This window comes from Apteryx mantelli, chromosome 1, assembly GCF_036417845.1.
Source record: "Apteryx mantelli isolate bAptMan1 chromosome 1, bAptMan1.hap1, whole genome shotgun sequence".
Taxonomy (NCBI): Eukaryota; Metazoa; Chordata; class Aves; order Apterygiformes; family Apterygidae; genus Apteryx; species Apteryx mantelli.
This window is the reverse complement of record NC_089978.1, coordinates 204,706,672-204,967,484: the sequence shown is the minus strand read 5'-3', so window position 1 is coordinate 204,967,484 and position 260,813 is coordinate 204,706,672. Positions and strand designations below refer to the sequence as shown.

At 36.4% G+C, this 260,813-nt stretch overlaps 1 protein-coding gene and 1 long non-coding RNA gene across 6 annotated transcripts; both read left to right on the top strand.

The window, feature by feature from the left end:
• The first annotated feature begins 21,616 nt into the window (after window positions 1–21,616).
• On the top strand, window positions 21,617–221,789 carry TBC1D22A (TBC1 domain family member 22A). 5 transcript variants are annotated; one of them, XM_067315862.1, is made up of 13 exons: window positions 21,617–21,684; window positions 24,679–24,735; window positions 27,045–27,385; window positions 28,496–28,675; window positions 59,190–59,260; window positions 64,004–64,132; window positions 65,141–65,203; window positions 75,762–75,876; window positions 100,340–100,446; window positions 117,820–117,895; window positions 138,228–138,355; window positions 173,049–173,144; window positions 218,462–221,789. In XM_067315862.1, the coding sequence occupies exons 1-13, from the start codon at window positions 21,623–21,625 to the stop codon at window positions 218,588–218,590; spliced, it is 1,554 nt and encodes a 517-aa protein (XP_067171963.1). In that variant the 5' UTR covers window positions 21,617–21,622; the 3' UTR covers window positions 218,591–221,789. The 5 variants fall into 5 exon arrangements, with proteins under 5 accessions (XP_067171963.1, XP_067171953.1, XP_067171990.1 ...); XM_067315852.1 differs by having other exon boundaries at window positions 100,337–100,446; XM_067315889.1 differs by lacking the exons at window positions 173,049–173,144; window positions 218,462–221,789 and adding exons at window positions 163,682–163,749; window positions 167,218–167,262 and having other exon boundaries at window positions 100,337–100,446.
• On the top strand, window positions 181,367–185,407 carry LOC106487747 (uncharacterized). The gene is made up of 2 exons (XR_001293113.2): window positions 181,367–183,477; window positions 185,174–185,407. It is a non-coding gene; the product is annotated as an uncharacterized lncRNA (long non-coding RNA).
• Window positions 221,790–260,813: the final 39,024 nt, after the last annotated feature.

Sequence of the window (260,813 nt, the reverse complement as noted above, 5' to 3'; positions counted from 1 at the left end):
TGAAGGTATTGTTAAAATACAAGCTCTTACCATCACCAAAGTCTTTTCTCCTAACATCATTTTTAGACCTATAAGTTGAGCCACTTTAACTGGACCATCTCAATTCTCTCAAGAAAAGCATTCTCCCAGGGTGCTTTTGTGATCCTCTGCTTTAGCAGGCAGGGCTCTAATTCATACCAGCGCTCCTCTAAGTTATATCAGCCGGTGTGCCTTCATAAACTAAAGTAATATTACTCTTCCATTTAAGACAGAGAGACATATTTTGATGCTACACTTAACAGAATGCACTGCAAAACTACTAATCAACACTCCAGGCTAAAGGAGAGCAAAGAAAAAATCACACAGACTAAGGAAGCAGTAGACACATCCCCTTCCCAAAGAGAATGTAAACCAAACAAGAAGCAAGATTCACTGAAACAGAAGAGGAAAATCTGGACAGAACTTTAATAAGACTTATAGTAATCTACTACTGAAATGATCTGAAAATAAAACAATCTCAATATAAAAAAATTACACATAATTTACTTGATCACTTCTGGATATCCTTAATAACAACACAGGAACTAAATAAAAATACAGATAATCAGATTATCAACACCAGCAAATAGGTATATATGAGAAGCACACCCCCATTATTTTGCATGATGCTCCAGATGAGCTATTACCTAAGATATGCTTAGTTGGACTAATTAACCTAGCACATAAAAACAGATATATTACTTACTTAGACAACCATGGAAGCATCTGTGTAGGCAGCACCTGTGGTCTTCATCATCTTCAATACAATAAAATAGAAATTACCTGACCAGCAATATCATCCAAGAAACTCAAATCACTTCATTTTAAAATGAATCAGTGAACATATCTGTGGTCTATAAATGTTCATTAATAACTCAGAAAACATAAACAGCACAAGAATGTACAGAATGTAAATGTAAAGATTAAACATCCTTTAAAAAACCTTTTGACTTTGCATAGCTGCCAAGACTGAAACTCTAGCTGATACACACTGAATCAGATGAAAATGTAAACATAATTTATATTTTAATTTAAAATAATTTTCAGCTGTTTCCTCTCCTAGTCACTGGAATGACAGTGATGCTATAACTGTGCTTCTCACTAAAAAGTCAATCACACCAAGATCATAGCTAGAGTGAGCTCACCCAGAAGCGACTGAAATGCTTAATCACCATTTACCAGCAAGTCCTCCTGTTCCCTTCTTGATATTATGTTTTGCAAGGTTCTTCAATGCTCCAGTGATTTTTTTGTCCTTGGGAGCCTATCACTTATCATATGTACCACAAAATACTATAACATTCACACCAGTCTCTCAGTACCTTGGAAGAGATCTTCTGCTTTTGACCTGATTTTTGCAAGCTCATGCTTTGTTCCGTACATCCCCAGGACTACAACTAATTTCAGCTGAAGATGGATCTTGAGGTCCATCCTCTTACAAGAGCAAGGTATGTGTTAAGATGTATCCCATATTTAACAAATAGCACAGTTATTATATGAGGAAAAAGGATGTTCAGAAGGGCAAAGACATTTGTCTAAACTGAAAAAATTAATAAGACACATTAAACTCCATCTTCTTTGTGAACACTGTCATTTTGAAGTAAAGTAGCCTTAGATCATTGAGAGTCGACTTTCTTGAAAGTTCCTCTGTTGAAAAATCCATGATTTATACTCAAGAAATTTATAGTTTCACATTTCCTTTCAATCTATCTCACCATCTCATTTTCACCAGATGAAACACACTGATATGAACAAAATTAATTCAGAAAAGATAAAAGAATACATGAAATACAAAATATTTAGGCTTTCTCTGTCTCATCAGTCTTTGGACACAGCTTCATCAGTCTTCTTACTGATTTTTTAATTGGAAAGATTATAGGTGCATAAGCATGTATTTTACGAAAGTCTACCTTTGTAAAGACAAAGATTCTGGGTCTAGATTCTTTTAAAGTTGTGTTTACAGATTTAAGATAGAAGGAGGAAAGATTTTTTTGTCTTTAAATGCTGATGAATTGTCTCCTTGAAACTGTTTTTAATGTATTCATGTGAATCAGCTAATAATATAATTTTCTGTGGTTAGTACCATACCTTATTTTAAAAGAAAAGTATAAACTTAAAGAAAGTGCTTAGAAATGCAAGAGAAATTCTCTGTCAAAGACTGACATCCTGAACAATCAGATCAAAGATGGATTGAAGCAGTTTATTTGAATAGAGTAATTTTTACTTTGATTGTTTTTCAGCTGAATACTGTAGTAAAGATGATGACAACTGGTATGAAGTTGTCTGAATCAGTGATACTGGAATGCAAATACATGCCAATACTTTGCATAAAACCTGCAAAGTAGAGCTATTTCTGCACCTTGCCTTTTGACATCTCAGCATGCATGTTGACTTGAATTAGCTTCTTCTCTTTGTAATTATCTGATGTCAGAATTAGAAGGAAAGCTAAGAACAGAACATAAATTCAGATACAGGTATCCAAAACAAGAAGGCAAGAGGGCAATGGAAAATGAAGAGGATCTTTTCATAATTTAGGTTAAATATTTAATTGTAGCAAACTTTGCTGTACCTGACTTATAGCTGTTCAAAGAGAAGCCTGTCATCCTGGAATAGTTCTGAATATGTTGAAAAGAAAATTCAAAGACTGAGGTGTACTGTATAAACATTTGTAATCTGTTTGTCTAGCAAGGTGGCTGACAAATTAATTGGGAGCACACCATCTTATAGTCTGTGTGTCATTCTAAATGCAAGTTATAGAAATTGTAGATTTTGATGTGATACATTTTCAAAAGATTGCACAGGGTTTAGTCAACCAGCGCATTTAGTCAGAACTACAAACCAAACTCCACTGCAATGCTTTGAAAAAATCAATCATGTCCAAACTATCTCCAGACTGCTTAATGTGAATAGTTTTGCAAAAATCATGACTCTGAAAGACATAATTATAAATTGCTGTAGCTAAAAGATGACAATTAGGAGTAATCAATGTTTTGTAAAAGAACCTGAGTGCAAACCATTCAAACCAATTGCTTTTATGGTTGTATCCATAAGAACAAGACATCAGGAAAAAAAAATACATTTTTAATGGCAGGTTCTTTGCCTTGACTAGAAAAGGAAATGCTTTAATGGGACTTGAACTAATAACATTCATAATGGAATTAGTTATGAGAAACTTCCTCTTCTGTCACTGTAGGATGGGTATAAAATAAACCTATGAAGGGCAGAAACAGCAAATATAATAGAAATCAGAGAAGAAGTACTGAGATGAACTAAATATTCAGTCCAAAATGGACTTGTACAAAATTTTATTTCTCTTGCTGTTTCTAATAAATTTTGAGGCTATGACTAGAATTCTTAGGTCAGCAATTGATGTAATGCTATGTATGTCTTGCACAGCCAGCAACCACTGGCTACTGAGAAAACATGTGTGATTTACCCATTATACCATATGCTTGATAATGTCAACATCACAAATCAATCTGGTTTTGGAAGAAAGCATTTTGAAATGCTGTGGGATAGAACATGAAGTGGGGAGAGAGAAATAGAGAAGTGCTCTATGGACTTGCTCAGTAAAAATAGAAAACCCAATCAGAGGCTCAAGAGAGACTGACACTGTGAACTACAAACAGAACACGAGTGGAAGGGATAAAAACTTATGATTTTCCTCTTTCTCCAACACAAAGACACCACTCACAATGCACTGTTTCAGAAGACAGGCAATGTTGTATGTGGTTCTGATAGCATCCAAGATAAATATGCATTACAGGGTCAACAGCAATATAGACTGAAGCTGGGTTAGAAAATACAAACTGTTCTTTACATAACTCTGACTTAATGCCAAGATGACTCTCTTAATACTACCGGATAAAAAGTAACATGAGTAATGACAAAATAAAACTGAACAAAGACATTAATTCCTTTTTCTCTCTGAAGACAATATGACCAAAAAGTGTGTGCATGTGTGCATGCATGCATGTAGAGCCAGGTGGAAAAGTACTTACTGAATCTCCAAATTCATTGTGTGATAATGACACTAACACCTCACCATTTTACACATCAGAGAGTAATGAAAGCATAACGCAGTTAGACTTCTTTACCTTTGAAATCTCACTTGTGAATATTAAAAATGTAAAAGTTTCTCCTTTCATTGTTCTCTCTGGTAATCTGTTTAGCTGTACAGAGAATATGATATATGACAATAAATATTGCTTGCTTCACAGAAAGTGAGATAAAGCCTAATCAGGGTATTAGAGTACTGCCTCCTAAAATTAGTTCCAAATGTAAAAAAAAGTAGCTTGCTATTTAGAAAGGCATAAACACCTGTGGGTAAAGCAGACAAAAGAAAAGGTTGTCTCCATCACTGCCTATTCTTGTCCTACTTTCTGGACACTCATCAAAATGTTGTGATTGGATCCAAGCCATGGAATCCATTGGATTTTTAACCTGGTCTGATTTGTGGAGTTTTTTCTTCAAAGCTCTAGCTTTTTGTTGGACTTTTTTTTTTTTTTTTTTGGCACATGGCTGGGTACTAACCCTGATTGTGATCTTGTTGCCTAAAATGAGGTGCCTATTGCCAATTGAGAGGCCTTTTGGTAGCCAAGATGTCTGTGTGGGACAGGCAGATATCATAAAGCACCCCAGCAGAGACCTATACTCTGAAGCAGCAGCTGGTGTCTAGGTTGGATAACCTGTAGCATCTGAAATAGTACTAAACACCTAGGTTTAGGCAATTGAACATCACTCCTCATGTCTGACAACATTCTTTAGTGGGGAGACCTCAAAGCCTTGTCACCTAAATCTTGGAATTAATGTCTTAGCCAGGGGGAACTTCTAATCATTTTAGACACATCTCCTCCACCACTAGAAATGCAATCAGTAGACCAAAGTGATTGGTGCTAAGGTTCCTTACATCTCCATTATATGAGCCTCAGGAGCCTTACTTTGATTTAGATTCCTGTGGCAAACATCTCTACCATGCAGATGCTTCAAAGCTCTGGGAAAAGTGATAGGCACACACTGGAAGACCTTTTGGTGGTATAGGTTAGGAATCTAATGTCCCTAAAGAGTGCTGCAGTACTTCTGGAGTGGTTTCTGGTTTAGTTTCCTTCCAGATAGAATCTATTTCATGGGTACCAAAACTGTTCTCAGAACTGAACCAAAACACAGTAAATGGAAATAAGCAAGGGATTTGCTTCAAAACTGCATTTCTGCTCTGAACCAAATTGCTAATAGAGACCTAGTTACCTTGTACTTAGATTTGGCTCAGGGTCATTAAAGCAGGCCACTTTTATAATCTTATCAGTGTCACTATTTGGTTAAATGGCTTTCATGATTTAGAACATATTAGTTTTTAAAAACCTCTCCCACCTTCACTTGCCTTTGTGCTTCACCTGAGGACCTTCCAGGCTCCAAATCTTCATAGGCATCTGGAAAAGAGACCTCCTTTGTATCAAAGGGGATAGAGCAATCTGGAGTTAATGGTCATTACCTGGTCCTTCATAGTTTCATGACTTCATTTCAAGTTCCTGCTACAGGAACCAAACAGGTTACAAGCAAAATGATGGCTGTATTATAATGACCTCAGGTTGATATAGATATACCTCAGTACCTTGAGAGACAACAGTTAATACAGAAACCTTATGTTAAACATAAAATTAAAATGTCCTGTTATTTAATAATGCTGCAATGGTGAAGCTATAATCATGCCTAAGTAAAGCTTGCATTTATCCATTTGGGACTGAATCTCTAAAAAATACCATCTTTTGCATCAGTATTTGACTGTTTAACTTATCTCATGATTTGTTCTTCCCTGATACACCAGTAATACCACAAACTACCGCCTGCCTATTAGTCCACTTCTACAACAAATATCTTCAAATGGTCTTTTATGCCATTTTATATAGATAGTACAGAATCTCTGATACCTTTCCTATCTATTTTATTGAAAGACCTAATGGGCAGCTAGTGAAATAGCAAATCTATGGGATCACAGTCGTCTTCATTGTCATGGTTTCAGAGGCAAAGACACTATGGCCATAATAGGGTAGGTGCAGATCTATGCACAACATGCACCCTTTTTTTTTTCAGGGTTGGCAGTACCAGTTAATCCAATACGTTGCTCTTATACTGCACCCTTCACCTTGAACACCTCTCTTGTTCACAATATTATTGTTCAAAACCACCTGTGCCTACTCTTAACCCTGTGCTGAACACTCAGCTTTTTGGATAAGAATTCAGAAGCATTAGCTGGCAGGGTGCATTCAGTCAAGTGTACTTTTAGGGTATCTTTGAAGTATTATCTTACCCACCATCTTCCTCTTTGCACGTTCAAGTTCACTGTATGGGAATTGCTTGAGTACTTATGTGTTGTCTGTTCAAACCACACCTGCCAGTGCTGCTGGGACTTTATTTCTAATAGCTTAATAATCATCCAATGAACCTGACTAAAAAGAAAGAGTCCACTCATAGGTATCAGACCATTTCATTAAGAGCAAGTACACAGAATCCTGTCATGGCAGTTTTCCAAATGGTGGATATATCTTCTATGCAAAATGTCTGGGTCATATAGCAGTATGGTAAGCATGGTAGTGTTTTGTCTCTTTAATTTTGTGAAGGTGCTGCTTTCGCTCTGATGCAATAGTCAAAATTCATAAGAATGTCAACTTCAAGTTTATTTATATCAATGAATTTGGAAGGCATTATGTATTTTCTTTGTTAGCACGTAATCTTAAGTTTTCCTTGGAATCATCAGTATTTGAAAATTGATTGTAGAAGAAGATAATCGGACTACAAACACCTGAATATCTTGTTCAGAGCAGGCTACTAGTGCATAATCAACAACTTGTATGAGTTCTTGGAGCCTGGAACTGTTTCAGGCTCCATGTTGATTGTTTTCTAGCAGAAATGCACAAAACAGCACAAACAGATCCTAAGATGCAATCTTATTTGTTACTCTTCCTTGATAGGAAATGGTTGTCTTGGAATTCTACTGACCTTTACCGGGTAGGGGGGAAGCCTGCTCACTCAGATCCTCCCATGATGATTCAAAGTCCAGCTCATTTCAACATTTCAGAATCAGCTTACTATGGCAAAAGCTTTCATAAAATCAATGAATATTCAATAGATGATAAGATATCTTGGATGCAAAAAGATGCAAATTTAAGAATAGTTCCACGGTTTGTCAGAACATGTTTCAATTACAGAAGCTTTCTTTCTTTTATTACAATATCCTAGGACCTTTCCTGCATGACAAATCCTAAGGAAAAGCTGATAAAAACCTTTACCCAGGAACTGGTAAACCACTTTGTTGATTCAGCACAAATGTTATTTAATGATTATACTTCATCATTCCTCAGGCTGCATTGATGTTGACCTCTATATATGGTTGGGCACTAGTTTGAACTGCAGCAGTTGCCATGAGAAGTGTGTGTGGAGGATGCTACCTTTGGCACCCATATTAATTTTGAACAAATGTTGAAAGTGCTAGGTCTGCCAATGCTTTACAACTTTGTAATCTACAGTCAACGTTTTTACCCTTTACTGGCATTATTGTGTGTTACACCTTAAAGTGCCCTGAGTCAAGCTTAGAATAAACACATACATATAGAAATATTAAGCTTATGAAAAATGATCAATCAAGAGGAAAAGCAGTTTTTACTCAGATTTTACCAACTGCTTTTGATTATGTATTAATTAATATGCAGCAAGTAGTGCTTAAACAGTTTAAAAGTTTCCTCTTACATAAAAATTTTCAGCCTGTTTTCAGCCCACTTGTAAAAATGGGAAAATTCTAAAGAAAAAAGAAAGAATTAAGCACCTTGATATTAAAAAATGTACCAAAAAGGAACTGAAGTGCTGCACATCACTCAATGCAGATTACTTTTATATTGAAGTCTTGGGAAGAAATTAATCAATGCTGTAAGTGGGCAGAACACAGCTGGGAGTGGCTGAATTGTGTTTACAAGCGAGCAAAACTGAACAGCACTTTGTGAAGCATCTCAGCTGGATTCCTGAGCAGTGAGAGACTGCAAACCCTAAGCCTTTTAAAACACCGCAGAAGTAAAAGCCCACCAAATGGTTGCAAAAAAGTGTTTTGGTTTCAGGCCCAGTGGGAATTTCCTCAGATTTCAAATACTGGAGGCCATCTGCCAATATCCCTGCAGCACTGCATATCTCAAAAGTAAACAGCTGAATATAGTTGGCACAGTTTTTACTACTGCCACTCAAGCAGCTGTTGTATGGGTTTGTATGGGTCCAACTATCATAGCACTGGGATTAGGATGAATCCTTTTTAAGTCAGTATTTTGTTGTTAAATTTCCAGAAAGCAAATATAGGGAAGATATGAATTGACAAAAAATCTTAAAAAATAGGTAAACAAGCATGCAGAAATTTCCACACTTGTCTCGAGCAGAAATCCCCCCTCTAATCATCCACTTACACATAAGGGCTACACTTCTGAGTGTGGAGCAGTGTAGGATGTATTTTTCAAACTTCATGAAGGGCCATTTTTCTCCTTTCCCAGATTATCACTTTTCAGTGATAATCCTAACGTAGTTCAATGTTGCAGTAACTTTAAAAACAGACTGTGCCTCCTAATACTACTATCTTTGCTACTATCAAAGTAGGTAGGTTCCAAGAATTCAGGTTCACAGTAACTGTTCAGTGGTCATGCTGACACACAAAAAAAGTCAAGTTCAAACATCATGGCAGAACTCTTTGCTCCTCAGATGACTGATGCCTGGACATGCTGCAAAGGTTAATCTTCAAGAATGAGATTACCAAAACATGACAGCGCTGAGCAGTACCAACTCATCTACTCTAACAGCTGTCTTGCTGGCAGACTCCAGGGAGACCTTTCATTATAATCTCATAATGAGCTAATAATAGCAACCTCAGGGGCTCTTTTTTCTTGAAGAGGCATTAAGAGTATCTGCAAAACCCTGTTTAGTGTATTGGATAAAAATACTGGTGATGAGGAAGGCCCTGTGTCCTCCTCTACAAGTGGAACTCTCCTGATCTATGCCCTTCATTCCAAAAGGAAAAATCATATACAGAAAACTAGAGTCACTGGGCTTTGATGATACTTTTTTTAAGGACAATAACCAGAATGGGTTTTTTTGGCTGGTTAGAGGACAAAAAACATTGACCGCTAAGAAAATGATAGTGAGCACCACTTACATAAAAAGTGATGCTATAATAAGGGCTTCACTTCATTGCATAATAAAGAATAAATGAAGTAGACTAATTATAACACAAAAAGGCCAAGTAATGAAGCCCAATCAACTCTCAAAAGCACAGAAGACTATTCTAGTGGCTGCTGTGAAAGTTCTCAGAATGTTTCAGACAAAGAGTGGCTTTGATCCTTAGAAACCAGGACATCTGTATGAAAAGGGTTTATAAAATGTAGTGTTCTTCAGAGCAGCATGAAACCCTACCTAGTTTCCCTTTCTCCCAGGCATTGTACATGTGTGATACTGAGGAGTACCTGGTAGAGAAAAATCTATGGCAATGCAATTTAAATGAGCAGGTGGCAGCAGGGCTAGTGGAAAGAAAGGGTGTGTAGTAGGTTAAACATTGCAGAGCACTAAAGATGCATACTGCTAGCTCATTTTTCCAGGACTCCTAGTCTTGTAAAAGATGTCTCAGATACTGATCCTGTTTCCTTGGTATGAAAGAGATGAACAATTCCACTAAGTTCAAGGAGCAGATGGATACTATGAAAGGCTTTTCACAACAGCACTGACAAAGTTTTGCCTGTTTCTTCAGCCAAAGGAAAAGATCATATGACTTAATTGTGGAAAGAAATGAAATAGCAAACAAACACTGAGTAATTCTTTTAAGGTGAAGTGAACAGCCAGGTTGCTGTTGCATTCCAGATGTTGAGAACACCATCATTTACAGATTAAAAGCAGGTTTTGCATTGTTTAGATATGAAGAAAATTAGATGAAGCAACATTTTTGCCAATTGCTCTGAAGCTTTTACAGTCCAAATGTTTTAACCAATATTTCAAGAGTGGTACCCGATTTGCAGTGTCTAGCTGTTAAATTAAGCTAGTATGGACATGAATTCTTCCAGATTTTGAGCAACCCAGAACTCAGGAGAAAAACTGGGGAGCATTTTTGACAAATTTGACCTAAAGAAGTATGATAGAAGTGTTAAGTGATTGATATTACTAAGCTTGCCTCCTGTCAAGGCAAATATCTGTTTCCTATGATATCACCAATGAGCAACTTCTCTTTATTAAAACAGTTCAAAACTGCACTAAGTACTGAGTCTTACCAACTACAGTATAAACAGACAATTAAAATCAAAAGAGATAAGCACATCTGTATATCATTGAAAGAGAGTGAGCCCTCCCTTTTTCTTATTTTTATAAGGTTATTGGAGTCGTTATTTTCCTCTTCCATTAAAAATGAAAAAGCTTTCACAAAAATAATAATTTTTTTGGACATCTAAATTCTCAAATTCGGCTACTTAAGACTTGCGCCAACAGCAGGGTTAAATGAAGCTGCAATGTTTAGCAATGCAGTGTTTTTCCATCAGATGACAGGCTGTTTATAAGAAGCTACATGACTTCCAAATAGCTTTTCTGCTAAAACCATCTCTGACGGCATGGGGAGGATAGAAGGAGTAAATGGTTTGACCAGCTCTTGTTTTAATCCATTTTACTCACTGGTTGCATAATCCTTGATCATTGTAGGCTAGTTATGATATTATGCACAGCAACGTTGCTTTAGCAATCTGAACAACTCTAATCTTTTCTTAGGCTTGTTTCTTAGACAAATCTATTCAACTGAGAGCACGTCAGCTCTAGTTCTCATGCATTTCACAAAACATTGATCCAGAGGCCTGTGGCTGTCCTGGCTGGTCACAGCTGGAGATACTGAGGCGAACATAGCTGATAGCACTGGTACTGAAATTTGGCATGGAAGCTTACTGGAATGAATGGAAGGATTAGAGCATCGACACAATATACTTTTGCAGTCAAGCCCCTGTGAGACTGCAAGTCCTTGCACTCAGTGCAGTACAGAGCTTCCAGGGATGTGCAGTCATATGACACAGGTCTAAATGCTAGACTTGTCCAGTGTTAACTGCAAGAGAAAGGCTAAAATCTTTCCTCCCTTCCCCAGTGAATTTAACTGTTGGTATCTGAAGTACTTCTTTCACAAACAGAGTATACTATTGAAATCATTGAAAGGCTGAAGCCTAACCTGGGCAGAAAGTGCAATGCTTCTTGTTAGCTGAAGTCGACAAACACATTTTTACTGATGAGTCAATTCAGTTCCCTATGCAGAGAGACAAATCAGATCCCTTAAGTTTCACACCATGGAAAATGCTTTGGAAAATGTTCCAAGTAGTTTTGGTTTTGAGCCAGCAGCTACTCATTAATGTATCGATCTTTTCTTGGCATTACAATATCTTGTTGAGATGATTATATAATGTTTTTAGTGGAGCCAAGGGCATCTCCGTCCTCTCCAAACATGCTTGGCCATCCTGAAAAGAAATAAAGGGATGCACAATGCTGACCAACAATTCTTCATATTCTAGAAAGGACAAACTGAATGCAAGCAAGGATTTATTCATACAAATACTTCTTTTACATTTTGAAATGCGTGAAAACAAAAGCACAGAAGCTTCAAGCTTCATCCTGAGTTATAAAACACAACAGATTTTCCTAAACAAAGTTTGATACTAAAAGGCTATTGAACAATTGAAACTACTAAAGACAAGTGTGGTATGAAAAACATCATGGCCTAAACCACAGCCTACTGAAGTCAGTTTTATCCTAGATCCATCATTTCTAAGTACTAGATGGAAACTGACTGCTATTTCTTTACCACAATAGTTTTCTCATTAATCTTACTGGTTTTGTGCATACTGCCAACTATTAGCATTGAAATAAAGTAGACATTTTCTAGCATTGCGCAGTCTGTAACAGACAGAAAATTGGAATACTATAAAGAACTTATATAGCAGCTGCTGTGGTGATTTATTCCTTCACTACTCACATATGTTCACACTTCAACTGGCTAATTATTTCAGAGCTATGAAGAAACTGCCTGGGCACCCAAATTACGTTTTCCTAAGGAAAAGGCCCAGATTCATTCCACCTAATGTGAGGCGTATTACAGGAGCTTAGCCTCCTGACCTCTCAGTGAAAGCACAATAGCCCATTTCCAGACAGCAATTTAGATCTTAGATGGGCTAAAAACCATGTAGCGGTGGACCTCTTTCTTCCTGTGCGCAAACATACAAAAGCTCATTTTTAGACACAGCAATTTAAATAAATTTGTTCCATTAAATTTCCTCCTGCCACAAAGAAAAAAAAAATCACTGTTCTTGATGATACGTCAACAAAACCATATTTCAGTTTGATTTCTGTATAAAACCAAGTATCTATATCTAATATGCACATATACATAATATATAAAACAATGTAATTAACTATTTCTCTGTTGTAGAGAGTTTGAGTAATAAAAGCCAAAAGAGAGATGAATGATAATGAGAAATGCAGAAGGGAACAGCCTTTACAACAGTTCATAGGTTTTGTAGCCAGAGGAACTGTTATGATCATCTCCTCTGATTTTCTGCACAAAGAATGTAGATTTTCACACAGTAAAACCCCCTATCAAGCCCAATCAATTGTATGTAGCTGAACTACAGCATATCTTTCAGCAAGACATCCTGTCTTGATTTAAAGAACTCAACTTATGGAGAAGTTGCTGCATCCCCTCCTGCATGCTGCAATTGCTTATCTTCACCCTTTAGATGGCATTTCCCTTTGGCCTTTTCTAGTATCAATTTCCAACCATTAAATCTTGCTATGACTCTGCTACTTTCTTTCGTAGTGAGTGGCATCATCATTACTTACCACTCTAAATTTTTGCCACCTACAAATGTATATCATCAGTGATTTTGAATTTTTAGAGCATTAATAAGAATGTTGGCCAGCATTATCTAAGAATTGAGCCAGAGGCCTGCTACATACAAATTGATTTTAGAAATTCATTTATCACATACAGTAAAATTGGTTTGGAATCAGCTTGATATTAGTAATATTAATAATTCTAGCATTATTATTAATGTGGGAACAAAAATTTCATTGGTGTGACATGAAGTGTTTGTCATGTGATATTTTTTCCAGTTTAAAATAAATTCTTGACTTTTTTTCTTAAAGGATATGCAAAAAAAGATGCCACCTCCCTCTACAAATCTTTCCTCTCTCAAAACAAAACCTAAAAGGAAGAAAACACAGAAGTTTTCAAGCTTGATTAGTATTTCAATATTGTTCCTGTTCTCCAGCTGATGGCTGATTTTCAGAATTAGAGAGGTTTTCGAAAAATGACGCATAACATATATATTTCTTCCAGTTACTTTTGAAATCTTATTTTAATAACTATACATACCAGAATTATTACCATTGTACTTCAGGATTTCACTGTAAGAGATTAATTCTTTAAATGCTTTCTTTTTAGAATGATTTTGACTTCTAAGAAGCTGTCTGAGATTGCCCTATCATCCCCTCTTCAATACTCAGGGAATCTCTGGTGGTCTTATATGAGTATTCGTAGTTCATTTCTTGCACTAAGATTGCCGGACTGGAAACAACTGTCAAGATAATTCAAGTGAAATTGCAAATTTCAAGGTTAGAAGCTAAGCTGATCTTTCTTTTATTACTTTATAACATGATGGGCACGTTGTGTTACACAAGAAAGTCATATGCATAGTGAAACATTTCATTCCCGCTCTTACTTTTTATCCTGAGCTGATTTCTTTTTTCCCCTTAGCAGAAAAATTAGTACTCTTCTCCACTCCTTTCTAAAAAGTAGCAACATTGAACTTCAAGCAGAAAGTACAAAATTATACAGGTCTTGATTTTCTTCCACTTCCAGCAAAATATCTAAATTTGGAAAAACATTTATCATCTTCAACCAGTGAGTGCTTTGTAAATCCAATTCATTAACAGAGTGTTAATGGTATGCTAATCCTCCTGTATAAGGAACAGCAAAACTTAAAAACAAATGTATAATAAATTACTTTGTTACTTTATCCAATAAGTCTACACTAAATTTCATAATGTTTTTCATCTAAATATTCTGATGTTACTGTTATTTTCTTTGCACTATAATTTCTCTTATGTCTCTTTCACCAAGCTCTCAACTGTTCTGTTAATAAATCATAATCCTTTCCAATACTTCTACTAGTAAAATGGGTAACTTGGCCAACAATATAACTGAAGTAGCACTCATTCTTTTCTACTGAAAAACACGCTGGAAGGATCCTGTTACTAGAACTCCTACTGCCTTATGTTCATTACACTCATCACTCTTATTTACATTGCTCTTAAACAAAAACATAAACAAAACACAAACAGCAATAAAAAATTCAAGGAACAAGGAACAATTAAGGAGAGCTAACATAAACATACTTCTAAAGTAACAAATTTTATTCTTTTTAACAAAAAAAACCATGATATTGATATAATTCACTTGAATAATAACTATACTGAAGATATTTTTGGAAATGATAACTCTGTAACAGACTGCAAGGCCAACTGTGAGTCTGTATACTACCCTGTATTTATCATTCACCCTAAACTATTTGAACACACTACATCCACTAATCATTTTCTCAAGAAATTATTTTAATAGGATTTCAGTTCTGAAAGTGTGTGGGACACTAAAAAAAAGGAGAGAAGAAGGCTGTTTTCAGTTAAAGCATACATTTCAACTGTTAGACAGAGAAACCCAGAAATGGATTAAAAAGCAAACAGAGAGACTTAATTACCTTTTAATATACAATTGGATCAACGACAAATTAATTGAGACAGAAATGTGGTTGAATAGCATAGTAAAGGCTTTGCTGTCCTCAGGGAACAGCAACAAGAACTAATCTCACACACAGACATGAAAGGCATGAAAAAGGCTGGGTTTGAAGATAAAAAGAGAAGTCCCTGGTAGATTTAAATTAGGTATAGATGTCCAAGGAGAAACTACAAAAGGAATTTCAAAAGTGTTTATACATTCTAACATGCGAAAAGATCTGCTGAAGAGCAAAACAAAAATTTCTGTGTGGTAGGTAGCATGTCTCCATTCCTCTTCAGTACATGGGAAGACTTGAGATACAAGGAGGAGAAACATGACTTTATAAAGTACTTAAAAACTGTAGGTTTCCAACACTGAAGAAGGGTCAAAGGAGAAAGTCTACATGCAAATTCATCATAGGTTTTGTAAACCACAGGCCAGTCTAGGTCTGTATCAGCAGTTACAATAACTACAGGATAGCCAAAAAGTAAATAATGAGAAAACTCTCCATGCCTGGCACATTTCCTGAAATTTGAGAGGAAGTTGTCCATTAGAACCAAAATGGCCAAAACCAAGAGCTTAAACCAAAGCACCTAAATCAGCTGTTTGAGTCTCAGAGTAACTAGACCTTTGCTTTGTTTCAGGTACTTCCTCAGAAAAATGTACTGCAACGAATTTTGAAAAGAAAAAAAATGAGGCCATTTATCAAAGTAAGACTGAAGTTTTTAAAAGAAACCTAAGGGAGCTGAAAGCCATACTCCCTGTCATATTACATGCCCAAATCTGGTTTTGTATTTCAATTAATCACAGGTGGGATTTAAAAAAATGCCCATTTATAGATGTAGAAAAAACTCCAGACATCCATGTTTTAAATTCTGCCCTATTTAACATCCAGTTTTTAGGTTTAAATGTTAATAGACAAATTTTCTATTCTTTTAAGACTGTGGAAAAAAGTGGTTCTATCTGTTCAAATATATTGCTTACTCTCATTGACCTTGCAGAAATGCTGTTGTCTATTTCCTAATTAAGCCACAATATTAAGCAGGTCTTCTAGCACCTTTTAAGCTCTCTGAAGAACCTGATAATATCTTTTAGCCTCAAGAAAAATCAGCTAATGGTACAATGATTTTGTTTTAGCTCTGCAACTTGTTTTGAGAGCAAGGTAAATTTGCAGTTTTGAAACTGATTTGAATTGTATAATAATAATAAAAAAGAACAACCTTCTATCACTAATGAACAGAAGATGACTATCATGGCTCAGAGTCAAAAATGCATTGATTTAATTCACTATGCTTGAAATTTTGTTATACTGCAATCCTATATTTAAACTTTCACTCTATGTACTGAAGGCATAATAAGGTGGATTTCAGGGAACCAGAAGAATGTTGGAAGGAGTACATTTGCCAACTTGTCTTCCCTCTGCGCAAGACTTCCACTAATAAAGCATCCTCCCTCCCTTGAATCATTTAAGTCTCTACTGCATATTGTATCGGAGTGCAGGAAAGAGCAGTTTCATATACTGGAATGTCAGTGAGATAATGCTTCCCTGGAACACAGTGTGCTGTTCGATGCTACTAGTCAACAGAAAGTATTATATTAGCAGTTGAGACAAGTGAAGTAACACAGATGAAAAGAAACAATCTTCACCTAAAAAAAATGCATTAAATGTAAACATGAACACTGTTACTAATATTTTAGTGAATGACAGATTTTTAAACCTACCCCAACAATTACTCATGTAGAAGGAGAGATGAGGGACAGAGACATTTATCCAGAGAACAGCATATATTTATGCTCCTTTCTGTTTCAGTACTCTTCTTTCACTGTTACTTAATATAGAGTGTGCATAATTCTATACAGGTGCACTGTCACTGCAAGGGTATTTCTGGAAGTCTGCCCTTTCTCAAGATCCTGTTCAATTCACTTGTAACAGAGAAGGTCACTTGCAGAGAAAAAGTTACAAAATGCTATGATGACTTCTGTCTTTCTGCAGTGATGACTTCTCCTGGCCATTAGCTCTCTCATGTCAGTTCTTCCCCTGCTTTCTTTCTCTACACTTTCTTTTACCTTTCAGCATTCCCTCCTGATTGGTCTTTTTTGCTCATCCCCCAAACCAAGTTATCTATGTTTTTTCACCTGAAATCCTTGCTTACTACAGAGAGTTGAAGGGCTCATGCTGACTTTCTCCAAGTACCATGTCTTGTTTCATATTCATTCTCCCTGTCTTTCCTCTTTTATTCAGGCTACTCCCTCTTACTATACACACATATCCTAGCACCCTCCTTTATAATAAAGAGGAAAAAAATCTTATCAACTGTCTTTTTCCTCATATATACTTACCTTCTTTTTCACTGTAAGACTTACTGAACACCCAATTCTGCTCTTCAACAGAAGTCTTTAATGACCATTTCTTGCTACATGAGAGGGCCTCTACTTGAAATTCAGCCTCCTTAAAAACACAAAAAGCAGCATTACTCAGATCTTTCTAAAATATCAGGTTCTTCATAACTCTCTGTTTTCCTTTATCTTTGGCTATGCTTTCAGTATTCCTTTTGTTGTATTCTCCTTTTGACTTTTCTACTTTTCTTGGGTGCCAGCTTTCCTCTCAGCACCTCATCAAGAAGTATCTCTATAGACCATAATCTACTGCAGTAATTAGACTGCTGCAGTAATTAGATCCTCACCATGATCAGATCACAAACTCTTCTCTTAGGTGCCTACGCTACAGACTAACATCCCTTAGAACAATGCCACCTTAGAAAGTTGTCCCGCTATGCTTTTCAGCTTTCACATTCTTTCCTTCCCATTCTCATTCCAACCTCTTTACTCCTAGTAGCTGGGTCCCATTTCATCTGTACCCTGTCACCTGGTTCATTGCAGTGGGGCTCATGTGGGGCATACAAATCAATACATCAAAGGGCTTCCCAGTATTATGCTTTTGCTCTCACCTTTTATGTAAAGCCACCTTTTGGCAATAGGATTCCATCTCTCCTCAAATACTAAAAAATCTAATTTGGGCCAAACCTAGATTTCAACCTGTCTTATGAATCTCTTTCTAACTGTCCAGCCATCAGGTCGAGCCAATTAGGAGCAAAGCTGAAATCACCCTTGCCTCCAAACCTCTTCATTTCTTTTCTAGACTGCCTTTTACTTTTTGAAACTTGCATTTACTTGTCATTTTTGGAACAACTTTCTTATTCACAATCAGTATTCAGGTTTTGTTCAAATCTTGCTGTTTCTCCCTCTACTACATCAGAGAACTGACTTTTTCTCTCTGTCCGTAGGACTAATATGCTCCTCCTGACTCGCATGTCATGCACACTTTTCCTCTTCGCTGCACAGAAAGAGCTGGTGTGAATATGTGATTTACCAGACCATGTCTAACCTCTTTCAATCTAGCTATTGGCTATCCCTCTTTTATAACATCCCTTTGTTCTTTCATTTATGGTTCTACATGACTACTTTTTCCATTTATCTTGCCTTGCCCCTGTGTCCTTTTGTCACAAAGTATTGTACCCTCTGAGATTATTGTCTTCTCTAGTATAATTGGCTCTGTTTCTACTACCCTTTCCTTTTTGCACAGAATGCTGTTCTTGAGCTAGTTTGCTCAGCAACCTCACTCCTTTTTTTCAGTTTTCTCTTAAAGAGCTACTTTTCCCATGATATTTACAATAAAGAAGGTGTACAATAATGGTTAAGTAGAAGAGCATTTACATTGATGAAAGAGAAACACTGATCAGCCACCCTTGGAAGGCTACATTCAGAAGTACTTCCACCAGATAGATAAAGCAGTAAAAATATGTGCAGAAAGTAATGCTTCAGTATGGAAGTGACTCATTTCAATTCAGTTTATTTTTTTCTTATTGATTGAAGTAAACAAACACACACACAGATTCTTGTTATCTCTTTCAATAAGTCACTTGAAACCACACCTTACACTTTGGTCTGCATTATACAACGTTGCTGACGTAGTGATGTAAGGATAAGCATGAGAAAATACACTCCCTAGCTTACACAGCTTTATCAGTAAATCTTTCTGGTGTGAATGTAGTTAAGTTATCATGGTAGTGCTTTTGTCAGCTTAATTTTGTTCAGAATCGCTCTATGCTCTCCCATACGTCATCAGAAAAGCTTCGTTTTCCAACACACACTGCACCTCCACAGAAAAGTTTACCTGTATAACTATACCAGCTCCTAAACATTGGCAGATCTCCCTCTCAAATATAATAAAGAGCCTGACTGCACATTACACTCCTGAGGTGGGGCCAAAAATTTAAACAGGAACACTGCTAAAATACATGTTCAGGCTTCCTACTCTTTCCAAGTAATGTATAGCTGTGAACCTACCTTCTTACAATTCTTATGTTCTTTTCAAGGACATACTCTTTGTGGTCATATCACCTTAAGTGATAGACAAGAATTGTAAATATACTGCCTGATGGGGTCTTGAAAGGTTACTCCTTTCATATTCTTTCTATCTCCAGAGCCTTGGCAACACACGTTTGGGTCAGGGATAAGAACACAGAATAAAGAAAAGAAATACAAAAGTGAACGAAAAGTGAATGAAAATAGTGTCCTTGTCTTTTTGAAAGTCAGCAACAGAGAGGGCCCAGTCCAACTCTGGATGACTTCAGTCCCAGGGAGGGTCTAAACTGGCAGAAACTCCACAGTAACACTGACAGAGATTTTGTGAAGGTGTACTTCCTAATCTTCACTGTACCACTGTAACTCCATTTGCAGGTCAGTATTATCTGGACTACTCACTAGAACAAAACAATGCAGCAGTTCTGAGTTTCCAGTATAACATTCTGCACCATACTGAAAATTTAGGCACAACTTAAGACACACTGAATATAATGAAAATTAAATAATACTGTGAACATTGTACTGACTTGACTATGTAATTCAATAAATTAATGTAATTCACTTTTAAAATGAACTGGAAGTTCCACATGGCTGCACTGGATTTACAGAAAAGGTAAGTGGCTTTGGTTCAGAATTCAGGTCAAGTTTTACAAAGAGTACAGATGGCCTAGGCTAAAACTAAGTTTCCCTTTAACTTATATCAACAATGAACAAATAAAAGGACAGAAATATAGTTTCAACAGTGATATTAAGGCTAATGATAGAATGTGTTTTTTATGGATTTATCACTGTTTTTATTTGACAGACACAATCAAAAGTAGCTCTTTTTTGTACACTGACAGCAATGGGTCTAATTTAAATTTAACTAGCTAAGACCAAACAACAATTCATTTGTGACCGTACAGGTTTAATTTTTACCTTACCTAACAGGTGTACTTCATACTTGATTACACTTCTAGAGTATTCTGTTAAAGCTGCTGATACTTGAGGTCCCAATGCATTACAAAATGCTTTTATTTTCAGAATTTGTAACAGGGATCCTATTTAAAGGACACAAATAAAGAGGATACTACCCATTGGATATCCATCTATAAGTAGCATTGAAATTTCTGGGACATGCAGCCTTCACCATGATCTTGTGAGATCTCCTAAAGAAAGATTTTAGTTTTGTCAGTTCTTAGACTGTAACTGCCAAGGGAAGTCCCAAAGGAGGCAGAAAACTTCAGTTACTATCTTTTATTTTTAATAAGAAAGTTGCTATTGAAATATAGCATAATGAACAAATATTGGGTTGCAGAACTGGCCTCATACTACACATCAACTACGAGTTAATTTTGCCAGAATGTTCCCTGTCCACAGACACTGAGATATTAAATTAGGCTAACATTAGGATACACCAAAAACCTCTGTAAATCATCATTTAGTTTCTTAGAAACCATATTCCAAAGAGTAATGTAAAAAGGGGTCTATCATTTGCAGAAAAGTGAGATGCCTTTGGATCAGTATCACTGAGAGCTCTACAGATAATTAAAAAGCCCTTCCATCTTGTACCATATCAAACAAACAAAAAGAATGGATGCAACATGAAACCTAATCTTTAAGAGAACTTTAAGGCCAAGAAAGTTACAGAAAAGGTATTGGGGTCGCAAAAGTTACAAAAAAAGGGTAGCAGGATAAGTGATTTTGCCCTTAGTGATTATGTAACTGGAAAAATTAAAGTGGAAAAACCTATATAAAACCATGTTAATTCTAATTTGACATAAATCTGCCCTTTTCCTGCTGCAGCCTTCATCCACGCATCCTTCCATCGGCAGGAAAATTTTGCCTTCTTCAGAAAGAGTTGATCCCACTCCACACCCGCGCTTCAATGCGGAGGGCCGAACGCCCGGACACATTCCGCGCGGAGAACAGGGAAGTAAAAGCCACAGGCAGGAGCCGCCAGGGGCTCGGTGAACCACGGCAGGCTGGCACCAAGCACCGCGGCACGGGCCTTGGGAAGGACTTGGGCGAGGAGGCGGCTCTCGGGTGCCGACGGGGCCCAGCCGCGACGAAGGACAGAGCGGCCGGAACTGCGGCCTGCGCCGCCTCCCCCCCTGCCTCGGCGTCGCGCGGCCGCCGCCATTACAGGAGGGGCGGGCTGCGCCGTCACCCGAGACGGGCCCTGCCCCGGCCTCCCTCCGCAGCGGCCGCCCAGCACTCGCTAACCGCCATTGGGCGAATCCGACCTACCCGGCAGTACCCGCACTTCTGGTTGGCTGGAGCCGCGGGGCGGCTTTGGTGGGCGAATGAGGGACGGGGTTGTTTTCTAGTCCCAGGATGGCGGCGCACTGTCCCGTTTCTGTGGCAGGGTCTGGGGGGAGTAAGCTCTGAGGCAGCGGGTCGGGGCCGCGAGCCGAGCCGCGCCGCCGGGGGGGGGGGGATGAGGTGACGGCCGCCATGGCGAGCGATGGGGGCAGGAAGCAGTTCTGGAAGCGGAGCGGCGCGAAGGTGCCGGGCAGGTGAGAGGGGCGCCGCGGGGCCTCGGCGCTGGCGGGCTGGCGCGGGGGGCGGCGGTTGCCCCGCCCGGGGTAAGCTCGGCCGGGGGCGGCTGCGGGGGCTGGTCTCGCCGCGCCGCCCCGTCCCGCCCTGCCGAGGCAGCGGCCCCGGCCCTCGGGAGCTGCGTGAGCAGGGTCGTGTCCCTGCTGCTCCCCGCAGGGAGCCGTCGCCGGCAGGGACGTGGTTACTTACTGCTCATAGCCGGGAAGCTTGTGTAGGGCCTCGTGGTTCCTTCGTGGGTTGTTCCTTGTCAGCTCTATGCCCAAAATATTTCGGTATTGGGCTACTCCGTTTATCTTAGCAAAGATCGCTAGTTGTCTCGGTAAGCTTTAGATATAACTTACTTGTGTTAACAAGTTGTCAGTGAGTAAATAGAAGCTTGTTGAGTTAGCCTTTCAATAGGCCTCTGGAAAGGTCCTGCATAAGAAGTGTCTGAATGGTGAGAGGAGAAAAGAAATATTGCACTGAATCGAAGGCCGTAGCTAAAAAGTAAACATGAACGGTCAATTTTGTTAATGATAGAGCAATAACTGCAGTTATTCTACAGTTCTATACCACATCTTCTGTCCAATACATTCATCTTTCCACATGTAAGCCGTTTGGGTGGTGGATTTTATGTCATTGTTATTAGCCAAAGCTTGAGAAGATTGAGAAATTTCCAAGTGACAAATGGAGAGATTAATGATTCTTAATCTCCTTGAGTGGATTGCTGCTTCTTTTCAGTGCAGACTAACAAAAGCATGTTAAAAAAAATACCCAGTCATGAACAAAAATATTTCCATTACAACAAACTGTGTACAAACTTGGAAAAGTGTTTGAAGCTGGTGGGGAAAATTAGTAACTTAAAAAAATAGAAAGCTTTGTTTCTAGGGTAGTCTCAGTTTCTAGTTGTTAAATCTTGTTAAAAATGGGAAAACTGTGTATTATTTTTGTTCAATGACCAAGGTTTACAGTGTTTAATTAACAACTTAGCATTTTCTTTGTGAATTTGAGTAGTTTTATCTTGTAAGACTACTATAAAGTGCAGTTTCCCGTGCAGTCTATTTTGAAATACCATCAGTTTCTCCACTTTTTTCCTGAAGTGTGAATGGTAGACCCAGTCATTTTATCAATGCTAAGAGCTACAAAAACATTCTCCTATTCAAAAATTTCCAGCAAATACATCCAAGAATCTCATTAACCCTTTTGACTACTGCATCAGGCCCAGAACTCATGTTTGGATGATTATTTAACATTACTAGCCCTCCCCCATCCCTAAACTGTCCACACAATAGAGTACATTTCTGTTTCTTACACTCTTTCTGTAAGAATAATGTGTGTTCTTGGTTTTGAGGTAAAGGTAACTTTACACTTCATGTTACTTACTTAAAATCAGCAAAATAATTCTGACCGTGCTTTAACTTCTTCCAGTCTTTGTTATTCATAAGAACTAATCAGTAGTGATTTTGTTTCTTTAGTTACAAACTAATTTTTCTGGTCTGACTGTTTTTGTCTTCCTTAACTTCTTATTCTGTAGTTTTACTAAATCCTTTTGGGAGTGAAATACATCTTTGACTCTCCTCCCTTATGTAGATAGGTCTATGAATAGTTCCAGTTATTTAATTTGCAGGTAACTGCAGGCATTGGCAATAATGGGGAAGCAGTGGAGAATGTGGTGGTGGTGGTGGGGGTTGTTGTTTTTAGTGTGGGTGGATTCCCTTCCTGTTCATTCTTAGAGTGTTTGAAGGAAAAGGTAGAATCCCTTTGTATGCCAAAGTAGAAGGTGAGTGGTGACACCTACTCATACGATCATAGAGCTCAGGAAAGTGCCCACAGACACTTGACAGTGGAGGGCGTACAGTCATGTGGGAAGATTGACAGTGGATTGACTTCTTGATTTGCATGAGATTACATACAGTCAAAGAGACTATGAACCACAATTCTCAGTCATCTCTATGGTTAATTTTGTAACTGTTAATACTGCCTCTTTAGTATAAATCTAAACCTCTTTTAAGTTTTATTATGACTGCAGTCTCTCTGGCTTGGTTCTGTTTCAGTTTACAAAGATTGGATTTGTTTATGGTCTTGAGATTGCTTTTCTTTTGTCATGGGTCATGCTTATTTCCTTATGTGTGGTTTTTAGTACAGGTTTTGTAACAGGAGCAAATTACATGCAGTGCTATAAGGTCTAGCAACAGGAGAGTTTTATACCAGTAATTTGTATAATTGTATATTTTGTATTATAAAGCCACACATCTTGCTTTGTTTTCCATGTAGTTTTGTCTTAAATAATTTTGTAGCTGAAACCTTGAAGGAAGTTAACTTTTATATTGAAGAGATTGTTTTATTGCTGACATGATAATATGCATTTTTGTAATATTGAGATTGTAGTAAACAAATCTGTAGTTACAAGCTTAGTTATTTCAAAGTGCTTTTTTAATATTCCTATGACTTAGATTTTTCTAAAACACCATCTTTTGTATATTGTGTCTTTTTTCTTTAAGTTTACTAGCCTTGTGCTTTAATAACTGCTAGGAACTGACCTATTAGATTTTGGGCCACAAGGATATAGAGAAGATTAAATCTTTACCAACAAGTCTTTGAGAAGTTATATTTTATTTCTGGCAAAAGATAAATGAAGAAGTGATAAATCAGAAATGTGAAAGAGTTCAAAAGCAGTGTGGATTCTTATTGTGGAGTTAACTTTTTTCTTGTTTTAATTCTTTGCCAGAAAAAATAAGTCAGCCTAAGCTTGCCTAGCCCTTAAAAAGAGATCCTGTTTGGCAAATATAGTGTTTTATTGAATTACTTTTTAGTATATACTTTAATTTCATGTTTTTTTATTTTTTAGTAGTATGGTTCTTTGAAATGGAAAACTGCTGAAACTTCTTTTAGTTCAGTTTATTAGTTACTATTTACTTAAAAAATGGTTGGCTTTTTGTGTATTATTTTTGTGATAACTCTTTCTTTTCCCTTAGTATCCAACATGTGTATGGAGCTCAACATCCGCCTTTCGATCCGTTATTACATGGAACGTAAGTTAGGCTAATATTCAAATATGCATGGTAATTTCTGTATCCTCTAACTTCTCTCCTCCTTTTCTTCCTTGTTGCCTAAAAAGCTATTGGTAATCTTCCTTTTCCAATTTTTGTCGTAATCTTGACTTCTCTGTTCTAGCTTCTCATTTGTGACTTCCTGATTCTTACCATTTGAGAGTAGCAAATAAGCTGTTCAGTGTTTTGCCTGACAAAGATTGTGAATTTTTGTTGTCTGTTTGCAGTGCCCTATACATTAAAACTGTATGGTAAATACTAATCTTCAGCAGGTGAAGTTTACACTTCAGGTGTAAGCTGCTTTCCTGTATGCATCTCCCTGTTGATGGACTGCTTATTTCTTTTTCTATCTATAAAAGAAAGCTGTTAAGAGCAAGTCCTGAAGTGATTCAGGTTATAATATAGATCATTTTGAGTTAAAGGTGGGCATTTTGCTGGTGAGTGAGAAGATTGTAAGTAGGATAGGAGAGATTTTGAAGTCATTTAAAAGTTTATTGTCTCAGATTATGATTATTGGATATCAGAACACACTACACATGAAAATGGCAAAATTATATTAAAAATCATTAATAGCCAAAAAAAAATTTTTCATGCTAATAACCCACAATTAATGCAACTGAACAATTTTCATCTCCTTACTGCTGAGGTGTCTAGCAAAATGAATTACTGCATTCTGACAGCTTCTGCTTTTTTAAGTTTTGCTCTTCCTTTTTTTTTTTTTTTTTTTGATCTTTTTGGAAATAGTTTGCTTTAACTTTTGTCAAGGACAAAGTTGTTTCTGGCTTGCTGGTACGTGTCACAGCTCATTTAAAACCGGTATTACTGTTAAAATGGTGGTGAATGAGAATTTGGGGAAAATTGTACAACTGGTAAATGAATCACTAAAGGCAATGAGGAAAAACATTAATGTTAGAAGGAAAAGTATTAGCTTGGAGGTGGTACTTCTAGTGGAGTCTTTCAGGGGCTGGTTTGGAAAGTCACAAGAAACAAGCAAATGTTAGTTAATTTTTCAGATGATACGGAGTTGAAGGCAGTTGAAATATGTGACCTTGAGGATTGAAGAAAAAGATGTGGGATGAATTAGTTCAAAATGTGCAATTATACAGAGAGACCCAGTAACAAAAACTGGAACCTCATTGCTTGAAATGTAACAGAAGAGGAGAAAGACTTTACTATTTTAAATGATAATGATGAGTCAGGGAAAAAGGTGGATGTTGTAGGACCCCTTGAAAAAGAGATTCCCAGTAACCTGCAACAGTAACATTACTGACATTGCATCAGGCCTTGGTGAAAACTTTTTCTGATGTCTCTGGCTGCCAATGATGTTTCTGGCTGTCTTGCTTTAACAGAAAAAGATTAAACTAGTATGGGTGGAAAGAAATGGCTAATCATAAAGGATGATTAAGTGAATGGCAGTTTTTTTTTTAAGAGGTGACTGGGAGACTGATTCAGCTTAATGCCTGATTTAGCTGAAGACTGAAAGGAGATGTGATAGCTTTGTATTACTGTAAATGAGGACAAGTGCTAAGCTAAGGAGGGATACTTAATTCGTCTATTCATACACTGTGTGTTGACAGAGGGAGAAAAGGTTATGAGCTTGTTGGGGTACATTTAAACTAGTAACTGGGGGAAATATCCTGATTATAAGAAGAATAAAGTTCTGAAGCAGATTCTTGCTAGAATGCCTGAGTGGGAGGAATGATAGATTTAATGAGTTTTAAAATGGAACTTGACTTGTTTATGACAGTGATTGTATTATGTGATTGCTTGTGATGACTTAGGACTAGACTTGATTTGATTACTGCTCGTGTATTGTTACAGAGCAATTGCATTGAAAGGCCTGAAACCTCTATAGGTGTTCATGAAGTAAGAAAACTAAAATGTGTCCTTTTTATCTTATAAATTATTCCAGTAATATTCTTTTTATTTTGACTTTGGGCTTTTGTTTCTTATTCTTTTTGGACCTATTGAAAAACATAATATTTAGTTTTTATCAAGTAGCAAATTGCAAATCTGAAAAAGTGTATTTTTTCAAGACACAAAAGAGGGAAGGATCTGTTCAGCTTCCATTAAAAGCCAAGGAGAGTTAGGTTACCTGTCTCTGTTTTTGGAAATTTTCCACTACATGCTATCGTGGTTGGAAGCAGCAGCAATATTCATAGAGGGAGCTGAGCAGTTGCTATCTACAGAATGTCAAGCCCAGATTTCTGGTTTTTTGGCTTTTACTTCATTACCAGTTCTTTAAATATTGTTGTTGTTGTTTTTTTTTTTTTTTTTTTTTTTTTGAACAGCTTGATAAAAACAGTTTCAAAACCACCTACCACTCCAGTAAAACTAAAGAAAGTCAGCACCTTCCAAGAATTTGAAAGTAACACAAGTGATGCTTGGGATCTTGGGGATGATGATGATGAACTCTTAGCAATAGCTGCCGAAAACTTAAATACTGAAGTGGTCATGGAAACAGCTCACAAAGTAATTCAGAATCACAGCAAATTACAAGAACAGCATAAATTGCAGGAGGAACAGCTACAGGAAGAAAAACAAGTGGAATCTTCAGAGCTGTCTTCAATTGCATATGGTGATAATAGGCTTGTTAAATCAGTCAGTGAAGGTCATACATCAAGTTCATCAGGTATGTTAAGAAATGAAAAAAGACATTGAAAATCATTTTAGGTAGTTATATTTTCCTTTTAGGGAATTAACCCATTCTTAAACTTTTCTTAATACCAGAAGAAAATATTGATGATCAATATTAATTGATTTGAGGGAGATGCTTCGTGTTATACTGAACTTTAAAGTATGTGTGTGAGAAATACATGGGGGAGGGAAGAATAATTAACTTTTTTTTATTTTCAGTTTTAATACATCTTTGGTTTTGGGAGGAAGTTGTACTATTGAGCATAATTTAATGGTTAACTGCACCAAAACATATGCAATTTATGCAATTAGTTTTAAAATATTTGTACAACTGTGGAAAACTTATTATTAAAATGCTTTTCAAACAAATGTTACAAGTCTTAGTTGAAGATCCTGGGAATTATTAAATGATTATAAGCTAGTTCAGTAACATCTTATGATGTTGTTCATCTTGCCTTCCTTTTGGTAACTTCACCAAAACTTCAGCTCTACATTCAGGGCAAACATTTGCTTTTATATGAAGCTTTTGATAATGTTCTTTCATGTACAAGTAGGCTTTGTGGAAGTAGGGTGCTTGTATACTGTGATTATTAAATACCTTGGAACAATAACTCTCGTGTTCCTGGTGTTTAACTTTTATTTTCTTTTGAGAACAATACTGTATAAAGTATATTGAAAAATGAGAGAAACCATTCATGTGGACTGGGAAGTGCATCCTCATGTGATCTGGTCTGTGTTTTCTGTATGAACTTTAAAGCAACCACTTACAATGATTTCTCAGCTTTTTTAACAATGGTAGGGCTGGTAGGGAAACACCCTTCAATAGCATTGGGATTTTAGAAATAAGTTTCCTTACTGTTAATATGATTTAGCATTTAAATAAGGTATGATCTCTAATTGATGTGTTTTAATTGTGGAGCACTATTTGAAGGAAGAATGCTGCTCCTGCTAATCCTGTGTCATTTGAAATTCAAAACTTGAGCTATACTTGAGAGAATTTTCTCCAAAATGTAATTCTATGTAAATTCACTGAATCAGAATAAACTCAAGTTATTAGTAGCCTCCTCACTGCCTGAGGCTAACATATGCTGCTTTTTCCCTTCAGATAATGCCAGTGAAAATTCTTTCATGCAGAGATCACAGTCCCTTCCACAAACTTCCACACCTCCCTTGGTGAGCGGAATGATAGACCATAATACCTCAGTTACTCCTGCATTAACTGAAAGAGAAGCATCCCGATTAGACAAATTTAAGCAGCTACTGGCTGGCCCTAACACAGATCTTGGTGAGTATCTATGAATCATCTAAGAATCTGAGTTCCATCCAAATAACTCTGTTGTGTGTCTCTCAAACTTTGTTGTTTAACATACTGTTTTGCCTAATGGTTTGGTTAAAATGTAATCCCTTCGACATTTAGAATTGACTTTGTTAAAGAAGGACAAAATATAATTGCTTTATTTATGCTTATAATATGCAATTTGCATGCATCCTGTTAATGAGTTCTTTGTATTACCTAGATGTTACATGTTCTGTCCTTTCTCACATTATTTCTTTCTACTGGACTAACCTCTGGAGAAAAAACAACGCAGAATTAGCCAAGTTTAATATTATTGCCTGATAATGGAACAGCATGCAGTATAAGAGTGATTTTTATGCTTATGAAAATGAATGCGAAAAATGCTTAGGCACTGAAGTATTACTACCTGTCTTCACAGTGAGCATTCTTCATGTTCATGAGCTGATACAGTAGTTAGGTGTAATCCGTGAATGCTGACAATATGTTTATATGAAAACAACTTTATTGTCAGATAACAGACTTTCTTTTGTGCATTAGATTTTAACTGCTGAAAGATAAATATAAATAAGTGCTGATCTGATAATTCTCGGATTAAAACTGCTCCTGGAGTATGAAAAATGAGTGGTGCAGTGTTTGACTGCTTCTAGGCCTCAGTGCTGAAGTTACAGCTACTTCTGCTGAGAGGCTATCACAGAATCAAGTGGTTTTGCAACCCAAGTGAAAATCTAGAGAGACTAGAAATAGCACACTGTATTTGGATAACTTGTTTAGTCACTTAGAAGTAGGAGTTTATGTCAAAATAATTAATAAACAAGATGACTTTGAGTTATACCATGCTGGAAGATATCTGCAGGAAACACTTGTGGAAAGAAGTAGAAACTGCATGTTTGTAGTTCTTGAATTGACACTTCTCTGTACAGCAATTGTCATGAGGCTTCTTCAATATGTTATCAGTCGTGGCTTTTTTTTCTTTTTGTGCTGTGTCTTAATGAGATTGATGCCAGCAGAGTAGAACTTCAGAAACAGTACTTTTGATAACTAGACCAGATTTAATACTTCAGTGAGTTATAGGACATTCTGATAAAATGGAACTGTAAATAAACTATGAGGTGTTAAAAATTCCATATTTCATATAAGCTTAAAAATTAAAATCCAACATCACTTTTTCTCCCTTTGTGATCTGACAGATGTTATGAGCTACGTGATAGTGGCTGATGTTAAAATTCAAAATTAAAGTTAGTTTTTTTAAATTTATTTTTTGAACAGAATATTGTCATAATAGAAAACTTGGTTACAAAAGGTTAAAAAGTCAGAGTTAAGATAAGTTTAAACCTATCCATTTGACTTTTAATACCTTATTAGATAGAAATACTTTCCCAACTAGTCAAATTTAAAGATAAAGGTAAAACATTTTGGAAGGGAAGGAAGGAGAATTTACACTGTTCTTAGGATTGCAGTCATTGTGGCTAAAGTGAGATTTTCATTATTGTTTTTAAACTAATCTAAGTTTTGTTTTGCTTCCCTTTTGAACTTCCTAAATTTCACATAGGACTATGAATAGGAAAATAAAATTTGAATATAGTTATGGATGGCTTTATTAAAATGCGAAACATATAATATGCTTTCAGTATTTTTTGAAGCAGTTGCCACAAAATAATGCCTTTTTTACATCTGCTCATTGATTCTCTTGGTATACAAACTTAAATCAGTGCAGAATTTGATGTTTAGTGTGAATTATAATTTTAAGTCCAATTTTGAATTTCTGATGCACATGTTTTGGCTTTTGGTTGTAGCTAGGATATTTCTAGTAGCATTTTCTAGTAAGTATATAATGATATATAATCGTATTTTATATGATCTTTCTTAGTTAAAAATGAGCTAGCTATTGCCCACAGACAAATTCTTGATGATCATAAAGCTATATGTGTTGTTAGTGCTTGGGCAATATATAGATATGTGTGTGTGTGTGTAGGGGAGATATAGGTGTGAGTGTATGTTTATAGGCATATGTGTGTATATATATGTGTGTGTAAATATACACATGTATGTGTGTGCATGCATATATACAGTTACATACATATGTGTATATGCATATGACCATATGAGCTCATCAGAATCTGGTGTGCCTTCGTTTTTATATATTCATTTTTTGGGAGATGTTTGTTCTAGCTCCATGTTACAATAAAGATGATCTTTATAAAGGATTTTTGATTTTTAATAATGTTAGGAGTCTGGGAAATTGTGTAATTTTTTGTTCCGGAAAATGCTGAAAATGGACTAAGGTAGAGCTAGAGACCGGGCTCCAAGATAAGATTTGTAGCGAGTAAAGAGGTAACAGCTAGCTATTCTGTTGTAGCTGGCTCATTCTTTTTGTGTGCATACGTATGTTGTGCTGTGGTACATGTGGGTCTTTTTGTTATGTGATACAGCCGCAAATGGTGGGGTTGTTTGTCATGATGGTCTGAACTAGCAGGCAGTCATCTTGAAGACATCTTAGCAAAAATTTCTGTTCATTTCTGGATCTTATATAGTAATGTTGGCTTTGCTTGGAAAATAGTAGTAGTAACAGCAGCAAAGCATTCCTGTTGACTTTGTTTTCTTGAGGTAGATTTCCATATGTTGAGAGAGATTATGCAACAGGTCTTTCCAGAGCAATATAAAAAATAATAAGCTGTGGAACTGAAACAATGACATGCACGTTTTCAACTCCAGTCTTTTCTCCTATCAAAACGGGAGAAATCAACACAAGACTAAGAACACAAAGTAGTACAACTGACCTTGAAATCCTTCCAGTCACACTTGAATAATCATTAGCCGATATATTGTAAAATGCAATGTTAGTTTTGTACGTCAACTAGAGAGCGTGAAAGAGTGTGTTCTCTTTCGCCAGAAAACTCAAGAGTTCTCAAAAAGATGGACCATGCATATAAATTGGGAAGTGCAGGTTATTTTAGCCATTGAAGTCTACTAGCAGATTTTGGAGTCTGGCTTTGGTCTATAGGTTGGATATTGTGAAGCTGTAGAAATAGGTAGATTCCATCAACCCCATCAGTTACACACTGAATGAAGTAAGATGCAAGAAATAGACTGTAGTCAGGATTTGAATCCTCTGGCGATTATTACAAAAGTGTATAGTGACAGCACCATTCTCAGAGTTTCTGTATACAGTTTTATCCAGTAGTCACTTACATACACAAATAGTTATAAGAGTGGGACACAATTTGAGATGAGAATAAAATAAAGAATGTAAACCAGAAAAGGAAGAAAAAAGCCCAGAACTGCCAGTGATTGATATTTTCTTGTCTGTGTGCATCTGAATATAGTTATTAGAAATAAAAGAAAAGAATTTGTTTTCTTAACTCTTACTTATGAATAAAGAGCCTATGTCTGTGGCTCGACAGTGCCTGTGACTGATTTTTTTAATATATGTTTTATACAGTTGAACTAATAAACTCACTCTTGTAATTTCTAATTGCCTTTGTAGTTGTTCTGATTCCTCCCCTAAGTCCTCCTAATCCACTTTTCTACTCTGTCCTGCAGGCATCTTTGTTGTTTGCATGCTAAGTAGATGCAAATAATATGTCTTATTTCCTTTTAGCTCTTTGTATTTGGCTATTGCTATGCTGTTATTACACTTTTCCCATTTACACAAGAGGTAATGTAAATTGGATATCAAGAGTAGTTAGCTATACAAAAAGCCAAAACAAAAAAAAGAAAACAGTTTCTATAGAAATGATACTTCTAGATATGATTCATGCTGCAGGAGAGAAGTGTTCAAAAACCCCACCAATACACCTCCAAGTATTAATATAATGCAAAGAATGGGAAGATAATCTCATAAAATTACAATTACAAAAAGAAACTTGCTATGCAAGTTGAATCATGTTATGTCAGAAAATGTGCGCTGGTGGAAGGAAACTGTTGTAAGAAGCAGTTTTAGTTAGAGGGATTTGGGGCCAGCCCACATCAAATAGATCATATTGAAGTGTACTGGGTGCAGCTTCAGGAAGAAGGATCAGCCTGGAGATGGCAATACAGCAATGGTTAGTAGAGAACCACTGAATAGATTGTAGGGCCTGTGTGTCTGCATAGTCTTCCAGTGTTGATACCGCGTGCCAGGTTACTCAAAGAGAATAATTTACAGTGCACTAATTGCTTTGTGCTTATTCTTGCCTTGCAGTGAATTCAGTGTAGATTTACTCCATTTCAGGCCTTGTCTTTCCTTGCAGCAGACCTTACATTACTGAACAGAGATGTACTCTTTTTGTTTTGCTTCCAGGATCTTTTGCAAACAATTGGTTGCTTAAAGGGGAGGGACGAGGCTTTAACAAAACAGCATTGGGAAGCTATCTTTGAGAAGAACTTTCTCTAACTCTTTCCTTCAACAGATTACATATATAAGAGGGACAGTACCACTATGCCGTCTAGTTTCCAATTTAGGTTTAGTTCTATAAAATTTGTTGGACATGTGTTTTTAAGTAGTCTTGCACAATGTTTTAGAGAGTTGTGTTTGTCCAGAAAAAACAATATAAGCAAAATAAATAAGTGAACTATATTGAGGAAAATCAGACTAATTTCTAACTACCAACAAGTCATTGCATACTGGTAATCTTAACATGGCAGGCGTACGATGGGTTTTGTGATATCACTTTAAAGAATGGCTTGTTAGAACACTCCTTATCTTCAAAACAAGTAATTTTGTGCCTTTTTCACACATTAGAGCTAATGAATATGCAAATTATTTGTTTTGGATATACACATTTCTGACATTCAGGAACCAGCAGTGTACAGTATTGTGTTGATTTAATATAACTTCATAGTATTGTAATGTTATGCAATGTAGTACATGTATATTAAATACTTCGAGGTGAAAACAACTTGTCTTTTAAGATGTTCTGTTGTTTTAAATCTCAAAATGACTTTTCTTTCTACTTAATCACAATGTATTCCAATCTGAACAAATTATCATATTTTTTAGCATACTACCTTGGTAAAAGTAATAAAAAGTGCTATAAACACACTCGTGAAAATGGTAAATCATTCCTATTTTAAATTACTAATATTGATGTATCCTATATTCATCATCAAAAGTTCTGTCTCATTACCCTTTTTCAAACCATATATGCTTTTTACTAGTTCTAACAAAACTGCTGAAATGAAAACCTTTCTTTATAGAGAGCACCGCATACCTCTGACTGTGGTGCTCTTTCCCAGCCAGTCATTTGCTATTGTAGTAGATAACAGTGTAAAGACTTAAATAACATGTAAAGAATAGCTGAACCTTTGTTTAATCTGATGACAAAAATTAGTGCCTTAACTTCACAGGAATTTTCTCAAAGATTGTAATCTCAGATTATTTTATTATAATAGCTAGTTGCCTCCTTATATTGCAGTAAAAGAACTTGAGTGGTTCTCTAGATAGGATATTCAGGAGGAAAATCAGCAGATGTATCTTCTTTCCACCACAGCAGTCATCTCTATTATTGAAGCAACCTGAAAAGTAGGTATTCCTTTTTTTGGTGCTTACGGTTGTTTACACGTTCTAAGATCTATATTAAACCTGATTGAACACAGCAATTATCTTTCTTTTATGGGTCATATTCTATAACAGCTATCTGTTATGTCCTTTAAAACTTTTTGTCAAACTGATATTATTGAAAAGATTCAATAACTTTGCAAAATATATTAATTGAAATGAGTTTGATTAATTTTGTTCCCAGTCTTATTATCTTTAATTTCTCTGCACTGAACTGCATAGCCGTTTATCTCTCTCTGTTCCTGGTCCTTCCGTGTCATTTAGAGTTTTATTGTCCCCTGCAGTTCTGAATCATCTGTAATTGATCACCTTGGTGCATATTCTTCTTCCAGTTCATTGATATATAGTATAAAGTGAACAAAATGTGTCCTACCACTGCTTCTTGTGACAGGCCACTAATCATATCTATCTTTTCAAACTGTTATCACCCAGAAGTGTATCCTCTGATTCCTGTTCTAGTCAGTTTATCTGCTAAACATGCTTGCCTGTTCAGCTAATACTCAAGACTAATAAAAGCAGTACTTTATCAGTAGACTTTAGACCATCTTTCTTCTTTTTCTAATTAAAAATCTCTCAAAAGAAATTCATGTTAAATACCCTTAAACGCTTTCTTATGTTGATTGCTTTTTGCAGGATTAGTATTTTGTCTTCCTATTTTCTACAGCTCGGTCTCATAACTTGTAGTTCTATATAATAATCTACATTTATTCTGATTGTGGCTTTACAGGGATATTTCAATTTATAGATGTTAATCATAATTTTTCATTGTTGTAACTGGATGATAATATATTGAAATAATTACTGAAAGGGTATTTCTGCATAGTTGATCTCTGAAAATATCTTTCTTTTTTGTCAAGATGTGTTTAATTGACATAATCGTCATTGTACTACATAATAAGTATTGACATAGTAAGACATTATATTCCCAGTCTGATAAGCTTGTCAGATTTTTGTTGCTGGTTACTGACAATTTTGTTTTTGACTATTAATGACCCCTTTTACTGTGTATGGAAAGAATCCTTAACTTTCTTCTGTCCTGTTGTGCTCTAATATCTTCATTGTACTGGAAAACTTCCTTTTTTTTTCTTTTTTTTTTTCTTCCACTTCCTTTACCAATTCTGTTGAATATTTCAGCTGATTTACCCATGTTTATACTCAGTGGCGGTTTTGCTGTCTTGTATTACCTGCTGTTACTTTCTGTGTGGCTTAATTTGATTGCATCTTTGTGTGTTTACAAAGCTGCTTTAAATGAACAGACACCATTTTGGGCCATGGTGATTTAGCTTGAAAAGATAGCCTTTTGGATCTTTTTCTTGTTTGCTTTTTTAGCTCATAGCTCAAGACTTCCATACATCATTTACACTCAAAATATAATTGGCTGTTGCGAGATCTTTGGTCTCATAGTCTTGCTTTAATTAAATCTAGAATTCATGATTGAGTATACTACCTCTTATGTAGATAGTTTCTTCATCTCTTTATTTTTAACTTCTTTTCTAGGAGTTAAATATTTTATAGAAAAGCCATTAAAACAAAATGGAAAATAGACCGTTTTGTCTCAGCAAATTACTGTTGGTTGTTTGCCTCTTAATAGTGAAAATCTCTCTTTTCTTACATTTTCTTGCAGGTAGGGGGAACTCACTGTATACTTATTCTTAGTTTGTTTTTTGTGTGTGTGTTTTTTTTTTTTTTGTTTGTTTGTTTTTTGGCTTTCACAAGCCTAACATTGAATTCATGTGGAGGTGGTGATCCAAGAGCGTAACCCCAGCTCGCTCGGGGTATTCCATGGGAAGTTCTCTGCCTCATCAGGACTCTCTCTATTCTGTACAGCTGCGGAGTTTATTAGCAGCTTTCCTCTTAAGCAAAAGATATCGAGGGATGTGATAGAAAGAAAGGATGTCTTTGTTTGTTATATGGAAAATAAGGTTGATTTACAGATTTTTAATAGGGGAAGCTCTCTAGTGCTAGATCTTGTGAATAAAATAACTGCATGAATTCTGTAGCTTGGTTGTGTATCTAGAAGTGTATCTATAAATCTTGGTTATTTTATTTGTGGCTTTCTTCTACTATAGTTTCACTATGAAAGTCAAAAAATAATTTCATGAGAAACAAATCCAGCAGTAGTGGTATGTTCCATTCACCTAGTAAGATGATAAAGCTTAGTTCTATAAAAGTCGAGGAAAAACAAAAAAGGCAAAACCTGTTTGATGTTGCCATTCCACATGAATGTCTAAAATGGTTTTGAATAGGATATTGGATAACTTCCCAGGCACACTGAGTTACCTTAAGGTATATTTAGTGATAAAAAGTTACAAAGGGTTCCTATGTTATGTTTTGATAACTAATATCAATTAGATTGTATTTTCGAATGTAGATATTGCAATAGTGTTTCTTAAATCTGTTTACTTGGTTTGCTTTGTAAGATTCTTTTCTTGGTACTATGAAGCTTTAATAATACAATAAATAACTTTATGCCACAGTTATTTGTTCCAAATTCATATGAATATTTTATATTAAAAAAGAGGTTAAAACAAAAGAGGATGACATACGCTGGTCCAGAGTTAACTGTTACCTGTTAACAGTTGTCCTTGCCTAGCTTCCCCTTTTCTGTTCACAGCAATCACCTCCTAGGTCCTCGGGGGTCCTCAGAAAGCCCACAACTTCCAACAAGATCCTCAAGTTAACTGTTAACTGTTACCTGTCTCTGAGCGCAGCTAACAGAGGCAGCGAACAGACGCAGCAGTTTGCGCAGCAGTGGTTGGGCTCTGACTAGAACTTGAGGATCTTGTTGGAAGTTGTGGGCTTTCTGAGGACCCCCGAGGACCTAGAAGGTGATTGCTGTGAACAGGAAAGGGGAAGCTAGGCAAGGACAACTGCAGGAGGCCTTGACTTCTCCTGGGAAAAGCTCGTGGGAAAAGCTCTAGCTAGGAGTGGCTGCTGCTAACGAGCTCTCTGGGTTGCCCCTGACCAGAGGGAGTTGGGGCCTTTGATCCCAGTGGCCCTTGATTAGGGCGGTCAAGCACCCTGTGAGTCAGTGCTAGGGAGAGGCCTGTATAAGAGCCAGTCCTAGAGCGCAGCGAACAGAGCGCAGCGAACAGAGGCAGCGAACAGAGGCAGCAGTTTGCGCAGAAGGGCGCGCAGAAGGGATGCACGAAGGTACCTTCGTTTCTGTTCCCTGTGGTGGACGCTTCCTCAAGTATGGTCGTGACATGCCGCACAGTGCTTTCCCCAGTGGCTGTTGGAGTTGCTGTGTCAGAGGCTTGGACCCAGACCGACCCTCTGACAGCAGATGCGGCTCTACAGGTCTCAGGCTGCAGGGAGTGCTTGGGGCCTCTCCAGGAGGCCTGGGCTGGCAGCCAGCTCTCCTGCAGGAGGTGTGCTGCTGTTGGCGAGCTGTGTCGTCAGGTAAGGGAGTTACAGGAGGAGGTCAGTAGGCTGCGCAGCATCCGAGAAGCAGAGCAAGAGATAGACAGGGTATTCTCGGAGACTGTGCAGCTCCAGGAGTCCCAACCCTCTGCAGCAGTGGAGTTGCCAGAGGGCTCTGTGCCGTGTGAAACGGTATATCATAACATCGTAGAAGAAGGCTGGAAACTGGTCACTGCTCGTGGGAGGAGAAAGGCTCCTACTCTTCCTGAAGACCTGAAGCTGAAGAACAGGTTTAGTGCCCTCCAGGATGAGGAGGAGATGGGAATGGCTGCCAGGGAAGTACCTGGGACAACAGACCCTGTGCCCTGCCGGAACACCCGGAAAAAGCGGCGGGTGATTGTTGTGGGGGACTCCCTGCTGCAGGGGACGGAGGCATCTATCTGCCGACCTGACCTCTTGTCTAGAGAGGTTTGTGGCCTGCCGGGGGCTCGTGTGAGAGATGTCATGCAAAGACTGCCTAGGCTCGTCCATTTTTCGGACTATTACCCACTGCTGCTCTTCCATGTGGGTGCCAATGACACCAAGGGCAAACTGGAGACCATCAAGCAGGATTTCAGAGCTCTGGGGATGGTGGTCAAGGGTCTGGGAGCCCAGGTCATCTTCTCCTCAATCCTGCCAGGGAGGGGGATGGATGAGAGGAGGAGGAGACGGACTTTCCAAGTTAACGACTGGCTGCGCCGCTGGTGTTGGCAACAGGGTTTTGGTTTCTACGACCATGGGACCCTGTTTGAAGATCGACAACTGATGGCGAGAGATGGGATCCACCTCACGAGGCGGGGCACGCGGGTCTTTGCCAACAGGTTGGCCAACCTGGTAAGGAGGGCTTTAAACTAGGAAGGACGGGGGAAGGGGAGAGTTATAGTGCCAGGGTAGTTGGCAAAAGACTGCTCAAGTCAGGATGCCTCCAACAGGTGAATGCAGCCAGGGAAGTGCGCATGGGATGTGGCTATGGAGGACCCTCTTGCACCCCTCCTGGGAAACCTGCATGCTCGATCACCTCCCTGAAATGCCTGTACACCAATGCACGCAGCTTGGGGAACAAACAGGAAGAACTAGAGATCTGTGTGCGGTCGCAGGGCCATGATCTCATTGCCATTACAGAGACATGGTGGGATAGCTCGCATGACTGGAGTGCTGTCATGGATGGCTATGTGCTTTTTAGGAAAGACAGGCCAGGAAAGCGAGGTGGTGGAGTTGCTCTTTATGTGAGAGAGCCCCTGGAATGTATTGAGCTGTGCCTAGGGGTGGATGAAGAGCGAGTCGAGAGCTTATGGGTAAGGATCAAAGGGCAGGCTAGCATGGGTGACACTGTTGTGGGTGTTTACTACAGGCCACCTGATCAGGATGAGGAAGTCGATGAGGCCTTCTACAGGCAGCTGGAAGTAGCCTCACGATCCCAGGCCCTGGTTCTCACGGGGGACTTCAACCACCCCGATATCTGCTGGAAAGACAACACAGCTAGGCACAAACAGTCCTGGAGGTTCCTGCAGAGCATTGGTGACAACTTCTTGACACAGGTGGTGGAGGAGCCAACAAGGAGAGGTGTGCTGCTGGACCTCGTACTTTCAAACAAAGAAGGACTGGTGGAAGATGTGAAGGTCGGGGGCTGCCTTGGCTGCAGTGACCATGAGATGGTGGAGTTCAGGATCCTGCGAGGAGGCAGCAGGGCACCAAGTAGGATCGCAACCCTGGACTTCAGGAGAGCAAACTTTGGCCTCTTCAGGGACCTCCTTGGAGGAATCCCATGGGTTAGGGCCCTAGAAGGAAGGGGTGTTCAAGAGAGCTGGTTAATAATCAAGCATCACTTCCTCCAGGCTCAAGAGCGGTGCATCCCTATGAGTAGGAAGTCAAGCAAAGGAGGCAGGAGACCTGCATGGATGAGCAAGGAGCTCCTGGCAAAACTCAACCTGAAGAAGGAAGTATACAGAAAGTGGAAAGGGGGACAGGCCACTTGGGAGGAATATAGGAATGTTGTCAGAGTATGCAGGGATGCGACGAGGAAGGCTAAGGCCTGTTTGGAATGAAATCTGGCGAGAGATGTCAAGGACAGCAAGAAGGGCTTCTTCAAATACATCAGCAGCAAGGGGAAGACTAGGGAAAATGTGGGCCCTTTGCTGAATGGGGTGAGTGTCCTGGTGACAAAGGATGCAGAGAAGGCAGAGTTACTGAATGCCTTCTTTGCTTCAGTCTTTACTGCTCAGGCCAGCCCTCAGGAGCCCCAGATCCTGGAGGCAAGAGAGAAAGTCTGGAGGAAGGAAGAGTTTCCCTTGGTGGAGGAGGAGTGGGTTAGAGATCGTTCAAGCAAACTTGACACCCACAAATCCATGGGCCCTGATGGGATGCACCCACGAGTGCTGAGGGAGCTGGCGGACATTATTGCTAAGCCACTCTCCATCATCTTTGAAAGGTCATGGAGAACAGGAGAGGTGCCTGAGGACTGGAAGAAAGCCAATGTCACCCCAGTCTTCAAAAAGGGCAAGAAGGAGGACCCAGGGAACTACAGGCCAGTCAGCCTCACCTCCATCCCTGGAAAGGTGATAGAGCAGCTCATCCTGGAGGCCATCTCCAAGCATGTGGAGGACAAGAAGGTGATCAGGAGTAGTCAGCATGGCTTCACCAAGGGGAAATCATGCCTAACCAATCTGATAGCCTTCTATGATGGAATGACTGGCTGGGTAGATGAGAGGAGAGCAGTGGATGTTGTCTACCTAGACTTCAGCAAGGCTTTTGACACTGTCTCCCATAGCATCCTCATAGACAAGCTCAGGAAGTGTGGGTTAGATGAGTGGACAGTGATGTGGATTGAGACCTGGCTGAATGGCAGAGCTCAGAGAGTTGTGATCAGTGGCACAGAGTCTAGTTGGAGGCCTGTAGCTAGCGGTGTCCCCCAGGGGTCAGTACTGGGTCCAGTCTTGTTCAACTTCTTCATCAATGACCTGGAAGAAGGGACAGAGTGCACCCTCAGCAAGCTTGCCGACAATACCAAACTGGGAGGAGTGGCTGATACGCCAGAGGGCTGTGCTGCCATTCAGAGAGACTTGGACAGGCTGGAGAGGTGTGCAGAGAGGAACCTCATGAAGTTCAACAAAGGCAAGTGCAGAGTCCTGCACCTGGGGAGGAATAACCCCATGCACCAGTACAGGTTGGGAGTTGACCTGCTGGAAAGCAGCTCTGCGGAGAAGGACCTGGGAGTGCTGGTGGACACCAAGTTAAGCATGAGGCAGCAATGTGCCCTTGTGGCCAAGAAGGCCAATGGTATCCTGGGCTGCATCAGGAAGAGTGTTGCCAGCAGGTCGAGGGAGGTGATTCTCCCCCTCTACTCAGCCCTGGTGAGGCCACATCTGGAGTACTGCGTCCAGTTCTGGGCTCCCCAGTACAAGAGGGATGTGGCACTAGTGGAGCAAGTGCAGCGAAGGGCTACAAAGATGATTAGGGGACTGGAGCATCTCTCTTATGAGGAAAGGCTGAGAGAGCTGGGCCTGTTTAGCCTGGAGAAGAGAAGGCTGAGAGGAGATCTTATCAACGTGTACAAGTATCTGAAGGGAGGGTGTCGAGAGGATGGGACCAGACTCTTTTCAGTGGTGCCGAGCGACAGGACGCGAGGCAATGGGCACAAACTGAAACACAGACGCTTCCATCTGAACATGAGGAAAAACTTTTTCACTGTGAGGGTGACAGAGCACTGGAACAGGTTGCCCCGAGAGGTGGTGGAGTCTCCTTCTCTGGAGATATTCAAAACGCGCCTGGATGCAATCCTGTGCAATGTGCTCTAGGTGACCGTGCTTGAGCAGGGGGATTGGACTAGATGATCTCCAGAGGTCCCTTCCAACCTCAGCGATTCTGTGATTCTTCACAAATAAATGGATCTTTTTCATGATTCCTTAACAGACAGCAAAATTTGGAGGTCTGCGCTAAACAGAACAAGTTCTCTCTACTGAGGGAGAGGGAGAGAGGTACTTTTTTAAATATTCCATATTCTGCCCAAATAGGAGCAAAAAACCTGTTAACTTTAAATGTTTAACTGTTTAACTCGTATTGTACCTGATATTTCCTATTCTTTTATCCCTGTAAAGAAAGTTTGTTAGAAGCTGTTTCAATGGCTTTAAAGGGAACGTAAAAATAGTTGGTGATACTCAGAAATTGAATGTTGGAGGAGAATTATGGAAAACTATAACACTATTTAAAATGTTCTACCAGAATAGTTGTCCTCCATTAGCTATTTTGATAATTATTGTTATCCTTACTTGTTATCCTTACTTGTTGCAATTCTTTCTTAGTGGTTTTATTAATCTTACTTTTGCTTTTATTTTCCTAATCTTCTGTTCACATGCTATTTCTTACCTTCTAGCAGCAACCTCATCTACTTCTGCTTCTCCAGCTGTTTGCATGAAATAGCTGACGAGGCAAACTTGCCTGTTCGTTCCTAAAGAGGGTCCTGAAAAGGGTCTTACCCCGTATTTACAACGTTGTATTGGACTTTATTTTCTGTTTTCTGCATGCATTCAGAATAAGTCTTTGTTGCATTGAGAAGATTAAGGTCAGTGTTTGCTTGAAAAAAAATTTAATGAAGCACCTAACAGAGCTATTACTCATTTTGGAAACCAGTTGCTGTGGTTGCCATAGTAATAACAAGCCCCTTATTAAAGCTATTTTCTATATGTACTGCCTGCATTATAACATGCTGTTGGGGGAGCTGCAGTTCTGTGAATCTATACTTTTGAAAGAATTTTCCAGCTTTGTATAGTTAAATTATCCAAGGATTTTATGTTGTAGAAATATAAAACATGTAAATCTAGTTTATCTTATCTATCGTGTAGTTGTTCATGCAGGCCATCACTTCACATAGTGATTTACAGTAATCTCAATGAAATAACAGCTGTATCAAAAATGAATAATGCATACAGAGAAATTTTGAACTCCTTTAATGTTTCTAGCATAATGATTTTACACTTTTTTTGTTTGTACCTGATAGAATGATGAGCTTGTAGTTCCAAGAAAAATACTTGTAGGCTTGGTTGTTTCCTCTAGTGTGTTTTAGGTATAATGGGTAATAGCTCTAGTAATGGCTCTTGGGGTTAGAAAGCTGGTGAATTAATGGCATGTTTCCTGTTGTCAAATGTTTATGGAATATCATGAATCTTTACATCCACTGCAGTTAAAGGATAGTGTCTTAAGATTTCTTTTAGAGTAACTGCTTTAAACATTTTCTTCTTCAGAGAGAAGAAAAATATAACTCAATGTGTTGTAGTAAGCCAAATAAAATGATTTTTTCCCAAATTAAATGAATTATGTCAATATGAGGCAATTACATACCATATTATCCCTTCATAGTTGGACATACTAACCCATCAGTGTTTCTGCAAAAATTAAATGTTTTTTCCGAAGGAGAAGTGACAATTGACTAGTGCTAGCAAATGGAGATTTTTTGACCTAAAATTTATAGGGGGAGGTAAATATTTTGATACTTGCTGGTCACAGAATTATGTAAAACAACAGGACAGCTGAAAGAAAGAGTAGTAACTGGAGTTTGAAGCGTTGCTTCTGAAAATTTCCTTTCAATCTGAGACAGGGCTTAGAGGAAGGATTTTACAACTACTACTCTTAGATCTGGCTTATTTCAGAACTGAACCAATAGGATGAACTTACTTCAGAGCTTATATTTTTGGCAAGTAGTAAGATCTGTGATAAGACTATTTTATAACTTCTCGTTTTCAAAATAATTTATAATAGGGTACTTTATTGTTCTGGAATTTTGAGAAAATGTTAATTATATTGAAGCAATGGTATTTTGCAGTAAAATCTTAATTGAAAACGTGTGTGTGATTTCTGGGTGACATTAAAACTCCTCTGTAGAAATCTGTGCTGGGCAGCATGTTCTCCAGTTCATAACTAGGACAGCAGATTCCTTGGGAAATCTACAAAGGAAAGGCGTTAGTGTAATGACAATAAATTGAAATTGCTCTTTGACTAGGGAAAATGTAACCCTTCAACTAATGACAAATAGTTTAATGCTTAATTAGGTATTAAATTGAGGACAAGCTCCAAATATAAGTGCAAGTACTTTTTTTTTTAATATTCTCAAAGTCTTGGTTAAGGATGGATTTCTTCTATTGCCTTTTTTAAAGGATTGCCAATTATGAGGTAGACTTCTATAGCCAAATAGTTTTTGGCATGACAGCGGTTTCCAAGTTTGAGAGCTACATCTTCACATCTGTACTTCTATACTGCTATATCCTAAGCAGTTAGAAATTAATAAACTTACTGTGTGGTTGGAGGCTATTTGTACCCTGTACAGTGGAAATATGGTAACGTTAGATTTGTTCTTTGTTTGTCCCCAATTCCAGTCTTTCCTGTTTGGTTTTATTAAAAACAAAATCTAGAACACTCTTGTAGCCAAAGACTAATTTAAAAAAAAAAGACATATCCATGATGCCATGGATATGCCATTCCACAGACATGGAAATATTTTATATATATTATATATATCCTTTAATAATACAAAGTCTTCTCTTCAGAGCTGTATGCTATATTTTGAAGGGGTACCAGCTTGGATGAGGTATTTTTGTGAATGAAAACGGGATATCAAAGCTGTGAATGCAATGAAAACCAGTAGTGGGGAGAGAGTGATTTTTTTCAAGAGATAAGTTCATGTTTGTTTGGAAGAACAAATAAGATTAAGTTTATTTGTAAAACATTAACCATTCCCACAGCTATGCAAAAATTACAGAAATCAATGTAGAGGAAACCTTAGTTAACAAAAATTCTTGCGTCTTCCCCACTTTCCTTCCCTGCCATGCTGTTGCACTGAATCCCATTTTTCTGGACAAAATTAATGGTATTACTAACTAGATTTATTTATTTATTTATTTTTAAAAGAAACTACTGAAGGAAAAAAGAATCTAGTTGCATTTGAACAGGAGTTATAGGAATGTTCCCTTCAAAGGAGTTATATCAAGTAAAAATGGATATTTGTATTCATTCCTTGCCTTAATTATTAGCAATAATGGAAGAGTAAAAATTTCAGAATTTGAACACACCCTGCATCCAGACTCTTCATTTTGAGCATTGGGCACTGATTCTGCATTTGCCATACAGACAAATTTTGTGGCTGGTTCCTTTATATTCTACTGATTTTGCTTATTTAAGATAGCCTGGAATGAGCCTAGGCTGCTTACTGAGACTAGGCTGTGATTAGAGAAAGACCATAGTTATATTTTTCCTTGTTGGAAATTGTTTGGTCAGAGGAGGTTTGTACATTGTGCATTAACGTAAGTAATGTATGTTTTATACTAAGTACTATATATTATTTCTACTGGGTGGTGTTTAAGCCTTTCTCTGTGTCGGTGATCTTCATTCTTTTAAAATACTATCTAAAAGTTTACTCTTTAGCACTAGTGTAAACATAATTGCATTTCTAGTCATAGTTTTGCATAGCTGTGTTACCTACTGCAAAACTTTAAGATTAGATTTTTTTTCTTTTTTAAGGTACTTTAATGTGCTATAACCAAAAAAACCAAAGGCTTTTCGGCTATTTATCTGTTCTGGAACCAATTGTGATGCATAATGTTCATCTAAACACTGTGCAATATTTTGTTTGGTAACAGCGGTCTGATGTGTATGACCCATAGAAGGCAGCGCTGATTTAACACACTCCGAGACTAGATTCCCCTTTGATGACGGACATTCTGGCTTAGGATTGCTACCATTTATCGGTTTGGGTTGCCAGTGCATGCCTGTGTCATTTAGTTCATCATCTAATCATTGATGTTTTCATCATTTTGTTGTCCAAGGCAGTGTAAGTTTTGAATTTCAGCAACAACAAAATTCACATCTGGGAAACTCAGTCTATATCAAATTTAATTTCTAGTGTTCAGTGTTAACTTCTTCCTATATAGTGAGGATTTTATATCGGGGCTTTTTTTTGTTAATGGAACTTTGTCAATATGCATTTTGCAGTTCATACCTGGTGACTTTCTGCCTGAACTCTTGTTCACAGAATGCAAAATCTACTGTACTAAGTGTCCTCTGAGGCTTTATTTATAGCTATCTTATGTCTAAGGAACTTCTTGTGGCTTCCCTCTGTGATCTGCATCAGTACTTGTGCACTTGGGATGGCTTGGAAGGCAAGCTATTTAAAGAATAGAAGGTCAGGTTGTCTCCAAGCTAATTAAAAAGTAAGCAAAAATAGAAAAAGTAAAAATATTTTAGGATTAGGATATTTTTAATTCTATTTTCATAGCTTTTGGAAAATGTTCTAAAACAGCATTTGTGGGACCAGATGGTGATAATGTTGCTAGCATGGTAGTTCACAGAGAATTTTCTTCCATTTTCAGAGCAGGAGAGCAATCAAAGACCATTTTAACATCTTCAACCTCCAGAGTGGCAAGTTGGATTGTCAGATAAGTTGGGGACTTAAGAACTTTCTAGTTAACTGATGCCATATTTGAAAATTTTCATCTTGATATATGAGAAAAGTTGACTCAAGGCCTTTCATGTGAAATCCAACTTTGGGGGGGGGAATGTAGAAATTGGCATGTCATGTGATCTTTCAAGCTATTAATTTGAATGTTAGAGAAATTCTACTTTTTTACCCCCTTTCTTATGATGATGTTAACAGTCATGAAACAACCTTTCTTAAAATCAAAGAAGCAGCACAAAAAAGAACCCCCCCTTTTTTCATCTGTGTATATAAATCTAATTAGTTCTTATTAGTGGTACCAGTGCTTTTGTTTCTGATATCACAATCTGAACATTTATGTTTGAAGAGTTGTAGAAAGTATCTGATAGTTCCATTGAAGTTCAGTATGAAGTGGATACTTAAATTTCCACTTGTGCCTTTGAAAATATTCTGTTAGGTATCTCATTGTTCTTTAACGTCTTTTAATTTACTCAACAATCGTATTTGTCTATGCAATATAAAATATTTGAAACTAACCTAAAATCTTGAAACTGTGTTTCATTGTTGTTGCTGTGCTGTGCCCCTGACAATAAAGGCAGGGGTGGGGGGGAGAGGAGAGGAAAAGTGGGGAGAGGGGAAAAAAAAAAAAGCCCAACAAGAATCCAAGTGAATTTAATTATCACTACAGCCAGTTTTCCCCAGATTCTTTTGTATCTTAATATTTACCATTGTGTGAGATGCTACAGATTGCCTTATTTAAAATGAGTTGGTAGAAATTATGGCTTATTGCAGAAAACCATAGACTGAGTCAGCAGAAGGCTATAACTACATTGCTGTTTAGGTGATACCTATGGTATTTAAGGACTTAAAGCAAAGTAAGGCTGGTCTTTTAGCTACAGCTCTGCTGTTGTCTTGTACTTTGTGCTAAAAATTGTGATTGTTAATGTTCTGGTACAAGACAAACTGATGCGCAACTATTTTAGAAATTTTAATAATACAGTTTTACCCCTTTTCTGTGAGGCAATTTTTCCCTTGCCATGTTTGATTTATGATGTGTTTCTGTGATGCCTGGTCTACTCCATTCTAGCAGTATCTAGCTGTAGATAAATATTTTGAGTAGTAAATGAGAAGTTGAATGGAAATAAATAATTTGCTAATAAAATGATTCATTTTTCAGTTGGGGAAGTTCAGATCTTGCATCAAGGTAGCAAGTCTTCACATCAGTATTTTTATGTAGCTAAGCAAATGCAGCACATCTTATAGAGTCAAAGGACGAGAAACCCTTGGAAGCAATTTGCTAGGGTGGGATAATTGGCTGTGCTATCGCAAGTAATGGAGCTGAGACCCAGGGCAACCAGGGAATATTAACTGGGCTGTTGAAGCCTGCTTTTCCTCACAGTAAGAATTCAGATTAACCAGCAGTTCCCATGTAACAGCCTAGCCGCCATGGCTGATGTATAATGTACAGCTGGCTTCAGAGTTGCGCTTGATCTGTTCAAAAGCTGTGTCACAAGTCAAAGGCTGATTTTTTTTTTTTTTTTTTTTTTTAACCCCCCACCCCATATGACTTTGTTACCATTTGGTATTACTAAGTGACCTAGCATTAAGAATAAAGCCCATTTTAAAAACATTGTTACGCTTGCTGTAAAAAATATGCATGTGTTTCAAATAAGATATACATGTAATGCATGTATTTTGTCAGTATTATTAGAACCTCATTTCACTGAAAAATTTACATGTACATTTAAAATGGTATTCTGCACACATGCTTCATTTGTTCTTGCCTCTCTTGTCACTAGAAGCATTTTCAGTTTATGTTATAATATTGAGAGTTCCAGGAATAGCCTCATTGCTGCTGTTGTAATCCTTGTTGGGAAGGGCAGGATTCTTGTCTCAGTGCAGCTGAACCATCAGAGGAGAGCATGCTGTGAATGGATGCGGTAGCGGTTGCCGTGTGTGAAGGTCAAGCGGTATGCTTTTTGGGTAATAGTCACGAAAACTTGCTACTACACCTGATAGAAATTGTTGGCTAGCCTCTTTCAGTTATATTGTGTACTATTTGTCACTGGCAAAATGCTTGTTGAACTCACTGTAGTGAAAAATTAAGACCAAATTTTATATGACTTCTGGTGTAATCTGAGTTTCTGGAATTGTGGAGGATATAGGACAGCAGTCAATGTCTGTGAAAAAATGTAATTATCAGGTACCCAGTGCTAATGACTGTGTGATGGCATTGACTTAATTCTGAAATATGCAGTCATCTGCCTGCCCAACTGTTACCATACTGAAAACAAATACTGTGTCACTTATAAAAGCAAAACAAAAACAAAAGCCTTGAGAAAATTCAAAGGGTCTTGTATGGCCTGAGAACAAAGTAAGGGAGGCTATTAAATGCAAGAAGACAGCCTCCAAAAAGGTAAAGTTTTGTGTCGAATGAGGAGAGTGGAACAGAATATAAATCCTGTCAAGCTAAATGCATGGAAGCATGTCTTTTTTTAAGAGAGAGAGAGAGCGAGCGCATTTGAGAGACAACTTGCAAAAGGTATAAAAACTAGCAATAGTTTTTTTTCTCAAATATGTCAGGAGTGGGAGCATTGCCAAAGATTCGGTAGGACCAATTTACAATCCAGGTATAAAAAGACATCTAGAGAAGATAAGGCTATGGCAGATGAACATAAACAATTTTTTTTTTAAATTTGTGTTCAGTGTGGAAGAATGTGAGGAGGTTTCTGGCCCAGAATCGTACTTTATGGAGAACTGGTCAGAGGATCTGTTTCAAATAAAAGTTTTATGTTGTGAAACTTAGGGAAAATGAACAAAATTGCCAGGGCTAGATGATATTCATTCAGCTAGAATTCAGCTAGAAATTATTAGGAAAGAAACAGAACAAAACTGCAATCATTGCTATGCTGCTCCGAGTCATTGGTCAAACTTCATCTTGAGTAGTGTGTGCAGTTCTCATCCCTCATCTCAGAAAGGTTATAGAAAAAAGGTTTAGAAAAAGGTGATTAAAGGTGTGGAATGGCTTCTCTACAGGACTGGTTAAACAGGCTAGGATTCTTCAGCGTGGCAGAGAGGGAACAACTCTCAAATTGACCCACAAATAGTGAGTGATTTGCAGAAAGTAGGGGGCAGTTTTTCACTCTTTCTTCCAAGGCAAGAAGCAGGAACATCTAGATAATATGACTGGGTTCAAAAGATTTTCTCTTCACACAGTGTTAAATATTTGTTATGTAGCTCCTTGTCGCAGGATGTAATGGCTGCTAAAAGTTTATATGGATTCAAAAGGCTTATGTAAGTGAGGAAAAACCCAGAGAGCTGTTAAATACAAAAACACTACTTCTGCCTGAATGACAAATGGCTGGAGGCTGGGAGTTACCAGCATCATCTCTATTTTTCTGCTTTTTTTTGCATATTTCTGCAGGACAGACACAAATATCAGATTGCAAATCCCTGCTGTTTTAGGTATCACATAAAACAAAGGATCAGTATAACACCACATATCAACAGTCTTTTCTCAATTAAATCCCATAAAATATTGGCTGTGAAATCAATGATATTGAAAAAACTGAGGATGTAATTATACCTTTTTTGATGTGTTCTTTTTAAAATTGACTGTGAATCAGATGCTCCCCTTCGGAGAAAGGGAGCAAATGTAAATGGAAGACACTTCATTAAATTTTGTTTACTTGCAGCAGACTAGCTAGCGTGAAGTCAAAGGTGAATGAATAGTCTGCTTTCTCTTCACCTAGTGTTTTGTGTATTCTGTTTTTCAGTCTCAGTCCTTACCCCTTTTCCACTTGAGACAGAAATAAGCACTGTTTTAGACACCTTATTTTGAAGCTGTATGTAGAGTAAACAGGTTTATTTTTGAATTTCAGACTGATCATCTATTTACTCTACAATGAAAATCAGTTGGGGCTGACTTCTTGAAAATCATTTCAATAACACTTTGTTCTTGATGTACATTTTTACTCTCCTGTGCTTAGATTTTCTTCCAAAAAGAGCAGGCCTTTGAAACCTAACTTTGTGGGATATGCATCTTATTTGGAACTGCACAACAATTCAGGCTATCCCCAATTAAAGGAAATCTATCTTGAGTGCAGAATATTGTCAAGAATGGAAACGTGCCTAAAACCAACATTATTTTTTATTTTATTTTATTTCTTTTTTAAGTCAAGAAACCTTAGTTCATTGACTGCTGCAAATAGATGTTTATATTTAGCCTAGAAGTGGAGGTTTCATTTGAAATAGTGCTATTTTATTTAAACTCTTTGATGTCAAAGTTATCCTTGCTACCTCCTGAACACAGAAGGAAAACTCAGCTGCATCAGAGGGTAGAAAGTTTTACTAGAATAAGCTATATTCAGATTTGTTTGCATGGTGACTATCTTTAGTATTAAATGAGCTACTTAAGAGTAATCTTTATTCTGAATGATCTGTCACTGACTTCATCATTTATTCCATGTTATTTGATTCTGACAGTAAATTTACATTTTTTTTCTTCCTTTATATGGGTGGATGTTTTTGAGAGGTTTGTACTGAAGGTATATTTGTGCATATACTCCTATTTGGGTGGAGCTAAGGGAGGGGGGAAAAAAAAATCAATAATGTGATTGACAAGAGTGTTCAATGGAATATAGAGCAAGAATGAAGGAGAAAGAGAAAATGTTGTTACTTTAAGTAACAAAAGCAGTTTCTGAGTTGCAGCTTATTTTCTATTTGCTGCATATACTATGCTTATAGCATAGTTTATAAATGGTGTGCTTTTGTTACAGTAGCCAAAACTTGCAACTTTAGCAAAATGATTGTATTAAAAAGTTATAAATAAATGTAAAAGATCTGTTTCCTTTCAGCCAGACTACCAGTGACAAATAGATTAGAAAGGTAAATCATACATATGCATAAATACAGCACAATGGCTGGTGGAGCAGTAGTATGCACAGCTGTAGAACGCTTGCTTTCGAAGCCCTGGGGCCTTCATTTTTATTAAACCAACCCTGGAGCTTATAATCATGTTCTGTAATGGAGGGAAAATGTATATAATTTGTAGATGATGTTGTGTTTAGTTAAGGCAGATGTTCTCTCTTCTTTTGTTAATCATAGGCTGTACAAAATACCATTTTTCTAATGTAGTTCTTAATATTATATGCGTGATTTGCCTTTTTTTTATTCTGATTGATTCCAGCCTTTTTTGTTTTTAGAGGGATATAGGCAGTGCTACTACTACCTACATTTTAGTGCTTGGTAGCTCAGAGATTTACTTTACATCTAATCATGGTGGAATTAAAACTTCTTGCAGATGCGTTAGGTTTGCAGGCCCACTACTTGACTTGGCCCTGGCCGGAGGCTGAGCTAACTGACTAGGACATGGAGAACTAATGGACGTGACATAAGAAATTGCTGAACATAACGAATAACAGTGTGAGAAGCTGACAAAGTTGCAGATAGCACAAGGAGGAATGCCTGGATTTCACAGGTAGTAAAGGGGGAATTATGTGAGAAATATCCAAACAGCGCAGAGACTTTGAGGGGAGCATTGGGAACACATGGGGAAGTACGGTCTCACAAGACCAACAGTGCCTAGGTAACCAAAGAAATACTGAATTTGGGTATGGTTGTAGCAAAACTGGGACCAACAGGGGAAAAAATATTTGAAGTGGGTTATTTGTTTGGGAAGAGACTGTGGTGGAGAAAAGGAGGTAGGATGGTGAAAAAGGAGGGTCAAGTAATGGGGAAAAAAGGATAATAAGGTATGTAATCCCGTGACCAGTCCTTTCCTGGAGTACCTGTTGGGCAGCCCTGCGTTTGGTCATTGCAGCTGGAGTCTAACAATATTGTTGTTATAACCATGCCACGTGAGTCAAACCTGCCTCTGCGGTCAGGAGAACTGGGCGGGAGAACAGGGGGCTTCCCTGGTTGGCACGGGAGTACCTTGACAGGTTGAGCATCCTGATAGCAGTGTGTTAGTGCCTATTCCAGGCCTGTTATGGACTCACTGCTCCATAACAAGATGGGTATTGAAATATTATTTATAATGATACTGTAATTTTTATGGCTCCTCCAGTCATTCATTGTCAATATTATAACAATACATGGTAGTTTGTGGTCTTGACAATTATTGAGAGCTTGCAATGTTAGAATTGTGTCTAGTCTGCTTTTGTTTCGAAATTGCCTATAAATCAGATTAATGGATCCATCTTCTGTATAGAGAAAATTACTAAACTGGAATGACCTAAAATTGTAGTGTATAAATTTACAAATTTGCCTTTTAATTGCAACCATGTTCTTGGATCTCAGATATCTATTATGAAACTAGTTGTTTCTGTTCTTGGAATGCAAAGATTTTTTTTAACTCTTTTCTAGAAAAGTTTCTATTTAAGGCCAAATAACAGGACCTTCTAAAGATGGTCACTTAATACCACTTAAAAATGTCTCAGTTCTGATATTTCTCTGTACTTCGTTCTGCTTACCACCACCTTCATCCCCTCACAAAATCCTGAAATGCAACCCCACAAACCCATCGCCAGTAAAGAACAAATCGCCAAGAACAAAAAGTTCACCCTTTATAATCATATTCTCACACTTCTGTTCTGTTTTAAAGTGGCAAGCTGTTTCTGATCTCTTTCCGATGTAAAAAAAAATTCCTGTTTCTTGGTTTTGACCTCAACAGTGTCCATCTGTTCTTTTTTGTTTGTTTTTTTTTTTGCTTTTTTTTTTTTCTTTGAAGCTATACTTGGTGAAGCCCACACTTTTTTGGATCTTGCATATTCTTAAGTTTTCTTCAGAATCCATCAGTGGCTTTTTTCATTGTTCCAGATGTCCCTTAGTGCTTTGATTTTTAGAAGTGCTTTTTATTTTCACTCCTCAGTATATCATCATCCAGTCTCTCTGGGTTTGCTGTCAATATGTCTCCGTGCCCAAACCTAAATTTCTATCTTGAACAGACAACTCTGGGTGTTATTTCTTATTTAGTATTAGTGAAATTCAGATGCTACTTTTTATTTAATATCAGTGAAACTCCTTTACTTATTTTATCTCTTTCCCATTGAATCCCTCATGTTTTCAGTGACAGCATGCTCATGATGAAGTATATTTATTGTGCAAATGTGTGATATGGAGTTCAATTTAAAGTTCACCCTGTCTCTTAGTGTTTATAGTCTGTACAAGTTCTGCTTTCATTGTTTCTTTAACATGTTGGTTCACACCAAACTCTCATAGTATCAGATTTTTGCTACTGTAATTGCTCTTTTGCCCATGCTACATTCTTCCAGCGCTCATAAAATACTTGAGGAAGGAAAGCATTTACTTGGGTACAATTAGATTCCTTGGAGTTGTGTATATAAGCATGCTTGCATGCTTCCTCCACCTATGCATATTTATTGTTCGGAAGTACTGTAAACCTTTTAACTGTTTTTTGGAGGCTAATGATGATTCTTTGATTTTCATATATTTTTGCTTAAACACTAATGTTCTACAACTGCCTTTCCTGATTTCAGTGTACTGTATACAAATACAGTTACAAAATTATCTTAGAAGTTGATATTTGTAAGACATGGAAAGCATTCTTTCAACAAAAACTTCAAGATAAAATTTTCTTGTGAGATGTTATTACAGAAGAAAAATTATGTTCAAAATTAATGAAAAATAATGAAGTCCATATGAAATAAAATTTTCTACAATTTGCTCTCTAGACTTCATTTTTAGGAGCCCTGTCAGCATTGTGGTGTTTGTAGTTACTGACAGAAAATAGCCTAATTTGAAGGTGGTAACATGGCTTCAAGAATAGTTGCAGCAAGCAATTATGGCTCCTGGTGTATTTAAGTATAATTTAGTGATATACTGATCCTGTACCACAGCTTGTCTCTCTGAAACTGAATAAAATTTTATTTTTCTGATTGCCATTCTTGTTGCAGTAAATGGCTGTTTAGACTCCTAGGTAGATAACACCAGGGATCTGCTGTATGAGGTAGCTGTGTCAGATGGTCTTTTTCATAAACTGCTCAAATGTCTTCTCAGATTTTGCAAAGTTTTTTGCCCCTTTTCTGTTGGACATCTGCCCTACTATTTTACTCACCTGCAGTTCTGATGATTATCTGGAATTCATTCAGCCTGTTCAAACTTTTTGTAAGCCAACAAAGAGAAGGAGCAACAAGAACTGTTAAATAAAACAAGCTGTATCTTGAAGGTTAAGAAACAGGGATGAGATGAGACTTGTCAAATTGAGGCTGGGCCTTTCAGGAGGTTCTTCAGCGTACAGGTATAGAGCAATGTAAGAAGTAGGATGGCAAATCAAACACACGGGGACAGAGAAGAAATGCTGTACTTAAGATATATGAAGAAAGTGGTAATGACCTGCACTGGAATGTTCATGTTGCTTTCTGAAGTTTACAGGCAGCCTGAAACACAGTTTTATGGTTCAAAATTTGTTACAGCTCTGTGTTTTAGTAATTCACTGTGATCATTCTGGAGGCACGGAAATCAGAAATTCTTTCTTGATAGTCCTGCCGCCAGGGAGCAGCAAGGGCAGATTTCTCTCTGAGGGGAAGTGAGCCGGAGCAGAGCCTGCGAGCAAGGCAGACAGGGGCAGTGGCCTCCCCAACAGGGGGCTGTCACAGGGCACCCAAGCAAGGTGAGCAGAGCGAGTCCCTTGGTGGTGGCCAGGTTTAACCAAGAGTCGAGATCCCCAGACGAGTCCAGGACAAGACTTTCCAGCTTGACCTTGGACCTGCCAAGTCTGTGGTTCATGGTGTGACTGCGGATCAGCGGGGTTCAGGGCTGGGCACACAACTGCAATATTACAGCAGGAGCCAAGGGTGAGAGCCTCAGCTTAAAAGCAGCTCCTACGGGAAGGTAGGGTGGCCCTCACGGAGGCTTCTAGCTGTCTTAAACAGCTCTGTTCAAGGCTGCCAGCTGCACTGTCTGAAATATGGCCCTGAGCCCAGGCAGGCAAACCCCAAGGAAGGCTTGGGGGGATGCGTTCAGGGCCCTGACCCTTGTGCTGTCCCACAGCAGTGCAGCTGATGCTCTCACAGTGGCTGGATGGGCTTGTTTCAGCTCTGCCCTCACCATCTGGTGGGAGCCATACAGGAGTCCCAGGTGCATAGTGAAGAACAGTCGAGCATATGTAGAGAAAGCATTTATGCCTGGATGGACTTCTTTCTGATCCTGTTGCAACAGATGCCAGGAGTGTTGACGCTATGCCCTTTAAATTGCAGCATGGCTGCTTTCAGAACGTATGGGAAGCTACTGAGATGCTCAAGTTGTTTGAATATTTAATGTTTTGAAAATGGTAAAGGGAAAAAAAAATTGTTCATACCAATGGCATATTGTAGTCTTTATTAAGGCTTTTAAACTGCTATTTTTAACTTAAGGATTAATCATCAAATTATTACTGTGAGCCCAGTGGCATGCTGAAGTGAAGATAGTAAGGACACACTTTAATGACACACTTTTTCCAAAGATTAATAGTGTGTTCTTGAAGTTGAGAGTTCTATATTGAAGCAAGAATATTTTGAAACATTTGTAATATTAGACTTCATTGGTAAGTCTGCCTTCTGAAAGACTGAGCTTTGTTAGATCAACTTTTAAATTGAATATGCAGTAAAAACCTGATCATTCAGTATTTTGTATGGTCAACAAGTTTTGTTTCTAGATTATTTTCAGTGTCCAGTTCTCAATACTTGATAACTGATATATATTGTTTGAAAGCAACATTAATTCACTGTATTGTACCTATAAAGAGTCAAATGGTAATCTTCAGCATTAATCTTTTGTAGCTTTTGTTTCTTTGATGTCAGATGTACATTTGACCTATGGATTCCCGAGTTGAAAGCCTAATTTTTATATTTTGACTATTTTAGAGTTTAATATAGGAAGTGTGGACTTCTTAAAGTCTAAGACTTCATTAGGAAACTTGTCTCTCTTGTACAGTCTTTCCAGAGGACCCATTTATTTTCTCCATTTATAAAGTTCTAATAGACCTATACCTATACATAGTTTCTAAAATTCTTGGAGGTCTTTGGATGTAAATGCAAGTTTTATAGTAGATCTGGGAAAGGTACAAGAATGGAACCAAAAATCACCAGAAATATGCAGTGGTTGTAAAAAGACATTAAGTAGATTAGTGCTTTTTAGCTTGGAGATAATTGAGAAGAGAAATAAGAGATGTATAAAATCATGAATGATATGAAAGATGTGAAAAGGGATTTCTTGCAGTGAATAATGGGAAATAAATCAGGCTTCCATGTCAGTCTGACATTAAAAGGAAGGATTTTTGCTTAACGCGTAATAAAGTTCTGGAACTCTTTGCCATGGGATGTTGTGAATGTCATAAGTGTGAATGGGTTCAAACGTGATTAGACAAGTTCAGGAAAGATAGGTCTCTTAGTGACCATTAAATGCAGTAGTGCAGATACTATTCTGTGGCTGTGGAATCTTTACATGTTAAGTTACTGGAAATCAAATAAGTCACTCCATACTTGACCTCTTCTTCTACTCTTCCCTTTAGTATTTGGTGTTCTAGTCTTTGGAATGCCCAAGGTATAGGACTGAACTTATCTTTCATCATGCTCAATATGATATTCCTAAATTGTTAGGTATTCTGATATTTTTGGTACATTTACACAGTAATATAAGTCTAAATATAATTTGTACTGACAGTAAATAACCTTGATTTATTTATGTACTCTTGCTTTAACAAGATCTCACCTTGACCTCTTCATATTCCTTCTTTTATAGGAAAGATATAAATTAGTTCTTATAAAAGCAAAACTACAAACCATAGTTTTAAATCAAAAATGAGTTAGGAGATTTTTCTTTCAAGTGTACTCAGTGTACTCTAACTTTCAAGGGTCTGAGACAAGAAAAAAGAAAAGCTACTATTAATGAAACTTATTTTTTCAGATACAATATTATTTTAAAGTGTATAGACTGAAGACAGTTTCACTGAAATCATAAGAAAGTAACCTTTTTCATCAGACTTGATTCAGGACTCGTGATAGACATTTTCATATATATATATATATATATATATATATTTTGGTTTGGTTTGTTTAAATCTATCACGTCTGTTGTTAAATGCAAACACAATGGACGGGATTGCTTAAATGGACTTTATAGACTGGATTGCTTAAAACAACTTAGTTAAGACCTTGATGATTTGAAGACTTTTGGAGTCTTCCATATCTGCCATGTTGATTGATGGTAAAACATGATTAGAGAAACAGAGGTACCCAAATGCTTTGATATGATGGGCTTTTAAAATCTTATTTCTTAATGTCTGTTCCTTTTCTCTGCTTTTCTTGTTTCCTGATGTGTTTTGAGCCTTTTGAGGCAGTGTCTGGTCACTGTGTTACTTCGGTTTTGATGATGTGGCCTGGCTGCTCTAAGGGAGATCTCTGTGCAGCTGCTATTGACTTGGCTGAACCTGCTGCTGAAAGTGAAAGGAAACCATAATTTGTTGCATATGTGTATATCTAGTACTGTAATGTTTTTCTTACTTCAATACTTGTTTCTAAGTTCGTGTCTGTTTGGGATAGTCCTGCTTTGTTTGAAATGCCATCCTAAAATCACTCACCTACTTGTGACTATAATAGTCTTTCACTGCTGCCTCCGGCTCATTTTCCTTTCTCTGTATTTTTGTAAGTGAAGAGATGGAAGTATGAATTCATCTGAGTGGAAATTTTTTGTCATGATTTATTTAACTTCATATTAATGCTGTCATTGCATTTTAAGACAAAATGGATTTTGTAAGTATCATTTTTTGTAGTACATAGCTAAAGTAAAAATTCAGCTTCTTAATATCAGGTAACTTCATTTTTAGATTATAGACAAGAAAATACACTGCCCATTCCAGGTTCCTGGAGTTCTTTGTTTTCTTTAGTTGTTGCTTCTCTGAGAAGCTTTAATTGCCAATTAAGAATTCTTTTTGTATGCTTTAATTATTTAGCATCAATACACTTTTAAAACAGAGTCCTTTTTTTGAATGTGTTTGTTAAATATTGCACTGGTTTCAGTTGAGTATGTTTTCCTTCCTGATTTAAAACTAGTTGAAAATGTTATGTGAAAATAATTTGCTAATGATAACATTCCACATCTAATATGGTATTTTCCTTGCTTGCTATTAGAGATCTACCTTTCTCTCAGAGTAACTTAGTGCATATGCTGATTTCTGTTTATCAGTCACAGAGAGCTGCTGCTCCTGTGTTTTTTCTCTTGTAAATATTTTCCTTTGGAAACATACACCTGTGGGATACATGGAATTGGGGAGCTAACGTTAATTGTGGATGATCACATACTTTGTAAGAGAGGAGCTAATGTTATGAAGACATGAATTTTAATAATTATGTATCATCTTACTAAAAGACTTCACAAGTTTGAGAGCATGATTTTACCAACCATAAACTTGCTTTCAAGCCCGTTGAAGTCCGTGTGCTTACTTATGTGCCTGAGTAAGACCGTTGAAGAGTAGAATGGACTGCAACACTTTCATTTCTTGTTTTACTGTTTGTCATTCACAATGACCTTGTGGCTTAATCCCTGCTAATGCTTCAGCTTTTTGAATTTTGGTAATATGCAATTATGGCAGTGCTACTGTAAGTCCTACCTGCTAATTTCTGTTGCCCTAACTATTCTGTACTTATCTAACTCTATCAAATATAAAATAAGTAGCTCTGGAAACAGGGACCAGAGCTGAGGGCTCCCAGATTTTTTCAAATACTTGGTGTTTGAAAGAAGAATGCTTTCCAGAGGAAGAAGTACAACACGAAGAATGAAAATGTAACATCAGTTAAATTCCAGCATTCAAACATGAAATAACATTCTGTTTATGTAACTACTTACTGCATTTTTGATTAGGATCCATATAAGTGTATTATACAATAAGGCTGAGTATCTCTTGCATATTAATGAGGCATGTATATTAAAAATAATGCTGGGAAATACTCCAAAAAGCTACCTGATCGCACTCAATGCCTATTCTCATCGCTATCCCTATGGTTAGCATTTATCCTGTATCTTCCTAATTCCGTAGAAATGCTGTATAACTGTGGTTTCATTGGACTTATAACAAGACATGATAATTATTGTAAATGTTGTTTGGTAATATTTTTCTTCTTTTTCATGATATATTTTTCTTTTGATAGAAGAATTACGGAAACTGAGTTGGTCTGGAATTCCCAAACAAGTTCGTCCAATTGCGTGGAAGCTTCTTTCAGTGAGTGTTTTTTGTGTTAGCAGTAATAGCTTTTTCAGTCACTGCAGATAATTTTGCTTGACTTGTAATCCATTAGTGATACTTCAAAACACTTTGTCTTGTTGAACTGTAATGAAAGTTCTGTTCTTTGCTCAATTTCAAGCTTAATTTGTCAAACTGGAAGGAGGGAAATGAGAAGTAATAGTAAATCATGTCAGTTGTGTATCTTTATTTTTCAGTCTGGCTTTCTATGAAAGCAGAGCTTATGTGATAACAATGGCCTGTTTCAACCAAATTTGCCAGCATGGGGGAAAGTTCAAAGATAAGTAAATTCCTACAGTTTTCTTGAAAATAGGCAGACAGAAGAGGAAGGAAAACCTATTGGTGTCCCAGAAAAGACTTCATTTTGACTACTCATTTATGCAACTGCCAGGGACTCCTCATAGAAGAGAGAAATACTATATTGAAGAAAAGCTATGATGGGAGCTTGTGCTTCTTTGGACTGTTTTTCTACAGCAGTTTAAGATGAACAAATCTGAACTGCCATGGTCCTAGCCTTTACCTTGTGGCACTGGTTCTCCTGCTGTCAGACTCCTGAGTGAGTTCAGGAAGATTCAAGCTGATTAAGAACCTAATCACTTTTTTTATAGGGTGAGCTTTTGGTTGGCTTAGCTCTCTGAACCTTGGCCAGAGGTGGAAGGAGGTTGGAACTGTAATAATTCTGAAATAGATTGACTGAAGTATCTTAGAACAGTACACTAAGATATTTCAGTCAAACAATCATGAAACACAAATTTGTGGGAATCGAGGCTTCGCTGGGTTGGTGTCACAGAACTGGATTTTTTTCTCAATATTTGCATTATATTTAAATAAGGTTCTTTTGCAAAAATACAATGTATGCCTGATAGGAATATTTTTTATGTCACTTTTTGAACTATAATACTTACCATGGCAAATGGTTGTGAATTTTAACTGTTGTTTGTCTGTACATGGTTGGGAGAAAAAGTTGTGAAGATGTTTGTATCAAAAAGAACCAAATATCTTATGCAGTCTGCTCTCTAGAGATTGTAGGAGACACTTTATCAGCAAATCTTCACACATTTAAGAACTACTTAAAATTCTGAGTTATACACACAACAGTTTAGTACTATTGAATTTTTCAGTGTAGGCTTAAATAGCTTTCCTTTTTTTAATTCAACAGGGAATGCACTTTTACTTCAAATTGAGTCTGATTTCCAGTGACTGAAAGAGTCTCTCTTGCTAATGACTTCCAATAAATTTGCAGCTTATTTCCTTCTAATGCAAATGCAGGTGCAGCTTCTTAATGGTGAATATTAAAATATTCTGTTGCAATTGAAATTAAACATGCAGCATGCAATTTAATTTAGTTCTGTTTTCAAAGTTGTATGAGATTTTTGCTCTAAAACTTTTTTTTTTTTTTGGAGTAAGAGACTTCTGAAACTTTTTTTCTCTAAGCAGCTATCTGTATTTTGAAAGTTGTTAGTCTCTCATTACAAGCATTGTGGTCAGGTTTTTCCTATGTACTTCTTACAAAGATTTCTCATCTATTAAGTGGTCCTCAGTGAATATGTTTTGGAAACCTGAAGACTAGTCATTTAGTAACCATCAATTTTCTATACTGTAAGGCAGGAGCTTATTTGATATTCTTTCAGAAGTGGGGAAGAAGTGGTGCTCTGACCATTTATGGTCTTAAAAAAAAGTCTGATTTTTCCTAATAATTAGTTTGTAGTTACGTTAGTTGCTTAAATATTTGCTACCTACTGGTAATATACCTGATATGACGGGTAGTGTTGTAACTTACTGTGTTATAAGCTGCAACAGGAGCTGTAGAAGGAATAAATGTACAAAAGCAAAGTAGCTTTTGTTAAACATCAGCTGCAAAAACAAAAAAGACCAAAAAACCCTCAAAGCATAGTTTAGAGCTAAGTTGAGAGAGGAGGTATTTGTCTTGGAATTGCTCAGAAGTCTTACTTAAAAAGCCCAAACCATGATTTATTTGGGGGACTGAGCATGATTGCTAATGGAGACAGAAGGTGATTGCCTGATTTGTTAAATCAGCATTGAAGATGAAATTTGTAAAATGTGATTTTAAAAATTGATCAGTTGAAAGATTTATTACATAGTCAGAAGTTTAATAATGTTAACATATGTGTTTGATCAAACAGTTTTTCCAGCATTTGAAAATCAATATGATGCTGAGGGACTGCTGGTATTATCAAGTCTACTTCTAACAATTTATAAAAATACATGGTTTATTCCTAAAACATAACAAAGCTAGGCATTTTGTACTTAAAAAGCAAGCAGAACTATTCAGGCTCAGTTCTCTTTTGAATAACAAAACTAAATATATGGTTGCAAAGCCTTTGAAGGGAAATTAATGAATAAACGGATTAAACTCTCCACCAATTCATGCCCTGATGATATGTTGCAAGTCCTTCCAACTTTTAAAAATGAAATCTAATTTATAAAGTGAGCAGGAAACAAGACATGTCCAACTGAAAGATTACTTCAATCTCTGAAACTGAATAATGGCAAAAAGACTATTGCTGAGAAAAAGTCGCTATCCTTGGGACAATCACATCTGATCTCACAAATGAATTCTTTTCTAATGGGACTAACATATCCCACAGAAAAAAATATAATGGTTGAGAATAAATAGGGGACAGAATTCAATATTTAACTTAATACAAAACACTAGGACAGGATATTAAATGTCAGACTGTATCTTGAGGGAAAAGTTAAGCTGATACAATTTAAAATAGCTGAAACCAGATGCAAGTCAGTACATCTTAAAAGAGATGGTCTTGCCCAAGCCAAGTACCTTTTTAAGGTATCTCAATTGTAATTCAGTTTGTACTTGTTTTGATGGTTTCTTAATATACAGAGGAAATTAAGGTGTATGACAATTTTTAATGGTTTTAATGTAGACACCCCTACAAAAAGGCTATTGATGTTTTACTATTGTTTTTCTCCAAATGTTGAACAAAGTAGAAATTAAAGAAGTGGGAGATTATGTTGGATTGTTTTGGGAAAGTAATGGAACTAGTGTATTTATTCTTAGAATGTTTACTTTTATTGCATCAGCTAACAGTTTTAATGTTAGACTAACCCCTATCCTCCCCTTCAAAAATCCAGAGTACTGATTCATTTCTCATGAAATGAAGCAGAAATGTTAACAATTTTGACTAACATTTTTGCTTGCAGTGTGTTTAGGACAGAACAAGAAAGTTGCATTTGGTAGTAAAATGCATAGCTTGTTATTAGTTACTTGCACTGGCTGTGGCTCATGATGTAAGTGCAAATACGTGCTGCACTTCGAGTATCAAAGTTTGTGATGTTATGAGTTTGTGGGATTTTTTAAAGGATACTGACAGGATAAATTTACTTTCTCTGTTGCATTATTTCCCATTAGTATGACAATAGCCGTTATTGTGGAAGGACAGCTGAATAGTGAATAATGTGATTCTTAAATTTTTATATTGTCTTCTGGATGGCCAGATATGTTTTTAAAGCCATCTATGTTTAGAATATTTATTCTAAGTAATTTTTCAAGCCCTTCCTATATGCAAAATATGGATTTGATGTGAATTAACTTTCTTTTTTTGTGATGTTATGGGATATTGGTGTTGACTGAAATCAGCCTGCTTACGAGAAAGCATTAAGTGTTTCTGAATATTCAGGAAACATTTCAGTAGCCAGTTATGTGAATAATGGTGTTTAGAAATATATATTTCTAATATGTAATGCTTCCTGTAATACTTGAACATTTAGTAACATTCATGCTGCTTGCTTTCATAAAATGCTAAAATGAAACCTGAACCTTGTTTTTAAATAGAAGATAGCCTGAGATCCCAGAAGTAGGGATCCTACTGGACATAGGAAGAAAACGGGAATGGATTTTTGTGGAAGAATGGGATCTTCTGATATGTGTGGATATGATTCCAATAAAGAACAAATAAGATGCCTTTTGTACTTAAAGAAGAACACATAACCCTATCTATCTGAAGTTAGATTTCCTTAACGTTCCTATACCTAGTGGAAAATATAATATAATTTGCTTTTGAGAAGCAATTAAGGAGATGTATAGCTACTATTACATTTAAAAGCTCAGTCACTGATGCTCTTGAGCCTTTTTCTATGATGAACCCTGTAATAATCTGTTGAGGTAAAATGAAAGCTTAATTTTTTTTTTTCTCTTTTGAAACAGTGAAATAGAATAGCTAGAATGTTTTTGAAGTTTTTGAGGAAATACTCCATTGCATTATGATTTTAACCATAATTTAAACATAAGTACATATTCTAATGTTTATCATTCCTACTCTAAAGCAACTGAGATAGCATGCATTTTTTTTAAAATCGAAAGAAATGCCTCAAAGAAGGACCACATGGGACAGTAGGAATTAAGGAACTCTTATAGTATTTTAGTTTCCTGTACTTATTTATTTTGAAAAAATTTTTTTGGAAGGCAAAACATCATAGTATTTTTGATCATAAATTTTTTTTTAAAGGTGAAAAATAAACTTAAAACCTTTTCTTAAAAAGCTGTTGATTTTTAGTAAGGTATTGCTATCTGAATTTTGTATTCAGTTTGAATGATAACTGATTTGCTAAAGGGTTACTTAGATCCATGTAGGACTGTATCATACTGAATCAATTCATTAGCTTTCCTGTCCCATATAACTAAATGCTAACTGTGCTTCTTGTAAGGCAGAGTAATATCTCTTTTATCTGACTGTTTTTCAGGGTTATCTTCCTGCAAATGTGGACCGAAGAGAGAGCACTTTACAAAGAAAACGGAAAGAATATTTTGCATTTGTTGAACAATACTATGATTCCAGAAATGATGAAAGTCACCAAGATACCTATAGACAGGTACAACACCTATTAAAATGACTTTTACCTACATTAGATCTGTTTTTAAAAAAAAAAAAAGTCAACCCTCCCCCCACTGCCCCCCCCATTAAAGTTTCCTTTTGTTTCTCTCTTATTTCTTTAATCTTACTTGATAGGCAATCAGCTAACCAATTATTTTCCTCCCTTTTAGGAGCAAAATTTATTAAATCTGTATTGAAATATTAAATGTTTTGGTCTGAAACTTAAAATACTTTATCTTCTGTATTTTGAAGTCTTAATGTCAGGTTTTGTCATGGCATGCACACTGCCATACTAGTGTTTTCCATTTAAGACATGTAGTAGGGTTTCCAAAGCACCCATCTCCTGCTCAGAGTCTGCTTCAAATGGTTGAGAGGATAGTACAGGGGAACAGTGACTGTTGCTTAGTGGCTGCATAGTTTTGCTGAAGTTGAAACTGTGTATGATATTCCGTAGAGATAGGCATGTCAGACTTGCTTCCCTAGATAATCAGATTATTTTTCTTTGAGTTTTTTATTAGAATGAATAACTTGTGTCACTTATTATAGAGTAAGCAATTGACAGTAAGCTTTCTTTAGGATAGAAGAAGTGGAGATCTATCTTCTACTTCAAGCTTGATCTTTAGTAGTAACAGTGTTTGTGACAGTGTCAATTGAAAATTGTTTTACGTGCAGCTAGTAATACATCTTCAGATGTAATTACCTTGAAGTAATGGAGGAATCTTGCCAGAAGGACTATAATTTGCAAACCCTCAAAATGTGGTATAAGGATCTTTGTGTGAAAGGAAATAGTATTCTTTTTTTATTACTATTTTGTTGTAGATTAGTGGCTTCAAGATTTGGCCCTACCTTTTAAACTAATGTAAATCCATGTTATTCCTAAAGCAAGGATGCAATGGGATTATGACTATGAACCTGGAAGACCATAGGACTGTTTAATTTTTTTTTTTTTTTTTTTTTAAGTATGCTGTTGGCTCCTTTTACAGTATTCTTCTTTCTGTTTGGTTAGATTCATATAGATATCCCACGCATGAGTCCTGAAGTTTTAAGACTTCAACCCAAGGTAACAGAGGTAAGAATGCTATCTAAATAATAATTTCTTTAGATAACTCATTTTAATAATGAATCTGGTATCACAGTGTTGATTATTAATTAATTTGACAACAGTCAATTGAGAACTAGTCTAAAAAAGACCAGAATATGAGGATATATAAGTGCAGGCTAAGAATAACGATGAAGATGTGAGTGGTAACAGCAGAGACATCTCATTAATCTTCTGCATTGCATCAGGCAGTTTCTTCTCCTGTCTTGTGCCTTTGAATCTCTTTTCTTTTCCACTTTTTGTATATTTTGTTAATAATGTGTTTTGAAGTAATCCAGAGCAGAATTTCTATGGTTCTGTGTATTTGTCAAAATCATTCAAGGTCTGGAAGTTCTTATTGTAGGATATTCCACTTGGAAATTATTCTTCTCTTTGTGTGTGTGTAACATGGTTAGTTTGTGTTCCTTATTTGATTTTGCTTTTCATCTTAATTTTCTTGTCATACTCCCCTATGAAAGCTTCTTCATATTTTTTTTATATAATGAATACAGTATTTAAATTCTTATACTGTCATAATGAAGTTATAATGATTAATTACAAATGTTAAATGTGTTAATTGAATTAGAATCTATATTTTTGGATTGTAATGGAATCCCACAAGAACTTTTGTGGTCTTGCTGTTCAATGTGATTGTAAATGTCTTGGAAATGGGTTGAGTTGTGAAGTGACAAAATTCACCAACTGTACCGAGTTATTTGGGTCATTCAAAGTTAAGGTTGACTGTGAATAGTCACAGGAGGTGTTCATAAAACTCGGTGACAGGATGACAAGCTTTCGGAAGAAATTCAGCACGGATAGATATGGAATGATATGAATAACAAAGGAAAGAAAACCTTAACTGAGCTAATACAGGGACAGGTACTGCTGCATTAGCTATTATTGTCCAGAGCTCTTGGACAGATAATACTGTCTTGCTCAGTAGCAATCAGAAAACAAACAATATTAAAATGATTAAGTTGCAACAGAGAACAAATCAGAAAACATAGTTAAGCTACTTTACAAATTTCTTGTGCACTTGCATTTTGAATACTGTGTACTGTTGTGGATTCTCAGTCTCCAAAGGATGAAGTAAAATTAGGAAAGGTATACAAATGAGGGTTATAAAGACAAGCAGAGGTATGGCTTGGCTTTGATTCAAGGAACAATTAAACAGATTCACTTTCCAGCAAAGAAAAAAGTGAAAGACTTGAGAGGAAGGAGGGATGAGAGGAAGACATTGCTAAAGGTCTGTGAAATTGTTATTTGAGTGAAAAAGGTGAGCAGTCGGCCTTACAAAATTATCAAGATGAAGGTCAGAAGACGTGAAATACTGCCTCATACCATGTGTCCTGTGGCTGTGAGCCTTATTGCCTTAATATTGTTAAAGGAGTCCAGTGCTATTTCAGGGAACTTTTTCAGTGAAGTAAGTGTTAAGATAATTCAACTATTTATTCAGAATAATGACTTGTCTGTTAATGTCAATTGCAGCATATTGATGTCTTTTAGAAATACAAGTAAGATTTCAATTATGAAAAACTATAGCAAGAGGATAAGAAAGGTGAAAAACAGTACTGGTAACTAAAACTTACCTTTTATACAGAAAGTCTAGTCAATAACTTGCTGTTCAAAGATCTTAAGAAAAGATGGAAATGACTGATAGATTAATCTTATTCTAATGAGGTATGAACTAATGTGCTTACTTTTAAAGAAATTAGATATATAAAATGTTAAATACAAACTGGTTAGGAAACCAACACAGTATAAAAATTTAGTACTTTCATAGATCAGTGTTGTAAATCTAAATTAAAAATGCATTCTCTGGCCTTTACTGCTAATTTTCATTTTTAATTTATAATGTAGTTTTTCTGGTTTGAATACACTCATCTTCCCTAAGCTGCTAATAACATTGCATTATATTACAAATGTAATAATTACAAAATATGTATGAAACAGTTTCTTTAGATAATTAATTTTATCAGTAATAGTTGCTATTACAAAAAAGCTTTTGCCAAGTGACTTCAACTGTACTGGCATTTTTGCACATTCTTTAAAATACATTTTCATAATATAATAAATCCGTTTTTAGAATTTTATCTATATTACCAGAGGTATTTTGAAATACACAGACATGTATATTAAGAGATAATCATGTGCATCAAATTGAGACAGCAATAAGAGTACAAGTACATACTAGTGAAGGAACAAACACCCTTAGCCAGAAGAGGAGAAGGAGTGCAATCAGGAAGAAAACTGGAAAATTATGTTTTTGAAGGAATGAGGGAATTGAAAAGGTAGAGAGTAAATAGCTGTGACATTTCATATGAATGCGAAGGAAAGCAAGTCTGAAATAGCAGTGAGACTGTAGGGATGGACAAGAGAAGTCAAGCCTTGACTGATAGCAGTGGTAGATAGATTAATGTTTACTTGAAAGATACCCTAGAAGAAGTCAATTGGAAAGGCATTTTAATCTGTTTTCAGTCAGTAATAGCAAAAACTAAGTAATAGTTTGGGTATGGTAGTATGGGTACTAACTAATTACAATAACATGACAATTTCACTATAGTCTAATTGTAGCTAAATGAGGAATAGTATATATGAATGCTTGCATGAAATGCTCACAGAAAGGCGAAATAAACTTTATGATGGGTGCATAAGGATTGTTGAGGGACAAGACTGGCAGCAAGTACCAAAGAATTACTTGTAGAGGAAGCTGAAATAAATAATGTATTCTTCATTATTTACTTATGAGCCAAAGGAGTCTTACGCATTGTTTATGCTTTGCAGAAAACAGGATTCATGTTCTAATATGTTTAGGTACTCAAAGCCTGAAATGTGCATGACGACTAGATGGCACAGGGGTGTGTGTGTGTGTGTGTGTGTGTGTGTGTGTGTGTGTTTTTTTTTTAACTCTTTTGTAAAGCATATGTGTCATGAATGGTACAGGTGATGGAGCAGTCCTCTTTCAAACATTTTTTTCTTCATTTTCTTCTACTTCCTAAAGTTTCCAGTTAGACCTTCAAATACGCTTCTGTGTAGTTTCTGTTACTGTCATTATAGAGTCAGACAGAACATCCTGTAGCAGTTCATTAGATGAAATGAGAAATCAAATGCCAAACTAGCTTCCACTTGTTCTTCAGTTTATGAAATTATTTATTCAATGTAAATGCTCCTCTACATGTGCTGAAGAACTGTTTTTGAATAAAAAGCCTCTTACACCAGTTTCTTTCAAAAAGTGTAAGAATCCTTCTTTCCATCTGCCTCCTACACAGTGGTACTTTACTTTTTTAGTATTGAAGGCAGCAGGAAGGAAAGAAACATGTAGAGATAGGAGAGGGAACACTAGCAGCAAGAGAGAAGCTATTAATGAATGAGACCAGTTTCTGTGTTGTAGCTAGAAATGAACCAATAAATGAAATTTGACAGAATCTCTCAAATACTTCTATAAGAAAATAAACATTTGTAATGTATCAGCAATAGTCTCTTAAAATGTTATAAAGATTTATTTGCATTCAGCATAAAGGGTGTGTTTTTTTGTTTTTTTGTTTTTGTGGGTTTTTTATTTTTATTTTTTACACTTCCTTGTGTTGCGTGATTAAACTGTTCTCAGGATTTCAATGAAGATTGTATCTGTAGTTATCACTTAAAGCTATGGTTCAGATGTATAATGACTGAGTTTTTGTAGCTCTTAGTTGGGGGAAAAGTATCCCAAAATAATATATATATTTTTTTCTATGTTTCAGTGAAGGAATTAGAAACTGTTTAACTTGTCTGGTCTAAAAATCTGTGTATATTGTTGTTTTAGGGGAAGATTAGTTACATGAAGCATTTCTTTGAAAATGACTGCTAGGCAATATATTTATTTCTAAATTACTTAAGCAAGTTTAAAACAACTTTGAAATACAATTTTCAGGTAAACATCTCTTTCTGCAGTATATACTGAATGTCCTTTCTTTTAACCAAATTAATTGGATAAGAATTCAAGTAACATGATTTAACCCCCCCCCCCCAAATATTCTCCAAAGACTTCCTTTAATGTGTTACTTAGTAAAAGAAAGAGATGTACTTCGCTTCTGTGGCTTGACTCCATCCTCCATTGGGTAATATCAGTATCTTGATGTCAGATAGAAATGGAAACCTGTAGGAGTTAAGACTAGTTTTGTTTTCTGTTTATCTGAGTATGCATGAAGTAAGATGTTTTTGTATGAGTGACTGGTCTTAGGAGATAGTTAATATTTTTATTAAGTCTATGGAAAAGGTAGCAAGTGCCCAGATGCAAATTTGGGCATAGAGGGTAGGAACACAACAGTTATATTTACGAGGGTTATTTAATAATACATTTAGTCTAACACTTCTAATTTTATACTGATAATTAATGAAGATATGGCTCAGGTTTTCCAACATTAAATGACCACTTTTGCTAAATATTCAGTGTGTATGGGAGGACAGCATGCTATAATATTTTGAGACGACGTGGAAAGGAATTGGAGTTAAAGGATGATTATAGTCTCTTTTTGGTTGAATGATTGACTTAGGGCTAAGGAGTTTATATTTGAATTTTGAGAGTGTTTTAATGCAAAAAAGTTATTCTGACACTTTTTATTAGCAGTCACAGTCAAGAGGGGATTTTTGTGGCTGAGTTGTATCTAGAAATAGGCTGGTTTAATGAAACTGCTGACAGTTAACTTCATTACAAGACACTGCCAGAATAAAACACTTTTCTTATTATTGCTTAGGAGTAATTAAAATAAACAGGAAATACTGTATGTCAGTAACTAGGTAACTTATTGCGAAGTAAAATTCTGTATGTCAATAGAACTTCAATAGCTAATATTATTCAGTAAAGATTGAGTCTAGAATGCAATTTCAGTTGATTTTGTGTGCTCACTAAACACGTGAAATTATTCAGGGCTTTTTTCTTTTTATTGTCTTTTGGCAGGTAACAACATTGCTCAGGTAGCATATTCATTTAAATGTGGATTATTGAGTTCTCATTTGGATTTTTTTTTTTTAAATAAAACTGGAGTTGCTTTTATTTCTAGTCATTTGTTAAACTTGTCCAGAGGAGTGCTTTTCTAGTGTTTAAATAGTTGTGTGTGTCTTAAAAGAAGCGTATGTGTGCTTCACTCTTAGAATGACATCAAGTATTTGAAATCCACGCTTTCTAGAAACTGTGATAATTCTTCAAAGTAACATAAAATTACTAAAGCTGGAAGATGATTCAATTTCATGTATAGAGCTCTTTAACTTCATTTATTGGAAGTAACATACAGCCTGATATCCCTGCTTTGCTGATTGTGCTTGTGTTTTCTTAGCTTGAGTACTTAATAAAACTGAGCCAAATAATAGCCTTGTCTTTCTACATAGCAGAGTTTGAAGAATAAGTAATTTAGGTGTTTCTGGAAGTTCTGATCTTTCTCCCAGCTCCTGAAAAGAGGTGGGAAAAGGGGAAAATAGAGTATGAGTGTTTTGGGGCATAGAATCCTCGAGTTCCACAGTAGGTAGGTAGCTGTGGTATAAGTAGATGGATATACGTCTCATCAGGTGGAATCAAGGCATGGTGCAACTAGAATGTTTTTGCTGTGTCATTTTAAAAAGCAAACAAACCAGAAAACCCACCCAACAAGTCCCCTATCAATCTCCTATCCAATCTATCTTGCCTATTCCAACCCCTTTTCTTCTCTTCCCTCCATGAGTTGATGGGAAGGAAAAAGAGAAGAAAGCTTGAAGGAGTAAGATGTAACAGTAGGGGGTTAGCCCAGATGATCTCCAGAGGTCCCTTCCAACCTCAACTATTCTGTGGTTCTGTGGAGAAAGAGAAAAGTAGAAGTGTATTTTAATAACATTGTTAGTTGGGAGTGGGTAGACTTGAGGTGCAGAAGAATGTGAAAAGGATATATAGCAGCAGTCAGTGAGATAAGGCGAAATCTAGGAATTATATAAGTTAGAAAGAAGTGATAGGGATATGATTTAGTTCTTAATGATCCATCAGTACCCTGCACTTTAAAGTATCGCAGTACCTTCATATGTTATGATGATATTATTAAAACTCCACTAATTGCCTGTCTGGAATGTTGGAGTACTGTGTGTGGGCCTGTATCTGTCTCTCCCTTTCCTCTCTGTCTGATCTTGCTGGGGAACCAAGGTATGATCTTGCTTCACAGCATCTTATGAAGAAGATATTATGCTAGAAGAACCATAACATCCAACTTCTCCTGTGCTCCTTCCTCTCCCTTTGTGGATTTTTGAGCCCTTACCCTAGCACGGCCTGATCCCTTATCCTCCCAGGATCACCATGCTCCTCGTGGCTCCGCAGGGTCAGAAGCCTTGCTCTGTCGTGCTCAGGGCTGTTGCCCTTCTGAGGAGAGGAAAGATGGTGCTGGTCCCAGGTGAGGAAGGGTCACTCTCCCTTTTCAAAGCAGAGGTGGGAAGAGCTGAAGAAGCTAAAGGGATTTTAGAGTGAGTCCAGACCAGGTCCAAAAGGTGTCATAGTGTGGACATTGTGATAGGTTTTGTACTTACTAATTTTAGGTACTGTAGAGATTTAGAATAATGATATTGCTGTAGTATTAGTATTGCCCGTGGCTGCTAGAAAGCATGTAGAAAGAAGTAAGGAGATTGTAGGTGGCAGAATTGGAAATAAATGCTGGTTGAGAAACCAGAAACATAATAGGTTTTTGGAAACTGATGTCAAAAGACACTGTTAGATTCAAATGTTTTATTTCAGATGTAATAGGACTTTTGTGCCTATTCTTAGTGGTGTCTTTCTCTGCTCCCAAAAGGCTTTCCACTAGAATTATTAAAACTATTTTCTTATCTGTTCTTGGAATTTAATTTTCAGGAATAAAATGCTTCAGTTTAGGAAAAGTTGCTTTGAATTTGCCACTGTGGAAATAGCTCATTATCATATGTTTCTTTTCAAGTAAGTTTTAAGTATATATATTTTTTATGGGATTTGTGTAGATCCTAAAAAAAGGAAAAAAAGAAAAGTTGAAATGAGGATGTAAAGGATTAGGAATAAATACTGACCCCCAAAGAGAAGGGGAGAGATTTTGGAGGTCTTCTATATCAAGCTCAGTCAAGTCTGAAGTTATTTATTATAAATACCTTATTATAAAACTGTAAATGTAGATTAAATAAATTTGATTAGTCAAGTTGGGGTAGTCTGTAATTTATTGTCAATTTGTGTGTTGTCTTTAATTGAGTTTTGTCCAAAAAGGTAGTATTTAACATATGTAATCCAACATATGTTTGGATTACATGAGAGAAGTGATTTCAAGAAGACAACACATGATTGAAATATAAGTTAAAATTGTCCCTACCTCTTTTTTTTGTTAGTAATAAAAGAGAAACAAAAAGTAAATTCTTAGAAGCTTTCGTTATGAAAGCTTTGCAGATTCTGGAGTTCCCTTGAGGTGGCAGAACCTGCAGGCATTCAAAATCTGTATTTAAACTCATTAATTCTTCTTTTTATGTATATGAATATAGTTCTTACTGTTATCATGAATGAGAGTTGAATTCAAAGGAGAATAATTGATTGGTAATGACATTTCATGAGATATAGCAGTTCATATCAGAAAAGTAATTCTAGTTTCTGTTGCTAGTTTAGAAATCAAGATAGAAGCCTTTTGGGAAAATGACCTTTTTAATGACTACTATTTGAACACAGTGTTGAGTGCTGTATAGAAACTTAAATCAGTCTGCCTTTCAGGTATTCAATGTTTGGTTTTTTTTGATACGTATCAGTAAATTAAACTTTATGAAAATGTGTAGGAAAGTGAGAATGCTATTTCAGTGCAAATTTGTTGAATTTCTGGTTAGATGCATTTGGGGATATTAAATCTGGTACACCAATTACTGAGCGATCCTCGCCACTCAAAAAAAACCCCCCAAAAAACAAAAAAAACCCCACACCTTAGTTTTCACTCTTAGATTTTCAAAATGCTTTGAAATCTGTAGGCATTTCAGCTTTCAGTGCAAATTATGAATATTACCAGTTTCTGAGGAAAGGAAAAGTTGCTGGTGCAAATTTGACTTGAGACAAGCTGCCTTCATAAAGAGCACTATTTTTTAAAATCATTTTTTATAAAGGATTTTTTGATTGCTGTAATTCATTGTACTAATTTCTTTCATTTGTCACTATATGCATATTTTTATTGCCTGTACTACCCATTTTTCATTACCCTGTTAGACAAGTTTTTTAGTCTAGTACCTAATACTATTGCTGCATTCAGCAACTGCTAATTTAGTTTTTTTTAATCATGTATACCCGACATTTGTTTTAAAGACACTTATTTGCACTTGTAGTGTGTTAAGCACATGTAATTTGTGTGAAGTTAAACGCTGAGAATCATAACATTGGTAATACTGAAAAAAATAGTATTACTCAAACTAAAAATAGCAGCTGACAGAAGCGGGAAGAATACTTAACTAACCTAGATAGATTTGCAGTTTTCCAATAATGGTAAAAGTTTTGGCATAAACAACTCTTATTTCTTAAAGTACAATTGCATAAAATGGAAAAAACAAGCTGTGAACTTATACAAGGAAAGCAGAACTATAGGGTCTTTATTATGGTAGTTGCTAGACGATGAGGTCCCACAGGCCTTGATCAGTGGAGCTTGGTGTTTTTTTATGTTTAATATATTGCATGAAAAAAGTTATACTAGATGATAGTTCTAATATCAGGTAGAACTTATAGCTGAAGAAACAAGAATCCCTGGCTCATGGGAGCAGGAGACTTTTTTGGAGAATGTACTAAATTGGTATTTCCCGTGCTGGCTAATCTTTGCCTCAAAACCGAAAGTATGCTGGGCAAAACCTAGTTAACTGAATCTTAATGTCACCTGCCACTTTGGGTCTTCAGCTGTATGGTGCCCAACACAATTCTCAATGTGGATGAGACTGTTTGAAAACAGTTATTTTAAATGTAGCTGTAGTGAACTAGACACAAGCTGTGTGAAGGCCTCTGTTTCAGTGCCCACCAAAGCTTTGCATCTCTGTTGTTGTTCACCTTCTCTGTTGCACTGTGCGTTTTCAGCAGTCTGCTCTTGTGCATGGCAGGGAACCATTAGCTTGAAGAGTAAGGAAAACTGATTCTCCAAAGAGACTCTGTTGGAGAATAGATACTCATATTTGGGATTTGTCTTTGAGGTAAAAAGTGCAAATGTGTTCCAGCTTCAGCCAGCTCACATGAAGCCTGTGATGGACTCTCAGGCACACAGATTTATGAGTCTCATCTGCCTTGAACTTTCCTTACCTGAAGAAGACCATAAAGGGCTTTTAAACTGAAGAATAAGTTTTTATTTAAACATAAATTAGAATAAGTAACTTCTTAAGCTAAGGAAAACTTCAGATTTGATAGAAATAAACCAGGCTTCATAAACTAAACTTCTTTTCTCTATCATGTCCTTTTAGGGTTGGTCTCTTCCAGGCTTGCTTGAAGCCTGAGCGTTCACTGACTTTTGGGGTTGCAAGCAAGCTCTATGCATCTTCTTGGGGTCCTTGCAAAGGCTCTCTCTGTTTATTACTTCTGAGGCCTGCCCTTAAGAGTGCCACAGGCCTTTAGTCTGGTGAGCTCTTCTTTCTCTGCTCTTCTTGCCTGCCCCTGCGCTCTGGCAGACCTGCCAGAGAAGGAGCAGGCTTTCTTTTCTTCAGAAGGTTATACCTGATCGAATAAGTAGTGATTAGGGCAAGCCACATAACACTTTTGACTTTCAGTTGCAGTCTTCTAAAGGCATATAGCATTTTCAGAAATAAATAGCTATGAATAAATATAGTGTGTCACAGGCCCAAATTGTGTTGGGGATAAGTTCAGTGATTCCCCTGCCCTGTATTCTTCTCATGCTGTGCTTCCCATGCTCAGACTGTATAGATCGTGGCCTCAGGAGTTTTGGCAGATCCTAAGCAAGGTACTGTTCAAAGGGTTCAGGGAATAAAGGTTTATATGGTTATGTGATATGGGAGGAGGTTACCTTATCTCTACATTTCCTGGTTTTCAGATTTTTTATTATTTGTACATGCTTCTGAAGTCTAAAACATCACACTGCAGTATTAGACAAGCTTAACTATTAATGACTTTTTTTTAGCACACTATTAAAAAAAAAAATCTAGGCTACATGAAGCCCTCCTTTCTGTTATCTAAGAAGAAATACATACTATGTTGATAAAATATTTCTTTCTAAGAGGTAAAGGGTCATGGAAAGATCATTTAATCTTCCTCTCTCTTGAGGAAAGAGGAATTTTATCATATTGGAGAAGCTCCAGTGAATAAAGTGCTACTTTGTTGTAGCTAATGTAATTGAATTATATACAAGGTTGGTTTTAACGTGTGCTAATACTCTGAAAATGCTTTCTTTTAAATAACTGAGAAACTTAATTAACATTGGCAGTTAATTATGAAAACCAGTGTTCATTTAGGCTTCTGTATGCATATTTTTATACTACTAACTGTATGATATTAAATTTGTCCTTGTATACTTTTTAAGTGCCTTTTATAAAATGTGCTCGCTGCTTCATAAATTGCCTGATAGTTTCTTTAACTCTTTTTCAGATCTTTGAACGAATTTTGTTTATCTGGGCTATACGTCATCCAGCCAGCGGATATGTTCAGGGCATAAATGATCTTGTTACTCCTTTTTTTGTAGTCTTCGTTTGTGAATATATAGGTAAGATTTGTTATAACGCTGAATTATGAATTGGTAATGGCTTTGGAACAGCACCTTCATTTTAATATGAATAACAGTTTGGATTAGCTAATCAAAGCATAATTCAATATATGAATTTTATTATAAATTTTTGTAATTATAAATCTGTATACTTCTCTTAAGTAGATCTCAAATATATACTGACAAGTAATCAGATTTTGTGTAAATATTCATAGAGTTCAGGATTCTTTCAGATCTTTGTTCAAAAAAAAGACTCTGTAGAAGCTGCAGACAGAATTTGATTTTTGTCAGATGAAAAAGCTGGGGAAAGAAATACAATCTAGCCTTTGCTTCCATTTTATGATTTTTTAACTGCATATCTAGTTTAAGAAATGCCCCCTGCACTGTTCCTGATGCTTTCTTCTTCACAGGAGGTTTCATTCTCCCTTCCTTGCTCTCCTCCAATTCATCTGTTTGTATGATGAGGTAAAATTGCATATATGGAATGACCTGGTGAATAAGGGGGGGATGGGACTCCAAACTACCACCTTGAAAACAAGGAAATATTTTAAATGAGATGGGGGGGAAATTAAGGAAGAGAGAACCTATCAAGCCAGATCTGTGGCCAAATGGATTACAACCTGAAGTCAGGGCCTGAACATTAAGGCAACAGTAACTAAAATTCTCTAGTTAAGAACTCTGCTTTTCTGAGGCTCACATTACTAATATGAAACAGCTGTATTTCTGTTGAGTTTGTGGACTTTTTTGTAATTATCTGTGTTTGCAATCCTATATTTAGGAAACTACTGATTAAATACTCCTCCCTCATACGAGAATATCATTCATATTTTAAATTTGTAGCTTAGTATCTAAGTCTTAATGGACGTTAAGAATGTGGTTAATCTGAGGACTGAATTCTGCAAATACAGTATGTCCAAATACTTTTGTATAACTTTGTTTTAATTTGCTGTAAGCTAACTTCTAATTCTAAACCATTTGTTCAACACTGGTGTAAACCAGTGCTGTGAGACAAAGTAATTATTATTAAATTCCAATACTGTTTTCTTCTTTCTGTGTGTACTGAAAAGTCATTAACAATTTGGTTATAACAGTATGGGTATAAAAGGTAAGGTTAAACAGTAAAAATGGCAGTGTTAATCTGACCCGAATTAAAACTGTTTTCCTTGCATTTCTGTTTGTCATATACACATATAATGAAAATTTACAATGCTTATATGTAAACGTGAGCAACAGGTTGTCCTGCTACTTCAGTGAGGCTGTATATAGTGGGTTCTTAATTTCCCACCTTCTGTATGTGAGATACCCATTGGTGTCTTAATCCAGATTGATTAGATTTAAGGGAGGACAGATTATCCTTGACTGAATGAAAGATGATCCATTTCCTTATTTGCACGGCAACACCTCTGTTGCTTTGTTCATTTCTTGTTTCATAGGAGGACATTGTATTGCTAAGCAACTAATGAGAACTACTGCTGCTTATTCCCTAATCATCTCCTAAGTAGGGTAGAGGCCCACTCCTGAGAGTACTTGCAGTTTCTGCCTTTTACTCCCTCATTTGACAGATAATGAAAATGTTCTTAATGATCCTAGAACAGTAGGATCTCTAGTAGACTTTAGGGTTGTTAATTGAAATAAGAAGTTCAAATGAGATGTGATTAGAGAATTGATATTCCATGTTAAATAGACCATTTAATTAATATGGTAAATAAGTTTGTCTTTAGTACGAACTTACATTTGGAGACCGTGGTGATTGCTAATGTATTTGTCAACTTGTCAGTATTTTCATATCAGAGAACTTAGCTATTTCCTTAAGTGTTCAGTGAAGAAACACAAACTTAAAAACTAGCAGTCGGAAACGATATTTGCCAGTGAAAATGTATAAATCTCAGGAAACTGTATTCTAAAAGCTCATATAAGAGCTAAAGCGTATATAATGAAAATAATACTGAACTGAAAATATTTTCTTGAATGTAGTAGTAATCCTGGCTAAATGCTAATGCACCAGTTACTTCCTGCAGTGACATATAGAAAACATTCAAAGATTTGTCTTTAAATACCTTTTTGATTTGAATCTTTCTAGTATATTCAAGTTACACTGAGTGATGCATTCAAGTTACTATGAATGACAGCATGTATTTTACTTAAATTTGAAATGGTAAAATAGAAAATTAATGGAGCACATCAAACACCCTGGGATTTGTAATAAGATTGTAGAAGTCTTCAAAACTGAGAGTAAGAATTGTGCTTAAATAGTGCAGTATTGCATGTTTCCTAGCAAAAATATTTAAGCTATATAGTGTATTTAATATTTACCCAGTAATACCTTGTAAAGAAGAGAAACGTTCCAAAGGTTTATTTAAGATTTTATACGTCATTAATAACAGATCTGTGCTGACTAGATCATCTCGTGGTATACCCTGATAATGTTTACACACAATTGCATTTTTATCAAATTTACTGATAGGAAGAAAGGCATGGTTTTTTTGGCTTTATGGCAGTTGCGAGAAAGTCCATAATCCTTGATCTGACCTAATAATTGTGTGATATTTATGGAAGTCTTTTTGCTCTTCTGAAGACATCCATATAGCACAACTGGAAGAGTGTCATAGAAGAATTTTTGAAGATACAGATAATGTGTTTGGAAGGGATAACTTTCTTGTCTAGTAACTTTTTTTTTTTTCATTTAAATCTGAATGTTAGAAATTAGGTTCTTGGATCTTTTTATAAAGACCGAAGTCGTCGTCGTTTTTATGGTTCAGTCTGGATTGAGGTACCTAATTGTAGCATGTAGGTTTGTGCATTTTGAATAGTTTGAGTGACTGAATGTGGGAATTTAATGTTTTAAAAGTTGAGAGCACTCTTTCAACCTTCCCAACTATGTAGGTATGATGAAAATGTAATTTGTTAATATCTCATTAGTTCACCACTCTGCAATAAAAGCAAGAATACTGAAACATTTTCAATAAGATGGAATTTGTTGTCAAAACTAAGCCGAGAGGCGCAACTGAGATTAAAGACTATTTTAGGGGGGAACAGTCCTACTGGTCCCTGCTGGAATACAGTAGATTAAGATTCCTTGTTTAAATTAGGAAAAGGAGGAACTTAAACCTTAGGATTTTAGTCTGAGGTTTATGGGTATGTCAATCTCTAATATTTTTCTTGAAAACTGTTAAAAATTGCAGGGCTATTCTGACATTCTGACATAATATAGCAACTTCTTTGGAATTCAGACATTACTGGTATGGGTAGACTTTCATCCTCGCTCCTAACCTCCCACATGACATAGGAGAATTATATGTTTTTAGAACATATGCTAATTACCATCAGGGCAGTTTTTCTGAAAGCTTTGTGTCTTTATATTGTTTTAATTTATGTTGAAATGAATCTTGTCTGTGTGGATGTAATTCTGGAGGCATTTTTTGCTAATGAGATAAATATGCTGTGTGACTGCTTACTGCTCATTGACTTAATGTGGACAAGGAAATTTTGCTCTGGATTGCCAATTTCTATTTCCAGCTGCCTCCAGTGGCTCTCTGTTTACTTGATATGCCTTCCGGTCGCTCTGAGTTCCTGCTGATCCACATCAGTTCTGAATATTAAAATGTGCTTCACAGCTACTCGGGATTTCTGTCTCATGGAGTCAGCTATGTTGTACTACATCTAACATTATTGCATTTCAGTAATTCACTGTGCCTTGTGTGTATACCTGAACCACACAAAGGACCCAGATTTGCTCATCATCTAGAGAGAAAAAAGCTCAAGAGAATGATCAGAATGTGTGCCTTAACACATAACGTTGCTAAAGGGATGAGTGTGTGAGGTCACTCGGAGGCCCCTAGCAGTGTTGAATCAGGAGGAAATCTATGTAGTAGGGAATCAAGGGCAGAAAATGGGTGCTAGTGTAGCTCTTTATCACTTTATTGTGGATAAAGAGCATGAAGAAAAATGAGGCTGCTACAGGCTGGAATGGTGATAAAGATCTTGTCTACAATCTTCTTGAAATAGAGGAGCTTGAGACAATTTAAGGATGCTTACAAGAACACATGACCTGAAATCTTTGGAAAGAGGGGCCTTACCCTTGTAAGTATTTTTCTTGTGATCTTAAATGCTTTTGTAAGAGGCATTATATACAACTGTTAGTGTTTTTTTTTTTTTTTTTTTTAAATCAGTACTGCCATGATGGATGGACTTTGAATTCCAGGCCCAAATCCTAATGGGATTGGGATTGGATTTAGTTCCAAAACAATGTTACTATGAGAATGTAAAGTTTCTTTAGCCCTGGAAAAGCCACCATCTGCCTAGAGCTCCCTCACTTACCTTTTTGCCTGTCCCCTCTCATGTATTACAGGAAGTCATCCTGTTCTTAAAATGAGATTTCGTACTGGTTATTACCTTCCTTCCTTCCTTCCTTTTCAGCATATCTGAAGCAAATAATTAAATTTTAAACCATTTAGTATGCTTTTTTGATAGTTTGATGAATGCTGTACCTAAAATTATGGTGTTCATAATATAATTGGAGTAATGTTTCAGAGTATTGTATCATGGCTGTATCTGAGGTAATTCCTCGGCCTTTTTTTATTGAATGTGAACAGGTGTCATTTTAGCTGAGAATTCTTTTTTTAAGGAAAAAGCTGTAATTTTTAAGCTGTAAATAAGTCTGTTTAGAATGTGCATAAAACTGAGCTTCTGAATGATGAGGCAGTAAGCACGGAGGGTAAAGGATATTAACTCAGTGGCTCCAGGCATTAGAAAATTTAGTCTGTAACTGTAGGGTTAGAAAGTAAAATTTTGTTTAAAATTTGTTATTTTATTTACAAGCTGAAACCGAGACCTTTCTTATAAGAGTCCACCAGTTCTCTAGTCATTAAGAATTATAAATAGGGCTCAGGCATTGGGGTTTGGGGGAAGTAAAGCTGAAAATATATAAGATGTTTGTAGTTACTGTATTTAAGAGACAGAGCATGACATGTCAAAATTGAGACAACAAATTGTTTTGATAGCATGGAAGTTTACCAAAGAACTATAACTGGATGCTTCCCCCTGACACACCCACACTGTAGGAGCTCCGCGTGATTGGAGACTGACAGAATCATCCTTGCTCTCTTCAGGTTTACCAGGAAAGAAATATTGGGAAAACTCCCAAGACAGTGCTCAGGAATATGAGGGGCCTTGTGTATTTGAAAAATGAAAAGTGTTTATTTTGCAATTTTTATATGCTCTTGAACTTTTTTCTGATAGAATTTTTTTTAGAATTGCACTGCATAACAAACTCCCACTCTTTTAATGCTTTTTTGGTTCAAATATGTGTATATTTGTACAACAGACTGTATTAAAATGCTTTTATTTACACATTTTAAATGATTTATGAAACTTACACGAATTACATTTATATAAAAGCACTATGAAATACGAAGTGTAATTGATGTTTTAACATTTCTTGCAAGTTGCTAAAAGTATTAAGAAAGTTTTCCCTCTTTGTTTTTAAATCAATGGAAAATTTGCCTGAAAACTTACTCTTTATATTTTAAGAATGATTTAAAATATTCTAATTCGCTTCTGTGAGTTCCATTTAATCACATTAGATCTCCTGTATTTAATGCAAATCTCCAGTAACACAGTTTCCACATGTAAAAGTATATTTCAGTGTTTTTTAATAATTTCCAACACATTTTATAGGAATCTCCAAGGCATTTGATGAAATTTACTGGAATTTTCATAAAAATGAAAAATATTTTATGAAGTGTTCCTTGGAGAAATATTGCTATCTGTGATTTCTTTTTTCTTTTTTGTGAGCAAAGAATAATGAAAACTTGCCCAAAACTCATATGAATTGAAATCTTTAAAATGCTGGAAACCCAATTCCTTCTTCAAGGTGAGACTAGAAAGTGTTCTGTGCTTGCTGCAGTGAATGTTGCAGATCTTTTACTATCAGCTCAGTGTTCTGAAAATTTTAACTTATCTGCCACTTCTCTGTGAAACTCTCTCCCATGTTTTCACATATTATGAAACACTTAAAATATGCATATATACATATGTATAACATGAGACAGAAATTGTTCAGCGTTGAAGTTACTGTGAGATACCATCATTCTTCTTTTCAATTTTTAGGTATGTTTTCCCCTACTCTTACCCTGTTGATGCCTTAATATACTGACCAGTAAAAGTATTTGAAAGTGGTATGGAATACCTGGGGGGGGGGGGGCGACTGTGTAATGGCATGTGTAAAATAAACAGGACTTAAATTTGGTTTTAGATCTTGGTGATGCCTCCTTCCTGCTTTGCCCTATGGAAAAGGCTAGGAAGGCCCACAAGCAAGCAGAGACCTGTGTTGTGCCTGCCCACAGTGCTGAGCACGTAGTATAAAGGTCTGTGCTGTGTGGCAGCATGGATTTTGACTACAGGTGGAAGCAGCTGGAAAGTGATAGGTGCTGAAATAGTGTCCTAAGAGGGCATTTCCTGGCTCATTATTAAATAGACGTTGTGGAGCTAAATCATCGTTTGTTATTTTATCTTGTTTGTTTTTTATGGTCTGGCTTGTTCTATTTTATTTAGGAGCTTCCTGAGACCCTTTTATGGTCCTCATTTCCTCTTGCATCTTTTGGTATGTGCCACTTATCAAAGCCCTCAGTTGGAACCAACCTTTCTTTTGTGTAGAAAGGACTAACCACCCTATTTTAAAGTCACTGCAGTTTCCAGGCTCTGCTGATTATAGCTGTGTTGGAATTGGGCCTTGTGAAGAAGCAGTGTATTCTGAGCAATTGTTATTTTTCTAATTTTTTTCTGTGTAATGCAAAAAATGGCAATGTTAAGCATGTTCTGTCAGTATCATCCTAGTTCATATCATGAATCTGTCGGTATTTCTTACATAATCTATAGATTTATTTTTTTTTGTGTTCCTAACCAACAGCCAGGTTCACAGAGCTTTGTAGTGTAGATCCATCATGATTTTCCTTCATGTGCACCTTAAATAGAAAGCTTGGCTGCCATTGGCATCTGTTGTACTAAATTGGTCAACTTTGACTTTAGTTTGTGTGCTTCTTCCCTTTTCACTATAGATTATGAGGGAGCTGGGATTTGGGTGCGGGGTAGCAGCAGCCACTAAAATCTTGTTCCTACAGGAACACAAAAATGAGAATGGCAAATTTCTGTGAATCTCTGTCCTGCAGGATTGGTTCCTCGTTACCAAGAGGAAGATGTGGGGTTGTCTGAGATTGTTTTGACATATAGGTTCACGAAGGACTGCTGATTAGTTGAAAATTCCTTGATTCTTAATAATTCCTAATTTTTTAGCAATTGTAAAATTGCATGAAGAATTACTCTCATAAATATTCTAAATCATTCTTCTGTCCCATGAAAAGTCATGCAGTGATTGGTCCCATACATTTAATGAATGTTGCCCTAAACTTCTCACATTATTCAGTAAATGCTTTAAATTTAAGAAAATAAATTAATTCCCGCTTCAGCACTGAAATTTGAAATAGCTTCTTTCAAGTATGTGCATGTCATTCTTTAATTTGCAACTTTTTTTTCATTCATCTGTTTAAATACCTGTTTTGAGGTATTGTAAAGTAAAAACATGTTTCTTCCAGGTAAACTAAACTGCATCAAAGGAGATAACCACTAAAATTTAGGTCTATGTTTTTGTAAGAGCAAGTGTTTTGAAGTAATTGCTTAGATTATATTTTAAAACTGTTCATTTGTTTTTATGTATGTCTCACTTAAGAAAAATGAACCATACACAAAACTTCAAGTAGTTTTCTTTATTGGTATATAATGCAGTTTTTCAGACTTTTAATTGGGCAAAGAATCTTACTGCTTTACATGCTTTTATTCACTATAACCAAGGAGGAGAATCCTTGTGAAAATAACTTGCTGCGAACTGTCTGTCAGGTGACAGTGCTTGCCATAATATGCTGTTGTGTTGAGGGTCAGGTAATAAAGCAGTATCTGTTGTAGACTTTGCAAAGAGAAGGTGTAGGGATAATTTGAGTAGTACTGAGAGGACAGCTTGTGCTTAGCTTGTAAAGGGGTAGGGAATGAGAGGAGCGTGAAAGAGGGCAGCTACACTTGCAGGACTTGGGAGAGAACTGATTAATGGGTGGACTAATTAACAGTAAAAGTTTTAATTTTTTTAATCCTTTGTTTGGATATTTTTTTTAATTATTTACCTGGAAAACTTCATCGTTGTAGCTTTCAGCAAGACTTGTTAGAATATTAATTTCTTTTAGTTGCAATTTGATCCTGTAGTTGAATACTTGGTTCTGGCTTACAATTGTATAACCATTTCCATTAAGGACACACTTTTTTTTTTTTTAACTATAGTTAGATAGGTAAAAGCCCTAGTGTGAGTATAGTTCTGAGAGAAAATTAATGTTTTGAGTAGTGAGGTTAAGTGTTCATAGTGTCTTATGAGGCTCTCGCTTAAGAAAAAAAGATCTGAAGTTTCATAATGGCTGAGTCTTTTAGACTGTCTTCAAAGAAAAAACAATCCACATAACTAATGCACAGATTCTTAAATGTTAATAATGATGCAAGAAAAAGGCTATGCAAAATAAATACAAGCTGGTTTTGGAGGAGAGAAAAAAAAAAAAAGGCAAAGCAATCATTAGCAGAAAGTCTTTGTATGTTGGTAGAGTTTCCAGGACATGTCAGAATTCAGCTCCTGAAGCCGAAGCGCTGTGTGTTCTAATTCATACAACATATGCAAGGAAAACAAAGTACACGTGACCTGTATAATAACAGAGTAATAATGCTTCACGTTTACTGTTAGATGAATTTCACTGTTGCATTCATTCTTTCATACTCCAATTATCAATATAAATTCAAGCCTAGGTGACAATGAAGAAAGAAAAAACCGTCGCAGTTGTGTTCATCTATTAGAGTTTTATGAAGCTTCTATCACTACCATTTTTTTCATCTGATTTGAACCTGATTGTTTTTTATTTCTGAAGTGTACGGTAGACTTTCTGCTAAACCTTAATAGGATTTTTCCATTGCTTTATAATACTACTGTTTACAGTCTAGGCACTCCTGGAGTTTTTTGTATGTTTAAACAATTTTCAAATAATGCTGTCTTTGAGTTTTATAATTCTGAAGTGTTTTTTATTTACTCAACACAACTCTATGGGCAAATTATTGAGTTAAAATAATTCAAAATAAAATCCATGATAGTTTGGTGATTTAAATTTTTTCTCGTGGGCTTTTATTTGATAAATAAGAGAAGTAGATTATTTGCTTAAATGTTTTTATTTTGGAAAGTATTTGCTCTATTCCTTGTGCTTGTACTAATTTCATAAGTTTCCTAAAATAAATTGAGATAATATATTTGTCTAAAAACAAATCTTCAGTGTAATCTCATTTATTTGTTTATCTGGATATAATTTGAGCCATTTCTTTTATAAGCAATAAGAAAGTGTAAAAAGCTTTTTGCTCTGTTTTTAAAAGCTGCTCCTCAGACTTGTATTTCTGAGTTAGATTAAATATGGTAATATGAGCAATAGAACAAAAAAGTTGGACAAAATGGAGAGCATTGTGGTGGATTTTTACTGAGGGTATATTAGAGTTTACTGAGGCATTTTGACTTAAAAGTAAATGATTTCTTATGAGTATTGCTTCACAGGAAAATCATTGTATTACAGGCTAACTTTCCCCTCTGTTTGGGAGAAGAGATGGGAATTTTATTTTTTATTTTTTTAAAGGAAGCTTTCCTATTTATTTTGCAAATATCTGCATTATTTTTATAAAACTTTAAAAGCTAAGGGCTTTTATGTAATTAAGAAAATACCTGTGTCATTCATACTTGTCATGTTTTGCCTTTTTCAGTGTGACATTAAGTAGGTGCATTCTGAGTCCCAAAGCTGTCATTTTAATGTAACTATGTAAGTATTTCAAATCAATGGTATTTCTAACTACCGTGCTGTAATATTTTTATTGAAAGTGCAATAAGCAATAGTCAGTGTATTCTGATCTGCGTACTGGTAACAAGCTTTAAAAAAAATGTCTAAAGGGAGGAAGAAAAAATGGTAACGAAGACAAGCTGTGAGAGCAACTATTGAAGAAGCAAATGCATGTGTTACTTGAAAGATTTAAGTAAGCGTCAAACTGAGGATTTATCCAACTTACATTTTCTGTTGACTGGTAGAAGTTACTTCCAGGTACCAGTATTCGAATTCATAATTTTTGTCCTGAAGATGCTACTGTATGTGACTGGCTTTCTTGTTAAATAGAGTATTAAATGAAGATCTGTGATCTTTTAATATTTGTTGACATAAGATAGTAACTGAAAAATTAGTAATCGCCATTTCAATATTTATCTATATATTTATGTCTGGAGGCATGTGATTACCTTCACCTCCTTACTCTTCTTTACATAATATCTTGCTCTAGTAAGAAAATTTCTCATGGCTGTTAGGGCAAATGTAACTGGATTATACTTCCTTACAGCTCCCTGTTACCTGTTCCGCTCATCATTGTGAGTGAAGGCATCTGTGAGTGGGGTTTGAGGTTTTTTTTTTTTTAATCTTTGTTTTCTTTTTTTCATATCCCTGAATGAAGAGTATGTTCAGAATACTGATCTTCAGTATGTTATAATGTATGGCCCAGCCTTGATTTCTTATTAATAGTAAAGCTATAGTGAGAAGACTTTTTTGTAAAGCAGAAACAGCATCCAAATGAGAAAAATGGATAGGAACTTATAAACCCAGGAAGCTACATCTTTTTTTCAATGATTTTACGTGTTAGAGGAATAACCAGTTAGAGATTCAAAAGTTACTAATAAAAACTTACGCAACCACATCAGAGCCAGGAAGCCTAACAGAGGTGTAAAAGTAGCATATGAGATGCCATCACACACTAGGGGAGTTGTGTGGATTTTTTGTTTAGGTGTTTCGAGTGAAAAAAATTTACAGACCCTGTCTTATGGACAAAATCAGAGGAATTCTTTCAAATTGAAGCTTTACTGTAAGAGATTTCTAGAACACTTCCCTAAATTAATAAGAAATTGCCAATGTGAAATGGGACAAACCCAAGCTTTCTAACAAAATTAAATTATGAAGTTGTTGAACTACATTTTAAGATACCTAAGTTATTGTTTAAATTAACTGTGGTACCAGAGGCATGAAAGTTAGCAATATATAATTGCAAAACCGAACTTTCAGATATACAAGCCCTGCTTCATGTCATCTTCATGAATCATTAAGTGAGGAACAGAAAGCAAAACTGTAAATATTACTATTACTAAATGTCACTTTGTAATTCAGTGTTGCATTTATATGTTGAATTTGACATATATTAGTTCTGGATAATCCAGTAGCCTGGAGAAGGGATGGCAGAACGGGGTATATGACAGAGTTAGGAACAATTCTGAATTGCAGGGTGGGGGAGGATAAGGAGTGAGTCTTTGGCATATACTGCAGCAATGGATGTAGGAGGCACTAATTTGAATTAAGAAAGAATAAAATGCCTGGGCTTTCCTGGTTAATAATAGTTCACTTGCTAAAATTATAAAGGGGTTAAAAAGACAGGTTGGAGAAGTTCACAGGTGTTAGCTGTCATTGGTGACTACTGATGTGTATAAATCACAAATTTTTTCAGCTTGTGTCATCCTTCACCAAGGGAAAGGATCAGTGTACATCTCCCATGTTTCTTGCATCCTGTTGGAGAGCTTCTGCTACTGGCCACCTTGAGATGGACCATTAGCCAATGCCTGTCTTCTTTCTGAAATTATTTGGTTTACATCATCGTCGTCTTTGTCAGCTGTATTAAACGCTTCAAGAGAAGGGCATTCTGACTCATTTAAGAAAAATGGAATCTTAATCCTCCCCAAGTCAACACAGGAATTAGTCTCACTGTTGTTATAGATTGTTTCTTATTGTCAGATAATGTAATTAATAAAATGATAGGCCTGTCTAGGAATAATTTAGCTTTTATTATATTGGACAAAATGCTTGTTTGGATGTTCAGGTTCTACCAGTTTGCTGTCTTTTGATATCCTAAGTTACTGAGGTTATTTCCACCTATTATAATGCTTACATTATTGAGATTCATTAAAAAAGTGACATTGTTATATAAAACCGTGAAATGGTAATATCTCTTTATAGACCATAAAAATGGCTTTTGTGTCTGTAAACTTGTTTAGTGCTCTTCTCCCAATTAAATCAGTTGGTCTAACAAGATATTCATTCATCCTACAGACCCACCTTTCCTTTTTTTCTGAGTGTATATAGTTTCAGTTTACTGAGAGATTTGTCCAGTTTGAGTTATTCAGCATGCTACCTCTGTATTTTACTAGAGGAAGTCCTCAAGACCTTTAAGTTTAGTTATCTTAATTTTCTATCATGATTAAACATATGAGTTATACTAATGCTAAAGTAGCATAATCATACTATTCTCTGTTCTGTTCCTGCTGGCTGGTGAGAGAACATCTTTATAGACTACAGGTTGTCTCTGCTGTCTTTGTTCTTTCTGAAGGCTTATTTCACATCATTTCACTACTGCTGGGGATTTCCATTCTCTTCAAGGAAGCTAATGAGACCATATTGACAACTGGTTCATTGCTGTGTGTTTTTTTGTTTGTTTGTTTGTTTTCCCAGCAGTATTTACTGTTCTTCAGATGGAGATCCACATTCTGGTTTCTGTGTTCTACTTCAAGCGCCTCATGTGGTTTAGAGGGTTAATACGGATTTTCTTCTGGCCTACAATTATGTATCTATTTGTACCCTATCTTATATTAAATATTCTACTTTTTCAGGAAAAAAAAATCAAAACAAACTCAAATCTCTGCCATTAGTTATCACAGTAATTGAATCTGAACTCTTTTTGACTTACGTATTGGGGTTTTTCAGCTAACTCTGATTTTTGTCTGTTTAAACACAGTCTGCTTATATTATTTACTGGTATCTCTTCCGTGTTTTTCAATAAGGTGCATTAAAAGTAGTTGAGAGAAAAGGATTTGTATTCCACACATACAAAATTTTTCTGCTAACAAAAGTTTTATTTTAGTAAGATCTACTAGGTGAAAAGGAGGATAAATATGATCACTGATGGGCATTTTAATTATCTATTTTAAAAGTTGGTTTTGCATCAGTATTTGTGTTTCTAAATTCAGAAATGCATTTGTCTAGGGAAGATGTGTTATAATGTGATGCTCAAAATACGCTCCCAGATTTTTAAACATGAAATGAAATGGATAATATGAAAGTTACCTTAAAAGGTAAGGAGGATCAAAATATCTTTTGTAGATTATATTATCTCATTTCTGAAAGAAATTAAAAACTAGTAGACTGCACTCTGAGGAAGCCATGAGAGTTTAATGAAAGGTATTTTAATTGAAACTGCAAATTGGAAGTGTTGGATCATGAGAACAAATAAGAACTTGAGTAATGGTGGAAGTAGTAAAATGAAATTGAAAAGAAGCCAAAAGATTTCTGCAGGTGTAAAAGTGAAAGAATTGTGAAGAAAGGGACAGCTAATTGCAATTAATATAACTGTAGGGAGAGAAATGTATTCCAAAGGGAGCTGCATATTTTAGTTCTGGCATGTGCATTCGTTTCACTCTCCCCATGGTCTCTGTATAGCTATAATTAACGATCATCTTTCTGTAGTGAAGAAGCACCGAGGTAGTTATACTTTCAGATCTAAATCTTCTCAAGCATGCTTTCTGACAGACTGGGAAATGACTTTAATGGCTTTTGGCATCCAAATATCACAACTTTGCGTGTTTATTATGAAGGAACTCGCAGAAAAAAGTCAAAGGGGAAAGCAATGATAATAGGCTGTATAAATTGTCAGAAATATAAAATTCAGATACTGTTGATAAACATCAGTAGTGTTTCAAGATCTAAAAGAAGGCTTTTAAATTAAGATTTATCAGTACTTAACAAAAAGACATTTAAAACAAAATTTAATTTTGTTAATAATGTTTCGAAACATTCCGACCAATTTAAATACAGTTGTGAGAAGTCTGTAGGCTGAAACTTTAATTTGAATAGGCCTTTGCTTGTAGTTTAAATATAAACTATTTTTTAACATAGACAAGTAAATAGAAAAAATAATAGATTTATTTTCATAAGCATGGAATTTTTGGCTTGCTCTAAAGTTGGGAAATCCAAAATTTTGGATTTCTATTTCAAGCTGTAGAAAATAAAGTATAAAGCAGCAGTGAAAAAACTAAGTACTTAAGCACAGTGGCTAAGAAGAAAATGAAAAAAAAAATCAAAATTTTTGCTGAACAATTTTTTTTTCTGTTTTATGTTTTAATTGCCTTATTTCATACTAACATAAAATGTTTAATGCTTTTATAGCACATGAATTTTGATTAAAAAAACAGTTCTTTTTTTTTTTTTTAACTTATGGAGTTACAAACTGTCCTGTCACTAAAGACATCTTTCTGGACTAAGTTGCATGTTCTGCCTTTCATGGTTAAGTATAAGAAAAAAGTTTGCTTTCTTTAAATTAGATTTGAACTAAAATATATTACCTTTCTTACATTAATATAGGAAAAGAGTATAAAGAAACCATGCTCTGTTGTTTTTGAGTAGATAGAGTGTTTTTCCTAGAGAGGAGTTTTACTATCTTGTGTGATTATTGCTTTGTCTTAGTGATAAATACCTATACAATATGTTTAAAAAAAAAAAAAAAAAAGGCGATGGAAACTCCTGATAAAAACAAGCAGAGGTGTTTCTTTGCTACAGGTTGCAGTTTCATTGGAAATTGCAAATGGCAGCAGCAAGTGCTAGAGTGGCTGTTTTTAAAGTAGCCCTGTAAAAACATATTTTAACAGATAAGGTGAGCATTAGATATGCCTCACTGAGTTCCTCTTACTGTTGTGTAATTCTTCTATTGCTAGTTCTGTAAATATCTTTGTGAGATTAAAATATTACATATTTTGTAAACAGCTATATGTAGTTTTCCATGAAGTGCACTTCCTTGACTTTTATCATGAGGTATTTTTTTAAAAAAACTGTTCTTTTTAAAAATGAGTATGTGTTTCCACTGAACATGATTACTAATACTGAATGGAAAAGCAGTTCATGTGTCGAAACTATCATCTTAACTTTTTTAAAATTTCAGATTCCTTTAAAATATTCTTAAGGTGCAGTACACTATTAAAATTATTCTGATAGGAAAATTTTTCACGTATCTATCTGCACAGATACCCCTGTATCTTCTTGTGGAAATCTCTGGTCTTAGCACAGTTAGTCTGTTGAATTTTATTCATATGCCCTTTTCATTAGATCTGTCATTGAGGGAAAATTTGGGGGTCTTTTTGTAATCACTGTCCCCTTCCACAAATACCACATTCAGAGCAAAAATGTCATAGGAGGAGAGAAGTTGGGGGAAGCTTGGAAAGGTTATCCCAAGGTTATCCCAGTCTACCTCCTACCTCGAGCTAGAATCAACTGTATCTAGGGCCAAAACTGTCTGCCCTTTTAAAAACTTCCAGCAGAAAAACGGGCACAATACTGAGTTCCATTTACTGACGTTTTTGTGTTTTCTGCCTGGTCTGTTCCAGTTTCCGCTGTTGCCGGTGTTGGAATGTAGATGCGAGGTCTGCCCTCAGCGCCCCACTCTCTAGTAATCTAAATCTCTCTTGTTGCAATTGAACCACGTTACTTTTTGTCTTGTCACCAACAAGACATAAATATTTCTTTTTTTGCGGTTAATTTTTGCTTATTTAAAAACTGTTATCTTTGCTCTCTTTAGTTGTCTTATTAAAACATTTCAGTTCCTTGCTTCTTTCTTCTGAGGATATGTTTTCCAGCCTTATATGTATTCTGTGAGGCCAGTTCCTGAGGCTTTAGGCTTATTTGACCTCATTGTGATTTAACTCTTGTCCCATTCTTGTTTTCTGCTCTGAGTATGTTTGTGTGTATGTGTATACATGGGCTTGATGTTTAAAAAATTAAGTGATAAGCGCAGACTAAGTAATTAAAGAAATGTGATTTGGAGGGAAAGTTGAACCTCTAATCTTTTATTTCCTATTCTCAAAGCACCTTTGGATTTTTCCAGCACCTCATCAGGCATTCAGAGAAAGTGCTCATCAGCATCCTGTGCTCATGGTGCATACTGGCTGCTAATTACTAGTCCCTTGGGGCTGGGGTTCATTTTAAAGTTATTTGACCTTACTAGTTTGCTTTTGACCTTCTCTTGCTATTCTCTCCCGTTTAAGCTGCAGCCTGATATTTGTTTTTCAATCTTACAATGTTTGTTTTCTTTAGAGAACTAAAAGACACTGTATGAATTTCCAAGGTTTTAAAAAATCAGTTAGTTTTATCTAAAGCCTTAAATATCTTAGCTATAACTTCAAATCCTGTATGAAATTCATTCAGTACAGTCATCAGAGGTTAACACTGCTGTCAGCAAAATCCATCTGTAGCAGTTCTTTCAAATGTATGAGTTTCAGCAGAGGTTACTTTACATTGTAAAAAAACAGAACAAAACAAACCCCCAAAACTCATAAACTTGATTTATAGCTGACAGGCTTTGTAAGAGTGCTTGTGCAAACAGTGTTAATTCTGAAATTCTGTCTTGTCAGAAAACTGTTAGGTTTGGTAGTCAGTATATAGAGTGTCATGAAAAAATAACATTAACTCGTGTTGGTTGTATTGACAGTGTATTTACTTCACTCTTAGATTGCATTTATGTCAGGAGAACCATATATAATGAAATATTTTGGCAAATTATTCTTTTGGCAATACTAATGAATATGAAGGGATTATTTTGAATTTGAGCTTGGTAAATTTTCTCTAATAGGATTTTTTTGTTTTATTGTCATCAGACCTGTTTTTAAAAAAGTATAAAAGTCAGGTACAGTATCAAGGAGCATACATAAGTAGATGATCTCACTATAGAAGTATAATTATTTGCATTTTTATTTTGTGTTTGGAGGCATTAAAATACATTGTTACGCATACCATTTGCTGCTTATGTTTTTGTGAATGTCCCTTTTCACATGACACATCTGTGTTTCTTCTTGTCAGTCTGTAACTCTATAATTTATCTAATTTTAAATGAGATCATTTTGACACAAAGTTTTCAGTAGTAGTAGTTGGGTAGTCCTCAATAGTTCTATGTTACAGACTTTGCTTATGGAACCAACAGTCATAATATTCATGAGGATTTTTTTATTCATCAAAATAAAATATCATTTAGTTATTCGTAGCAACATTACCAATGGGGGGGGAAGAAATTCTTTGCAGATTACTTGCACACCTAAATCTTACTTTCCTTGCGATTTTACCATCATCTCCTGGGGATGGGGCTGGACAGTATACAATATAAAGCTGTACTGTATAGCTAGTTACTGTGTTCTCCTCTGGACAATCAGTTGTAGTCTGTTCTCATATGATCCGTAGGTAGTCTCTCTTTAATCATTTGAAGCTTCCTTGAATCTGATCAGTTGGTTCTTTTACTGTGGTAGTACAGATGGACTTTCAGTGGTACAGTTACTATATCATCCAGGCATGGGAAATTGAATATAGTCTTTTATGCTTTGTTGGAAAGGAGCAGTGTATTGAATATTGCAACTGAATATGTGTATGTGTATATAATTATGTATGTGTATATGTTCACATTTGTGTGTACAGATGTGTCTGTCCATCTGTCTCAGATAATTAGAGATTGCTGTAATAGGAATGTTTAAAACACTGAGAAATTGGGCCAGATTCAAACTTCAAAACAGCACTTTACTAGATTAACTGTTGGCCATGTGTATTGTTAATGAATGTCAGTTCTTAATTATTATCAGTACCTGTTCCGGCAGTCACAAACAAACTTATCCTAAATTAGCTGTGACTGTTGAGTACCACAGACCTGATGCTGTGTATTTGGCTTTTAAAGCTTTTTCCTAGGTGTAGATTGCATTTACCGACCAGATTTCTTACCTGTGTAAAAGGTTGCCAGTTTTGTATTTGGTATTATGCAAGTTCTGTGGATCAAAGACCTTCTGGTGCCAGCTGGTTTACTTGATTTTCTTTGGTGCTCTGTATTTTGGTGATAGTGTTGAAGCACTAAAGGTGTTTTTCTTACTTCTCATATCTGAATTGTTGATGTGTAATCAGAGTTGTCTGCAGCCTGTGAGGAGCCCATGTCTTTTGTTTAATTTGAAACATGAGCTAAGAATTTCCCTATTTTTCAAATAAATGTGTTATTCTTGAAAAAAAAAAACCAGACCTATTTCTGTGTAGACATCTGCAGTGGCTTATGAATAGGAATTAAGGGGAAGTTTGTGGCTTTTTAGCAAAAAATGTATACTCTTGCCATTGAAATCTGGTCAAGAAAAAGACTAAGTGAAAAATCTTGCTGGTAAACATGCAGGCCTACTAAAGGAAGTCTCCCAATGACTTATTATTATGAAGAAGAAGAATCTGGAATTAGAGAATAAATACGTGAAGTCTTTACTCTTTTGTGATTAAAACAATTTGAGAGTACTTGCAATTAATTCTGAAAGCATAAAATTTAGGTCTAAGGAATCAAGCTTACAGTACTTTTACAGAAGATGTGATTTTTCTTGTTCTCCAGGTCAAAGGAGATTATAACGTTATCCATATATGTAAGATTATTTTCAGAACTCATATTAATAAAGTAAAATGATTAAAAACAGAATGATGTTAAAAGGATTGTTCTTATAATGATATATAAAGGTATTTGCCCTGCTTCCTATTAGATCTTTAGGAAACTGTGACAGATCCACTGAACAGAAGTAAGATTATTAACAATGTTTGTTACAACAGACAAGTCAACAATACACTTTGTTTGTGAGAAAATGACTGATAATATGGGAATGATTTAAATGCACTAAAGTCATGTTTACTGGAGCATGGACTGATGAGGTGATTGAATTCCATTTATTTATTTATTTATTTAATTTTATCTTTGTGACTGTAGTATCACAAAGAAAGGGAAGCTTTTACTTTAGTAATCAGTCCTTAGCAGCTCAAAAGCTATATGTATCTGATAAACGCATAATTAGGTTCTTTTTAAGGGGAGATATTGATATAGTTATGTAAATTTGTAATTAGCTAATTGTTACTGTAAGAATTTACACTTAAATGATCTATTATATCCTGATCTCTTTAGAAAAACATTGCAGTAATGCAACAATGGCTGAATAGCTGTTTCTTAAATCTTTGAAAACTGTGCTTCAAAGTGGAATGTGTAAGATCTTCCAGATATGGGAATATTACTGTTCACCTCCACACGCAATCATTTGTTTTTGTAGTTTGTTTACTTAGATAGTAATTTTTAAGTTAGGTTTATCTGAACATATAACTTCTACAGTAGTTTACAACAATAAACTTTAATTCTACAAACTTTATACAGACAGGTGTCCACGTGTCATAATGATTTCCCTGCACCTCTGCGAGAGCTATATAAGCTCTATATAAGCTATATTGGTCTTGAAATCTATTGGAATTCTTTTCGTACATTAGACGAGAAATATATTTAAGCAAATAAGTGCTACAAAACAGAGAATGATTTTAGGATGTTTAGAAAATTAACATTTCTAATGTTAATATAAATTATATATAAAAAATAGAAAACCAAGCATAATTTAATGACCACCTTACAGGTCTGTTCTTGGCTTCTCCATTTGATTTGTTCTTATACCACCATGCATTTTGACTCCTAGCTCCTGCTCTAGTGAACCCAGTTTTACTCAGTTTTATATGAATTTGAGTGTTGGGACAGCATTTCAAGATACAGGGCTAAAATTATAACATTAAACAATTAAATGTCTGCTTGCACTGAAAACGTGTTTCCCTTGAAAATGTGTGTGCTTTATTTAATAGAATGGGTTTTGTTTAAGCTTGCTTGAAGTAGTGAAGCAGTAAAACTTTGCCAAGTTATAGTCATTTTTTTTTCTCTCCCTCTTTATAAAGACTGAGAATTGGTATAGGTAATAGGTGTGGATAAAATCTGAATGCAGTCTGCCTTTTATTTGTTGCATTTGGACAGGGATTATTGGATGCGGTTGGCTATTGGGATGCACTGAGAGTGCTGCTAGTTACTAAAGCAGTAGTAGTTTCCACTTTAATCTCATGTGTTTTCAGTATTTAGTCTTCAAATTGGGACATGGCTTTTTCATAAATAATATCCTCTCAGAAGTTAAAATTTCCTAGTACTTCAGTTAATGTAAAAATTCTTATAGTATATGATTCCATCTGTCTGTAATGGCAGATGTTTGCTCATGATCTGTACAGAAAAGGGGTAATTCAAATATTTCAAGAATTTAATTTTTACATTTTGATCACCTTCCACCAAAAGTATTGACTAGTCTTAATCTCATATTAAAACCTATATTTTCTTTCTAATGGAGGCAAGTCATTATTATGTTTAACATTTTTATAGTAGAGAAATTATATTTTTATTATACATAATATTAATATTATATAATTATAATGTATACAAAATATTATATTACATTTTATTATTTTAATTTTTTTATATAGAGAAATAAATGTGTAACAAGTTGTAACTAGTAAATTTTTAATTTTATTCTTATGCCCCTACCTTTTTGAGAGGATCTGGTTAAAGCTGTTCAGAACAAGTTGGTGATTCTTCTCACACTGTGGAAGGTTTCAGAAGCATACATTGGGAATGAGTAAAAAGCTTACAGCAACACACACTTTCAGATCAGCATGTCATTGACTCCATGCTACAGCAGTTTTCCTCCAGGCAACTATTTACTGTCTTCTACAATTACACAGCTAACACGATAAAAATCTCCACAGGAAACTGAAGAAAATGAGAAATGTTGCTGTGAGACTTTGTAATTGGGAATTTTTATGAAGTGATTTTTTTTTCCAGATATTGATACATATACACATTTGCCTGCTGTTTTTCCCCATTCTCTTGTTATTTAATCTTTATATTACTGTCCATTCAGATTTAACTCATGGCAAAAAAATTTAAAGTCATCTAAAACTGCAATTTGCAATTCTGTTTTCCAACACAATACTTAAATTGAAATAATACTTCATCTCATGTACTTTTTAGATAGTTATTTCTGCTTCTTCTGTTGTTTGTCCTGAAACCCTTTCCAGTCTTTCTTTTTTAATGTCTCTAATGTGTTTATTTCTTCCTACAAATAAACGAAAAGAAAATCCATGTAACAATCAGCTTGATATTTTTTTTTTCTTAATTGCATGGAAAAAGTACTTTGCACTATGTCCCTAAAGAAATAAGTGATAAATATGTAAACTGATATTTTGCATGCTATTGTGCCAATCAGATGTTCCTTATTTTGAACAAGTTGTCTTGAAAATGAATGGCCCACATTCAGTTCGGTTGTAGTGTGGAAAAAGGATGTCTCAAATAATCAGAGGCAGTTTTCAACTTCCTCAATAAAATGTAGCAAATTAGGCCATACCGATGCGGCAGAAACTCTTGCAGATCATTAGCGCTTATTTGCTTTGTGGCTTTTATGAGGCTTTGTCATCTTTGTTAAGTTTAGTATATGGGTGGCTTCCATGGTGTAGCTCCTTGTGAGCATCCACAATATCTTAATCAAGAAGTACCGGTTAAAATACTTAATTATAGCATATAGAAAAATTATACTTCTTAGCAAATACAATGGAAAATATATTTTAATGTATCTCTATGTAGCTAGATTTTGCTCTTTGAAATGTTTTAATATACAGTTTCTAAGCTAAAGTTTGAGACAGTTGTCTTATACAAAGTAAATAGTGTATAGTCAAAATATACTGTGTTGTCTTACACATTAGGAGGTTTTTTTTTCTGTATTTCAAAACTTCATTTTCTGACATTAGAAGAGACCATCTTACTACAGATGCATGTGAACCACAAGAGAAATAAAAACTGGATTCCAAGTAACTTGTATATTTAAAGAACATATCATAAAAAATCCTGAATATTTATTTTATGGTTAAGATGCTTATGAAAATGCTAGGAATCAATCAATGTATGCTACAGAAAAGCATAATGTTCTTGGATATCTTTGCCAAAGAGACTGATGAGAACAGAAAAACTGGATAAGTACTTCCTAAAAGCACTGTTCTTATTTCCATATGGTGATACATGGAAGTCTGTGACATTATATTTAGGGACTTTCTTTTACTGAAAATTTTTAGGGAAAAAATTGGATGATTTCCTGAATGCTGTATGCTTTTTTTGACTTACAAGATCACCCAAAGTAGAGCAGAAACAACTTGACAATAGTTGTCTTTCCATCTCTAATACATTTTTTTTCTGTGAAATAATGAGACTTCTGCTTCAAATTTACTGTCAGACCTGAGTCCTTTTCAAAATTGCCTATTCTGACATCCATTTTTGGGCTTGATGAACATACTTGTAGTGATGAGAAGCAGTAGGGAACCATTGGAAATGTTTCTGAAAAGCGATGCTCTGCTTTCTTGCAAAAAAAAAAAAAAAGTTCTATTGTCTATCTAATTTGAGAGTACTTTCTTGACAGAAAAATTAGAATCTGGTTTTTGCAAACTATTAATACTAAAGTTTCTTTGCAGTCCAAGTACCTTCAGCCTTATTTCTCAAACTGCTTTTCTTTTCTCACATTCTGTCATTTCTGATTGTTGCAGGTAGTTCAGTCACAGGGTGAGAAGTCTCCTGATGGGCAGTCAGTCTTCTGTCAGCTAGTTTTAGCTTTCTGCAGTTTAACGCTCTGTGTTCTGAGGGAGTCAGCGTATGCTCAGCTTAGAGCTAATACTGAGAAACAGGAATCTTTTGGGAAGTGATTCATCTGCTTTATTTTAGGAATCTACTTCAGAATGAGATAGCTAATAGAGCTCTGTAATTTGCTTTTTTCCACATTGGCTGTGAAGGGAGGTAAGATGTTCAACTGGTTAGGTGAATCTTAAGCTTATTTGTTGATTTAAATCCTGGTAAGCGAATACAGTGTGAAATGGTAGATTTTGAAAGAGTAAGATAAGAAACAGTAAGATAAGTAAGATAAAGAGCCTTTTTCCTTTGCTACCTTTTCATAACCACCTGTGGAGGAGTTATTGTAACTTCCTTTTTGTTCAGAAATGCGACAGCAGTATCATGAAAAGAAAAGGTGCTCAGAGACCGGGAGTTTGCAAAACATCCATAATCCAAGTAGCTATAATCTCATTTCTTCAGTAAGTATTTACTGATGCAGTGCCTGAAGAGTGCTTCTTTCAAGAGGAATAATGTTCAGTGTTGCTTGCATTTTAGATAAATAGGAGGAATTCTGGTTCATTTATTGTTTTACTTTAGGCATTGCGAGGCAGAAAGAAAATGTGCCATTTCTTTTTTGCTTTTTCTTTTTTTTCTTTAATCTTTTTGATTTTTGTTTTCTCATCACAATGTGATTGCCAAATATATTTTGGAATGAAAATAAAATAAAATTAAAAATATTAAGCATTAACTTTATTTTTCACTGGGGAGCTGGTATATGAATGTGTAATAAACATAGTATAATTTATAAAAACTTTATATGAGTAAAAGTATATAGGAAATACTAAACACTTTTGTTCTTGCTGTGGAAGATGCATCACTTTGCTTTTTTTGCTGTCTGGCTTTCTCTTCAAAATTAATATAAATATTCATCCTTGATTTTCATTTCTCAGCTATTTGTTAAAGAAGGCTCCTGTGGAGCCTTTTGGAGTTGCATGGCAGATCTAATGGGAGTTAGATGCTTAGTGGTAATTTTGTGAAGGTTCACATGAAACCTCTTGTCCTCTTAAATTGACTTTTTAAAAAAATATGGTCTTAGTATTTTATGCTAAATCTAGTCATTTTCAATCTTTCTCTGAGTAAGTCACTGGGAAAGTCTAGTAATCCTCAAATTTTCTTTTTGTTATACTGGACTTTACTAAAGAAAGTTATGATGATGATAAATTGCTACCTTTTCTGGACTTGGAAGGAGCTTTCCCTTGTTGTAATCTTGTTTTTGAGCTGTGAAGCTAGCATTTTGGTTTGGATTAATTTTGTCAAATGTACATCACCTAAGTTAATTGTCTAATCTGAATTAGGTTTCTTGCTTTATTTATTTTTCTTGCTGGTCATCTGTTTCACTTCCGTCATTTCTCACTATCTCCATTGCCCTCATTCTTCCCAGAGAGGTGTCAGCACTTTGTGTGACGTGCAAACGCCAACATGTTCTGCAGAGATTGTTCATATGGGGCTTGAAGCCTCTAATAGTGCTTCTGATAATCCTCTTCCAGGTGTGAAATGTCTAGAATGAAGTAATTTATTATATATTAATTCTGATTAACCAGACATGGTTTGAGATTTTCACAGGCTGCAACAAATTAAGTATTCATTAACATTTAAGGTTGTTAGATGACACAGTTGAGCAATAAATGATTCATTTCATTCCTCTTAAAGGAAATATGTGTTAAAGTTACTGACTAGAAGATGAGTGATAGTTGTCTTTATTTTCCAGTTATTTTCCTCATCCTTACTTTATTTGTTCTGTACTCTTTATTGACTTGTCTTTCTCTCACTTTTTCTGTAACAGAAGAAGAGGAAGTGGAAAATTTTGATGTTTCCAGTCTGCCTGAAGAAGTGCTGCAGAACATAGAAGCTGACAGTTACTGGTGCATGAGCAAGTTGCTTGATGGCATTCAGGTAAATTGATTTTTCCTGCCTTTAAGTAGTGGAGATAACTAATTAATGTCAAAGCCTTGAATTACTTTAAGGGTGCTGAGACACAGTACATCTATGAAAAATAGATAAGTAGATTTTTCCAGTAGGAGATATCTGCTGTAAGCTTGGAATAATGTTAAAAAATAAAATAAAAACCCTGTAGAATTCCTATTTTTTTCTTCATTGTAATATGATATGCTAGAACAGAGCCAAAATCTCCAGTTCCAGAGAATTATCCATCCCAGTCAGCAAGTATGGAGAATATTTGCTTAAGTCTCAAAGTAAGATGCCCTCACTGAGGTGATGAAAAGCTGACTACTTCATTTGTTTTTAAATCATTAATAAAGCAAACTTTAAACAATTACTGTCTTAACTCCTCCTGAAATAATCTTATTTTTAAAACATCCTTTTAAAACCACTGTAATGTTTATACTGGTGGGGGGGGGGTTGTTTTTTTTTTGTTGTTGTTTTTTTTACATGCAGAGAGTATGGATATGGAGACAGTTCTCTGTTAAATGCAGCAAGTAACAGACTAAGAATGGGGGATTTATGCATATGTGTGTCTTTGTTTGGCATATAAATTTATGAAGATTTAGAAGGCTCCACAAGGAATAGTAAATATGCAGTTAAACATCTTGTGTTTAGTGAGGGTGGAAACTGTACAACCTAGCGTAGATTAAATGGTAGGCCAAACACACCTATGTTTGATATTTAGCATTGTAAAACGCTATGCCATGACACTGACCCATGATAAAGTAGACTTTGTACTTTTTGGTTTACAAAGAAGTTACCTGAATTAAATTTTATAGGCTCTGTGCCATAAAAGGCATTAGATAGTATCTGTCTATTATCAGTTTTTCAGGTCTGTATTGTCCAAGGTAATCATACTGAATCTTACTAGAAAGCAAAAATAAACCAATCTTGGAAACTCAGAACGCAGAAAACATTCAGAATGAATTCCTGAATTGTTATAGGACCCAAATCAACCTTTGATAGAAATATGATGCTTTCTAAGTGGTGGTGATTTCTCCTTTGCTCTGGCAAGAAAGAATTGTTTTTAGCTATGTTTGGTAGGCAGATGTTTGCAGTCAGGGTTCATTTGTTTTCACTGAGCTGATTAGAAAATAAGTTATGGTTACAAATATTTAGCACCTTCCTCCTTTATCTTTTTTGTTTTGTTTGTTTGTTTTTTTAAGTGATGTTCATACCTTCTCTGATTATTCCCTGGTTTCAAATGAGCTACTTGTATATGTGCGGAGGATCTTTTCTGTTAAATTGTTTCAGTATTATTTTGATAATGGTAGAAATTGTAACAAGGATGGCAAATAGTTTTAGCTGATTCATTCCTAACATTTCTTTAAAAGAAGAGGTGATGAAAATGTGCTTCTGCGGTGCTGTTTGGATTCCATCCTTTTGATAGATCTCATGTAACCTTTCTGATTTCATTTTGAAATATTTTGGACAATTGCTTAAAAAATAAAAACTTGTTTTTTCCAAGTCGTTTTAATGTAGTGAAGACCATGGAGGTTGTATGTTTGGGTGTGTGGAAAAAGGCTGTCCTACAGTCGTTAGTAAATGGTCATAAAATGCAAATAGGAACAAAAATTCCTATAAACTTAAACAATATTTGTCAGTGAAATTAAGTTAATGTCATCCAGATTCTTTATTTTGACGGTATTTTTAGGATAGATTTTTCTTTTCTTTTGGCACTTATGTTCTTAAAGTGTTTTGATGTTTTCTTTGATATCACTTATCTTTTAATATAAATGTTTCATGGGGTAAGGCATATTGCAGAAAGGCCACTAACTAATTAAACTCATAACAAAGTTCATTTTGAGAAAACTGTTACAAAAATTGAGTCAACAGAGAGCTTGTTTGAGAGTATTTTAGATGGATTTGTCCTGGTTAAAAGTCAAATGAATAGTAGCTCAATTTTTTTGTATAACAACATTGAAAAGCATAGTCAATTTGTCGTCTTGACCTCTCTAAAAGATGTTGCTTTGCTTATTTCAATCTCTCAGAAGTGCTACATTTGAAAATATTTGACCACCTATGAAAAATAGTCAGAACTTGAAATCTACTTGAAATGAAGAAAGCCAGATAAAGAAATACAAGTCTCCCAGCATACTTTACAATTTTACCTGTTTCCTGAACATCTTGTATCATAGGGCAGCTGCTTTCTTTTGTTCTCTCTGGTTATAGGCTCCTAAGCGGCTACACATATGTCTCATCACTCTTGTTTCAGACTAGAAAACTTACTTGATTGAAATAAAAAAATTTGATTTAAATAGAAGTCTCTCTAAATGGAGATTTTTTTAATATAAATTTATATTCCTAGTGTGTCAATTAACCTTGTATTCTGTAGTTATATATGATGCTTTATAGCAGTCAGTTCTGGATGATGATATGCTGTACTGGTTTTCCTCCTCAGTGCTTCATGACCATGTACTGCATTTCTTTTCCTCTAGCTTTTGTCCCAGTAACATTACACCTCACTTCAGCTTTTCTTACTTATTTCAGAAAAACACGTAAGAACTTCTAAAATCATAAGATCAAAGGATAATTCGGGTTGGAAGGGGCCTTTGGAGGTCATCTAGTCCAGCCTCCTCCTCAAAGCAGGGTCAACTATGAGTTCAGACTAGATTGTTCAGGGCTTTATCCAGTCAGGTCTTGAAAATCTCCAAGGGTGAAGAGTGCAAAACCTCTGCAGGCAACTTGTTTCAATGCTTGACTGTCCTTGCGATGAAAAAGCTTCTTCTTATATCCAGACGGAACCTCTTGTTTCAATTCATTGTCTCTTATCATCCCACTATGCACCACTATTAAAAGCCTGTCTTTGTCTTCTTGATAACATAGGTATTGACAGGCTGCTATCAGGTCCCTCTGAAGACTTTTCTTTGGGCTGGATAACCCCTGTTCCCTCAGCCTCTCACAGGGCAGGTTCTTCAGCCCCTGAGAATCTTGCTGGCCCTTTGCCTTTGCTTTTATTGTACTGGGAGGCCCAAAACTGGTATTCTAGGTGTGGTCTTGAAATACAAGCAATTCCATTTAAACATAAGAAAAAACTTTTTTACTGCAAGGGTGTTCAAACACTGGAACAGGTATCCCAGAGGGGTTGTGGAGTCTCTGATCTTGGAGACATTCCAAACTGGACTGGACATCATCCTAAGCAACCTGCTCCAGTTGACCCCACTTTGAGCAGGGTGGGGTGGATTAGACGATCTCCAGAGGAGTTTGCTAAACCTCAGTGATTCTGTGATTCCATAACAAGTGCTGAGTGAGGGTAATCACTTCCCTTGATCTGCTGGTCCAGGAGGCTGTTGGCCACCTTTGCTACCAGGGCACACTGCTGGCTTGTGCTCAGCTTGCTGTCTACCAAGTCCCCCAGGTCCTTTTCCATAAAACTCCTCTCCAGCCAGTTTGTTTCCAACCTGTACAGTTGCAAAATGCTCTAATGGAGATTTGTAAAATCTGTTTCTATGTGCCATTATATGTCAAAATAAGATCACCATGTTTGATAGTTTTCAACACATTACTTGATAGTTTCACACCTGAAATCTATGTAACAGTATTTTAATACATTCATATATCAAATAAGAATCTTGTGTTTCTAGTTTTTAAACGTGGTTTATTACCAAAATTATTTCATCTTGCCTTTCAAATTCAAACGCTCAAAAGATAAAATCCTTCAGATGTCAATCCATCTTTCTTCTTCAGAACACTTCTAAACTGTAGATGATGTATGTATACTTTTGCATTTTTTTACCTGTAGAAATACTGGCTGTGGACATGAGAAGAATAGAACTTATCCCATAAGTAGTTTTTCCAGTTAATTAAGTAGACATTCCCATACATCTGTCTTAATTAGCTTTTTTATTACTAAATCATCCTTTATAACAGTTTCCTCAACTGAGTCCCATTAACATTCAAATAAAAAGTTCAGGCTGATCCATGCCTCCTACAAACGTAACATTCATACATAAAATTGAGTATAACTCTTCATTTTAAGTTCATTTGTAATGGTAATAAAATAACCAAAAGGGAAATATATGCATTTCATAATGGTCTCACCACATGTATTAAAAATAGCAATAAAATATTAATATCATTATTTATCAGGGCCTGGGAATTTTTAGAATAAAAGGGAGATAATTCATTTCCGAGGATTGAAGTGAACTGAGATGTATATTAGCTATTTCTGTGGCTGATTAAATAGCAGAATTTATGGGTTGCAAAAGCAATCCTGTAGAGTTCTCTCTAACTGCTTAGTTACGAAAAGTGTTTGCTATCACGTGCCTCAAGTTTGGATTATAAATGGATGAATGGAACGGCTTTATGCTGCTTGGAAAATCTTTCAAAGGTCTGCACTTTGTTTTTCATAAAAAATAACACTAAGATAGCTTTCTGTGTAACTTTTGCTCATTAAACTCTTACAAGTTTCTTGGTTATGTCTGCATTTCGTCTGGGTAGCTAGATAGTCGTAGCTGAACTAGTTTCAGCTAGCCAGGGTTATGGTAAATGGCGGATCTTGTTGTGTGGGAATAAGGGTTCCTTAACCAAGACAGCCTATGTAAGGAATATGTACTGTGAGTCTCTACATCTGCCTCATCATACGAACTTGTGCATGTATTGTATATATGCCTTCATACCCAGGTCAAGTTTCTGTATCACAGGGACTGCAGAGTCCACTTGTGTAGGTGCAGTGATAGCTTGTCTGATATTTCTAGATATGTATCAGCCCAGTCCTTCTGGAAACCTAGATAGATGGGTAAAGTACCCTTTCCTCCCACCTTCCCCAGGTGAATAGAGGTTGAAGAATATGATGCGTTCAGGGAGAGTGTGGATATACTCTATTACCGATAGGTCAGTCTCCAGAGAAAAGTATTCAGAGTCCTCACTAACAGTAGCTGATATTGAAAGAATGTGCTGCTGTCATGCTCCATTTACTGCATAAACAGATCCTAATGCCAATCAGTTTTTGAAATGTTGAGATCCTGTCAGGATTTTTGAGAAGTGCTAGCATTAGTTATTTCTACTTAGTTCTGTAATGTTTGAGTTGCATACTCATGCTGTGTGACAGTTCTTGCAGCCACTGTCACTGTAGCTGCACTTGTGAGATGCAAGTTCTACAGTAATTTCTGTTTACTAATTTCTGGAAATCCAAACTGTTGTGTCTATGTTCATGTCTTGTCCAAGTGGCATCCTGGGAATGACAAAGTAAGGTCTTTCCTTTTTTCTTTAAGCTGCAACTACTCTAAGGAATATAAAAGGTTCAGAATGGATTGTTTGATCAGAAACATGTTTTAAAACACTTATAAAAGCAACAGCTTTTTATTTTAGAATGAAAATGCAACTTGTGTTGTAATAATTTTATGTATGATACTAGGTGTAACAATAGAGGTGACTGCTGATGACTGCTAACTACTCTGTCTCGTCCCAAAGGGAGTTTATTGTTGAACTGGGGATTCTATTCTGATGTATATACAACAGCTAGGGATTACTTTTACTCTTTTCAATATCAATGGCTTCCATAAAGCTATTTCTAGTTTTAATTATTTAAATACTAATTCTAATTTTCTAGGGTTTTGTTAGTTATAATTAAAAAATTTTAATTCTAATTTTGTTTATATTTTTCTAATTTTGTTTGTTTTTGTTTTTCCAATTTGTTAATCAGCAAGTTATAGTCCTGAGAAATATGTTCTGCAATTAGTGTAGGCATTTGTACCTGTTCAGGATCCCAGAATGTCTTTTCTTCTAATGACAAATGGGCAACTGCAACATTTTTAGTAATTACTTCTCAAATGATACACCTGAATGGTATCTCTCTTTTACTTTGCCAGGTCCCATATCTGAGACTAAAGTCTTCTGAAATACTAGCATGCCCCAACAGGTGCTTCTATCCTGAATCTTTTCTGTATTTGTGCTCAAATGCCTACTCCTATTTTTTTCTTTATGTAATCTGTTAGTTTTAATGTTTTTTTAAACTTATTTGGAGTGGGGAAAAGAGAATATTTAAAGTAGGAGAAGAGTCTAGAAATTTTTCTGTAAGAGATTTTTACCTTTCTCAATTCAAGATAACCTTCTTCTGCAGGATACATAACTTTTTGCTAAGAATGGATGCTGTTAAATGTACTTTTTTGAGGATAAAGCACATGCACTATTGTGTCATTCTGTATGACTTTCCTTTTCTGAAGGACCTTCAAATTTTTGAAGGCCTGTTTGAAGCTGCTCTTCTTAGAGTTCTGTAAGGACTTTCTCAGTTCCTGAAGGGAAACCCACCCCACACACATTTTATTGAACCCTATTACCATGCCAGGAAGTTAATACACCGACTCTGGTAGTAGAATCACTGTAACTACTAAATGCTGAAATGTAATTAACTTAATCATCATGTTAGTCCTGGTCTTTTGATGTGACACTAGTTAAAACATGTCTGCTATTGTCTGTTCAAAACTTGGAAAAATTTAAATGTAAAAAAGCATATCTGTGATGGTCTTCCTGTTTAGTTCTGAGTAGATTTAGCCTGAGCAGTCAAGGTCTTTGTGTTGGCTGTTGATGAGCTAGCCTCAGACAAATAGTACATTATTTCAGCCTAGCTCCTGAACCTCTTGATGTAACAAAGTCTGAGAATTAAAAATATCAGCATTTTAGATTTTTGGAACAAGTCATCCTTCAAACTTGTCATCACTGAGACTATCATTAACAATGAGCCTGAGTCATATAGCATCAGTATCTACTTTGCAAAGTGTAAATTGTGCTTTGAGTCAGAAGCATTGCTATTCAATTCCGCATTTGTGAAGCCACTGAACTTTATAGTAGGAAGAAGCCTGAACAATAAGCTTTACAAGAAAATTACTGGTTTTGGCACCAGCTCCAGAGAGTGAGAGATCCTTTGGGACCCTCTTGAAATTCCTGAGTGATTTGATTTGCCAGTAGAGGACTTGTATTCTGTCCCTTCATTCTGAGAGAATCAAATGCATCACCAAGATACTGTCAATCAGCTTCTCCATAAGAATTTCAGGTGCAGTTGCTAACTCTGCTCCATTTAAAATATGTCTGCGCCTGCCTACTGTGAGGGTCTTTACTAATGACTACAGTCTTAGGAAGCATCTAAACAGGAATACCAATGCCCAAAGATGCTTTGTTATGGGAAGAATGGCAGGGTGTGAATATGACATTAGTTTTTCAGAATGATTTCAAGGGAATTCATAAAAATACAGACCAAGAAATTAAATGTGCATTTCAGTGAAGTTTGTAGAAATTGTAATAAGAAATGGAATTAATGGTTAAAGGATAAAATCATATTATGGAATATTTTACATAACTCTTGTAATGGGTGACAAATCTGGTGATTTTCTGAAGGAGTCAGTGAACCCATGAACAAATTTACAGCTTAATTGCATTTTCAAAATGCATTTTAATGAAGACCTTTACCAACAATTCTTAAAGGAACTAAGCTGCTGGTAAAAGCATTATCTGTCACTCAGGGAGGAGAAGGGTTATATAAGTAGCTCTCAAAAGAGAAAGCATCATTTTGCCATTTCTGAAACCTAAGATGAGCTTGTGCTTAGTGTGCTGTGTGCTGTTCTGATCTCTTCTGTCTGTCTCACTTCAAAATGATGCATTGGATGTTAAAAAAAAAAAAAATTGGAACAAGACAAAGAAGGGTGATCAAAGATATAAGGAACAGTTTGGATTAAGTTCTTCAGCTTGGATAACTTGGCTAAGCGGAGGAATATATAGAAGTCTCTAAAATGCTGAGTTGCATGAAGAAGGTGAATAGGGAGTAGTTGCTTTCCATCTCTACTGATAGAACTGCTGAGTGATAGGCTTAACAAGGGGGGGGGGGGGGAAGTACCTAAGCCATGGAGCTACTTGTCAAAGGATGCATAACTTCTTACATGAGTTTAAAACCCGAACAGTTTGAAGTTTGGTTCAAGAAAAATCTTTGAACAGCTTTAATTTTTAAAAGGCATCACCTTGCGTTAGGGAAGCCCCAGCACTGCAAACTGCAAACTGTGGAAGGATGCTGCAAATATATCACTGCATGCTGTCTTGCTCTTACGCTCTTCTGGAGCCGTTTGCTATTGGCTGCTCTTAAAAGATGAATGGGTCTTTTGCTGGACCCAATATAGCCAATTTTAGGTTCTAAACAACAAGCCACATCCTTTGCCAGGACTGTGATAAGTACAAAATTGAGGGCATCAGTGGGATTTATCCTGAGGACTGTAGTTTGTGTTCAGGAGATGTGTCTTAAGAAGTTCGAACAGCGCCTGTGTCTCTTTGGAAGCCGGCGACACTTAGAGTTTTCTAGCCTTTCCTCAAAAATAAATTTTTCAAGAAGACAGTGAGTGTATTTGTAACCAGGTCTGAATACTTATATAGAAAACATTGTTTTCTATGAATTATGCAGTGCTAGCAGTATACTTTACAATAAAAATACTTTCTCTTCTGCCTAAAATTTACAGCATCAACTTTTGGGATTGTAAGTGCACGTGTTTACGATTTCTAGCTTTTGTCCAGATTTGAACTGTCATCTGGCCTAGGCCATAATCCAAAAATCTCTCTTGAGCACTTTTATTGCTATTTTAACAGTTTCTGTAACTGATAATACATCCACTTGCATAAAACTGAGTTTTGATTGCGTAGCTGAGTAGAAGATTCGGCTTCTGTGTGGAGATCTATGAATAATGTTATAATGCAATATGAGAATCAGTACCTGTTTTTTAATAACATGTTATATTTTCCATCATCTTATATAGGAAAAAAGATTTTTTTTCTGTGTAGAAAGTTCTGGGCATAGAGCGCTTCATAGCAGTACTTTCCTATTGCTTAGGAAACTTTAAGGTTTCAAAAGTCAGGCTTAACTGTTACAAAGACTTTAAAGTTCTTTTATTGTGCAGACGATATCTTGGAGTAATTATGGAACGTGCTATGGAATATCTGCAAAAAATATGCTCTGAAACACATGCGTGCTTGCTCTTCAGTGTTCTTTTTCTCTCCTGGACTACATTTAAGATTGAGTCTATACTGTAATTCCTAACCTAAGGTTTCAAACTTCCAAGAAGTGTTTTGGGTAACCCATGTCTACTGTTGAGGGTGTTTATACGCAGGGTGGCTATCACCATCTTAGTGTCTTGTTTCTCTTCCCCTCCTCCTCCTCCTCCCCCCTGCCATTTGCCTAACTTTGACAGATAGCAAGGTGAACCAAGATTTTTTTAGTAAGAGTTCATTTAAAAGATTCACAAATAAGTGAAGTACTTAAATCAGTTTAAAAATTTTAAATTGAGAATACTCCTTTCTGAAATAATGAGAAAAATATACAAATTCGGAAAGCTTACTTTTTAGATAGTCTTTTTTTGTTCATATGGTAATATACTTGAACATACCTAAACTGACATATAGGAATTCTTGAATATACATCAATAGAGAAGATAGAGGTCTATGTAAGCAGTACACAGTTTGCTTGATGTATTCATTATATTTAAAAGCTTTGATTGATTGTGAAACTTCATTTGGAAAAAAAAAACTTATGAAGACTGTGTCAAAATTTTCAGTTTGCTTTTGTAAATGGTTCCAATAATTTCATCAGTAAATTGCTTGTGAACAGCTTATCTGATCTGAAAAGAAGAGAAGCAGTGTACCTGTGTTTATGCCTGGCTGAAGTCATTATTGTCAAATTATTGACAGTTTTTTTTCTTTTCAATTTGGCTGGCTCTTTTTCTCTTTCACTGATGACATAAAAGGTTGTTTTCTTTCCTCTCCCTCTTCAGCTTCCTTCATCTTCGTAAAATTATCCCATCATCACCTGTTTAAAGAAAAAGATGTGGACTGTCTTTAACCAAAGCCTGCAAAGAGTCTGAAATGTTCTTCATAATGAAAACTGTAGTAAAGGTCATACGTGCAGTATATTAAGTAGGGCAGTAAAGGCTACTCTATCAATCAGAAGGCATTGTTTCCCCAAGGCTCTGAGCTTAGAGGGGTCCAAATTCGCTTCATTTTCTGATCCTGGAAAACTTTTTTAATACTCTGAAATTCTTTATGTATTTTTAACTACCATAAATCAGTGGGGAAGAGCAAAGAATCTACAGTGTTGCCATTTCTGATGTGTAGGATAATAAGAAATGTTGCTCTTTGAAAATATTTCCTGAGGAATGAGTAGAAAAAGTAATATAGGTGAGATATGTATGTGTGTGCATATACAATACATTTCATCAAGTATTTTGTACACACAGGTGCACACATGTGCACACATGCACGCACACACACACACACACACACACACACACACACACACAGAGATGATATTCACCAAAACTTTTTTACATCCCTTTTTTCACATATATTTGAAAAACTCAAGAAGCTGGGAAGAAAAAAATTCTCAGATTTATTATGGACTCGTCTGTACGAAGTGTCTGTAGTATGTATTTTGGAAGAGCTTTATAGTTAAAATAACATGGAGATATGTAGAACTTACTTACCAGTTGCTTTGGAAGTACTTTTAACATACAGTTTGAAAGCGTCTGCATCCTTCCTAGCATTCCATCATAAGGTAGTGGCATTTTGTACAGCTAGCTGTCAGTGCTGTGGCGTGTATATTCTACAAGAAAGTAGAATATATTTATTATGATATGCATACAGTACTAATGAGTTTTAAAGTAATGCTTAATCAGAGTGGTTCATGAGAGTCTCATTGATTTATATCATTTAAAAAACTTGAATCTCCTTCAATGCTTTGTTTGCTATAGACAATTATGCAACACATGTACTGTGGGTGCTGCAGCATTTGGAGACTATTAAGAATGCCAGTAGAACTCTCCTTGGTTTATTCAGTATCACTTGCTCCATCTATTCACAGAAAATGTTACTTTAGGACTTTCTTTTTAAGGTAAACACCTTTCCAAGTTATAGCTTACTGTCAGCATTCAGAAAGGATCTAGTGAAATGAACAGGATGTGATTCCCATGTTTTTTTAGAAACATGATTTTAGAAACTCTGATATCTCTGCTCTCTCCCTTCTCATTTTTTTGTGAGTATAGGAGGGTAATTCAGTCCTTTTTTTTATTATTTTCATTTTTAACCAAATTTCTTCCATTTAGAATTCTGTAACATTTAGGAAGAATACTATGTTTTTTCCTCTTTTATAAGTTGGTAGAGCCTTACAAGCCTTTGTCCGTATGTTTTGAGAATATAACTTTAGGGTAACTTGTTTAAAAATTCAAAATCATACAGTAAAGAATTATCTAATGTGTTTTATCATGTTGAATGAAGGCTGCACGTGAAATATTTTAAATTGTAAAGATTGAGACCAGATTGAAAGTGTCTCCAAAAAAAAAAAAAAAAGCTGTCAGACCTAAATGTATTTGCAGGGAAGCTGGATTATACTAGGTTATACAAAATAAGCACAGACTGTTAACACAAAGATTTGAAGGAGTAGCAAGTTTTGAGTCCTTATGACACTGTGAAGCCTTAATCTTCTATAATGTAAGATGAATCTAATTACATGTTGTAGTTTGAACTAGAAATTAGCCATTCAGCTGTGGAGTAGGTTAGCATAGTTCACTGGAAGTATGTTGCAAGCTATATGAATTGAACATCAAGGAATTTAGATGTTGCACGTCAATGCATAAATCTTTTATATTTACCATAGATTCTGTTGTGTACTCACGCATGCTCTGTCATACATGAATATTTGCTAGAATGCATCCAGAACAGTGTTTAGAAGTGTAAGGCTCTGTAAGTATGTTAAGTGTTTGCTGAAGTTATATTAAGGTAAGACAATCCTGTTTTCAATTCCTTACGACTTTTTCAGAGTTCGTCTTTTGCTTAATAGAGATGATCAAAGTTACACAGGGAATAAATGAGGAAATATAACAAAAACCTGAAAGATGTGTAGCGAAAGATTCCTTCACACAGGTGTGAAGGGAAATAAGTAGGGGAACTGAATATTGCAGCATTTTTTTCCTGCAAAGGTTAGTGAAGAAAACTATGTTGAAAACATAGTGTGAAGTAAAAAGAGGTGTCAATGCTATATGTAATAACTTTTGGTCTTTTGAAGAACTGTTATGCCAAATTTGGAAGCTGATATCACCAATTAAGTTGTCTGATAGAGGAATTTAAATCTTAACCATCTTAATTCTGTATTGCCCTGAAAAATAACTCATACGTTTCATGAGTTTGTTACATTTTTTTAAAATCTATGTTACTAGCTTTTACTTCTACCTATAAGTACAAAAGGAGTAAGAATACTAGCTAGTAGAATACTTTTTTTACATTTACAAAATCCTTCTCTATTTCACAGACTCTGGAAAGTCAGTTACAAGTACTATAGAAGGGAATGTGTTTAACTTAGTTTATTTAGAAGAAAAAGAACTTAGCCAACAGGGATCTTTCCGGATAGATGAGCTAGCACAAATGAAAGAGCGACTCCAGACTGTTCATTTGCAGATGAAATAGTGGACTGAATAGGAAAATAAATAGGCAAAAGATACAGTGAATAGCAAACTAACAGTCTTACAATCTAAGATAACAGTTTTGGATTGCATTTCTAGGTGTATGGAGTAAATGTTGCTTTGAGAAAAAGAACAGTTTCAGCTTGGTAGATCACAGTTGCGAGTTGCACTGCCCGAGAAGAGAGTAATGATTGAAGTGATAGTGTGTTTAGCTCTGGGTTGATTTACACTGTTATATGCGTGAAGACGCTTTTACGCAAGATCTGTTACAAATTAAATCATTCAGTACGTTGTTGCTCTCCTGTGAGTACTGTAACCAATCTGATAGCCTTCTCTGATGGAATGACTGGCTGGGTAGATGAAGGGAGAGCAGTGGATGTTGTCTACCTTGACTTCAGCAAGGCTTTTGACCCTGTCTCCTATAGCATCCTCATAGACAAGCTCAGGAAGTGTGGGCTAGATGAGTGGACAGTGATGTGGATTGAGACCTGGCTGAATGGCAGAGCTCAGAGGGTTGTGATCAGCAGCGCAGAGTCTAGTTGGAGGCCTGTAGCTAGCGGTGTCCCCCAGGGGTCAGTACTGGGTCCAGTCTTGTTCAACTTCTTCATCAATGACCTGGATGAAGGGACAGAGTGCACCCTCAGCAAGTTTGCCGACGATACCAAACTGGGAGGAGTGGCTGATACGCCAGAGGGCTGTGCTGCCATTCAGAGAGACTTGGACAGGCTGGAGAGGTGGGCAGAGAGGAACCTCATGAAGTTCAACAAAGGCAAGTGCAGGGTCCTGCACCTGGGGAGGAATAACCCCATGCACCAGTACAGGTTGGGGGTTGACCTGCTGGAAAGCAGCTCTGCGGAGAAGGACCTGGGAGTGCTGGTGGACACCAAGTTAAGCATGAGGCAGCAATGTGCCCTTGTGGCCAAGAAGGCCAATGGTATCCTGGGCTGCATCAGGAAGAGTGTTGCCAGCAGGTCGAGGGAGGTGATTCTCCCCCTCTACTCAGCCCTGGTGAGGCCACATCTGGAGTACTGTGTCCAGTTCTGGGCTCCCCAGTACAAGAGGGATGTGGCACTAGTGGAGCAAGTGCAGCGAAGGGCTACAAAGATGATTAGGGGACTGGAGCATCTCTCTTATGAGGAAAGGCTGAGAGAGCTGGGCCTGTTTAGCCTGGAGAAGAGAGAAGGCTGAGAGGGGATCTTATCCATGTATACAAGTATCTGAAGGGAGGGTGTCAAGAGGATGGAGCCAGACTCTTTTCAGTGGTGCCGAGCAACAGGACGCGAGGCAACGGGCACAAACTGAAACACAGACGGTTCCATCTGAACATGAGGAAATACTTTTTCACTGTGAGGGTGACAGAGCACTGGAACAGGTTGCCCAGAGAGGTGGTGGAGTCTCCTCCTCTGGAGATATCCAAAACCCTCCTGGACGCGATCCCTGTGCAACGTGCTCTAGGTGACCCTGCTTGAGCAGGGGGGTTGGACTAGATGATCTCCAGAGGTCCCTTCCAACCTCAACCATTCTGTGATTCTGTATTACTTTGGAAAAATAACTTAAATCAGTATAGAAAAAATCCCCCAAACCCACTTTTTTTCATTGTTAGAATGTGGTTCTGTGAATGAAATGAATGTAATGTTTCCTAAAGATGTTGCATCCTGGATATGATTTTTGACTCTAATGTAGGAATGTGCAAGACTCCCATGAAAGTCCCAGATAGTTTTCCTGTTAGCAAGATGGTAGATTAGATTCTCTGAGAGACTTCTCAGTCTTTCAATTTTGACATTTTGTTGCAGTACAGAGGATGTTCAGGTTCTGTTTGAGATGCAATGCCAACAGGTTGTAATGGGTGCCTGTTTCCAGTGGGAAATTCCAAAGTTCAATGATTTGTCCTTGCTTTCTGGTCAGCACTGTTTTGGTTAGTACACTTATTTCTATTATCAAACTGTGAAAGTGCTACTGTTAGTCCAATAGAGAACTTTACTGTAATTATTTAAAGACTATTGTAATCAGGAACAAGTGATCACAGCACTTCAGGATTTCTTGGAAAAAAAGTATTCTGTAGCTTCTATATTAGTTTAATGTGACAGTCTTTGTTTAGGGGGCATGATTATGTGGAAGTGTATTCCGTTACAGAAGATTAAGGGACAATCTATTATTGTGCTGCTGACTAGAAAGCAAGAAAGTAAGTTTGAAAATTTGTCCTTCATTTATAGGCATCTTTCTTGTTTCTCAGAAAACAAAAAGAAAAATGGGGATTCTGCATGCTCGTGCTTGTGCATGCACAACCTTTTGAGGAGAGACTCTCAGTCAAAAGAACATGAGGAAAAGCAGTTATGCTCTGTAAAAAAGATGCTTTCTCTGTGGTGAGAATGGCCTAATCATGACCTAATCCAAAGGTCATGATTAAGCTCACATTTTCTCTGCTGTCTTATCAGTCTCTTCACATTGCTGTATGGAAAGTTTCCTACATTTTTCTATGTTACATTCTCCTTCTCAAATGAGAAAGACTCCCCTTAAGGCAGACGTTCAGCAGTCTGCACTATCATCTTGTGTTTACTTTCTCTTCGATATTCTTTCCTGAAGCTCCATACAGATACCGCATGGAATATCCAAAATCCAACTTCCTCCTTGTTATCTTTTAGTGCCCCCTAGCAGCCTTCCGGTTCACTTCAGACAAATCAGACTATTTGTCAAGCTCTTATTTTGTCCATTCTGCCTGGACTTAATTATTTTCTAGAGAAAAATAATCTAAACTGTGCTCACACTGTACTTAGAACTGACAGTTGTATCTCGAGAAGGAGATATTGGAGTTGCATCTCAGAGGAGATATTAGAGTCATTCCTGACTGTTCTTTAAAATCCTTGGCTCACCATGTAACAGCAGCCCAAAAAGCAGCAAAGACTGGGCATCACTGGAAAGGACATTGAGAACAAAATGAGAGCATCATTTGTTGCTATATAAACTTTTGTTTTCCATATAGCTTGAGTACTTCATACAGGTCTGGTTTCTCCATCTCAGGAAGGATGTAGTAGAATAAAAGAATGTACAGAGAAGGACAACTAAAATGATGAGAAGGGTGGGGCAAATGCCTTTGTCACAGGAGAAACTATTGTGACTGTAGTTTGGAGAAGAAAAGGCTAGGGGAGGATATGATCCAGGTCTAAATACGATGAAAGTGGATAAGCTGGATGTAGAATTGTTACTCAGTACTTCTGCAAGACAAGAAATAGAAGACACTTGACAGCATTAGCATGAGATTAGATAAAACAGATATGGATTCTTTATTTAGCAGGTGAACTGAAACTTGCTGCCATGGGAAGTTGAGGCAGATAGTAGTAGACTTATGATGTCTAGTGACCTCAAGAAATGAGGAATGTGAAATGGAGGGAGCCTGTTGTGGCATGCCAAAAAGGAGAGAGGGGAGGGAAATGGCTTAAATTGTGAAAGTGAGTAAGTGAAAACAAAGAAATATAGAGGAAGAGGAGCTTTACTGATAAAAATAGGGAATGCTGGGGACAGGCAAGATTGAGATTCCAGAGGGGAGCAGAAAGGGAAATTTTAAATATCAGTTAATTTAAGTTTCTCTCTTGATTAGCTCATGATATTTTGGAATCTGATATTTATGAACATCTCATTTTAGCTTTTACATAAAACAGTACTGTTAATGTTTTTTGTCCTAATTTTCAAAGTACTTGTAGTTCTTTTTGTAATAGCCACATTTCCTTCTGCTTTCCTTTCTATCTTGAATTGTATGCTGGTACTTCTTTTTTTACTACTTTTTCTCTGGTTACGTTCCTGTAATAGAGAGGGCTTAAGTTAAATTCCATACCTCCGTGTTAACTTTTCAATTAGTGACATAATAGGCTAGTTAAGTTAAAATTTGAAGTCAAAGTCCCCAAAAATTTAATTTTCCAACATCAGTAAAGATTTTGTTAGCATGATTTTTGGCATAGTTGCTCAGCTCACCACTTGAATTTTGTAGTGGAATTATTCAAATGATAGCAGATGAGATCTAAATCCTTTACACTGGTTTTCTGTGTATACAATGTGTACGTGAAAACAATTATAAATAGTAATTTTCCTTTAAAAACATATATTGGGTCATTTGTTTTCTTTAATCTCACTGCATAGAAAACCATAATAAGATGAATTTAATGGAGGAAGTTGCTACCAAGTATTCAGAAATGTTGCTCTGTATTTAAAGAATATATTCCTCTAAAAGATTGAGAACTTTGGGGATAAAGTGGAGATTACTTTCTCTTTTTTTTTCAGTATGTCGGATGATATTATTATATTGTAGAACTAAAAAGTTCAGTTGGAATTAATGCATTCAAACAAATACATGCAATTAACCTGTCATTATAACTGTGTAATATGTGTATTCAATTTTGATTCATGATATTAGTTGTGACCTTGGTTTCACAACAGTCATGACTCCATTGAATTAGAGTTTTGATTTCTTATGCCACTGGAAAATATTATTATGAACCTTTAAAGATCAAATTCTTATCCTGTCACTGATTAAGGTCTAAATTTTCATGCTTCCTGTATTATTTCTGATAAAATTGTAAAACCTTAAAAATGTCTAATATGGCAGTTTTTATCATTTAAAAACAGAGCCTTTTAAGCTCTTTAGACATCTACAATATAGATGTAACTTCAGTGACACAGCAAGTAGAGAGCAACTGGGACAGCAGCAGCTCTAAGTTACGCTGTTAGAGACAGACTCTAAGCAGGACTGTAGAATGTGACGATTTACTACTTAATGGTGGAAACAGGCCTAGAAAATGTAAAAACAAAACACAAGCAAACATAGAAAAATATATGGGTTTAGAAAAGTAATTGAGGGAAAATAAATTTTAGTTTTTCACAAGCTTATACTTGTATATGGTCTTTTCTTTAGGATAATTACACATTTGCCCAGCCAGGAATTCAAAAGAAAGTGAAAATGTTGGAAGAACTTGTTAGTCGGATCGATGGTAAGTCTTAAAAGCTCACCTAATTTCCAAATGGTGTTTCATTGAAAGTGTTTAGTTAAAATGTTTGCAAGAAGTCAAGCCAACATCATTACAGTTACCTATCATGGTAGTGTAACGTAGCCTTCCTCAGATGAGTTGTCATACTCAATCAATTTGTGGCACACTGGCCTTTGCAAGATCACTGTAGTGTATCATTTAAAAGAAAGCCACTAGAGCATGAGCCACTTTCATTACTTTTTATTAAGGCAATATAGTCAAAGTTCAATGGCAATTTCTTTGCAGCAGAGTAATGGCCACATACAAAAGGCAGCCAGTATTCATTTCACATTAAGCTCAGCGATTGTTGTAATTCGAGAGAGTCACAGTGGTTGTTTATGGTTGTCCTTCGGCACTATGTTTTGTGCCTTTGTGCATCATTTTGCTATCTGGAAAGCCTGAATAATTTCTCTGTGGAATCCAATTAATTATGAACTCTGGAAATAACATCTTTAATATTATAGATAAATTACAGTGTGTGCAGGGGTAATTTTAGATTTTGCTTTCATGTTTTAGCAGGGCACTTTGAAATATTTTCTACCTTCATCTTTAAAATAATTCCCTTCATGAAATGCTGACTGTCATATTGCTAGAGCAGAGTTTAATTAAATGAAATGCAAGAGATAATGCTTGCCCATTCTAAACATACTCTCTTGATAGTTTGTTAAATTAATGAACAGAGTATTAGCAAAATGTTGCCAAGCAGTACCAAGCATATATTTGTGACACTAGCCTGTCAATGATGAGATAGAAAAAATATCTCTTCTATAGCTTAATACTGAATAATCTTCTTGAAAAGATTAATTCCATCTTTTCATTATACATATTTTGAGCTTTGCTTGTGCCAGTGCTTACCGTAGCATATTTTGGTTTGGCCTGCACATATTTACATCCTGAATATTTGATATAGCTCTTTTGTGCCCTTTTAGGATGTTAAAATTTTTAATGCTCAAAAAATAAGGGAGGAAAACAATGTTTATGTAGTATTATAGTATAAATATAAATTATATAAAACTCTGTTGTGTATATATATTTATTTTAAATGTAAATAAATATGAAAACCTAAGAGAATGCTTTTGTAATTTATAACCCATAGGGCAGCAAAAGTTTTATATTAAAATATTTCTAAAGTGGTGTATTTTGTTACTTCAGAAGCAATCTAACTTCTTGCAGTGTGGCTTTTTATATGTGTTATTTTATGCTTATGTTGATATTGGTGTTTTCATTTCAGTTATTTATAGAAGCAGATACTTGTATATTAAATAAAGAAGGTAATTATAATGCCTACAAAATAGACTTCCTAAATTGTCAGGAAGCCTTTTATTAAGTTCTTTAAACCCAAATGTTTTAGATGAAAAATATCATTCTGATGATCAAACTCATTATTTTGTTTAATAAAAATAGCATCTAAGAAAGGAAGAAATCTTGAAGTCTTGTTTGTGCCTTTAGTGCTTCACTGGTGTAGTTAACTAACTTTTCTCAAATAGATTAGGTTTGGAAAGCATTATATTTAAAACTTTAAAGTGAAAAGGAAAAATAAGTTGTAGCAAATAAATCTTTCCTCTTCAACTCTCCTTTGCCAGACTCTGAAATTGAGAGTAAAGGGTGTGTCCCTGATTTTTTTTCTAATTTAAAACAATTTGGTGGGGTCTTTAATAGGACTGTATTTAAGAGGACATTGTTAAAGTAGTCCTCCATCAAAAATTGTAATTGTTTATTTACCTTACTAAATGTGGACACAATTTCTTCTTCAATATTTCTATTGACCTGTAGTGTATAGCATTCAGTAAAGGAAGCAACCAGATATTTATCAATGCAATGTATATTTTACTGTGAGCTACGATTTATAGCAGACCGTGTCAGTATCTACGACTGTGGGTAACAGCCAAGGATTTTTAAAAATGAAAATGGGTACCCAACAATACCCTTTCTATGCTAGAAATGTTAATTTTCATATGCTTAGAGATCAGGAGTGTTTGCTAGTTAATGTTTGCTAGTTGATTCTTTGTACTATCATAGTTAGAAAGTAACATCTTAAATTAACTCTAAACTGTCTATATAGTTGAGTAGTTTAAAATTGCTTTCTTGTTTTGAATAGTGCAGTTGAAGAAAGCAAAACAAAATCCTAACTTTAAGAAACTGATTGTCTTACAGTAGATATATTTTACAGTACATGTAATCCATATGACATATCTACAGCGTATAATAGATCTTAAAGGAATTTCTTTTAAAGAAACAATGGGGATTATAACATTTCAAAGTGAGTGAAACTTCATTACTGTTATTCTATAAAAATGTATGGAAAATATGAAGTATTTTAAAAAGCTGTTGTTATTATTTGAAAAACCAACCTGAAAGAGTTGGAGGATGTACTTGACATTACAGAATCCTGGAACAACTTAGGTTGGATTGGGCCTCTATCTCAGTCAAGTTGTCTAAACTCTCTCAGCCAACCCCTTGCTAAGTGACAGGGCCAACTTAATCTGGGCTCCTCAGAGCCTTGCCCAGTTGAGTTTTGAGCAACTCCAAGGATGGAGATTGCATAGCCTCTTGGGGCACTGTTAAAGAGTTTGACTACCCTCATTGTAAAATGCTTTTTTCCTAATACTAATTAGAAGTTCTCTTTATGGAACTGATGCCCGTTGTCATTTTTTCTGTCTCTGTTCACCCCTGGGAAGAGTCTGGCTCCTTTTCCTCTATACTCTCCTGTTAGGTAGTTGTAGCACTAAGATCCATCCATAGCCTTTTCTTCTTAAAGCTGAACAAACCCAGTTCTGCCAGTTGTGTGTTGCTTGCTTCAGCTCCCTAACCGCCTTGGTTACCTTCCACTGGACTCGCTCTTGTAGTGTCCTAAAATTGGACACTGCTGCAGATGTGGCCTCACAAGTGCTGAATGGAGGGGAAGAATCACTTCTTCTGACCTGCTGGCTACACTCCTGCTAGTAAAGCCCAGAATATGGTTGGCCTTCCTTGCTGTAAGGTTGCACTGCTGACTCGGGTACTACCTGCTGTTCACCAGGACTCCCAGGTCTACAGCTGCCTTCCAGCCAGTTGGTGCTGTTGCATGGGGCCATTCCATCCCAGATAAAGGACTTTGTATTTGCCTCTCCTGGACTTCCCAAGGTTCATGTCAGCCCATTTCTCCAGCCTCTCAAGGTCCCTCTGAATAGCAGTCCTAACTTCCAGCATATCACCCGCTACTCCCAGTTTGGTATCGTCCAAGAACCTGCTGAGAGTGCACTCTATGCCATCCTGCAGGTCATTAATAAAGATGTTAGAAAGTACTGGTCCCAGTATTGATCCCTGAGGGATGCCACTAGTTATTGGCAGCCAGTTAGACTTTGTAGTGCTGTTCATAACCTGTTTAGCCCAGCAGTCAGACAAAGCTTTGATTTGAATAAGGTATGCATTTTTCAATATTCTTTGGGCTGTCTGTTGCCTTAGAAGTCTGTCCTCTCAGTTCCTCTCTTTTGTGAGAAAAATACACCAAAATATATGAACAATGAAAGTTTTAGTTGTTAGAATGGTAACGGTAGCGATGCATAAAAGACGGATCATGAGCTGGTTGGCTTTTTGGTGGAAGCACAATATAGTTTGATTAAATTATATTTTCTTGTGCTTTACTCTTCTCCATGTCTTTATTACTTTTCTGTATTTATACTGGGTCTGCTATACTGTAGCTAAAGGCAAATACATGGTTGGTGTGAACTCAAGAATTTTGGTTTTAAAAAGGAATTTCATGATTTATATCTACTGTAAATATCCTTAATTGCCAATTAAGGTTACTGCAGAAGAAAATAATATTTCTGTTGTTGCTGTGCCACATTGTTTTCTTGATGCTGAGTAACTGAATGGTGAAGTGAAACAACATAATAAGTAGCTACTTGAGTGGATGAAGCTTGTACAGCTTGTTTGCTAATCATGATAGGTTACCAGCATATGAAAAGTATGAAAAGTGATACTTGCCCTTTGGAGAGTGTTAATGCATTATGTTAGTGATTCAAGCAACCTTCATATTACCCCAATCTCATGGATCATGACTCCTCTCAAAGTAACTGTCCTTGGGTGTACAGTGCAGAACATTGCAGTAGACCTTAAATAGCCAAGCTACTCTGCTAGCCTAAAGATAATCTCTGCCTGTTTAAACTCCAGAAGATACATTTAATGAATCGTGTATTCAATGGAATTTTAATGAGTTTATTAATAGAACTTTGTTATTCCATAAACACATGGAATTTGAAGATAGAAACATCATTCAATCTCATTTATCTCCTTGTCGTTATCATTTAGACTGTTCTACGAATTCTAGAAAAACATTGAGAGGGAGAATCAATAGATAACTCAATAATATAAAGTATCTGCTCTAACTAATTATCTTTTCTATTTCCTGTAATATGACAATGGAGCTTTTCTACTGTAAATCATGAACCATCTCATGGTTTGTTAAAGGTCACACTTATATGGGATGTTATATTCTAGTATTGCTTCATTTAGGCTGCAAATCAAAGAAATGTGTAGGTATAGGGATGCTGAAATTAATTCAGGACTTGTACTTTTAGAATTTACTGATGTTTAGCATTTGGCTAGCTTCATGCTTGGGAGTCTCAGCTTCTTCAGTTTAGTGAAAGACATCTGGTAATTACATTAGAGCTTCAGATAGTGATTTGGAGAAGGTTGAGCATTTTTATATAAAAAACAAAACTTAAGGTATTCTTATGTGTAATATTTTAATTGAGACAATTTCTGGTTTATTTGAGAAATAAAAAATATTGAAAATATGGTACTTAAGATTGTACAAAATAAAATTTTTACAAATTGTGCAAGAGTAAAGTTTTTTGGGGGGCTAAATGAAAGGATTCAAAAAGTTATTTTATTCCAGTTATTTCAAAAGGTAAAATAATAATCATTGCATCATTGTACTGTTTGTGAAAGTATTTTTGTTTATGTCTAGTTGAAGTTAAAATGTTCTCTGCCGTCCTTTTGAAAGCATAGTATATTAAAGATTTTACAACTCTTTTTTTTGCTTTTTTTTTTATTGCTGCCATATCATAAATGGTTTCTCTTATTTACTTTGAATGGAATGCAAATTCAATAATGCATTTTCTTTTAGTGTTCTGCCCAAATCAATCTTGGCATCACTGATCGCAATTTATTTATTTATTTCTGTCTTGGGATACAGATGTCTTGGTTGGTCAGATGTTTGCACTTCTGTGAATAGTGACACAAATAATGACTTTTCAACCAAGCAAATTGTAATAAAGTACTTATATTTCATGACCTTTAATTTATATTTTGCATATATTTTTGTTATGTAAAACATAGAAAATAAAAGATGATTTTTCTATATAAATATTTGTTACATATATATGTGCAAGGCAAGTCCTTTATGAAACTCAGTCAATTTAAAATTTTTCATTTTTTATGTATTTTTTATTTATACACAGTGAAAGTGCTTATTCAGTTGCACCATTCTGTGTACTTATGCTTTGAAATATTTGCCCTAATTGGAGCTAAAAGATTATCTGATAAAGTATTTGATGTTTGTGTGTCATGTTATGGTTTCTTATTTTAATTGGGGATATTTGTAAAGCATCCTCCATTAGATTAGTGTATGATTAGTGTATGTGGAATTATCCTTTGTAATGTCTGAGTAGTTGGAGCATTGGATCTAAGAGAGTGGTGTGGGGTTTTTTTTGGAGTTTTAAATGTCCAGAAATCACTTGGGATTTTTTCAGAACTTTGAGTTAATGCATAGTATTGAGCAGCATACACAATTCTGCTTCAGGTAACAGTAGGGATCCACATGAAAGATTTACAAACTAATTGTACCTCGGTCCAGAATTAGTTTGCTTTTCATACCTAGGTAAATTAATCCCTTGTAAGCGTTATAATAAAAGTATTAAAGAAAAAAAGGCCTTAAAGACCTACACAAAATGAAAACCAGACTGGCACAAGGCCAGAAATATTACCAAATTACATTTTCCCCATCTAGCTCACTAAATGTACAGCTACTAGCTAGGGCTTTGAGAAAATATCCTCTTCATACATAAAAGAGAAAAGTGATACTCTGATACTAAAAATGCTGAGAGGCTGATTCCAAAGCAAGAGCACTAAATACGTGCCAGAGTGGGGAGAAGGGGAGAACTAATTGGCTCAGTTTGCAAATGGAAGCAACAGTTCTGTGGCACCCAGACCAAAAAGGAGGCAAAAGAGTTAGTAATAAGCAAGAAAAAGGAATTATTTCACAAACTAGGAGAATTCTAGACAATCCAGTGTTGCTGGTTCTTAGAGTGTTATTCAGATCTACTCTCTGAACACAGAAGGTCAAAAGCTAAAAATACAGCCTATATTTCCAGGTGGAACTGGAACTTAGACATTAACATTCAAAGTACAGTAAATAACAGTGAGAAATACACTTCTGCTTTAGAGTAGTATTCATTGGACTTCTGTAGACTATTCTCCTAAATCATAACTCTGAACATTCATAGGATTAGTTTTTCTTAATACTTTTTAAATTTTGCATCATGTTTTTTTTTTTTTTTTTTAGAAATGATTAGGAAGAGACAATGAATTTCAAAATTTGCTTTTGGTAGGTGCAGTATTCGAAAGGAAAGCCATCAGTTACTGCTGACAAAGTTCATTCTTTCAATCAGCAAGGTTCAAAGCTATAATTTTGAAGAAATTACAGTGTTTAAAGAATCTAGGTGTAGTAGAAGACCAAGTAAGATTTTGACTTTTTACTGCTATATTGACTGAAACTTCACAGGGAATTTATAGCAGAGCAATGTTGCTTGGCACTGCCAGCTGGTGGTAGATAATGTTGGAGTGGAGTCCCTGCCGGAGTGCGTCCAGTTGTGTACTCTGCTTGCATGTTAATCACTTGACTATGAAAAGAGCTTGTCTAGATTCAAACAAAATGTTGTGCTGCAAAATTACAGAAGACAAATATGGATGACCAGTAGGATGTTTGGGAACTAAAGTAACCAAAGGGATGTTTGTTCCCTAAGGATATCTGGTAAGCTCGCAAGCCATGCTTATGATAACGAGTTTTATCGAATGTTTGTGGTAAGTCAGAGGTCAGCCGTAAGGAGTCCCTGCTTTTCAGGAGATTCTCATCTCACAGATGCACGTGTGCAGGGACAGCACTTGTGGATAACACCAGACAAAAGTAAGCAGTATTACTTTAGAGTAGGTAGTTTGTTATTTGTGTTACAGTATTGTCTTTTTTAATAGCTCCCCGCACTTTTGGAAAGTTCAGCTAGATAGAAAGAAATCCTTGATATAATACTGCATAAATTACAATAAAATCTAGTTAGTTGGTTTGTGCAGTTAAGAAAACAGTGAAGTTTAGTAGAACTTGAAAGCTGTCAGTCAAGTACCAAGTCACTGCATATGAAGAAAATTTACACTATTTACTCAGCTTCTACATAACTTCTCATCTTTGTAACAGATCCTGAAAGCTTCTCGGAAGTCAAGAAGTTGCTATACCATAGCATGAGGGAAACATCACCATTGCCATCTTAATTATCACAGAAATTGTGGCAGTGCATTTTACTGTTTTCAGTCTAATGGTCAGACAGATTCCAGGCTTGCAAGAACATTCCATATGAATGAGTTTGAGATTAAACTAAATGATTTCTTTTCTAAAAAATCATCTTTTTAGTATTCAGTGGCACAATATAAGTGGAAATCTGATATCTGCAGTAAAAGACAAATGCTTGCACCGTGATATATGAGAAAAATCTAATCAACCATGAGGTAATGAAATTGCAGAGTTCGATATTTTGACTATTTTCCACAGTGTTTTTTTAATTAAATATAAATTTGCTGTAACCTATGTTATGAAGCTTCATGATCAAGAGTAAGTGTCAAACTGAGTGAATTAATTAAGTCACGAGTAATAATCTCAGATCACATTTGACCTAACACAGGAAGAAAAGTATCTGGATTTTAAGTTCAGCTTATTTTCAAAACTGTTCTCTAAAGGAAGGGACAGTTAGCTGTCAAATTCTGCAGCTGAAAACTTGCTGAAGTTTATCTGTCTTAGTGATGAGGCGAAGGCAGAAGGAGAAAATTGGATCACATTGGTATGTTAATCAGTTTTTTAAAAGGTGTCTAGAAAGATGTTAAGTAATGTTTAATAGCAAAGATTAATTAAGGAAGAAACATGAATAAAATGTTTTCAGCCACTACTGAAGATCCTGAGTATTCCCTAAGTAATTCTTAGCTCTGAATAATAGTTTTGTCTCCAATATGTTCCTCAATGAGTTTATTACCTACCAGAGAAATATTTATTTTTTGTTTTAAACCAAAAGACTTTTTATCTTTGTCAGATTAATATTTTCATATACAGAACCTTCAGAGATAGTCATCAGAGAATTAAAAAAAAAAAGGCTCAAATGATAATTCTGCAGTACACTTTATGTATTTCAAAGTGGAAGGGTCTTCAAGTATTGAAACTGGTTCATTTGTGTTGCATGCTTCACACTGAGGTGCCTGTGTTATATCATCTCTAAGATGACTGATTAAGATTTTTATTTATTTCTTTGCAATGACAGTTGTTTTTTAAAAATATCAAGGTGACTAATACAAAAACAAAGAGAATTTGACAGTGGAGATTATCCCTTGTAGTAGGCATGGAAACGATATATATATATTTTAAATATCTCATTGCTTCATATTGTTCACTTTCTTTGGCTTAGCTTTCATTAGATTAGTTTCTGAATTATGAGGATATAATACTTTTCTTTATTGGCATGGTCCAGAAAGAAGAAAATCACACTAGAGGGCTGTTTGAAATTGGGAGTGCTAACATATTTCTGTAGCATGTTTTCAGACTTTGAGGAGCAGCGCACATGCATGCAACATTAAAAACATTACTCTGCGTGAAAATGACAGTGCCAACTGAAGTCTGAGAGATACATAATTATACTCAAAATGTACAGCATCAGTCCATTTTTCTTCATATCGATTCTCAGTGACTGCTGTTTGTCACCTGTGCAAGTCTATAGGAACTGAAAGGATGTGAAACAAATTTATGATTGGCACAATTACAGACAGAATTTAGTTTATATTATTTGCAACTACACTTTTCAAAGTTCAGTTTCAGTTAGTTGCATTTTTACCTGAACACAGGACATTGTTTATTAGTGAAGGGATACAGATGTTTTTAAAAAAGCAGTCATTTCAAATTCTGGATGCTTAAGTTATAAACGTTATTCTCTAGCTGGTTTTCATTCATGCTTTTCCAAAGGTAATTCTTGACAGGACTCACTTATAAAAGAGTGTCTTCAAAAGCATCTTTATATAAAAATCTTCTACAGGAATCGTTCTTGGGCTGTGTAGATTATAGTGGGGTTTGTTTGTTTGTTTTTTCCTGAGAAAGAATTATCAAAACTTCTGGAGCGTGGAATATTGTATTTGGGTTATCTGTTGTAAACATTTTTATATTATTGCCTTCATATATATCATATGTTCTTCATATATCCTTCATTTTGAGTCGTTACCGCTTCATTCTTATTTTGTATACCTCACATTTGCTTAAAGGGTACAAAAATTTTTCCTTTTCATTTCAAATATTAGATTTTTACTGACTAAGGAAACACACTGCGGTGTGTGAAAATATACAGAATGTAGCTGGAATATATGCTTTGTTAATGTTGTTGTTTACAGATAAGCATCAGACACTATATATTTAGTGGAAGAGAAAAGCAACCTTAACTTTAAAAAACAGTCTAATATACAGCTCTGCACCTCTGGACCATCAGTGTTCAAGTCCCTGAGGTAGTCCAGAAGGACTAAAAGGCAGTCTTAGCTGTCTTGATATTCAGACCCAGGAAAAAGGATTTATTTGCCTTTTAATTTGAATTGTGCCCTCAAATCTCAATAACAATTTTTCTCCTCTTTGGAGAAGGGGGGAAAAAAAAAAACCTCAAGAAGAATTTGAAGCTATCTTCATTCTAATCCAGAGAAGAAGTGATACGACAGGCTCATACTTATAAGAGATCTGTGTTGATCACAGCAGTCCAGTTTTTACCCATGTGAGATGTTAAGTATACTTACTTGTTTCACTTGACTCCTTTAATGAACTAATATTGGATGGTCATTGCTCTTAGAGACTAAAGGCTGCTTAAATACTCCTCTGTTTACAGAGACTAAATGTTCCTATCTCTTCTCTGGGTTCATATACTATTGTCCTAAATTCCAAGAAGAATACAAACTACCTCATACTACTGGGGAATAAAACAGCAATGACAACAACACTCACAACAACAAAACTTTAACTCCAGGATTTATGTTGTTTTGAAAGAACCGTCTGCAAGCATAAAATGGCTTTAACTTTAGAAATTTCTGTAAATTTAAAGAAACTACAAATTAAAGAAACCACAGATGATCTCTCAGTGTTTTCTCTGAAACAGCCTTTCCACAGACAAGTAATTGTACACAGAAGATTGTTTCAGAGCAAGCAGTTAGGAACCCTTGAATAAAATTTGTATTAATTTGGTATGTTTTGGAAGGAGAATCCTGATTTTAATTGTATGCTGCTTTCTGGGATTTACATACGCTTCCATAATTCCAAGATTGTATCTAGCTGTATTGCAGAGGTTGGCTCATTTTTCTGTTCATTTTGGATTGGTATCAGAGGAGTTACTCTTGTGTTGTCCTCAAGAAGAACTGTTTGCATCTTCATGAAGACATACACTTGTTTTTCTTCTTTCCCTTATACTAAGAGACCTATTTACTGTTCAGAGATTCTTAGGGTAATAGCATTTCAGATAATTTTAACAATTAATATGTTTTTATATTTACAATAAAATACATATAAAATATTGCTAAAATAGAGTTAAATATCTATTGACTTGTTAAAACTCATATTTTACATTTATAGAAGTTGAAAGTATTTAACAGAGAACATGCTGTAAGCTTTCTGCAGAAAATGCTGTGGAAAATTCTATGCTTCGTATCATTCACAAAGTCAGAACAGATGACCATAATGGTCCCTTCTGGCTATAAATTTGTAATTACTGCTCTAAGGAAAGAAAAGTCTAAAAACAGTTATAGAATTTATATCACTCTAATCATGTATTACATTCTTTGGGGAGTAACATATTTTTATCTACAAGCTGTTTAAGAAATTGCCTTTTTGGTTACATTTTTGTGCTACTAATTAAATCAAAATAGCTTATGAATTACTTGCATTTTGTCACTCATGATTAAAACATGCCTTGAATGGAAAAATAATCTTTTTGATAGTGTAAATATCACTGATTAGCATTTAAAGTACATGAATTGAAAGAATGGAAAGGTGAGATGAAAGATTATTCTTCTTAATTATTTGTCATGATTTTCAATTGTAAGTTCAAAAAAAGCTGTTTAATATTTGTCCAACACTGGAAAATGATTGAGTTTGTTACTACTTATTTAAAAATCATAGTAATGTTATAAGCTGTCACCTTTTTTTTGTTTGTTTTCTTATTTTCTCAAGTCATTCTACAAAAGAAATTGGTACTGTTACTGATGTCTGATCTCTAGTCATGAGTAGTCCAACAAGACCAAAAGAAGCACCTTAAATAGTGCTCTCTCACTGTTTTCATCATAATGAGGACTCTGGCCTACCTTTCTAACCTAAAACTTGAACTTTCACATGTTCAAGGCACTGTACTTTCACATAAATGAGCTGGACCTGTGATCTAATGAAAAATGAACTCCCTTTCCCTTAAGAGATTCATCTTACACCTGCTGGGACTTGGAATAGACTTTTTCAATATCAAAACTGAGTGTTTTCATACTTTAAAAGCTATTCATAATTTTAGGACTTTTTCAGGTATTTCATATAGAAGGCTTTCTTGTCATACCTATACTTTGGTTGCATGCAATGTACTGCTAGTCTGTGAGTTGCTGCAAGCTTCAGAAGTTCCAGAGCAAATACTATGCTTTAACAGATACTGTCAATTCACTTGCCATACTGTTCTTACCTGCAATACAAAATAAAACCTTCAAGAATATTGCAGAAGGTTTCAGATTAATACAACTCTTTCTCCTCCTCCTTTCTTTGCATGCTCTTACCCTCTTCCTTTTTAATATATTTTACACAATAATTGATTGCTTCTGATTAGTCTGTACTAGATATAATCTTGATGGACTGGACTATTCTACGCCTTCCAATTCTACCATTTCCATTCCTTTTCATTTACCTGCTCTCTTTCACCAGCAGATAAGTATTATCCATACACTGCAGCCATAGAATTTAGAATTTTGTAGTGGGCATTTTCTGTTACCGAAAAAAAAAAAAAAAGATACTAGAGATTTATCTTTAAACCGATTACTTCAATTTCCAGTTCAAGATAATGACGTTGATAGTAGCAATGCAACCTTTGCAAAAGGGAAACTGGTTCACATCTCTTTTTTCAGCATGCCTAGTTCATGTACTAAGTGGAACATCTTAGTGAAAGTATTTTTGTTTCACAACAGACTGTGATTTTTGTTTTATATTGTATTTTCCTTCAGACTGGCTATAGCACTGAGAATTTTAACAAATTAAAATTACAGTTGAGTTCATGAAGAATACTCCATCAGAATAAGTTTGTAATATCCTGCAGAAAACCTAAATGATTATGGTGATTCACAGGATACAAAATACCCCAAATCTGACCTCATCTCATCAAATCTAGTGCAAAAAATTGGTTATTTTGGATCTTCCTTCTTCCAGAACATGGAGCAAAATTACATTCTGTTAGTGAAAGAGCTGTTTTGCTTCTCTCTTGGCTCCGTGTCAAAATGAGTTTCTGCATGGTTGGCCTGGACCAAGGAGTTGCCTTTACCATTTGAAATGGGTATGCACCAAGCTTTCCTTCTGACTATGTGTTTTCCATTCAGTGAATGTACTGACCAGCAGTTCATCCCCTGCTGTCAGCAAACCTTAAGCCAAGTTTGCGTATGTGTTTTACCTGACTTTTGGCATCTGGATCAGTAATGACAGATACTTGTTCTTATTTGGAGAGCTCATTTTGGTGATCTGGGAGCTCTAGACCTCTGTTCGTGTACAGAGCAGTGCATCGAGGTGTCATGAGAGCCACACGCTCCTGTCAGGGAGCGGCCATCTGAGGACAAGTGTCACACGTCCCTCTTGGCTGCTCTATTGGATAAGGCCTTAAACCCGGTAGTGGGCAGGTGGAGCTTCTTCATACAGCCCAGTCACGATGCAACGTGTCACATCCCTTTTTGTTATGAGCCACCTTGAGGTTAGCTTGTTCCAAGTGCCGGCAAGACATGCCGGACCTTCTATAGGGTTTTCTGCCAAACTTTTCATAATCTTCTAGGAAGGAGATTTGATTAAAATTAATATGCTTGTTCGTCTTTTCAGATTTCCAGAGGCAAAGCCACATTGCAAATCTTTTCGTTAAGCATGCTTTGGCATTTTATTTGCACAGGAAAAGAAGCTGGTAAAGATCTGTTTGTATGTGTGGATGAGAAGTTGTAAGGGATTGGCTTTGCGAACAGAGACTGTTAAACGAGATACTTGACTGTAGGGCACTTGTTGCCTGTCTCAAATGGGAGCCCTCATAATGGATCAGGGCTCTTCAATAGCTCAGAGGTGTTGTGGACTAACACCTATTTCTTGCACCTGCTGTGTGGTCATTCAAAGCTTAAATTCATACCTTGCCACAGCTGGATAATGCCATGGGCATTTCGGTGCATAGTGCTTCTCTTGGACGAGCATTTATTCAGTCTCCAGTAACATGATCCAGTGATTGGTCGGCTATCTACAGTGTTGTGGAAAAAAGCTACATGTGTATTTATGTATGTGTACATATATTTTATTTGGAGTGGCACTCAAAAAAGAAAATGGACTTCACTACAATGATTTGTCTGTGTATGCATTTGCTATTCATCCTTAGTGTTTTTTTGTTTTGTTTTTGTTTTGGGGATTTTTTTTGAGCATTCCGTTTTTTGCAGTTGAGAGAATGAAGACTAGAAAGCATGCATGGTTCTCTTATGCTTGTGTCTAAGCACAGAGCCAAGAAGGTGACATAGGCACTGTGTGCACGCTGCTGTACAAGGACTGCCTCTAGAACATGTACATACACTCAGTAACGTACATACAGAAAACGGTTTCTATTTTGTTAGGTGACAATTTATATCTTGGTGCATGCTTTTCATCTCTGAGCTGTGCTATGTTTAACTGTATTATTGGATAATATTTGAAAGCTGAGTGTTTAACTTTTAATAAAATGTCTTTATCAATTTTCCTCTTCTCTTCCCTTCCATCCTTCATTCTCAAAATCTTCAGTGTATTTCATTTATTTTTTTGGTGAAAAAATTTTATTTTTCAAGTAGAACAGAAAATACACTGTTACTTCTACTGCTTTTCATGTAAATTACTTGTAGTTATTTTCTTTTTTTCACAGTTTTCAATACAGATGCTTTCACAACTATATCATATATCTATTCAAAATCATATGGACAGCTACAGCATTTTATCTATATTTTTGGTTTATGTTGTTCAAAACCCAGAATTTGATAGGTGGTAACATTTTATATAGGTTTAAAGTTATAGAGGAAAAAATATGTATATTTTTTAATGAAGGTGTGAAGTAAGTGTTGCCAACAGAACAGCAATTCAAAAATTTGCAAAATGCCTTTAATTGCCAAAATACAAATGTAAACAAATATATGGTTACATTCTAGAATTTCTATCACTTAAAAATTCCGTGTGGTAAAATAGATAAGGAAGAAAAATATTATCTATCTATATTTAAAATAAAATGCAAGGCTAGAAAAGATCAGAGACTCCAAATCTGGAATTAAAAAAAAAAAAGCGGGGGGGATGGGTACTTTGGATATACTGCATCTTTCCAGGATTACTTTGTTTTTGTTTTTGTTTTGCTTTTTTTTCCCTTCCAGCTGCAGTCTGCCTCTATTAAACTACTACTTACCACGGTTTGAATAGCAGCCAACATTTACAAGCTAATCAACTGAGGATGGCAATTTTTATCTTTTTATATTTCATTTCTAACATTTCAATCTTACTTGTATCTATATTACCAAGGTGGCCAGTAGAACTGAAAATACTGAACTACTAGATATTGGAAGAGTAGGCAACTGAAATAGTAGGCATTGTCCAATATTAACTTGATCTTAGCTGCCTTATTTTTTGATTGCACATTTGCTCAATAGACTGTTTCCTTAAGTTTTACAGTGTTGCTGTTAATACTAATCAAATTTGATTTTATTTAGATGACAAATTTAGACAAGCTTTTTCATAGTTTTGTATGTATATAAATTCCTATGTTAGTATTTAACTGGAAATATATACATGTTTGAGATTGTATACATAGGACAAGATAAATGTAGGTGGTGTATTTATTTTCAAATCAGGTGTATTTTGTTATACTCAGACTTAAATTTAATCTTAAGTATTCTACAGATATTAAATAATGCAAATGCACAGCTGGAGGATGTCTAGATTGTGATCACTTTCTTGTGCTGCCACTCAATAAATTACTATTGAATAGAATGTTTTAGTGTTCGTAGACTCCAGATTAAATTGATTCTAAAGAAATACATTTATTTCTTTTTTTTCTGTATTTACACAAGGCAAAAATAGGATTTCTTCTTCTTTTTTTTTTAATGTAGAATTTCTTTTTCTTTTTTTAGTCTAGGAATATGCATTCTTTCTTAACACAGTTTTGGTTGGCTTAATTGTCTTATTCCATAGCACAAGTTTGTTTCTTCATTTATTTTTGTTAAAGGAAGGATCAAATAGGCTTCCTCAATATGTTGATGTAGAACAGTGACCTCCAATACTTTGGTGGTAAAGACTCGGGATGTCAAGTGTACCTAAGAAGCTAAAGATCCAAGTCACACTGGATGTTAGTATAAGACAGTAGTGAAAATGATACCTTCATCTGAAATCAGTTCTAATTCTTCTCAATATCAGTTCTCATTTCTAATTCTTATAAATCTTATTCTAATAATAAGATTTATATCTCTACACACTCTACAAATCCGTCATATTTACACACCTCATTTTTAGAGATGCTTCCTTACTTACTTTTTAAGGCTAGCTGTTATGCAAATGGCACAGTAGAAATTTGTAGCATCTTATTAATAATCCACAATATTCTCCCATCCTCCTGGTAGCTAGTTTCTTGTGCTTGACCAGTAACTGGAGGTTCATAGTATTTCTTAGAGGCAGTTGTTAGAGTCTCAGACTTTCCTCATTTTTCTTGAAAGCAGTTGATGGAAGCTAAAAAGATTAAGTCTGCTTCTCTCTTTGTAAAATCACAGGCTTATGCTGAAGTACAAGTTGTGCATGCCTGAAGTTTTGCAATGTTCTCCTATGTCAAAAGCTTTTAGCCATTGTTAGATTAGTGCATATCTGCCTGTGGAAGTGAGTGCTGTCCTATTTACATAATAATAATAGTAATAAGGCTAATCCTTGGCAGTCTATAGCAGGTTCTTTTCGTTTTTCCTCTTGGATTTATCAGTTGATACATGTAGTAATATAGTTTTGTGGCTTTGTGGTCTCCCCCTCCCCTCTTAATTTACTTAAATTCTAAATAATTATAAATGCATTTTATATAATACATAAAATACTTCAGTTTTTCTGGTGTTATACTGTTTCAGGATGCATGTATTTTATATTAATCAGAAGATCTGTTTCACCAAAATTTTCTCTGTGTATAGATTTGTTGAAACTATTGGGAAATGTATTAAATATAATTCTTGATTCTTTTTGTATTTTTTTATAAGGACTATCTTTTTAAAAAACAGTAGCATAATTTTATTATCAGAAACTGCAGTATAAGTATTTTATGAAAAATACTTGAAGTCTGAAAGTTGACAGTAATTGTATCTGTTGCTTGTTCATTGCATATACATACTTATTTCCAGTGAAATGGAAAATTTAAATTTAGAATTATGACTCTCCAAATTACCTTTATCAGTAAAATAGCTTTTACTCACAATTACTTACAAAGTAGAAAGAATGAGCCTTTTCAGTGAATGCATTTTCTATTCCAGTTTTATATCAACTGTATATAATGCATAGAGTTTAGTAGCCTATTTTTCAACATAGAGTAGAAAGCAACTTTCAAAAAAATTCATTAAGGCTATTAAAAACTGTAGTTGAAATATCACAATTGACACAGTTTATAGTTCTTTGTTACTTACTTTAAATAGCTGTGAGTAATCAAGTGAGATTTGTTTCTGCTATGTGAAGAACAAAAATGTTAGGTAGTATTTGAGAGTTAAAGCTTCAGTAAAAAAATACTGACTTTTTGTATCCTGCTTGATGTAGTGGATTATCTAATTAGTAGTCTGTAATATAGGTATCTAAATGTGATATTTTTAATAACATTAACATAGTATCTCGCTTCAGCATAACTTTGGGGTAAGTTTGCCTGAGCAAAGGCAGATGCATGGCAGTAATTCTGCACTTTGCCTGAATAGCTGTTAGTGGCTGTGAGGCATGCAAGGCATCTAGCCATGTGGAAAATGAGAATACAAGAGCCACTGAAGCTTGTACTGTGTTCAAAATGTGGACTTCTAGGTATAAATTGCCTTGGTCCATTTTTAAGTCTGTTTCTCTAAGGTAACAGGGCATATGTGGTTGCCGTGTCTGTCCCTCCTTCCCATAACTTTTCAGGCTGAAAACTTGCTTCATCAGCATGTTACAGAGGGACAGCGGTCTGCAGCCGTGCAGAATTCCACAACGTTTGCCAGCTCAGTTGTTGATGGAGAAGGAAGTGACCCAAATTAGTAATGCTGCTGAGCAGGGGCTGCAGAGTAAGTGCAGCAGGTAGCTGTTCCTTTTGGAGGGTCGGCTACGGCTAGATCCTCGAAGCGCGGGAGCTGAGGAGCTTGCAGAGAGCCCAGGAAGGAAGGATGTGAGGATGTTAGGTTTGTAGAGAAAAGATGGAAGTTAGTCACTGGGTCTTGGGACTGAAAAGTGGAGGTTGTTATGGACAGTGAAACATGGATCACACCGTTCTTCCTTTTAAAAAGTATCGAATGCAAGTTTATAGGTACCATACACAATGGTAATGCAGTAGTACTTATCCTGTATGCACAGTGACTGAGAAGGAGAGGGGTTATTCAGGGCTTGATGAGATCACTTAACAGTGCACACAGTCATTGCCTTTCTGCCCTCGTTCTCTACCTTTTCACATCCTGTAGCAGTAGTAGTTCAGTCTATTATATTGCAGCAATTTCTAATTGCTTGGTTATGGTTGCATGTAGAAATGAAGAGAATCATTAAAGATGGTTTGCGCATCTTTATATATAATTACAATTTTAAAAAGTTCACAGGAGAAGTAACAGATAATTGTAAGAAGTACACAAAGATTTATATATAGTTGTCTGTGTTTATGTAAAGAAGGATACTACTTTAAAGAAAAAAGATACCAGGTCTGATTGAAGGTCCCTGAGCCACAGCTAACTAGAGGCTGCGAGTGTGCTGGAGAAACCTCACTGCTTTACACGCTTAGACAGGCATCTGGTTTTAGCCGCTGCTGGAGGCAGGACGTTGCACTGGATGGCCTCTGGTGTGACCTCTTGTTGCTGTTGTGATTTTTTTTTTTTTTTAAAGCTCACTGATTGTTTTTAATATCAGAATGGTTTTTACTACTTTCTTCCATATTGAAACATCTGTACCATATTGGCTGAAATTTTTTTATATACACACAAACTGTCTTGAGAAAAAATTGAGTGAATAACTTCAGTCTAGGCCTTTAAAGTCTGACAAAGTTTTAAATAACTAATAGTAGTATTTTGTTAGGTTGGTATTATTAGACCCACTTACAGTCCTGTAGAGACAGGCTAAAATTTAATTGTAGTTGGCTTGAATGACATCTTGTTCCCTAGGTTTGTGCTGCATGTTCAGAGCCCTCTTTTATTCTCTATTGGACTTATTTCAACCTAGAGGCCCTAGGAAGCAAATTTGGTTGTGCAGACTGACTACCGATGTGTTTGGTCAGAAGGATTCAAATGCTTCAGATGTTTTCCAAAAGTCTTTAACCAGCTGCTGTAATGTATGATTTAACTTCTGCTACCTTAATCTTTATGCAATGTTTCCTTGTGACAGTACTACTGTACTCTTGGGACTTTTTTGCTCATTTGTTTTTTTTAGTGCCTTTTTAATTCTTCCTGAGCAATGTGAAATGAAAAATTTGGAATTTTGGCTTGTACTCACTGTTTTAGCAGCAAATTTTCTGTGAATGTGGATGAAGGATGATATGGGTAGCAAAATCTCCGAAGAATATGTTACGTAAAGAAATTATGTAAAGAAATAAGGCCTTCTTCAGGCCTTAACATAGAGTCCTTATCATATGTTCATCCAAAATAGACATTAATATTTTGTATGTCAGCTGTAGTTGTAATTTACATTGTGCTGTTATAATACTTTAGCCTCCTAGCTAAAACTTGTTAACAGGATGTCTTTGATTTTTTTTGGGGGGGAAATTCTGCCTGACGTATAAAAGCCACACTGATATATTAATTCTGTTAGCTATAGAAATAACCCATGCAGGTGATTATCCCAGCTTTCAAATAGTAAACATGACATAGTAAATACAATGCATGTGAGTAATACTTTAAAAATCATTGATTTGTACAGATTTTAATCTATATTTGTTTCTTATACTACAAAATTGTTTAAACTGCAGATTACTGAAATTTGCATACTCTTTCTTAAACATTAATCTTAAACATTTCTTAAATATTTGTTGTAATGGACCAGAATTCTTCCTTGTCTCATAACACTTTTTTTTTTTTCTCTAACATGTATGCATCCTTCAGGTGTACTTTTCAGGAAAACATAAATATTTCTCTGCATTTTTATGTTACTTATTATGGTCTCCTTTTTATTATCAATGCATTAGTTTTGAAAAACATTATGATATTTGCAGACCATGTTGGCTGTAGTCTTGCCGTAAATAAATTATAGCCTAAGAAATAAATTATGATATGTGTAACTAATCATTTCACTTTATAACCTTGTATATTTTGTTTTGTGGTATGTTGTAAAGTAGTGACCTTAATCTGAATTTAAAATAGCACAACTGAGAACAGTTGTTTAGTTGTTTAAGCCATCTAGAAGCAGAAAACTAAATCCAGTGTAATGTTTAACTCGTCATTTCTACTTTTTGGATTTCATTTAGTTGTTAGAATGTGTATGCACCACCAAATTTTATCTGCTTGGTGTGGGAAAAGTATTTTATTTTTCAGACAGTGCATTTGATATTTATGGACTGCAGAACAGTTGCACTAAAATACCTGTTTATTCTATCTTCAGAACAAGTTCATAGGCACTTGGATCAGCATGAGGTGAAATACTTGCAATTTGCTTTCCGTTGGATGAATAACTTGCTGATGAGAGAAGTCCCCTTACGGTGTACCATCAGGCTCTGGGACACATACCAAGTAAGTACTACTTTTACACATTCATAACTCTGATAGTATGTTTTGGACATGAAAGGTTTTTTTTCCTTGTTAACTCTCCTGAACGTTTTGTATCAGTGTCATCTGAGAATCAAAGCAGTAAGGGGAAAAAGTCTTCAATGATTGTTGCCACCTAGCAAGCACTTCATGCCTTCAGTCATCTGCCCTTAAAAAACAAGCAAAACTTGATATCATCACAGTTTATAGTGTTGAAGTGATTAATACCCTCTCCTAACTCTTCAGCAAAAAGCAAAATATTAAGTTTTATTTAATCAATGCCCTCCATTGATTCTAAGTTCCAGACTTCTTCCTGTCCTGCTGCTTAGCTGCTCATTCCAGTACTAATTTCTAGTCTCCCGTTCCCAATGCTCATCCTTCAGTCATGTCTTCCTGTCTTATTATTTCTCCAGACTAGACTCCTTATGCTGCTGAACTCTCATTGAGATTGTTATTTTTCCTTGATAATTTAATGCCCAACTGCCAAGTGGGCAAGTGAAAAAACTCATATCAGAGAAAAATGCTTTTCCTGTTCTTAATTCTGTTTCTTGATATTCCAGTAACTTCTGGCTGCAATTTTTAAATATGCATTTAAGCAATGCACCCCTATTTAGTAGGTCTGGTGTTAAAATTAACTAAAAAAAAATAAAAAGAATAAAAATAATTCATGAGAAATTTCAACAGAATTAGTGTAGTAAACATGGGAGTAACTGGAGTAACTCATAATTATGTCTGATAAAGAGACATAATGTCTTTAAATATCGGTGTCATTATAACTGCTTGTTATGCAGAAGTGTTTAGTTAGTTTCATAGTTCTTAATGCCAGAAAGTACATTCAGACCTCTGACAGAATTACAAATTGCTTGTTATTTCTTTAATGAGTCCAATAAGTTGTTTGAGTAAAGTGTGTTTTCTAATTTGGATGTTTCACATCCAAATCTGATATGAAAATGTCAAGATGTGAGGAAGCTATCACTTCTCCTGGTAGTCTGTCATTGCAAGTTTTATTTGTTTGTTTATTTTCAACAAATTTTTGAATTGAGTTTGATTACTGCTTCCATTTGGGGTCCCTTCCTACTCCCCATTACCTCCTTTGTCTAATAATAATCTATTATTGTCTGACAATAACCTATTATTGATTTCAACATCTGTTAGTACATGGTATTTTCTTCCAGTGCAAAGTAGTTACACTTCATAAGATCTTTCTGATAAACTAAAAGTTTGAGCTATTTAAGTGTTTCACTGTAGCTAATTTCTCTGGTCTTTGAATACTTTTTGTTGCCATTGCTGCAGCATTTAGAACTTCTGAAGTTTTTTACCATGTTGACTCTAGCACTGCGTTTGGTACTTGATCATTAGTCTCATCAATATGCTGTACAGATAGATGTAAAATCTCTTCCTTGCTCCAGTTCACTACGCAGGTGCATCCAAGGATTAGCTGTTTTTGCCAAAACGTCACTTTTAGCTTATGATATGCGAGCTATGATTCCTCAGTAGTTTTAAGAAATTTCTTCTGAAAGACCAAGTTTTTATCTTACTTTCTTAGATTATTGCCATGCTGAACATAATCACTTGTTATCGCAAGTCCATAGGCAACTGTCATGCTCCAGTTCAGTGGGATCTTTATCCATAATTTGATATTTTTGAGGTTCTGATTATTTAATTCCTGCTTGGAGCAAATATTGTTGTATTATAGTAGTCATCTATAGTATTTAAAAACGAAATACCTACCTATTTACATGAGATTTTGAATTATATCTTTTAAATGAAAGTTTCTCATACCATATGGCTTTATTTTTTGTATATTAAACAACTGTATAAGGAGTAATTTTTTTTCTGTTTTGACTCAGTATGTGCAGCAGATCTATATTGTTTCTTAGGTTTTGTTATTTAGTACACTGTTCCATATGAACTTTTTGTTTAATAGTATATTTAAAACCAGTAAAGATATCTTAATGTAGAAGGTCACCTTCTGCAACAACCTAAAACAATGTTAGAAATTGCTTATTAGATTTCATTTGTGCTTATATCAAATTTTTTCTCATCCAGTACCAATAATAAGACTAATGAATGCAGTGTAACTACAAGAGCTAGTAAAGTTTGTGCTGAGGTGTTAAGCAGTAACATTATAGATTTCTGCACAAATAACTTGTCACTAAGCCATTCCAGTTGCATATAATTTTTAACTTAATCATTTAGCAATTGTATTGGCAGTGTTCAAACTGCCACTTTGCAAATGGAAAAAAGATTTGGAGATGGAATTTGTTCAGTTAGCTTTATCTTCTGATTCGTGTTTTTAACTGTAAAGCCTGCTATAGGCCAAAATATCTTTTTAGAAGTATGTTGGTAAAGAAGTTTTGCTGAGTCTAGCTATGGGCCTGTGGGGCTGGATTTGAGAGAAGTATTTAGAATTAGTAGAGACAGATGCATAACAGGCAATCATATTTTTGAAGGAAACCTTAGCTTTCTAGCCATAGATGGGAGGACAAATGCTACCAATAACTGCAAGAGTCTGAATATTACTAGATGTTTAATTGCTTTCCTCAGTGTACTCAAGGGGTAACGATGCAGTTATCAGGCTTGGTTTTGCTACTTTGTGTCTCAAAGCAAGAAAGTAAGAAGACCTGGGATTTTTCCTTGGATTTCCACAGCAATGCCTTGTGCTCAGAGCAGAGCTCATTTTCTCATGAGCGGGGGGCTTCAGGGGCATGACAGCCCACTTAATAGTCTGCTGTTAGGTATTCCTTATTGTGATAGGTAACTGCTGCTGTTTGCGGTTGTCAGAGTGCCATTCTGTCACTTGGTATTTTTTGCAGTTCTTCTATGAACTTCAGTGCAAGTAGGATTGGACACTTAAATGATGTCTAGCTATATCTTGGTTTGTATGATAAGAAAGGTACTCTAGCCAGTATCGTATCTTCTGTCTAGTTTAATTTTGAATTCATCAGTCATTTGTTATGCTCTGTGAAGTAAGTCATTGCACATATAATTGAAAATACCTGTACTTGAGCTAATTATAGTTGAGGGAAAAATTTTTTGGAAAGGTTCCTGAATCTTTCCTTTTACGTAAGTAAATACTCTGGTATTCTAAAACTGTATCTCCAAAATTCATTAAAATATATCATTGTCTTCTATAGCAGAGCTTTGCAAAGTGGAAAAAATAAAGAATTATGTATCTTGCTTACGTAGGATGTGTTGTAAAACCTTCTTAGCCATAAATATTTAGTTCGATTTATTTAACCTGAATTGCATTTTAACAAAAGTGAATTATCACATTTGTTTCAGTTGACTTGGGCTTGTTCATTGGTTTGTTTGTTTGTTTTTGCTTATTTTTCTAAAAGTAAATGCTATAAGTACCTTGTATGTTCTTTCAAAAGTGAAATCGCTTGGTAAAGTTCCCACAAGACACTCACATTCTAAGTCTTTGGAAGTGAATTATGTGAATGTTCATAGACTTTGTCATATGTAAAAGGTTCCAGAAGCTAAAATAGTGTAATACAAGACCTCAGTTTTATCTTTTTATTACCTCCTGCCTTTTTACCCTACATGTTGTCATTTTTTTCGCATAAAGGATGGGTAAAGGTTGGGTAAAATGAGATGATATGATGGCTAAATTATTCAGAATATACCAGTGCTTAACATATTTTTCTGCATTTATGAAATGGAAGTAAGTTTTATATTTGTTCCTTTCCAGAGGGGGTTCCTGACACTGATTTAAAGACTTCTTGTTGTATTTGAAACAATGGCTTTGTTGGCTCCTATCTCTGACTTAAAAGGCTCAGTGTATTGCATTGGAAACGCTGGAGAGATCTGTATGCTCCACGTATAGTAGTAGACCAATTTGTGTAGTGATGTAGTCTTTAGTTTTAACGATCAGGAAAAAAGCCTGTGTCTTAATCTTTTTTTAACCATGTTTAAGTATTGAATTCTAAACTGTGTCTAACTGCTGGGCATGTGGGAGCTGGAAGGCAGTCTCCAACGATGCCATCAGTGTCCGGCAGGCGTCCTGATACCAGATGTTATACTGACTGCTTTCGAAGTGGGATAAGAATTTTCATTTGCATTTCAATACATTTTTTTTTTAAGTTGCTTTTCATGTAGAATGCAATGCCTGTATTTTGCACTACGCTGTTTCTCTTCTACTCTGATGTTCTTGCATACCTTTTTGTGCTGTCTTTCATCCATCAGTTTCTCTGTGTAAGTAAATCTAAAGAAGCACATAATTTGCTGAAGAGACCTTGGCAGAAGCTCTATAGTTAAAAGCTTGCTCAGTTTTTTGCCTTTGGTAGGGTCTTAACATTTATCTGGATCTGAAGCAGTGGTTTCTGTTAAAAAATAAATTAAAAAAAAATTGCAGGGGATGTAAATATTTTATAGAAACTCATGAAAAACTGCAGCTACCCAATATCTTCTCTTTATACAAATTTAAAGGTAGAGGCTTAACTCTAGAGACATATTAAAAAAATTTTGACTGCATAAACTTTACACAAGTGCACTCACACATGCACACGCATGTACACAAAAGCTACATGTAAGAATGTTACTTGCCTGGCAAAGTCGGTCACTGGAATTAAGAAATGTTCCAGCAAGAACATTTTAATTTTTTCCTGTGTTTCCAGTCAATATATAGACTCAACCAGAGATTCTAATTCCCTGAACATGAGATGATTTAAGCCTGGTTTCCAATAGAGTTGTCCTGTGATTAGTGTTCATTTAAAAAAGAAAAATAAAAAAATCAAAGTTACAACAGGAATTTATTTCTCAACAGACATTGGAGAATCTACACAGGAAAGCTGTTATTACTAACATAGTCTCAGTCAAAGCCTAACCCAGCTGAGATGACAGAGATTTAAGAGACTACTGAAAGTGGATTTTATTTTCACAGCCAGGAGTTGTGAATATTTTTTTTTATGGCATTTTTAACATCTCTTTTTCATATTGTTTCTATGATGTATTGAATAGACATTGTTCTCATTCTTTCCTTCAGCAAGAGCATAAGGTCTCTCACTGTCCTAGTAGTGTTTTTTATTCTGTTTTTCTAATATAATATGGTTTGGACCATGAGAATCTTTGAACTAGGTTAGACGAAGTGGGCAAGAGTAAACTGAGTGAGAGTGAAAGAGCAGAGAAGGTCTAGTTTGATACACCCGCCCATCTTGTAGCAGCTTAACTTACTGCTAAAGTTTCTGACTATTATTATATCCCTATCTGTCATGCATTTAAAAAATGTCCAACAAACATTATTAAATATTTATCTGTTTTAAACACATTTTACTGTTGTTTTTTGAAACATTCTGTGGCACAGGGTTTTGCAGTTTCTTTATGCAGTGGGAAAAAATTCTCCTCCTTTGAATTCATTTCTCCTTATTTCTTCGACTATGAGAAATAGTGTCAAATCATTCTATTCACGTTTTCCACACCGTTTGTTTCAAAACTGTTTTATGTCTTTCTATGCTATCATCCCTTTTTGAAGCTGAAAATTTCTGTATGTATAATAGCCATTTCATGACCTTTCTGTGATTATCCTTCTTCTCTGTGGAAGCCTACAGATACAGTATATTATTTTTGTCATATGCTAAATGGAAACCTCTTCAAGTTGTGAACACGCTATGCATTCATACAGTCAGAAGTTGTTTTCTTCTTTATTTCTGTGTATATAACTTTTCATGCCTTTTTGAGTATTGAACACTTTCAGGTAACTGTTTGTAGTTAGTCCAACTTGCCTTTGAGTGGTTAATGTGAAGTACAGCATCCAGTATGTACCCTTTGCATCGTTCTTCTCCGGGTGCACGTCTGTGCCTATCCAGATTGAATTTCATTTGCCATTTTATTATTCAGTAACGTGAGCACTCTCTGTAACTTTTTGGGAACCAATTTTATTTTTTACTGGTAAAAGCTATCTTACTATTTTGCATTGCTACCAAACTATTCCTTTTCAAGATCATTAAGTACTATACACAAATCCTGATCTCTTATTTTTGTTCATGAACTCTTTCTATCTTGTTTCATAAGAGCTTAACTTTGTTAAGAATATTGCTTAGCAACCTTGGTAACAGGATTTGGACATCTGAATGTTTAACATCCAATTACGAAGACATGGGTGGGGTCATATCCTTGAGATTTCTAGGCACTTGCCAGTTTGTTTGAAACAGGCCAGCGAGTTACAGCAAGTTAAACATTTCTGAAGTGGAGGAGACAGACGCAGGGAGACATAACCTTTCCTGCCCTGACATAAAGTGTGTTTGTCAAAGTTTAATTTTCTTAGGAAATAAAGCTAAAAAATACTATGGGACTAGGTAGTGTCTTTTCTTGTCCACCTACCATATACCGTGAGGGGAGACCAGCTCCGTGAGGGAGTGCACACTCCTGTCCTTCCTTCCCTTGGCTCTGGCACCTTTTGTTTTCTCTTGGGGATATTTTTACTGTGTTCCTACCTGACAGCTCGAGTTCACTGCCCTCCTGTCTGCCCCGCTCTGATCTTCCTCACTTTCACTAGAAGTCAAAAATATCCTTTCACATTGTATGCTTTAAAAGTAAACTTAAAGTATGATTTAAATCAAATTTAATCCTTGGACACCGAAAGAAGACGTGAGACAGAGACTCTGACTACCTGTATCTTTTACTTAAAAGCATGGCAATCTAAACATGTTCCTGTTTAAACGAAATATCCTTATTCTAACTCAGCATTTCTTTGGAAGTCACTAGGTCCTTTTGTGTTCAGCAAGGCAGCATTTTCCCTTATCTCACTCGACTCCTGATACATATAGCTTCGAACAATTGAAAAGCTTTTATACTTTTCAAATCTGCCAGGCAACTGATTCTCATCACCTTCTACCACAGGAAAAGTTGTCTTTCTGGATAACTTTGTTGCCAAGACAACCTCCCCTTGACAAGAGTTGTCCTCATTAGGATTTATTTTATTGTTGCAGGCAATTATATTTTAGTGGTATAGCACTTATGTCAGTGACCTCTTATTGTTTATCTTGTGCTAACTGCAATCTGAAATAACATAAAACTAAAAGAAAAGAAGGTAAAATGTTTGTCCAGAAAAAGAACTTGACTTCTTTATCTTGAACTGTTTGTATAACTTTACATACAATCTTTAATGTACATAAGGATGGTGTGCACAACAGAGAAAAAAACAAGTTTCTTGAACAGTGATTCAGCTTTTGAATACCTGATTTGTGACTGCCCCCCCCAACCTTATTTGTGTTTATATAAGCTCTCAGGTTTTCTTGTCGGAAAGAAGAAAGCTGGATGCTATTTGCAGAATTATGATAGTAATTCTGGTACTCTTTTGTTGATTATCCAAGTCTAGCTCACTAGCTGTTCCTATTTAGAGAATATTTTGCAATTTCTTGCTGGGAAATACAAGAGACAAGGTTCCCAAATTACCCTGGTTTGAGTGTTACTGTTGAAAGTGGAGTAAATGGGTCCTGATTCTGAGCTGGGCTGCACTCTTGCACAGAACAGTTCACACATTTGGATCCCAAACTGGTCTTCAGTTATATATCCTTACCGTCCCTCATTTTGTCTTGTATGCTTGGCCTCAACAGACTAGGATGAAAAAAGAAAAGCAAGCAACAGAAAAAACCCTAAAGCTCTTATCTTCCTTACACTATCAAATTGAAAAATCAGCTTTATATCAGTGCCAACCTTTCACCTCTCCTAACTGGGATTTTAGCCATATCACTTTATACATCTCATCTGCTTAGCCCTGTCATCTTTTTCACGTTCTTTCTTGGCTTTGCTAGAAGAAACTATCTTGGCAATTCCTGTATCCCTGCTAGGTCTCTGAGGCACAGCAGAGCAGCTCGGGGACCACGAGGGCTGGGATGCAGTATCAGGTTACTGCTAGGGAGTAAATGCCCATATGGCGGTGTCTACCTGGACTCTGAGGGACATGCATTTACACTAGCAGTTATCAAACTGGCAGTAGCTGCCAATATGAGATGCTTAAATATGCCTCCACATAAGAATTGATGTTATTGCCTGGCGCAAAGGCATAATTTTGAATGGGTTTGCATGTTACTCATAGTGCGTGGGAATTTCTAGTTTTAAAGGTCTGTCAGATCTGGAACTCTGAGGTTTTCAGCCTCTGGTCTTTCTACCTGTGGGCTTACTGTGAACAGCGAAGGTGGAGTTCAGCTTGCGATGTGAGAACCAAAATACAGGGGTCTTACTAGGGGCCTGTGTGTGTGTTGGCTGTGTTAGGTATCTAAGCTTCTGTTACAGTTGATGGGGATCATATCAATAAAGTCGGGGAGCCTGCAGATTCATTATGGCCTGCAGTGTCTGGTCAGCTGAATCTCTTTTTAGGTTCACACTTAAATTTAGAAATCTTAATCTTAGAAGCTGAGTTTCTTCAAACAGTGGGTTAAAGTTCCTTTCCAAAAATTTAAAAGGACTTTTTATAATATAAAATTCTAGGCCACCTAAAAATATGGTCAGCTCTTCCTTTATTGTTAGCAGCTTTTATTCTACATCAACTTTTTAAAATTTAAGTAAGTGTAAATTAGAAATGTGTATGGCTGACTTTTAATGAGTTTGTTTTGGTAGCTTTCATTGACATTGGGGGGATTCAATGTGCAAAATTAAAGAAGGAAAAAGTATGTTTCAGTGTAGCCACACTGTTTTATGAGGAAGATATTTAGATTTTGTGTTGATACACAGAACAATGAAACTCGGATATACAGAAGGAAGCTTTTAGGTTTTCTAGGTTCAACTTTGAAAGGCAGCTCCAGGCCTATTGAAATAGACGGCAATTTTCTGTGGGTAAATGGGAAGTTGATTGAGAATGTAGCGAGGATCAGATAAAGCATCTTCTCTTATGCTTAACCTTAAGAATGTGAGTAATCTCATTGACTTTGGTAGAACAACTCATGAGTTTAGTTAATTAAGCGTGTACTTAAAGTGCTTTATTGATCAGGATCTTAATGCATGACTCTAGTAGGATGATAATCCAGTGTTATACACAGTCTAGAAAATAGTTTGTTCTGCTTCGTTACTAATTTTAAGTAGTCTCTGTGATTGTTTCTAAAGGAAAGTTTTATTAGAATTAATATTGTTCTCTCTGAAAGAAGAAATTCTGAAATAGAATCATGCTGCTGTCCAAGAAGAGAGAAAGGAAAATTGCTTTTCTCGCATCTGTATGCTGTTTAATGTTGTGCCTCTCTTGGATTCTGTACACATCAGACTTTCGTAACATTTTTCTGTAGTTTCTAAGGTAGATTTAAAATGGGTATCTTTAGTCTCTGTGTATTCCTTTAGTTTTTGAATCACTCGCTTATATCTTAGTAAAATTTTGTAAGAGGACTTGTATTCTTAAAGTAACTGTATGCAAACTTTGTTTTCGTAGTATTCTGTGGCTTTACTAGCACACTGTGCATTCCTGTATTATAATGTTTCCTCTGATTTGTATCTAATGTTCGTATAGCCAATTTTATTTTCAATGTATTGATTTATGTAAAGGAGCATAAAATTCTAGTCATCTAATTTTATCAGGTTCTTTTTCCCAAGTGTGAAAACGTTAAGGTTAATTCGGGAAAGAGAGAATTTAAAATGTCTTTTATGAACAAAATAACAGCAAAGACTGAAAGATTTTTAATTGTATACATATGGGAAGTCAGAATTTCAGAATGGGAAGCATTTTGGAAAATACAAGCTGCTGGCTCACTTAGTTCCATAAGATTTATAGCTCTTTAAATAACCCTATTTTTAATTTTTTTAATACTATGAGTTTCGTATTAGATATCTTTTAAACAAGTATGTAGTAAGAGTAGCTGCTTCACATTGCTTCTGCCTATGCAGATTGGGAAGTGAGGGACTGAAAATTTCTCCTGTGCTTTTCAAAAGGCAGTTTCCTTGCTAGTGATTTGAAGAAAGGTTGCCACATTTGCTACTTAAATGAGGTATCTAAATGCAGCAGCCGCTAACAAATATTCCTGCCTCTGCTTCTGCATTTGCCATTGTCTCTGACTGTACTTTCCTTGCACTGATCTGATGCTTTCCTGCCCCACAGTGAGCTGAATCATCTGAACCACCAAAGGTGAAAGACTTTCTGATAAGCGATCTGTAAGAGGTTTCCTGACATGCTGAACTGTTCATGCTAACTGTGGTTTCACTGTTTCTTTAAGCTAATATAACTTTTCCCTTTTCTGTTGGGTAAGTTTTCACCTGGTTCAGTTTAATGATCCAGCTCCCTGCATGGCTACAGAAGCCCTCTGGTTGGCATAAATGAAGTCACATAAGTACATGCAAAGTGGTGAGGGCTAGGTGAAATTACCTGTTCAGCAGCAGCCTATGTTTATGTTGCCTTACAGCGGTTGTGGAACTGGACATATCAAGTTTTTTGTAAAGAGGTCCCTGTGCATGGATATTTTTCTGTAGGAAGTCTGCATGTATGGGGGCATTTTGCATAGCTGTATCCCCTCTTCATGTGAGTTGTGAGCAAGACTGTTTAGCCTATCTGCCCTGCACTGTAGAGGCAACAGCTAACTGTCAGAGCAAGGATGCCTGTGTAGAGGTGAAGTGTTACCAAGTTCAAATATAAGACATTTTGTTGAGTTCAGTGTGGCAACAAATGGCTTCCCATTACATAGTGAATAAATTAGTACAGTTGTTCCTTAAACTAATCATTTGGTTCTACTTCCTAATTTATTTTCCTATCCCTCTAAAAGAAGAGTTAAGTTTCTCAAAGAGGAAATTCCTTTGTTACTGCTACTTATATGAGTAGGCCAACAGTTTCTAGGTTAACTGATTTTATGCCCTGAGTATTTTGTATAAAATGGCATGGATAGATGGAGAAATATGCTTGATTGAAGAAAAAAAAAATTCAGAATCTTGTACAAAATGCCTTGTGTGGTTTGGTTTTATTAATATGCTTTTTTAATCCCAGATATTTCTTTAATTAAGTAAAGTAGGCTAGGTTAGCTAAATATGTCAGATTTATCCATCCTTTCATTATTGTTTCAACTGCTGGTGAGTGTATGGCTCTTTAGAAAATAGTACTCCAAAATTTGTCTGATCAAATAGGAATATTCTCAGAATACCTGGACCTCTGAAGGCCTTAGGTTCTCTGAAGGTGCACCACGTGAAGGTGCACCACGTGAAGTATCACCACTGACAGTATAGGAATTTAGTTCCGTTATTTTTGTAATTTGAATTACACAAATTCAGATAAGCTGGATCCATGGAATAAATGATATCAGTATGTCCCAAAAGTAGGTCAGTCTCTACATTATCGTTAAGTGTTGCAACCTGTTTTAGTTCAGTTACTCCTGATTTATCTCAATGACACTGTTCCACTGACTGTTTAAAATGCTCTTTATTTTCTATTATTAGATTTCTTTTTCTAATTGCCAGCACAGCTAAAACTAGCATATGAAATTCAAAGACTCCTTCATTTTTGCTATCCATAATGAAAATTCTTTAAGTCAAATGATGGCTTCAGAAATAGATAACTAGGTAGGTATGTCTTCAGGGGATTCGTTCAGGATGAGCTGACTTGCTGTTGGTGAAAAGTACCTTTGATGATGCATGAGAAAGCACAGATCCAACTGATAAGTGCTGTCAGCTGTGTGGTTTTACATCTCTATGGATTTTACTTTGGGGTGGAATGGGAGAAAAGGCCTGACAGTAAGCCTCCTTCATTACTTCCTTTAAAAACAGATTGTTATTATTAGACATGAAACTTTTTTGAAAACTTTACCCAAAGTCATTTTTCAAAGCCGTTCTAAGCTTCATTTTGTGCAAGATAGAAAAACAATTGCCACTTTCTTTGCAGATTTTTCAGTTAAAAGTGATTCCACTTAAATTATACTTGTATGTTTCACCTTTTCTACCATTGCTTACTATTTAAAAAAAAAAAAAAAAGGAAGAAAGAAAGAAAAATGAGTCAAATCCTCCCTTGCAAGCATTCTTGTCTGAAATTTCTTTGATTGAGCTTAATGATTCAGGATTTTTGTCTCATACTCCTCATGCTCTTTAAATGAGAGGTAACAGGCATGATTCTATTCCTGATTTTATTGTTTCTACTTGAATTGTAGCTTGAGAATTTGAAGCATGGATGCAGGGACTTCCTTACCTAGGTTCTGTCCAGACACACTGTGCTAGTGTATGATTCTGAATTTCCAGGAGAAGAAGCCAGGGTGAAATAGGAACTTTGCATGGAAGCTCTCCTGTGCAGGACAGAGCTTCTTGTTTTTCCTACAGAGCTTTTCCTTGCTAAGCTTCAGTTGTGTCATATGAGACTACACTGCAAGTTCAAGACACACCATACAGTATACATACGTAGAATATATGCACAGCAATCCTGTATGATTTGTCTACCCCAAAGTATGGACGGTTTCCACCTAAAGCAAGAAAACATTGTTTGCTTACAGTTCCAAACCATTTAAATTGCTTGGTAAATGAAACTTCACAACAGATTGTAAATCTTGTAGATCTAGACTGAATGCTTTTTGGTTTTAGTTGTTTAATTTAGTATTTTAAACCTGGAATCTAAAGAATTTTCTTAAGTTGCTGCTGTATTATAATAGTTATGCTAGTTATTGGTATGATAGTTATGCTAGTTATTGGTGTTTCTGGAAGTGAGCACTAGCAACTAAACTGGGACCACCATTTTTTCCCCTCTGTTTTTCATGTGTTGTAGTTGTTAAGACCTGAACAAACGTGAAATGATAATCTAAACAAGTTGCACAGTTCTCTGGTCCCTTATTTCAAATTTATTAAAACATTCATAGCAAACATTTGATGTAGATTACCTTAAGGTGGGAATGCATACCATTTCCAAATTACGTATAACTTTGAACAGTAAAAATTTTAAATCGGATCAGAAGTGTTTATAGCTCTAAGATGAACAGCTGAATAAAAATATAAGCATTTTGTTACTTTTGAAAACAAACAACAAAATTGGAAATAATATTAAATATATGCTTTCTATTACTGTGCATAATAAACTTGTGAATAGCAGAACTCCATCCAGACAAGGAACAAAATAATTTACCATAAAACAGGCTTGTGAAATTCAGAAATCTAAGGTTGATACCACTTTACAAAGCTGGGAAACCTCACTGCCATGGGTAATATAATTAGTATGTAAGTATTCCTGACAAAATTTTTATACTATAAAGCATTCTGCTACACTGAAGGTTAATAGATTAAGGTGTGTAGATTAAGCTGATCTGCTTTGGTGCAGAATATTTTAGTGACAAAGCTCTTAAGCAGTCTTCACAGAAATTATATTAAGCTGTCAAAATACTTTTTTTAAACTCTTCCATTGTGTAAGACATAGTCCCTATATCCAAAAGCAGCCTTTGTAGAAATAGAAATGGCATATTTGTATTCAACAAATCTGTTACATATTCAGTAAGAATAGCTGCTTTTTAGTAGCTAACATAGATACTTGTGGGAGGATTATGGAATAAATATAATTACTGTTTGTTTCTTGAGTGCACCACATCATTCGAATTATGTAAAAATTTAAGAACCTTACTTTCCATTGTCTCTCTCGTACTTTTGGTCCTAGTAATGATTACTTCTTTCTTAATGTTCTGGCCTTTCTTGTTTTCCTGATACTTGATAGTCTTGTGCTTTCTTCTGCCACTTGGGTTGCCCTTCACTGTCTGTTTTCAGAGCTGTTCTGCCCTTCCAGTCTCACTGGGGTTCTTGGTGGTTCTTTACTTTTTCTTCTCCAATCCTATTCATGGGTGACCTGAGGCTTTTCTACAAAATAACTGTCAGCTTTATGCTGATGATTTACATATCTACTTTTTTTTTTATTTCTGACCTGACTCACCTAGTTAAAATGTGCATTTCAGACTGTCTGTATGACAGTGTTCCCTAGATAGCTGATGAAATTACTGATATACTGATACCAAGAATTCTTGTTTTGCTCCCTAAAGATCTTAGTTCTCTTATTTGGTAGCTTTTTATAGTAGAACCTGCTCAGAATTTTTAATTTTTCCAACATATTTTTCTCTTATATCCTCTAGACTATGTGTACTGTACTTTCCTCTCACAGAATTTCAAAAACCGCAACTTTAATTCTTGTTTTGAACTTTTTGTCTAATATGAAGAATATGAATCTCTTTAAGGCACAGAGAATATGTAATTTGCTTCCTCTGTCATTACTTAGGTCTTCCATCTTTCAGTTCCTTCATTTGCTTGCCATTTTTCTCCATAAAATATTCTTGTGTATTGGACCATACTATCCAAATTTCAGGGTTTCTTCTCCCCCTCAAAAGTTCAGGAATTACTGACAAAAAAATGATTTTGAATGTTTTGCATATAAATTTTTGCTAAATTTTGAGTGCTCTGTGCTTAATTGGAATTAATTTTTTTAGCATAAAACTGAAATAACACTAAATATGTTACAGTGTGTCAGTGACTATGAAGAGCTTCTAAGTGATGCTAACATAGTATCAGATGTGGACAGTGGTTTTCAAATTAAATCTGATTTCAACTGTCCTCTGAACTGTCTTGATTAAGTATTATTCCACTAGATCTTTTCCTTCTTTAAGATTAAGATTAATTTCAAAACAAAAAAAAATTCAATCTAGACATCTTAAGTTTTTCATCAGTTTAGGAAGTAAGTTCTTTCTCCTGGTTATTCAGATCTCTGAACAGAACAGAACATAGAACATGCAGTGGAAAGTAAAATTTGTGAAATATTTGATCATTGTAGTGGTTTTTCCTTTTAAATCCACAAATAAGTTATTTATTACTAATTATACTGGCACATTTTAAATTAATGAATTAATTTGATACTCTTTTCCTCTGGGCTTTTTTTTTTTTCATTTTGTCTACTTTATTCCCCTATTTTAAAAAGTGTCTGTAAAAAAATTTTCACTTCTGAATTAAGTATTTTTGGCTACCCTCTAATCCACTTTCAGTGTGGGGGTAATAAAAGTTTATTACCTTGTACATGTAGTCAGTGGCTTATGTTCATTCCAGGTAACTCAGTTGCTTTCAACAATGTGGCACAGGGTATCAGTATGTTTCTATGAGGCTAAAAATTGGCTAAAAATCAAAATAAGCCTATATAAAACATTCTCTCAAGATCATAGTGTATGAATTAAGATTTAACTTTAGTATCATTGCCTTGCTGTGATATTGTTTTCGTGACTTTGTAAACTATCAAACAGTTTACCAATGAAATGAAAATGGGTGTTGTGGGAACCGTATCTTTCAGAAACAGTGATTCAACATCTGCTATTGCTGTTTTTGAAAGCCACAGCTGTGGTGATAATTGAAGGAAGATAAATTTCGAATTGAGCTGAAGGTACATGGGTTAAATACTGTAACTATATTTTCCCACAGTGTATAGAGAGCGCCCTATTTCTCCCTCTATACTGTTCTTTGTTCATATTAAGTGTGGTATTTGAGAAATAGTTTAGAGGTCATGCAAAAGGTTATCATCCATGTATGCTGACAGAGACTTTTGAAAATGCTTTTTAGACCTTAATTTGAAAGTGTCTTATGAAATTAGTTTTGAAAATCAGACTTTTTAAAGTATCTCGAATTGAAAACTCCAAAATAGGTAACTCATGTACTCAACAGTACATTGTTTTCTTAAACATTTATGGTGGGCTATATATTGAATTTAGCTACTATTATTTTGAAGGGCTTTAATATTATTATGCAAAGGACAATTTATCCTGCTTTAGCAGAGTGGTAAAGTACACTTGCATTTAGTTGATTACTGAGGTTTCTTTGTGTTCCTGTTGCAGTATTCATACTGCTTTAATTTCTGTCCTGTCTAACTTTTATTCCTCCACTGTCTTATTAAGCACTGACAATTTCCCAACTTTTTCGTCTCTGTTTCCAAGTCCTCTAATTACAGCTCTCTCCTCCCCTTCCCTCCCCCACTCCCAATACAAATTAAAGATATTTTCTCATTCTAGAACCAGCTATTGCTTAAAAGTCACACTTCACCCCTGAAAATCAGAACTTCTGACCAGTTTGAACAATCTTGTGTTAATAGGCATCCTGCTGGTGCTGCAACTTTGCACTTGCAGATACTTATATGCTGCGTACCCGCAGTCATGTGAAGTGACCTTTATCATATAAATTAGCATGTGCAGCTCACAAATTCTTCAATTCCTATTCTGATATGGTGACGTCTTCCAGGTTGTTTGGTTTCTGACACTTTTTTCCAAATTATTCTCTTGAGACATTTATAAAAGCCTGCATCTACATTTGCATTTTGGTTTGGAATAATAGTGTGGGTCTGAAACAAATTCCCCTATTGTCCCCACTTGCCAGGCACTGGTTTGGTTCACTGAATATTTTTGGTGTTAATAAGCTGAATTCCTTTCTAAGTAAATTTAAATGGAAGCTCTTTTCCAAATATGTACCAAAGGGACATCAAACAATAGTGTCTCCTAATGAGACATACGTGTCCAAGACAAAGACTCATCCTCTGGCCAACTTTGAATCACATGAATGGTGGAGATGTTCCACTGAGGGGGGCAAGACTAAATCTAATCTGAAGTAAAATGAAAACTCCGACTGCATTTACTATAGCTGTGAAGCCTCGGCGCTAATGGTTTTGATCTCATCTGCTCTTATTGCACTGAATTACTTCCTAATTTAAACACAGCCACAAGCTTTCAGATATCCAATTTCCTCCAGCTCACCTAATTCTGGATTAAGTGGGCATTACCCCAAACCCAAGAGTTTATCTTATTGTAGCGTGATCACTACATTCTATCAGATGGCCCTGAGTCTTTATCTAGTGTTAATCAGTGCATCTCAATATCTGTGAAAAGGTTAAAAAGTTCAGCACATTTGTTCTGTAGTCATTGCTGACTATTTGTGCTTAGCTAATGGAAGTCCAAATATACTGTATCTAGTTTTGCTGTTATTGCTGTATCGTGGTAGAATCATTGTGTATCATTATACATGATAAAATTCATCATATTTTTGTGCAAACTTAAATCAGAACCTAGTCCATTGTTTATTATCATTATTAATGAAAATAGTGGTTGTATAGAAAAACTTCATGCTACATCACAATTTAACAAATGTGACAGGATGCACAGGAGAATAAAGATATGCTAATTGTTTTGTTTTTTTGGGGGGGGGGTTGTTTGTTTTTTTGAATGACTTATCATACTTGTTTTGTTTATGAATAGAATATGTCCTATTCAAAATTAATTGGGTCATTTGCCTTCTGGCAACTTGGGTAAGTAGCCTTCTGCAAGGCAAGTTTAATGAAATGAAATACTGCTTATGCTAATCTTCATTGTGCATCCCCACATTCAGTGCAGCAACATCCTCTTTAAGAAGAAAATATGCAGGTGTAGGTAAAGACCTTCCATGCTGCATCAGACCAAAAGACCTTTCCAACTACTCCAATCCTCTGTGTCAGTTTTACTCATAGATTGGCACTCTAAATCATTTTTTCTTGAAACACCTGCTAGTAAAAAGGACAAAAAATGCTCGTCTTTTGGTGTACGTAATGTTATTCCTTATTTTGCTTTTATGATGCCTTCAAATGTCCAAGATGCTATGAGGAATCTGTGTGGAGAAAAGGAAAAACTGTTTAATGAGCAGCAAAATTAATAAAGCTTGGCTTGCTTTGCGCTTCTGTCCTAGGACCTCTTCCTGTGTTGCAGTCATCCTCTTTCCCTCCTAGATTTCTTTTAATCTTTGCTCCCCATTGGCAGAATACAGCATGTTCTGTGGCTGAGAGCTAAGTGAACACTGATCGTCAGGGCACTGCTGCCACACAGTGCAGTAATGGTTCAATTTTATCTTTGTGCCTGTCTGTGAGGGCACTATCTTGATCTTTTACCTACTCACCAATTTTTATGAAATTTCTTGTCACTTGTATTTGAGACTTTTGTTTCTCTTTTAAATGTGGCTGGAATTGGCTGATCATACAAAGTTACTGTGAGCTGTTGCAGATGGAAGAACAGATACAGAGCACAATTGCAGAAGTGTGTTAGACGTCTTGATAGAAGAGGGAGAAAGAGAAATTTTTCTGAAGCCTGGGAGAGATCTGGACACGTCACAGCAAACTCCTAAAACCACTTCTCTAAGATCCTGTAGAGAAGAGTCAGCAAAACACAGATATGCCTGATTAAGATGCTAACACCTTATGCCAAAAGGCTTACGTGATTCAAGAAAAGGAGGACAGGCTCAGTGTCTCATTGTCTGCTCCTCCTTAACCTGCCCATTGTGGTGTGGAACACAAAACACTGTTTTCCATCCATCTCCTGTGCCTGCACAAGGTCCAGAGTTGAAAATGAGTAGGCCCTATCTTTATTCCAACTTAAGGACCATATAAAATGTCTATCCTGGTATTAACCTCATATTCTGTTCTTTCCTGTACCAAGGGTTTGGTTAGGACAGGATAATTATAAATCTGTTAGATTTGACAGAGTGTTTGTGCTATAGCTATACCAGTTTGTACATTAATTTTATTTATGAATGGAATATGGGTGATCTTGTAAACTAGAAGATTTAATAAAATCAGCAAGTAGGGGGAATAAAACGGTGTTTAGATAATATTATGACTGCCAGAACAACAAAGACAAGAAGGCAAAATTATAGTAGAGAGGAGATACCATTTCCTTTTCTGCAGTTCTTTGAATCAGCACTGTTATCAGTTGCCAAATATGTTGGTCAGTTGTTTGGTCTTTTAAACTTTCTGGGTATTTCTAATGGAAGACAGAGCTACAACTTTATACATTCTTGTTTACAGCATAGCATATGGCCATAAAGTATACTGTATGCTTTATTTACAAAGTACTTTGTAAATATTTTAATTTGCAACTTAGTCATTTTTCCCTGTGTAGCTCAGCAATTCCAAAAATTGTCAAATGTTATTTTTCATATAAGTAAACTAGTTTAAAAATTCCACGTACTTTTTAAAAAATATATATGCATCTTCAGAAACAAGCACAAACATTGCTATGCTTTATTTTTACTAACTTATTCTTTTGGTGAGAGGAGTGTGTTTATAAATGCCATCATTCAATGTGCTTCCATTTATTTTCCGTGTAAAATTGCATTCGAAAGACGTGATGTTTGGATTTTTCCATTTAAATACAGTAGCATCCACTAAGGAAGTTGCAGTACGAATGTTTCTAGCGGCAACATGTGTTGGTGAAACTGATTGAATGTGTTAATCTTATCAACCTGTCGAAGTAATCCTCCTTACAACATCCTTCTTCATAAGCCCATTAAACATTTGAACTCGTAAACCTTTTATGCCTTTTCCTCAGCAGAAAGTAAGCATGGATCACTGTCAAAAGTGAAAAGGATTTAGAAATGAAAATATTCAGAAAGATTTAACTGGCAAGAAAATAGGCGACTATGGGAAACAAACAGAAAAACCCATATCATACCAGTTACTTATCAACACTAGCATAAACATAAATTTACACCTGATATTTTAAAAAAGAACCAATATACATAATTTTGTAGACTGTTCTTAATGCAGCATTTTAATCAAGTTATTTTATCACATTCTGTTTTTCTTCTTTTTGAGAACAGATTGTTTTATTGGCAGTGACTGATGCAAACTTCACATTATTTTCCTGTCTGATGATCTCTCAGCCTGAAGATTAAAACATATTTAAAAACAGCTTCATTATAAGCTTTCTAATTTTGGTGTGAGGGTTGTTGATTTTTTTTTTTTTTTGAATGAAATTGAGATTTTCTTTATGGGAGATTGATAAGAATTCCAGAAAATTTTGTTATCAGCTAGGAAAAAGTAGAAAAGAGCAACAGCAAACTGGGGAATGTTGCATTAAGATCATGTTAGGGAAAGCATTTGGAGAGCCAGACTGGACACTATTTTCAAAATTTAGAATGACTGTAATCCTAGGTTAAACTCAGTTCATAAAAAAATTATTTTAAATAAATCTTGGCAACAGTTGCACTATTTTTCATAAAGCACCTAAAACATCATTTGAGATAATCTTGTTTAAAGATTAACCACAACCAGAACTATCTCTGGATACACTAAAATGTCTTTTTTAGCATTGTTTTGTTTTGTTTTTGAAAGTATTGAGTTTGTTACCATCTTCTAATAGATTTTTCATATTAACATTGGTTCAATCTACTGTAATTAGCTTTATTATAAAACTGGTGAATGGATGAAAGGTGTTAATAGTGGTTGATCAATTTGAATAAAGTCATATTTGAATATAAACATAAGTATCATAATTTGATTGTGGATTATGATACTGCTGACAGTGCTTTTTAATATTGAGCATGATGTAACACTTAAAATGAAAACTATATGCTTAATCTCTAGCTTAATCTCATGCTTAATCCTGAAACTAATGTCCAGGAATTCGCTAATGCTGTGTTAAAAGAGCATGTTAATTAGACCCGAGAGTTCTTCAGCTCAGCAAGCATGTGTCGTCTTGGACTCAAATTTTGGCGTATGTGCTGGGCGTCCATGCAGGCAGCCTTGTTTGTTTGAATAATGGTATTTATTGAAAGCATGTGTGAACTATGAGTGCTTTCTTGTTCTGTCACTGAGGGTTTCAGAGCTGTCACCTATCAAGTGCTTTTCATTTCCTTCCTTTTGTCTATGGCTGTGAGGAGGATCCTGTTCTAGTTCAGCTTTATTGTTTTTTAGACAGGGTTAAGCTTAAGGAAGACATAGGGCTTGAAGCAGATGGGGAAGTTCAGAACCTAAAATCCCTGCTGTCGCAGGCTGCGAGCAGGCCTGGCTCATGTGGGAAGCTGGGCGGTGCGTGCTCCGTGTCACACGACGGGGCAAGCTGCAGCGCTGACGTGGGAGCGGGCGAGGGATGGGTGCGGGTGTCTGAATGGCCCCACTGGAAGCAGTTATTCCTATCAGGCCCCTTTCTACGCAAAATGCGGTTCAGTTTTACTGCTTGCACGTGCTTATAACTATTCTTTATTAGGATGCCTGTATAATTAGTTTTGCTCACATATCAGAAAAGGACCATTTACTGTTTTCTGTTGATGTCTTATCTTCTTTGGTTGAGAATTCTCTCCAGACGTTACTTAAAAGGAGTGTCACCAAAATACTATGTAGCAAAGTCTAGCACCACTTCAGATGCAGTGGTTTTAGCTGTATATTTTCACTGGGAAGGGAATTTTGTAGAGCTTTATCCTGAGTTTTATTTTTTTCACAAGCATGATTAAGAGGTACAGGAGGCTATTTAAAACATTCCTCCGGAAAAAACATTTCACTGGATCATTGTAGGTTGTCAAGAAAATGTCATCAGTTGAGTCACTCATGAAGCTATAACATGTCTCCAGTATGCTGAGATGTCACTTCATGTTCTCAAAACACTGCTCAGAAGCCCCATTCACTTGCTATATCAATGCCTTTTCCCTAAGAAGGAACACAAAGATTGTTCTCTGCTTCTCCAAGTAGGAGCTGATGCGGACAGATGCTTTACAGTAGAGAGACCTCATTGTATTCCTTTGTGCTCTAAGACTGAAGAATGAAGCGCACTGTTGAAATCGTCTGCTTCTGATTGAGTAGTAACACAGACTTAAAGCTGTTGCAGTCTACAGCACCATTCTTTCTCTTGATCCTTAACTCAAAAACAGAGTAATTTAAGTACACTCGCATTCAAGGAGGGTTTTCTCCTAGGGCCTGCAAAATATGTTAATAAAAATTTTAGTTGAAGGGGAAGAATCAGAATGTTACAGTAACTGTGAGGAAATAGAAGCATAAATACATTTGCTTGGAGATCATGAAGTATAGGACTTAGAGATTTATTGGACTTAAGATCTAGTGTTGACTAATGTGTTAAAAGAGAATGGTTGTTCCCAGGATAGTTTCTGTGTTCTGTTTGCCCGACCTTCTGATGTCTTGCCTTCATTCAGCTGCTCTATCTTCTTGAGTTTTTCCTCATGCAAGATTGTCATATTTAATAATTTTTCAGTATCATTACGAAAATGAATTTGATTGAAATCTTTTGAAAATATTTAGTAGAAAGAACCCTTCTAGATGAAAAATACTATTTTGTAGCTGATCAGAAAATGGGTTTTGTCATAACTGACTGTTGATATAGAAATTTTCATGGAATAACTTATAATGCATTTATTATTAAAAATCCACTAATGTATTTGACCTGGAAAGATGCCCTTTGTTTGTTTGCTTGTTTTTTTCTGTTAAAGCACAACTTACTTTTTTGGTTGAGTGTATTTGATGTACTTGAAATAAAAAAAAAATAAAACCCACAAAACCTCAGTCATTCCTAACTATGATATTAAATTATGAATGAAAATTCAGTTTCCTGCCTGAGTTGACTGAAGACTTTGTAGCCACAGTGGTCTAGATTCTGGGGACATGCCAGTAAAGATTTCATAAAGGCTAAATAAATGTTTTGTCAAAAGCAATGTGTACAACAGTAAACGGCATAGGAGGGGAACAGACTGAGCCACCAAAAGATGCTACTTATTATAAATAGAATATCGAAAATCATTCAGTTTTGGATCTGCATCCTGTTTTTTTTTCTTTTTATTATAACGAGCAAGAGCTATGCTTAGGACCTGTAATTAGCAAAAATAAAAAGAGCTTAAGGACAATTGTGTGTTAATCGGTGAGACATTCTGTACTGAAATTTTGAATATCTTTCTCACTAGTAGAATAATTATTCAGCCCATCCTTTTCCTCTGATAAATGCAACACAACGGCTGTCAGTTTGAGCTGTGTTATTAATTACATCACTTATCAACTTTAAACTCCCTTTATTAAACTGTTATATGCTCTACTTAGTATATTATTCTATAGCTAGTTTCTTAGCATTTGCGCTTGAAAGGTATTTATTTTTGTCATGCATGCATTCCTCTGCAGGAGTGGGGGAGTGTGAAGAATGTGCTCGGTAGTGGCGGCTGAGGCTCATTGCTATTCCAACGGCATGGCTGTGCTCCTCTCGGAGGGCGTTCAGTCCTTGGCATTCATTCCCTCGCGCTGATGTGATAACAGAATAAAGGAGCTTTACAGCTGATTGAAGTCAAGTAGTAGGGCCATTGTAAAGGTTCACAAGAAGATTACTGATGAATACTATTACTGCTGGAGGTTGGGCTAGCAATTGTGCATGTCCATGCTTTCTCATAGAGAATGAATAATGAAGGAGAGGGTGGGCTAACAATTATGAATTACCTACCCTGCTGCTTCCAGAGGGAAGGTGGTGGTGTCCATTTGGCTTCTGATTGTTAACAATTATATGATAAATGCTTACCCATATCTGAGAAACCTTCAGTTTGTTTTTAAATGGCAATAAGAGTTGTGGCTGTATTATTTCTCCAGTTCTGAATGCCAGAACTCCAAAAGGTGTTTGACTATTTCAGGAATTAATAGAAATCCACAAATTTTTTGCATTTCTCTTGTGACAGGAGACAGATTGAAAGCTTTGAATTTATTCCAGTGTATGGAACATTCTTTGCTTATAAACTGAGCAGATGGCTGAGATAAAATTGCAGACTCTTCTGCAGTTTAGTTTGGCTGAACGTTTTTGAAACTAAAATATTTTATTTGTCTGTGATTGTCTTTTCTTGTAGAGAGAGAATATACAGGAAGCATTCTGTCAAATTCCCAGTCTGGCTCTCATTTTTTTTCTATTATGCTTGCAAGAACTGATGGAAATAGAGGATATAAAAACTTTGTAGGAAGTCTATCGTGCAAGAGAATAGCTCTTACTCCCTGTACGGTCTCTGACATGTCCTTGGTTATATACTAAGCCTCGGGTTGTCTAGGGCTTCGAGGTGGGCTAGCACAGCCTCTCCTCTCACACTTGCAAGTGTTCCAGAAAGGCTTTCAACCTCACTTAAACACAGGTTTTTATTAAATATAAGCTAGAATACTTAGTTTTTTAAATAGAAAGAATTTTGTGAGTAGTTAAGAGAGAACCAGAAGTAAAAGGAATTTATATGCAATTCTTCCCCTCTTCAGTACATCTTTTAGGGTAGGTTTGCTTCCAGGTTTGATTTCTAACTTTGACTGTCTGCATTAGCAAATAGTGCAGTGCAATAGGAGTGGATATGCAATGCAAACCACACTTTAGTATGTGAAAGTACACGCGAACGATTGTGAGATGTTACAAAACAACACTTCTGATCCAAACCAAAACACTGCAGTATCTGTGCCTTTAACGAGTTTCCGAATCATAGCAAGGTCTTCAGAGTCCTCTCCAGCCTGTATCAGAGGTCTTTCATCGCTTCTGAGTCCTATGCGCTTCCTGCTCCTCTCATCAGTCTTTCTGGCTCTGGTTGGTGTGGGCCCCCAGTTCTTTGCTATATATAAATATTTTTTTTTTTTTCTGCTGCTTTTTGGCTATGGTCGCTGGAACTTTTCCTTCCTAAGTGCCATCAGTTGCTCCTAAGGGAATCTCCCCTTCCCTCCAGAGGCATCCTCCTGACCTTCTGGCATCTTTTTTTGGAAAGAAAAATAGCCCATGCAAACAGAGAACAGATCAGTGAAACCTACAGTCTTTCAGAATAGTCTTAAATTGGATCTTCTTAAATATCCATACGATTACTGCACACTGTATTGTATAATTTAATATGTCTTCTGTTGTTGTTGATAGATGACAATAATTAGACTCTGTATGCTGTGATTTCTTTGCCCTTCATCTGTCTTTGGAGAACAACAACAGTAATTCTGTAGATCACATTGATACCTCTGAATGAAAAAGGTATTATGAAAAGTAATAAATGGAAGTTATGCCTCCAACTTATGTTTGCTCTGAATTTGTTTCTAATGGTATTTTTATGAAACACAATAAATATATAGTATTATAGTATTGAAAAAGCAAGTTTTATTTAGTGACTTAGAAATAATATCTTGACTAAGGTAAATAGATATAAAAAGCTATACAGCTGCTTTCCTGCATTCTAAGCAGAAATAGTTTGTTTCAGAGTGGAAATATGGTCTAGTAGGTTAGAGCAATAGAGATCACAATTGAAGGGTCTGGGGTTTTCTTGCTTCTGCATTTGAATATGGTCACGTCCGTTCTTTGTTTTGTCTTTTGCAAAAAGTTTTGGGTGAAAATGGCCAGATATACTCAACAGCCTACCATTTTCTTTTCTTTCTGTAAATGGAGAACAGATTTTTTGAAAGGTGTTGTATATAAATTATTAAATAGAGGACAGCTCAATAGAGACTGTATCTTCTGAATATTCTCGGATAAATTTTCCTGTAGCTGAAAAATTTTCATATACCTTGTGCTGAAATATCTTTTGGCAAAATTAAAATTAGTGTTTTCATAGTTATTAATGTTTAAGTTTAAATTCTAATTGTCTTCATGTTTGTTAATAAACTGTTTTTTCTTCTTTCTAAATGGATTTTTTCTTTGTTCATAGTACTTTATCAAACCTGTGGAAAACCCAGTGTGTTAGTGGAAAACAAATCAATCTGTCCTTTCTGGAAGGTATAAACAACTTTCATTAATGCTACTTTTTAAAGCTTAGATTGCAGGTGGAGAAAAATGCCTCTTAGGTATGTTTTAACTTCAGTTTCATGTTTCAGGGAAAAATCCTTTTCTGCTGTTGATGATGGTTTTGTTTTATTTTAAAATAACCAAGCACACCTGCTTTTTACATAACATTTTCATAATTATAAGCCTTCATGTGATTTTTTGGAAATTTTTATAAAATAAATTTTGAAATATTTCATTGTGTGCCTTATCACTTTTTGAAGCTAAATATTTGCTTTTGTTTGTGTTCAAACAGTTGCAGTATACTTTTATGTCTTGAAGTTTTGTGTGTGATTATCAGCATCATATTTGAATGCCTTCCACGTAAAGTAGGGATGTGATGAAGAGGTTTTCCAACTTGTGGATTCCCTTCAATATGCTGTGGTATTGAGCGTGATTCTTCACACATGCATTCTTCATTTCACTTATTCTAACTGGGCTGCAACATTATTTTCCCCCCTCCCTGCTCTTTGTCTCTGGTTCCTGTGCCCCTTTGTGGACGCAGAAATCTGCAGGTCGCATTCCTCTGGGCTGTCAGTGAGCTGTGCCTGGCAAACCTCTCCTTCCCCCTGGTTTCCATAGTAGCAGCATCTCGCCATTTTTCAGAAATGAGTATACTCAGAAATGAGATACCTGGAATGAGTAATGTTGTTAGCTTTTTGGTTGCTTTTGACATCAGCCTTTTCATAAGGCTGCAGTTTTGCAGAAACACAGCTATGGAGTGGTGATACCTGAGTGCTGGACCTGGCTGAAGAGTAGCTGGCTAATTGTTCATGGTTTTTATGTACTTTTTCTGCTGTTTAATCATTGAAGGTAATGCTAGCTGCTTTCTGCATCTGCTTGCTTTAGTTGCTGTGGCATTATTGGTATGTTTGTTGTAACAGAAGCTGAATGAACTGCAAAGCACGCAGGCCAGGGAATGTTGTTATGTCATGTGATCACGAAAACCCTTGGTGCAATTCAATCATCAGCCGCAGACAAGATTGAACATTCAGCCAAATTGCCATCTAGGTAGAGACTAATCAGATAGTCTCTGTCCTAAATCAGAGAGTGCTGATTTGCAAGAAAGCAGTGTCTTCATGAGGAAGTGTTAAGATTTATGCAGGCCAGCAAGCAGAGGAAAATGTTGGTTCCAACTACTTCCTTGTCTCTAGTTGAACACTGGCGATCAGGAATTACGGATTTTGTCACCGTTCTGGAGCGTGTAGTGCAGTCTGATGGTGAGAGAAGAGGATAAAAAAGCAGGTGTGGTCTTTCTGAGAAGCAGTGTATTGCGAGTATCTTTATAATGGTTGTGCTGGAAACTTGTGTGTTGTTCTTGGCTCTGTGTCATGACTACATCTCTGTTCGCTTGGAAAACAGGACAGCAAGGCCATAGCTCCCGCTTAATTACTTTTTCAGTATTTCCGTTTACCCTATCCTGGCCGCTTATCTTCTTAGGCAAGAAGACCAGAAGATTTGTCAGAAAATATCTGATTGGATATAAGAGGCATATTTGTTCTCAGTTTTTATGGTTTGTTTCTTAAAAATTTAGTGGAGTAGTGCTCTCGATAGTTTATTTGTTATTATTTTCAAGAAATTAGAGTTTTAAAATTCCTTCTTTGACCGTGCAAGAGGTTTTGATGTAAATGTCAGTTCATGTTCAGAATGTAATAGTAGATTTTCCACAAAATATTTATGTATACATTGATATAATCATCCCTTCATTTTACAGATGTGGGAATCTCAGGACTGTGGATAAGATTTTAGTAATATATTCATTGGGTTACTTAATAAGCTTTCCTCAGATGACCTATAATCCTTCATTTCAGTGTTCATTGTAATCAAAATGTTAATTTTTGTCCAAAGAGGTTAACACATAAGCCTCCAAATCTGGAGCTCACATATAATGCCTACAAAATACTCAGTGAGAGGATGTCTTTGAATTCTGTTTTGGCAAAGTACTACTAAACATATTATTGTTATTTTCTGAGAAGCTGGAATAACAGACTATTAGGTTTTAATACTGTTCATTTAGTTTTAGTCTTTCAGAATAAATGTGTCATATTATTTGTACAGTTATTCAAATATTTTCTTTCCATTGGAATCTTAAAGCTAACAGTACTTTTTATAGGTCTGCTTTGAGTAGATAGTTTAGTATCCTTTATTAAAGCTATAATCAATTAATCAAACAATTATGCGACTATTAGACACCTATTTCAGTATCTCTGAAATCCTGGGGCTGAAAACTCTAGTGGTTGTCTTGTGCTTGGTTTATGTATTTCTGCGAAATGTGATAACTGATGAATATGTGCAGAAAAGAATATGGTTGTGTTCTTTTTAATGAACCAGCAATTTAATGAAAAAATTCAGCAATCCTATTGTTTAGTATAAAGGAAGACATGTAAATGAGGCCAGCGCTGAAATTGTGTTTAAACAAAGCTGACAGTTTCTGTATTGTACCCGTTAATTAATTTCCCAACATCAAGGTTCTCTGGGAATGAACTGGAAAAATAATTAAAATGATACATGAGGTAAATAGTTTAGAAATTCAAAAGGTGAAATAGGGAATTAGTTTAGTAAATATTAGTCATACTGCTTATTTGTGCTCATTTGCCTTTTAAAAGCAGGTTATTGAAGAAGTATGATCCAGTTTTGATTCTGATGATGATCTTTCAAAGTTTTTCTCATAGGAGGAAAAGTTGAAATACTCTTTTTTAATAAATGGTGACTGCCCATGTGTACTTTCAAACCAATAGTTATCTTAAAGCAGGTTAACGTTTGTATGAAAATATTTTGCTTTAAAATGAAATTGTTCAGAATTAAATCAGTTGGAATGTGTTTTTACTAATGATCTGGATTTAGTATGTGCTTTGTAAGGTAAATCATATCTCTAAGTAGAATTCTGTGAATAAAAGCAGTTGTTACAGTTTGCTGAGCAGTCAGAAGAAGGGAAAAAAAATCCAGTGTGACACAGCTTTAATTAGTGTCAAGTCACTACTAGAGATTAAATTTAAATATTTAATTTCAAATAAAATTAGTAATTTCAGATATAATTAATAGGGTCTTAATTAAAGGAAAACTTCAAAACAACTTTTTTTCCAGCTGGACAAGCATTTCAGAATAATTGAAGCCCATGTTTAAGCCTAGCTTAAAATAAAAGAGCACTTTGAAATAAATGTTCTTTCTGTCACTTAATGTAGACAAAACTTAGAAGAACTTTAAGTTTTGGTATGCCAGATGTGCATGCCATTGAAAATATTTTGTCTGGAAGTTTTCACTTAAATCTGTCTTATACCCTATAGAAAAAAAGAGTAAATCAGAATAAATTAAAGATGCAAAATGAATTCATCTGGAAAATAGCCAGCAGGTTTGACTTTTGCAATGTATGTTTGAGACTTATCTATACAGCTGCTTGTGTCATCTTCTTATTTCCTCCTCCAGTTTGTGCGATCCGATTTTCTACCGCCTCCCATGGAGGACTTGGCTCAGAACTGAGGGGCGTAAGGAAGGGCATTCTTCAGCTTTATGCACATGCAAGAAACATAATACATTATATGCCTGTGCTTTCTGCTTTTAGGGAAAGTAAAGGGCATTAGCATTTAAGCGCAGCATTAATTTCACAGCATAAATTTGCCAGATCTAGTAGAATAACATAAGATAACTAATTCTTTTGAACGTTCTTAGCAGAAATAGGAAATGTGAATACTGTTGACATACATGTTTTTTAAAAATAGTTGTTCTTCTGTAAAGGACTTACAAAGAGGAGTAAGGGTTGAGGTAATGACTTTTCCATGGTATTTTGGCTCTGCAAGATCTTTCTGGCTTGATGTTATCACCTGAAAACCTTAGTTTCTTTACAGATTCTCAAGTGCTGTGAATTTGTTTGGATCAGGTTTGGTTTTAATGAAAGGATCAAACAGGTCCAGAAATTATCTTCTTATTAACTGGCAGGTGTTTGAATTAGGAACAGCTACCTTTTGGTTTTACCTACAGATTGCAAATTGATTTATTTTTATTTTCATTTTTTTTAACATAAATCATCCAACTTTGTTACTGTGTTATTATCAGATTAGATTTAATTTAGACAAGTGCCGTTGGTCATTTGTTGCTTTTAGGTTCATCCCCCTGTGAATAGTCACAGTGAAATTATTACAAAAGTAATCACCAGTGTGGAACAGATTGCAGTTCTTTTTCCATCGGGGAACTAAGTACGAGACCTAAGACAACTAACTTGATCCTATTTCATCTTAATCCTGTTTATACTTTTAAACTTGACCCAGAGAAATTAAGTGAGCTGTGGTAACAAATGGAACGAGAAATTTGTGGTAACAAATGGAATGAGAAATTAAGTGTCTGTGGTAACAAATGGAATGAGTTAATGTCTATATGACTGTGAGAAATGCTCAGAATCCTCTGCTCTTTCAACATAACCTTTTGTACCGTATTTTTTGCTCTATGTTTTGACTTTCCAAAGCATTTCCTGAACTGTCCTTGAGTAATGTTTAAGGATAACCTGATGGTATAACCAAATTACTGATTTAAGTCATGAACTAGATACTCTTTTAATACATTGCTATAAATGTTTTATTAATAAAACTTTAATAAACTTTATATTATGTTATGTTCTTACTACAAATTAGCTTGCAGAGATTTTCTTTGTAAACAAAAGCAATGATAGAAGACAATCCAAAGCATGCTAACTCAACAAAAATGTATCTTTTATATAAGTACTTTCATGTATAACTGTAAAATTCTTTTGAGCATGTGTCATCACAAAAACTTAAATTTTTATCACCACAGTATTATCATTATTTATTTATATGACTGACTGTAAAGCTGAGAAGTGGGAGAAGACTACACTAAAATATAGTGTTCTCTAAAGCTAATCATAATATTCTTTCATGTGAGTAAATATCCCATGGCATAACTTTCATAAAGAGAAATTATACCTCACAAATAGATTGGAATTCTTTAAGAGCCAGCAAGCATATGCAGAAGGTTGATGTAGTCTACTCAAATTTCTGAAAACAGTGGACAGGATTCTTCACAAAAGGCTATTAAAGAAAATAAATACTGCTGTGAGATTAAAGGGAGATTGTGTGGATAATAACTGGCTGAAACACAGAAAACAAATGGTAGGAGTGAGCAGGCAGGTTTCAGAATTACGGGAAATCACAAGTGATATCCTACGGGAATTTGTGATTAGGCTTTTTGTTGTTTCCTCTGTAATGACTGGAAAAGGGATACAGTAGTGAGAAAACAAAGTTTGCTGACAGTGCCATGTTATTCAGAGTAGTAAAGCTGAGAGGTCGACAGCAAGGAACTGCAGAAGGACTTGGTGCTCCTACCCAGCCAGGCAGTAGATGACGGGTGGAATTCCATGCAGACAAATACAAAGTGAGACTGTGCAGGGTGGAGTGGGACAATCCTAGTTTTACCTGTGCAACAATGTGCTTCAAAGTTAACCTTTCACGCTCAAGAGCAAGAGGAAAGTGTCAGCTTGGTAGCAGTCAAGAAAGAAAAGAAAAAATATTAAAGGCTAGGAATTATTAGGAAAGGAAAAGAAAAGAAACAGCACTGTGCAACTATATACATCGATGCTCTGTCTTCATCTTAAATGCTGTGTACAGTTTGGACCCTATTTCAGAAATGGAAAAATATAGGAAAGGATGTTTAAGAAGGATGAGCAAACATGGCAGCACCTGTTTATGAGGAATGGTGGAAAAACTCTAGTCTACAAAAGAGACAAAGCGGAAAATGGCAGGGATATAAAGGGGGAAAAAAAGATGAATAGCGTAAATAAAATGAATAGGGAACGGTTGTTCATACTCTCTTTCAATGCAAAAACTGAACTGCTTTAAATAAAACTACTAGTGTGAGGTTCAAAACACACATGCTATGTAGCATGTACTTAAATTTTGCAATTCTTTGCCACAGGACTTTGTGCACAGTTGCAAAAAGCTTTGGGCAGAATAGTGAAGACAAATCCATTGTTGGCTATTAAATAAAATACTCTACAGCGTATCTTATGAGGTGACTGAGCAGGAGATCACTGAAGGGCGGAAGAGTATTCTGGGGAGGTAGTGCTATACGCTTGCACTGTTTTACACTCTTTCCTAGTCATCTGCTAATGGTCACTGCTGGAGATAGGACAGAGCTAGACGGACTTCTCAGTGATGTGTTAGTGCTGTGTTGACTGTCAGACTGTTTGAACACAAGAAACTGAGTTTTGATAGTGAATTGTGTCTGTGCCTAGGAAATCAGAGTTCATAACTGATGGAAAAGGTGCATTTTGGAGGAGAAGCCAACACATGTTGCGCTCTCCATAATGATCCTACGCTGGTTTCTCTCTCTTTCTGCCATAGATTTCCTAGATATTTTGGAAAAATTGCTTAAAAATCTTTGCAGCTATACTGCCTGCTCTTTGTGATAGAGTAGTAATTATGAACAGCATAATTTGCTTTATTCATCTGTAATCATAAAATGCTTGGAAGTCGTTGAGTGTGATCCATTAGGAGAGCATGAAATGCGTTTTTTTCAATACTTCTCCTTAGCACATAGCATTAATCATTCTGGGTACTTCAAAAATAACCAAGTGTTGCACCTATTCTATTGACAAATATAATACCATGAGATATTATCCTTTTCAAATGTTGAAGTATCCAGGGCATGGGAGGCAGGTTAGACTAATCATTGGCTAGACAATAATCAGGCTAGTCATACTGCAAACTTTGCCATGCGTGTTCTTTCAGTGATTGTCTAATTCAAGAAGTTTGGGGAGCGCAGTATAAAGAATGCCTTTCATTTCAGCTGCCGAGGAAATCCAGCTTCTGCATGGCAATGCAATATTTGTGATGTTAACAATCTAAATGATTTTTATTAATAATGACAGATAGTTCTTAGATAATGTGCTCTGAGTCGTTGGTAATATGTTCAGAATAAGTCTTCGGGAAGGTTGTACATCTGTCTTGAGATCTTTTGCTAAAATATTTAAATCAAGGTCATTGCTTATATTTGATTTTAAATAGCTTTTAGCTTGTAGTCTGCATTTTTGAACATTTAGAGATCAAACTATTTGTAACTTCAAAAGCTACAAATGGAAAAGTATAATAGGTAGCAGGTGTTAGAAAAGGCAATTATGCATTAGCTGTTTTACTCAATTTTCAAAACTGTCTGAAACTATCCATTGGAAATACTTTGTAGCCTCGTCTTATCTCTGAAGCGTGATGAATTTTTAAGTCTATAGGGAATATGCATTTTTTTCTCTAATGAATTGCATATTTAAATCTATTTGGTTTCGTTTAAAAGAGCTGAACAAAATTGTATTGAAAAGAAAGGCTGAAGAGGAAAATTTCAAGAGAAAACAAAGGTTTTTATATACTTCCAGATATTCTTTCTGCATTTCTTCGTAAACATTTTCAATCTTCATAATTAAAGTTTTGAGTATATTTGCTTTTAATTTTTTTCAAACTATTTCTCTTGACTTTCTGGCTATAGAAGGACTCTATTATATGATAATAGACTGAACTCTTGGGCTCAAAATCAGAATTTTAGATTATTGTCACAAAAGGAATACTATGATTATCTGATTTGTCTGCCTATGTAATATAGTTTTGTGAGTCAGTGTAACAGAGCAAAATAAACAATTTTGAGGCAATTACTGTAAATTGACTTTGAAAGCAACATTTCAATCTCTAGACAGATTTCTTTGGTCATCGCCCCTTTTTCCCCTCTGCTTTTGAAGAGCACGTATTGACAGGGATGGAAAATGGAGGATTAGTATATATTAATACTAACATTTGAGGAAAATAAATGTTCCTTTCAGGTCCCTCTTTCTTGCTCATATGACGTAATAAAAGAAATTTAAATTTTTTTGTTATGTTCTGCTAGGATAACAAATAATCCAATATATAAAATATCCTGAATAATAATCTTTTTTTAATGAACGTGTAGCAAGGATGACTTACATAATGGGGAAAAACTTCAAGCTATGAACTGAGTTACTTAAGGATGCTATGAAATGTCCTTCTTTTGGAAGATTTTAAAACAAGCTTTTAAAATTGGTAAAGAGTAGTTTAGATTTAGTTCATTTTGAGTTTGGGACAACAGGATGGATTGTGTGGCCCGTTTCATGTATTATTTCTATTTATTTTGGTTAATGTTTTATAATTTTTAACAACTTTTATATTAATGCAAGTAATTTCCTTAGTTAAGGAAAAACACTTAGTGAAAACTTTATTCCTTCTTTCTTTTCCATTGTCTGACCTGTGCTCTCCCATCATCCTGCCCATCATCTTGAACGATGTATTCTGTTTTTTATTCCTGCCTACAGAATATTCAACTTCCTACTTCTCCATCAGCAAGAATATTATGAATATTCTGAATATTGAATATTTATGAATATTATGAAGTAATAAGTTGTTTCAGTACACTTGCTTTACTTGAGTAGAACACTATTTTTCCTAAGCAGTAAGCTGCAATTCTGAAATGACCAGCAGAAAATATGAAAAAAAGATCTGCCATGTTTTAAGGAGGTGTACTTAGGAGATCTTAAGGATTATTTAGGTATCAGCATTTAAGTGTCCCTGCATTTGTCAGATTCTGTAGCTTAATTTCATAATTATTTTTAAATGATATTTTAATGAGATTTTATGTAGCATTAGTTCACAGTGATCACATTGATAATTTAATGTCATATTTATTTTTTCAGTTCCAAGTGGAATGGGAAATAAAAAACTTACTCAGTGAGGTCTTTTAAAAATAAAATCTCAAATTTGTCTAAACTCATGATCATGAAAACTTAATTTCTAGCGTGTTTTTTATAAAGTGACTGTATCTGGTGACTAGAAATAGAGCAGAAAGCAGCAGATGTGTATAGAAATCTGAGTTGTTAAAGGTTTTATTTGTGTTACAAGGAGTAGAGCAAGAGCTTTTTGTGTTTTTTTGTATTTTTTTTAACTTTAGTAAGAACCTCTCAGTCAGTCAAATATTGACCAAGTTGTATATTTATAAAATGCTAATAATTTGGCATAGCAGAATTTGTAATCAAAAAGCTATTAGTGTAAAATGGAACTACCAAACTTAATAATGGAGGCGAAGCATACGTTCACGCCTCAGTGTTGAACTAGATAATATGAAAATTATGATATGAAAAGAAATAGATTTAGCTGACATTTTTAGTTGGTATTGAATGGCAAAAAAATACATTTGGGGTGTTAGGTGTGTTGATGAAAACTATGACTTTGTACATTCAAATGATATTTTCTTTTCAGTCTGAACCAGAGGGTTTTTCTCACTTCCACTTGTACGTCTGTGCTGCCTTCCTTGTCAGGTGGAGGAAAGAGATACTGGAAGAGAAGGACTTTCAAGTAAGTTAAGACATTTTTGTATTACAAAAAATTGGGGATATTTTTCAAGCACAGGGTGGTATTTATTAAATTTAGGATCATAGGTTTACACGGAGATGAATTTATGACAGAGCAGTAGCAGTTGCACCAAGACTGACGATGTCTGACTGTTTGAGGGAGTTGCTCCAAAGCTGTTAAACCTGAAGTGATTGACTGTAAGCAGTAAGAGATGAGTTTTCTTTGTCCACTCTGAAAAAATTGCTGCTCAAACTGAGAAGGTGATTTCTGTATATACTACAATAAGAAAAGCTTTGATATTTCATAGAGAGATTTTCTGAAAAGGTAACTTGAGGGCTTTTTTTTTTTTTTTTTATCTTAAATGCTGCACTGGAGTTACTTATTTATAATTTCGCATCTTTATAATGTAACAGCACACTGACAAAAAGATGTTCTTTCTTTCAAAAATGCTAGGCATGTGGTCTTTTAAAATAAGGAGCCTGTTTTCAGTGGTAAGTAAAAGGCCTGTAAGAGTATTTACTTCTGTTCCCTACATTTCAAAACCTTTCTTAATTTGTTCAGGAAAGAGCATATCAGGTAGTAATTTGGAATAGGATTTGAATAGTGTAAAAGGCAAATAATTTGCCTACTCATGTAGTTCAGTTATATCTGTGAACTGGAGATGGTGTACTTTCACAGAGGTACTTTAGATTGACTTTTACTTTGATACACATGCAATACCAAAAAGGAATTAAAGGCCTGAAAAATGCCAACTGTGAGCAAGTCGTGCTGCAGAGTTTGCACCAGTTCTGCTCCTGGAGAATGTCCTGTTACTGGCTTCTTGTCTCTACAGCTGACTGAACTCTGTTGCCTTGTACAAATGCACCATTGTGTAAATCTGTGCATCATTTCAATCTATTTTATATTTCTTCATAAAATGATTTGTTCAGAGCACTTTAACTGCTGTTGCTCAACTTCCCAATAAATTAACGCCTAAGAGTACAGCACAACAAATGAAATTTATACTGCCTCCGAACACTATCAGATTGTCTTTTATTTTGTCAAAAAACAACCTTAATGTTGGTAGCCCATGCCTCTCTACTATAATTGTTCCCGTTAAATTTTTTTGAGGTGATTTTCTGTACCAAAGCTCATAGCATTTTTGCCCTTCCCACCAAATACAGGACAACTATGTTAAAAATAAATAATAATCCGAGGGTAAAGTACTGTGAAGGTTTGTTTTATTCTGCTTAAATATGTTCAGATTTGGTCATTCATGTAATAAGTTATTTCTTCATGGTTTAATTTCCTTAAAAGCTACTAAAACAGAGTGTAAATTATATAAATCAGGAACACTCTGGAACACATTTATTTATTAGACAACTTTAGGTTGCTTACCACATAAAAATGCACTTAGTCATTTCGAGGATCTGTGGACAAATGCTACTTTCATCACTATCTTATTTGTTACCACTAAAAGGTCTGGCCTTCTTTATTGTGTAACGTGACCTTTTAAAATGACTGAAGTATTATCCGTTCTCCAGATGATACTTGTCTCCCACAGGCCAAAATAAAACCTGGTATTCTTCCACTTTGTTAATAATAGCTGATTGCCTGGTCTACAAAGTAGCTAGCTCAAATAATAGGGGTTTAAACGATATCTGAAAACCAGGAAGTTCCGAATGTGCTGCTGGAGTGCTCGGATTGCACGTGGTTCACATCATTCAGAAGTCACGGTAGGTTTTGCACTGAAATTTTGTGGTCCATAAATTATATTGTGAATCATCAAAACATGCATCCAGCAAGCTCTCTGGCACACGGTGTGTGTTGTAGTCCTTTTCTGCCTACTGCACAGATGATGCAAGTCTCTACTGAATGTCAGCCTGAGGTCCTGGCGCTTTAGTACAAACTGGGAAGACTCATGCTTTTGTTCCTTTGCACATCTGTTTGGTCTCTTTCAGTAGAATTTAAAATCTCGCAGGCATTTTAAGGCAGAATGATTTCCTCAGTGGGACATCAGGTGTGGTGAGATGGGGCACTGAGCAGGGTTTGAATCAAAGATCAATATTGAAGAACTTGATTATGTAATACTTTATTATTATTTGATGAAGTATGTGTTAGCAGTATAAGGGGCAGGAGGGTGACAGAAAATAACTTTTGCTCTTAACATATTATTTCCCTTCTTTTAAGGTTTTAGGTAGATGAACAATGTCTTGCCGCAACCTAAGTTATCAGTGAACAGATTAATTATAGACTTATATACCAGATGTTCAGCTGTTCATGATAACAGTTCCTTAATGCAGACTCTGTGTATGTGTGTGTGTATGCATGTGATTTTTTTTCCTGCACTGTTGTGTAGTGGAGAAAGAAATTTTGCAGTGAAAGGAGTCAGGTTGGCTGGGCTAGTCATATGAAATGATAGACTCAAAACAGTTGGGTATTTGGTTTACATGTGTAGAACTAAGTATTATTATATGAAATAAAATAAGCGATGGTGAGGGAAATAGGTAAATAGGTAGAGGAAGAAATAAATGTACAAGAAATACTGGGTTTTTTTTGATTTTAACATCTTAAAAACAATAAAAACTGAAAAGGTAATGGAAGTAGGTGTATTAGTAATCATAGTTAGTCTTTTGAACACAACTGAATGTATTAACTCTGACCTTCATACTGCAATGCTGTTATGTTCTTAATTTGATTTGCTTTTAGTACTCCTGGTGACTTAAGTGAACCTATTTGCAGTATATGAAGTTAAACAAATTGGTAAACCCCTGCTGATTCAAGGCCTGTTATTAGAAAATAAATATTCTATGTTGCATATAGACCTATTGTCTGATGTACTTCATACTGTCAATGAAATATGACAGTACAAGCACTTAAGTATGTGTTTCATGCTGATATTGTAGATACATGATGGTTTTATATTGAATTTATAGACATACATCTGAATTTAACAGAATATTTTTCCTCCTTACATTTTAAATTAAAATCTATTTAGGATTTTGTTAAAGATTCAAATAGGAATTTGAGGAAGGAATTTGTTAAAGGTTCAAATAAATGGGCAATGTTAGCTACTAAATTTCAAATATTCATTTGATACAAATTATATAGGGATAGATATTTATACGTTTCTATAGTTTTGGCCAAAAGTATCACTACAGCTAAGTTGTATATTTTAAATAGTAATTTGACTTCAGCTTTTTATTAGATGAAATACTGAGCAATAGAAGAAATTAACACCTTATCTAAATAAAGTTGTCCCTCTAAATTTATAAATTGTCACAAAAAGTGGATTAAGGTGTGAAATATTGTCACCCTTAAAACACCATCTGATGATTGTATGCATTATAATTTGTTGAATTTAGCAGTTTGACAGAAAAAAGCTCTGTGCATTTCAGTAGCAACAGAAAGGTTAGTGAAGTTGGTTTGAGGAAGGGGTCAGTGTCTTGAGCAAGACTGATGAAAGATTTCTTTCCAATAGCACTGTGCTGTCTTCACCTCCGGTGAGAATTTTGTGTCTCAGCAGATGGAGAAAGGATGACTGGAAAGCATGCTGCAGTAATTAGTTATTCCAGCATGGCATTCAGTTCTTCTTGAATACCAGTTTTAATGAGAACTAGGAAAAAAGTCAGTTCACTTGTCTGTTTTTGTAAACTTGAATTTTCCCTGTCAATGTCAGGTTGATGCTTCACCAGAAAATGTATGTCGCATCTTCTAGATGCATTTGGCTATTTCCAGTAACATTTTCATGGCAGCTCATCTGGTTTGACCAGTAATCCTGCAGTTATTAGGGGAAGGGAGGAGAGAAAGGTTACCATTATGTCTGTTTAACTTCTTCCTTCTACCCAGTCATTGCCACACAGGCATGTACAGTGCTTCCACCTCATGCAAAGCAGTTTAACTGAACTTCAGCACCAGTCCTGTCCACTAGCCCAATACTTTTGTTATTTTGTGTTTAAAAAAAAAAAAAAAAAGTATCTTTAAGATTTTGTAATTGTAAGAACAGACTTTCAGAAATGATAGCTGTGTGTCTTCCTGAACGCTTCCAAAAGCTGATTTGCTTACAGCTGCCCTCGGTGAGGATAAAAAGTGCCAAACTGCTTTTCTGTTTTTCGCTAAGTAAGGTGATTGCGATGAGGAATGGTAAAGAAAACTTTTCAAATTTGGATTTATAAGAGGAAGTAAATTTAAATGAGAAGACAGGAAGACATGTCTTCATCTCCCTCAGGACAAGCCAACATTTTGCTGACCCCTTCTTGCTGTTGATACTAATGAAAAGTAGAAATACTACTCTTCTAATGAAATCCGTATTAGGTAAACTGTATTCAGGTCATTTATATTTTTCTAGCAAAGTGAATTAATTTGTATGCAGACACAGGATACTTAATTTTGTGCCCGAGGCTCATTCATTCAATGTCTTATTTATCCTGGGGAAAACAGCAGCCGAGAATACAATCTATTATATTTTTGTAGTTAAAAAGTCTTTCTTCATTTTCTCGATACATTTAGATGTTATATGATAGTAGTAGTCCAGGGTGCAGATACCCTGGAAGAAAAATGTCCTTTTGTTTTAAATTAGTACGGTCATTTCAAGTCCATGAATAGGTGAAGGCTGACAAAGGTTTTAATTAAATTAAAAAAAAAAAAGAAAAAAAAGATGAGATTAGGAAAGTCTGCTTGCTTGTATCCAGAATTAGTCTGTGAATTCTCATGGGCTGTTTCATACCTCATTTTGTGAGGCATAACAATTCCTTTTCTATGGAGGACTTTTTTATTTGAGATGGAGAAATTTTTAGCTCTCCTTGGCATTGGGCTTTGATTAGCATCTTATGCTGTGCTAAACTATGTGTATTAATCATGTGAGGTATTGAACAAAGTTATAAAAAGCAAAATTTTGGTTTGTTTTATTTTGTTTTAACTTGTTTCTTTCTTCTTGCTTACCACAAATATAATTGGAGGAGGTTCTCTTTTTTCTGCAGTGCTAATAATTTCTGATATATCAGGTGGTAAATTTGTCCATGCAGCTCTGACTGTGTGGTAGGTCAGCTTGTCCTTTGAGAAGAAAATGATTATGTTGTCTTTGAACTATAGGTCTAAAGCTGTAGCCAAACTGTATCCTCATCATCTTGTCCTTTTCTTTCTGTGTTCTTGATATAGTAATTTGTGATGTTTGGGTCTTCAAATTATAATATCTTCATATGTGAAAATATTCTGTTTATGAACCACTCAATAAGGTTGAGTTCAAGTTTAGATGGGACATTCTTGGTCCCATGTCCCATATGTGAATAGTAATATAAAAACAAACATTAATTGGTCGTCTTTAAGTCTGTAAAGTCTGAAACAGAAATTTATTTAAATTTCCGCAAAGCTCTGTACCACTGAGTGGCAGCCAGAAATATAAGGAGATGCTGTTTGCCTGATACTTTCTCTCTCACTGCAAGAGGCAACACCAGAAATTCTATAACAGAATCCTTTTGCATATGCATTTTAGCCTGACTATTTTTGAACTTATGCATTTGGATAAGGTTAGAATGATTTTTTTGGTGCATATCCACACTTTAGTGAAAAACCTTTCAAATATTTTTCTTAAATTTCAAATATTGTATTTTCCACTTACCAGATTGCATGCACATTAGCTTACAAAAAGAAAAAAAAAGAGAATTCAGTCTAATCATATCAAGCTACTTCCAAACCTTTTGAAGTCTGCTCATCAGTAATCATTAATCACTTCACATTGTTCTACCATGCGTACATAGTATTTTTTCTCACAGCAGGTAAAAAGTGGTACGGTCTAAGACTGACATCAGCGCAGCTGAACATTAAATTGATCTCCTAAACATGTGTCTTGACCTTTATTGATATGAAGTATTCTCCATCACCATTTTACTGAATTGAAATGTGATTAGTGTTTTTAAAATGCTTTAAATGTTCAAGCTTAAAAAGGATGAATTTTGTCAGTGCCAGTAATGTGAATACGTTGTAGGGGCAGGCTACTTCTTAGGTATTTCTCATCAGCAAGAAAGGAATGTCTAGGAAAAAAAAAAGAGCAAGAAAGATTGGTTTATCAGAGCTTTTCTGTATGATTAGAATTGTTCAAAATTGTGGACAAATAAGTTAAATTGAACAGAACATAGTTCATATACAAATTCTATATTCCTATTGGCAACATACAGGAATATGCCTGCTTATTTATCATCATGAATTAGTTCTTAGCAGAAGCAAAAATTTAAAGGAGAGGCATTTAGAGACTGCAATAAAGCCTGTCCCTCACGTTCTTCTCTGCAGGATACTCAAAAGCAGCATTTACAGTGTCACTTGCTTATAAGTAGTGATCAATGTGAGTAGTAAATCAGCTTGATGCAGACACGCTTTGTACCTTTTCAGAGACTTTAATACAGTTCTTCCGTTTTCTGCATTCTGTTTACAATTGAGCAAAACTGTCTACAGCAGTGAACTTTGATCTTGTGATATCTTCAACCAAATGTGACAGAAAAGATGAGGATTTTAGGGGACTGATTGCCTAAAAAGTGTTCTGAATGTATGTGTGTATTTTTGTCTCAAAACAGACAGCTTAATCAGTGGATCTCCTAAGTTTCATTTTCCCACAGTCATCTCAGTGTGCCATTAGCTGTGACACTTGTTTAACAATCATCAGTGTTACAGTTTTTTTGCTCATCACTTTTTCAAATTTATCCATTTTTGAGTTCTGAATAAATAAAAATGTGGCAAAGTATGTACATTTTTCTTCTGAAAATGCTAACTCTTTGGCAAATATGCAAATGCCTATAAGCTATTTCTCAGTTCTTCATGTCTGATAATGCTTTTGGAGGAACATCACTTTTAAACTGAAAACTCCTAGCAGAAAACTAAAAGTTTTAACTCGGAAAAACACCTTCATAATGCCTCAAGTGCATGTAAATATCTTTATTTTCATACTGATCTTGGTTGTCTATGAAAACCGTCTTATCTACCCCCACCAATGGCATTTCTTATACCCTACTCTGATTCAAGATGATAGTAAGACTCCACTTACTTACAGTGCATGGGCTTTAGCAAGGGCACCCAGCCCACAGGAGACAAAACCAAATATGATTCCACAAGGCAGTTTTCCTTGACAAAAAACTCTGTTTTCTAGCAAAGTGTTGGCCTTTTCTCAAGGATAAAGTCATTTCTGTTCCAGCTTTATTTTGGTTTGCTACAGGTTGCCTTGCTGGCTAGAAAATCCCTGTAGCTCAGGCTCCCAAATGTTCAAATAATCATTTATATACAATCAGATAAAACTTTGATGCTATTCCCATATTTTTAATGTTTGAAAGAATTTAACAGATTAACTTTCTCACTATAAGTTGATCATCAAGTCACAATAGAAATTGTGTTCATTTTAATCTATTTGAACAAGATATTGTTCTCACAGCTGTCTGTTTGGTCAAGTATAAGAAATCAATGTAGGGCTTCTCTGAAACATGAGATTTGCAGGTTAATGTAAGTTTTGGCAACAGACGTGTGAACAGATGTTTTATGTGTAATCTCGAGCAATTTGCCACAAAGTACACTATTTTTAGACATTGTCTCATGCATCTGCCTTATAAAATTGGAGCCTCTTGACTTTCCACAGATTATTTCATGCCACCTGCCCATGTCCTGTTAAGTTGTTCTTGTCTTACTATGATAAAATTTAATACAATAGAGTTCAAACTGCAGTGTCCCAAGAGAAAGCGTTTGATTTTAGGAACTTAAAGGGGAGGAGGGAATCACAAGCTTTGTTTTACTGAGACTTTATAGTTGCTTACCTTCTGTCCTGCTGACATCATAACCTTTTTTAGTAAGTTTTGATCCCAATTTGAAATTTGCTATGTAATGCCTGAAGACAAAAAATTTTACATGCAATTTAGAAATTTCTCAGTTGTCACTTTTGATAGCAATGAAAATATCTTACATCATTGAAGATATTTTATGTTTTCGGATAGGCATTTTAAGTATTTTCCAGGCACCTATAATACAAAGGTTAATATTGTGGAAGAGAATGATAGTGTTTCAATTATAGTTAGAATTTTTTAGAACTTATAGTTAGAACTATGGAACTGATGGACTTCTGTGGACTTAACCATGTCTTTATGCTGCATAAACACAGCTCTATTCCTACTTTAGATTAGCTGGTTTTACTTCACATATGTGAGGAATGGAGAAAGCAATATACAAGGCAGACAGTAAATGGAAGACTTTCTAATTCTGACTCAATTTTTCCATTGTACACCAATGTGATGTTCTGTGGGGTTGAACAGCAAGATACCAAGGTCATTCTTGGCTTGCAGTATTTCTCTTGATGGTATAAAATGTTCTGTGTTATAGACAGAGTCCAACACTGATATCATCTTTAAAAAGAGAAAAAGTGATAGGTTTAATACAAATACAATATTCCTTAAATGTGGTTAAGTTTGGTTTATGAAGTGAATGCAAAACGTGAAGTTCATTTAATTTGTACTATCTAAGCTTCAGTAATCAAAGATACAAGTAATGAGGACCTTCTTATTCATCAACATGACTTAGACTTTGACTTATTGTTATTCATTTTCCCAACTACAGCTATAATTCCCAAATTTTGCTGAATTCATGAGAGGGATGTGAATGATTGATGCTGTTAAGTGATAAAACCTTCAAGCATGATTTTGAGCATATTTACAATTAAAATATTAATAGAAAATATAGCTGTTGAATTTAATAGTGTAATGTACAGGATATTTAAAAGATTGATAATGAAATAAAACATTAGGGAGCAGATTCAATTGTCATACTGAACATAAGCTGATAGTAATGTTGGACTTCATTGATTTAACTGTTGGACGCTAGAGATTTAGTTCAAATTTTCAGTTTGAGTAAGTTATCATTTCATTGACATAGCTAAGCTATAAAAATATATTCAACATGTTATAGTAAGGAATCTGTCTTGCAGATTTTTTTTTTTTTCATGATTCTAAGATACAGGCATTCCTGTCTGTCTAACAGACATTTTCACCCATGCTGTCATCATCCAATGTCTTTATTACTGCAATGTCCTTTTCTTTGGCTTTGACAAATGCATTTTTGTTTCATTTATTTTCATCCAGACTGCATAGAAGCTGTAAAGATCATTTTTCAGACCATCATTCTTTTCTTGCTTTGCACCTTCTTTAGCTCCCTTTTCTCTATGACATGAAGGAAAACTTAGGTGCCTTTGCTTCCAAGGCCTTTGATGGACTACTACCAACACTTTACATGTCATCTCATATTCTGTATTGAGATGTTGACTGCCAGTTTATCAGCCAGTGATAACAGCTTCATCACACACTTCTTAAGTCCTCCAGAAAGTATCTGTGCTATTTCCTGTGTTGACCATTTTACTTAAATGGAGCACCTCATACAGATCTTCAGAGTTACTTTTCTCTAAATCTTTATGTAAGTTCTCTTTTTCTGTGATGCCTAGAATAGATGTGACAAGTAGGCTCCTGGTCTGTTAATGCCACTTATGGTCACACTGATCAGTTTTGTGTCATTTCTTTTTTATTTTATATGAATTTGTTCTCTCTTGCTTTAGACTTGAGCCATAAAATCTTTGGTAGTGACTGTCCTTTATGCTGTATTTATACAGTCTTTAACATAATGCTACTTTAATCCAAGCAAATACCAGGTATTAGCTTCATGTTGTTCCCTGAAATATAGGAAGAACACTCTACTGTAAAAGGACAAACAAGCAAAACAATAATAAAAACCTCAAGCACATTGTAATAGACCCTGCTGAGTGAACTCTTGCCATCCAGAAAGTTACTGGCTTGTATTTCTTCAGGCCTAGTGTTGAAGTCCAATACTTTCTGTCCAAGGTCTTTTAGATGTTTCGTGTGTGGAGGGTTTAATGTTTAATACAAAATTTACTGATTTGAAATTATGTGAAATTGCATTGGATTTTGATTTAGCAGAGTGATACAGCAATATACTTAAATCACAATGCAAGTACAAATTAGGCTTAGCAGAGTATAGCAATTGCACTCCACAGTTAGATCACAACGTAAACATGAATCTCATTACCAATGTGCAGGATTTGCTGCCCATCATGATGCTAGGTGTCCCCAGTTGCCAAGAAGGAAAATGTGGCTTGAAAGCAGCTCAAGCCTGTAGCTCTCTTCAAACTTCTGTTTTTTGTTTGTTTTTTATCCTTTATGTTGGGCTGAGCCACATATACTACCCATGCTGATGTGCCCGAGTCATTTATAGCTGTGGAGTCTCCAGGGACAAGCTTGTGCCCCGTTTCTTAGCATCCCATGCCTGTATTCCTCTATGCTGCATCCAGTGTTTTCACTTCACAAGGCTGCTGCTATCATAACAGGTTTGTATTTCTCTGTGCTACATCATTTAGAGTCATAAACATCTCATTCTACATAGAATAACTGCTTGTTGCTGCTATCTATATAAAACTGTGGTTGTACTATGCAAAGATAGACAAAACTAAAACAAATTGGCATTAAACAGAAGAAAAGTTCAGACAGGACAAGCCTCAGTCCTGAGGCCTTGCAAACTCAGTACCAAGCTTATGGCCCGTTACTATTAATGGTCATACCAGTTTATTGCTAAATTACTATTATAATGTGTAGAGCCAAGTTCAGAATTCTTACAGCTGAAGAAAACTATGCAACAGACTCCATGATGGGAAACATTTGTTTCTTTGTCACCCTCTGAGTCCGACAGTGAGCAGTACACACCTGGAGGTCGAGGCTGGCGACCACTGCCATGTGGTGTCCTGGCGGCAGGCCGGGTGTCCTTGGCTCCTTGGGCTGCCCTCAGAGCTGGAGTTGTTGCGTTGTGACTTCCTCAGCCACTAGGGGTTGGTAGAGCCACAGCAAACCGAGGCACTTGCTCAGAGATGACAGGGCTTTACGGAAAAGTACAGAACAATAAACTAAATGCCTGTTATATGACTAGAAATATCACTGATTAAAATCCTAGAATCATAGAATAGAAGCAGATCTAATACACAAGCTATGTTACTTTAGCAATAATTATATCTCTAAAACCACTTTTGTCCAGCTCTAGGTCTGCATTTCTTTAATTCAGGGACAGACAGTTACACAAGCAGTTGTTACAGTTAACTGATACAGACAGTTTAGCTAGAACAAAGGTATCCTCCAGTTTCCTTTGCTATTAAGATAAATTCAGGGTTGTTTTTGCAACAACCACAGTTAATCACTCCATTCATTCTTCCCTGAGCTGTAACCTCAGCTCATCTCCTCAGAGCCTTCTTCTGTTGCAGGGGTTTACTGATCATGCCAGCCTCCCAACAGGTCTCTTTCATACTTGGCAGAATTTCTTGTTAAATCTAAGCTGTATTTGGTCATGAATATCTAATACATCCATATCCGTTAGGACATGACCTGTGAAGCTTACCATATTGGAGCCTGTTGGGTCATTGGGACATTAGTGGTTGTAATCCACCAATTAGAAAAGGAAAAAATAAAACATTTATTGTCCTCCTTTCAAATTATTCAAACTAGGACCCTGGTTAATGAAGCTCAGATACAATCGAGTTTACAACATTGTTTTCCAGTTTTGGTCCCAGTGCATTGGAGAGGGCCCACAGTATCTCAGATCTATCAGTCTTGTTTTTGTTGTCTCCTGCAAATGTTACTCTTCTCATCTTAATCCAACAAGCCAATAGTACGGCAGGTAGTGTCCTGCTGTAGTGATTCCTGCTGCCCAATTGCTGAGTTCTTCAGGATCTTTTAGAAGATGTGTGTTCAGATGGTCATTTATTTTGCTTATCTGGCTTGATCAGTTTTTTCACGTACTAGTTTTATGACATTCTTGCTTAATGTATACATCTGCCAGTTTTAGTGCAAAATAAAGGAAAATAAAGGAAAGGACATTTCTCATAAATTTAACATTAATACCAAAACCAGCTGTTTTCTGCAGGCAGACAAAAAAAGATCCTGCTTAAGTTTTCTGTGCCATGTTTCAGTACTCCTGTGTCATACATTCATTTAAGATAAGCAACAACATTGGATTAACAAAGTTTTATTTGCATTCAGGTCATTAAAACTTAAAGACTGATCTAGAAGAAAAATCCACAAGAGCGTGTAGCTTTAGAATGTCTGTAATGTTTTGACTCTCTGGAAAATACCAGCGACCTTATTCCCTGTATGCTGTCACCAAAGATAAAGAGTACAGAACTGTTCTATTAAAAAGTAAAGTTAATTTTGATTGTTTTTAGAAAAACACTCCATATGTATTTTTAATATTGTAATAAAATAACTTCAGAATGATTGTGTTCTGTGTTTCTTTTAACAGCAACGTAATGAAAATGGAGAAAAAAAATGCAGATAGCCTTTTTTGTCAAGGTTCTATCTTTCCACTTAAGTAATAAATTACATTTGACCCCTATATTAAATTGTATTAATATTCAATATAAAACTCTGAAATAATCAGAACCATGTAAAAATACTGAGCTATTAAAAATGGTTGTTTTTCTTTCCTGTAAGTTGTTCCTGAAACCTTATAGGTGATCAATATATTGTCTCCTTATTTCATTCCTGGACTGGTCTGCTGGTTTTCTTCATTGCCAGACTGTGTATACAATGATAGAGGAGTCTGTAGCTTGTTTTTGTCAGCATTTGGACTGTTACATTTATTATGGGTATATATTTTTTTCACTGTTCATGTGAACTAACATTTCTATTAAAGTATATTCTGGCATGGGAGCTAAAATCACTTGAAAGAGTGGGTTTTAAAGAAACACAAGTCTGATTCTATACACCTGTCAAAGAGATGTGTATTTGCTACAGCTGCACAAGTTAAATAATGTAACTTTGCACCCAAAAATGTGATTAGTAGATGGCTGCAGCAGTGACTTGAATAACAAGATGTCTGGCTGCCAAATTATAGTCTTTGAAGAGTATCTGTCTGGTGTCTCAACAGATGTTCTTTTCTTCATGTGCTCTCTAATGTTGACTGACCAGGTAGTATTATTTCATGATCTCTTATGAAAGAATTTGTGCAATTTTATGTTGCTGTCTGCACAAATAATAGACTTTGGTTTCAAATGTTTAATATGAATATCTTTCCTCGTGATTATCTACTCTAGAAACACATAACATATTAGAATGTGATTTTTGTACTACCTGTTTTTGATAAGCTATTGTAATATGGGTTCCCTGGGTCTTTTGTGATCTTGTTCCCAGTTTATGGTGTGAATTTGTAAGTAGTTACTTTCTCTGCATTGTCTTTTAAATAAATACAGTTTCTCCCACTTCCTATGGTATGAGACATAACTAATAAATATATTTTTAATTTAGCTCCTTGGTGGGTACTGTGCTAAAAATTTAGTTTTGTATTGCTAAGACAATAAAAAGAAGTGTTTCTTAATTTTTTTTAAAAAATGTAATTTTTTTTGAGTGTCTTAAAAACTGACCAGTCTATAATGGGTATTGAAGAGAACATAACAGAGAAGAGAAGTGAAATTTGCTTGCTAGGAAAAATAGCTAATTGCAAGTATATCTGCTGCCAGCAATTTTATCCATCTCCAGAGTGACTCGCTATTCTGATTTTTTTCAGTTAAGCATAGGTTTATCTGCAGCTGGAGTACACTTAGGAGAATAGCAAATACAGAGCTGTATAACTTGTATTCTAGTAATGAAGCCCCACAAATTCCACCTTCTGTTCAAGGGTAATAACAACCCTTTTTAGGTAAATAGGGTGAGTTCATCTTTTTCTTGAGGGGCCTTTGGTCTGATCCTTTCTGGCTGCTGTATGTTCTTATGTGTGTTGGTGCCTTTCCTCATTTCTGTTTTCCGGTGCCCAACAGCTCCTTCCCTTCCGGCCTCTCTCTTCTACTCTAACAAACTCTTTTCGTTCAGAAGCTTTACAGCTTCACTAGGAACTGAACTTCATGGTCACATTTTCTGCTCTTTCTGGCTTATATTAATGATGTTGTCACTAATGACCCAAGCACTCACTAGGAGTAAAATGTACGAGATATGACAGTGTCACACCACCTGACTGTTCCAGTATTTTACATTTTCCTAGATTCAATTAAGTGACTTTATTTTAATATATTTAAATATGTTTATCCAAATATTTTTGTTGCTTCTCAGTAATTTCAGTCAAATATAATTTGAGCAGTCGTTTAGTTCTAACAGCATTGTCAGCTCAGTTGTGCCCGTTTTAACTTGTGGTTCTGTTTTTCTTGTTTTGCCATAGAACCACACCTCCATATTAGACCAAACTGTGAGCATACTTTCTGATGTATGTGTGGTTATACAAAAAGAAACTGTCAAAAAAAGAAAATGGTCTAAAATGTCTGCTCCTTACGATTTTGATATTTATTAAGGGTCATAAATTGACATCCCTAGATATCCATCCTCTATTAATTCATAGATTTGACCTCTGGGGAACAAGCACTGTTTCTCACTAGTGTCTTCAACAGGGTAAAATTTATTTTTAGCTGAATTATTTGGCTCCTTTCTGAGGTACAAGGTAATTTCCATGGAAGTTATTTGTTGAAGGTGTTGTACTTTGTTACTTGTACCTTGTACCTTGTGTTAACGGATTTCTTAATGAACTTTTTGGAGACTCTCAGTTTTTCAAACATAATACTTTCTTGTTGTTGAATAGGTCATTTTTGTTCTCCTGCTTACATGATTTGTCAATTTGGGGGATGTTTGGGTATAATTCTATGTTTATCTTGTATCTTTTAATACATGTTGAAACAAGGGAAGGAAAGCAAATTGTAAGTTTTCTCAACACAATTTTTATATATATATATATATATATTTTTAGTTTTATTCCATAGATGTCCATTTAGCATTTGTTCAGAAAAGTTCATAGGATAATTCAGGCTGGAAGGAACTTCAGGAGGTCCCTGGTCTGACCTGCTGCTCGAAGCAGGGTCAGCTCTGAGGTCAGACCAGGTTACTCAGGGCTTTCTTCAGTCGGGTCTTCAAAGCCTCTGAGGACAGAGACTGCACGACCTGGATGCTTCCTGCTAGGTTTTGTGGTATGTGTTGTTGCTGGGAATCACAAATGTCTCGAGAGTTCTGACTCAACGCTGGGTCGAAGTCGAACTAAGCTAGACTGAAATGCTTTGACTATCAGGCCAAAAACCCTTAAGCTGACAATCAAAGTAAACTTGATCTGGTAGGATTTGACTTCATCTTGATGCTTTTAGACTAGCCCGATCTTCTGAACACAGTAGCCTTTGAACAGAGGATCATTTGCCCCTCATCTCCGTAAGTGCTGTGGTTAGATGGCTGCTTAGGTCTGGATCCTGTGCTCTCACTCCTCCAGGCACGGAGGCTAACAGTGCCTTTTCTGTGAATGTATCAAAACGGCTAAAGACAAAAATACTGTGAGCATGGAAACCTTTCTAGCCATAAAGAGCTTGATTTCTAGCCTTACTGGGGTTTTATTCCCTGCTGTGAAAACTGTTAGAAGGCATTCAATATATCGTCAAGTACTGCAAGAACCTGGGAAACGTTTTATCCTACAGTCTTGGAAATAACAATTTAGCCCCACAAATTATTTTGTCAAAATTTTAATATTAAACTAAAATATAAGGGATAGACTGCATGTCATTCTTCTTTTAACTTCAAGGAAACTAGTAGTACTTGTAGTAGTACCAGGAGGAGGAGTTGCCCTCTGTCTAGAAAGTTCCTGGCAGATTCTGACCAGTTCTAGTATATAAATACTAGAACACTGAAAATGGCTTTAAAAGCATGAAAAAGAAAATAAAACTCTTAACACTCGTTCCTTTCTGGTCTCTGAAGCTTCAGTGTGGCTTTCTATGGCCCTTTTTCTTCTGATAAAATTCTGTAGGCATATTTTTTCTATTTTGTATATTGTTTATGTTTTTTCTCAAAAACTTGACTTTAAATGTGCAAAGTTGAGAATAGAAATCTTCAAAAAAAAACCTTAAAATTGCTTTTGATTTTTATTTCATTCAGCTAACAATATGTACATTTTTGTACTTAAACTGGTGTCTCTTTCTTAGACTTGAGCTTATAGGCCAAGAGTTCATAGTAATAAGATATTAGTAATGTCTGACTTCTTAGAAATAACATTTAACTGACCACCAGTAATGTAAATTGATTTTGGACCCCGTATCTCAATTTGAAGTCTGGGCACATCTGCTTCTGTTCCCCTCTTTCCATCTAGTTCCATCTTCCAGAAGTCATAGTCACTTATTAAAATTTTTTGAAACAATTATATATAATGCAATTGCAAGTTATGGTATGATTATATTGAATTATAAGTAGCTTACAAAAGAAAAAATATATATATTTGTTGCTGAAACTCAGAAGTTATTGTGTACTATGATCTAGTCTAATATCATCAGATAAATCACAGGAGTCGGTGAAAACTGAGGCTTGCTCACTCCAAAGCAATTGAGCAAAGATAGAGGAAGTAGCAGGGTAGCAGAAGAGGGTAGCAGATTTAGCTGCTTATGGCAAGAGGTAATACTTAGTTACTGCAGCTGTGATTTACCTCAAGAGCCCTGTCTAGTTTTAACAGACCCATATTCCACTCTAGAGAATATTATTTTAAAAATATTCCTACTTTATAATGAAGCAAAGTTGCCAAAACAGAAAGAAATTTTCAAAATCACTACTGAATTTGAAATGGGAAATGAATATAAAGTCAATCTGTCTGAGTCATTCAGTGTGAAGGAAAAGAGACCACAAAATGCAGATATTTAGACTAGTATGTGGCTTTTCTTTTTTAATTTTTGCTTAAGAAAATATTTGATGGATGTTAGATGGATTTCTGGAAGTCAGTCATTATACAGCTCTTACAGTCTGAAAAGTAGCTGGCTCTTGATTGTGATGGTAATCAATAAGAAGTTCCACTGTTTCCTTCCATCCATGTCTCTCCATGCTTGTCAGTGCATAGGTTGAAATGGAACATAAAGTTAGTGGGTAGAGACACTTCATACAAAAAAGATATGCAGTTAATTCTGAAAGGAGGAAGGGGAATTTCATCTTTTATTGAGTCAAGAAATGGTTATTATAGGTTAGTAAACTACAGAAGGTGACACCTGGTCTGCCAAAGAAACATTTCAATCTTGAGTTGAGATGGTCCTTAATTTAGCAGGAGAAGTGCCAAGCCTTTCTCCCAAACATATTAGAGAGAAATATATTCCAAAGTGCAGAGAAACTGAATGTTGTTGAACCTTTGGAGAACCCAGGAAGGAAACTAGCTCCACAAAGCTGGTATACTACATCAGTAAAACTTCTCTTCTAAGAAATGCAGCATGAAATACAGAAAGGTAAATCCGTGATGATAGGAATCAGGACAGGGTCTTCTGAATTTGATACTGATATGAGTAAAATAAATGTATTTTTCTTTCCTTCCTTCATCTTTTATAAATACTTATAGCTGTACTCTTTATTATGAGTATTAACTTAGTAACTTTCTTCTCATTTTTACCTTAATCTGATTTAAATGTCATTTCAAGGTGTCTTGTTTTTACCACGTCAGTTATTACTCAGGAGCGTGACAAATCTGAAAATCAAGGTACTGGAACCTAGTGACAAATGGCTGCTCCCTAGCACAGTACTCAAGAATATCTAAAAGGCAGCAAGATATATCACTGTTAAAAGCTGCAATAGTGGTTTCTAGAGTAAATGTGAAAGAGGTAAGAAAACAGAGGAGTGTCTTCCAGTTACAGCCAGTTCCCTCTTCTTCAGCAAGTAGGCGGAGGGTATGCTTGAACAGCAAGGGTCAGAAGAAATCTAATGTCAGTAGCCAGAGCAATCTAGAGACATACTGTGATTCCCATATGTTTCTTGATTAGCTCTATTAGACTGTTACTTCTTTCTTGTTAACAGGTACATTTAAAACCCTGTGTAACATGCTAGTGCCTCTCTAATATGAAACAGAATGATTAACATTGAATTCAGTAATTAGTAAAAATTTCAGTGTGACTACTTTGTGGATGTACAGGAAAGTAAATCATTTTTACACAAATGAGAGTGTATAATACTTCCACATTTGTTTACTATTAAAACACACACATCTTTGGAAGGGTTATGGTCACTTATGATTCTGAATACTCAGTCTATTTTCTTCTCCATTTAAATGTGCATGCCATTTCAAAAATTACATTTGGACAGTGTTTTTCTTCAGTAAGTTCAAAATTAAGTTACTCTTTGAATAGTTTGCTTCTGTGACAGTGAATATGTTGCAATTGTGAATGATGCATCAAATTAAAAAGTTTGAATGGAAACACTGAAAGTGCAGTTTCATGCTTGCATTTCATGTGCAACATACAACAATTCGTTAACTTTTATGCTTTCTTTGATGCAAAACAAAATGTTTGACAACAGATTTAGTGTAATTGACAGCTGTTTGTAATACCATATATTAGTAGGACTCAGCTGCAACTATATGACAAAATGTGTAATCATTTGTATTTGCTAAATCAATTATATGCTACATTAACTATTTTTTGTCTTCCTTATTTATCAAATATTAGTTTTTTAAATAGGAGAAAATACATTAACTATGTCCATAGTTCAGTACAAATGTTACCTGGTAATTTGCTTCATGTTACACAGACACGTTAGATGGAAAATTGGTTACTTTATGTAGTTAGGATTGGCTTTGTTTAATTAAACATTAAGCCTATGAGCCAAGTCTAATTATAAATAAAGTCACTTTAAGTTACTTTTGTAGTCAGTGGAAAGACATGGGTGAATCAGCTACTTATGATCTGACCCTACCCTCTACAAGTATTTATTTCACTCAGTTATAAAGATTTATAGCATTGACAGAAATCAGAGTTCTAATTTAGACACCTCTGTTAAATGCCTACATTTAGTGGACTGAATATGAGCTTTAAGACGTGAATGTCTCTTTGCAAGACCAAGTATCATTTCCTGTACTGTTATCAGAGACCATTGTCGGTAAGGAGGAGGGACAGAAACTCTTAAGCAGCCAGGAGCAAAGAAAGAAAGAAAGATAGGCTGATACCTTTGAACTCTGAAAGTTTTTGAGGGAAAGAAAAGGTAAGCGTCTCTCTAGCGTGCGTTTGTTCTTCAGAGGGCAGTAGCTACTTGGTTTTGACAGTTCCTGGCCCTCTCCGTTTATGTGCAACAAAGTAGGAAATTTGGATGTGATATTTGGGACAACTTACTGGGAGCATCATTTGGAGGAACGCTGAAGGTTCCCCTGAAGAAAGGAGGAGGAAGGAGTTTTGCAAATCTTTATCATGTTAGTCTTTTTTAGAAATATTTGGTGTATAAGGCATGTTGTGCTTTAGCCCAAGAAAAAAGAGAATGGCTACCTCAGCTCTAAATTTGTTTTCTTCTTCCTTTGAGTTTAAGGAATATTGTATTATAGCTTTGAATACAATAAATTTTTGGTGGAACATATATACATGTTAGTTGTAGGAAGATGATTTTCAAATCTACAAACAAAAATCAGATGCCTGATTTCTACTTCTGAGCATGTTAATTTTAGCTTTTCTTAGTAATTAATTTTGTTCCTCTACTGAAACTGAGTGAACACTATAGGGATTTTGCTTTGAGTGTGTTTTTATTTCATTTATGGTTATTCTGATAGATCCCATTATGCGTTTTGTATACTCTTGCCAAGAATTGACTTAATGTATTTTATTGATTTGTTTTAAATTCTGCCATTACTATTCATTTTGTGTAGTAACCAATTAAATAATCATTATAACAGCACAACCTAGAAAAGGTATTACCAACATACCACTTTGTCCCTGAATAACTGCCATAATAGCCTCTTCAGAAACAGAATTTATTGAGGAAGGGAATATAAAGGATTACGAAGAACATAGGATGTGGAGAGTTATGTGAATTTAAGAACTTTTAGAGGTCATTCCAGTAACAATTGTTTACTAATAATTTCTTCCTCAAACCCTTTGTACCATGCAAATTGTAGGAGCCTAACACTTTAATCCTGTAAAGCTGACTGTCTAGTGTTACATATATCTGTAAAGTTCTGCAGTTTACCAAAATTTTGTTTCATGATACTCCCTGAAACATGCAGATTTGGAGTGTGATTAGATTGATCCCATTAACCTTGCAGCATCATTGGTCAACTTTTCCTATTTGCCCCAGGAATTCATTCTCAATTTTTAAATGGAAATTGCTTAATGAAATTTGTGCTAGATAAATTGTTTTTTCTCTATTGTCTTCATTAATGTTGTTATTTTAATTGCTGAAACATGTTTAATATGGCTTAATGTCCCATAGTTGATTGTTTTTCTCCAAAGTTGTCCTTGCTGAATGAACTGACACACAATAAATAGATGTAGCAATAAAAAAGGATAGCAAATGCAACTTTTGAAGTGCATGAGACTGACCTGGACTGAATGAAGTCTAATCATTGTGGTTTTAAAGGACATTTCTTTATGGACAGTGTTTTAGACTTCGTTTTTGAGGTCTGTATATTCGAATGAGTTCTTAAAGCATTCAGGCGTATGATCTTTAAGGATCAATGACAGCAATAGTACTTTGATTTTTTTTTTCTTTTTAAATCTGTATATTCTGAAACTCCAGAAAGGACAAAATGTTTCAGTGGTTACTGATGCTGGATTTTGTAGCGCTACTGTTTTGATGTTGTTGAAATAAACTACAGACCCAAAATTACACAAGTATCACTCACTGAACTTGTAACATCAAGTAAATGACATCTGCTGTTACTTGATCAGTATTTAATAGGGAGAGATGCTATGTGTTTCTGTCTTGGCTATAATGACTTCTTTTATTCTTTGCTGAATTATACTTCTTAATATAAGAATTAGAAGTGAATACAAAGATTAACATGAAATTGAAAAGTTTTTCAAACTGTTGGTAGAATGTGTAACAAGGATGACAAGTGGGCTACTTGTACTGTCATTATCTATTTAAGGTCAGAAACTTTTTATAAATTGTCTGTTTGAAATGTGCAGCTACAATTCAGGCCATTAAAAAAAAAAGAGAGAGAGAGAGGTTTCCTTAGTGCTACGATATAATTGTAGAATGTTGCTTTTTATATGGGCTACGTGTTTTGGGGTTTTTTTGGTCATTGTTGCTTTAAAAAACGAAACTGGTAGACATATTGTTACCACTGATATCACCCATATATAATATATTTTGTTTCCCCACATTATCAAGATGATATTATCAAGATATCAAGATACTCCAGGGTGATGATAAGTTTTTAAAAAATCTCAAAAAAAACGTTGTACTAAGGTGCAGAAGACTGACCGTTTTGTTGTGTTCAACTGTATAACATGCAAGGGGAACTGGTATTAGCAAATCCGTACTGTTCACAAAACATGTCATTTATGATACTAGTGTGCAAGCAGCACAGTGAATCCTAATTTATGAAAATGTTATACGGTACTAGAATTCATAAATCAGTAGCTTAAAATTAATTTGATAGGAAGCTACATTTTTCAACTCCTTTAAAGAATATTACACAAAGGAAAAAACTATTCAAGGATAGGGAACTCTTAACAGTCTCTAACAAATCTAGTCATTGTATCAATGAGTTTATTTAAATAACTTTTGCTAAACTTTAAAAAATATTTTTGGCACAATTTTGTAATTACATTTAGGTGCAAAGGTGGAATGATTAAATAGTTCAGATTGCATCTGAAAATCATCTTGTATATCATACTAGAAATAGAATTCTAGGTCACTTATTCTAGAAAAAAGAATGAGTTGAAAAATATTTGCATAAAATACAATGTGGATGAAGAATATTATTTGTGTAATAAGCTGTTGGGACACACACAGAATAACGACTCATTTTTGTTCACTCATCCATAAAGGAGTTCTTTGATAATTCTCTGGGTCTTTGGATGGCTTTAGGTGAACGAGAATAATGATTCAGTTTTGACTTAGTTATTTGATAAATGTTCAACTCTCTGTTTCTAGTAGATGCAACTGCCTACAGTCAAATTGTACATAGAGAGAAAAATGCATAGTCTTTTGAATATTTTGTGTAGGACCTCAGGGATCTAGAGGCACACTGCTATTACATAAATAAAACCATACTTCTTTTCAAAGCATATTTACTTGGGCTTAGTAAGAATCAGTAAAATATAAATTCAAGGCTTCCAAACCAAAAATGTTCTCACATATGCAGAGCTATTCAAGTATAATTTACAGAACATTTTACCAAAATGTCAAAGTTTTACTCTTCCCATTTTATAAATGAGGCTAACATGTATCATTACTAATACTGCATAAGAAGTTATTGGCAGAAAATTAAATGAAAAAAGCTGAGCTGAGGTTTTTACATCTGCATTCTAACATCATCTCTATTTTTAAAAAGCACTGGTTTCTACATTCTGAGCCAGTCTTGAGTGGTACCAAAACTGCGTAAGACTTTCTACCAATAGAAAATGAAATAATAAACAGATATTTTAGGACTGGCAACTTTAAGGGTGCCTATTCTCCTTTCATGTAAAAATAAATAAATAATCCAAAGCAGAAAAAGCCGTCTATACTATCTATTTGGTAAAGGCCAGTGCTTTTTTAATATATCGCCTCTCTTCTCTCACCTCTCTGTATCACCTTCCAACTATGATTTGCGCATTGAAAAAGCACATAACATTATAACTTACCATGATATTTGAATTAGCACCCATTTAAAAAAACAGTACACTTCTTGGAACTGCTTTTCTGGTTTCTTTTTTTTTTTGGGGGGGGGGGGAGGTTGCTGATCCTTGCAAATTCCATTGGAATTCAGTTTGAAGTCTAGACTTCGTTTTTGCTACGGTACGTTCATGTTGTATCTTGAATGGTTTCATCATAATTATTTCTTTTTCAGAGTAAATATTGAGTTACTCTTAATTGCAGAATTATCATATTTTGTCTTCACTAAAGTTGCATGTCTTAACAAATTGAGCCTAAGGATAAAAATACATTTATGACAGAAGACACTGTAGAAAAGCAATGCCAGAGTATCAATTTGTCAACAAATTAGACTGAAACTAATTCAGCTGAAAGTCATGTGCTGAATACCAACTGAAGTGACAGAGCTGACTAAGAAAAAATGACAAATGTTGGAAATGTGAACTTAGAAAGTGTTGTTATATTTATTTCGTAATGCCAGTTTCTACAGACTTAATGGGGAGAATGCTAGACAGAATAAATATAGATTTAACTTAAGGAATAATGACATGATCTAAAAATATATTAAGTCATTTTACAGATATCATAAATTTAAACAGATTGGAAAAGATCCCAATCTATTTCACAGTGACTAAGTCTAGATATTCAGCAAGAGTTATCCAGAATACGAAATTATACTCTATGACATGACTAACTAACTTTATTTCAAGATTTGGTCAAAATTAGAAACCTAAATATAACATTTTCAGCAGGAGCTTTCTGAAGCTCCAATTGGCCAATTGTGGTCAATGCACAGTACTGTTTAGTGGTTGGAATAAGGAGAAATTGGAAAGTGATATCTGTGCTCTTATTTCTTATTCTAATTAATTATATTTTTGTGGACAAATCTCTAAGTTTTCGTTCTGTGTTGAAAAGCTACCACATATTAATGATACATTTTTGTTAAGATGATAGTATGTAGTCAACCATTATTTTCACAGAGGAAGAAGAAAGTTCCTCTCTCTAAACAGAAAATATCTAAAAGCTCGGTTGAATTCTCTGCCTTCTCATCACTGACTGCTTCCGCCTTTATAAACCTACTAAAGAGCAAAGGGGTTCACAGAGATTGACAGAAATGCATACTGAAGACAGTGGGTCTTCCACCTCCCAGTTAGCTTATATCTGTGAAGGGAAAAGTGCAAGGAAAAGTTTAAAAAATCAGTCCAGTAGTGTTTGTGCTTGCTAACTTCAAGGTCCTTAATATGAAGTGGTAGTACTTAGTGCAGATGTAGGTTTTACATTAATTGAGTGGTTATCGTGCATTTATCTTCCTAAAGGTTACAGGTCAGCCTGTTTTGTGTGAGAGCGGTGACACGATGACATAGCATTCCATATTACTGTTATATTCACTTGTGAATATTGGTAATCTTACTGGAAGCTAATACTAAATGTTATAGTAATTATTTTGGTGTAATATAAGAGAATTTTTAGCTTGGATGCAAAGAGGGGAAAGGGGATAGTGTAATTGTCCAAATCATTGAAAGAATAGCTGCACTTGCAACATTAGCTAGAAGTAGCTGTAGTTGTGTGTCCACACTGTGAATGGGTCATGTCTGCAGCTGCTGCTCCAGCAAGCTTTCATATGTCTTTTTCTTGGCCTGCTCATTCTGAATTAAAAGCGTGATCTCATTCAAGTTAAGGAGTTTGATACTTTGCTAGAAGTCAAATTAGGGACAGCACAAGAGTATTATACTAAGAGTTACCAGTTTTAAAATGTTCTATACTGCCAATATATAATTTTTTTAATCTTTCAAGTTTTATGATGTATCATCTACCTCTTGTTTGTTTTGTCTATATTTATGAACATGCAGAGATGCTATGCTCTGATTGATAGAATGTGTTTTCTTTAGAAATGTTCTAGTCCACTGATTTGACATCAGGCATTAAGATCTAAAGCCTTCAAAGTTTTGACTAGGCAGATAAAATCTTATTTTATCTCCTTTTATGATTTTTGGGTTCCCTTAGTATATGAGAAGGGCTTTTGCCAATAGTCCAGAGGGTGAAATTATGAAAGGGAATGATTAATTATCCTTCCTGCTGTTCAGGTTCCTGGCAATCATTTTCAAGTCATTCGATGCTGAATTGCTGAAGAGGCACCATAAGAATCACTAGAAAAAAATCCATACCACAAAATTCCTGAAAATACAAACAACACAGTTAAATATAGACGTTTTGGATCAAAAGAAAAAAAACTCTGATACAGTGTTAACTTAAATATCATCTTCATGTGATTAACAGCTAAATCTTTCATTTGGCAAAAAATGCCTGTATCTTTATATAATCACTGAAATAGAATTTTGTGTGTGACTATGTCTGAAACTCTTAACTCTTCTTTACTGCTAGAATTGATTTAACCAGAGGTGTAGACTTCATATATTTGAATACAGGCAAGAAAGTGTTGTTTCTTCTTGACACAGTTCAACTGCACTGGCTCTGACCATAATGAAGACTCCCATAATAAAGTAGTGTGATAGCAGCATAAATATAGTGTAATAACAGCATGATTTAACAGCATGAATCAGCAGTGGACTGTTGTGGTTTTCCAAATCTGTCCTGCAACTTCACTATCTCGACAGCATGTTAGAAAGTAAATGCGGTAGCTTTGGGGTTGGAGTGGTTCCAGTCGTCATAAGCAGGCTGGATTCATGCTTCACTGAGGCTGCAAGGATGCTGTCGTGTCCTCTTGCGGTCTTGCTGAGCAGGTTATCACTTTCCTTGTGGCAGCATGATCACTTACTGGTAAGTGACATATTGTAGGCCGTGAATATAAAATTGTAAGGAAGAATTTGACATTTTACTACCTTTATTGATGTTTTCTTTAATTTTCAGAAAGAAATCCACTTGCATGCTCATTTCAAATTATTGTTTTATGTATTTTTAGATACTTAGTTACAGATATTTATTCTTACTCTTATGAAGACTTCAAATAATCATCTACTTTTTGCTAATGCTTCTATACCTCTTGTAGCATATTAGAACTCTTTTTAGTGTTGAGTTTGTTCTCTTAATGGTAAGCATTATTGTACACAGATGTTATATTGTCTACAAAAAGAGCTTTATCTTCATTTTCTATTATGGATTTTTAATGGTAAGCTCTTAACATGTAAGTTGTTCCCATCTCTGTGAAGATTTTATTTATCTATCTCAGAACAGTAGGTGGGAAAAAATAATATTGCTACGTTCATGAAGATAATAAAAATATAGTTTTAATTATAGGTATTAAATATTTTCTATCAGATTTACCTAACCAATATTTTTCTATGAGCATCCTCATAGACAAGCTCAGGAAGTGTGGGTTAGATGAGTGGACAGTGAGGTGGATTGAGAACTGGCTGAATGGCAGAGCTCAGAGAGTTGTGATCAGTGGCACAGAGTCTAGTTGGAGGCCTGTAGCTAGCAGTGTCCCCCAGGGGTCAGTACTGGGTCCAGTCTTGTTCAACTTCTTCATCAATGACCTGGATGAAGGCACAGAGTGCACCCTCAGCAAGTTTGCTGATGATACAAAACTGGGAGGAGTGGCTGATCCACCAGAGGGCTGTGCTGCCATTCAAAGAGACTTGGACAGGCTGGAGAGGTGGTCAGAGAGGAACCTCATGAAGTTCAACAAAGGGAAGTGCAGGGTCCTGCACCTGGGGAGGAATAACCCCATGCACCAGTACAGGTTGGGGGTTGACCTGCTGGAAAGCAGCTCTGCGGAGAAGGACCTGGGAGTGCTGGTGGACACCAAGTTAAGCATGAGGCAGCAATGTGCCCTTGTGGCCAAGAAGGCCAATGGTATCCTGGGCTGCATCAGGAAGAGTGTTGCCAGCAGGTCGAGGGAGGTGATCCTCCCCCTCTACTCAGCCCTGGTGAGGCCACATCTGGAGTACTGCGTCCAGTTCTGGGCTCCCCAGTACAAGAGGGATGTGGCACTAGTGGAGCAAGTCCAGCGAAGGGCTACAGAGATGATTAGGGGACTGGAGCATCTCTCTTATGAGGAAAGGCTGAGAGAGCTGGGCCTGTTTAGCCTGGAGAAGAGAAGGCTGAGAGGGGATCTTATCAACGTGTACAAGTATCTGAAGGGAGGGTGTCGAGAGGATGGGACCAGACTCTTTTCAGTGGTGCCGAGCGACAGGACGCGAGGCAACGGGCACAAACTGAAACACAGACGCTTCCATCTGAACATGAGGAAAAACTTTTTCACTGTGAGGGTGACAGAGCACTGGCACAGGTTGCCCCAAGAGGTGGTGGAGTCTCCCTCTCTGGAGATATTCAAAACGCGCCTGGATGCAATCCTGTGCAATGTGCTCTAGGTGACCCTGCTTGAGCAGGGGGGTTGGACTAGATGATCTCCAGAGGTCCCTTCCAACCTCAGCGATTCTGTGATTCTACTTATTTATCCAGTTAGTCGCCTAATTACTTCCAGTTAAGAAGAAAGTATGAAACTTTTTTTCTAGTTCATGACAAAAAGCTTTATTTTTATATTTACTCTTGAAAAGTGAATCTATATTTGATAACAGAGAAGGTAACAAAACTGGATTTTGTTCTTTGATGTTATTATGTATTTTGTTGATGTTGGTTGGTAAATGTGCAAAGTAATGGTTTCATACTCTGGTCTATATTGTTTTGGACTTTTAAATAGCATTTAACAGTATCAACAAAAAATAGCTTATTGACTGCAGAACTAAAATGATCTTTTTTAGGTAATCATGTTCAAATGGATGTTTTTCTTGTGAGTTTCTGTGGGAGTCAGTAGTTGGCATAATGCTATTGGGCTTTTTCACTAGTATTTGAAAGTAACCATAAAATAGCTGATAATAGAAATCTGTGGATGACACAGATTTACTAGTCTGTCAAAGGGAGGCGGACAGAGCAGTTATGTAGAGCTATCTTGAATCACTTGTTAAATTGACCTCTTCAAGCCAGCTGCATTTTGATACAGCCAAATGAAAAATGTTTACACATATAGGAGAAGTAGAGTAGGTCACACCTCTGCAGTGAGAGACTGTCTCCTAGGATGCGTGGCTTCTGCAAAGATCTTAGGGGTTGCTGCTGGCAGTTATCTCAGTATGAGCTCTTAGAATGATGCTGGCACATGGGAGTGAGGTGATTCTTGGATCTATGAATAGAGGAGCTTATTTTACCTTTGTATGTAGTGATATTGCACCTAGTTCTGATATCCAAACTTAAAGAAGTAGGGAGGTCTTAAAAAGGACGATTAAGAAGCATTGGAAAGATTTAAGTGCTCAATATAGTTAATTTGTCAAAAAGCAAATCAGTAGGTGAATTGATTAATATACGAGAAATTTGATGGGAAAAAGATATGACACTGCCTTAATTTAGCAGAGGGAAGGATAACAAGCTGAAGCCAGACTGATTCAAGAGAATAGTGAATAGACTCATATAGTGAAGGACAGGTAACCATACTAACACAGTACCAAAATAAGTCAGGGCTTTCTGAATCTCTTAAGAGCTCAAATCAGTGCCTTTCTAAAAAATGCGCCTTCTCCAACCAGAAACTATTAGTCTCTATATACAATCAAATGGATTTAGGTTTTGTTCCTTTTATCTACAGGAGAGGTCAGACCATGATAAGTAATTATCTTTCCTGGCTAGAGTCACATCTGTGACTCTAGGAATCAGCCGCGAATTTCTGTTACATATCTGACAAATAATACTCCCACTAAAATAGATAGTTGCTATCGTGTTAGATATAAAGAGCCTCTGAAACACATATAATTGCCTAAGCAATTAGGCAGCAGACTGGCCTTAAAGTGCAACTTTGCAATGACAGTCATCGTATCTAAAATGTGTAAAATATTTTTACATTCCCACAATTACCTCTTAAACATTTTGCTGTCTAGTCATAGCCCATCAAATAACTTTGTTATCCTTGCTGGCTCCCCAGCACAGTGTTGGAACCACAGTTTTCATTTCATAGTTCTCACTGCTTCATTTCAGAAATTATACTGTCTTCTCAAGCTGCTGATCATAACACAAGTATCCCAGAAAAGGAAAGAGGTAATGTCTTTCTGTGCCAGTTTAGCCAGGGTCAGCCTCTTCTCAATTTTGGTTATTTTGATGTTCAGATGACTTCCTTTGTGCTACTTAGTGTGTTCCTTAAGCCTGTCAGAAAGTGATATTTCCTTTGTAAAATAGGAGTCTAAAACGGTGGATCTCTATAAAGCCACATTGCAGAGAAAAAATACTATTTTGTTTGCTGAGTAATCACTGCCTCATTTTTTGTCACCATGTATAATAACATAATGGTTCAGAGCTTTATGGGTCTCAGGATCCTGAGACAAAATCCCGTACAGGGCTGGCAATGTCCTTTCCAGATGGCGAGGAGCACCATGTGCAGCTCAGGTCCCCTCTCATCTGCACATGTTGTCAAGTGTTCAGTTTGGTCCAGCTCCTACTAAAAAGAATGGGAGAATATGACCCTGGTGTGTATAAGCTGGCGATATTTCCTGTAAGCCTTGCTTGACGGGGTGCATCGCACAGAGATTCTGTGCCTATCAAAGTTTTAAATCAAATCTTTCACATGATGAAAATCTGATTTTACTGGTCTGTAAGTTTCCAGAAAAAGCTCTTTCTGATTAATATAAGGTATTTTTCTCTCATGAAACAACGTTTTTATTTATTTTCAGTAAATACCACAAAGGGATCTATGTGCTTTCTCCATTTCAATATAAAAAGCATTTTCATGAACAAAGAAAAACTGCTCCTCTTTCTGAGCAATTTAAGTGACCTGTTAAACTAACTGCACTGGCAGAGCTTCCATTTAGTTAGTAATTCACAGCTGTCACTGGAGACATCTCTCTACAAAGAAAACTGTTTTCTTTCCATGTTTATTTCTTCAGCAGAAACTGCTGCATAACAATGTCAATTATTGGCCTTATCAGCGTGTAACTCTGGAGAAGACTAAAATCACAAGAGCCTGTACACTTGACTACCAAACTCAATCAAAACTACTGATAAGAGAACAAAAAGAAACTAAAAGCTTTTGGAGTATGAGCTGAATAATAGGATGAAGTGACACATGCCTTTCTTTGAGACAAGCAGATGGAGGAGGATTAATTTTATTTCTTTCACTAGTCTGTACTCTCTTATGGTTTGTTAAATGCTGGTGCATGTAGATTTTGTTATCTTACAACAAAATTGTCACATTGCAACAGCAAGACAGTAAAAATAACAAGAATTAAAATGCCCATTGTTTTGTCATCTACTTGTAAACAAATTGGATTTAAAATCCTTCCAGAAATGCCATTATAACAGATTGGCTATTGTCATAACCTCCTGGTTAGCTCTCTCAACTGCCATAAAGAGGAAGATCTTTGCACAAGACAACTCATTTGCTCTTTATAGTGTTTTGTGCATTAGACATCCCCTTGCAAATATATTAGGAGGTGCAGTTTGTCCCCTCCTAATTCATTTTTTGCACGGTTGCATTTGCTTGCCATAAGCTGATTAAATAGCAATGGTTGCATTCTGTCCTTAGCCAATGGTTCACCAAAGTTTTGTGTTAATTTTTATTCATCACGGGTGTTACGCTTATGTTTCATTTCAGGTGCTGATTTACATGGGACAGCAGATTAAACAGGGGCATCTGAAATCACTAATAGCTTTTGCTGTCTATCATGTCCTTTCTAAAAGATTGCCACCCTCAAAGAAAAGATGACAGAACATAGCACGTAGCAGCCTCTGAATTGCCAGCTCGCAGGGAAGCCTATTAGAATAAACTGAAATTGGCACCAGTAATACACCTCTGAAAGTTATATTTCATGTATTTATATCTTTATTCTCCTCTGTAAGAAAAGGCTACTTCTTCCAATCTGTGCTCTAGTTTCCTCTCTTGGAGATTACTGTGATAAATAGAGGAATTCCTCCTCTCGTCTGCCTCCTGAGGAACAGATAAGAGATGTAGTCACTGTGGGCAAACCAGCCCATCAGACACTTAGATTATACCACATAATAAACCACTGAAGTAGGTTCCATTAGAAATTTTATTACTGTTCCGGACAAACCCTTAAACACCTTTTGGTCGTGTTCATTTGTTTAAACAAAATGGTATTTTATGCACAAGACGTGGTTTTTGTAAAAGATTTAATTTTTGTCAAAAGCCCAGTCTCCATAGAAAATCAATTCTGATATAATATTTTCCTTAACTGTGGTTTGTTTTATTTGTGGTTTCGAGTCTTTAGGTTTCACTTTTTTCACATTTTTTCAAGGTTTTCCTCTGTACCTGTGAAGGCCACAAACCCTTTTTTAATGTTGTTTGAATTTTTACCAAACCACATGGGCTTGAGAATCCTAGACTTAAGAAAAATACTACAAACTGCTATTAAAATTTAGTTTATATAACACTAGTGTCTGCCACAAGCTAAAATGATTGTTATGAAAACAGTATTTCTTTTTTTCATATTGATTTTATGTGTTTTTACTAAGATTCGTCTTTGCACAGTGGAAAATGAAGCATTTTGCCTTGCCTGACCTTTGCTGAAAGGTCTGGAGTTGCTTTACAAATGCCAGAGTGCCTCACGTGCCAAGCTGTTCTGTTGGTGATTTGCTGCTGCGACGGGGCCCACTGCTTTCGGGATGTAGAGTTTTATAAAGTGTAACCTTGATTATTTCCTTACACGTAGGAAGTAGAGTTACCAAAAGAAAGGGACTCATGGGTAAGCTCTTTTAGGACTTTAATCATGGAAGTCTTAAAATCAGCAGTAGGACAGGATTATCGTAGCCCATTGTCATACAAGGAATGGAAAAAACATTCAGTTTTTTTCTCATGTTTGTGTCTAGAGACTGTTTCTTTGTAGATAAGGGAAGAATAAATTCTGTATTCAGCTGTTGATTTGCAAACTCATATTTTCAATGAAAGTTGAGGTGTTTTTTGTCTTGCACTGAAATTTGATATCAAATTCTAGCTAGGTCAAAGCTGAACGTTTAGATTTCTATTTTTACAAGTACAGTGAAATGTAAGAAAGGCATGTAAATATTATGCAAGTAAAATGTGTTAGTATTTTGATTATCTTAGAATCCTAGGGTTTTAGGATGTTTGTATGCTTTTTCTGACCTTCATGTATTGCATTTAGAATTATTATTTTTACGTCATCCCAATAATACATTTTTTTGTCCATATGCTTTTGAAAAATTGCAACTCTCTGGGACTTGCATGAGAATAATTTGTTTGGCAAAGGAAGAATGCTTTTCTGTAATCTCTTCAATATTATATTTTAAAAAAGCAACAGTAGATTGGGTAATGAAGAACATGCCCTAGCAGAGAGAGGATTAAAAGAACGTGACATGTTTAACCGTGTAAAACAAAGCTTGAGAGGAGTATATCTTAGGGGTATATCTACATCTTATATAGAATGCATTTGGATCAGTAAATAATGGGGGTAGAGATTTAAGTTATAATGTAATTTTGGTGCAAGATCAAATGGATGTAAATTCTTCCACTTTAATTTATAAAACATTAGCTAAAGTGAAGTTTGGGAGCACCTTCCACATAGAATATCAGGAGATAAAGGACAGTAAATATTTTAAGACAAAGCTTGATACATATATGTGAGGTATTGTATGATATAGTAGCATTAATGGGTTTGGGTTTCTTGTTTGTCCCCAGAGACTGAAAGGCATCTTGAGCAGCATTGTGAATCATGTTTGTTGTATAGTATTAATACTATTTTGGATGAATTTTATTATTTAGTTTATATTGTACAATTAAATTGTGTTATTTGAATTAATGCTTCAGTCAGGTTGTCTGTGGAGGCTGATCTGGTATTTTTCTCCAGTGATGCAGTGTTCGTTCTAGCAGCTGCAAAGGAAAAGCATTTTGATGTATTTTTCTCTAAAGTATCAAGAAACAGAAAGGATGCTTTTGTTTGTTATTTGTTTGTTTTTGTATATTGAGAGAACCCATGCGGTTTGGATGAGCCCCTATCTTGTGCTCTTGTGCCAGCATGCTTTGCTCATCAGGGAAGCTTACTCTCGATGCGAACTGTTGGATTAGTTATTGATTTTTGCGAGGCTTCCCAGGTTTATTTGGAAATTTTCAGCTATCAGATTCCCTGCCAATGTAAAGACATAGGACTTTCGGCATGTTCTTGATCTGTCCTTTGCTTTTGCTGTGGTATCTTCATGAAGGTGGTTTGCTTCTCCTCTCCCCACCCATAAGTTGTTGGTCTTTATTAATGCCCTTGAGTTTGTGGCAACCATACAAATGTTTTGTGTTTTTTGCCATGGCAGGTGTGGAATTTATTTATTATTCAGAACAGAACACCTATTACACGGCTTTCTGTGGTATGGGTGATTGAACAGCATGATGGAAATAGCCTGTTTCAGTCCTATGTTCCCAGGATCCTGACAATAGTCTGTTTGAATTTGCTTAGGGCATTAGTTCTAAAAATATACTAGTTTAAGTGTCCACTATGCATTGTGAAACACTTGTTAAGTTGCATATACAGGCAATTTTGCATCAGCAATCCTTAACATATGTTTTCGCTTAAAAGAAGATGAGATTTTACTCAGGTCATTTTACAGAGTGGTTAGCATATGGGCTATATGGAGAGACAAAATTGCAAATTTTCAGTTTGAATCTGCTATACAAATATTTTTTTCTTGTTAGACTATAGGAAAATCAATAGAATATAGTAGCTTGCTCATGGCAATTCATTTCAGAATTAGAAAGATTTGCCGTGATTGTTGCCATCTTGATATGTACAGCAGGTCTTGTGCTTGGGTGGATTTGTTTTTGTTTTTGTTTTTTCTTTTTAGTAGGTAGACTTCTGATCATGACTTTGCCTACTCTGGATATTTACATCTGTTTTCCTTGATGTGCTGCTTTTTGCATGGGCCTACTGACAAGTGATAAACTTAGGCTTTCTCTTTTTAACATTTGCTGTAATTTATATTTTGGTATGTAAGAAATGCACATCTCCAAATGCCAGCAATATTTCATAAAACAATAAAGTCTAATCAGAGTGGTTCAGGACCATTTTGCTTTGTGCTGGAGCTGGTTGTGGTGTACTTGAAATCAGTGAAATCTTCCTGGACGTTTCCAGGGATGTTTAAGTTTCATATGAGATTTTTTTAAATTGTAGTTAAAAATTAAGGAAAAACCCAGTACTGTTTTTGTTTGATTGACTGATCGAGGTGTGGATATACATCAGTGCTTGAATAAGATGACTTCCTCTTCTTCCTTGAGTACTGAGTATTCTGTATCTGTGGCTGAACTTCTATTTTGCATGCATATAATTTTGAAGGATTTTGAGACAATTCAGAATAAAAAGCTATTATAAAAATAAGATGTTCGTTTATGGAGTTGAACATCTTTAATTTCTGTGGCAATGCTTGCTTTGTCTTTGAGTCCATGTCCTTAACCTCGTGTATGACCTTGCAGATAGTAACTCTTTTAAGATCTAATGTGCAGATTTATGTTTTATGTTTTAGGATTTGGAGTGGGGGGTTACTTATGTTTTTGTTTTCATTTGAGAAGAAGAGCATAAGGCTACCTACTATATCAGATAAGATGCGATCCTTCAGCGTACTTTTGCAGCATATGAATGTATATATTTTCATATGAATCAAGTTAACTGCAAACCCTTATAAAAGAAGATGTAAATCTTCTCTTCTGCTAATGTAAGGACAACTTCTCTAACAGTTTTTTAAAACCACATATTTTATGATTAATAATTAAGGATGCTAATGACTTACCTAAGACATCCATACAGGATGAAACAGGACTTTAATTGCTGTTTTAGTGTTTTTAGTATGCTGAATCCAAGAATCTGTCAGCAGTCATGAAAAGAAAAACATGAAAGGGAAATGATCAGACAATCGACTTTTCATAAGCTTTCATTCTCAGAATGTTCCGATGCGTTGCTGTGAAGTTCTTTCTTCTTTAAAGAAGAGTTCTTAAAAATATGAAGTTAATTATAAGAATAGTATATTTCCATATATTATCAGAAGATTAACAGGAGATTGTTCAGCTGAAGTGTCATCTTCTATTTTTCACCTTTTTGAGAGCTGTCAGCCCTGCTTGTTGACCACTTTCAGAATGTGGCAGCTGAGCCTTCTCTAGCTATTGCTATTTCTCTATTTTTAGCAGGGATTTCTGCTAAAACCTGAGAAGATTTTCAAACTAATAACAGTACTGTCAAGGAAATCAGCTGTAGAAGACTGAATTAGCTAATGCATTTCAGCAGTGAGTTGGGGATGTTTGTGGCTATGTATCTTGGATCACCAGTAATTTTAAAGATGAGTAACAGGTTAAATAGCACAATTCCTAGTTCAGACTAGGAAAGAAGAGAAGAACTGATGACACTTAAAGGCTAAAATAAGTGCTTGAAGAATAAAAAATATATATATTTTTTGAGAATCAGTATGCAGTTGAGTTGCTAGGTGTAAGCTGGTTACAGGAGAAATTGACCTTTAGCCTGTTTAGAATTTTTTTTTTTTTTTAAGTATCCATTTTAAGATCCAACAGGTCTAGTTAGAGCATTGAATAATCTTTTTGTCTATAGTTAGTTTCATACCATTCTGAGCTCTATATGCTTTGATCCATCGGTTAAAAGGTCGTGGTGTATGAAAGAAAGGTTAAAATTGAGAAAGATAAGAATGATGGTTTAATAGGCAATTCTTTGAAAAGAAAATTTAAGAGTCCTTTCAAGAAATTCTGGATGCATAGTTTAGGTAAAGAGCAATAAAGAAATGTACAAGAACAAATCAAATTTGGCGTTGAATTTAATAAGGTAAATGTTCAATATTTCAGAAAGTATTGATTCCCCCCCCCCCCCCAAACTGTGGTGGGACAATATGTGAACTTTTACATTCAGAATGGGAGTTCTTAAGTGTCACTGACTTATGGCATGTCAAAAATATAAATATCCTAAATCATTCAAATTTACTCTGTTGTTGAAGTATTTCAGGACTGGTAGAAGAGCTCCATTTAGATTGTGTATACTATGAACATATATTTAAGCATAAACATATATTTATTATTTTTAATAGCAAGATTGTTTTGCTTAGAGCATGCAGCTGAGCTGAAAGACCGTGTGGTTGATTTTCAGGAGCAAATTGCGACCTTTCAAGGCTGACATTAGATACAGGCAAAACATCTTCACTCCAGCTTAGGCATTTAACTGTGTCCAGTGCAGGCTTAATTCTTCTACTATATAACACAGATAAACCAGTGTTTCCCCATCTTCTTATCAAAGTTTAAGTTCACCTCCAATTTTGGGAATTGTGTGAACAAGGAAGGTAATATTGCTTCCACAAACCAAACCAGACGGTTTTGTGTTATCTCAGCTAGCACTACCAACTCTGCACACACCCTGTGTCACGCAGCTTTCCGCACTCGGGAAGCAACACAAACGATCTGCTCTACCGCAGGGGAATCCAGCTCCAGTTAGGCCTCTTAACCTTTATCTGCAGCAAGTGATTCTTAAACTGCAGTAAATTACCTTTTCCTACTCTCTCTTTAATATTAGATTCCTAAATCTTAGTTTTCTCAACTCCAGCTGTGCCCAATAGGAAAGAAATGTCTTCCCTGACTCCAAGATGTAGGTAATTAATAAGATTCACAGCAGTCCAGAAATATAGCTCATTATATGCAACTCAGCATAGTAGGTTAGGACAGCTGGAGAAATAAGAAGTGGCAAGAGCCCAGGGAATATTGCTGACTGTATTGAAAAAAGAAAAACGCTACTCAAGAAAGAAGAGAGAGCTCGTGGCAGAGCTAGAGCTCTACTTATTTGGTGTGTTATATGTCAACAGCAAGGGGCAGAGAGAAAGGAAATGTAGCTCTAAGGCAACTAAACAAGGTCAGCTCTGCTCTGCAGTGTGCACTGAGATTTGGACTTGCCTGTTACCAGTCAATGCATTTGTCACTCCTTTGATAGCAGGTGGAAGGAGGAGGAGTTGGGCTGAGCCTAGCAGAGTCCCAGAGCAGTGGGTATGCTTCATCATGAGTATCAGGGAAGATGATTAAAGGTCAGCATTGCACGGCACATCACCAACCTGGCAGCTGCAGCAGCTACGGGGTCTCAGCCGGTCAATAGCTCTGGCACTTCTGTCTTTCTCCTTTGCTGTCCAGCCCAGGGGAGGGACTGTCTTTCAGGGATGCCCACTTGATACTGGCCATCCATGGCACCTTTTCCTTTTGCTCTTCACAATCTCAAATATGAGTAAGTGAAAAAGACTTTTATGAGGGAAATGGGAATTAAATCATTCCTATATTATTTCTTTTGTCTATATAATGATTAAACATGGTTGGAAAATTTTTTTTGAATCATTAAGTCCAGTCCTGGCTATCTCTGGCATCACATTATACAATTCCCCATAAAATCATAATAGCATTTTAAAAGTTTGAATGTATGCATGTATGCATATGTTTCTTTCTGTTTTCTGTTATTTAATAAGACAAATTGGTAGTGTTTCTGGCAATAATTAGTTTCTTCCTTAGTTTGTCTCCATATTTTTTCTAAATTTAGTATTATTTCACTTATTAGCTCTTTAAAAGTAAATGGTATGTTCTAAAAGTTCAAGCACAACTTTTGAAGGTGCAAATAATTCTCATAAAGAAGCAGTTTAATCAAATTGCCAGTATAAATTTTGTGGTGTTCTGTAATATACCTTATATGTGTGTGTAATGTGTAACAGATGCAGTTCTTGCTCAAAACAGAGCTATTACAAATTCTTTGTTAAATAATCAAAGATTATATATAAAGTTAACTTACCTTTCATTTAGTTATTTGCAGTCCTAAACTATAATACTGCAAAGTTCATGATCATAAAATACTGTAAGATTGCAGGTTCTGCCTACTAGTACAAAATAGAGCTCTTGTAGACCAGAAGTATTCAGACCATAAATACATTGCAGCTAGCAGCAGGAAGGATTAACAATTCTTGTAGAAAAATGCTATATTTTAGGACTACCCTTTTTTATAAAATTAATACACCAGTTCTCAGTTTAGACATTAAAAACCTAACTCTCTTAATTTCCTCAATGTGTTCAAGTTTGATTTTAACTTTAGTTATTGTCATTTCTGTATTAGCTAGAAATGCAAACACTGTTCTATTATTGGTCTTGTGTTCTGTTCTTTGCATTCCGTTCTGAATGCTTCTTCATTTTGTAAAAAACTGCAATTGAACTTTGTCAATAATTCACACAGACAAAAAGTCTGAACTGAATTTTCAAATATATAAAGCAAATTGTTTTGATTATCACAGCAGAGTGCTTTATGTCTTGTACTCATTAGAATGCCTTTTTTACTTGTTATTAAATATCAATCTGTTATTTGTTTTGTAGTTGTTCTTGGTGTACCTTCCTTCAGAATTGACATATGGGATCAGTGATAGGGAGAGAAGATTAGTAGTGTAATAACTATAGATATTACCAAATAAACAGTATTATTGCCAAATCTTATGCAAAACTATACTGATTAAAATATGATGGGCATTGAACTGTATGGGGATTACAAGGAACAGACCTTGACCATTTTGATTTTGATGGAAACCAAGGAAGTCCAAGAATAAGGGCTTTGGAAATATCTTATTTTCGGGATACGTTATCTGGTAGTCTGGTGTTTTCTTTTAGATATTGGATCTTGCATGAAATATTTTCTTTTCAAGAATAATTTTACATCTGACACCAACCATTGCTTAGAAGGAAGTATTACTCTCAGATCTTGTAGTATTACCATGTTGCCTAAAATGTAGACCTTGTACTTCTAATTTTCGTACTTCTAATTTTCATACTTCTGTATCACAGTATTTTTAGCAAGTCTACTACTGTCTTTTCTCGATTACTTGGAGATTAGGATAGTTCTTGAATACTTACCTAAGGAAAATGTCATTTTAAAATGTGCATTTATGGCACTATATAGCTGCTAATAAGTGCTTTAGCATACTTTAGCATATTTTACAAAAACATGTACATATATATATATATAATATAACAAAGTTATTCCACAGGTCAGGAAATAACTGTTGTTGCTTGTATATACTTCAAATATCTATCATTCTTCCCCAGTAAGGAAGAAGCCTGTCACTGCCTAAATGGCAAGGAGGAAGTGAGGCTGGAAATGGGTCTATTTCTCTTTTTACACTGTATCATGAGAAAGCAACGCTACATATAGATTGAACTGAATTGGTGCTGGCAGGCTAGTTCATGCAGATCACCCTTAGTGCAGGACATGAATATGGATATTTAGCACAGTAAGAGTGCAGTGAAGCTAGAATACTCAATTCACAAAATACAAAGGCTGTAATTCAGACTACTCTGGATCTGTTGTAGATGCAGCCAAAGCATAAACAAACATTGGACTGGGATTTTCGAAACCACAGCTCTGCTAATGATGTACTGACTGCCCTTGGGCAAGATACTTCATGCTGTCCTTAGTTTTATATGGGAGTGAAGTAAGAATACTGATCAACTTTCCAAAATGTCTTACATTTCAAAAGCTCTTTGTGAAGGCTGGGTGACATTATTGTCAAAATTATTGTTGTGATTTTGCTAAGTTATATTATAACTAGTATTTTCAGTGAACTCTTGTGGTTCATTATTATTTGTGAATGTTACATATGTAATGAAACAGAGGCTGCAGGTGTCACCCACCACCAAGTACATGCTACAGTTCTCCATCAAGGGCCTTTCAGATGACCCAGGTCACCTGAACCTCAGTCCATTAGCTCATGTTTTTGGCTCTCGAGGTTGCCAGTTCACCTGGGTGTAAGTTATGAGAGATGGTCATTCTAATAGCTCAGTCCTATGAAAGTTAAGATCATTAAAGAATAATCTCCTAGACACTGCTGGAGAGCAAATACATGGAAGTCATGCAGTTGAAAAGCCTTATGTTGATATTGGTTGTCCTGTATCATTTCACAGGTGTAAATATTGACCTTTTCTTTAACAGTATATCACCACAAAATTATGACTAAATTTTGGTAGCTGTAAAGGAGATTTAAATTACTTTAGAATCTTTTTAACATACAATATTATGAAATATATGAAAATGATAGATGGTGAAAGCTAGAGGTTATAATTTTTTTAAAAGCCAACTTCATGCTACAATCTATAAAACTAAATCCCCAGATTGTTTGAAGTGCTTTGAAAAGAATGACAACTGTTGTTATTTAATAGAAAGATACTTAGAAGAATAAACACTTACATGTGAACTTTAAGTATTTTATTTTTAAACTGTGAAATGAAGTAATAGGTCCATCATTTTTTCTGACATCATCTCCTAAGAAGATAGGGTAGTTTCTTGTGTTTTAGGCCCCTACTGGCTGTATTTAAACATTGCCCCTTTAACAGTTAATTTTTCCAGATGTGCTGAATTTCTGCAACATAATGGGCTCTACTAGTAAGGATCAATGGAAACAGATGTGTGAGTAGAACAGTGGAATTGTTCTCATTTAAAAAAAAGGGGGGGAGTGGTATTTGTTCTGTATGCTTATCAGATTCTTCTTATGAAAAATGGAATCAATCAGGCCACTAAAATACGCGATATGATTTGCGCTAACTGTATGAAATGTATAAAGAACATCAAGATACTTTTTTTAGCCTTGGTGTTTGGTGAATCATTCCAGTGAAACAAGGAAGTATTTGACCGATTCCCCGGCCAGGTGGCATCACAATATCATTTAAATTAAGCAGAAAATAGTAATCTTGCAGGAACATCTTTAAAATACTGCTTTTTAAACTTTTCTTGTTCTAAAATATATTAAACAGTATATTACCAATGAATGTTTCTCAGTTCAAGTGCATGATTCATCATACTCCAAAGATAGCCTCATATATTTTATTTCTGTATGTGGATAGGAAAAGGAACAGTTAGCAAGGATACCTTATTTACACATGGATTCTAGTGGTTCCTACTTTATCTGTTGGTGGAAAAACTGGCAATAATAATCAAAAATAAATTAATACTCTTTAGTCACTGTTCATGTAGTCACCTGTGCTCTATCATAAATGTAAAATATTAAATTGAACAGTTTTAGAGTGACTTGTCATGTGCTCTTGTAAATATTGATTAGCGTATTTTTGTTATGTTTCTTCCAATCAAAAGACTCAGGTTTGGGGGGTTTTTTGTTTTGTTTCTAAGACTGCTGCATGTTCAGACAGTAAATGCAGCAGTACTATGTTCAACAGTTAAGAAAACAAAATTTTATTTAGGAAGGTTTTTTCCAGTTCTACTTTCTATTTTTATCAAGCTGTAAGATTAATTTCTCTCTGAACCAGTTTTGAAGCTCTGTAAAGTAATAGATCACAGGAAGATAAGCTTCATCTTTAGTAAATCACTCAAGCAAAGTGTCTTGGTGCTGGCCTGTTACTTCACTTGGATTTATAATGCATATTCACTAGTCAGTACCAATCTTATTTTGTTGCACAGTTAAGGCATCGTCCTTTTCCCTTGATAACAGTGGGCAAAATGCCCATTTCAATGAGAACGGAATTGGACACTTGATGAATTACTCTGCTATTTATTTATAGATCCAATTCTGATAAAAAATTATGAATAAGTTTGGAAATAATCATAGAGGTATTAAATTAATTCTTATCAAAAGTCCTATTTTCTATTTGAGCTGCTTGTTAAATTTCATATAGTTGCAAATATTAAAGATGAACTTCTGTGAGGTAATGTTCTTCAAATGCCACAAAAAGCAAGGTCTAATAGTTTGAGTTTTCCAGCCTTAAGCGTGGAATACCTGATTTCTTCCTCTATTGCACTTTGTGTCCTGGAAGGAAAATCATCTATTTTGTCTGGTTCTCCATAGGTCATTTCAAACAACCCGTAAGCTGTCAATTTATTTTAGAAAATGTGGTCTGTTGATTTGTAAGATAATGCACCTTCGGTGCTTTGAAAGGTAAATATAATAGAATAAATATGGACGACTGGTTATAATAGTTTAATTTTTTTGAGCAGTCAGATGTTTGTAAAAGTGACTGCTATGAAGAAGGTTTTAAGATATTAAACTATAGTATGGTAATCATTTTCTGATAGGCATAACCAGTATGATCACCTTGCCTTCAAAACTTGAATGTATAAGCAGAAGTCATTTATCTATAAGAATCTGCTGTGTTTCAGGAGTCTGTAGCAACATTTTCTAGCTTCAAAAACATGTACAATTGCCATAGAAACAAGTTGGCGTAATGGACAAATACATGACCAAAGTAGACCCTTGCATTGTAATCTCATTCTGCAGTAGTTTAGCTCTAATTCAGTAGCTGTTGAGCAGATTAATAGTACCTTTTATACCGGTAGGTGTTGCAACAGCTAATGAGGTGATGCTCTACAAAGTACAAGTGCTGAGATCTGGTAGAAAGCTCTCAGTCCTCCAGTGGCTGGAGCAGTGGTTAGGTCTACATTTATTTGAACAAGAGCCCAGAAGAAAACCAAACACTACTCAAGTCATACAAATCAGCTGTACCAGTTTGCACCAGAAGTCTGGCCAAGCAAAGTCTAGGCACTCTAAACATTAAAACTGCTAATTTCACAGAACTATGTTAGTACTAACTGAATTTAGCTACTGTGTTGTAGAACTGATAGCAAGTTACTTCATTAAAAAAAAAACAAAAAACAACCACACACTTTGATAGAGGTAGGCATTTATTGTCCCTTTACACAACCTTCCTATTCCACACTGCTAATTTATTAATTACAGTTATCAACATAACTGTCAAATAAGCAGATAGAAATGAAAAAAAAGGGGGGGGGGGAATTTGGCAGTTGTTTAAAACTTCATTAAAAATATGCTCTCTCAAGTAGTAGAGATATTTTGATGCTAACTGTTGTATTGCTAATTATTATTCATGATTAAATAGAAGTACTGCTTGACTTCTATCCTTCCTTGCTTCATCTTACAAGGTTCAGTATACGTCTTACAAGGTTCAGTATAGTAATACCATGAAATAGATGAAGCCAAAATAATTGCATCTCACAAAAAAAAAAAAAAAAAATTTCCATGTTCCTCTCCGTTGCTGTTTCCTGAAATCACAGGATCCTTATTAAGTGCTCCTACAGCTGTCTTCCACCAAAACAGGTGCAAATGGGGGGACCGGAGACAAGACAAGGAAAATCAGGTCCTTAAGAGTGAGAAGAATTCGTGTAGTTATACGTGATATCGCAGAATTCTGATTTATAACAGGATAATAGTTGTGTTTTTAATTAGATTCCTGCTTATTCATTCCTGCTGTTCAGAATAAATCTTAACAAGCATATGAGTATTCATCCAGAAATATACAGAAGTATATATGCATATGCTCACAAATCTTTCTGCATTTTTTTCTACAAAGATAGCGCATGTAAAACGTACAAGCAGGCTTAACAGTTGCACGTGTTTCTAAGATTGTCTTATAAATCCTATCATAAAATTCCATATTCAGTTTGCTGTGATGATACTGATCCAAAAATTTCCCTTTTGCTGTTTTGCCAGAGCTTAAATTTTAAGGAAGGTTTTTGCCAAAAAAGTTAAAAGCATGAGGCAAGGAATCTCTGGGTGATCTTTTCTTTGGAAAGTTTGAAGCATGAACTTGATGTTTCGCTTAAGGTGGCTTTTGTGTCATGTTTGAGGGTTTATGGGCTTTTGGGGTGACCTTTTATTTTAAAAAATTAAACTTTCCAAATTTGTTCTATTACAAACTTTATTAAATTGTCAGTTGCGTGAACTCAGGAGAGAATTTCTAGTAGTTAATCTTTCAAGACTCCATTCAAAAGTGGCATGTTTTACCCTGCAGATGAGGACTGGCAGCTTTGTGCTGCTGCAAGTTATGATGGATTTTGGTCCAGGCATCAGAACCGAGCACACGGGGCCTGTCCCTGTGAGCTCTTCACTACCTCTGTCCCTGGGCTTAGGCAGCTTGGAAACAAATTTTGCCTAAACCTAATACACGAGGGAAGAAAAATTGATCTGTAGGAAAATATTTTGGGACAAGAAACCTGAAGAGAGGGAAACCAGGACTGGGAATTGAGATGGGAATTGACTGCAGCTATTTGAATTCATAATTTATTTTATATATTTTCACATATAAATAGAAAAGCAGCTTATCTTTTCACCAATGTCAGAGACTCCTCCAGAGACTATCAGGGAAGATGAAAGTATCTAAAGTGATTGGGAAATTTTTGTCACTGGAAAAATCTCAGACTTAGTGAGCGATCATGATTTTGAGCATGTATCCAATTGTATAACTCCCTACTCTGGAGGACAACAATATTTTGGATAAACTAAAACAAAGAAGATAGTTACAATGTCCTTTTGATCATTTAATGATGGGATAGGAAGTAAACATTTTTCAAGCAAACCTTTCAAAGGATCTTTTAAAGTGGAATCAGTGGGACTTGGTCCTGTGCATCACAGTTGAACATAGATCTATAAAGTCCTCAAGTTTTGGTAATCTGGGCATTTTGTATATCTGCTGATACCATATTGCTACAATAAAACGTACACCCTATGAAAGCAGGCGTTCACATTTTAGCACCTTTTTAAAGTTCAAATTATCATCTGCAATTGCTTTTAGTAATGAAATTTAACCTGTATTGCTACCTAATTAATGTTGAAATAAACAGAACTAATTGAACTGCTAATAACTAATGGTTATTTGCTGTACTATATACGTGGCATACCTAGGAAGCAGCAGCACCAGAAAGTCAGATCTTCATGTTTGCATGTGAAAAGACTAATTAGAGAAAAAAATTGTAACACTTCCATTCAAGCAGTGGTCTAACCTGGGTTACTTAATACTAGATTTTGATATTGGCATGCAGTGTAGTTAGCAACTTTATTTATCTTTAGCTCTCTGCTTATCACCCATCTGATAAAGAGGTTATAGAAACATATAAGGAATTAAAATGAGTATTTTACAACTTCTTTAAAAAAAGATGTAGGCTTGATATACCTCATGTTCATAGCTAGCATAGGAATATTGAAGTAATCTGAGTTTTAGATTTTACAAACTGAAAGTAGGTTAAAGATCTTAAACATGGAAGATAGATGTGGGATTTTAAAAGAACTACACACAAAACAATAGGTATGTGAAAACTTGAAGACCGTGGTTGGGATAGGAAGTCAATCATGACAAAGCTAGAAGAAGAGTGGTCCTGTGTCAAAGCGATGAATTGGATTTACAGAGCCCAGAATTCAATTTCTGGCATAGTTCCGCATGACTCGGTACTCATGAGTATCTCAATTGCCAGTTATAAAATGAGTGTGGTAACCCTATTTTCCTTTTAAAAGAAGTCTGATATGTGTGTGGTTCTGTGATGTGGTGGTGTGTGTCACATGTGAGGACATGTGTGTCTGACTGCCGTAGAGAAGGAGTATCCATCCATGATCAGAGGCACCTGTAGGGCAATAATCACACAAGCACAAATGCAGGTAAATAGAATGTACCCGCTTCTCACTTGGGCAGTGTAGCTTTCTTTCACTCCTAATATGTACCAAACAAGTGAATTCACCCACTTTTTAAATTTTTCTGGGCACTAGAAAGTAACTGTAGTTCAGGTACAACTAATAGCTGGTTTCTGAACTTTAATAGCAAGTGCTTCTGTAAAAGTTATAGGAAAATCACTTAACCTAATGGGATCTCAGATCTCTTTGGGATACTGAGGTACTACATGAGTGATTGCTTATGGTGTATTACTTTGATGTTACACTGATATTTGAAAAAAAATACATTTTTCTTTTCTTTGTTTTCTCTCCAACTAGGAATTGCTGATATTTTTACAGAATTTGCCCACAATACACTGGGGAAATGAAGAAATTAGTGTACTCCTGGCAGAGGCCTACAGACTAAAGTTTGCATTTGCGGATGCCCCCAATCATTACAAGAAATGAATATAAAGAACCAGAAATTGTTAAGACCAACATGTTCTGCAGTATTATGGTATCAGTTATTCTGGTTGTGCTTTCAGTTCATTCTTCTTTCATTTGAATTAAGATGACCATTAAAGTTCTGTTAAAATTTACAAAATGAGAACAGGATACCAAAGAAATGGACACAGCAGGATATCAAACATTGAATGAACTTAAAAGTGAACTTTCTTGCTCAACGTAAAAAAAGATTTCAGTTGTCTACTACATAATTTCTTCTTTTTTCCCCTTCTGTAATTAAGACAATTACTGTCTGTAATTTCTGTCTAGCAATTGTTATATGTACTTGAGACTTAACATTTCTTACAGAATGATTATATGATTATTTTGGTGTCATCTGTAATAACTTTATCAGCCAGTATTGGCTAGTGATAAAGAATTATTTATTCGGAGTGGAAAAAAGGAATTTCTCAGTCATGAAGACCATTTGAGATAGTAAGGCCTGTGTTTTGAGACTTGTTATGTCTCAGAAGACATTTATATTCTCATGCCATCTTTTCTTTTTCTATGGAATGAAAATAGAATACTTCTATAGTATAAGAAAATAGAAGGTTGCAATGAGAATTGGTGACAAAATTAGAACATTTTCCAAACATTACTAAGTCTTGTAGGGTGCCTCAGAAGCTTTGTTGCCATACAAAGGAGTTACTTAAAGCTTAAGATTCATTTCTAATGCAAAAATAAATCCCTCTGTATATATTTTGGAGTTAGGTTTTTTTTTTTTTTAATATTGAATGAAATAAAGGATGAGGTCTTGTTAAAATAACTAAAGCCTTTTCTTAATGGCTTTTCAATTTTTCAGTATGAAAGTTCACTTTTAAGAGACTTATATTAAGAAGTTTGGTTTACAAAGCAGGATGCATTTTGATCTCAGTTGTTGCCTTATTCTCTATTTCTAGCATTTTAGAAAAGGAAAATTAATACATCTGTCTTAAGCTTATTTGTTTCATAATTTGTTTAATAGCTTTTTCTCATATTATTCAGAGGAAAAAAGAAGGTAGTTCCTAATAACAATAACAGCAACTATATACTCAGATCATTTGTGTCATTAGCAGAATAAAAATCCTCTGTGACTTTACAGAGTAAAATTAGTGTTTCTTCAATAATCATGGGATTCTGAATAATTTCTTAAAACTTACATAATTTAAGTGCACTATTTATTTGCAGGAAATCTTTTCAGATACGGATTCTGATGTTGCTCTATTGGATGTAAATAAACTCATGTTAATTTGTGCCTACCCTATATGGAGGTTATTAAGGGTGAGAGTTGCAATAGGCAGTATACTGGGAGCTCAGAACTGTTATTCTTCATTTCAATTCTAGAGTTGCACAGTGTTGCACCAAAAGTGTAGTGCACTTTTAAGTTTGGGAAATAAAAGATCTTCAAGAGGTTTTCTCTTATGATATGTTATTGGAAGATTATTTTCAAGTCCTTACAAAATATGTATCTATGTATTTTTTTAAAAGAGCTTTCTAGATATGTTAGTTACATTACTTGTTTTAGGGGCCTAAGTTCTTGACACCAAATTTTTAATAAGTTACTTAGGTGTTTCAGGGTAAATAGAATACATTTTTACCAACATGTGATTATATGAGATCTGTATTTTAAAATGATATAAAATCATTAGTAGGCTGAAAAATACCAACCTAATTCAGAAGCAGGAGGGTTTGGTGACTAGGATGTGTTTCTGTTCTGCTGAAGTCAGCTGGAGTCCTTAGTTCCAGTGTATAAAAGTTCAGGCCTCCTAGATTATTGCATTTGTGCCTACAGTGTGTAGTGGCTCTGTGTTTCTTAAATGTCAGTGTACTCTTTTCTGTAACTTCAATTTATGGTCTAATGTATCAAGATTTATCTTTATGTTTACAAAGAATGTCATATTGTGCCTAACGGAGTATCTACCAATAACAGAATAAAAGAAACCTGAAACTTATGACCATTTGCTTTAGTTAAACATAGTATCTTCAATCATTTGTTAACAGAAATGCGTATTATTGTGACTAGAGAGAAGACACATAGCATTAAATGTACAATGTTGTAAGGGTTTTCTGTAATTTTTTTTTATTAAGATGTTATTTAGGTAGTTACATGTAACATAAAAAGTTGACCCAGAGTCATCTGCTGTGTCAGATGCTTCTGCATAACATTTATGAGACTGGATACATAAAGTTTCCTTCACCCGGTCGACTTAAGTTGACTGCCATGTCTTCCAGATTCAACAGGTACCTCTTACTTCTCTTGGAAGAAAGTATTACCATGTTACCAAAAGAGGTCACATTTACTACTGTGTCTGTGTCAGAAGTTGAATATTGTACTTGAGCACATTGCTTTTTAAGGATAGTGGGACATTTCCTAATATAATAACAATGTTTATTAATATATAGAGAGATAATTCTCTGGAAAATATGATATAGGTATATAAATGATATTTATATATCTATACAAATAGAAATAGTTTTCAGTAAATAGAAGGCCAACATTTATGTAAAATTTCAAATTTTCGATACTTTAAAAATTTACATAAAATCATTTCATTTTATTAAAAAAAATCTTATACTTTAACAATTTTACATCTCAGGTAAAATGTTATTCCAAGCAAAATATTACAGAGAAAAGGATATAACTCTATCATTATTACATCCCATGCACTTATTTTGTCAAAATTCAAGATTCTGAGTATTATAAAATTCCTTTGTAAAATGTATTTTCTTATGAAGGAGGCATCTTGACACATCACTAGTGAATCCAGCCAGTAACTTCACAGAACTGATGTGAAATATTGAAAGTTATAGTGTCTCAAATGTGTGTTGAAGAATTTCTGTAATAAAAATTAAAATAACAATGTACAATATAAACAGATTTATGACTACAGTGTTTGAAAAATGTAAATAGTCAAATATGTAAATACAATACATGGGATAGGATAGAAATGTAAGTTTGAAATCTTATGTAAGTCTGTAATTCATTACAAGGAATTAGTTACCTTATTTTTTGGCTCGGTTCCATATAGAAAGGCCCATGAATTTGTTTTTAACTTCAGAACTGTAGAATAAAAGTATGCAAAGTTCAGTTGTATGCTTCTGACAAATATTAACACTGAGACACTGGCTAAAACTGTAAAAGTGATGAAAGACGAGGAAATAAATGCATATTTATGAAGTGCTATATAGAGTGGAAAAGCTTTTTTATTGTTTTCATCAAACACATTCCATGCTACATCCAAGTGTGTTTTAGGTGTGCTTATTTTTTTTACGGTCTTCATACCCTATATCACAAGAGCAAACGCAGTGGGAAAAGCTCTGTTCTCAGTTAAATTTCTGCAACTCTCTGCCCTTGTATCTTGTAGCTTTTGCAAGTTAGTAAGGCAGACAATTTAGAAACGTATGTCTCTGCACACACCATATACCTACAAGGTACTGAGCATTTTCCATGGAAAGGGAGCGAGGATAAATTTGACAAAACAGCAGAATTAAACTGGGGGAGTGTATGAAATACGGGAAAAGCAAACAAATGAGGAAGTCCAGAGTTTTGTAGACTTGGGAGGTGAGGAGAAGAAACTTCAGCTCAATATGGGGAAACAGTAAAAGGCAGTGAAAGGCTTGCTAAGGTCTGGAAACTGGAGAATGATTTAAGCAGATCAGCAAGCAAGGAATGATGCTTTACGTGTACGGAGAGGATCAAGTTCCTTACGTCAAGGAAGCTGGAGGGAGAGTTCCAATAATTAAGATGGGGTTGGTGAAAGAATATAACAAGCTTCTTTATATGGAAAGCAAAATTAATAACTTCTCTTAGTACTTCAAAAGCCGAACTGTTAAACAATACGCACGTCTTTCAGGGGGAAAGACGATAAAAGAATGCCAAGGGCAATCTTTTTATTACATGCCTGAGTGACAACAAATTGTAATCATGCTGGTTTCTCACCCTGAATGGAATTTGTGTTTCTCCATCTGCAGATCCTGCAGAAAATCAACAAAGAAAGAGATTTCAAATGACTTTTGAAAAGCTGCAGAAATCAAGGAGGATGGACTAAAGGTCCTGAGGGTTTCACAAGGGATGTGTTGGGAGACATAGCTATTTGTTTATTCATTTGCACATATAAAAGTATAGTAGTTCTGGATATCTCTCATATTCTGGGCAAGTATCCCAGAGATTTAAATATGAAGTGTAACAGAAAGGACTTTCCAGAAATCTGACCCACACTTCAGATCATTTCCTCCTTGAAAACAAGGGGGGGGGGGGGGGGAAGCTTTGTAGGATGCCTGGAGCAATAATCTCTCTAAATTCTTTGGAGATGGGAAAAGTAGAGAGGAGGTAGAAAAGCTCCCAGTCCAACAGTTGCTCACAGAGAATGCCCTGCCATCAGCTTCTACTCATATATGTGAAAGAACTTCAACTCAAGTGCTTCTAGTCAGTGTATGATGGAGAGTAAAGTCCCTCAACAATTTAATTCCAGATTGCTAGCATTTTTGTAAGTTAAAACTAAGATCTTGCATCCCATATGATTCCTTAAGCTAAGTGTAGTTGAGGCAGCACTGCAATAAATAATTAAATTGCTATGGCACTGTGTCAAAGAACCTTCTAATGCTTCAAAAGCTTTTGTATGTACCCTGCATTCAAGTCAAGAGACATGCAAGGTATGAGAGACTGAGAGAGATACTATGAAAAACCTCTCAAAGACAAGTACTCTGAAACTTAGATTTATTTGGCCAAAAGAATTCCCTGCAAGCTTCCGAATGAGAATTGATGTGTCCTGTCAGTAAAGCATGGTAATTTGAACTGGGTTTCCAGATGTATGCTTGCGTACAAGCTTCCTCAGCAGAGAATTTTAACGTCTGAGTTTGCCACCAGTACAGACTGAGATCCTTTGGAACTTAAGCTTCAGGCACAAGCTTATAAGCTTGAACTGCAATACAGACAGTCATTTTGCTCTTGATACAGAATTAGCTAGAAACATCCAGAATTTCATTTCTCACAGATTTCATTACTGTGACATCTGAATTTTAGAGAGCACGAAATCTACTTTATTCCAGATATTTCTCATCCCACCATCACTTATCCATGCCTATTCAGAGATCCCTCATGTGGGGATGAAGACCTTTCTGAATTCAGAGGGAAAAAAAAAAAAGGAGAATGTAAGCGTTTTATTGCCATTAATTTCTGATTTCCAGAAAGGATGCAGATTTCCCGACAATGTACCTCTCGGAGTATTTGGACAACTTCCTCCTCAAATTCAGGCTGCTGACTCTTACACATTGCTTTTGAAATTCAGAATATTTATTTTCACATATTTCCATTTTCCTACAGAAGGAACTGAGATTTCCAGTGAACAGTTCCTGCTACCAGTACAAAGGACTTCTGTATGATCAATTCCCTTCACTATTTTAGCAGCATCAAAAATACTCACAAAATATGTAGCTGTCATGAGAGCTCACATGAAGTAACAAGATGTCCAGGATTAGAGATAGTTAGATGGCTATCTTGCTCATAAAATGTCCTTTTAACAACTAAGGCAACTCAACAGACTTGGGAATTTTTCATCTCTCTTGGTCTAAAAACAAAGTCAGTAACTCCAACTCAAAGCAATGCTTGTAGAAGTACTTGTAGGCTCAACTTAACAATAGGTTATGTATCTGGAGAAAAATTATAGTCCTATACCTGCCTGGTCATGTGCAAATTTCTCCTAAGACATCAGTGAGGATTTGCTGCTACCTTATAGAATATATGATCTCAAGCAAATATATAACTCGGCTTTTGCATGCAGGAATGAATGAAATAAATTGACATATTGATAAAGAAAACATGTTGTTAATATATGTTTTCCCAGGTATTTTACCATTATTGCATTGGTGGAAAATTTTCTGCAAGTTTGAAAAAGGGGTACATTTCTCTGTCACCAAAAGGGATACATTTCTTTGTGACCATTTTGCTGGGCGGCCAATGCTCACCTTCAGGTAAGAACACTGAGGCAGCCTTTATATTCTGAGTGTGGAGGCAACACAAGAAACTTTACATATATGTTTCGAAGGTAAAGAATAGTTGCTGGATGTGCACAGTAATCCTCTGTGATGTAAAAGTTTAATAATTCAAATCATGCTGTCTAATACTACATCTGTTTTCTCCGATAGAATAAGATCAAAGACCATCTTTCCCCACCAAGAATCTGCATGTTTGTGGTAACTTGTTTTCTTAATGGAAATACTCTAAAAGTAAAATATAAAATATGCTGTCAAATCAATTCATCTGACAGGTTACTGTAGCTGGCAAAGGACACCCAAATCCAAAAAGCATTCCACAAGAAAAGAGGTAAGTGCCAAAAACTGACCCAACAGGAGGGTGTACGTGGACAGGATGAGTTAATGTATATGAGTTAATGAGTTAATGAGTTAATATATAATGAGTTAAGTAATCACTTTATCATATTTATGCAAGTTATCTTTCTAGTTCTACGGTCTGTCAGAAATGTAGTCATTACATCTGAGCATGTCATTCATACTTCTTTTATAGTCAGTGGAGAGGAACAGGTCCTTGTGGGTGCAATTCTTCCTCCCCTAAGTAGACTTCTGAACTATGTCAGTGAGCTGCACCTTAAAAGTTTCTCTGTCTTCCACTGACACTAACAGGAGTCTAGGGCGATGAGCTCATATTTAGAAGTCAACATTGTCAATATCCAGGTGATCTGAATCTCTCCCAGATTTGAAAGAGATATCCTTAGACTGAGCTTTCCATAAATAAATCATAGATCTGAAAGTGGGATAATATACCATCATGAAGAAAAGCAAAACTTTAGATCATTAATAATCTTACACAGATTTAAACTGTTCTGAAATTCCTCCTAAGGGTAGCACAAACATTGGACTAAAAATCTCCCCCAACATTGTCTATCTCTTGCAAGTAAACTAAAGAAAAATTGTTACTTTTAAGTCTATGAACCTGACCCTTCATTTTATGGAGTATTACTCAAATTATAATTCTGTATTTGGAAGTCTAGCAGCTGCTAACAATTTTAATTTGAAGCAGCATATCTGTACATAGAACTAGAAAGAATCAGGCATTAATTCTGTCAAATGCCTTTCAAAAATTTACACCTGAAGTTCAAATTTTATAGTACATGAAGACCAAATAAGCTATAATCTGAAGGACACATATTGACTTGTTCGTTGCAGCTGCTGCATCAACCTTACTTAGCTATGCTTTAGCTCCAGCTAAATAGCGGTTCAGCCCATTAGCTTGCTGTTTATATTTGCTATCATTCATGCTGTGAATAAACTATAGCCCAGTAGCACAGCCAGAGATAAAAGTTAGTACCCTTGCATGCAAATTGAAGTGAGTGAAAAAAGAAATGTTGACAAATTACTTTATTTTAAAATGGGATCTTTGCACCGGGATCCTAACACTTGTTATGTGAATAAATACTATAAGCTGCTAAGTAAAATTTAAAGGAGACAATATACCATTCTGTCTAACTAAAAGTAATAGTAATGGTAGTGTTTACTCTTCCTATTTAAGTAGCATCCAAACCATATAATCTGCTTTCCAGACAGAGAGGAAGATGAAGATCCTGCCTCACAGAATGGCCCATGCATGTCTAGATGTCCTGGAAGAAACTGCCGAACGCTGCAGGGGACTAACGGATAGGGTGGTGTTATCCACCAGGGAGTCAGGTCTTGGAGATGTCCAAAGGCGATTTTGCTCTTCTGCTCAGAGCCACAAACCACAAACTGGTGTGCAGCTGTGTTCACTTCATATATATGCGTAGTACTCTGGAAGATGGAAACAGATCAGCAGCAAAATGATCTGATTATTTCTTAATTGAATGCATTCTTTCAAAGAAAAAAACACCCAAACAAACAAGAAGAAACGAGCAACCTGCCAGCAACATGTTATTGATCCACAGGAGAAACAGCTTTAAGAGTTACTCCATTGTTGTGAAACTAGACAGTTTGTTGCTGGCCTGGGCTCTGTAATAATTCATGTACAAGTCTGGGTTGGATCCCCATAATTCCTTACTACTACCATTTTGGTGTGGATTAGGAGACTTCTGGGGCTGAAGATGCTGCTTCACAATCATCTTCCAGAGTGAAACAAGACGTGCTTGCTCTGGTCAGTCTTTATTTCAGTGCTTATCATGTCAATATGCTGGTGGTTTACTGGCACATAGTGCAGCTTATCATATGTCACCGTAACAATCTCATTATTAATCCCACCAGCTGGAACACTGCAATAATGAAACCAAAAAGTCCCCAACAAGCTCTATGAGATCCATCTAGAGGTAGTGTGAGTTAAACCCTCTGGTGAGGTCTACCACAAAGAGAAATTTCCTAGCAGCAACCCCTGGAGAAGCCCTTAAAATATGTGCTAGATCCCCAGTTGTAGAAGTGTAAGAATTTTCATCCGTTTTAAGCTTTGTTTTCCTTATGACAGGATTGTAGACCAGGCCAACTGCTGGAGAGTTAATGGCAGCTTTCTTGTGGGGGTTAATAAGATGGTTCGTGTGTTCCATCCATATGGACAGGGATGGGTAATAGGCTTTCTACAAAGTATATTGCCATGCCTTACCCTGCAGCACTATCTCAAAGACAGCCTCTTTGCTGATGTTATTTCAGCTGCATGGGTGCTGTATTTCTGTCAGCCCCACCTCCTGCTTGCCTGAGAGCTCCTGGAGCCTCACCGGCCGTATGGGGACATTGGAGCCAGTTTTGTGGGAAGATTCTGGTGCTGGCATTGCTGGGCAGCACGGTGTAGAAACTCCTGTCCACTCTTTCCCCTGCTTTGCCCCAGATCACTAGATGTCCTGGACTTGGAAACTTTTATTCAAATGTTAAATTTCTGGACCCAGCCACACCACTTCACCAGCAGCTGTTTCTTCCTTTCCCTTTTGCAGCCATCATCTTCTCAATTTTGTAGTCTGTCCTCATCAGGATTCACTTTTTGAAGTTCTTCAGGGTAAAATGTCCTCTTGATTGTTTCATGACCATAGTCTGTTAAGAGATACATGGATACCTGTCCCCTTCTAACAATTTCAGAATATTTTATCCCTGAGCATCAGCTCATAACCTTTCTCAGATCTCTCTTTTGTTCTAGACACCCTGATGTTGTCTCGCTTTTTGAGCAGATTCTTCAATTCCTAACACATCTGCACACACAGGTTTCCAAAGCCTTGCGGAGCTGAAAGGGCTCACAGCCACAGGCCTGGCTCTCAGCTGTGGGGCAGCTGCGCCTTTAGCTCTTTAGGAGCTCTGGTGACACACCAAGGGAGCAAAGACAGGCTTCCTCCAGGTAAACCAGAAGGAGGGGCTGGTCCTGCCCGCCAGGCACAGGGCAGCCTGTGAACGTGTGGGATGTGACTTGAACAAGACGGGGACCCCCAGGGGTAAAAAGAGGGGGAAGTACACAGTCATGTGACCAGCAGCACTTCGGGCCAAGTGGGACATGTGACTGCCGAAAGTTGGAGCGGGGCACCCAGCGCTTCCCGTCTTGGATGAAAGTTGCCCTGCGGGCTGGGAGGGTCGGGCTTGGGAAGCGACCAGTCCCCGCACCGGCCCCTCGTGCAGCCAGGCCCCTTCTCTGCCCGCAGCGAGGCCACGGGCCCACCTTAGTCGTCAGCGCTCCACTGCATCAGCAACATGGATCTTTTGTCTTGCTACTTGCGTATGCTGATTTTATTTTGTAAAACCTTCTTGTGAGGGATTGATGTAGAAAGTTTCCATAAGATAGCAGTGGTACTCTTTCAACTTCAAATTATCAAGCAGATCCTAGGGAAACTGCATCAGGAGTGACTGAGCAGGGCTGTTGTCAAGATACATGTTTTCATTCTAGATGACTGCCTGCACTTCATTAAATTGCCCTGAACTTTTCGTTTAGTTGTTAGACTCCTTTCTGACAGGCAGCACAACCCCGGTTTTCGTCCAAGCTTGGAGACAAGTGCTTGGAGGAAAATGATGGCTCAGAGAGAATATGCACTGTATTTGCGTGATGTACTGTGGAACTTGACCAAGGGATCCAGCTAGTACCTGTACAGAATAGATTAATACAGTTATAATACATAGAAGTTTGGTTTCAAGCAGTATTGTTTTAGGATCCTGAGGCCCATTTTGTATGGGTATATGTATCTTGGACAATTTATTGGTGACTAATAAATACTGCCAGTTGTTTTAAACTCAGTTCAAAAAATCTCCTGGGAAATATGTCTATGTACTTTTGGAATTTCCGTAAAATCTGATATTGGACTTTAAATGTTAGAACTGTAAAAGTATCTTACTAGTCTTTTATATCATGTGGCAACTTTATAATAGCACAAACTTCAGTCTCCACTTTTATAGAGTCTTCTTTATCAGCTTTTGTTTCCTTATATTTTTTAAGGCTAAACATACTAACAGGAGCTGCAGAAGGAGGAAGTGATACAGCATCAACTTCTGACTTATTGAAAAGCAAGTGATTTTAACTTCAGAAGTAATTGGCGGGTTTCTTTCATGGTTGGACTGAGTGAAAGGGAGTGTAATTTGAGGAATCTGAAATCAAGTTTAAGTACTGAGATTGTTTCTTATTAAAGAATAATAAGAAATTGGGGTAAAAAAAAAATACTGATAGATCTGAGGCAGCCCACAGCATAAGAGCTGCCAGTTTCTGAATGGAAACTAAGTGTTGATTATGTTTAACGTGCAAATTAATTTCCTCTCTAGAGAAATGAAGTAGCTCAAAGCTATGAAAATCTTTCCATGAACAAGGAATAACAGAGAAACTGCCAGTTAAGACAACATGAAGGGGATAAATGCGGAAGAAGAGGAAGTATAAGAAAATGTGTGGTGACTAGGCAAAATAGATCAATGGAAGCAAAATACATCTGGAATCTCCCACCATAATAAGAGATGAAGAGAAATAGCCTAAAAACCACCTAAAGACAAAAATACAACTCTTTTTTTCAGGAAGCAAAAAAATAGTAAGAAATAATAAGAAAAAAAAGGTACCAAAAGGAAAGGAAAGACATAAATGCACCTGACTGGATAATTCAGGAAAACAGTCCAATACATCTCTAACCCCCTCTCCCCCCACCCCCGAATGGCATCATTTGCTCCTCCCTGGATAGCAGTACAAAAAAGAGACAAGGCAAAGTATTTTTTGAGACAGCTATTTTGTCACCCAATAAAATATTATTCACCCCACCTAATTCTAAGCAACCAGCTTGCTGCCTAAATAAATCAGCTTCTCTTCCAGAGACCATGAAGAGACAAAAACACATAGACAAATCGACAACATCTAGTCCACTTCCTGCTCTAAATCACTGTGTGAAAGAGACTTTCTAAGAGCTGAGATAGACTAGCTGGCTAAATGAAAATCAGCAATATGAATACCTTCCCCTCCTTCTCCATGCCAATTTTGTGGGAGAATATTAAGAAAAGGCTGGCATAACTCTTCTGCCATTTGAACTAGAATTATCTCCAGGAGCTTTTCCTTATCAACAAAACCACTCTTTCTCAGTTAAACTCCAATATTTCAGGAAGATGCAAAAACTCTTGAAAAATGCAGTATATTACATTGTTGGACACAGATACTGATGGTCACTATTTTCATTCAATGTTCCATGGTGAATTCATGAGGGGATGATGGTGCTGAAATCAAAAAATATATATAATAAAAGATTTCACAGTGATACTAGTTAAAGTGTAGTGGTTCCCTGAAATTATGCATGTACTACTGGTGCTATACTTCTTCAAAGAAGTTTATGTGAAGTGCCTGTTACTCTGAAATATTTCTTTCTCTACCTGCTCTTTTTGAGAGATATTTATTGCCTTTATGAAAGGTGGATGTACAAAATCTTATCAGACTGTCCTTGGGGGTAGCAAAAACTACTGGGGAATGTACTCATTTGTTTCTTTTGACTTGGGTTCACTGCATAAGCAGAAAAGCCAGGTGTGGGGAGCCAGCCCCACTATATTTATTGCTATCTGTTTTGCAAATCTAAGCGTCCACATTTCTTCCAGATTAAAACCTTTATCGATAAATTTGGGGTGACTGCAACAGAGTTTTGGCAGACTTTCTATCTGATAAAATGTAGTTTTAAAAGAAATCGCCAAATTTCCAAAGAGGTGTCTCTGGTCTCCAAATGCTTTGTCTGTAAAAACACTTCGGAGCTGGTACACGGGAGGGCGCATTTATCCTACAGTTGCAAAGAGCCAGAAGCGGCACTCTTACCAGTCAGTTCCTTGAGCAGGCACGCTCTGTTTCTGAGCATAGAAAAGCAGACTTTAGCGATCAAATCTCTAGCTCTAACATAATGATGGTAAAAATAACCACAGTCCACAATCTTATGCCATACAGGGACAGTTACATTACAAGTCGGTCTTCAGAAACTACTTTTTGCCTTCAGTGTCACAGTCAGTTAGAAGAAATTTGTTTAACCTGCCATGATGCCATTTTCAGAACCAGGAAAATCTAGCATGCCATTTCTGTTCCTGTTTAGGGACTGGTCAGATCTTACAAGACAATACTCAAAGCTGGCAAAATGCGGTCTTCAGTGTACACCATGCTATCCTGTGGCATATGGGCTGAAACTCTTTATGGGAAAATTGCATACTGAAAGCATCCACCATATGGTAGAAATAGTGAAATAACAGCAGCAGCAAGACTAGAATGACATAATTGTGCATATATTGCTATTAGTACTGTGTCTCATTTAAGATCTATATTACTAGATGTCCCAGTTAGAAGCAGGGTCCTCTGTGTGAGGTATTTGATAGTCACTTTGCCTTGAGCAAACAAAGCTGGGAAAACAACAAAGACTGGGATTTGAAAATCCCAGCCTAAAGCAACAAACAGCACAAAGCAGAGTCCCATAGCATGTTGTAAATGCCTCTGATCACGGGATTTATCGCTTTCCCACCTGTACTTTCCTAATCTGACTACTTAGCCTCTGCAAGCTCATTCAGAGAGTGACTATCTGAATCCTTCAGCTGTTCACCTTGAATAATGCCACAGGGCCAGATTTTGTGTCTGAAACTTGGTTCAATATTGAAAGGGAAGGAGACAAAAAGCGCATGTGCATATCATAGGACTGAGTCCCAATTAAAGTTTCTGTGGTTCCTAGGGTACAAAGCTAATACTCTGGCACTGGCCAATGGTGTTATGAAGAAGAAAGGTAAGAGTCATGCTCCTGCCTCCTTTTTTGCAGGAGGCAACGCTGTCTCCTCGCTGCAGAGGGAAAAGCATGCCACAGTCCGTACAGAGACATAGCTGAGCCCTATAAGTTCCACTGCAGTGCTTGTGTCACTTCTGGTTTGAACTTGCTTGTTCTTCTGCAAGCAAACCACCTCCCATAGCAGAAATTTCCAGCATGTTTTCTGACAGCCTCTGAAGTCAGTGGAACCCTGAAACTATGCTCTTTACCGTGTAGCAGCACAGAGAGGTCCAGCACACGAGCATTGTTCCTAGGAACTACAGCTAGTGCTTCTCCTAATAAACCAGAGCAATCAGTTAAAATGGCAGCAAAGACAAGGAAAAACACCCGCAACAAGCTGACAGCTGAAGAAATGTAACCTGATGCCAGTAAGGCTCCAGATATGTTAAAATGTACAGACTAATTGTTTTCTTAATGGGATAATGTTTCTGAAGACCGCTGTTTGGAAATGCAATGGCTTGGAAAATGGAGGTCAATAAAATAGCAAAAGGATAACCAGCATTGCTAAAAGAGGAGAGCATTTGATGGAAATAATTTAATCACCAAACTAATTCCTTATCTGTTAAGTAGGGGAATACTGGCTGGGAATGCAGTGGGGCATGGTAAGTCTTACAGCTAAAGTCCTAACAGTGTAATTAATCATGCCTTTGTGTAGCACTGCGAATCCTTTCGGACAGAGAACAACTCATCCAATGTTGTTTTTCTCTAAAAAATATCAAAATGGCCAGAACCAATAACAATATCTGATCAAAAATCTTTTTTTTCAGGCCAGAATTATTGTCAATATATGATACACTAACTTCATATTTTATTTTCTTGCCACGTTACCCTGTATACTGTCTACTTAATACCAGGTCTACTATACTGATTCTGCTGTGAAAGCTGATGCCAGGCTCTTTGGCCTGTCATTTTGCAGACCAGTTCTTTCACTATGCTAGACCACTGCTGATGTTTGGGGCTCATTCATAGGCCTTGTAAGAGTGTGCTGCACCGCTGCACTGCTTTCCTGAATCAGCCTATTAAGTGCTGCACGTTGCTACTGAATTGCCCAAATCAAGGACACTGTTAAGCGAAGTTTAAGGGACTCAGATGAAAGACTCTGTCCCTTACAAACATTCCTCCGATCATAATTTGTCACCGAGTCCTCCTCCTCTGCTACAGTTTATCCTGGCCTGGTGCTGATTAAGTGGTAGCAGAGTTTTGCTACCCCTTACCATCGCTACGTACTATTGCATAATGTTGTGTAATTCAGACCAGTCCTTCCAGAAAATTGGGAAACATTTCCTCATAATGTGGTGCAATATAGTCCGCTTTATGAAGAGTCTCAGGTAAATAGCATAGCATCCAATGCAAAATAAAGGCTGTGGGAGTGCATAGCAGAAAACTATGTTGCTCAGGTTTCCCCATTAACAGGTGCAATCTGTAGGTTGACATGCTAATGGTACTTGGGATTTTTGAGCCACAGCCCTTCCTAGTGTTATTTCTTCTAAGCTTTTAAATGTTTTAATTGTTATTTTTCAAAAAGATTCACTTTAATTTTGTAAATAGCACTTAATCTTTCAGAAATGTACAATTAAAACTGATTTAGGAAGAGCAACTGCAGCTGTCTCTCCTAGATAAGGACTGAGAGTATTCAGCGTTTTGTTAGCAACAGAGAAAGACTGGAGACCAGCTAGTGTTGAGCTGTTGCAGTACTGTAAGATAGACTCCGAGGGTACCAAGGAGAACCACAAGTTTGGATAAAGAGGGTCAGGCAAAAAGACCTGCACAGTTAAAGCCAAAGGATGTTAAGACATTAAAACATAACCACCAGTTCTGTAGCTAATCAGGCTCATGAGTTAGGAGGAGTCCAAAGAGTCAAGAATAAACAGTCAATAAATAATAAGATGCTGTGCTTCAGGGCTAAGAATTTTGCTGATTTAATATGATATGATTTAACTGCATGTGTTTTCTGTTAACAGACCCTTTAATAGCACAGTCTAGAAAGTCTGATCATCATTTAGGTTTTCATGTTCTCTGCCAAATGATGCAAATACTATATGTCTGGAGAAATGCACTCAAATGTGTAATGCAAGCATAAGAGCTATACCAAATGTTAAGCTGAATAACAAAAATGCAAGATAAAGTCAAACTGTAATGGAAATATTTTCTTTTCTCTTATTAATATATATTTTTTAGCTTTGGTGTAGCAAAATTCCCTCAGATGGAGGATGAATCTTGAAAGCTGTAGCCCTGTCAGAACTGATGCTATTCACTAATGATTTTCAAGTGCAGTCTATTGAATAGTATTCTCATTAAGCCTACAAGTCTTCTTTGGACTAGGATGACAGCTGAGGAAAGAGGAAACACAAAAGATCTCAGTTTAAGAAAAAGGTCTCTCTCTGTTACCCAAAAGGGATGCACATGTATCTCTGGGGCTGCAAAGCAGCTTATGATACCTGCTGAGAGGAGTCAGGTTATGCTTCCATGGCAGCGTAAGGCAGGCTAGGACTAGGTTATCATAGCCCTGCCTGGTTTCCCTGTGGACGAGGGCTGTGCGCCTCCACTGCCTCGTTTGCATTAGCCCTGGCACCTCTCTGACTTCCAGCTGACACTGTTCCAGGAACTGACCTGGCTGAAAGCTAATCACTTCATTTCATGATAAGTTTTCAGTTGCTCAACTCCCTAAACCAGTTCACTGTGCAATCAGATGAGTGCCTGTGCCATAGAGGGATTTCTGACATGAATAGCTGGAAATGGGCAGGACCAACCCTGATTTAGATCAGCTTAAAACACTTGCTCAGACTCAGACTTTGAGTGGGAGATGCCACAGAAATCTGATCTTCTATCAGCTAATCAACATTCACATTCTGAGAGAGTGTTTAGGCTTTTTTATTGCTTTTTTCTCTACTGCATTGTTCACACTGCTTGAAGAAAAGTGTTATTTTGTTCTAGGCAGGCTGCCTTTATCTACTTGTGTTTGCCACTGGTCAGCAGAGAGGAAATGAAGGTGTTCCTGTTTTGTTGGACCCATGGAAAGGGCATAGCCGGTAAGTGGGCAATGTGGAGTACTGCCTGTACTCTCCACGCAGCAGAAAATGAAGGTGTTAGCCATACCCAGCCTTTATTTTACCCAGATAGCAACACTCTACTCTTCATTTGATAGAAATGCAAATCACCAACTTTGCAGAAGAGGACAGCAAAGATTTTTAAAGACCACTGGAAAGGTGCTTTAAGGATTTTCATCTCTCCTCGACCCTTCCCATCTTGGCCTTTACAGTGGCTTTTCTCTATTTGCTCCCCCCATTCCCTTTATTATGCTTCCCTCTATTTATTGCTACTTCATTTTTCCAATTAGGACAATACTTGCGTACTTACTTACTCTTTTTAATTATATCTGAATGTTTTTGTCTTCAGTCTTTCAAAACCTGCCCTAAATCAATCTTGTGTGAGTCATGGCTAGTATGTTCATTTAAACAGAGCCTGTTATATAAAATTCCCTGGAAATCAGTCTCCTCTCATCAGTTCACATACATCTTGTACTAAAAATCTTGCTTAAAAATTCACACAGTAATTCTTTTTGCTTGCTGCAAAAGCCTTTGGATAAATTCTGCCACAAACACAGAATCTGTTATATGACAGCACATTCATTATGTATAATTACAAAGCATATGAGATGTTATTCAATGTTGTTAGCCTGGCTGCAATGGAATTCCAGCACACATCTGTACACAATTTATAGTTGCTTATAGCATATGCTAGCACAGAGTGTGTGAACAGCTAGAATGTAAGCTCAGATCCTGCATTAGACTCTTACGAGTCTACTCACAGCTGTTTCCAGTAGTGCTCAGTCTCGAAATGCAGGAATGGTGGAATTCTACTCAAGGAAAAGTAGACTGGAGCATGAGTGCAGAGACTGTAGAAAAGGGATAGAGGTGCAGCTGACTCTGAAATAATTTTCTTTGCCTTCAAACACAAATATGGAGAACCGTGGGTAGCTTTTAGGAGTTATTTCTGAGCAGTCCTTTTTTTTAAGAGAAGAGACTAATGATTGCCTTACAAAACAGGAAATAAACTCTCAAAGTGTAAGACAAGGCAGTAATTATGCTGCAGGTTGAAATTGGAGCGCATATATTGAACTGACACGGAGCCTCGCAGAGTATTTTCGGGGTCTTATATTAGCATTAAGCAGCTGTTGAGATCTTGTCTTTAATAATGTACAACGTTATTACTCTGAAGAGTACCCGCACTGACATCTCCAAGCTCATATTAGAAGAACAGCAGACTAGTTTCATTGTATTATCACCATTACATATGTCAGCACTGCCACTTTAGCTTTCAGGCTCTGGAGACAGGATCCATTTACTTCTATGTCTTATGTTCTGCAGTAAAAACTTTCAGCCAACAGAGAATGCTGTTTAAAAAGTAACCTTTCAGCTCCTCTAAACTTCATAAATTAAAGTACATTACTTCTCCTAAATAGTCTGTAAATATAATTTTTCAGTGGCAAACAATGCAGGGATCTCTGTACCTTGTGAAAAAACAAAGACTGTAATTTCCCAGTGTAGATGACTGAAAGGTTTCTTCTCTCAACTAACTCGTACAGTGTGGCCACAGAATTGCTGTCCTCCAAGCCTTGAGTTAGCTGCATCACTTATACCTGTGTGTAATTTGAGAGGCTCTTCCTAAAAACCCCAACTTCTGAGTGTCTACCTTCACTGTCCAGGAAATTTAATTGACATCCTGAAATCATTTTTGATATTTTGAAAAACTATTTTCTGAACTGTGAGAAAAACTTGAAGCTAAAAAGTAAAAAACATGCCACTGAAATATTGCAATATTTCATTCCAGCAATTTGAAAGTATGCTGTTTTCAAAGCAAAAGATGCTTTCCTTTACCTTCAGCAATTGCTACCTGATTATTGTAGTACCCTTCAAAGAAAAGTTTGTAGGGGAGGGGATGATACAAGGATCCCCAAATTCATTGTCATCTCAGAGGTGTTTACTGTCCTAAGCTGAAAATCAGTAATAAACTGCATGTATCAGTCCTGGTCATGACATTCTATTAAATGTGATTAACAAGCTGGATGTATATGTAGAACATGAAGTTTACATATGAAAAGTTTATTCTGGTCTTTGCATACCATCCATGGATAAGCCTTTAAAATGAGTTAACACTTTATTACAGGCTTAGTTAAACGTGGTTGTTTCTGATAACAATGGCTATCTGAGAACCTCCCCAGGCTTCACATTTCCAAAGTGTCTGTAACAGGCAATGGTTTTGTGTAGGGAAGGTAGAGATACTTTCTGCTTGAACAATAAGTCAGGGAGGGTTCTGAATCTGAGTAATACCCAAAGATGGAGCTGGGTTATAAATGAAAACAGCACTCCCTAAGTCCCCATCTTCTTCCAAGAGTACAAACTGAGGACATGAGTTTGGATGAAAGTGTCCTCAACAGAAGGGCTGAGACTGTCTGGCAACTTCTCAGCTGGGCCAGGCAAGCAGAGTAGCCACGTGTGAGGCATGCTTCATTTCCTTTCATTTCTGTCCAACTGTTTCTACAGACAGCTGAGTTGCTTTCTTTGGATTTGATATAGGGATTTGCTTTTGACTATTCCTATCTTTTACTACGGGTGGTTTCAGAATTACTGGCAAAACTGCAGGGCACCATCATTTTCAGGACAGGAGAACTGGCTCCTCCTCAGCTGACCCAGGTCCCTGTACTTAATCTCAGCAGTGACTGCACAGAGGTCCAAGAGAAAGAAGTGGCCTTCAGTGGCCAGCACTAGCCAGGAAAGCTCTGTAGCACCCAGCGTGAATGACAAAGGAATGAGAGATGCCGATACAGAAGGATGCTTGGCATTGCACCGAGCTGAGCGCCTGGTCCTGCATGGCCCAGCTGGGACCTGGCTTCCGAACTGTTCAGCTGGGGGTCCCCTGGCACACCTGCCTCCCCAGGCTGTGTGATTTAAACAGTGTGTCAGGACTAGTGGCTGGGGTTTACAGCCCCGCAGGAGTCCTTCCTGCTATGGCTGAAGGTAAAGTAGAGAAAATCACAAAAAAGTCCAGTGGAAACTAGCCCAACAGATAAGGGTCCACTGGGTTCTTGCTTCTATTCATTGAAAAGAGTCACAGATGTCGACTTGTTTCCATGATGGATTTTGCTTTCATTTTATGAACATTTTCTGAAACAAATTTTTGTAACAGAAAATTATCAGCTATACAGAGCGCCAATGTTATGCTCAGCCATTGGTCTACTGTCCAAGGGTGTTATGGTCAGAGCAGATCAGTATGACTTTCTTGTTTGATCTGCTTTAAATAGAGGCCTCTAGCCCCTCTTCAAAAGCCGCACAACTTTCTCATAAACTCTGTCTAGTCAAAAGTTGAAATTCAAATACTTCAAGTAGTGAAGAATGAGATTTTCTTTTTCCCTTTCTTCTTTTCTATTGCTCAAGCAATCAATCAGAAGTATGATTTAAAACTTTTTATTACCCTGTTTGTCATGCACCAGCAGGAACCTAGCTCATTGATCTTAGGACTGTGAAATGGATTCAGTTTTGTAGCTGATGTGTCTGGGAAACAGCTATTTGTGACATTATGTTGGTAGCTGTAGAAATCACTGAAATAGGGAACTATTTTGTTAATGTACTTACCTTTGCAAACCAGAATTATGTATTTTTTATTCCCTCCACTTTCGGAAGCAGATCCACTGGTTAGTAACAGATGTCATCAATAAATGCCCCAGAATTCATATGTTAAACAAAGTGCCACTCATGGAAGGATAAAAGTAGTTACCTCCAGCTTAACAAATTCTCTGCCTGCTTTTTCCAGCTGTGCTGAAAACCCTTCTCCCATATGAGCTAGCACTTAAACTGTTCATCACCAGTTCAGAAGGACTCATTTGGAGCTAACATGCCTTCTTTCTGAAAGATTTTCTAGCTTAATTTTCAGAAGTACCATGACTTTTCGGTTTCTACTGATGATAACGTGGGCTGCATTTTTCTGACAGTCAGAAAACCCAAATGTCCTGAATAAAAGCACCTGTGCTGAGTGACAGAATTATGGGCATTATCCAAATCTCATCAAAATCAATGGCAGTCTTTCCACAGACCTCCAGGAGAGTTTGACTAGATGTGTTTGTGACTATATTTTATCCTCACTCCATGGTTTCTCACAGAGCATATGTTTATTCATAGCCAAAGTGATTACAGCTCAAGATGGCTCCACATAAAACCTGACCCTGCATTTGAAAGGAATTAGTTTCTCTTTGGATGGTACTTAAGGTGAATTACAGACTTTCTTCCTTCAGAGTGGACTTGCTTATCTCAAAAAAAAAAGTTTCTTTTTTATCTAATCTCATGACTCACTCCTATCTCTTTCTTGTACAGTTGCAGTAAATCTTAGCAGGATTATCAGAGTTTTACAGGCTGTTGGAAGCTTTGGATTTGCCTTCATGCTGTTCGGCAGTGCAGGCATGAGAGGATGAATCCACATCATACCTAAACACCTGTCACTTCAAATCCTGCAGTGATGGTGAGGGTGTCCCAATAGAATCGCCCAATTAGTACAGCCAACAAAATACACAGTTTTTCCCACAGCCACAAAAAATTAAATTCATGTTTCGTCACAGACTTACTGCACCACGCTATGGTGCAGACAATATGTGAAGTTTGGAGAATATGACAATAAAAATGAATTTGCTATGAAATGAAATAATACCATAATAGGAAAGACAATGCTAACTTCAACTAACATGGTTTCCAAGAAAGAGGATAATGTATTATTCCATTTGAGTAGATATACCTTTAGCAGACAATTGTTAGGGCTCTGGAGAAGAAAAGATATGTATTGATATAGGCATGGACACTTTTATTGGCAAAGAACAGGTAAAACAATAATTTGGTTATTCATAGGCTTTAAAGTTGCAGGGCTGTAAATGCTAACTGCACTATTATTCCAAACGAACTGCTTCTTTTGCTGTCCTAAAGGAGGCTGGCTGGGAATCTGCAATGGCACCAGTTAGAAGAGTGAAATGTCATCTACACCTTTGCATTATTTTCCAGATCTATAAGTAGGTGACAAGGAAACACAGGTGCAACAATTCAGTGACAATTTGTGTTGCTATTTATTTTGATGAATTTGTAGTGTTTAAATAAAAAGCTGTTATACCTTTTAATTAAGAGGTATGAAGAAGTCATTTGTGAAAAGATTCAGTTACATAAAAAAGACACAGCAAGGCTTCAATTTCAAGCAAACCTCCACAGGACAAAAAAGGGCAAGTAAGTCTTTTCATTGTAAAGCTATTATTTGATTGATCACTGTATATAGATATGTTGTATTAAAAACAGTCTTAAAGAAATATTTTAATGTCAAACTTTAAGAATATACTAACATTTAATGTTAACAACCATAAAAAAGAAGTTTGATTTTCAGAGGTGCCTTGCCTTTATAACTAATTGTTGTCGGGCAGTAGATAAGTTCAGATTCTTGAAATCAATACCCAAAGAATTTGACCATAATTCAGTATTACCTTGAATGATCTTCAGCATCATATCCCATTGAAAATACCTTGAGGACATTTATTGAATAGAACCTGAGTTTAGGTAGCCTGTGTATGTTTTCATGAAGCATCATGAGCCATGCCATGAGCCAATTTAATGAGAAATTAAATGGGATGCTATCCTGCCCTCCCACCATCACTTTCTCTTGTGGTTCCTACATATGCACTTTAACTGCTTATTTTGTGCTGGTTTTAGCACTCATCAAATCCCCCTGTGATCCAATTTAACTTACCCCTGCCGCTCCCCCCCCCCAAATAATAAATTGTAGGATTAGTGAATTTAAAACATCTCAGAAAAGTTTGTGATGAACACCAGACTTGGCAAAAGGTAGATACAAATGATTAGAATCAGGGGAAAAGGAGAGGGGGAAAGTAAGATGAAAGAGTAAAACAGGAGTAAAGCATCTCTGTGTTGGTGAGCGGTGCACAATACCACGGCTTCAGATATAGATTGGAACTGGGATATAGAGCCCAAGTGCTTTATCCTTTTAGCTTGCTGCTTTGCTGTTGATTTCTTGAGATAAAAAGCCTGAAATAACAGTTGCAAGTTGTGTCTACCTTTTCCGGTGACTTCCTAATTTCACTTTGTTGTTGTTGTTGTTGTTGTTCTCTGTTCTCCTTCTTCAACCTTTAATTCCTGTGTGCAAACGTCATACTTTGGGGCAACCATTTCCATAGGTTAGACCACTTAATAAAGAGTCTGTTTTTCCCAAGTGTGAACCCAGCATTTCTGCAGTCCGTCAGTATATTGCTGGCATTTTAATCTATACTGTAGTGGTTTCCTCCAGCTTTTTATAGTAGCTGAACAAGGTGGAGGAGAGGATAGGCTGCTGAACGCTCCAGAAATGAGGGTTCTGCAGTCTGAGGGGATGCTCATCACATGCTTTTGCAGGGTATATTTCCATGTAGACTTTCTCCTGTGGTGTAAGACTTTCCACACCCAGGCTGCATTGTAAGGCACACAGTGTAATTGCACCAATGCAGCTGTTTGTTGACCATGTTCTAAACCACCTCTGCAAAAGGATCAAGGTTAATTATTTGTGAGTGCTAGTTACTGATTTTTTTTTGCAGGCTCATATCATGTCTCTTGTCCAATTTAGAGTGTGTTCCCCACAGCTAGTTGCACAATGGAGGGGTGCAGTAAACTGCAGTGAGGGAGAGAAATAAATAAACAGGACAGGAACTCCCTATATTGGCTTTGCTATGGAAGAACCGGCATCTAATCATTGGCTGAGATTGGATGACTGAGATGGTTGATTAAAGCAATGTCATTCCAGCTCCCTCATCGCCTTTCTCACTTTGGGACAAAACTGTAGTGGTTGCTGATCACACACTTCCATGTGGATAAGGAATCTTCTATCAATATTGGTGCCATGGCATCTGCTTCATATCCTGGATATTAAGAGGGGGCTAGTTTGCTGGCCTACATTAAGGTAGAAGGAGGAATTTCCCATATAGCTCACTCAATGGGAATTTAACTAATTGGCTGCAGTGGAAGAAGTTGCTCTGAGCAATGCTTTCTGTAGCTATGGTATATCTGATGTCAGTGTACTAGAACGACAGCTTTTTCGTAATGAGTTACCTCTCTGGACTACTGGTAGATAGGACTGGCTTGGCTTCTGGGTGGTTCCAGCAGAATGGTGTTATTACAATATTTGGTCTTGGGCTGTGATGCCCTGCCACCTACACAGTGGGGGAGGGTTATTATTTAGGATGCCATGCAGAAAGAAGACCACTATTTACCAGGTATCAGGAGCATCTTTGCTTTCCTAAAAAATACACAGAAATAGAAAACACTGCAAAAATCTTTCACAAGCATGTTACACAAGAGAGGCTCACTATTTTGTTCTCAATGGAGTTACGTTAGCACCTTGTTAAATACTCCATTGATTTTGGAATTACTTTAATGGGCTATCAGGATTGCACAGTTCTGAGTCTGTGTATTGATCTCAGCTGCTGGTATTGCACTGAGTCTAGATGTTGCACAGTAGGGGTTCTTTCAAAGTCATATCATAGGATATTTGAAAATACAGGTTCAAGAGTGTGCCCTTTTACTTGCTGAGTATGACACTTCAAGCATTAATTTGGAACAGGCGTCAGAACCATTAAGTCATATAAGATTTCATCTTCCATTTCTTTAATGAGATTTTTTTTTCTGACAGTCCTTCAGAACATGTTAGTTTACTGTTAATAGTTTGGGAAGCATTCAGTTCAAACATGGGTTTATTGTATTTATTATAGTCTCTTTGTCCAAAAGAGGAGAGTCGTCAGAAATAGTAAAACAATATCTTCTTGTCCCTCCCTTTTCTTTGGCAGGACTTTAAATTTTACTCCAATAAAATACAGTGGAACTCAGCATTCTTTTTAATGGCTGATGCTCTTATTGTTTGTGTAAGTAGCTACTAGTCAGTTAAATGCAGTGAGGCCAAAAGCCAAATTGATTCCTTAATGTGTGCACTCCAGGAAGTCACACTAAATGATCTCAACTCTGCACCACTGATGCTTGAGCGTGCCCCTACTGGTGACACACACATTTCAAAATGACCTTGACTATCCAACAACTGCATCCCAGAGCACTAATTCCATGAATAACAAGTAGACTGCCTCAGATGCAGAGGGCTGGAAAAAGCTGCTGCAAGGAATAAACTACTTGTGTATTTTTTGGTCTTTTTGGATACTACTTTTCTTTGCCTGGGTGCAGGTGTGGAGCCCTGAGGAAGAGGTTTCTTTGTGGTGAGGACTGTGAGGCCAAAATCTTTAGACTTTTGAGGTCACCCAAAGTTTTCAGTCCTTGAGCAAATTATCCTATATTTCAGTGAATAACTGGAGCTAAACAGCAAGAATTAGTTCATGTTTTCTAAAAGAGAGAATAAGTGTGACTATCGGGTATTTTTTGGAAGTAGGAATGTGTTTCTATTTAGCTATAAATGACAGTTGAAATGGGAATTCCTAAATCCCTGCAGAACCCTATTCTGTCCCATTAATTCTCTAGCATATCAGTTTGAAGTGCCAGCATGACATACTGGCACATACAGCCCGCTTGGATTGCTAGTTATCACTGGATACCAGGTAGCAGATATGGACAACAAGGGAATGACTGGAAAAGACATTCTAAAGACAGAGGGAACACTGTAATGTTGAGACTGGGAAAAGATATGTGGTCCAGATGCACAAATTTAACAGTTTTTGAAAAAAACGAAGACTTCCTAGGCAATCAGAACAAAAAACATTGTGATGGGGGAAAGATGGTGAGGAAGAGGGTTGTGTGTATTTCTAGTCTTCCTGTCCAAGAAAGGAGATTTCAGGGTTGAATAGGTGCAGAAAACAGTTAGTAGGAAGGAGGAATGGAAAGTCTGCCTTAGAAGACAAGAGCTCAGTTTCTTTAGCCTAACAAAAGTGAGGCTGAGAAGGGGATTTCTCTTTGTAAATTCATCAGTTGTGTACGAATAATGCTAGGACATTGACAAGACAAATAATGGAATACTTCTGATGCTCTTGTTTTACAACAAACATTGAAAAATTGTAATGGCTGCAGAAAAGAGTTTCAAATGTGATTAGAGGCTGGAGAATATGCCCAATAATATCAGGTTTTAAGAGCTCACTATGGTTATCTTATGAGAAAGGACAGTGAATTGACTTGCTTAGAGTGTGCAAGTACCTCCTAGGAAAAATAAAGAGCTCTCTGAACTAGCAGAGAAAGGCCTATGAGGAACCAGTGCCTTGGAACTAAAGCTAAATAAATTCAGGTAAGAAACAGAGCTCAGATCTTTGACAGTAGGAGTGATTCACTCTTACAACAAACTCTCAGAGTGCTGAATTGTTCATCTCTTGAAGTTTATCTAGAAGACACAGTTTTAGTCAAAAGCAGTTATTGTTCCATGCAAAAGGATGTTAAGTGAAATTTTATGGACTGAAGGAGTTAATGTCCGTTCTGACTTTGAAGTCTGAGAACATATCTTGCTACAAAATACAGAAGATGTAGCTCTACAGGAAGAAAAATGCAGGTAAAAATCAAAGGCTCGTAGGTAGACACAGATCTTTCCCATCCTCTTCTGAATACATTCGAGTCATTGATTCTGGCTATTTGTTTCACCTATAGAGACTATCCTGTTCCTGAACCAGCATGACTAACTCATTCCCTTCCTTGCTTGCTTATTAGTAAACCAGCCTATCCCTGACAGCCCTGGGATTCAGCCCACCTGGTGTACTAATGATATTTTCCAGCTATAGTTATCTTCTTTGGTCCTTTCACCTCTTTGAGCTACTGAAATTTATAATCTCTTTTCTTTCTCACCTTCCTAAACTGAGCTCATGAACACCCTGACAATGTCCACAAGGGACATGCCTGCAAGCAGTTAAGCTTGAGGATAGAGATGAGTCACCCCAGATGTGTGTTAAATCCTCCCAGATAACAGGGGATATTCTAGTGTTCCACATCTCCTCCCACTTCCTAGCTCCCATGTTAATTACTAGCAAGGCTTCCTAACAACTTTTCAAAAGTAGACGAGAACTAAATAAATACATAAAGAAAATATTTTACAGTAAAAGGAAAATGAGCCCACCTTTTTATTATAGAACTTTGATGCAGATGATTTGATGCTATTGGCAAGCTTATAAATTCACTGACTGTGTGATATGGTGCAAGGTATATTTGCCAAACTGACTTTCCTGTGAAAAAAGCATGATTCAGGGCTATTTCCCTGTACTACATTGAATACCAAAACTGATGTTGATCTGTTATTCCTATAGAGCCCGTGCAACAGTGCTAATCTCAGTTTGTGAGTCGTCTGAGCAGCATGATCATTCTGTGTGGGGTCATGTCTGATTTGCGTGGCGCTCTGTGACCAGCTAACATGCTTCGAGTCATGAAGAAAATCTGAGCGGGCTGTGGCACTGCTTCTCCCTCAGGTCCACCAGCACCCATCCAAGGTGCTTCTAAAAATGCTCATGGCAATCTAGGAACCATCACTGGTTCCTATGCTTCATGTTTTATCCCATTCTTCCCAATTTTCCTGTGCCTTGTAAGCAGCTATCAGTTTCAGACGCTAAAGAACTCTAATGTGTGCCCAGTAAATTCCCTCTACAGCTCTATGAATGCTCACTGAAGAAGTTTGCTACCAAAATGGGCACTTCTAGTCCTTCATTATGAATGCATGTCCATGACATCACCACAGGAGAAAGTAGAAGGCTCTAGTTCACAATATAATATATTTTCTGCTAATAATGAGATGAACTGAAGTAACTGCAAAGAAACTCAATTAGCATTGTAGCTAATAAAAATGATTGTTATGATAGAAAAATGATTCATAACTACAGAAGGTGCTTCTGCATGTTTTTCATTACTTAAACTGCGCTAACTCTTGTAATCTAATACATCACTGCATTTCAGAACCACATACAGCTTCCTACTGTGTAACATCTGAAGTTTGTGTCTACAACTTAGAATTTTTACCGATGCTTCCCATTGTCAGTGTCATCTTCTTCCACTGGAGGCACTAGCAGAACATGGCTTCAAGCACACACTTTACACTGTATTTTAAGTACTCTTATTTGCTTCAGCACACAACAAAGTCTATAGGAGATGCCACTTTATAATCAATTAAAACTTCTCTACAGACATGCTTCCCACAGACTTTGCTAACCTAACAATAGCAATGGTGGGATTTTTTAGCCATTAGACTTTCACAGAATCACGGGTGTCAATTGCTGCATATGTAATATTGCCAGTGTCATTCTAGTGCTTTATTTTGCTCAATAGGTTATAACCTATCTTAGTGCTAACAAGAGCTACTGAAATACCTTAACAAGGGGATTTTCACAGAAGTACTGATAGTGTTCAGCAGCCGTAGAAATTGCAGGAGGGTTTAGTGTGTGATTGCCACTTGTGACTCTGGAAGGCTCTTTCTCTCCTAGTGTCTTTTACAAATACTTTGTCAGTAATTACCTTCCACCTCTGCTGGCAAAAAGAATAATTTTTTTTGTTTCAAATTGCTCTTCATATTTCTATTTCTGTAACTAAAACACCTAATTTATTACTTAAGCTTAATACAAGATAATCAAAAACCAACTCAGTATTTTCCAGTATACAGATGAAAAGGAAAAGGAAGTGGATAATACCAATGGGAGAGATCCTTTTCCCTCTAAGTTTGCCAGAAATTTTGCTGCTGACTTTACTGAAGCTAGATTAAGTCCCACTGGGTTCAGTAAGTTGAGAAATACAATATGTAATTTTGTGTTTCAAAGTGGGTGGCTTCACAAAATGTTTGCCTCAATAATCATGGTAATGTTTTTTACTAATACATTTTGCAGGTAAGTTTATTAAAGAACAATAACATATTACAACCTGAACAGGTATTAGCTGATGAAACAAAATGTGTACTGTAAATACATGAAAACTATTATTTTTCTCTATGCTGTAGAATTACAAGTGCTTTCAGGATATTTACAATGGCAAGAAAGACAAGAAACTGCAAGTTGATTATGGCCTCAGAGTAATGAGCTAGAACTACCACTGAACACTAAGATACCGTTTCTGAAATAATTTAACGATTTGTATATGTATTTTAATTAATACAAAGTAGATGATTGTAAAAAAAAAAAAATTGCTCATTTCTGGCAGTTCATCTCTGGTGTAACTCCACCAATTCCAGCAGAAAAAATTCAAAAAAAATTTTTTTGACTTACTGTCTTGTTAATAATTTATGTTCTTTTCTTTGAATAAGTGGAATAAATGGAAACAGAAGAATTGGCAGGAAACACATATCAAGTATAAAACTAAGTGCAGAGTATCTTTACCTATCTTGTCACCAAGGTCTTCAGTTGCCCTAAAAGAGAAGCTCTTTCTCGTTTGGGAGTACATGACCAGGTAAAGTAGAAAACAGAGACATAAGGCAACAGCTGTAGAGAATAGCATGATCTTTTCCTTAATCCCTTCTGATAAATCTCAACCCATCTAAAGCAAGTAATGACTATTCTACAGTGCATAAATATGAAGAGTTTCCTAAAAGATACATGTTTTCGCTGATCACATGACTATCAGAAATAACTAAATATCCACCCAAATATTGCAGTTTTGGAGGCAGAAATTCTCATTTCAGCACAAAGTACAGATACCTATTCAAGTTTGTTGGGTCGTGTGATAAAAAGCTCATGTACACACATGAGGGATGGAGCACAGAGGTGCAATGGCAGTGGGAGCACCCTAGTAACCCCGTCAGAGACAGAAGCCCCTGCCCCGGACCCAGGGCTGTCCCAGGAGAGCCCCAGCCCCGTGGGCTGGGAGATGCTCATCACCCATCACCGTGAGCCAACTGCAGTAGCTCCCCAGAGGTGGTCACCGCCTCGGGATGTGGGACTCCCTATGGGATGCAGGGAAAAGCATTTTGGGCTTGCACAAGGCTTATTATGACATGTTTTGGAGAGGATCCAAAAAGGGGGAAAGGGAGGCTCCAGGTGGTTTGGGGAGGAACAAGCTTGGGAAAATAGAGGGGCGTGGGGATAAAAAGGGGCTCGTTACGCGTAAAAGGGGCTGGTCAGGATGCTTGTCTGGCCATGCCCTGCACCTGATCACCGCAGTCTGTCTTGTCTCCTTATTAAACTCCATTTCTAACTCTTTTCCTGGGTGAGAGACTCTATCCTGTGTGCATGTGTGTGTGGAGGTCTAAGTGCCAGCAACTGGGGTGGGACCATGGGTCATGGGGCCTTGTGTCTGCAGTGCCAGAAACTGGAGAGACCAGAGTGTGAGCACCTCGTGGGTGCATTTGTCTGTGTGTAATCACCAGCGAGTATCGAGCCAGACTAGCTGGGGAGAAGGGTAGGAGGCTCATGAGCCGGGTATTGAAATGGACATCAGTCTGGAGAGACCAGAGGGTCTGAAAGTCAGCTACTGGAGGGACCAGGAGGTCCAAGACAGCTACTGGGGAGACTGTGAGGATCCAAGGGCCAGTGACTGGGTAGACTGAGTATCTAAGCCCAGTTACTGGAGGGATCCATAACGTGTGTGTGTGTGTGCGTGTGAATGACAGGGTCTGTACCAGCATCTGGAGCAGGGCTGTGGGCTCTCACATGTCCAGCTGCCTGTGACTGGAGAGACCGGGGATCCAGGGGCCAGCTACTGTGTAGACTGTCCAAGCCCAGCTACGGGGGGGATCCACATTGTACATATGTATATATATGCTTCCCGCTAATGGACCTTGATCTTGATCAGCCACAGTGGAACAGCATGAGGCAATTGGTGCTGTTTGTGCATGTGTGAGTGTTGATTTCTGTGTGTCTCTCTGTGTTAATTCGTGTGGCTAGCAGTGTGTATACGGTTATATTGTGCATATTGTGTATATAGTGTCTGTGTGCCTATTGGGAATACATGCTCAGCCTTGCTGCTGGCTGGGTCTGGGCAGAGAGCTGCTGCAGTCTCACCTCTATCAGGCTGCTGCATTTGGCAACCCCTAAAAAAGTTCAGCCTGCATTCCTGGCAGTTTCACAAGTGATACCATCCAAAGACAGGAAATATAATTTCAGTACAATCACAGTCTTATAAAAGAGTAGTAACTATGTGGTAAAACTCTTCCCATAATGGACAGTTCTCAGGAGAAGAAAAAGCCCCTTTGCAATCAAAGAGGCCGAAGCATTCCCTGTTCCCATGTGAGATCCTATGCGGGAAGGCTGCTGAGCTGGGTAACACAGGGAGTGATGCCCTCCTTCCCCTGGGAGGCACTGGCCGGGATCACGGAGCCGTGGCTGGGGCTCTCGTCCCTTCAGCAGCCTTCAGCGCTGTAGTGCTGGCATCGCCTGTAGCCCAGGGAAGGACCTTTGCCTTCTCGCAGCTCCCAGGACTTCGAGTGTGGGCGGCACGAAGGAGCTGGAGATATCACTGTGTTCAAATATGCTACAAAACCCAACCCCTTGCTCCCTCCAGAGAACACCTGGCTGTTTTCAAAGCCTGCTACACACTGAACCAGGAAATTAATGTGGCTGCAAAGAAAGAAGGAACAAGTCATCCAGTCTGACTGGTCTCTATTTACATCACTATTTCAGCTAACTTTTGTTTTCAAAGAAACTTGGCGAAATAGTCCCTGAACTGCTCTCAAATGTGAGCAACTTAGTCCCCATTTTTGCTGCTGAAAATGGAAGCTGAAGGAAGTAACTGTAGCAAGGGAGGCGGTGGGGCAGCGGTCCTTCGCTTGCACTCGTGTTGCTGTGGCCATAGGGACTGCTGCCCCTGGGGAGAGGCTGGCAGGTCTGCAGCAAGCCCCGACAGGACCTGGGGGAGAGGCAAGGGAAACCCTCCGGCAGTGCCCTGAGCACCCTTTTCCCCGCACCTCTGCTGGTAGGGCTGAGGGGTCGGTTGAAGCTGTGCAGGAAGGAGGCAGCTTTTGTTAAGACAGCCTGGGGGAAATGGAGCAGTTTCTTCCTAAGCTTTGCTGTGTTTCTCCCGTGTGTGACTCCAAAGGCCTCTGTCTCCTTGTTTTACATGTTAAAATATGCAATGCTCTTTACTATATCTGACATTACGCAAACAGGTATTTTTACTGAGATTGAAGCCAGTACTTATTTGCAGAATAATCATTTTAGGCTGTGTTTGAAGTGTTCCCCTTTTCTCCTTACAATGATTTTCTCTGTTTAGTTTTGCCTGAAGCATTTTATAACAAGCTGCTTCAGCTTCCCTTGCAAACTGTGCAGCTGTGTGGGATGGTGGGGCCACAGCTGCTACTTGACTGAACATTCACGGCTCTTTCCAGAAGATAGTTGCAGGCCCTGGGCCCACAAATTTGTTATCCTATGTTTAGCTTTAAACTTGTGAGCCTTACTGAAGCCACATGTGTTTGGAGCATGGGGCCTAAGTCCACAGAGGAAACTTTCAGGCCCTTATCACCCCTAACTCAGCTGTGAGCTCTGTGCCAAAGCCCTCAATATAATTCTAAGAAGCTCCCAGCCGTAGTGTGATGAAGAGGGATCTTAAGCACCTCCACACTTTCTGCAACACTGCATGTGACTTCGGATCCTGAGCCCACTCAGGCTCTGGCAATTCTGAAGTCATAGCTACGAATATTTTCCTGGAGTTAGATGAGCATGTCAGATTTCTAACTTTCTTATCACAGAATCACAGAATCGCTGAGGTTGGAAGGGACCTCTGGAGATCATCTAGTCCAATCCCCCTGCTCAAGCAGGGTCACCTAGAGCACGTTGCACAGGATCACATCCAGGCGCGTTTTGAATATCTCCAGAGAAGGAGACTCCACAACCTCTCTGGGCAACCTGTTCCAGTGCTCTGTCACCCTCACAGTGAAAAAGTATTTCCTCATGTTCAGATGGAACTGCCTGTGTTTCAGTTTGTGCCCATTGCCTCGCGTCCTGTCACTGGGCACCACTGAAAAGAGTCCGGCTCCATCCTCTCGACACCCTCCCTTCAGATACTTGTACACGTTGATAAGATCCCCTCTCAGCCTTCTCTTCTCCAAGCTAAACAGGCCCAGCTCTCTCAGTCTTTCCTCATAGGAGAGATGCTCCAGTCCCCTAATCATCTTTGTAGCCCTTCGCTGGACTTGCTCCAGTAGTGCCACATCCCTCTTGTACTGGGGAGCCCAGAACTGGACGCAGTACTCCAGATGTGGCCTCACCAGGGCTGAGTAGAGGGGGAGAATCACCTCCCTCGACCTGCTGGCAACACTCTTCCTGATGCAGCCCAGGATACCATTGGCCTTCTTGGCCACAAGGGCACATTGCTGCCTCATGCTTAACTTGGTGTTCACCAGCACTCCCAGGTCCTTCTCCGCAGAGCTGCTTTCCAGCAGGTCAACCCCCAACCTGTACTGGTGCATGGGGTTATTCCTCCCCAGGTGCAGGACCCTGCACTTGCCTTTGTTGAACTTCATGAGGTTCCTCTCTGCCCACCTCTCCAGCCTGTCCAAGTCTCTTTGAATGGCAGCACAGCCCTCTGGTGGATCAGCCACTCCTCCCAGTTTTGTATCATCAGCAACCTTGCTGAGGGTGCACTCTGTGCCTTCATCCAGGTCATTGATGAAGAAGTTGAACAAGACTGGACCCACTACTGACCCCTGGGGGACACTGCTAGCTACAGGCCTCCAACTGGACTCTGTGCTGCTGATCACAACCCTCTGAGCGCTGCCGTTCAGCCAGTTCTCAATCCACCTCACTGTCCACTCATCCAGCCCACAGAGGAAGAGCTGACATCGAAGGATCAAAAAGCGAAGTCGCTATGAACGCTTGGCTGCCACAAGCCAGTTATCCCTGTGGTAACTTTTCTACACCTCCTGCTTAAAACCCAAAAAGTCAGAAGGATCGTGAGGCCCCGCTTTCACAGTCTGTATTCGTACTGAAAATCAAGATCATGTATATGATGTATAAAAACACCTGGTGCTTTAGGACATTTTACTTATGGAGAGTTAAGAGATGCAGATGTCTTCACTAACTCTAGGTCAGTGATGACTGCATGGCTGTAGAGGAATTATATTTTAACTTGGGCATTTTAACCACTAGTGGTTTGTAATCCAGTGCCTTAGTCTGTCTGTATCTTAATTCTTTAAATCTACAATACATACTTTGCCTTCTGTTCCTTTTAGAAACTTACAAAGGATTAAAAATAATAGCCAAAATGTCATCTTACAGAATCATTTTCTAGAATATTATCTTTTATGTAAATGTATTATTCATACCCAATAGTCAGTTACTTCGGTGTTTTGGAAGTGTTGTAAAACAGGGCACATATTTTCAAAGATTAGATTTAGCTTTTGTTACATATTCTTTGCAAGATAGTGGATTATTTGAAAGACAGAGAGAATAAGTAATTTCAGAATCTCCATGGTTCTCTTTTTTATTTTACATTTTCAGTAAAGAAACATATTTTAGAAAGTAAGTTTTTTATCTTGACCAAGACTAAAAATATAAAATACCCATGAAATTTGCAAAGATATTCAAAATAGTAAATTCAATTAGATAAAATTAATGTGAAAGAAGACTTGGTTTAGGAATAACTTACTGCAGCTCAATCACTTCTTGTTAAGTTTGTATGTTAAGTTGACATTCAAGGGGAACTAACCACCTGCTTTTGTAAACAGAAAATGAGCCAGTGTTGTGGGATATACATAATTATTTTTATTTACCGATAAAATTCTCTTAACCATTTATCATGTGTGGTAGGACAACTTTTGAATTTAATGGATATTCACATCAGTAAGTTTGATCCTTGCACTGTAAGTTTCTATGCCCTTTAATGTCCTCCCTCCGTCCAGTTTCCTTTTAACATCTTCCCTCCTTCCAGTTTCTAATTTATTCCAATTTCTCTGATATGCTTTTCATAGCTATAATATATTCCTATATCAGGTTTGATAATTACTTGGACTCTGTTCATTTCCAAAGTTACATTTCAGTCTGCATTTTCTCTTGTATTTTCCTCTGTACGAGGAACAGACCACTGTACTGAAAAGCAAGCTAGGATATACGTGAAAATTATTGCGACAGTAGCATAGAAAGTCTAGTTTAATTTTGAGAGTATCTGAGTTGGTAGTTGAATAACATGGGGGAATTATCCAACAGGAGACAGGTAAGGTGGCTTGGTACATCTACAGACTGTTGCTTTTTAAAGTGCTAATAGACAGGTGGGTACTTCTCCTTCTGCTAGTATCATATCCCATTTTGCTGAAATGTACACTTTCTGCTCTGCATCCGAGCAAGCAGCTCTGTGCTGTGCTTCTCTGTATGTTGGAGGAAAACACGAGACTCAGTTCTGTGAAAGTCTGAGCCCATTAACCCTGGTCCACCCAAGAACTTAATCTCTACTGAAATTTAAACATGTGAGCAGGTTATTACAGTCTGAATGGACTGCATATATGCTAAGCAGTAAGTGGATGTTTAAGTGCTCCAAAGCAGCATTATGCAGCTCCGAAGCTGTGCAGTATCCCGCACAGCTAAGCTCTAAATGCTTTGTGACAGTGGTACAAAAATAAGTTACGGGTTGGAATGGTGCTGAGTCTTCAGTATGGAGATTAAATAACATACAAATATGAGGAGTAATCACAATAAGGACATTTTTAAAGAGGGGAGACCATAAACTGTGTCCGAAGATTAGTGGAAGGTGAATGCAGCTACTTGCAAGATTGCTTGTTTCTGCAGAGCCAAAAATCACGACATTTATGAATCTGAACAGCTGACATGAAACAAATTTCAATGTACTAATGTTCAGAAGGCAAAATGAATAGTTTCTCCAAAAATATGAAGGATAACAGCAACTTTACTGTGTGTAACACCGGAACCTGCCTGGAATGAGCACTGAGGAAAAGAAAGGTAAGAAAAATAAGACATGCATCTTCAGGGATTTTATGGAGGGAAAAGGAGATTGAAAATATGATGGGAGCTGACAAGAGATAACACCACTGATAAAATGAGTTCTCAAGAAAAGGCACTGAAGTGGTGATTTTTGAATCAAAAAGCCATATACTTTGGAAAAGAAAAGGGTTTAACAAAGGCTTTTGTAGAGGGAATGAAATAAGAGGAAGTACAATGAGCACTGGAAGTGGTTCAAAAGAAAAAGTCATCTTTTTTGTCCTAAACAGAGCAGTTCTATTCATTCGGATCATAAACCAAACAGCATAAAGACTAGGGAACATGGCAAGGCGGGGAGAGTTGGTAAGCGCTGAGCTGGAGGAAGGGTAGGGAGTGCTGAGAGGAGAGTCGGGAGTTCAGCATGTCACCAAAATGGCATCAAAAGAGGAAAAACAAAAGTGAAATGAAGGAAAATTACAAATTTTTCTTAGTTACCATTCTGAAAAGTTTTGATGGGAAATAGGTCACAGAAGATGTGAAGAGACAAGGAAAGAAGGCAGGACCTTTGTTTGCAAGTGCAGCATAAGAGTGAGGTATTACAGACAGAAACGCTGTGATCAGAGAGGAGACTTCTGAGGCAAGAATGGACAGTCTGTTGCTTTTCAAAGTCCCATTGTGTTTAAGATCAAAGGATGGCCAGAGCATTGTAGTGCAACAGCTTACAGACAAAAGTCAGACAGGTTTTGAGACAGGCATTTTCATTATTAAGGGGAAGATTAACAGCTGTAGTAACATTACAGCAATTAATGTGCTTAGGAAGCGATAAAGACAATTTCTTTGTTTGTTTTATATTGCTTTCCATCCCTGGAGAATCAGAATGCCTTCCATGTAAAACTGATAGCTGAAAACCGAAATCCGGTGGGTACTACAGATTATCCAGCATTCCTGCCTTTAGGGTACTTCTGTAAAGTTCTGCTAACTGGGAATTCATGGAGAAATTTTATTCAGTGTTGTCTGCATGATTTCTGCATCCATTGGCCTTGGGGATCAGGAAGGGTGAGGAGCTCTTTAGTGGAGCACAGTGTCACCCGAATCTGGGCCTCCCTTTTCACAAGTGACAAGCAGGACTCTCCCTTGCTTATTCGCCTTCTGTCCTCTCAGCTGCTCAGTCCGAGCTGCACACTGCCATTGCTTTGGCTGCAGAGATAGACTGGTCCCTGCCTTGTCCTGCTGCTGACCGAGGGTGGAGGCCCCCAGCAGGGAGCGGGAGCAGAAGCTTCAGCCCCTCGAAAGCTGGGAGGGCTGGAAGCCATTACTCTCCCTTCCCTGAGCTCCTTAGACACAAGACAACGATGCAGAGGGCATCCATCCACAACTGTGGACCACGCTTTATGAATCCAGGGTGTCTATCACAGGCAGATACTTGTCAGATACCACAGTGCCCATCCTTCAACATCGTCAGGCTCTGGAGGGCATCTCTTTTATTGCACGGGAGTCCTCAGAGGGACCAGGCGTCCTCTGCCACCAGTGGGCTGCCCTTGATCTGAGCTGCTCTTTAGAGGCCATTAGGACACCTAATGTTCCCCACTAGTTACAGAGACAGTAAATTGTCCAGCTCAGAGGTCCTGGATCAGGCTGCCTGGATCAAGCTAGGTATCTAAAAAGTCTGTGTGGCTCCAGCTGTTCCATAAGAAGCAAAGGTTGTCCTAACTATGTGGAAGAATGGTTAAGTGAAATGGGGCATGATCTCTTAGAAGTGAGCAATCCTGTCTTCACAACAGAGGGAGGATCCCACGGCTATGTGAACTGTCCTTGAGCATTCCTAGACCATTACGAAAGGGGAAGGCAAGTAGTGGTAAACAAGTCAAGGAGGGGGCCGACAAGCCCCTCCACGTGAACAGCAACTTTGCACCAATCATATATCTGCTTTAGGCGCGTGGACGGAAGCTGTAAACCAATCATACAGCTATTGCTAGTGCATGCTTATTGCTTGTCTATATATACTCTGTGTAAGCTCTAATAAAGGGAGAACGACCATACTCATATAGAGACTCATCGTTACTCCGGGTCCGTCCCCCCACTCCAACATAACTACAGTAAAATAGAACTCCAAAAAAATCCTTTTTAGAAAAATTTCTTTTACTCTTGCTCATCCCTTCAGTTCTGCGAAGAACACCCTCCCTGCTACTGAGGTGCAGTGCAGGGAAACAATTTGCACCACAGAATTTGGTCAGTAAGCTTGTTTATGAATTTATAATTATGGTTACACTGATACAGAATAGGAGAAAGTTAATTACAAGTTCCTGTGGGTCCGCCAAGTCAACATTTCTTACCTCTTAGTCTAATAGTCAACTAATGTTCATCACCTGATTCTAAATGCTTTCCCCACATCCACAACAGAGTAAATGTACAAACTATTCCATCAGGTGAATTCCAGGCTTTTCAGATATGTGTATGTGGCATTAATTTGTAATTCTGTCCTGTGCAATATTTCACCTAAACATTAGCAATTCTATCCAATAAGTTTTTCACTCTGGCCCAAAAGGATTATTACTGAATCATCTTCTCTAGAAAGAAAACAATCATTAATCTGCTGAAAATGAATGCAAGAGAGTAAACAAAATCATTAAAAAGTTATGTGGAATCAGAATATGTTTACCATCTAAGTAGTACCACACCTAGGCCAAGGATACATATTTTGGTCCACTGTTGTACAGGAAAACAGAGACTTCTTTCATAAGGTTACATGGTAAAGGCTTTGATTTTTGTCAGATGATGATATGATTTCATTACCTTTACATACCAGCCTACACTGAGCTTAACTTTCATGTGAGGAAATCACATTCAGTGGCAGGAACATTTCTGTTTGGCTGCAACTTCAAAGAGGGAGTAAAAATTTTAAAAGGTAAGATCAATAGTTGGAAAATTAATTTCATCTTAGCAACGAAACTTAAGGCTTAGAGCCATGTGAAACAGCCAGAAAAGCCATGACTTTCAAAACTATACTGGATGAGAAATAGTAAACCTCAACTACATGAAATAGCTGTTCAAGCTAAAACAAAGAAATGCAGTGGGAAAAACAAAAACAAAAACAAAAACCCTTCCCTCTTTCCTGAATGACTGGGAGACAAAAATCAGGCACAGTCTTTTAATCTTATATTCCTGTCTGAATGGGCCAGCTGTAATGCAGAGTGCATATCTTCCCATCGTAGTGAACCTGTTATCTGAGACCCTTTCAGGAGCTCTGAGATGTGGCTTTGGAGCCTGCTCCACAAATGGAAGAGTGCACCACAGAGGAGTTTTCCTTTTCCCAAATACTTGTGGGGGTATTGGAGAAAAGAGAGGAAGCAGAAATGTAAAAGAACTACATCCAGAATACTCTGCCCAGTTTTGGGCTCCCGATATAAGAAAGATATTGGTAAATTGGGGTGTGTTCAGTGGAGGGCCACCACGATGGTTGGTGCTGGAGCACCTGCCCTGTGAGGAGAGGCTGAGGGAGCTGGGCTTGTGCAGCCTGGGGAAGAGGTGGCTTTGGGAGGACTGAACAGCAGCCCCTAGCACTACGGGGAGGTCATCAAGGAGCTGGAGCTGAGCTCTGCACAGTGGTGCATGGTGGGAGGAGAGGCAAAAGATGAAACAAGAGAGGTTCAGACCAGACATAAGAAAAACCTTTTTCCCCATGAGGACAGTTAGGAAGGGGAACGGTCTGCCTGGAGAGGTTGTGCAGTCTGTGTCCTTGAAAGTTTTCAAGACCCTACTGAAAAAAGTCAGAGCTGCCTGGTCTGACCTTAGAGCTGACCCTGCTTTGAGCAGGAGGTCCCTTCCAACCGGAATGATCCTATTAAAAAAACCCAACCAAGCAAGCATACAAAAAACACCCCTCAGGTGAAACAGTGATCTATTTTTCAAGACTGATTTAAGTACTTATCCCTAGAAAAGTTTTCAGGCACTGGAGCCCCTTTTGGCAGTAATAGCTCCATGAATGAAGAATTTAAGGTAAAGGTTTCACTTCAGCACTTCCTTTCGGCTAGCTAGCCCACCTCCTGTCTTAAGTCACTCATGGTGCTGGGTCTCAGCAATTCCAGATACTTGTTTCCTCATTCTTGCAGAAAAGGGGGCCCATGCCCTGAGGCATAGGACTTGGCAGTACTGAGTGAGGGAATACCCAAATCCATTCACGAGTCTTGCCGAGGGTGAATAGTAAGTCAGATGATAAGCTAACAGATACTAATTAATTTCTCTTTATTGCAGCTAGTTTATAGGCTTTGCTACTACTTTGAAAGCTGCACTACACCTACCTGTTCCCCACAAACAGCTGCCTCATGTGACTGATTTCTAATCCTGCAAATTAACTGAGTTTTATTCTTCTATAGTTGCATTTTCACATGTTAAAAAATTGAGTTCCCGAAGGGAGTCATAATGGCAGGCTCCAGATGGGGAAGTGACAATGTATCAAACAATAATTTCACTTGCAGCTTTGAGGATCAAATCCTATATCCCTCCAAAGGACGTAAGTAGAATTTGATGCCTAAATCCCAAAGCATTCTGCTCAGCTGTTGCACAATCCCATATACTATAGGAACATGAAACTTCACTTCTTTGTGTGCTCCCAGATGCCTTATATTTGACAATATTGAGTATTTTTGGCATCTGTGTTACACCTGAGTCCTTTCAGGTTTCACGAAGTAGATGCTGTACCATCTGTCTCAGTGTGATCGTTTGATGCATTAGACATGCTCTCAGCATACAGCCTGAATCAAAAACTGGGATCCTCACATGAAAGAGGGGAAAAGAAAAGCCTGAGTTTCAGTCCTGTTCTGAAGGCTGTTAATACTATTATGTAGTATTTGAATAAAATGCTAACTGGGTTATAAAATGCTTACAGTGGGATCTGAAATGCAGGACACCCCCTCCCTGGCAGATTCCCGTGGTGTGAAGATGGTACTCCAGGTTTGCTGTTGTGCTCTTGCTTTGTGCAAAGAGGATTAATTTTGCAACCATGGCTGCAGTGACCCACCTTTAGCAAGAGGGACAGAGAGTGTCCTCAGCCTAGGCTAGCAGTCTGGAGGAGCCTCTGGGGAGGCAGATCTGAAATTAGTGTTTCAGAATGTGCAGAGAGGAAGGGAATTAAATGGCACACATCCTAGGCGAGAGTTAAACACTAAGCAACTGTATAAAAGAACCGGCTGAAGCCTGCTGCTTTAAGGTAAGAAAGATTTACCCCTGGATAGTGAGTATCTCAGGCAGGCTCGTCCAGATGGGAGGAGATGGAAAGCAGGGAGAAGAGAGCAAAGGAAAAAACAGTCCTGTCTCTTCTTGGCTAGATAAACGGCTTCCCCTTTGGCAGGTTTATTTGTGATCCTTTCCTGAGGCATCTCTTCAAATAGGGAGCCAAGTTTCTAAAAACTGGGTTGTGAGGCTGAGTGCCTAGTCTCTTTGTGATCTGGGCTAAAGTATTTGTAATTCAGAAGCAGCCTATAGCTCATTCCTCAGGAGTACTTCCCTTCACTTCAGGGTAGGCATAGATTACATATAGTGTTTGATCAGGTTTTATTTTAAATTGAACCTTAGTCTCTGATGTTCTATAAAGAGCCAAGTACGCTGACTATGCTGTCTGAAGGACTGCCATTATGCAAACACAAGTGCGTTGCCCACGGCCCCATCCCTTAATAGCTTTCCACTGCTATTTTATTTTCCTCATTTTTACCTTTCAGGCACTTTAAAAGTGATCTTTTCCTTATCCCACATCTTTTTGCTACACCATCAATCAAGGTAAGATGGACAAAAGAATACTCACTCCTTTGCACCTCTGCTGAGTTAGCTGTGCTGTTTCAAATACCCATTCCTACTATCTTTTCCATTTTCTAAGGGAAGCATTAAGGGAATTCATCTGTTTAATGTCCATTTACAGCTAATTTACGAAATACAAAGCAGTTGCCTTAAAAAAACCCACAAAGGATGAAAACAAGAGAATACTTATAATTTGGAACAAAGACAGCTTTTTAATTGACTCTTTATAGTGCTTAAACCACCACCAGGATGTGTTTCCAGGCAACAAGTTGCCTAACTATATGTGACCAGCAAGGATGCCTGCCTTCTTCAGCTGTGCATAAAAGCATCCAGGATGCCTGCAGACATTTTCAAAAGACCTGGAAGGGTGAGTAACCTCTTCCTTTACCTGTTTAGTCAGAAGACTTGCTGGAACTAACTATCCTAATCCATTTAACTGGATCACTGACCTGACATAATGAAGTCATCATGCAGGTTTTCTATTTCACTGAACACTTTTTTCCTCCTCCCCCTTGAAGAAACAAAGGCCAGATGTCACCACCTTCTTTCTCCTCAGGTAATGTCCACTTCAAAACAGGCATGTCATGACCTATCAGCTTTTGATGAATATTTCCTCCCCCTCCTATTTTATCTTATAGACGAATGAGGCACTCTTTTCTGAACTCATCTCCATGAAAAAAATCATGTAAAATAGAACATCTATCAAAATAGTAATCAGATATCCTGCTTTTCCTCCTTAGACATACAAGTCCTTAACAGAGCTGTTGCTCTGATGTGCAGGGATGGGAGGCAATGTGATGAATATTGTCCACAGAATATTCACTTAATAAGTTTTCTGAACAGACTGGAAATTAGGATGTGGTACTGCTTTAGCTGCGGAAGCACAGGATGCAACGTAGGCCGTGCCCACACTGCATACAGGTCTTCCACTGCGCTGAAGTTACATTGTAATTTCCCAGTTGCTCTTGCAGGAGAAGAGAGAAGGACAGACTTAACCTCCATCAAATGCCAAATAACTGGTATTTTCCTTGGACAGCTCTAAAGCAAATAGGCTTGTTTTCAGTGTGCAAGAGAAAACTTTGAAGGGCATATAGTTTCGCTGTGGTTTTGGTAGTATCCACAAATGCTTGAGGCCAACAGTACGCCATGAGGGTTACAGCAAGCACTCTCCTCTTACCTTCTGAGGACTTCTCAGGGGCAAAGGGAAGGAGAAGGATGCTGAATGTACCCTGGAAGGAATGTGTCACTGCAGGCCCTAATGCCATGTACGAAGGTGTGAGTGGGCACCGGTTCTCAAAGCAGCAATCTTGCAGTACCCTCTTCCTCACCAGCTTGTACCTGACCTTACTGCTCATCGCCTTCACCCTTGCGCTGTAGAACTGTTCATGCAATAGCCAAGTGAGCTTTTCCT

Coding starts and splice junctions, on each gene's coding strand:
- TBC1D22A (XM_067315852.1), top strand. CDS start 21,623: ATGGCGAGCGATGGGGGCAGGAAGCAGTTCTGGAAGCGGAGCGGCGCG. Junction 59,261..64,003: donor TTGCGTGGAAGCTTCTTTCA/GTGAGTGTTTTT, acceptor ACTGTTTTTCAG/GGTTATCTTCCTGCAAATGT. Junction 65,204..75,761: donor TTCAACCCAAGGTAACAGAG/GTAAGAATGCTA, acceptor ACTCTTTTTCAG/ATCTTTGAACGAATTTTGTT.